This window comes from Antechinus flavipes, chromosome X (assembly GCF_016432865.1).
Source record: "Antechinus flavipes isolate AdamAnt ecotype Samford, QLD, Australia chromosome X, AdamAnt_v2, whole genome shotgun sequence".
NCBI lineage: Eukaryota > Metazoa > Chordata > Mammalia > Dasyuromorphia > Dasyuridae > Antechinus > Antechinus flavipes.
The window spans coordinates 60178476-60466833 of record NC_067404.1 but is presented as its reverse complement, the minus strand read 5'-3'; the positions used below and the strand labels follow the sequence as shown (position 1 = coordinate 60466833).

Below are 288358 nucleotides of genomic sequence, written 5' to 3'. Positions count from 1 at the left end.
AGCTCTGCTCACATTATGTATTCACTAGATGATATCCAAGCTTCCTTCCAACTCTTGATTTGTGATCCTAATTGTCTTCCTCTCAGAATCATTTCATTTTCTGGTTCTTACCAAACTCTAGCTTTTTCCAGAAGACTCCTATCACATCTCTTGGTTGCTCCTGCCTTCATCTCACTTGACACCCTGGACCAGGAGGAAGATTGAGCAAATCCATAGTCCCCACCACCACTTTACATCTTCTCAGCAACCACGTCTTCACTTTAGTAGTTCTTTCCATTCTGTCCAGATCATTGGTGTTGATCTCCATGGCCCTCCAGGGACACAGGTCTCTTTTCCTTGAGGACTTTAGTGTCTGGCTTATAGTCTTCTTTTCCATCCCAAATCCTAGCCCCTCTCAGTTCCTCAGAATCCTTAATTCCCATAGCTTATGTCTCCAGTCTCCCCCAAACATTCATAGGCGTGACCAGGACTTCTTACTTCTTAACCTTTTTTTGTGTCATGGAGCCCTTTGGCAGATTGCAGAAACCTGTGGACCCTTTCTCAGAATAATGCTTTTAAATGCATAAAAGAAAATACACAGGTTTACAAAAAACCCAATTATATTGAAAAGCAGCTGCCAAAACAACAAATCCATTCTCCCTTGCAAGCTCTAAATTTTAGAAAGTTTCTCCCTACATCAACCCCACGTCTACCTTTTTGTAATGTCCACCCCTAATTCCTGAGTCATTTGATAGGATAAACATTGACGAATTCTGACTGTAGAGTTGTAAAGTCTTGATTCAAACCGAGACTATTACGCGCTGGGGATGATGCAATATCTTGATAGCAAGAACATCTCTCAACTCAAAGGGTCTAGAACTAAAAGGGACCTTTGAGCATCTAGTCCAGTCATCTCATCTTATAGAAAACAGACCCTGGAAGAGGAAGGAACTTGCCCAGAGTCCCATAGGTGGTGCTGAAGTTATCATTGAAATGCAGGTTTTCTTAATCCAGACCCCTTGTGGACCTGTATGTGCCAAAATGTTTGTAGCAGCCCTGTTTGTAGTGGCTAGAAACTGGAAAATGAATGGATGCCCATCAATTGGAGAATGGCTGGGTAAATTGTGGTATATGAATGTTATGGAATATTATTGCTCTGTAAGGAATGACCAGCAGGATGAAGACAGAGAGGCTTGGAGAGACCTACACGGACTGATGCTAAGTGAGATGAGCAGAACCAGGAGATCATTATACACTTCGACAACGATATTGTATGAGGATGTATTCTGATGGAAGTGGATTTCTATGACAAAGAGACTTAACTGAGTCTCAATGGATAAATGATGGACAGAAACAGCTACACCCAAAGAAGGAATACTGGAAAATGAATGTGAACTATTTGCATTTTTGATTTTCTTCCCGAGTTATTTTTACCTTCTGAATCCAATTCTCCCTGTGCAGCGGGAGAACTGTTCGGTTCTGCAAATATGTATTGTATCTAGGATATACTGCAACATATTTAACATATATAGGACTGCTTGCCATCTTGGGGGGGGGAGGAGGGAGGGAGGGGAAAAAACGAAACATAAGCGAGTGCAAGGGATAATGTTGTAAAAAAATTATCCTGGCATGGATTCTGTCAATACAAAGTTATTATTAAATAAAATAAAATTTAAATTAAAAAAAAATCCAGACCCCTTGTGCTTTCTACTCGGCCACACCTTGGAAGCTCTACTGGCGTGCCCTTGTTGAGCTAGGTATGCTGCAAAAGCAGCCAAGTGGTATGTGGACTTGCTTCCCTTTTAATCTCGGCTACATTGGTTTTGTTTGCACAAAACCTTTTTAATTTAACATAATCAAAATTATCCATTTTGCATTTCATAATGTTCAGACTTGGAAGCAACGTGCCTGAGTTTGAATCCAGCCCCAGACACTTTGGAGCTGGAGGTAGCCTCTCTCAGCCTCTGTTTCCTCATCTGTATGACGAGGATAATAAGAGCATCTGACTCACAAGGTTGTTGTGTTGTCTCATCAAGTGAGATTATATATATAAAGCTCACTGCAAACCATAAAGCTATAAAAATGCTCAGTATTGGTTGCAAGGAAACCCTAATAAGCTATATCAACTATTTGTCCCACAGCCCCCAAGTCTGCTAGTGTTTCAGTTCAACACATAGTATTTCCTTCCTCTTTAGATAGGGAGCCTCTGCCTGTTTAGCCCCACCGATCAAGCCTAAACCCAGGGCCAGAGAGGACCCCTGGAGCCAGAAGTACAAGGCTTAGGGCCTGTTGTCCCTCCTTTTGGTTTTTCCTTTTCAGCACAACCACATCTAAGGCAAGGGAATTGAATTTTCTCTCAGGGTATTGGAATTTAGAGGACGTTAGTTTTTAAAAAACGAATCTAAAAGCTTGTTCAATTTGGAAGTTTGTTTCAGTTAAATGTATGTGTTTATAGCACTTTATTCATTCCTGTTTTTTTCTCTCAAGAATAGCACTTTGTGTTAAGACTTGGTCAGACTCTATTTCTTGACTTTCTCTACTGCCCTTTTTGCCATTAATCACCCTCTGTCTCTGAAACAAATTGGCCCTTTCCATAACCATGCAGTGACTGGAAACATCAATGTGCCAATCTTTCTTTGGATCTCTTGGAAGCATCAGGGTATATGAGGCATTCTCCAGAAATCTTCCATGTTCATCTAAATAGCCTCAGCTTCCCTCCTTAGTGTGGATCTTCAGAACACTCAAATAACCTATTAAGAAGTTCGGTTAAACTGGTCATTTGGTATCTGGTTGATACAAACCCCATTTGTAGGTATTTTTACTGAATTCACTCAATCATTGGCCTGTGGTTTTTTTAATTAACAAAATAATCTCTTATTTGCACATTCCAAGTCAAAAGGGGATTCTGTCAGTCAGCCAATGGTGCTTCCTGCCAAAGGCCATTTCTTTTCTATCTTTGGGGAGTAGATAGTGAGCCATCTGGTGCCCATTGAGGACCCATGAGCCATTGTACCTATGTGTAGGTCTTCATCATGCCTCTGGTCAATGTTTCCTTTGCTTAATTGAATTTTGGAAATAAAGTGACATCTTGAAAAATAACACTGAATTTGGGCTGCATCTCTTGAGAGAACAAGTCTACCTTCCTTAGTAAACTCCTTGACTTTCATTTCAGTGAAAGTATATCACATCTCAAATTATATATTCAGTTCTATAGGAATCATAACTTTACCCCTTTGGAATTGTCAACAAAACCCTTTCTTAAGTTAATGTATTTGTTTTGTAACCATCAAGTTATGATTGGTTCACCAATTACCAAGAGCTGACAAGGAGGTAAAAAGTACAGAAAGGGACAAGGTGGAAGAGTGAAATGGAAAGGCTATTTCTACTCATTCTTTAAGGCTCAACTGAAACATCACCTCTACCATTAAGCCTTCCCAGCCAGATGAGATTTCTTTTGCTTCTGTGCACACTCTTTTAGCAATTTGTTTTCTCTCTCATTTCATTCTACTTTGTATCACAGTTATTTGGGTGAATGCTTTAGCCTATTTACTAGAGGTTATAAGCCCCCTGGAGCAGGAATTTATTCATCTTTATGTCTCCCCAGAATACCATTCACATAGTAGGCAGTTAAAACAGGTTTGAATGAATGAATGAAAAGACAGATTGTCTTCCATTTACAGAGTGAGGGAAGGGGTAAAGGTACAGGTATGAACTTTCTTGAAAAGGAGAAGGTTCACCTCAGATTTGTGGAAAAGGAAGGAATTTATGGCCAAAGAAGAACTAGAGAACATTATGAAATGCAAAATGGATAATTTTTATTATGTTAAATTAAAAAGGTTTTGTACAAACAAAACCAATGTAGCCAAGATTAAAAGGGAAGCAGAAAACTGAGGAAAAAATTTTACATCCAAGAGTTTTGATAAAGGTTTCATTTCTAAAATATATAGAGAATTGACTGGAATTTATAAGAATACAAGCAATTCTCCAATTGATAATTTGATCAAAGGATAGAAACAGACAATTTTCAGATGAAGAAATAAAAGCCATTTCTACTCATATGAAAAAATGTTCTAAATCACTATTGAGTAGAGAAATGCAAATTAGGACCACTGTGGGGTACCATCTCACACCTCTCAGATTGGCTAAGGTGACAGGAAAACATAATGATAAATGTTGGAGAGGATGTAGGGAAACAGAGTTGTGAACTGATCCAACCATTCTGGAGAACAATTTGGAAACGATGTTCAAAGGGCTGTCAAAATTGTGCATATCCTTTGATCCAGCAGTGCTACTACTGGACCTATATCCCAAAGAGATCTTAAAGGAGGGAAAGGGACCCACATGTGCAAAAATGTTTGTGGCAGCCCTTTTTGTAGTGGCAAGCAACTGGAAACTGAGTGGATGTCCATGGCGAAATAAGTTACAGTACATGAATATAATAGAATATTATTGTTCTATGAGAAATGATCAGCAGGAGGATTTCAGAGAGGCCTGGAGAGACCTACATGAACTGATGCTTAGTGAAGTGAGCAGAACCAAGAGATCATTGTACATGGCAACAGCAAGATTATGAGATGATCAACTGTGATGAATGTGGCTCTTTTCAACAGTGAAGTGATTCAGGCCAATTCCAATAGACTTGTGATGGAGAGAACCACCTGCATTCAGAAGGAGGACTATGGGGACTGATCACAATATAATATTTTCACCTTTTTTGTTATTGTTTGCTTTTTCCTGTTTCCTGTTTTCCTTTTTGTTTGGGGGACCTTCAGAGGGGCCTTGTTCTTAGTGGAGGAATTCAGGAGGCAGGAGAGCCACCAGGATGGTGGGAGATGGAATGTCTTTGTTCCAGTCCTTGTTGGCTCTTATATACTCTATCACAAGTACATCATCATAGGTGTCAATTTTGTAGAATAGGTGTCAACTTGTAGAACTATACTAAGTACTAAGTACATGTAAACTTGGGAATCATTACCTTAATTCCACTGAGTTAACACCTTGTTGTAAGATTAAATCAATCATACTGAACCTTAAGTATACTTTTTCAGAGTTCCTACTCTCCACATTTTTTATCTGATTTTTCTTGTGCAGCATGAGAAATGTGGAAATATGTATAAAAGAATTGCATATGTTTAACATATATTGGATTACTTGCTGTCTAGGGAAGGGGGTGCAGGAAAGAGAGGGAGAAAATCTTGTAACAAGGTTTTGCAAGGGTGAATGCTGAAAACTATTTTTGCATGTATTCTGAAAATAAAAAGCTATTGTTAAAAAAAAAAGAAAAGTAGAAGGTTCCTAGAAGATAAAGAAAAAAATGAAGCAAAGCTAGTGAGTAGGTTTAATTTCAATTTAGGAAAAGGAAAGAAGGAGAATGCATTGATCTTGGCGTAGGAGAGAGAGAGATGAGATAAAATCTAGTTGAGAAGCCCAGGGTGGATTGAATAACCGGTTTGGAGTTTAACAAGAGGGGTAATCACAGAAAACCATGTGGCTTAAACTTACAAGATGTCCCTGATAAAGAAAATAATTTTTCCTTCACTTATCAAGAGCTAAAGAAAGATGCCAGATTCAAATGTTAAGCTAGAAAAAGTGAGATTTGGTAGCTAAGCTGGGTATCTGTGATTTGTAAAAATCCTACAGAAAGAAAAGGGAACAACTAGGTCATTCAGGTCCAGAATCAGAGACACCCAAATTCAAATCTGGCCTCTGACACTAGCACTATGACCTTGGACAAATCACTTCACCGTGTTTCCCTTAGTTTTCTCATTTATAAAATGAGCTGGAGAAGAAAATGGTCAACTATTTCAGGAACTTTGCTCCGAAAACCTCAAAATGGGATCATGAAGAATCAGACATGACTGAAATGACACAACTACAACAATGACAACACAGAAAGAGAAACTGGGCTTGGTTGTGAGGTGCAACCCTGATGAGAACCAACATGAGGACATCACAGAAATGTTGCAGATCTGTTGCATCAAGCTGTTTTCCAGTAGATAGAGCTGTGGGACTAGAGTCAGGAAGACCTGAATTCAAATCTGGTCCCAGATACTTACTAACTGAATGACCCTGGGCAAGTCATTTCACACTGTTTGCCCTAGTTTCCTTAACTGTCAAATGGGCATAAGAATAGCACCTACCTCTCAAGTTTGTAAAGTGCTTAGCATAGTGCCTGGAACATTGTAGGTGCTTTTTGAATCTTAGCTATTACTATTTATTCATTTGTACTCCTATGTGGTACCATAGACTGTACTGTAAAGAACTGATTAAGCCTAATAGTTTGGATGATTTATTAAAGAAAAGGGACCCTGCCTAAACATGAGACCCTGAGTTACTACTTCAAGATCAGAGCCTAAAAGGGGAATTTCCTTTTCTCTTTTAGTTACTGGTGCAGTGTATTGCCGTGGAAGGAGCACTAGGAATCATCAGGCTGAGGATCTGTTTCTACTCTGTCTCAAGCTAACAAGTCACTACTTCTTTCTGTGTCTCATTTTCTTCAGCAATCTCTGAACTCTTTTCTAGCTGTCTAGGAGCTGCATGGAAGAAGGGATATCTGAATTGGGCCTCAAAGGATGGGGAGGATTATCCTCTTCACCCATTCTGTGTACCCTCCTCTGCTGTTTCTGTTCCTTTTTGTCCTTTTCGTTAATTCTCAGACTCAGCATGAGCAGGAATTGGGGAAACTACTCCATTTTGAAGGATCTCTAAGTATCTCCTAATGGAGATACTTTGCCCTTAGGTTAGATTTGGTGGAGTAGAGGGAGAAGAAGGAGGAAGGGGGGCCCAAGATATATTGAAAGAAACTTCCTTCTTCCCCCAGTCATGTGAGTTAACAAGCATTTACTATGTGTTAGGCACATGGGTTCTTTGGGAGGCAAAGACAACAACGAAACAGTGCCTGCCCTCAAGAAGCTTCTATTCTAGCAGGAGATATGTGACCATACATGGATGTATCAGAGAGGAAAAACATCCAGCAGAGAGTTTTTCTTCTGTGCTGGCCAGTGTCACCAGACCCACTATGTCTCTCTGTTGAGTCACATGTCTATTTCCTCTTATCCCTTGGATTTGAGGCACTAAGCCTTAGACTGTGGAAATGGTAAATACAGGCTTATAAGCTATGAAAGCCACCTGGCCTTGACTCCAGGCTCAGGTTGCTGCTACTACCAGAAGTAAGTTGACAATAGAATCATCCATCTCCTCTCTGTCAAACTCATATTCCATCCCCTCCACTCCACCTCCCCCCATAGGAGGATGTACAGGATGTGCCAGGTGTTCAAAGCTGCAGGCCTGAATGTCTACCCCAAAACATGATATGTCAGTTTAGTTTTTTAATTCTGTATTTTTAAAGGAAAGTTGGGTTTTAGTTTCTTTAGTTTGATAAATACAAATTTCCTTTATAGATGAGTATTTGATAAGTGTGTGGTTGTAAAAAAATAAAATGTCAGCTACATACTCTAGTGAAATAAGGTGTGTGTACCCTGCCCCTCCCCCACCTCCCTTGTATGTTTGGCTGAGGGCCCCAAAGCTGTTGGATGTTGCAAAGCTAGGCACTATCAATCATCTCTCAGTATAGGTTTAAGCTCCAGCACAGGAAATGTTTAATCCAGCAAATACTTACAAAGCACCTACTACGGACCCTGGTCCTATGGCAATGTGACAAACAGTCCTCTCCATCAAGGATTTCACTTTGATTGTAAAAATTTATATTGCACCAACACCAATATTTATGCCCAAAACACAGAAAAGCTTAATGATGTGTCACATGGTTACACTGCTTACAGGGGTAGGATTTGAACCCATGCCTTTCTGATCCCGATTCCAATTCTCTGTAAACCATGCCAAGCTACCCCATTTTGTTTCCTGCAACTTTGCCAAGGTTGTGAATTATTTCCAATAGTTTTTTAGTTTATTCTCTAGGGTTCTCTAAGTATACCATCATGTCATCTGCAAAGAGTGATAATTTGGTTTCCTCATTACCTACTCTAATTCCTTTAAACTCTTCCTCTTCTCTTATTGCCAAAGCTAGAATTTCTAATATAATGTTGAATAGTAATGATGATAGTGGGCAACCTTGTTTCAATCCTGATCTTATGTGGAATGGTTCTGGTTTATCCCCGTTACATATGATGCTCACTGATGATTTTAAATAGATGCTACTGACTATTTAAAGGAAAAATCCATTTGTTCCTAAACTCTCTAGTGTTTTTAATAGGAATGGGTGTTGGATTTTATTAAATGCTTTTTCTGTATCTATTGTGATAATCATATGGTTTTTATTAATTTCGTTATTGATATAGTCAATTATGCTAATAGTTTTCCTAATATTGAACCAGCCCTGCATTTCTGGTATAAATCCTACTTAGTCATGTTGTATTATCCTGGAGATGACTTTTTGTAATCTCTTTGCTAATACTTTATTTACTATTTTGGCATCAATATTCATTAGGGAAATTGATTTATAATTTTCTTTCTCTGTTTTTATCCTACCTGATTTAGATATCAGTACCATGTCTGTGTCATAAAAGGAATTTGATAGGACTCCTTCTTTCCCTATTTTGTCAAATAGTTTATATAGTATTGAGTTAAATGTTCTTTAAATATTTGGTAGAACTAACATGTAAATTCACACGGTCCTGGAGATTTTTTCTTAGGGAGTTGATTAATAGCTTTTTCTATTTCTTCCTCTAAAATGGGACTATTTAAGGAATTTATTTCCTTTTCTGTTAATCTGGGCAATCTATATTTTTGTAGTTATTCTTCCATTCCTCCACTTAGGTTATAAAATTTATTGGCATAAAGTTGGGCAAAATAACTCCTAATTATTGCTCTAATTTCTTCTTCATTGGTGGAAACATCTCCCTTTTCATTTGTGAGACTAACAATTTGATTTTCCTCTTTCCTTTTTCTAATCAAATTTAATAAGGGTTTATCGATTTTATTGGTTTTTTCATAAAACCAACTCTTAGTTTTATTTATTAATTCAATAGTTTTTTTTTTCTTTCAATTTTATTAATCTCTCCTTTTATTTTTAGAATTTCAAGTTTGCTATTTGCTTGGGGGGTTTTAATTTGTTCTTTTTCTAGCTTTTTTAGTTGCAAGCCCAATTCATTGATATTCTCTTTCTCTATTTTATACGCCTCTAGAGACATAAATTTCCCCTTATTACTACTTTGGCTGCATCCCACAAATTTTGGTATGTTGTCTCATTATTGTCATTCTCTTAGATGAAATTATTAATTGTGTCTATGATTTGCTGTTTCACCCATTCATTCTTTAGGATGAGATTATTTAGTTTCCAATTACTTTTTAGTTTATTTTCCCCTGGCCTTTTATTGAATACAATTTTATTGCATTGTGATCTAAAAAAATACATTTATGATTTCTGCCTTTCTGCATTTGATTTTGAGGTCTTTATGTCCTAATTTATGATCAATTTTTGTATAGGTTCCATGAACTGCCGAGAAGAAAGTGCACTCCTTTCTGTCTCCATTTAATTTTCTCAAAAGATCATACCTAATTTTTCTAGTATTCTGTTTACCTCCTTAACTTATTTCTTATTTATTTTGTGGTTCTATTTATCTAGATCTGAGAGAGCAATTGAGAACTCTTACTATTATAGTTTTGCTGTCTATTTTTTCTTGCACTTCTCTTAACTTCTCTTTTAAGAATTTGGATGCTATACCACTTGATGCATATATGTTTGTTTTGATATTACTTCATTATCTATGGTACCCTTTAGCAAAATATAGTTCGCTTCCTTATCTCTTTCAATTACATTATTTTTTGTTTTTGCTTGATCTGAGATCAGGATGGCTACTCTGCTTTTTTTTTTTTTTAACTTCACCTGAAGCATAATATATATTCTGCTCCTGCCCTTTACCTTCACTCTGTATGTATGACTCTGTTTTAAATGTGTTTCTTGTAAACAAAAAATTGTAGAATTCTGGCTTTTAATCCAGTCTGCTACCCACTTCCGTTTTATGGGAGAGTTCACCCCATTCACAGTTACAATTAAAACTACTAATTTTTTATCTTCTGCTATCTTATTTACCCCAAATTATAATTTTCTCATTCCTTTTCCTCTTTCCCTTCTCCCCAGTATTTTACTTATGAGCACCACTTGCCTCAAGCAGCCCTCCCCCTTTAGAGCCCTTCTCCCTTTCTTATACCTTTTTCCTACTATTTCTGTTTTCCCTTCTTTTAGCCTACCCCTTCCCTTTTCCTCTTTCCCCTCCCACTCTCCTATAAGGTGAGAGAAGTTTCTCTGTGAAACCAAATATGTCTAATATTTTCTCTTTGAGCCAAATCTGATGAGAGTAAGATTGATGCAATGTTCATTTCCCTCCTTTCTTTCCCTCATTTACAACAGGTCTTCTTTGCTTCTTCATGAGTTATAATTTTCCTCATTTTACCTCCACTTTCCCCCTTTTTGGTACAATCCCTTTTCCACCTCTAGTTTCTTTTTTATATTATAATGGTAAAATCAAATTATACATGCACTCTGTATGTATACCTATAACAGAGATAAAGTTCTCGAGTTCTTTTCTTTTTACCTTTTCATGCTTCTTCTGAGTTCTATATTTGGAGGTCAAATTTTTTTTGTTCAGTTCTCATTTTTTCATCAGAAATAAATGTCCATCTTGTTCCTTAAAAGAAAATGTTCACTTTATCAGGCTAGTTTATTCTTGGCTGCATTCCAAGTTCTTTGCCTTTCTGAATATTGGATTCCAGGCCCTTTGATCCCTTAAGGTGGAAGCTGCTAGGTCCTGGGTAATCCTTTCTGTGGCTTCTTGGTATTTGAATTGTTTCTTTCTGGCTGCTTGCAATATTTTTTCCTTGTTCTGATAGTTCTGAAATTTAGCCATGATATTGCTTGGAGTTTTAATTTTGGGATCTCTTTCAGGAAGTGTTTGGTGAATTCTTTCAATGGCTATTTTACCTTCTGATTCTAGAATATCAGGACAGTTCTTTTTGATGATTTCCTGAAAAATAATGTCTAGGCTCTTTTTTTTTAATCATGGTTTTCAAGGAAGTCCAATAATCTTTAGATTGCCTGTCCTAGATCTATTTTCCAGGTCAGTTGTTTTTTCCAAGTAGGTATTTTACATTTTCTTCTATTTTTTCCCTTTTTTGTTTTGTTTGATTCTTGATGTCTCATTGAGTCATTCATTTCCATTTGTTCAATTCTGAGTTTTAGTGAATTATTTTCTTCATTTACTTTTTTTAGTTCTTTTTGTATTTGCCCAATTGGATTTTTAAATAAGTTGTTTTGTTCTATGGATTTTTTTTACATTTCACAAATTCTGTTTCTTAAAGAGTAATTTTCTTTTCCCATTTCACAAATTTTGTTTTTCAGGGAGTTGTTTTCTTTTTTCCATTTTGTCAAATCTATCTTTTAATGAGTTATATGCTTTTTCCATTTCACTAAATCTATTTTGTAATGAATTTTCTTCAGATAATTTCTATGTTTCCTTTTGCAACCCTCTTGCAAAGTTCTCATTTACTTTCCCCATTTTCCTTCTAGCTCTATTTTAAGATCTTTTTAAATTTCTTCTAGGAGAGCCTTGTGTTATGGGGACTAATTTATATCCCCCTTTGGGGGCTTCATCTGGAGACGATCTGCTTTTAGTCTCCTCAGGGTTTGAAATCTGTTCTTCTCTTTCACCATAGAGTTCTTTTTGCTTTTTTATTCACTTAAAAAAAATTGAGATCTGCTTTAAAGCCAAGGGGGGTGGGGTGGGGAGGGGGTTGTCCAAGTTTCCTCTATAAGTGGCAGTGGCTGCGCTGAGTCAGTGCTGACTGACTCCCAGAGCTGGGTGGGTGTCATCAGGTCTTATGAAGTTCTGGCATTTTGGGGTTCATTGTTTACCTTTTCTATTTGTGTTGGATGTTTTATAATTTCCCTGATTATCTACTGTCATGCAACCAGGGCAGAGTAGCGAACGCTGCTGCAGTAGATTCCTCCCCATGGATTCTCTGGTGTGGGGAGCTCTCACTGTCCTGGGTCTGCACTGCCTGCACTCCCCAGCATCTGTGCTTGGACTACTTGTGCTTGGCCCACCTCTCTTTGTGCCTGATTGAAACAGCCCTTTTCTGGAGATCTTTGAAATTATCTTCTGCTGGTAATTTGTTGCACTCCCAATATTCATGCGTTCTGCGAATCCAGAATGAGTTCAGAAGCTGGATTTGGTAATTAGTGTGAGGGTAGTGGGAAGAGATCAGAAAGAAACGTGTGTCCTCACCACCATCTTTTCTCCGCCTCCGTCAAAATAATTTTTATTAAGTACCTTGGCACCAGGGGTAGAAAGACAAAAATAAAACAGTCCCTGTCTTCAAGATGCTTAAAATGCACTCTTAAGTATGGGCCACCAACTGAAGGTTTCAGGAAAGACCTTATGTAGGCTGAGACACTTGGGCAGAGCCTTCAAAAAGTTTGGGGATTCCAGGAAGTAGAAGTGAGGAGAGACATTTTTCCACGCATAGGGGAAAGCCTGTACAAAGGCCCCAAAAGGAAACAAAATGTCATGTATTGAAAACAGTGAGTCTGGCTGGGATGGAAAGTACATATAGTAGATTAATGATAAATCTCTTTCCAGATGTTGAAACCATATTCTGAGAGGCTCTAAATGCCACCCAGGGAAGTCTGACTTCTAGGCAACTAGGAGCCACTGAGATGACTTAAACAGGGAAGTGATCTGGTCAGTCTTGCATTGGATGGCACAGCAAAGCTCACAGGCTCTCAAGGTCCTGAGAGCCTGAATCTGGGTGGCTCTGGTAGAAGTAGGAAAAAAGGGAAGAACTAGGAGACACACTTGGCTTAAATCCACCCAGCTCTGCACCTGCTTAGATAGAAGGATGAGGGAGAGTGAAGAGCCAAAGGTAACACAAAGGTTGTAAACCTGAAAGACTGGAAGAATGGTGCTATTCTCACCAGAAATGGAGAAGTCGAGAAGATGGTGGATTTAGGGATGCTTTGGATGGCTTTAATTAGAGTAGAATTGTATGTGACCTTGGGAAAGTCTTTTACTTTGGCTAGGCCTCAGGCTCAGGACTCCTCCATGACATGAAGGGTTTGGCGTCAATGTTCTCAAAAGTCTCCAGTTCAAATCTCAGTTCCACTATTTACTACCTGAGTGATCTTGGTCAAATTCAGCTACCTCCTTGAGTCCTAATTTCTATTTCTGTAAAATGAGGGAATCACTCCAGCAAATAAGTAATATGAACCAATAGCTTTCTTGTTTTTAAAATAACAGCTCTTTATTTTCAAAATATATGCAAAGATAGTTTTCAACCTTAACCCTTACAAAACTTTGTGTTGCAAAGTTTTCTCCCTTGCTTCCCTCAACCCCTTCCCCTAAACAGGAAGTAACCCAATATATGTTAAACACATGCAAGTCTTTTATGCATATTTCCACACTTATAATGCTATACAAGAAAAATCAGATCAAAAAGGAAAAAATGAAAAGAAAGCAAAGAGCAAGCAAACAATAACAAAAAAAGGTGTAAATACTATGGTGTGCTACATACTCATTCTGCACAGACTCTGGATGCAGATGACTCTCTCCATCATGAGTCTATTGGAATTGGCCTGGATCACCTCATCTAACAACTTTCAAAAGAAAAAATGCAAGCTCTCAACTACCATGTGACAAAACTTTTCAGATCAGTAATAATAATAATGCATATTCAAACAGCTGTGAAGTTCCATCTCAAACCTATTAAACAGGAGAAGCTAGTGTTCATGCCAGAGGGACCGTGAAGAGACAAGTATATGGTACACTGTTGCTGAACAGGCCACAACCTATCTGGAAACATGCCTCGGAATTATGTAAAAAATATCATGAATTGGTCACACACAGTGATCCCACTACTGAGCGTGTACCCTAAGGAAACCAGAGCTAGAAAGATCCCAAACCCTGGTTTATTTCCATTCTGCTATCTTCATCGCTACTCGCAGGCTTCTACAGAAAGCTAGAGAAAAATCACGCAGCCAAATTGATACCTTTGGTCGTCAGAACAGCAAGGCAACCCTGATCATTCTTTCTCCCACTCTCCACAGTGACTGTACCAAAGCTTCTCTTCTGAAGCTTTGCACCCTCTTAGCAGATGCCTTCAAATCATCCTTTACCCAGAAAACTGAGGTCATTCTCCATGAACTTCTTTTCCCTTTCTTGATATCACAAAACCCTTTGAAAAAACATCCCCATTTCTCTCACCCTTTACCGCAGTCTCTGATGAAGGGGTGGACTTTTTCTTTGCCAGCACTAAATTGTCTTCCTCCATCTCTTTCAGATAGTTAGTCTCTTTCCTGCTGCTGCCTAGAAGGATGTCCACATCTTCTCCTTCCTTTAAAAAAACCCTTAAGAAGCCCTATGGTCCCTTCAAGATATCATTGTCTTTTCCTCCTCCCCTTCTCAAGCCAGCCTCTGAGGAAAAGCTATCTCTGTGCTCAGTGAGGAAATTGGACTTGACCAATGTCACTTGGGCAGTAAATAGCAGAATTGAGATTTGAACTGGAGTCATCGGCCTCCCAACTGAACTCTTTTTTACCATGCTGCTCTCAGTGCTGGAACCAGTGATTCTGATACTTGAGGCAACTAGCTTTCTTTTCTTTTCTTTTCTTTTCTTTTCTTTTCTTTTCTTTTCTTTTTTTATTATTAAAGCCTTTTATTTTCAAAACATTATGCATAATTTTTCAACATTCACCCTTGAAAAACTTCACCCAAATTTTTTCCCTCCCTCCCCTCACTTCTTCCCTAGATGGCAAGTAATCCAATACATATTAAACATGTGCAGTTCTTCTATACATATTTCCACAATTATGCTGCACAAGAAAAATCAGATCAAAAAGGAAAAAGATGGGAAAGAAAACAAAAAGCAAGCAAACAACAACAAAAAGAATGAAAATGCCATGTTGTGATCCACATTCAGTCCCCACAGTCCCTCTCTGGATGTAGTTGGCTCTCCATCACAAGTCTGTTGAAACTGGCCTTAAGCACCTCGCTGTTGAAGAGAGTCCTGTCCATCAGAATTGATCATCGTATAGTCTTGTTGCCATGTACGATGATCTCCTGGTTCTGCTTGTTTCACCTAGCATCAGTTCCTGTAAGTCTCTCCAGGCCTCTCTGAAATCATGCGAGACAACACCCTTGAAGCATGCTCAGGGCGAGCAGCCTCAAGTCATTGTCAAAACAACTTTGTAATTCGTAATGGGGAAATAATCCAAAAAGTTCATAAAACAAATTCACTTGAGTAGGAGTAAGGATTCATTACTGGGTTTTATTCTGCTGAAGGAGTACCCTGATTATTTCTTTTTTGCATCCCTTATAGTTCAATGCCCTGGACAACTCCCCTCCCCCCCTCACCATCACTACCTAGTGATTATTATCATCTTACTTTGCGATACCTAGAAAGCCAGAAAATCAAAAAAAATTATGTATTTAGATGGATGAAGGGAGAAAGTAGCTGGTATTTTGGAGCAGAGGGTTGCTTAGATTAGACTTTAAGTTAGACTTATAGATTAGATTTATAGTCTTCTACTCTTCCTTTATCTCAAGGGAGCCCTTGAAGCCCAATCTCCCTAACTGAGTATCTGGGCTTTCTGGGGGGTAGGGTCTGTGGCATTTTTTGGTTCCATCTAAGTGCCACAAATACACTTGCTTGGTAGTTTTCGGGTTTCAATATCTTCATAGTTTAGTAATCCCATATGAAAGCTGGAATTGAAAAACTGAGAAGAATAACAAAAATATTCAACTCAATTAAAAAAACTATGCATCTTCTATATGCATATTGTGCATAGCGCTGTGCATACAATCTCAAACATGAAACATTTTCTGTTCTTGAGGACCTTACATTCCACTGAAAGGATACCATATTTCTATAGCACTAAGGTTTGCAAGTCATTTACATATCTAGCATAGAGGCTAGAAGCACTGCTACCAGGACTCACAGAGACTCTGAATGAGTGACTCCTTTCCTTTGGTCTGTACCTGGCTATGTGTTGGTGGTTCACTGCTGGGAAAGTCTGACTTTTTAATAGGTAGAGCCTATTTCTCACACAATTTCTTGCTCCAGCTACTTCAAGGACCATCCTATATTTGGTTCTAGTCTAAGGTTTTCCACTCAAGTAGGGGCTGGAAAGGAGCAAAAGGAAAAAAAAACCCAAAGATATCTGGTATAGAAACATTAATTGGGTATGAAATAGGTCCTTTATTCCAACAGAGAAAAATGTAATATTAAGGACAAAAGAATACTAGCATAGCTGCCGAATGATTAGGACAGAATTCATTTATTATCACTACTTACTCAATCAGTTATGACTAGGTAGGATTCAAGCCTCATTCGAACATGAAACCGTTTTTTTCCAAGGATGCTAATTATCCATTTTACATTTTTCACTTCTACTGAACACAGTTTAATCAAATACCAGCCCTAGTTTTCTTTCTGTTGATTTCTTTATCTCTGATACCAAGTCTCTCTTTGATGCCTGTTTGCTCCTTCCACTGCTTAGTCATCCTTTCCAAAAGTCAAACTTTTGGATGTGGCCACTTCCCTCTCCATCAGCCATTTCCATTCCATGGAATGCCTCTGCTGCCACATTGCTCATAAGGAGATGCTGCTGGAGCCACAGGTCTCCATTTTTTTCGGCTCTCACAAAAACCCCAAGTCCTCTGCTAAAAGAAAGAAGACACAAAAGGAAAGGGAGGCAGCCTCATGCCAGGGACTGATTTGCCTATGTAGCATCTATGCTTATAACTTGTCAGCTGTCTCCAAACAACTCAAGTCAGCCTCGCTGCTTTGAGGCTAGAAGGAGAAGGCCAATCCACGGGGCAGAGTGCCCTTTGGCACTTAGTAGAGCCAGAGAGTGCTGGCTCAACAGCCAGTTAGGAAACTCAAGCCAGGAAGTCCCAGATGCCCAGAAGCCTGCCTCCCTCCCCAAGCTTGCACATGTTCACCAGTTCTATTGACTGAGCGTGCAGCAAGAAAGAGGCAGCTACTGGGGCCGAGTTTATCTCATACCTAGAGTCACATAGCCTACAATGTCTGAAACAGGTGAACTTGGAGCTAGGACAAAGACTGAAGTCAAGAATTCACACGGCTTTTGTTTTGAGATCTGAGCAGAGGAAAAGGTCTGTCCCCAATATACTAATAGCCATGTAGGAAACATAGAGGCCAGATGTCATCATTTTTCCTGCCTCTTCACTGAAGACCAACTTCAGTGAAATCTCTTCAATGAGCTGTGTTTCTATCAAGTTTTTAAGGACCTCAAGCAGTAAAAACATAGTGTGACTTTTGATTATAGATATCTGCTATCTACTAGCTACATATCCTTCTATACATTAAGTCCCAGCACACCAGGAAGGAATATTCTTATTGGTCTGGTTGTAATATAGGACAGGAAAAAAAAAACTATCATTTTGACCCCGGTGTGGAAATATGTGGGGATTATTTTTATGATCAGCCTCTCACCCTTCTGAATCAAAGCATCTCTCTCTATAAGCCAGTAGAAATCTTTTGTTTGTGTGTGCGTGTATGCATAAGTGTGCGAGCATTAGCATATGTGTGTGTGACCTTTATGAAGCATGATCCATCACTTGCCGAAAGAAGATTCTCAAATTTAATCGGCTCTAGAATATTGGGCCACCTCCAAAGCTGATGCAGAAGGAGAAATGAACTCATCATCTTGCTCTTTGATGATCACTGATTTCAAAAATACCCAAGGGAACAGCTGTTCCCCCCCTCCCCAGGTAACATTTTCCCCCTCTGTTAACAGGAAGTATTATAAAATGAGATTCCTTTATCAAATGTTTATTCTCACTGAGTGTCTGTGGTGGGCTGGAGGCCAAAGCAAGAGGGAGTAGTATATATGTAGGACAAAGTTCTTCAAATATTTGAATTTCAATTCAATTTGAGAAATAGTTCTTCATGCCTATACATGCCGGGCATTGTGCTGGTTGCTGGGCTTCGAAAGCCAGAACTCAAATAGTCCCTGTGACTATGTCCTTGCCCACCTCCACTTATCTCTAGGATATCTTCTTCTCACTTCTTCCTCACTTCTTCCAACCGACTAGACTCAAGGCCCTTTACCACCCCAGTCATCTTTCTCTGGACTCATTCCAGTTTGTCAGCTTCCTGCCTAAATGGGTCATGGAACTGATCCCAGGATGCAGATATGGTCTGCCTGACAGGGGGGCAGCAAGGCTATCACCTCTTCATTCTGGATTCCAGGTTTCTATGAACCTAGAACTAGCAGAGGCTCAGTTTCTTCACATGTAAAAAGAGGAAATTTGACGAGATGACTTCCAAGATCGGTTCTAACTCCAAAATTACATGATTTTATGATTCACTCTGTGCTCCTCAGGCTCAAAGGGAAGAGCTTCCAACCTAGCCAAGAAGTCCTGCTGGACAAGCAAGCAGATTGAAAGGAACTCTTTTACCCTACTTGGCTTTTCTGAGTCACTTTGCCTCTTTTATCTCACACCAGGCACTTTTTCAGTTTTGCTTTTGCGTTGCCACCATTTTGCTTGGCACAAAGCGAGCCACTGGTTGGTTGACCTGTACAATGAATACATTATATTTGTATGGTGTTTTATACATTGCAAAGTACTTTGAAACGTATCCTATTTATCTTCCTTAATACAACAGTCTTGAGAAGATAGGTAGGATAGATATTGGTTCTATTTAAGAGATGAGCAAACTGAGGTGCAGAGAAGTTCAGAGTCTTATCCAGGGTCAGACAGTAAGTTAATACAAACAGAATCATCTGACTACAACATTGGAAGGGACTTCAGAAAACATCTGATCAACTCACACCGGAACCAGAATCCATTACATGGATTCCATGGAAGCCCTGCTCCAGAGGTTTTTTTGAAGGCCCTCCTCTGGATGTGCTCCCAAAATGTGATACCTAGAACAGACTGTAGGATCCCCACTATGGATTGAGTGAGAGAGGACTGTAGTATGATCATCTCCTTCTTCCTGGAAGTTGGGCCTCTCCTAATATAGTCTCCCCATCCACCCACCCCGGTAGGTTTTGTGTGTGTGTGTCATATCACATTGTTGATTTTTTTTTTAAATTTTTGGTTTTGTCTAAAAAATCTCCAGCTGTTCAGCTACTGGCAAGGGGGATGGTATGTTCCTAGGAATGGCCCTAGGCCTCTCAGGAGTCTGTTCAATGTAGCCCATTAGATCGGGCTCACTTATGTTCACTTTGAAGAGGTCCTCAGTATCACTGAGGATTTGGGGACCATTGTCATCTGATATGTGTGAAGGCCAAACCCTTAGTACCAAGATCACCTGTCTTGACCACCCAGTGTAAATAATCCCCTGGCATGTTAGAGTTGAAGGCAGTGTTCACCTATCGTATGTCCATGCCCAACCGAACATGGGAGTGGCCACAAGAGCACGGTACTAGAAAGTCTTCCACTGCTGAAACTGGATCAGTTGCTTCCTGGGGCATCCCCCAACAGTTAGGAGGTACTGGAACCATTAGGAGCTGGACTATAGTGATGGAGCAGTGGACAGATTTCATGAAGATCACCATCTGCTTAAACTCAAGAGGTTGTAGAGTTTTAGGTTGTTTTTATTGTTCTTCCATTTCGAGTAGTACTGCTGTGACCCAGGCAAGTACTGTTTGTCTTTTCAACAGTGATTACTTTGGCCCCACAGCCACACCTCCTTCAGGGTTCTCTGGTGATTTTAAAGGAATCGGAGGCTCAAGACTTTGTCATTGACTTACTCCTCCAGTGATTGTGTTTGTACACATGGGGGGGTGTCTCCAGCACTATCATTCCATTTAAGTCAGAATGTTTACTTCAATGGTATCTCAAGGACAAAAATATAAACATTCCCCTAGCACCTGGAGTATGATCCCCTCTGTACTACCTAACTCTCTTGAGAGGCACAGAGGATTGGTTTCACAATTATCTCAGTTCCTATATAATATTAGCCCATCAAGTTCCAAGATCCAAGTCTGTCCTGGGCTTGGGTCCTGGTATCCTAACTTCTCAGGGACTCCCTGGAAGGGTGGCAACAATCTCAGTCTTGGAACCCTGGATTGAAGGTGGCCATGACTTGAGCTTTCGGGTGAGGGTATTCCTTCATCTGTGCCTAGAAATAAAAAGGTCAAACAAAACCAGTAAGACCAAAACACTAAGGCCAATTTTGGGGACTACAAACTTTAAAGGGAGGAGGGAAAAGTGGGCCTTTCTCCCACACTCATTTCAGAGAGATCATAGTGCTTCTGCTTTCACACTTGGATGCAGCTGAAAAGAGATGGTAAGACTGTCACAGACTGTTAGCTTTAAAGATGTAGCCGATTCTGGCTCTCGAGCCAGTGAAAAGAGGCTGTTCCCGTCCATTTGGTAGGGGAACATAGAATTTCTTTTCTAAGCAGCAGGTTCCTGGAATGTCCCACATCGGTGCTTCCATCTTAGATGTGATACACGCATTTGAAAACTCATCAGCACAGAGATGTGCGCAGAATTGTGGCAGACAGGGAGGATCTCTTTGCTCCAGTAACATAATGACCTGCTCCTCATTTTATGAAAGACACCATTAAGCTGGAGAGCATCCAGAAGGGGACAAGAGGGTCTGATGAAGCCTTGACATTTTGTCGATTGAGGATCAGTAGAAGAAACTGCTAAGGGAAAACAGGCAGCATCGTTGGATTGTCACATGGACTAGGGATTTGATACTAGGGGACAGAACTAGGTTTGGTTCTTCAAAAGGAAAGTCCAAAAGGGGACTGTTTGGGGAGAAAGTGGATTCAGATGCATGGGTGGTTCTTTAAGTATTTGGTCATACAGGATGCCGAAGATAAAATGTGGACTGTTTGGGGTGGAGGAGCTTTTCTATAAGGCCAGGACTAGGATGTGGCCTGTAGATTCTACGACAATATGTGGGTGATTCTTCAGCACCTCCTCCTCGTTCATTTTGGACAGACCACCCTGATACTGGACAATATAGCAGGAGAAGCATTCATCCTCCTTGTGCTTGGCTTTGTTGGCTCCCAAGTGTCATGCATCACCAGCATAGAAACCTGACCAGTGACTGGATCGTATCCAAACACAGCCAGTCTTGTCTTGGAACAAGACACCGATTCCCAGGATAACCTAAAGGTCACAGCCACTCTGGACTTTGGATGGATGCTTAATCCTACAGTAATTCTGCATGTGAACCACCTTCTTCCCAGCTCCAGATCCAGTCCAATGATCCCAGGAAGATATAGTGATCCAAGATTACACAGGTAGTCAACGTGAGTGTTTCTCTCTATAAAATAGAAACCTCCAAAAGAGGTTTGTGCATGGAACTGCAAATCAACTAAATAGCATAGTGGGGAGAGCACCGAACTTGGAGTCTAGAAGATACTTTGGAGCTGTATGATCCTGGGTAAGTCACTTAACTTTTCTCAGCCTCAGTTTCTCATTTATAAAATGGGGATATTAATACCTGCCTGACAAGGGTTGCAGTGTTGTAAGGATGAAAGGAAACAACATAGTTAAAGTGCTTTGCAGACTTTAAAACACTATATAAATGCTGGCTATTATTATTGCTATCTATACAACAAACTCAGCTTATAACTTTCCAAGCTGTTCTGTTTGTCTGCTTCTTCCTAGTTTTCATTCTTTTCTCTTCTGTGCATTTAGTAACATGCTTCAGGAACCCTCTTCCTTCTTTATTTTTTTCTTTTTTGGCAACTCTATTGCTTTCTTCTCTCCCCCACATCACCTTTCCCCCCAAAAAATGACAAAAGAAAAAAAATTCCTTCAAATAGGCATGATCAAGCAAAATAAATCTCCTCACTATCTCCAAAAGCATCTGTCTCTACCAGTATCTTGAGTCCATCACTTGTGTCAGGAGGTGGGCAGCATGCGTGTTTTATTAGCAGTTCTGGGGAATCATTGATCAGAGCTCTTAGGTCTTTCATTTATATCTTCATGTAGTAGTAGTAGGAAGAGGAAGAGGAGAAGGAAGAGGAGGAGGAGGAGGAGGAGTTGTCATCTAAATTGCTCTCCAGGCACTGCTTACTTCAGTCTGAACTGATTTATAAAAATCTTCCCAAGTTTTTTGGAAAATTTTCTTCACCATTTCTCACAGTACAGTAATATTGGTAGATTTGTCATATACGTACATACATACATATTCCATCACACATATATATTCATATTTCTGAACTGCTGGGCATTTCCTTATTTTCTTCTTTTTTCTAGAGTTGACAGTCACCCGGCCAGAATGCCTTCACAAGACTTACAGACATGTAAGCGAGTCAAAAAACCACAGCTTATGAGCCAGAAAGGACTTTCAAGAGCACTTAGTTCAACCCCCTCCCTTTACAGAGGAGGAAACTGAGACCCATAGAGAGTGAGCAACATGCCCAAAGTCACACAGCAAGTAATAGCCAAAGCCAGGTTAAGAACCATGGTCTCGACTCCAGATGTGGCTGCACCTATCTACCTCTCAGTCATGATGTGCCAGAACTTCTGGGTCTCCTGGATCTTTTTGCAGCTGCTGATGCATCTTCCTGCCTATTTTCCTTCCTTACATATGAGACACATTGTTCAGCATCCGGGCCTTGCTCCCTCATCCAGGAGGCCACTGGCAGATGTCTACAACTGGCCGGGGGCACCTCTAACCTTAACCCATCCAACTAGTATAGTTGGGCATGTGCATCGGTGTGTGAGACAGAACTAAGCTGAAGTGGCCACTCTGGCCCTAACCTACCAAACCACTTTGCAAGAGAACATGGAGAGTAGGGGAGGGGGCAGGTTAACCGTGGTTGACATCAACACTGTACTAAGCAGATCCACTATTCCCCAAACAGACTTTCTCTGACAGGTACTTAATGAAAGATTATTGAAAGAATTGTTGAGCCAGAGCAGGGTCAGGCTTAGAAAAAAGACACCTTCCATCTAAGGACGTATTAATCACTCAATTTGTCTTTATTTTATATATGCCCTGTGTTTGCCAATAATGTCATATTCCTTCAGAAGAGTAGAATCTCTGAGTGTAGGGGTCATCTTTGTATGCTGAGAGCTTAGCACAGTGACTGACAAATAGCAGGTGCTTAATAAGTGCCCTTTAGTTGAAAGACACAGAAAACTAAATGTGCTGCAGGTTGACTCATCCCTATCAGAGCTTTCTGGAAGAGTCAGTTTAGGTGGGCTGTAGAAAGAGAGAATAAGATCAGAAAGACTTTCTGCCCACTGAGGGTGGTATTCACTGGAAGAGGGTGGGAGGTGGTGGAATTAGACAGCTCTCTTTTCTCCTACTTTATCCAAAGTTTCTTTTCTTCTCTGGCCTCTGTTTCCCCCCTAGAAAAAATGAGAGGTGCAGCTTTGTTCTCAAAGGATCCTACCAGTACTGGCTATTTATCAGGTTGAGCTATTTATACCTGACTTCTTCAAATCATTGCTTAGTACCTACCCCCAAAGGACTCTCTGTTCAATTCATTTACTTCAGAGTAAATATAGCAGTTTGTGAGAAACCCTTCTAGAGAAGGAACAGGAACAAAATAATTGCCACCACATTCATCGTGCCCCAAGTAAATTGGTTGAGTTAAAAATCTGTCTGACAGCCTCAGTTGAGGGATATAGAAGATCATTAATCCAGCCTTTAGAAGACACTGACACAAAGGAAGGCTACGTGAAAGCTCATGAAGGGTTCTAGGGAGGACTGAGCCTGGCCAGGCATCACGAAGTAGAAATAAACACGGGCCCCGGCACGTTATGGCCCAGCGTCTAATTGGATGCCACGCTAGAGTCAGATGCTAAAGTGGAACACAATGCCAACCGCCACAGTTTGGGCTCCTTGGCAGAAGAAATGATGAGCTCTTTTCTGTTAAAACATCAAGGGAGTCCCCTGCCTGGCAGAAGGAATCTGGGGGGAGGACCTTTTGTGGTCCAATAGCTCTCTGAGAAATTAGGCTGTAGAGTACCAAAGGCAGCAGCCTTTACCCCGGCCTATATGAGAAGCAACCTTACACTATTCCTGTGGGGAAACTGAGATGATGCCTAGCTGGGCATGACCCCGGAAGTCAAGTATCTGGGAAAGTTCTCTGAAAGACAAAAAAGTTTTGAATGTGATAGAGAAAGGAGAAAAAATGGCCCCTTGCTAGCAGAGCCTAACAGCTTTTCATGTCTCCGTCCTCCAGTTTCTTTTTGAAATGGACACCCTTGGGGAAGTTTCATGATATCATATTATCTCAAGCTCCCTATTTTACTTTTGAAGAAGTTGAGGCTCAGAGAGCTTAAGGGATTTGCTCAAGTTCATACTCAAATAAGTAATTAGCATTCCTACGACTCAAATCCAGGCCTTGTGGGTCCCGGGTCAAGGCTTTTGTATTCCGCTGTGATGGATGTTGGTTTCTTTGGGGCTGCACGGGTCGATCTTGATGTGTCTTTTCTTAGACTGTACACTTCCTAGGAGACGAGGAACAGGTCTCATTCATTAAATGTGTTATAAAGGGTATTGTCACCTCTTGGGAGGTGTGGAGGAAGCCTGTGGAGCCAGTGGTCTAGGATGAATTTCCAGGAAAAGGCAAATGCGGATTTCATCTTCTAAGACAGAAGGAAGCTCTCCTTTCTGGAATTACAAGCTCCAGATTTGTCTCTTTGCTACTTTAATAATTGAAAACAGAACCTGAATATTCCGACTGGTAAATTATATGTTGAGCAGCAACAAAAGAAATGTATCAATTTGTCATAATGAGATTCCTAGCTTCCTAGCTGCTCGGCTTTGCCTTTCCTGCTGATTTTAGCTCAGAGCTCATTCTTAACTGTCATTTGAGAATGCCAATTTCTGATTACGGTGATAAGACAAGCATTACAATTAAACAGGTATATTTATAGTTCATCTCCAATGCTTTGGCAAGGAGATCTGCCTCATGTTTTCTCTTCATCATCTACGGTGACAGAATGCTGTACAACATGGGAGGAATTACCTCCAAATGCTTTTCAGAAAGATTCTGTAACTGATGGAACAGTTGATCTAAGGGCTGGATTTGTAAATAAGAAGGGAACTCTATCTTGAAGAGCACACATGTTCTTCCCCTACGCTGGAATACCTCTTCCTTCACGCGGGACAGAAGACTGCTAAGATGTCTCTTAGATGAGTTGGTAGCCCATTCTACTCTTCTCTTTCTCGTGGTGGAAAGAGCCCTCAATCAGAAGGCCAGGATTCAACTATTATCTCTGCCACTTTCCTGTAGGGTTACTCTGGGCAGATCATTTTGCCTGTCTGTGCCCTTGATTCCTGATTTGTAAAATGGGAATAATAATACATAAGATACTCCTTACCTTGTGGGGTTCATTTGAGGAAAGTGCCTTATAAACCTAAAAACATTTAGAGAAATGTGAGCTATTGTTCAGTTATCTACTATAAATGCTTTAATCCCAGGCTGTTTCTTGCTGCCTACCAACCTAGTGTAAACCAACTATGTCTTCTTGTTAAAAACTTACTAAAAAAAACTTACTCCTACATTTCCTAGCCTCTACCTGTAGCATGTCTCCTAGGAAAGCATTTGAGTTCTAGGCCAAAGTAGGGAATTTCCAGAGAGCTAGAAAGATGGAGAAAGATTTTTATAACCTGCCTAGTGTCTTAGACAAGGTCCCCACAAGCCCTCCAAGAAGTAGAATGTACTTTCCAAATATGTAGAATGGAAGAATGAAAATTTTAGTCACATTGTGGGTATGCTGTTCCCCTTGAGAGAGATACTTGCTTTGACCTTTGGCTTATCTTGGGGCCAGCCAAAATATCACCTCTAGTAATTTTGTCTCCTTTGTGACAAACTTAATTGTCTTAAAGAGTAGAAAAGTTAGCCTGATCTTCTTGGGAATAAAGAGAAAATCATCTCATTCCAAATGGCATCACTAGCTTTTAGAAAGAAGGAAACATTTATCTCCCGAAGAAGCTTTTGCTTTGCTTCATGATTGGAAAGGAATAGAAACTGGACTTTAGAGAGGTTCTGTTTGTTGCTAGAATGGAGGATTTCTCCTTTCCATTTTCTTTAGACAAAACCCTCCATGTCAAATTTCATGTCCCTATGGACATTTGGAGTGTATGTTTGTGGGTTGGTTTGGGACAGGAGGGGTGATGGCAAGAAGTGTGATCCCATGGCCTCTCCAGGGGGAGCATCTTGGGACAGATCATATAGGTCCCAATCAACTGACCACAATGTCTTGAAAGAAACATATACAGAAGGGAGGATGTCACAAAAGAGCAACATGCTCCATGGGGGATAGAGGTCAAAGAGGGAGAGGGTATCTCATTGCCAGGCAACCAGCCCCAGCTCAGCTTGAGAATTGTGGGTCAGAATGTGGGCTGCAGAGCTTTGTTTGTTAGCCTCAGCTGCTGGTGGTCTATCTACCTGATAACTGAACCAGAATGGGGAGGTCCGCCAAATTGAGACCAAAGATTCTTAGCCTGTGAATCCCGCCACTCTTTCCCACCTTGAATTTGTAGACAAGTTTTGGTCTTCTTAGACATATTCTATTCAGTTCAATGTTCTTTAAGATCAAATGTCTGATATATAGAAGGCCCCATACAGAACCAGTTTGGCTCTGCAACATGCAAAAACAAAGACCAGAAAAAAGCCCTGGTCTTCAAGGAGCTTATATTCTCCAGGTTACTTTCTCTGCCAGTTTATGCTCTTTGAACATTACATGGAGAAGCTGAGAGGTGAAGGAGAATCCTGGGTCACACAGGATTTGTCAGGTACAGAACTAGAATCCAGCTCTTTTGTATTCCAAATTGGGCTGGCTCTTAATTCAGGGAAATGCTGTATGATAAACCTAGCAAAAGAGGCTGTAATGAAACGGTAAAAGATCTTAAGAACCAAGGAGGGGTGACGGCCTTAGCTTTTCTCAGCAACACAAGGATCTAAGGCAATTCCAAAAGACACAGGATGGAAAATGTCAGCCCCATCCAGAGAGAGAACCATGGAGGCCGAATGCAGATGGAAGCGGATGATTTACAGTTTTGTTGTTGTTTCTTTCTTGTACTTTTCCCATTTTGTTCCGATTCTTCTTTCAGAACATGATCAATGGAGAAATATGTTTAATATGATTGTCCTTGTGTAAGTGAGAGTGGATTGTTTGCCATCTTGGGGAGGGGGGAGGGAGAGAAGGAAAAACAGAAATCAAAATCTTATAAAAGTAAATGTTGAAAACTTTGCTACTGTCTTTCCATGTAATTGGGAAAAATAAAACATTACTAATTGGAAAACAAATTACCACTAGAAACAGAACCAAGCAGAGATGTTTATATTCAATTCTAGAAACAATCAGAAGTTCAGTTCAGTCATTTCAATCATGATCAACTCTTGGTGACTTTATTTGGGATTTTCTTGGCAGAGATACTAGACTGGTTTGCCATTTCCTCCTCCATCTTATTTTACAGAGGAAGAAACTGAAGCAAACAGAGTGAAGTGACTTGCCCAAGTGATTTGCTCTTAAGGAGAATAGCACTGTTAGCTTTGTGAAAGAAGGAGCAGAGATCTGTAATGGGAAAATTACTTAGGTAGTATAGTGGATAGAGTGCTGGATCTGAAATCAGGAAGATTCAAGTTCAAATCCTGCCTCAGAAATGTCCCAGTTCTGTGACCCTGGATAGTTTCCCCACTAGAAAATGGGGGTAATAGTAGCTCCTACCTCTCAAGGTTTTTGTGAGGAGAAAAGTAAATATTTGTAAAATGCTTAATGCAAATGTTAGCTCTTAGTATTATTTTCATCATGATCATCATCATTAGGTTAGGGTAATAGTCCAAGTGGGAGGTAATGATGGCCTTGTACTAAAGTGGGCTTGTATGAATTGACAAAAGGAAAGAGACCAGAAAGAAGTTGTGGGTTGGAAACAATAAGATTTGGCAACTGACAGTGTAAGGGGAAGGAGAGTGAAGGGCTGGGTACAGTGCTGAGACTGGGAACCTGGTTGACTGAGGATAGTGGTACCCTCCACAGAAATAAGCAACTTTGGTAGAAGAATGGGCTTGGGAGAAAGAAAATGGCCTCTGTTTTGGACATGTGCAGTCTGAACGGTCCAGTTAGAAGCTCAGTAAATCTGGACTCATGGGCATGCAAAAGCCACTTGAAGCTGCCAGTAAGATAGAGTAGTGAGAAAACAGAGCCAGGATAGGAGACCCCCAATTAAGGGGCAAACTAATACCAGGATTTTGAGAGGGATAAGTAGGCACAGGACAAAAGAGTTGGATTTGAGCTTTGAGAAAGCAGATAATTAGACAAATTAATTGACAACATCATCCCTTTGAAGGGACCAAAGAAAAAACCAGGGCAAGTGTGATGGAGGTAAGGTTTGAGGGAAGAGGGGAGGTATCATGAAGGAATAAAGGTAAAACAGATACCTTGCTAAGTGCTTGGGATACAACTTCTGGAAGAAAGATAGGCTGCCCTCAAAGGACTTTTTCTGAGGGAGTGGTAGCCAGGGAGCATGGTTTTCCATTAGGGTACTCATCGTCTTGATGGATATCTGTCCACTGGTCTCAGATAACTTTGGAGGGAAAATGAGGCAGATGATCTCGTCCAGCCCACCTTCACTTAAGTCCAATTCACTTACATGTCATGGCATCATCTTTCTGATGTCCTAGTCCTCTTTGAGAAAGAAGGACAAATGAAATGATCCAACCATTCTAGAGAGTATTCTGGAACTATGCCTAAAGGGCTCTCAGACTGTGCATACCGTTTGATCCAGCAGTGTCACTACTGGGTCTGTATCCCAAAGAGATCATAAAAGAGAGAAAAGGACCCACATGTGCAAAAATGTTTGTAGCAGTTCTTTCTGTGGTAGCAAAAAATTGGAAAATGAGTAGACAGCCATCACTTGAGGAATGGCCAAACAAGTTGTGGTATATGAAAGTAATGGAATATTATTGGTCTATAAGAAATGATGAACGAGCTGATTTTAGAATGGCCTGGAAAGTTTTATGCGAACTGATGCTGAATGAAACAAGCAGAACCAGGAATACATTGTACACAGTAACAGCAAGAATGTGCTATGATCAGCTATATAAGGCTTGGTTCTTCTCAGTGGTTCAGTAGATTTTGGAAAGAAAAAGAACTAAGGAGATTAATACAATTCGACACATACTATGTTCACTTTTTAAAATCTCTCCTATGGTTTTTCCATTTTGCTTTGATTTTTCTCTGCCAACATGATTCATGAAGCAATGTGCATTAAAAACAAATTTACTACAATAAACAAGAAAAAATAAATAAAAATTACATAAAAAGAAAGAAGAACAAACAATAACATCAAAGGAATGAGTGGAACCATAGAGAAATTAATTTATATATCCTACTGAGGAAATGAAATGTGGTTTCAATTTTGGTTTCTAAAGCTGGAAGTGGAATGAGAGAAAGAGAAAGTATGAGAAAGAGCATGTGGCATCTAGATATCCTAAAGGCAGAAGCCCATAGGGGCTCTAGATTGAGGTCTAAAGAACACTCTTTAGAACAGTTCAGTGGCCCAAGGCTGGAGCTGAAGGACAGACTAGGAGAGAGGAAGCATGGAATGAAGATGGCCACAGCTTAGTGGGTTCTCAGCAGGGCTGATTATAGAGAAATGTGATCAATTAAAATGAAAGGTCTTTAATTCCCATCCTGGAGCCCAAAGGAGAGTGAAAGGTGGCAGGAAATCAGAATATGGAGGACAAAGCATCTGCCCAGGATGGGGTAGGACACAGAATAGGAGGTTTTGCTTAAAAAAAAAAAAAGAGTTTCTGAGTTTTGGATCATACAGGTAAAACCCTGATGGGTGCTGAGCAAGTATCCTGTCCTGGGAATATTTGGGGAGCCTGGTGTAGACCGAATTGGTAAAGACAAGTTACATGTCTGACATTTGTCTTCTCTGATAATTAATTTACTTCCATGCTGCATCTATTTTTATTATAAAAGCTTTCTATTTTCAAAACATGTGCATAACATATTTAACATATATAGGACTGCTTGCCATCTTGGGCGGGGGAGGAGGGAGGGAGGGGAAAAAATGAAACATAAGTGATTGCAAGGGATAATGTGGTGTAAAAATTATCCTGGCATGGATTCTGTCAATACAAAGTTATTATTAAATAAAATTAAATTAAAAAAAAACATGTGCATAGATAATTTTCAACATTCACCCTTGCAAAACCTTGTGTTCCAAATTTTTTCCCCTCTCTTTCCCCATTTCCCCCCTAGATGGCAAATAATCCAATAGATGTTAAACATGTGCAGTTCTTCTATACATATTTCCACAATTATCATGCTATACAAGAAAAATCAGATCAGAAAGGGAAAAAAATGAGAAAGAAAACAAAGTGCAAACAACAACAAAAAGAGTGAAAATACTATGTTGTGATCCACATTCAGTCTCCACAGTCCTGTCTGTGGGTGTAGATGGATCTCTTCATCATTGAACAAGTGAAACTGGTTTGATTCATCTCACTGTTGAAGAGAGCCATGTCCATCAGAATTGATCATCGTATAGTCTTGTTGTTGCTGTGTACAATGATCTCCTGGTCCTGCTCATTTCACTCAGTATCGGTTCATGTAAGTCTCTCCAGGCCTCTCTGAAATCATCCTGTTGGTCATTTCTTACAGAACAATAATACTTCATAACATTAATATATCATAATTTATTCAGCCATTCTCCAATTGATGGGCATCCACTCAGTTTCCAGTCTCTTGCCACTACGAAAAGGGCTACCACAAACATTTTTGCACATGTGGGTCTCTTTCCCTCCTTTAAGACCTCTCTGGGATATAAGTGCAGTAGAGACATTGCTGGATCAAAGGGTATGCAAAGTTTGATAACCCTATGATCATAGCTCCAAATTGCTCTCCAGAATGGCTGAATCAATACATAACCCCACCAAGAATATATTAGTGTCTCAGTTTTCCCACACCCCCTCCAATATTAATCATTATCTTTTCCTCTCATCTTAGCCAATATGAGAGGTATGTAATGGTACCTTAAGTCTTAATTTGCATTTCTTTAATCAATATGATTTAGAACATTTTTTATATGAATAGAAATGTTTTCAATTTCTTCATCTAAAAAATGTCTTTTCATATCCTTTGACCATTTGTCAATTGGAGAATGGCTTGAATTCTTATAAATTTGAGTCAGTTCTCTATATATTTTGGAAATAAAGCCTTTATCAGAACCCTTGAATGTAAAAATGTTTTCCCAGTTTATTGCTTCCCTTCTAATTTTGTCTGCATTAGTTTTGTTTGTACAATAACTTTTTAACTTAATATAATCAAAATTATCCAATTTGCATTCCATAATGGACTCCATTTCTTCTTTGGCCACAAATTCCTTCCTTCTCCACAGATTTGAAAGGTAAACTATCCTTGTTCTTCTAATTTGCTTATAATATCACTCTTTGTGTCTAAATCGTGAACCAATTATGACCATATATTCCAATATGACCTAGTATTAGGTGTGGTCAATGCCTACTTTCTGCTATATTAATTTCCAATTTTCCCAGCAATTTTTGTCAAATACTGAGTTCTTATCACAGAAGCTGGAGTCATTGGGTTTTTCCAAACATTGGATAACTATAATCATTGACTATTGTGTCTTGTGAACCTAACCTATTCCACTGCTTCACTATTCTATTTCTTTTTTTTATTATAGCTTTTTATTGACAGAACATATGCATGGGTAGTTTTTCAACATTGTCCCTTGTACTCGCTTCTGTTCCAACTTTTCCCTTCCCTCCCTCCACACCCTCCCCTAGATGGCAGGCAGTCTCGTACATGTTAAACATGTTAAAGTATATCTTAAATACAATGTATGTGTACAGATCCATACAGTTCTCTTATTGCACAAGAAAAAATAGATTCAGAAGGTAAAAATAACCTGGGAAGAAAAATAAAAATGCAAGTAGTCCACATTCCATTCCCAGTATTTTTCTCTGGGTGTAACTGATTCTGTCCATCATTGATCAATTGGAACTAAATTGGATCTTATCTTCTCATTGTCTAAGATATCCACTTCCATCAGAATATATTCTCACACAGTATTGTTGTTGAAGTGTATAATGATCTCCTGGTTCTGCTCATTTCACTTAGCATCAGCTCATGTAAGTCTCTCCAGGCTTCTCTATATTCATCCTGCTGATCATTTCTTACAGAACAATAATATTCCATAACATTCATATACCACATTTTACCCAACCATTCTCCAATTGAGGGGCATCCATTCAATTTCCACTTTCTAGCCACTACAAAAAGGGCTGCCACAAATATTTTGACATATACAGGTCCCTTTCCTTTCTTTAATGTCTCTTTGGGATATAAGCTGGATCAAAGGGTATGCACAGTTTGATACCTTTTTGAGCATAGTTCCAAATTGTTCTCCAGAATGGTTGGATCTATTCACAACTCTACCAACAATGCATCAGTGCTCCAGTTTTCCCTCATCCCCCCCTCCCCCAACATTCATAATTATCTTTTCCTGTCATCTTAGCGAATCTGGTAGGTGTGTAGTGGTATCTCAGAGTTGTCTTAATTTGCATTTCTCTGATCAGTGGTGATTTGGAACACCCTTTCATATGGGTAGAATTAATTTCAGTTTCATCATCTGAAAATTGTTCATATCCTTTTGACCATTTATCAATTGGAGAATGGCTTGATTTCTTATAAATTAGAGTCAATTCTCTATATATTTTGGAAATGAGGCCCTTATCAGAACCTTTAAGTGTAAAAATGTTTTCCCAGTTTATTGCTTCCCTTCTAATCTTGTTTGCGTTAGTTTTGTTTGTACAAAAGCTTTTTAACTTGATATAATCAAAATTTTCTATTTTGTGATCAGTAATGATCTCTAGTTCTTCTTTGGTCACAAATTCCTTCCTCCTCCACAGGTCTGAGAGGTAAACTATCCTATGTTCCTCTAATTTATTTATAATCTCATTCTTTATACCTAAATCATGAACCCATTTTGATCTTATCTTGGTTTATGGTGTTAAGTGTGGGTCCATGCCTAGTTTCTGCCATACTAATTTCCAGTTTTCCCAGCATTTTTTGTCAAATAGTGAATTCTTATCCCAAAAGTTGGGATCTTTGGGTTTGTCAAACACTAGATTGCTATAGTTATTGACTATTTTGTCCTGTGAACCTAATCTGTTCCACTGATCAACTAGTCTATTTCTTAGCCAAGTCCAAATGGTTTTGCTGCTTTATAATATAGTTTTAGATCTGGTATAGCTAGGCCACCTTCATTTGATTTTTTTCATTAGTTCCCTTGAAATTCTTGACATTTTGTTCTTCCAGATGAATTTTGTTGTTATTTTTTCTAGGTCATTAAAATAATTTCTTGGGAGTCTGATTGGTATAGCAATAAATAAATAGATTAGTTTAGATAGTATTGTCATCTTTATTATATTTGCCCAACCTATCCAAGAGCACTTAATGTTTTTCCACTTGGTTAGATCTGACTTTATTTGTGGGGAAAATGTTTTGTAGTTTTGCTCATAGAGTTCCTGACTTTGCCTTGGCAGACAGATTCCCAAATATTTTATGCTATTGACAGTTATTTTAAGTGGAATTTCTCTTTGTATCTCTTGCTGTTGGATTTTGTTGGTGATGTATAGAAATGCTGAGGATTTATGGGCATTTATTTTGTATCCTGCCACTTTGCTAAAGTTGTGGATTATTTCTAATAGCTTTTTAGTAGAATCTCTGGGGTTCTCTAAGTATACCATCCTATCATCTGCAAAGAGTGATACTTTGGTTTCCTCATTACCTACTCTAATTCCCTTAATCTCTTCCTCTTCTCTTATTGCCAACGCTAGCATTTCTAATACAATATTGAATAGTAATGGTGATAGTGGGCAACCTTGTTTCACTCCTGATCTTACTGGGAATCGTTCCAGTTTATCCCCATTACATATGATGCTTATTGATGGTTTTAAATAGATGCTACTGACTATTTTAAGGAAAAATCCATTTATTCCTATACTCTCTAGTATTTTTAATAGGAATGGATGTTGAATTTTATCAAATGCTCTTTCTGCATCTATTGAGATGATCATATGGTTTTTGTTCATTTGATTATTGATATAGTCAATTATGCTAGTAGTTTTTCTAATGTTGAACCAGCACTGTATCCCTGGTATAAATCCTACTTGGTCATGGTGTATTATCCTGGGGATGATTTTCTGTAATCTTTTTGCTAATATTTTATTTAAGATTTTTGCATCAATATTCATTAGGGAGATTGGACTATAAGTTTCTTTCTGTTTTCAACCTACCTGGTTTAAGTGTCAGTACCATGTCATAAAAGGAATTTGGTAGGACTCCTTCATTCCCTATTTTTTCAAATAGTTTATATAGCATTGGAGTTCATTGTTCTTTAAATGTTTGGTAGAATTCACATGTAAATCCATCTGGTCCTGGGGAGTTTTTCTTAGGGAGTTGATTAATAGCTTGTTCCATTTCTTTTTTTTGAATGGGACAATTTAAGCAATTTACTTCCTCCTCTGTTAATCTGGGAAGCCTATATTTTTGGAGGTGGTCATCCATTTCACTTAGGTTATCAAATTTATTGGCATAAAGTTGGGCAAAGTAATTCCTAATTATTGTTCTAATTTCCTCTTCATTAGTGGAGAGTTCTCCCTTTTCATTTTTAAGACTAACAATTTGATTTTCTTCTTTCCTTTCTCTCATCAAATTTACTAAGGGTTTAAGGGTTTATCTATTTTTTCATAGAATCACCTCTTAGTTTTATTTATTAATTCAATAGTTTTTTTTACTTTCAATTTTATTAATTTCTTCTTTTATTTTTAGAATTCAAGTTTAGTGTTTGACTGGGGGTTTTTAATTTGCTCTTTTTCTAGCTTTTCAAGTTGTAAGTCCAATTCATTGACATTCTCTTAGTAGGCTTCTAGAAATATAAAATTTCACCTTATTACCGCTTTGGCTGCATCCCACACATTTTGGTATGTTGTTTCATTGTTGTCATTCTCTTGGGTGAAATTATTAATTATGTCTATGATTTGCTGTTTCACCCAATCATTCTTTAGGATGAGATTATTTAGTTTCCAATTATTTTTTGGTCTACTTTCCCTTGGCTTTTTATTGAACGTAATTTTCATTGCATCGTGGGCTGAAAAGGATGCATTTACTATTTCTGCCTTTCTGCATTTGAATTTGAGGTTTTTATGTCCTAATATAGGGTCAATTTTTGGATAGGTTCCATGAACTGCTGAGAAGAAAGTGTACTCCTTCCTGTCTCCATTCAGTTTTCTCCAAAGATCTATCATACCTAACTTTCCTAGTATTTTATTTACCTCTTTGACTTCTTTCTCATTTATTTTGTGGTTTGATTTATTTAATTTTGAGAGTACAAGGTTGACATCTCCCACTATTATAGTTTTGCTGTCTATTTCTTCTTGCAGCTTTCTTAATTTCTCTTTTAAGAATATAGATGCTACACCACTTGGGGCATATATGTTTAGTATTGATATTGTTTCATTGCCTTATGCTACCCTTTAGTAAGATATAGTGTCCTTCCTTATCTCTTTTAATTAGATCAATTTTTGCTTTTGCTTGATCTGAGATAAGGATGACTACCCCTGCTTTTTTGACTTCACCTGAAGCATAGTAGATTCTGCTCCAGCCTTTTACCTTTACTCAGTATGTATTGCCATGCTTCAAGTGTGTTTTCTGTAAACAACATTGTAGGATTCTGGCTTTTAATCCAGTCTGCTATCTGCTCCTATTTATGGGGGAGTTTACCCCATTCACATTTATGGTTAAAATGACTAATTCTGTATTTCCTGTCATCTTGTTAACCCCGCCTTATGCTTTTCTCCTTTCCTTCTCCCTTACCCCCCTCCCCAGTATTAAACTTGTGAGCACCATTTGCCTCACATAGCCCTCCCTTTTTAGGATCCCTCCCCCCACCTTAAAATTCCTCCCCTTTTCTTACCCCATTTTCCTCACAATTTCTTTATTCCCTTCCACTTAGTTTACTCCTTCCCTTTTCACTTTTCCCCTCCCACTTTATTTTATTTTTTTATTATAACTTTTTTATTGACAGAACATATGCCTGGGGTAATTGTTTACAACATTATCCCTTGCACTCACTTCTGTTCTGACTTTTCCCTTCCCTCCCTCCACCCCCTCCCCTAGATGGCAAGCAGTGTTATACATGTTAAATATGTTATAGTATATCCTAGATACAATATATGTGTGCAGAACCGAACAGTTCTCTTGTTGCACAGGGAGAACTGGATTCAGAAGGTAACAATAACCTGGAAAGAAAAACAAAAATGCAAACAGTTTACACTCATTTCCCAGTGTTCCTTCTCTGGGTGTAGCTGATTCTGTCTATCATTAATCAATTGGAATTGAGTTAGATCTTCTCTTTGTCAAAGAAATCCACTTCCATCAGAATACATCCTCACACAGTATCATTGTTGAAGTGTATAATGATCTCCTGGTTCTGCTCATTTCACTTAGCATCGGCTCATGTAAGTCTCTTCAGGTCTCTCTGTCTTCATCCTGCTGGTCATTTCTTACAGAACAATTTACCCAACCATTCTCCAATTGATGGGCATCCATTCATTTTCTAGTTTCTTGCCACTACAAAAAGGGCTGCCACAAACATTTTGACACATACAGGTCCCTTTCCCTTCTTTAATGTCTCTTTGGGATATAAGCTGGATCAAAGGGTATGCACAATTTGATAACTTTTGGGGAATAATTTCAGATTGCTCTCCAGAATGCTTGGATTCATTCACAACTCCACCAACAATGCATCAGTGTCCCAGTTTTCCCACATCCCCTCCAACATTCATCATTATTTTTTCCTGTCATCTTAGCCAATCTGACAGGTGTGTAGTGGTATCTCAGAGTTGTCTTAATTTGCATTTCCCTGATCAATGGTGATTTTCCCCTCCCACTTTTCAGTGAGGTAGGGAAGTTTCTCTGTAAATCGAATATGTCTAATATTTTTCTCTTTAAGCCAGTTCTGATGAGAGTAAGATATACACTATGTTCATTCCCCTCCCTTCTTTCCCTCAGATATAATATGTTTCCTTTGCCTCTTCGTGAGATATAGTATTCCCACTTTACCCTTTTTCTGGTACAATTTCCTTTCCACCTCTAGTTTCTTTTTTATATTATAACATCAAAACCAAATTATACATGTATTCTTTCTGTATAATCATAACATAAATATAGTTCCCAAGATTTCTTTTTATCGTGTTATGTTTCTCTTGAGTTCTATATTTGGAGAGCAAACTTTTTGTTTAGTTCTGGTTTTTTTGTCAGAAATAGATGAAATTCACTTATTTCATTGAATGTCCATTTTCTTCCCTGAGAAAAAATGCTCATTTTGCCTGGGTAAGTTATTCTTGGCTACATACCAAGTTCCTTAGCCTTTCAGAATATCAGATTCTAGGCCCTTTGATTCTTTAATGTGGATGCTGCTAGATTCTGAGTAATCCTTATTATGGCTCCTCTGTATTTGAATTGTTTTTTTCTAGCTGCTTATAGTATTTTTTTCTTGGTCTGATAGTTCTAGAATTTAGCCACAATATTTCTTGGAGTTTTGATTTTGAGGTCTCTTTTTGTAGGTGATTGATGAATTCTTTCAATGTTGATTTTACCCTCTGTTTCCATAACATCTGGGCAGTTCTCTTTGATGATTTCCTGAAAAATAGTGTCTAGGCTCTTTTTTTCATCATAATTTTCAGGAAGTCCAGTAATTCTCAGATTATCTCTCCTAGATCTATTTTCCATGTCTGTTGTTTTCTCAAGTAGATGTTAAAATTTTTTTTTCAAATTTTTCCTTTTTTTTTAAAATTTTGCTTGACTGATTCTTGGTATCCCCTTGAGTCATTCATTTCCATTTGTTCAATTTTGATTTTTAATGATTTATTTTCTTCATTTACTTTTAAAATTTCTTTTTGTAATTGTCCAATTGAGTTTTTAAATGAGTTGTTTTGTTCTATGGGGTTTTTTTCCCCATTTTGCCAGTTTTATTTTCTAGAGAGTTATTTTCTTTTTCCAATTCACTAATTCTGTTTTTTCAGGGATTTGATTTCTTTATCCACTCTATCTTTTAATGAGTGGGATGACTTATCCAGACCCTCTTGCCAAGCTTCCCTTTCCTTTGCCCATTTTTCTTCTAGCTCTCTTGTAAGAGCCTTTTTAATTTCTTCTATGAGAGCCTTGTGTAGTGGGGACCGGATCATATCCCCCTTTGGAGTTTCCTCTAGAGACAATCTGTTTTTAATCTCCTCAGGGTGTGAAATCTGCTCTCTATCCATATAGAAGCTATCTATAGTTAGAGCCCGCTTTAATTTTTTACTCATTTTGACAAAAAAGAAACAAAGAAGACAAACTAACAACAACAAAAAAAAGCAAATGCAGTCTGCTTTTTGGGCAGTATGGTATTACCAAGCTTCCTCTACAGATTACAGGAGATAGCAGCGAAGCAGCAGTGGGATAGCAATGGCTGCACTGAGTCTGCATTCTGAAACTTTGAGAGTGTGCTGAGTCACTCTGGATGCTAGATGGGTGTGGCCAGGTCCCAAGAGATCCTAGTGTTTCGGGATTAAAGTCTTTACCCCCTGTGTTTATAGCTTCTCTGCTGATCTACTGGCTTGCTGCCAGGGCAAAGTAGCCACACTGTGGTAAAATTCTCCCCACAGATTTTCCACCAGCTAAGATCACACCCTGCCCCACTCTGGTCAGCTCAGCATTAGATGCCTTCTATACTCTCGCTGCCTGCCTGAGGTCTGCGCCTGATCTAACCATCCCTCCCATGAGCAAAAACAGACCTTTTCTGGTAAATTTCAAGGATATCTTCTGTTAGTAATGTGTTGTATTCCCAATATTCATGGTTTTTTTCAGTCAAGCACTAATTCCATGGCCATATCATGAAAAAAGTAGTCTGAGGACAAGGAAGAGCTTAGATAGATGCACGTGTCCTCTCCACCATCTTGGCTCTGCCCCAAGTGTTCACTCTTTTGGCTATCCATCCTCTTGGTTCAGCTACCCCAGAATAAAGAGCCACTCTTCTTTTTCTTAGCCAATACCAAATGCTTTTGATAACCACTGTTTTATTTATTTATTTTTATTTTATTTTATTTTTATTTTTGGGTGTAATATAGCTAAGCCACTTCATTTGCATTTTTCATTAATTCCTTTGAAATCATTGACCTTTTATTTTCCAGATGAACTTTGTTATTATTTTTTCTAGCTCTATAAAATAATTTCTTGGGAGTTTGATTGGTATGACACTGAATAAGTAGGTGACATTAGGTGGTATTGTCAGTTTTGTTTTATTAGCTTGGCCTACCCTTGAGCACTTGATATTTTTCCATTTGATTAGATCTCACTTTATTTGTGTGGCAAATGTTGTGTAATTGTATTCTTATAGTTCCTGACTTTGCCCTGGCACATAGACTTCCAAATATTTTATATTATCAACATTTATTTTAAATGGAATTTATTTTTATATCTCTCGCTACTGGACTTTGTTGGTAATATATACAAATGCTGATGATTTATGTGGATTTATTTTGTATTCTGCAACTTTGCTAAATTGTTTCTAGTAGTTTTTCAGTTGATTATGTAGGATTCTCTAAGTATACCATCATATCATCTGCAAATAGTGATAATCTGGTTTCCTCATAACCTACTCTAATTCCTTTAATCTCTGCCTCTTTTCTTATTGCCAAAGCTAACATTTCTAATACAATATTGAATAGTAATGGTAATAGTGGTAACCTTGTTTCACCCCTGATCTTATTGGGAATGGTTCTAGTTTATCCCCACTATATATGATGTTTGCTGATGGTTTTTATGTAGATGATATTGATCATTTTAAGGAAAACTCCATTTCTTCCTATACTTTCTCATGTTTTTAATAGGAATGAATGTTGGATTTTATCAAATGCTCTTTTTGCATCTATTGAGATAATTATATGATTTTTGTTAGTTTTCTTATTGATATTGTCAATTATGCTAATAGCCTTCCTAATATTGAACCAGCCCAGTATTCCTGGTATAAATCCTACTTGGTCATAGTATTAATACACCTTGAGATAACTTGTTGTAATCTCTTTGCTAATATTTAAGATTTGCCATCAGTCCTTCCTTAGGGAGATTAATCTATTTCTTTCTCTGTTTTGATCCTACCTGGTTTAGTATCAACATCATGTATGTGTCATAAAAAGAATTTGCTAGGATTCCTTCTTTCTCTATTTTCCCAAATATTTTGCATAGTATTGGAATTAATTGTTCTTTAAATGTTTGGTAGATTTCACATGTAAATCTATCTGGCCCTGGAGACTTTTTCTTAGATTCTTTTCTTTTCCCTTTCTTAGGGAGTTGATTAATAGCTTGTTCAATTTTTTTTCTCAAATGGGACTATTTAAGTAATTTATTTCCTCTTCTATTAATCTCTGCAATGTATATTTTTGTAAGTATTCATCCACTTCCCTTAAATTACCAGATTTATTGGCATACAGTTGAGCAAAATAGCTCCTAATTATTCCTCTAATTTCTTCTTCATTGGTGGAAAGTTCACCCTTTCCATTTTTTATACTATCAATTTGATTTTCTTCTTACCTTTTAATTTATTTTGTTAGTTTTTTTCATAAAACCAACTCTTTGTTTTATTTATTTGTTTGATAGTGTTTTTTTACTTTCAATTTGCTCAATCTCCCCTTTAATTTTCAGGATTTGAAAATTGGTATTTATTTGAGGGTTTTAAATTTGTTCTTTTCTAGCTTCTTTAGTTGCAAGCCCAATTCATTGATCTTCTGTTTCTCTATTTTATGCAAGTAAGCATCTAGAGATAAAAAAACTTCCCCTAAGAACTGCTTTGGCTGCATCCCACAAATTTTGCTATGTTGTGTCATTATTGTCATTCACTTGGATGAAATTATCAATTGTGTCTATGATTTGTTGTTTCACCAACTCATTCTTTAGGATCAGGTTATTTAGTTTCCAATTAATTTTTTGGTCTATTTATCCCTGGCCATTTATCATATGTAATTTTCATTGCACCATGATCTAAAAAAGATTCATTTACCATTCCTGCCTTTCTGCATTTGATTTTGAGGTTTTTATATCCAATTTTTATGTAGTTTCCATGTACTGCCAGCACTAAAATATCCTTCTTTCTGTCTGTATTGTTTTTTCCAAGGTCTATCATACCTAACTTTTCTAAGATTCTATTTACCTCACTTTTTTCTTGTTTATTTTGTGGTTTGATTTATGTAGTTTTGAGAGAGTCAAATTGAGATCCCCCATTCATATTGTTGTGCTGTCTAATGCTCCTCACAGCTCTCTTAACTTCTTTAGAAATTTGGATGCTGTACCACTCAGTTCATATATGTTTAGTACTGATATTACTTCATTATCTGTGGTATCCTTTAGCAAGATGTAATTTCCTTCCTTATCTCTTTTCATTAGATCTAGTTTTGCTTTTGCTTTATCTGAGATCAGAATCGCTACCCTTGCTTCTTTTTTATTTCAGCTGAAGCATAATAGATTCTGTTCCAGCCTTTTACCTTTACTTTGTATGTATCACTCTGCTTTAAATATGTTTCTTGTAAACAACATATTGCAGGATTCTGGCCTTTAATCCAGTCTGCTATCCGCTTCCATTTTATGGGAGAGTTCATTCCATTCACATTCACAGTTAAAATGACTAATTCTGTGTTTCCTGCCATGTAATTTTCCCTAAGTTATATTTTGTTCTTTACTTTCACTCTTTCCTTCCTCCCTGGTATTTTGCTTGCAACCACCATGTCCCTCAAACAGCCTTCCCCTTTCATAGCCCTTCTTCCTTTCTTATACCTTTTTCCTTGTACTTCTGTTCTTTCTTCTATTAGTCTCCCCGTTTCCTTTCCCCTCCTACTTCCCTATAGGGTGAGACAAGTTTCCCTGTAAAGCTAAATATGTCTGATATTCTTTCTCTGAGCCAAATCTGAAGAGAGTTAAGATTCACACAGTACTCATCACCATCCCTTTTCCCCCTCAATTGTAATAGGTCTTTTTTTTTTTTTTTTTGCCTCTCCATGAGATGTACAATTTCTTATATTTTTTCAATTTTGTTTTTGTTTGACTGATTCTTGATGTCTCATTGAGTCATTCCAAAATATCTTCTGCTAGAAATTTATTACACTCCATATATTTGTCAGTTTTGTCACTCCAAAACCAATTCAGAGGCTTGATCTGGTGTTGATCTGAGGGACACCAGGAAGAGTTCAGATAAATACCTGTTTATTTCTCTGCCTTCTTGGCTTCACCCCCACCCCCTCCTCACCATGCTGCATCTTATTAACCCAAGGCTTTTCCTCTTTATGTGTTTGGTCTGTATATTTTTGTATTCCCCCAAGACTCACCTTCTGGATCCTTTCCTCTTGCTCTTAGTTGGATCCCTCCGTTCAGGCTGTGAAGCTGAGTCATCTTCTTTATTTTGGAAGATAGAGTGTTTGATTCCCTAAGTTTCTGTCCTAGACATTCACTTTGGGGACAGAATTAACCCCAGTCAGTCTCTTTTATTACACAATATATGCTATTTATTTATTTTATAAATATAAAATATTTATATATATATATATTTATATATGTTTATATAAATATAAAAATAATTTATAAATATTATAAATATTTATTATAAGTAGCATAGCTACTTATCTTGACACTATACCCATTTCCTACTTCTACTCTCATCTTTTTCCTTGACATGAGTCAGTATCTGCTACTTCTTGCGAGATCCGGAGATGTAGGGGTATTTGTGCACAGTTACTATCATAGTGGGGCATCCCTATCCTGGGGAGTCAGGCCCCACAGAGTTTTCAGAGCTTAAATATAATCCTGCTAGGGCACATGGAGGGCTGATAAAAGAGGGACACTGAGTTTAAATCTACAAGTAACTATTAGAGTCCTCCAATTTTTATTCATAAAAGATTTTATTTTATTGGAGGTTCTATCCTCTTCTTTTGTGGATTTAATTAAGCTACATCTAGCATATATTTCTTTTGAGGTAGGCAGGGAGGAAAAAAATAACTAACCAACCATTTTGTTGGACACCTCTGTAATTGTCTTTTGTGACCTTCCTGTTTGTAGTCATCTTATCTCCTTTCAAGTCTGTCCTTCACATATATAGGAAGAATCTTTTTTTTAACAGATATATCATTCTGATCCTATCATTCCTAGACTTCAAAGTTTAGAGTAGCTTCCTAATGCATATTGAATAAAGTAGAAATGCCTGACTTGAGCAGTCATACTTATATTTCTAGGTTATATTTCTAGTGTATTAGTCATACACTAATCAGTTCCATGTCTTCCATGTTTTCCTCTTACCCTTCCCCTTATCTTTGATCATATAGCCCTCCATTCCTAAAATGGACTCCTTTCCCACTTTAGTCTAATAAAATCTTTCTCTTCCTTCAAGGTTTACCTCAGGTGTCACATCCCCTGTGAAGCCTTCTCTTCCATTCTCTCCTCTTCTTTTTTTTCTTCCCTTCCATTTTCCAAATGCTCATTAGCCCTCAACTTTATCAAAACACTTTGCCTCCTTGTTTCCATTTTTCTTATCTTGAAAGGCAGCATGGCATAATGGATCCCATCCTGGTCCTGGAGACAGTTTCTGCCTCTCATATTTGCTAGCTCTGTGATCATGGCCAAGTCATTTAAACTCCTTGATCTTCCATTTCCTCAGCTGTACAACGGGAATGATGTTTGTAGTGTTTAGCTCACAGAACTCTTGTGAGATTCAAATGAGAATCTGTATAGGAAATGCTTTAGAAAGCTTCCAATTAATGTAACTGGAAATAAATTCCAGTTACTTACTTTCTTAGTATTTTTTAATATTAGTTATTTGGGAACATGCCATTTCTTTGTATTATTAGATTGTAATCTCCCCATGTACAAGGTCTATGTCTTATCTAGCTTTATATCCCTCTTTCCTAGTATCTAGGACCCTGAATACAATAGGCGATGAAATCATGGCGGTTGAATTGAATTTGGGGATTGAATGCAAAACACTGCTTAGGTTCCAAATGAAATGATCAGGAATAAGAGAAATGGTTTTGAGATGTCTCTGCTTTTGGGGGAGTATACTTATTTTTGATGAAATTTAAGCATACACTTCTTTTCCAAACATCCTGCTGAATTATACTGTTGGTAACGCGGATGGGGCTCTGAAAACAGCAACCATGGCAGCTGCCACCAGGGCCCCAAAGGTTAGGCTTCCTCTCTCATGGAAGCAGCTGAACATATGGCCATCATAATGTTCTCGTCATCTGGAGAAAGCGAGATTTACTCCACACCACGAATGTTAGGAAAATATGTCTATGTAGGAAATCGAGGTGGGAGGGGGGTTTTTGTTTGTTTGCTTGTTGAAGGCAGGGGTGAACTCCCCCGGCCAAATGAAACTGCAGCTGGGAAGCGAAGTGGATGTAGGAGAGAGATGCCCAGATGTCCACCGTAGGACTTTCTCGCTGAGATCCAAGGGCCGTCTCTGCCCTTTGCAGATCTATCTGGTGAACATGTACTACATGGGAAAGGGAAAGATATGATGGCAGATTTCAGGCCACAAATGAACCTTGCTTCCAGTTCTGTTTCTACCCTTTGCAAGCTGTGTAGTCCTGCCAGATCATCTCCCTCTCTCTGAGCCTGTTTCCTCATCAGGAAAACGAGAACTAAAATACCATTTGCCCTCACATTTCAGAGGATGTGGTGAGGAAAGCACTTCTCACAAACTATAGAAAAGGGGAATGGTGATGATGCCAGGGATGACCAGCACGATGTTGGAATAAGTTGAACTGCAGCGAATGACCTGAAGACCTAAGGGAGTTTCAGTCCACAGATCAGGCAAGGCGACAGGAAGTCGCCCCTTTTGAATTGAATGGATCCACCGAACAATTTCCTTGCTCTGCAGACATTTCACTAGCTTCCATGCCAACTCGATCTCTGGAGGAATGAACCTTTTCCTATCCAGGACTACCACTTGGAGAGGCCTGCTTTCTGGATTGCTTTTTACTTCAGTAATCTCCTACCTCTAGGCCCAGGTCCCAGCCTTGCACCACTTGGCTCCAGTGCTGAGAAACTTGGATCTCCTGCCTCCTCATCCCCACCTCACATAGGCACCATGATTTTCAGTTCTGGAGCCGGAAATCAAACCAACTGTTATTTTTCTGGGAAAGGGTGTCATTCAACTCTCCTAATGGCTCTGGTCACCACACCTGGCACTAACTAAAACAAAATTATCTACCCCTTATATATGTTGTCTCCCCCATTAGAATGTAAACTCCTTCCTCAGAGCTAGCACAGCGCTTGGCACATACTAAACATTTAATAAGTGCTTATTCATTCATTCATTCCCCAGGCAGCTAACCAACAGGCCCAGTAGAACCACCGCAACCACTCCTTGCCACGCTTCACCGCGGAGGCTGGATTATTTTCTATGCTGACAGGGAATGAATGCTCCAGTCACATGTAATAAGAATCGAAGAGGAGCCCTTCCTCCACTCCAGCCCTCTCCCTCCAAACCGACTTCAATGTTCTACTGCTATTCTGTCCCATCTCACCATCTAGATAGCCTCTCCCTCCACATAGGAGACTTGGAGGAAGACCGGTGGCTTTTCTTTCCCCCGAAATCAAATGACTCTTCCAGCCGGGAGGGGAGAGTGATCTTCCTTTGCTGTCAGAGGAAGGGTGATGAAGGGTGATCTCTAACTCCTCCCTCAAGCTATTGACCTCTCTCTCTCCTTCCTTTCATGGTGAAACTCTTAGGAAAAGTGAAGTATACTAGCATTGACTTTCTCATCTCCTGCTCAATTTGTCATCCTTCTGTGAATCTGCATTCTGAGAGGCTTTCTCCAAGGGTGATCCCTTAATTGCTAAATCTGATGGCCTCTTGTCAGTTCTCAACTTTAACTCTCTGAAACATTTGACAGGGTTGGCTTCCCTTCCTCCTGGATGAGTTTTTGCTACACTATTTGCTCCTACCTCGGCCATTCCTCTTCTGATCCTCACCCCACCCTTTGTGTTGTCTTTTGTTTATCTGCTGTTGTTGTTCGCCTTCCCTGTGTAATGTAAACTCACGGAGGGCAGGCACTGTTTTCAAGTTTTCCTTTGTCACCCCAGCGCGTTCTATAGCAGGTGCTTAATATTTGTTGAACAGAACCTAATGGATTCCTTTAGAATTTCTTCCCATGTCCTCCCAGGCTTGAACCTGATCTTCAAGTTTACCAAGAAGTAGTTAACTACTTTGGAGTACCCTTCCTTTAGTTGCAAGCTAATGCAAGTCTTACCTTAGCAGAATGTGGCTGGTCATCTCTTAGGCAGAATGTGCTATCGGGGGCCTTGAGTCAGGAAGATAACATAGCTGGAAATGTCTTTTCCAAACCCAAAGTTCTGCCATCTCGTATGTTTGTGAGACAGATCTCAGTTAATGAACCTGAGCTTTCCCCCTCCAGGGTCTGGCGAGCCAGCCATTGTAGATAAGTAAAGTAGGAGACATCTGGAATGGTGTAATCTATGAGGAGCTTAGAAAGGGCCCCACCAGCCTTCCCAATGAATCTGAAATTCCCACAGTTAAGGGTATTCCTTAAAGGCTCTCTGGCCATGGGCATTGGAAAGGAGTCCCGGAATAGAAGTAGCCATTTCACACATAAACATCTTTATTAAGATGATCTTGTTAACCCATCTTGTTAGATCATCTCGCTGACTCATTGGCAACCAGTGTCACCTAGCACAAAGTAGGGAGGGCTTTAAGGGACTGGTTTGTGAAACAGAAGAGGGAAAAGTGGGAGCATGAAAGCACTGGGCATTTGGGGGTGATAAGGGGTCTTCCAATAAATCTGTAGAGAACAGAGTTCCAAAGACATTGTGCTGAGGACTGGCCCTGCAGTGCCCTCCTCTCCCACTCCCTGTCCCCACTCATTGCACAGAGTAGGGATTTTTGTGTGAGGAATTGAGAACTCTCTAGTGGCTGTCAAGTTTTTGAATGTCTTCAGAATACGCCTTACATTAAAGATCACTCTTTTATAGGTCTGCTCCAACATTTGGCAGTTCCTGTTACTTTCCCTTGCTGTCTGCCTTGATGGAACCCAACTGAGTTTTCCTACAATGCTTTTCTTCTTCACTACAGGAAAGAATACTGGACTTGAAGCCGAGAGACCTTTTAGGACTCAATTCTGCCTTGTATCTTTGTACATGATACATAATCTCTCTGGACTTCATCTGTAAAATAAGTGAGTTAGAATGACCTTAGTGATCCTTAAGGTCCCTTCTGATTCTCCTACTTTATGATTTATATTTTCCTTCATGAAATCTGTACTGTCTCTCATGTGTCAAAATGTAGAAAACAATTGAAAAGTATGTGGGGTTCATTTCCCAAATGTACCAATTTACTGTCACAACTGCATTTAAAAAACATTATGTTTTAGTGCTTTCCAGGACTCCTAATTGTGATTTTTAAAATATAGATTCTATAAAGACACAGAATGCAAAAAAAAAAAAAAAAGATGAACGTGAAAGCAGCTAGGAAGAGCAATTTGTTTATCTAATAGTGTTTCATATGAAATATGATAGAAAATGAAATATACGGATTGTCATTATTCTAATGCATTTGCCTCTTGGGCTCAGGGAATAAGAAATACTCCTGCTGGGTTTTTAAGAAAAATGACCAGAATAAATTCAAGTGCCTAATTTGGGATGTTGCCACAAAGAGTATGGGAGTCCCCTTTGGCTGGGAATGGCAAGTGTGGGCAGAGGTACCAGAAAAACCATGCACAAATGTGGTTCTGAAAGCCTCCAGGCCCAACGAGCACAGCAAATCCTTTAACAGAGAATTTCTTTGTATGAGGGGCAGGGTTCTTTTAGCAAACGATTCCTATTTTTGTGTCCAATATAATTAGTGGCAATATATTGCCCAACCCCGTGGTTTACTTTTATGAATAGAGATTGCAGTGTCAACATGTCACCTTACTTCAATGTGTATTACATGCAAATTGTACTTTTGGTGGGAAATACCGTCCAGGAGAAGTGCCATTGTTTTGTTGTTGTTGTTGTTCTTAAAGGATATTGATGTTAAGATAAGGTCACTCTGGTTTGTTATTTCTTAAATACTTCTTTGGCATAGGGATAATATTAATGACCTCCTTCGATATTACAGAAGATGCTGAAACTGATTTTTTTTTTTTGGGGGGGGGGTTGTATCAAAGTGGAGACTAGACCCAATTCTCCTCAGCTTTTGTCACTCCAAGGTGCATTTGTGACTAATATGTAACAGAGAAAACATGATGATGATGTCATTTGTAAAGGGTATCTCCAAACAGAATGACATTTAAGCTAGCCCTCAGTCTGTCATGAGAAGTACAGATCAATATGGTGGAATTGGCAGGTTCTATATATCCCCATCCCCTTTGTCCTTCAAAATAACCTTTCCGTGGTCCTTTTTTCTCCCTTCACAAGAAGACTTGCTTGAGCAGATACCATGTTACAGCACTTGGGCCATTCACCCCTGACGTAGCCACCATCATGCTCACTCGACACCGTTTGTGCTTTTGACAAACCTAAGATTAAGGGAGTCCCGAGTATTTCTTATTTGGGCAAGGGAAGCAAATGAATAACACAAGTGTAAATCAAACCAAGTTTGGGAAGTAAATGTAACATGTGCCATTTATATAATTATGCTATGTGGAGAAGGGTTATCTGTTGGTTAATCTATTATAAATGATAAGATTAATTATTTAGAGCCATTAGGCACTCAGAGGCCCGTTCCCCCGCTTACGTTCCCCACATCTGACTTCTAATGAAGTCGATGGGGATTTTTTCCAAATTCCAGGGGAGAGTTTTTTCTAAGTACTTTTCCAAAGACATTACACACATTTAATTGGTGGCATTTGAAATAACAAGCATTTGATCCATTAAGTAGCTGACACATTGCTGCATGTTTCACAGTGCTTTTATTTCAGAACTCATTTTAATCTAATAACAGAGTCTCAACACAATTCACAGAAAAGCATAGAACACATCTAACCAAACAAGGGGTAAGTGCTATTAGATAAGAATATGCTTACAATGGTAGAAATTAGGTGCTTTTTTTAAATTGTGGTGATTTTTTTCACCACAAAAATGACAGTTTTTGTATGACAACTTCTGTCAACAATGAAATAATACTTCCCAAAACAGAACATGCAATTCCTACTGAGATACAATAATCAGAAAATAGTAAAAGGACCATTCAAATTTTGATTATCATAAAGAGTAAAACAAAAAGAACTAAATGTCTTAGCCATCAGATTCTAAACATTTCATCATCACCTCACAGAAGCGCTCTCTGGGATATCCACATAACTTTCTTTCACTTAAAGAATCATGGCAAACACTTGAAAACATTTCAAAATGATTGTAGTAAAAATGAAAAATTTGGGAACATAAACTACAGGATAAAGACACCTAAAAACCCTTATAAAGCTATATGAATGCGTTGTTTTTAAACTATATGAATGCACTGCTCTTAAAACTATATGAATGCACTGCTCTCATCAACTGTTGTATATCATGTGAAAACACAGGTCTTCCTGATGGGACAATACAGAAAATCACAGGTCGTCCACAAATTCACTGAGATTTCTGGGTAACTGAAGTTTCTATCCCTTTTTATTCCATATAAACTATTCCTCACACAGTAATTGTAACTCCCGTTTCCTGTATTTTTCTTTAAGGTTGAAACAACCTTAATCACCTCACTTCTTGTTGCTAGACCCTTTGATGTCCAAGACTAAATAAACAGACCATGAGGAGCAGCACTGGTCACTTGTATAGTATCTTCGTGAGCCATCTTTATTAACGTATGATGTGTGGATGGACTGTTTCAGCTACAGGGACTAAGTCTGGGCCCCTTTTGCATCAAAAAATGTCCAACCTGTTTAAATTGTGTTCTCTTTTGTTAGCATATTTTATGTAGTTGTATCTCTTTAATGTTTAGCCTTTTGACACGACATGAAAGAGAAATAATGTGGTGTCTCAATCACAAAAACAATTAAGGCTGCAACCACACAGGGCAGCTGTCCTAAATCAGAAACAGATATTCCGATTGAATTGGGTCACTTTGTCTTATCTAGATGAAGCTGGAGCTTCAAGGTACTGGGATGCCTTCCCACAAATAGGCTAGGCTGTCCAGAGCCAATTCAAACTTTGTTTCACTTCACTTCGGCATCCCATCACAGGCAAAAGCGAGCGTGTTTTATCGGATGCGCTTGAATTTTTTTTTTTAAAGAGGAGCAGCAAAATGTTTTTTTTTTAAATTTTATTTATTATTATTATTATTTTTTTTTTTTTTACCAATTCTGAGCTCTCTGTGTCACTTTTAGCTGTAGTGTTAGTCATCTGTCAACTGGCATACCAAGCTGCATCAACTACGTGCAAGTCAAGCCTGAAAATGTGGCTAGCAAACAAGTATAGCTCCTCCCCGGTTTGAGCAGGCTGAGGCAGAGCAGATTTAAGCAATGGCAGAATATGGGCAATCTAAAGGCTCTCCTTTTGAAATACGTTGAACCCAAATTAGCCCCCAAATGGACTACTGTTATAATTTGTAAAGGTATATTCGTTTTAAAAATAGTTTCATTCTGTGGGAAAGCTTTTTTCAAAAATATTTTGTGAATTTTGACTTATACATCACAATTCTAATTCTAAACTAAATTTGGTTTTTAAAAATGTTTTGATGATTTAAAAAATAATTTTCTGAAATTTGCTTAAGATGCCAGCCCATTAACTCTTTCAACCCCTTCCCCTCAAAGTGCAATTTCACCAATCTCAACTCTGGCATCTTTTGATTGAGCATTCAAATAAAGATATTTTCCTCCTTTAAAATGCCTAGAATTACTGCTTTATTCAGATTGAAAAGTGCACGTTCATCTTCAGAATCATAGTGTGTGAATTGTTAAGGCTACTGAACAAGGGAAATTCTGAACAATCTGACTCCTCTTAAACTGGATTCTCCACCTATACCTGTGTGAAAATCTCTTTCATTGAGTCAGACTGCCCTTCATGTAATCAAAATCCTGCTTGACCCTAAGCAAGGATTGATGGTTAGTAGGCTAAGCATTAAGCTTGATATAGGTTTCTTTTAATTTTTTTAAAGACACAGTGGGAGTAAATGGAATTTCTCCACTCGGGGAGTGGTATCATTAATGTTGGCAGGAGTAGGAAAGGTACGAGTTCCTCATGTTACGAGAAGCAAAAATTATGAACGTTCAGTCTTAGGGCAAATAAGTGTCGACATGGAGGAAATTTAAAGATTATCTTAAAGATTTGGAAACTTCTTTAGAGGTATTCTCATCAACTCAGTAAATATGCGTTGACTTTCATGGCTATGATGTCCTAAATTAAAGACATGCTTTTATGTTTCTAAAAATCAAAAAACTTTTCAGGCTCAGCTTCTGTTTTGATATCTGTATTATTTACCCCAAAGATGATCATGCTTTTCACACTGGATAAAGATGGACTTAGGCACTAAGGATAGTGGCTAAAGATGGACTTAGGCATTTAGAAAGAATGAAATTGGACCATCAAAAGAGTTATGATTTTTCACAATCTCATATTTAAAGGGCTTTTGCTGTCATTGAGATAAAATAACTCCAACGTAAAACAGATCTGGAGGAAACAGAGGTAGGGCTTACTCTATGAATTATCATTGCCTTTTGAAGTCTTATTTTTCTAGTAGAAATCATTGCCTTGGAGTCTTGGCTGTATGTGGGTCATAGGACTTATTTAATTCCCATGGGAATGAAGAAAAGCATTCACGATAGCTCACCTATATTACTTGATGCTCCTTCAAAGTACATACAAACACAGGGTGTTTTTCTTTGTTCTAACACTTAACAGATCCATGAAATACTACACTTGACAAAAAATGACTTCATACCTTTTATACCTCGTCCTTCCCTGTGTGCATGTATGTGGGTGTGTGATTTTGCTGTGTATCATGAGTTAAATTGTGGTAAGTAGTGTATCAGGATAAATTCTAGTTAGTCCCTTTCCTCAAAAGTCACCAAACTCACATTAGATTGTTTTTTTGTCAGAGAGCATTTGAGAGCAATGCTGCCCACCTGCTCTAGCTCTTGTTCCATGTTTTTAAATGAACTCAGGTTACTTCTTAACCAAAAAAACTTAAATCTTTTTTTATCCCAATTTTCTCTGCTATGGACAGTTAATAGATTAGTTAAAGAAAGGTTTTTACACACAAGTAATAAATTCCACCCCGCCTTGGGCACACACACACACATACGACTCTACCAGATGATACTAGGTTTGAAAGTCATAAAATATAAGAACATTCTGGTACCAAGAACCCTATGTTCGGGGGTTACTAACATTGTTTCATCAGGTGAAATTCTAGTACTAAACCAAGATATTCTTTCAGATGGGTTTTCTGACAAGTCAATCTAACATAGTAAGCTTCAGCCTTCAATACATGCAAAGATGGTCATGGATTGGGAAATAGCATTTCCCATTTCCTGAAATGGAATGAATTCTGTCCAATATCGAGCCAGAGTCTTGAATCGGTACTCCCGCAGGAGATCTGAAAGTCACTATTCAACTGTCTGAGTGAGAAATGTCCCAACTAATTTCTCAATGATCTGAAATAATAAGGCTTCCCAAAGCACTAGTTTACTCTGTATGAATTGCTTATGCAGTAGGAGATTCTAATGTTCAACGTAAAGCATTTTAGGCAGATGGTTGGGCAGGGGAAACCTGAAAAAAAAACCAAGACCATTCATAATCCCCATTTAAAGACTGTCTCTCCATTAGTACCTTCTTTGTTTCAGGTGAGGGTTTCCACTTGACAGAAACCATGTAAATGTCAGTAAATTTTGTCCTCCGATGGAAAAGCACATTGCTGTCATCAAAGTCTCATAGAGAAGTTAATTTGCCAGGAGTAATCGAGGTCCCAGTGACAACATCTTCAGCAGAAGATCTTGGGGATTCTTCTTTGTAGGCTATAAGAAATTTGCATTAAGAAGCAGATAGATTCTTAACAGTTAGGTATATTCAATACTTTCAAATGGCAAGGGTTCAAAGTGAAATGCTACTTGCAGATAACATCTTCCCCCTCCCCCCTCACTGAGGCAATCAGGGTTAAGTGACTTGCCCAAGGTCACACAGCTAGGAAGTGTTAAGTGTCTGAGACCATATTTCAACTCAGGTCCTCCTGACTGTGTGTTAATTGTGTGATGGTGTGAAAAATGTTAGATCTCAAAAATATTGTTTAGTTGAAAATTACAGATTTGTGCACTTTTGGGTGTGGTACTAATAGAAAACAAAACCTCATTGAAATACTTAATAGTTTAAAATGTATATAAGATTTGTAAAAGAAAGAAGCATAATGAGTTTAACTGTATAACACAATGTAAAATGGAGAACTCAGAATGCAAATCAGAAACCAAAAAAAAAAAAAATCTGGAAGTCTTCCACCAGTGTTACATACGTTCACCCTGGAGGATACCTTCAACTTCTCTGCATCTTCCCCCGACAGAATGTTGTTCACAGGTGAATTAAGTATGTGAAGAGGGGGAAAAAAACAAAAAATGTTATATCTCATAGGTAGACTTGCAAAAGACATATCCAATCAGCTAAGTAAATATCAGAGAATCCATCCTTTAGCAGGTTCACTTGCAGAATAAATTTCAGCGTTCAGGGGTAAACTGACACAGGGAGATGCTCAAGTGGCATGTGGGAAACTGATCTTTGGTAAAGACAAAAAAGAAACCCAAAATACTTCATTGCCTGTTCGTGAGGTCATCTGCTCCTCTCCTATCCACATCTCTATCTCTAAGGAAACTCTAAATGCCACTATGAAAAATTTTCAAAATGCCATAACCCTGGGCTGGTCTCATTCCCTGTTTGCCATTTAGCTTATGTTTTAGTTGGACAATTATTTACAGAACGCTTCTGCATGTGGAACTTGTCATTTATCATTGAGTGAGGAAACCCAAATCACCTGCACGAGTACTCATCCTATCTTTTGTACAGATGGTTTTTCATCTTTCCAGCCACTTTGACTCGCAAAAAAATTTTGTCAACTCAAGGATAAATGGAAATCTCATTTGTAAGATAACGATGAACAGCCCGATTTCTCAAAAAAGAACGTTTGGACTATGTAAGGTAACGTTTTTGCGTTTGACCCTATATTTGATTTAAAGAAGATCCATGCTTGCTGCAGCCATCACCTTAATATCTTCTGAATCTGGGATCTCTGAAATTAAGTAGTTCTATTTGTCAAATACTTGAACACTTTCTTGACGTGGTAACTGAAAGGTTGAAGCGATACACGTGGTTCTGGTAGTGTTTAATCAGGAAACTTCCTGGCACCTGGCTTTGCTGCGCATCTGTATCTGGAAATTAGTCTTTTCTTCTTTTCCATCAAAGATGAAAACACTTCTCATTCTTTTCTTAGGAACATTCAAAAGTCATTGTAAATGGTAAAGTCACAGTTTTTTTGTTTTGTAATTTAGTTTCTTTATTCTTGGCTGTCTTTATGGATGACGGATGGTATAAATTGGGACTGATAGGAAATAACTGGTAAGCTGAAAAAAAAAATCCTGAAATCAATGGGATTTGAAAACTTGCTTTCAGGAAGTCTTTATTTCAGCTGGTTCTCTGCTCTAATTTCACTTAACCCAATCCACCCTGCATTTGAATATGCAGTGGGTATGACTGATAGATGAATGGATGTCCATGAGCCATGTAGTAATTGTTGAAATTTGTATCGGTGACATAGGGAGCAGGCTGGTAATAGCAGGTCACGTTGGCTGTGTTGGGAATGATGTTTTGTTCTCCGAGCACTTTTAGAGCCATGATGGTGATCATATTCAGGGTCTGTCTTCTTTCGTGTCCCATGAGGCAAACGGTGCTTTCGTTGACAACACCACGCAAGGTCATCAGGTAGTCATACTTGCTGTTATCTTCGCCTATGAAATGGTTATGCAGGTAGGACTCGATCTTCTTTTGTTGATCTGCCACATCAGGAAAATCGATGAAGAATCTGGAACACATGTAACGTTCCAGAGTTTTGATTTCGGTCTCACATGCTGGCTTGAAATCACGAACGAGTAGGTTGCTGTACTTGAGAAGGCCTCCGCCTCTAATTTCTTCAGGATTTCTGGTGGAAATGAGCTTGCGGAGCAGATGATCCAGTGCTTCTTCGAAGTCTCCATACATGCTTTCCGCCACAATCACAGGGGAGGATTCTTCGGTCAACACATAATCGGCATCTCTGTAGACATCCAGAAGGTTGCTTAGGATTATCTGAAAGGAGTCGACGCTGAATTCAAATTGACGTCTGAGCGAATAAACAAACTTGAATTCCATATTCTTCCCGGTGTTGTTTGACAGAGAAATGAGACTCCAGCGATCATGTTCAGTGGAAACTTTCACCATCTTCTCAACATAAGCATCTTTCATGATCTGGACTGTGAGCTTTTCTTTACTGACGCCTTTTGGTAGGAAATCTTGCAGGCAATTCAGAACAACTTCCTTGACAACATGAAATTCATGCTCACCCAGATACGCGATACGAAAAATGATGTCGATATCTTTATAAGTGGTTCCACACTGCCTTGCGAGGATGTGGCTAGCTGTTGAGCCATTCAGACGGATATCTTTGATGACAATTGCTTTTTTCTGGAGCTCATTTTGTACCACAAGGATGAAATCCTTTGTCTTCACATCCAGTGTTGGGAAATTTCCTCTTCCATGAATCGGTATTGCTTCATTTAGCACATCATCTAGTATTTTAACTTGATCCCAGCTGAGATAGCTGAATCTGTTCTCTAAGCTTTCAGCCATTGTCGTGTCTGTAGGGGTAACTAGAGATTTAAAAAAATTTAAAAATTGGTTAGATTTAAGTAAGTAGCATTACATTAAAAACTTGAAATATAGAGAATTAACTCTAATTTATAAGAAACCAAACCATTCTCCAATTGATAAATGGTCAAAGGATATGAACAGACAATTCTCAGATGAAGAAATTGAAACTTTCTAGCCAGAGGAAAAGCTGCTTCAAGTCATTATTAATCAGAGAAATGCAAATTAAGACAACTCTGAGATACCACTACGTACCTGTCAGATTGGCTAGAATGACGGAAAGATAATGCAGAATGTTGGAGGGGATGTGGGAAACTAGGGACACTGATACATTGTTTGTGGAACTGTGAACACATCCAGCCATTCTGGAGAGCCGTTTGGAACTGCGCTCAAGAAGTTATCAAACTGTGCATACCCTTGGATCCAGCAGTGTTACTACTGGGCTTATATCCCAAAGAGATATTAAAGGAGGGAAAGGGACCTGTAAGTGCCAAAATGTTTGTGGCAGCCCATTTTGTAGTGGCCAGAAACTGGAAACTGAGTGGATGCCCATCCATTGGAGAATGCCTGAATAAACTGTGGTATATGAATGTTATGGAATATTATTGTTCGGTAAGAAATGACCAGCAGGATGATTTCAGAAAGGCCTGGAGAGACTGACACGAACTGATGCTGAGTGAAATGAGCAGGACCAGGAGATGATTATATACTTCAACAACAATACTATATGATGATCAATTCTGAGGGACATGGCCCTCTTCAACAATGAGATGAACCAAATCGGTTCCAATAGAACAGTAATGAACTGAATCAGCTACATACACCCAGGGAAAGAACTCAGGGAGATGAGTATGAACCACCACATAGAATTCCCAATCCCTCTATTTTTGTCCATCTGCATTTTTGATTTCTTTCACGGGCTAATTATACGCTATTTCAAAGTCCGATTCTTTTTGTGTAGCAAAATAACTGTATGGACATGTATACGTATATTGTATTTAACTTCTACTTTAACATATATAACATGTATTGGTCAACCTGCCATCTGGGGAAGAGGGTGGGGGGAAGGAGGGAAAAAGTTGGAACAGAAGGTTTGGCAATTGTCAATTCTGAAAAATTACCCATGCATATATCTTGTAAATAAAAAGATATAATAAAAAAATTGAAGAAAAAAAAGTAACTCCCATTACAGAAAATAAGTGTTACTTTGAGGCAGTAAGTCAATAGGAATCTTAAATCTTAAAAGTATGATTTTAGACTTGAATAGTAGTCACAAAGAACTTGTGAAAACCATTAAAATCTATTGATATACAGAAACAGCTAAATTTTCAACACAATATTTGAATTCCAATAGATTTATAATTTACTGCACTCTTTTCAACTGGATTGATAATTTAGTTTATTTCGATGATGGTGTTCATCTAATTTGTGATATAGTAATAAAACTTTGCATTCAGGGCCCTCAAGTATTTTACAAACATTAATTATTCAGATAGTAATTCAATATAGTGACTCTACTAAGGCTTGATTTCATAGGATAAAAAGTTCTAGATTAAAAAAGAAGTTAAATGTCAGTAACACAAAAAGCATAAGTATTTATTTATACATAAGAATTTCAAGGATCCATCAGTTTGTAAGTACTCCCTACCAAAACAGCTCACAACCTTTCTGTGACTTGATCTTCAAGAGTTGCTATAACTAAAAATTCATCACTTGGAAATGAGCTTATCGGAATTTAGGCTGGTCTCTGGTACAAAACTCTCAGAGAGTCTGTATTCAAAACCTTTGGAGCCTGCTCGAACCTGCCATTTGGCAGATTCTGAAAACTCAGAACTTTCTGGAAGTATGATACTCATACCATTGTTGTACTAAACATAGTAGGTATCTAATATATACCTGTCGTCTGAACAAATGATTTCTACCTATTTGATGATGTCCTCCTTTCAGATGTGTTATTTCATAGGATGATACATGAAGGAAAAAGGCGTATTGTAAAAACAGTGTACAAAGAGTTGACCAAATCTGTCAATGCCAAGGATTTTTTACTCTTATTATTAGTAGCTAGTTTGAATAACTTCAAATGATATAACAATATATAGAATTTAGAGAATAGCCTTACTACAAAGAACTCAAATGATGTTCACAAAAGCTAATCTTATTTGTCTTTCTAACATCTGTAAGATAGCTAGAAAAATGACCTCCATTTTATGGAAAATAAAAATGAGGAACAAAAATTTTTAGACCCTTACAGTTATCAAAATGACAAAAAAGGCAACACAAACACCAGCTACCTAAGCATTCAAAATGCTCACTGCAGATGTGCAAGATGATCTCATGGAATTTCACAGGGGAGGGGAGGGGGGAGTATGCAATTAAATTTGTGTTATGTGTATGAACACCATGAATGCAATTAAATATAATTATACAATTAGGTAATTAGGTACAATTACAGTGATTACATGAATCTTCAAAGACTCTATTAAGCAGCCTGTGCCAAATAAGTCTACAAAAGTAAATAAAATGTACAGTTAAGCATGGAGTCTGAAAATTCAAACCACTGATTTGCCACTGGCTACCAAAAGTTTCCTTCTGTCTTAAAGACAACCTGGGGCTGAGGCACTTTTTAACCCCGAGCCTGGTTCACTCTTCTTCTGACTACATATCTAAATGATATGGAATTTCAATGAAGCTCATGAAAATGGTTATTTGGGCTGTTGAGGATGACAGAAAAATTTGAATCCTGGTTCTGCTGTTTATTACCTGGATGACTTAGGAATATGACTCATTCTATCTTTCTGGGCTTCAGTTTCTCATTTGTAACTAATCTATAAGATCCCTTTGAATTCTAAATCTATAATCCTATCCCTGAACAAATATAGTATTTGAACCTAGGGCATCTTTTAAGATCCTAAGTATTTTACAGATATGGAATTTATTAATGGCAGTACAATATTTGTTAGAATCAAACACAGATACAGAGATCCATTCTCTAAAGTGTCTCAAGATAATTTTAGAATGAGAAATCTTCCATTCTCTCTCTGTGTCTCTCTTCTTTCCTCTCTTTTAGTTTTATACACACACACACACACACACACACACACACTTATATAAGTTGTCTCCCTCATTAAAATGTAAATTCCTTGAAGGCAAAGGCTTTGTGTCCTTTGTGAAGATCAATGAATTTATCAAATAAAAGATTCCGATATGTAAACAAAAAACATATTAATTGATTAAATAGCAAAAGACTCCAAAAAGATAGGTTTTTAAAAATGTTATTTCCTAGGTAATTGGCAGTAAGTGTAAAACAAAAATTGTAGAGATAATTTGCACATTTTGGTTATCCACGGTTCCTGGATTTGCTATACAAGCAAAAATCCATACATTTCTTAAACTATAATTTTGTCTTAATATGCACATGGATTTTGTTCAATAAACCATCACCCTGAAAACTGAAACGCAGATATTTTCTAAGCCATGTGAGCAGAAAAAAGGATGAAAATGCTTTAGTAGTTTGTAGCTAAATTCCATTAATCTTCTTCTCAAAGGTCATAAACGTCGCTCACTTTAAAAAACAAACAAACCTTCCATCCCAACTCATGGATCAATTTTGTTATTTCTTGGAAACTCTCAATTAAAAATCAGTAAAAAAAAATCAAGTTTATAAACTCAAAAGGTAAATTAACTTCCAGAAATAATAGAATGAAAATGACAGCATTAAGGGAATTGAAAAGCAGAATGTTCAGATTTTCTAAAATGATGTTTTTAAACTTTCTTGCTCAGAACATACATTCAAATATATGGTAGTAAGTACTATTTCAATTTGATAATTACAAGGTCTAACTTCTCTCCTTTTATAAGCAATGATCCTATAGCAGAAACTATTTTTTTCAATAAAACAATTCATACTGTTATTAAATTGGGAGCTAGACATGGAAAAACTGATGATGCAAATTCATTTATTGTTCTGAAAGAGTTTTGGACCAAGAGGAAAGCAGATGTAGAGAAGGGCCTGATTACTTCTCTAGATCTTGAATCCTGACTGCTCCAGAAAACTGCCCCACCATCATTTTCACTCTCTTTTCATCTTCAATGTCCCCATCTGCAGGGTCCTTCCCAGCTGCTTATAAACATGCTCATGTCTCCTCAGTCATGTACCTCCAGCTGTCTCTTGGACATCTCAAAGTGCAACTGTTCTGACATTCCATCTCATACCCACCACAGTTCCAAAGATGTTAAAAGACATTTAAATACATTAAAAGTATGAGTAGCTTTCTGGAGAATACTTTATGCTTGCTTCTTCTTGTCACCCTTAAGAAAACTACTCAACAATATGATAAAAAGGTTCATGTAATTTTAATGATACCCATATTTCATTATGGAGAATAAACTGATTTAATTTTAATTTAAAAAATCTTTTAGAGGGCCATTTATTTTTTTACCTTGAAAGGTAGCATGAAAGAGACATTACAATTCTGCCATGATCCCAAATCCTTTTTATTGGAGAAAAATAGAAATCAGTGCAAGTTTAGTTTTTAGTTCTTTAGACTCCTCCACATAGTTATCATGAGGCTCTATTCACTAAGCCCGTCGTAATTATCAGGAATGAAATTTAAAGAGAACAAACTACATTTCAGCTACCAACTCTGAAAATATTTCCAATAAATTACTGCAGAGGTTGAGATTTTCTGACTCAGACAATTCCCAAATGGGACAACTCCTACCATCACACTGCCTTCTTAGATTCACCCCCTCACGTATTGTGAAGTATAATCTCACAGGTTTCAGTTTGGATGAGGTGTTAAATAGAAGAAAACTTCAAGCATCTCAAATTCATAATGTTATCATTTTATCGCCTAGTTAGTTTAGAGAGAAGCAACCTGCCATAGCCTGAGGGTGGGAATAAGATTTGAGTTTTAAACACTTTTACTAACTTGCTGTAGTGCTTGTGACAAATCATTTACCCTGTGTCTCAGTTTCTTTATCTGTAAAATTGGGTTCTATTTTTTGAAATACAAGCTTCTATTCACCAGGAGAAAAGGAACTTAGAGAGATCTTTGTACCTTCTATCATTCCCCCTCCCCACTCTATGTCACAACGTGAACAAAGTTGGCAACGCTGCAATCTCAGGCCCAGTAAACCTTTATAATACTGACTCGTTTCTCCAGATTGTTCACTTCAGAACAAATTGTACAACTAAAAAAGCTTTAATGTATGGGTGGAAAACTTAACAGTTTTAAATATGTGGTTCTTAGGCTTATGTAGTGCTCACATAAATAAAAGAGTTAATTAAATGGACTGAGAAAAACACATACTGTAGCCAGGTGATATGTACTAGTATTAATTATACATTAGTACCCTACTTGAAATACAAACTGCCTTTTATATGCCTTGATTGAAAGGAACACAAGTAAATGTAATTAGTCACTTTTTAAACACTACTACATCAAATCTAAATTATTTGAATTGAATTTCAAAATCTTAAAAAAATATGACCTTATTGTACTTAGCCAATCTATTCTTTGATCCTCAATCCACATCTATCTTTCTGTCCAACAAAATTAAGCAATCATTAAATATTCTGTGCTAGAAACCAAGCTATTCGTGCTAAGAATTATGTTGGTTTTTGTGGCAGAATAAAAAAGTATAAGATATAATTGTCTCTTCCCTCAAGTAGCTCACAATCAAGTAGATAAAGGGAATAAACATGAAATTATTAGAGAATGCTGAAATGTTATGTTTATGTATTTCAATTTACATGAGTTCAAAGAGGGAGTGGATAATTGTTCTATATTCTTTTGTGGGAGAGGAGGGAGGACAAAAATGGCTACATAGAACTGAAAATAATATATATCCCTGGCTTTACACGCACTGCAATCATCAGGCACTTTACTCGACACTCGTCAACTTGAGTTGAATACACATTCATACATCAAAAATCTGCACCTCAGTAAAGTAGTGTTTCCCCCTTGGGATGGGAATAAGAACAGCACACATTTTTGTATCCTAATCAGAAACACTTCAAAGATACATCCTCCATAGCCAGCTGTTCTTTCATTAGGAGGAGATGTGGCTATCTTTGGCCCCTACTTGCATATTTTTGTTTTGTTTTTTCATTTTCCCAGGGGGTATGTCTGTTCTGAATTTCTATTGCCTAATATCGACACAAAATAGAAGAGTCTCTAAGAGCCTCATTTCTTGATTTTTATACTTGGGGAAACCTACTTGTGGAGTATTTCTCATTATTCAATCTCCACTTTTGACTCTGATGTTTTAATTGCTGAAGAAACAAGGTGTTATCTCTGGGCCCTGTGCTTCTGAATCTTCACCTTGAGAGTCTTGGACATTTTGATTGTTTTTTGGGGAGAGGCAAAAAGGGAGGATGGCCTAGCTTCTGTCTGGTATCATTCAGATATGTGGAGCCTCTGCCCCCTGCTCACATGGCCTTGAATCTTGTACATAACACATAGGTCTGGGGCGGGAGTGGGAAATATACAGGGAGGCTCCTTCAAAAATTCAAGAATGTGATAAGCAAAAGTATCATACTAAGTGTCCAGTCCTAAGCACAATGGCTGTTGTATAGTAGTCTCTCGATAACTATTTGACTGATTCTCTCTGTGTGTATATGCCTTCTTTAATATGAATGTAGTCTTGGTGCTTGAACTCTCCTCCACAGGAGTATGTTTTTTTATGTCAATCACACAAACAATCAGAACTCACGGCAGATTTAACATTTACTTATCTGACTTATAATTTGCCTTTTGATGTGAGCTGGCCATATGATATAGCAAGCAGAATGGTTAAAGTGACCTTAGGCTGCATTAAGAAAAATGGGGTCGTGAGTTCAGAATGTCCCCCTATTCCCTAGTCGGATCATGTCTAGAATATTTTTATTGAATTTAGTTCCGGGTACCACATTTGAGGAAATTGGAGACAGTGTATAAGAAAGCAACCAGAGTGCTAAAAAGCCTCATATTAATGCCAAATGAGAATTGGCTGGGAACCGAGGCTAATACACTCTGAAAAATAAGAAATATAAGTAAGTCGTCTCTTTCTTCAAGTATTTGAAAGGCAAACGTGTGGAACTTATTAAACTTGTTCTGCTTGGTCACCGAGGAGTAGGACCAATAGACGAAAGTTACAAATTTTGACTTAACATATGGGAAAAATCCTGAAAAATCAGGGTTATATACAATGGGAAAGGACTAACTTAGGAGGCAGAGGGCTCTGAGGTCATGAAGAAAAAGACTGGATGACCATTTATTGGGTATGTTAAAAATCAGATTCTTATTTATGTAAAGGTTAGATTAGATGGTCTTTGAGATTTTTGAGATAAACTGAAATTCTGAGAAAAATTTTAGTCCCCCAAGTAGGGGGAAAAATCTGACTAGATCTAATTTTACCTTTAAGACTGCTTTTAAATCTTAAAAAAAATGCAGTATTGAAAGTAATCCTAATTATGGTCAATACTTAGTTATCTCATATATATAGATAGTTACTTTTACAATAATCTCTGGTAGAATAGTTCAGTTTTCTTTCAGTAGCTTCTTCTTGATTGTATGGTTGCTATGTGTCCTGGAAATGTTTATTGGCTGATTTGCGCTACAAATTCCAAAATATAACAGATATTACCCACAAAAAAACTTATATTCTACTGATGAGATACACCATGTATAAAGATAAGCAAATACAAAGGAAATAGCACTCATCAGCTTTCTTGAGAAATCTAATCTCAATTTGCTACCCAGAACACAAAGATCAAGTTCTGGTAAATGGGTAAGAAAAGAAATAACAATTTGTTACATGTTTTCTTTTCTATTAACAATACTTTGCTTTCAGTTAGTGCTCTTAGCCCATTGGTGTGTGTTTCCTGAGCTAGTTGTGGATATGGATATTTTTGGGAAATGCAAAAATATTTTCAGAAGCTATAAATCCTAATCCCAGCAAGAGCTCTTATTACAGTGACTCTATGACCTTATAACATGAACAGTTTATCCCCCAGAAAGTTAACAGTTTAGACAAAGCATAAGAAATGAAATTACCTAACAAATTTCCCTTCAATATGACTACACACACACACACACACACACACACACACACACACACACACACATTGCTGATTCTGCTTTATGTCAATTATTTACCTCTGTCAGTCACCCTTTTCCTTCTTTAACACTGGCCATGATCCACATGGCTGCTGAAGTAAACCGTGATGATGTGAAAAAAGTCAGGCTTTAGATCAACCAGTTGCTACAACTTACTTGAAAAAGTCTGGCAAATCAAGTCAATTTGATATGTTTTCATGTGAAGTTATACAGAGATCGACCTGTATGACTTGCTGTTTTGTCTTTTTTTTTTGGCTGAGGCAATTGGGGTTAAGTGACTTGCCCAGGGTCACACAACTAGGAGGTGTTTTGCTTTGTTTTTCATATAGTCCATCTATAGGATAGGCAATCTAAGGACTGGGTGTCACTTCTACCTTAGGAGTGGGATAAATTATGTTAGAAAACACAATTATGGTGTGATTATAATATTCTTTCTCAACCCTCAATCTTAATATCTATCTATATAGGAAAATTTTCTAGTCACCCATGGCCACTGGGATGGGCTATTATTTTTCTCTGCCTTTATTAATCTGTGCATTGTGCTTTCAGAGAGAATGTGAAAACACTTAGATTTACAATGGAAGGACTTCTGCCAAATAATACCGTTAATATGATGATTCAGTAGATCCTTTAGTAAAAATAGGAATCATAATCTTGTCACTGATTAGAAACAAGAACCAACCATGGGAAACTATAGGGGGCATAAAAGCAACAAGAGAATTCTTTTTGAAGAATCCTATCTTAAGAGTAATCTCATTCACATAATAGATATCCCCAGATCAGGCAGAAATCCTAGCAATAATTTAGTATGGAAACAGTGGTTCTCAAAGCTCTGAAAGAATGTATGAAGGCACCTGAGGACTCTGGTCAGTCTTCCTGGCCAAAATATATATAATTTCACAAAAAAGCTACATCCCTGCCATTTCTCAAAAGCGATTTTATGAAATTATAAAATTACTTCTTATGATGTAAAGAAAATTGCAAAAAAAGAATAAAATGTTATAAAGTTATCACTCAGTATCTCCCTTTCTTCACCTTTGTACCCAGCAAGCCATAGGACTGAAATGGGGCTTACAGCTATGATTCTAGGACCAACATAAAAAAAAATTAGGTAGCAGTCCTTAAGGAAGATTAATGAGCATTGCTTTCCCCTGTTCCCAATTTCTCTCTATTCCTTTTTTTGACTTCATGCGCCATTTTGTTCCCATGGCAGAAGGATGAATTTATATAGATATAGGTACATACTTGGCCCATTGACTTAGTTGAGGGATTATAAATAGCAGCATTATGGGTAGGATTAAGAGTGAATGGAATGGGTGAAAATTCTGAATCTACTGATATTTTGAAATGTAGCTAAAAAACGAATACAGATGATTTTAGGAGTTTGACAGTGAAGAGGAAGAAAAATACAATATAATAGTTTGAGGAATTGGCTGGATCACATGAAGGTGTTTGGAATTTACTAGTTCACAACTCTTTATTTTTATTAAAACTTTCCTCTCTAAAGGTTTACCCTTGATAATTTCATTTGCTTTCATGAGTTCAAGGATCATCTCTATAGAAATGATTTCTAAATCTATTTCCAGGACTTCATTCCCACACTATCACCTGGCTTGTTTGCTATTTACTACTAAATGCTTTGTTGACATCTCAATATGTCTAAAACAAAACTGCTTATCTTCCCCTCTTAATCCTGACATCAACTTCCCACTTCTTGTTGGGAGAATCACCTCCTTTTTAGCATGCCAAGTTAAAAACTCTGGAATCAATCCCTGACTCTTGCCTTCCTCTCACTCTCTCATCTATTACTGAGCTGCCAGATAATACTTAACTGTACTTGTGCAAAATCTGGCTCCTTTTCCCTCCATTCACATAGCCACAGTCTTTTAAGGACAAAAATTGGTTTTTTTTTTAATCTTTTGTCCCATCACCAGCATAGTGTTGTTGTTGTTTTTATACAGTGGGTGTGGAATAAAATATTTACTGCCATTGAACACCTATACCTCACAAAATCCTAGAACCCATTTCAACTTGAAGTCATCCTCCACTTTTTTCTCATTCCCCCCATTCTGCTCAGTTCCAAGTCTTCTTAATTCTACCTCCACAACAAATCACAAATAATAAATAACAGAATGGGGATTTAATGCAGTTGATATAACACCATTTTATGTAGAGGATGGAGCCAATATAAAGGAAAGAAAGGCTTTTACAGATTTTTTTTTAGCAGATACCATCTTCTGTCTCATAACTGAATGATATATTGGGAGGATATTAGATCCTTCTGTGCTTATTGTTTGCTTGTAAGAAATACTTAAAGACTTTGCCCAAACAAGGTGTTCCACATCAAACACATTAAGATCATAGAAGAATAAATGATATATGTTACCATAGAGAGAACTTTATTGAATCATCTGCTCTTTATCAACATGAAGTAAGGCAAAAAACAAGGAAACAAACAATAAGGAAAGATGTCTATCAGTATCATAAAGGATTGTCATACAACATTTCTAAGGAAGGATTTTTTTGAATTAACGGTAATGACAAGGTTTTATAGGTTGATTTATAGGTGACAGTGTGCTTATTTCTTCCAGCTCCAGCACACTTTAAGATCTCTGCAACGAGATACATAATCACATAACAAAGATCGTCTTAGTCATCACGAAAAAAAATAAATAAATTAAAAAAAGTGGATGAAGACTCAGATTGCTCAGATTATGACATGTAGTTGGACAGACAGCCTGTTCAGCTACCAAAAGAGTATCCTTGACAGGAAATCTCAATGGACAATCAGCTTGGCTCAGAAGTTTTAAAGGCAGAGCCCAGTCTGGATAGATCACAATTAGGAAGCTTAACAGTGTTTTCAAATGATCTTAAACCGTTTGTTGCTACCCATTTTTAGGACCAATATTCTCTATAAACCTGAGGAGTATTGGAACACCACAATATAAAAGAAGTAAAAATTTTAGGCAACTCCAATGGAATCCAAATGGGAAGGTAATTAATGTGCTATGGTAGACTGTAGAACATTTCCCAATGATGATGTGTGCATGAGAAATGATATCAAAAGACATCACTACATATTTGTATGATCAGAAAAGCAGGCAGGCAGGTCATGTAATCAGAGAAAGAGATAACAGAAAAAAAAATCCAACTGCTCCACTGGTATCCAGAAAATAGTAAAGGAACCAGAATAGACCTCCAGTACAATAGAATGAATCCTCTACAAAGGATTTACCAAAAGACAGGAACAAAAATTGCACAGGATAAGTGAAGGTCAGGAATTGCAATGATCAGAACACAGATGTATTAAAGTATAAGCTCATGAGCCTCACTACTGTTATGTGATTTTCTCTCCATAGATGGCTATCAGAAACTGATTAAGTATTTAGTTTAGATTTTTTAGGGATAGGGTTGCAGAACGAAAATTTAATTAATTATATTTGTGTCTCTAGTGATTCTGGATGAATAGGAAATTTAAAATATCAAGAGACTATTTCAAAATGGCAACACAAGAAAATGTTGTTTTCTCCTTTTATTTATCCGGAATGCCATCTTAAATAGATTTTCCAGAATAGTCTCCTCTCAATTGCTGATGCTAATTTAGAGAGATGTTAATAAGGATATTCCAAACCACGAATAATCTCTATTATATCTATAACTATGATCATTACAGATGCATTCACCTTACAAAATAGGCATTTTCCTTTAAAAATGTATAAAATTTGTATTTGTTGTAAATCAAATCACATTTTCTCAATGCACAAAAGTATAATTGCAGAGCCTATCTTCATTTCTGTTCTACCTCAATTTGTAGACATAAGTGATCATACATAAAAGTGAATCCCTGGTTCAACAGGTACTTTCAAGATATTATATACATACATATAATATGCATATATTTACATATGTACATTTAAATATACACATATGTCCACATTGTATATGTATATATGGACCATCCTTCCCCGTTGGAGGAGATAAGAGAAGTGTCATGGCAACCCTGTCTTTTAACAAGAAAAGTGTCTCAACTAAGCTACCTGTTTGGACCAAGCACTGTCCCAATTTGCCTCAGGACAAGACTCTACTTGCCTAGATTTAAAGTACTTAATAAAAAGTAATTCATTTTCTATGTATGACCAAGTCTGTTGAAATTTATCAGGCAGGAGTACTAGTGTACATGTATATATAGAACTACATCTGAATATACACATGACTATATGGATACCTATACATAGAATCACATACACATGTATATAGAATAGCTTAACTCTTCCATGTTGAGATCAATAGAGTAAAGGCGCTTTACCTTTGCTCACATGAATGTGGTATGTTTACCGGGAGACAAAAGCCCCAACAGTGAATCAAGAGTATGAGACATCGCCCAGAGGTCTGCTATCCTGGTTTTTACTCTCACAGATAACGAGTATAGAGATGCATAAATTCAGGGAAATGAAGCCTTCTTCTCTTTGACTAACTCAAATCAGAGTCACTAAAGCATATACTGGGATATCAGGCCATCAATAAGTCAATCCCTGCAGGTTCAATGATAAACTGAGACAGAAGAGAAGTTTAACCATCTTCTTCCCTTCACTATCACCTAAATTCCAAATCAGGCCACCATTTTGTAAAGCTCTGTAATCGGGAGAATATACACCATTTTGTAAAGCTCTGTAATCGGGAGAATATACACCATTTTGCGTTTTTTCTCTCTTGACTCTCATGTCAAGTCCGTGGCTGGGCTATATAGAAAAATCATATCCTTTTAAAAACCACCTAGTAGCAGCAGGCAGAGAAGATATAGTATTTCCCCACACTATCAGCTAAGAATAATAAGACAAAATCTTTTAACAGTCTATTATGACAGTATGCACAATCTGAGCTATAATATTGCAGACTTTCTTTGCATTCCTGTATATTTTTTAGCTAATTCAAGTCACAAAGTTGGATATTAAAAATGGTAGAAGCAGTGAGAGCAAGAATGGAAGTGGTTGTTTTTTGTTTGTTTTGCCTAACAAGAGAGCTACAGAGTGTCATTTAGCCTACTCCAGAGGAGGCAAATCAAAAATAGATATTCTTCTCAGTGTTTCTGATTATTAAAATAAAAGGTATTGAAATAAATATTCTTTTTTCCTTTAACTTACCATGTCCTAAAGAATAATAAAGTGTCTCAAGGTAATTCTCCAGGTCAGTAATCTCTTATAGATCACTGCTACCTTGAGTCTACAATAATTAGGTATATATATATATTTCTACATGTCTATCATATGATCTGTCGGGCATTAAACTGATGGATTGAATGATCATTATATAAGAAAATATGCCTCCTGTTGCATGAAGAGTCCTTTAAGTACATTAAGGACACACATTTAAAAGAGTCAGAGATAAATACAAATAGATTTCATGTTAGTTCACTGTACTCTTAAATAGGAGCCTTTTTTGATGTTAAGATGCTGCACAAGCTTTAACCAGAGACAGGTGTTTTCCTTGTGATTAGGTTGTGGTAATGTCCAAACGCTATACTTGAACTTTTAATATATGTATAGTGTTAAATGGAAACTAAAATCACACAAGACCAATTTTTAAAATTCTTACTTGGAGTTAAAAAGCTGTACTTTGATGGATAGAATGAATTTTGGTCACAGGAAAGCAAAAATAGGTTTGTTTTGAATTACTATATGGAGATATTCTTTATGAAAAAAATGAGTGCTGACACTGAGCTCTATGGACTTCTTATTTTAAGCTTTTTATTTTTAAAACATATGCAAGGATAATTTTTCAACACCGACCCTTGTAAAACCCTGTGTTCCAAATTCCCCTCCTTTCCCTTCACCCCCTTCCCCTAGATGGCAAATAATCCAATATATATTAAACATGTTAAAATATGGTAAATCTAATATATGTATACATATTTATGCATTTATCTTGTGATGAAACATTTCTTACAGATTCACAATATATCTACCAGTTCCTGTGAATATACACTTTTTCCTATTTTATAAATTGTTAGAAAAATTATCCTGAATAGAAGACATTTGTCATAATGTAGTATCAAGTTGTTCTCTATATGGATTTTATATGGATTTTCTTCTTTACCTCTCATATTTGAAGGATTTAATCACAAAGGCATATATCAAGTCAAATTCTGACAAACTACTGTTGGACTCGGCTAGTTGCCATTTTTAAGGAAAAGAATGAACTTTTCAAAGGAATGTTCTAAGTATATTTCCAAAGTCTTTTAAAATTTTTCATTAAAAATCACATTGTGCTTAATCACAATGTTCTGGCTTATAATCCTCCTTGACCTAAAGTACTTTTAAATAAAAAAAGTTGAAATAATCTGCACTACTTAATTTATAATTAAAATGTAGCTATGTATTATTTGAAGAGTCTCACACAACAGAATAAAGGAAAAGAATGGGGTAGTCATAGCATTCATGCCAAGCTGTTATTTGCATACTTAAATGAAGCTTTTAATATCCTCTTGATGCATTTTTTTTTTTTACATTTAACTGGCCACTGTACTTAAGTCCTGGAACAGCACTTACAATACCGAATATGCTCTCATTTATGCCACATTCAATGGCATTGTTAAAATAAGGTTACATACAATTTAAAGACTCAGAAGGGAGTTCGCAATATCTATTCACTTTTAAACATTAGTCATTTTCAAATTTGTTCTGAGAATTGAGTCATATCATCATTGAAGCTTAAACAGTTGCATTTTAGGTCCATTCCCAAAGTTCTTTCAATTACAATAAGGTTCATAAATAGTACCCGAATAGATCATTTGACTTTTGTCCTAATGACAGAATAATAATTTTTTTCATCACTGTCAAGATATGTAAATCACTCAAAAATTTACCCCTAGAGAATTGTGGGACTGAAATTAAAAGTCCTTTTAATTTTTCTTTCCTTGAAAAATAATTTAATCCAATTTTGATCATTAAAAGTGAAATTAACAGCAGACTCTTTAAACTAAAAATTACATGCTGCTCTTATGGAGCAAGCCTTTATCTTAGACCAAAAGATGATGAAAGTAAACATGGATATATAAACAGAAGGCTCTAGTCAGAACTTCAAGCACAATACACTTTCTACTCCAATATTTAAATCTGCTCCATCATTCCTTTCCCTTTATACCAGTAGATATATATACCAATAGGTATTTCCAAATGCATATCTTAACCATTTTTCTAAGTGTAAGCAACCGGGAAATCTTGCAGACTGAGAATTTATCCAATTTTGTGACCCTTCAATTTGAACAAGAAGAAAGAAGTAATATTTATTTGTGAAATTTCAAGACTTGGAGCAAAGTCTCAATAAGGTCTTTAGATAGCAATCTAGGTGAATGATATGTCACAATTATTACTTCAAATAAGCATTATAACTTTTGAAAAATCTAAAACATAGTTAAGAAGATAAACCTGCCCCAAATGGAAACTATAGGATATTCAAAGGCTTATGGGGCACAAAGAAACTGAGAAGAGGCTGCCCTCCCCTGGCTGTACCTCACACCCTCCTAAAGTCAGTATAGAAATGTTAACATTTTTTTTTCTTCCTTAATGTCTCTCACTGCAAGCAAATGTAACAATTTTGCCTCCTATAAGACATCACCTGTTTGCTAATTTTCCATAGCGTCAGATCCCTAGGACAGAGGAAGAAAGTATGAGCCCAAGAGGGCAGTGAGCTCCACTGCCCCACCTTTCAATCGCTGTCCTATTCCAGACACATTTGTCTCCTCCTGGAGGCTTTTTCAGTAGCAGAAAAGACAAGATTGTCCTTCCTGTCAAAGGCACTGCTGGGGCCACCTACTCTTATAGCAGGAAAAGTGTCTCACAACTGAGGCTACCTGCCTAAAATGAAATATTATCACAGTTACTCTTGACAGGAGCCAAGATTCTACATTCCTTTAACAAACAGCAAACTGTAACGTGTGTACATAAGCTTGAAAAACCTACAGTATCTCTACGTAAGAAAGTAATCTCGAAAAACTCAAAAGATCACACGTTTTCAACAAATTGACAACTCAGATCATCCCTGTTAACAATACAAAAGAAGCTTACCCCTGGAAACTACTGGATACACAATCTAATATGCTACATCCACAGCGCACATCCAGGCACACTGAGCTAAGAGGGAAGAAAGTAGACACTCACCCAAACCGTCCAAAGAAGACCAAAGAGTCTGCTGCTTCTTCTCCACACACCAAGTCTTCCTCCTTCGAACAGGAGCTGGAGAGGGGAGATGTGACACCTTCTCGGCTCCTACTCAGCTGCCTGGAATGGCATTCAGCAGCAAGGTGGAATAAAGAGGAAAGAGAAGAGAGATGAGTGAGAATAGAGTAAAATTCTCCAGTCCCTTTCTGATGGTGTTTAGACAGACTGAGGAGTAAAAGTCAAGGAGGGAAAAAACAGAGAAATAGGGAGTAGAAAGAGAGCAGGAATAAAGGAGAGAAAAGAAAGTAAGAAGCTGGAAGAGAGGGAAAAGGGTTCAAGAAATGGGGAGAGAGAAAACGCGCACCCTGAAGCTGAGATGGGGAGCCACCAGAGCTTTGGCCGCTGCTGCTGTCCAACTGCAGCCTAGTGCTGAAATGATTCTCACCAACACACCCCTCTGGTCCCCCTCCCGCCTCCCGGCTCATCCCCTTGTAGCGTAAAACCATCTCCATGGCAACGTGTCGTCACACAATTTAAGGTGGTCTGTGGCAGAGAATCACTGTGTAAAGAGGTGAGGGGGAGAGGTAAGGGTAGACGGTAGGCCCAAGGGTAACACTTCTCCTTGTGCCCCTTGCCCAGATATCGATCTCCTTTTTTCCCCCAGGTTTCTCTTTAGTTGTTAACTTTTTCTGGTGGTTAAGGCAGCATTTACTTATTTCACATCAGAACAAAAACAAAACTATCCCATGCCTAAATATACCACTCACCCACCCCCATTCCCAAAATAACTTCTCCCCCTTACACCTCTTCATATAAAATATAAAAGTAAACTCAAGTTTATGTTTAGTCAATAGTTTTCCCCAAACCAAAAAATACTTTTGGTGGTTGGGGGGTTTTGTTTGTTCTAAAATTAAATGAATAAATAAACAATAAAAGAAACAAATGCCACCCTTTCTCACGGGGACCCCAGACTTCTCCTGAGTTGGTTGGCAAAGTTCAAATCTCAGTGTTCTACTAATGGGATCTACTGTCACCTTCCAAAAGTTAAATGGTCAAGATGAGGGGAAAAATCCTTATAAAATAAATTAGTCTTGACTGCAGCTTATATTTTTCAACCAACTGACTACAGGTAGAACAAGGAGAGATAAGCTCCCCAGCACTTAAAAAAGCAAGAAATGATTATTCCCTTAAGAAAATGAGGAAACTTGTCATTAAAAGGCTTGGAAGGTTTGGTAACCCAATGAATAGTTATCTTTAATCATTCCCATTTCTGCTCACTTTGATTTAAAAAACAACAACAACAACAAAGAAACCCCCTTTTTATCACTTGAACCCATAATGGGAACATACTTTTTCATTATTAGTGGCAATTTAAAAAAATACTGTCTTTGAAAGGCAGTAATCTTACTAGCTCATTAAGCAGAATTGATTGAATGAAATCCATATATTATCTTGATATTAAATACTTTCATTTTATTCTTGAACCTCCTTTATTTGCATGTAATTGTTCAACTAGAGGTAAATAAAATGAGAGGTAGTTTAATGTGCCCAGAGACCATGAAAAAAAAAAGGCACACATGTTTAGGAAAAGAATTAAAGGGGAAAAGAAGAAATTAGATTTGGCATCACAATAACTCTTTGTAATAAACAAACCTGAAAGAAAAGGTTATGTGGATATTTTAAGCTATACTTACTAATGAATAGTTAAGTAATTTTTTAGTGTATACATTATGCTTTCTGTACTTGTGGCCATCCTGTGTAGTCTTTTTAGTATAATACAAAAAGATGAGCTTCATTTTATATTTTAGTAAGTCTACAATTCATGAGCTAAAAATTTAGCAGAATAATCCTAAATATATTAGATTACTTCTCTCATATTTTTTCTCAAAAAGGAAAAGGATAAATTTCTAATGGTATTCATGCTGGTATAGCATTTTTGACTAGAATATTTCCAGGATTCATTTCTATTTATTTCCTTCACTGGAAATGAAGTTTTATAATATAAAATATATACATTTTATAATCTACTAAAAGATTAGGGACAGGCAGCTACTTAGAGAAGACTAAAAGAAAAATGTGAAAATAGTTACCAATGATAGGTCTTTGTATACTGATATACCAATTTCTTAATTGATTATCCCAAGGAATTTTGTTAATCTCCTTTACCTGGAGGCCCAAATGAATATAATTTTCAGTATTGAATCACTGTAAGAGATATTTTATGTCTTTCAACTAATACTGCTCACGTAAGTCAGAAACTTAATTTCAAAAAAACATTTTTTATGTTTTATAGATTTGTTGACATGTTAACCTGTTTTGTATTTTACCAGTGCTAAGAGGAAAGAAGGGAAAAGGGGAGGGGGGAAGGGAGAAACAGACAGAGATGCAGAGAGAGAGCAAGAGTGCGTGGTGTGTGTGTGTCTTTGTGAATCAGAGTGAAATCGGAACCGTTCAAGGGAAAGATGGCTAGCAGATGTACATTTGAATCCTACTTCTGGTCTTTACTACTTAGGCAAGCCAATCTCTCTGAGTCTCAGTTTCTCCTAGATAATATCTAACTTATATTCCAGCTCTAAATCCTATTAAGATTCTATGTCTAATAAGTGCAGAGGAAGTTACACAGCTGGTAATACTAAAGACACAAACCCTGGGAAATAATTAGAGCTAGGAAGAACGATGAACAAATTCATGAATTAAGAGTCTTTTAGATACATCTAATATCAAGGGATGTAGTGTGATTAAAAACAGAAAGAACAAGGAACGTGGTATAGGGAAGACCCTGGAGATCATATGAAAATCAGATGAAAGGACTACGGATGTTTAAGCTGGAAAAGAGAAGACTTGGGGAATACATGATAATTATCTTCAAGGACTTAAAGGGTAACTGGAAAGTGTTATCACACCCGTTTGCTTAGTTCCAAAGAGCAGAATCCTAAGAGTGAGTAGAATTGCAAAAGAGGTGGATATAGTATTGATATATGTAAAATCTTTCCCCAAATTAGAGCTATTCCAGAGTAGACTTAATTTTTGTCTTATGACAGGGGTGGTAAACATCCAGCCCTTGGACCATATAGGTCCCAGCAATCATTTGCTAAGGCAACTGCAGGAAATGATGAGCTGAAAGTTAGGCATGATGACTTCCCACTGCTTCAGTACTACAAGTTGATCATTTTGCATGACTCAAGAACGATGTTATAAATATCCAAATGAATTTGGCAGAAAAAAAGGTTCCCCACCCCTGTCTTAGGATGTAATGGGTTCCTTCTCACTGGACATCTTCAGAAGACAGATAATCACTATCAGGTGTGTTGCTGAAAGTTTTCTTGTTCAGATACAAGTTGGACTAAATGGATTTTGAGGGTCCTTCCAACTCTGAAATTCTGTGAAGCCCGCCTCCAACATTTAGTATTTATGTGACAATAGGGAAGCCATTTAATCTTTCTGAGTCTCAATTTCCTCAGCTGCAGAATCAAGATAATTTCCATACTACATACCTCACAAGGATGTTATATCAAATGAGATTTTGTGTGGAAAAAGTTAAAGCACTATCCCTGCTAATACTTAATTGTACTGTTACAAGGATACAATGCAACACTATTTAGTACATCAAATATTGAAAAACTTCAGCTTATCACCAGAACAGAATGCAAAACTATTCAACATGCTTTGCTGGGTGTTAATTTTCTAAAAGTCATATGACATTTCTAAATTTAATCTCTAAAAATGAATTACAGTTGGAAATCAGGATGCATTTTCTATACAACCATTTATTTATTTTTCCTTAAGAAATAAAGAATTTAAATAGTCTTGTAAGTAGTCACTTTTCTTCTCTTTCTAGGACAAGTGGTTATTGCTTAGTAGGGAGGGCTGCCTGTTTTTTTTAAAGAAATTATGGGCTGACACATTTCAAGTAATTATTTCTAAGATAGAACAAGTCAAAATCTTTTCATCACTTCTGTAACTTAGTATTTCATTCTGGTTATGACAAAACAGAGTTAAAGCTAAAAGGAGATGTTAAAGATCAATTACTCCAACACCTTATGAGTTTATAGTTAGGGAAACTGAGGGTTAGAGAAACTAATCAGTGTGTTCAGGTTCACACAAGATCCGTAGGATACATCAAAAAAGAGAAGAACTGGAACTCGGATACGACTCTAACTATTCTCCTTAAATTATAGTATGCTAAATCGTCATTCATTAAATTCACTAAATCTTCAATTCTGTAGGACAGGAGTGGGGAACCTTTTTCTGCCAAGGACATTTGGATATTTATAATATCATTTGTGGGCCATACAAAATGATCAACTTAGAGAACTTGAGCAGTGGAAGGTTATTTATTTAGCTTTGAGAGCATCATCACCTACGGTTGCCTTTGCAAATGATTTTGCTGGGCCTTCTTTGGCCTGACATTCCCTACCTACCCCTACTGGTGGTGGTGGTGGTGTTTGTCCTTCATTCTCGAAGAGGACCATGATATCAGGGAGGTGATGCCGTTACCTGCAAGTGAAGTGGATCGAAGTGAGGGAGGCTGGATGAGGCCCAGTGACTAGGTACAGATCAGGATGACTGGAAATGGCCCTAAACTACCCTCTTATAAACTAAGGAACTTAAGCAGTCCTCAGGAAGGAGTTAAGATATTTATTTCACACACAAAAAAGGGGGAAAAATAGAATGTCAAGCTGTGACTCATTACAGAAATGGATTCTAGTGGCATTGTTTGGGTTTATGTCCTCTCATTTACAAGCTTACAAGAAGTCAAAGGAGTTCTTCATGACTCAAATAATATACTTGGGAAGAAAGTAAAGATAAAGACACAGAGAAGTGCAAATTGCAAATCTCACCAGTATGAAGCCAAGTAGAACAGAAATAGCCAAGAACTGAGTCTGTTGATAGAAACTCCATCAATTTAATTCTAAATAACTCAATGCAATTGGTAAAGTAGAACACACTTGTGTTTTCTGTTAACTCTGGTTTCCTGTAAGATATTACACGATTTTCAGTTAATATATGTAGTACTTAATGATTGAATTCTAAGCTGTTTTAGTATATAAAATGTTATTTTAAAGGTGGGGAAGCGATGCTAGAATTTCATGGTTAATTTCTAATCAGGAAGCAGTAAGTTTTCTCTCAGTGGATATCTTCAAGTAAACATTAGATGATCTTTTATGAAGAAAATGGATTAGGCAAGAATTTGACTTGCTACCCTCCAAGGTTTCTTCTCATTCCGAGATTCAGTTGGTCAGTGATAGGATGGGCGAACAAAGCATAGACCACTCTCCTCATAGAAAAGCAAATACAATAGATGTTCCTTTTTTACCAGTGAAGAAGCCCATCAAAAGTCATAGTTTTGATCAAGGCTGTAGTTATTCATTCTTTTATAATTTTCCAAGAGATGATTCCCCTCCTGTTATGGCCAATGACATTTCTTTCTCCTCTACATATACATGAATATATATAGCTGTTCATAATTTATCATTTCTAATTTGCTCATATTCTTCAGCATTGCTGATCACCAAATAAGCTTCCACATCATCTTATCTGTATGAGACTAAGTTTTGAAAATTGCTTATGACCATCAGAACATCTCTGATCTTTCTCCCTTACCAAGCTATGGAACTATTCCTCAGTCTTTTCCATTTATTATTCTTTCGTAACAGTGCAATCCTGGTATTTTTCTTATCAATTCTAGTTTTCATGCTCTGCTGGGTTCAGCATATCCTCCTTCCCATTTCTATTCACTGCCAATTCCCTGAGTTACCTCTTCCTCCCAAGTGGCTGGGAAATGACCTCACAGTTGTTTCTAAGAAAGTAGTCATATGAGCCTTCTCAATGAAGGGATAAAGGGAGAGAATTTGGAGCTGGCAATAAAAGAGAAAGAGAGAGACAGAGACAGAGACAGGGAGACTTGGATGAGGCCAGATTTCAGAGTCTTGCATTTTTATTGTTAAAAAAGATAAATCATGCTCACATTAGTATTAAAGTATCTACCATAAACTGCATTATTATTATGTTGGGACTTTAGTTCAGTGGTTTTTGGCTAGTAGGTTGAAAGAGTAAGGCAGGACTTAAATAAAGGGAATCGTTGAGCAGAATCTGGGAAATATGTTTCAAAGTATGGGTCTGGTGCTAGAAGGAAGAATCCAGTAACTTTTAGTTAATTTAGACTAATACCTATATAATTTGAGGAAAGTTATTAAGTCCTTCTGGGCCTCAGTTTTCCTCCTCTATAATTTGAGGAGGTAGGACTAGGTAATCTCTAAATTCCATTCCAGTTATAAATGCCATATGTATTTACAGCAATATCCATGTAATACCTTAATTAGCATCTTAATGGAACAGCTAATTCAAGGAGGAAAAAATAACAAAGCTACTTTCCTTCTAATGACTAGACTTCCCATTTGAGGAGAGAGAGTACTCACAGTAGAAAAGGAAGTTCCTGGGAATAAGAATAATTGGGATTCGGTCTCAGATAAAGTAAGTTACCAATCCAAGATGGTTAATCTGGTACACGATACCCCTTTTAGATGGATAGTTAGATGGTAGGAGTTGGTTTGTGATAGAAAACAAATCAAGTTGTCATCACAAATCTTGTGTAGGCAATTGGCAGGACCTATCAGTTTCTCTCCTTTCTCCCTCCCTCCCTCTTTTCCTTTCTTCCCTCCTCCCTCTCTCTTTCCTTCTTTTTATTTAATTAATTTCTTCAACAAAGCTTATGGGAAAGAGTTTACATTTGTTTTCTTAGGTTTATGTGTGAAAAACAGCAGTAAGGATAGAATTTGCAAAAGTGTGGATTTAGGTTTGATATTAAGGAAGAATTTCTGACAACTAGAACTATATAAAAATGGAATTCGTTGCCACTAGAGGTATGTATATATTCCCTCTCATTTAAGGTCTTCAAGCAGAGCCTGGATATCCATTTGCCAGAAAGATTGGAATGGAGACTTTAGGGGAAATACATGTTGAAGCAGATGATTCCTAAGGTTCCTTCCAACTCCAAAATTCTGTGATGTCATTTAGCATTCACCATATCCAATACCTATTGACTCTTGTAAAAGAAAGTACTTGGGATATGCAGGTATTTTGTCTCTTGAGTAGCCTAAACTTTTGGACTTTTCCACTTCTTGATCTCAAAACCTATTTCTCAACATACTTTGTATTACTTACCTTATACTCCCTCGCATATCCCCTGAAATTTCCAAGCATCAAAGTATATGCAGATTCAATTTGAAGAATGTTCATAGAATTTCTCCTACCATTTCATTCTCTGCCTAGAATTCCCTTCCTCCTCAACTTCATCTTCTATCTGTTTTCAAATTCAAACTATAATCCTACCTTGGACAATAGATCATTCCCTTGCCTTCCCTCTGGTAATTATCTCTAACTGATCTTGTATATAACTTGTTTGAACATCATTGTTTGCTTGTTGTCTCCATTATCGTAAACTCCTTAAGAATAAAAGATGTCTTTTGTCTTTCTTTGTTACCTCCAGAGCTCATCAAGGTGCCTACCACAGAACAGATGCTTACTAAATGCTTGTTACCTTGACTTGACCCTACAATGAATGATGATATTGTGAATTTTGGTTATTGCCATTATGGTTATCTATTCATGCTCCCCGTGAGAAATACAAACTTAAATGACTAAGTGTATCATGAAATGATGTTTCTTGTTGCTTTAGGTACATAACAAAACCTTCTTTACATATTTTGGCTTTCTTTATAACAAGAATGCCAAATTAGACATGATTCGTTTTTACTAGTAGTTCTATGAGATGACAAATTTAGAGTTGAAAGGAATATGAGAGATCATCCAGTCTAATTCCTTCATTTTTAAATGAAGAAATGGAATCTCAAGAGACATTAGCCCAAAATCTTTACAAATAGTGCAGTATCAAAAATCAGATTTAAACCGTCTTCTTGGGACCAAGTCCAGTACTTTATTCACTATTCTTATGGGCATTAAGCAAAAGAATACCGAGAATTAAGAAAATTTTATAAAGTTTTTAAGTTCTACCTCATAGGATTGTAGATGTAGAAATAGAAGTTCATCTAGTACAGGAATTTCTAAACTGGGGTTCATGATCCCCCAAAAGATTTATGCAGATATTTCAAGGGAGTAATGAACTTGAATGGAAGAGATAGATATAGAGATATAAGTATGTCTGTATGTATATAGCTATACATGTATACATATACACACAAATTTATATAAATTTTCATTAACCTCTACCTGAAATTTAGCATTTCCTTTATTTTGAAACATTCTGAGAAGGGTTTCATAGGCTTCATGAGACTGAAAAAGGGCCCATGATACAAAAAAGGTTAAGAATCTCTAATCTAGTATAATTCTTGTTTTATAGATAAAGAAACTGAGACTAAGTTAGGTAAAGTGATTTGCCCCATATCATTTGCCCCATTTGCAAGTGGGTAGAAGTTCCTCTGACTAAATTCAGTATTTTTTACAATGTACCTAATTGATTCTCCTTACTCCAAAATCATTAGACTAAGAGGATTTAAAGAAAATGATAATAAACTACTAAAACCTGGAGATGATGGAGATGTGCCTAAATGAGAAGAAAAACTAAGAGTGGTTTGGATATAAGTAAAAACTCTCTGACTATAACAACACTCCTTCAACACAATATGAATATAATAATAAGTCTATAAAATATTATAGACTACACATTCTAACTGTAAATTATAATGGGAAACCACAATATGATAGAATAGGAGAACTTTTTTCCAAAATTCAGCTTATTAATTTTGTACCTGCAGATAACCAAAAATTTTTTTAAAAAATTTCATTAATAAGTGGGAATCTCAGTTTTCTTATCTGGAAAACGCAGATATTTAATCAGATGAAATCTGAGGTCTCTTACATCTCAAATATATTATGCTCCCATAATTCTGTGAGCTTATGATTTGAAATCTGAAAGAATGCTGATATTGGTATTCCTGGCAGAAATACAAGTCAAGATGATGTCAATTTTGTTTTTTTTGTGTCTGAGTGGGGTGGTGAAAACAAGTTTGGTTCTAGTTTTTAATAGTACAGTGAATAGATTGTTGTTCCTATTCTTTAGAAAGAATATCTAAATCAGTAGGAATTAACAACGGAGACATGAACTTTAATTATTACAAGTATCAAGTTGCCAATTTTCTCAGGCAGCAAATCATATACAGTTCTACAACTAAAACTGCAGTATGAACTTTCTTACCTATTCCAATGATGTAGACCTTTGCAAAAAGCTATTCTGTTATTCAGTGTAGTATCCAGAGGCTTAAAATCTATTTCTATCAAATAAAAAGTAAGCAACATATGGCACATAATATTTATTGCCTTTTTATTGCAATCAGGTTTCCATTTCACCAGAAACATCAGTAATCACAAAGTGTCTCCCAAGAATAAAAATAACAATGGCATCACATAAAATGCCTCTATCTGTAATGAATCTGTAAATCTGATTTGAGTTTTTGTATAACTTGTGATTACTGGTTTCTACATTTTTTTCTTTGTGGAAATACTATATTTCACACTGACACAAAATGCTTTAGTAAAATTATCATGAGCTATATTAACATGGTAGAAGCATTTTGCTTGTCACATAAAATTTCAGAAATGAAAACAGCAAGAATGTAGAGAAGGCAAAAGAAGGAAAGATGGGTGAAAGGTCATCCAAACAGAAAATGGTGAAAGTGAACATATTGAACAATTCCATTATTTGGATAAGTCAAAATATATAGAGTTTAGTTAGAAACAAGTAGAAACAATAGCGATATCTTCATTTACTGCAAAGACACCAGTGAATCCATCAACAAATAACTGAACACAAGATTTAAAGTAGTTTGCCTGACACCAGATAAATCATGAAAAACACAGGTTTCTAAAGGCAGTAAGATCAGTTAGGAAGTTATGGTAATATTCCATATAGGAAAACAAACATTTTACCTAGGATGGTGATAGTGGAAGTATGAAACTTTAAAAATAATAATCAATAGAATTTGATGATTGATATGCTATGGGTTTTAAGGGGAATGAAGAGAATGAAAATCAAGAATGATTCACTTTCTCAATGTGGGCAAATTATTTAAACTCTCTAGGGGTTACTTTTCTTATATTTAAAATGAAAAAAAAAAAAGAGTTGATCTTCAAAGTCCTTTCCAGATTGGAATTATATGATTCTGTAATTCTGTGACTAAGACTTCAAGTTTGGGTGGTTAAGGGAATAATAATCCTATGGACAAGATGGAAGTCAGTATTTTAGAGTAGATAATGAATTTGCTTCAGATCCTCTTTATCTTCAAGCAATAGACATACAAGTGAAATGTTCAAATGACAATACTGTATAGGAATAGAATTTAGGAGAGAAGTTGGAACACAGAATGTAAAAAGAAAAGAACAGAGAGATAAAGATTAAACCTGGAGCAGCAAGCAAAACATTATGAGGACAAAAAGAGCCAGAAAAAGAGATCAATTCAAATATAATTTCTGAGTCTTAATGTGAAATTAACCAGTTTGCAGCTGGGCTCTGCCCAAATTTGGACTAAAGTTTAGAGTTCAATTTAAAATCAATAGCCTTATTGTTGACGTCACATGTGGAATAAACAATATTCAAATCAAATAAATGTTAACCTTCTAGTACCTTAAATATCTTACAGGTACTTTCTTTTTTTTATTATTATTATAGCTTTTAATTTACAAGATATATGCATAGGTAATTTTTCAGCACTGACAGTTGCAGATCCTTTAGTTCCAACTTTTTCCCTCCTTCCTCTCACCCCTTCCCCGAGATGGCAGGTTGACCAATACATGTTAAATATGTTAAGGCATAAGTTAAATAAAATATATGTATACATGTCCAAACAGTTCTTTTGCTGTATAAAAAGAGTTGGACTTTGAAATAGTGTTCAATTAGCCTGTGAAGGAAATCAAAAATGCAGGCGGACAAAAATAGAGGGATTGGGAATTCTATGGAGTGGTTCATAGTCATCTCTCAGAGTTCTTTCCCTCACAGGTACTTTCTAATTGTTTTATTTATTATACTTATCTCAAGTACAGCCAATAATAAATTTTTCTCAGTGCCTCAATGCTCCACTTTGTTCTGAATGACTCCATATTTCTCTGCACCTGAGATTGACCTGTTTGTAAAATACATATATGCCTACTTCCTAATCCTTTAGAGTTCCTTTTCCCCCACAGGTCAGGGAGAACAAATAAAGAATTAAATATCTGGTACTGATAAATCACTGTTACTATGATAGAGGATCAAAATGAAATATAGCAATAAACTTTAGAAATACTTAACTACTGAAGATATCAGCTTCAAGGTCTCTCCCAATTGTAAAAACTAATGTACCTACAAAAATATCTCATTTGTTCTCAAGAGAAACCTAAGAAAAAGTGGTTTAGCTTCATCGATAAGGCATACAATTGCTTTCAGAAAGTAAATGGGAAGAAAAAAGTATCAAGGTCTATTGCCAGTCATTTCAATTTGTGCAAATTTAAGTTACATTGAGTTAAAAAAAAAAAAAGTACACTCAAGATGAAAGAAACAATATAGCTTAGTTCCCTGAAGACCATTCCCTAAAAACAAAAATTTCAGAAGTGTCCTAGACTGTAGCAATCCCAAATAAGTAGTAGGAACAATGGATTATTTTTCTGGCACAAGATCACAAATATGACCTACAAGTGACCAGGGCTATGGAACAGGGGTAGGCCAGAATCATGGAACCAGAATTAGGAGCACAATAGGGTTACAGTACTAAATCTCTGACCCTGAACCTCTGCAAAGTCCCAAACAGGGGCCCCTGGACTTAGTCCCTTGTGAAAATATGACCAGCATTGTCTCTCAAAGCCAAAAAAGGGATCATTAAAAGGGTTATAAAGTTGTCCTTTTAACCCAGAAGAAGGGAATCAGGACTAAGCAGACAGGTTTACAGAAACTTCCAGGCAGATGAAAAGGTCCAGAACTAGTAACTGCTTGCCAGAGCTATACCCCAAGGCCAAGTCTGCAAATGTGTAGCCTTCACCCAAATTAGGGTCTGTAGCTTCTTGGAAAGCCCAGAACAGCTGTGATCAGATCATGTCCTTGAACAAACCACATAAAAGTCCACTGGGACTCCCTGCTCTGTGCTGACTCTGTGATCCTTGAAAAATACAACTTACAATATACCCAGAGAATATAGTGACAGGAAGCCAGATGGGACAGGACAGGCTCATATAAGACCACAACAATCCTGCCAAAAGTGCACAGAGCCTAGCCCAAGTACAAATTCCAATCCAGGAAATAAAGCTTTAAAGAATGAATAAACAAAAAAAATGACATGTTAGTATGAGGTCAGAGATGCCTCCAACCCAAAACCAGAAGAGGAAATAAATAAAAATATTTCCAAGCAAAGTCTCAAAGAAAGATATAGCTTTACCAAAAAGTCAGAATTCTTAGAATAAATGTAGAAAGGGTTTAAAAGAGAAAGAAATTACATTATAAATGATATGAGAGCACTTGAGAAAATTTGAAAAGATATGAGAGCTATGGAGGACAAAATTGGAAAGAGAATTAATAGCTTAGCAGAAGAGATACAAAACCACAATGAACCAATGGTTAATGACTCCATGAGATAACAAAAATATTCAAACAAAGTCACAGATTGAAAAAATGGAAGAAAATATAAGGTACCGCCTATAAAATACAATTAGCCTGGAAAAAAGAACAAGGAGAGATTATTTAAGGATACTGGACTACCTGGAAGCTTGGACCAAAAAAAGACTCTAGACATCATATTTCAAAAAAGCAGGAAAGAAAACTGTTGAGGCATTATTAAAAAAAGAGACCAAGATGAAAACAGAATCCTTTTCTACTGCCTTCTGAAAAAAAAGTAAACTCCCAAGAATGTCACAACCAAAATTCAGGTGGTCCTAGTCAAAAAAAATTTTTTTTTGCATCAGCTAGATAGGAAGAATATAAGTACTTCAGAAAAGCCAGTCAGGATCAAGTAAGATTCAGCAGTTACTACTATAAAGTAGTAGAGAAAATGGAATATGACATATTACAAAAGACAAAAGATATGTGTCTACAACCAAAAAACAACATCCAATAAAACTGTGTATAATCATACAGGAGAAAAAATGAACCATGTAACTTGACAAAAATACTAGTGATATGATATAGAACAGCCCAGATCCCTTACAAAAATTATACTGCCATTTAAAAATACATCAGTCTAAAAAGGAATGAGAATAACAACATATATCGTTCTCCATTAAGCCTAGGGATTCACAGGAGACTTGAAACTCTGCATAGACCCTAAGAGAAACAAGTTGGGGAAAAAAACAGCAGGAGATCTTTTTTTAATAATAGCTTTTGTTTTTCAAAATACATGCAAAGATAGTTTTCAAAATTCACTCTTGCAAAATTTAGTGTTCCATATTTTTCTTCTTCCTTTCCCACTTCCCCCCTCTCCTAGACAGCAAGTAATTCAATATATGTAAACATGCAATTCTTCTAAAAATATTTCCACATTTATCATATTGCACAAGAAAAAAATCAAGTCAAAAAGGAAAAAAGAGAAAAAAATAAGCAAAACAACAACAAAGGCGAAAATACTATGTTGTAGTTCACACTCAGAACCCACAGCCCTCTCTAAAAGCAGATGGCTCTCTTCATCACAAGTCTATTGGAATTAGTCTGAATCACCTCCTTGCTGAAAAGAGCCATATCCATTACATTTGATCATCATATAATCTTGCTGCCATGTACAATGATCTCCTGGTTCTAATCACTTCACTCAGCATCAGTTCATATAACTCTCTCCAGGCCTCTCTGTAATTGTCCTGCTGATTGTTTCTTATTGAATAATATCCCATCAATTCATATACAGTAACTTACTCAGACATTGTCCAACTAATGGGCATCTACTCAGTTCCTTGCCACTACAAAAAGGGCCACCACAAACATTTTTGAACATGTGGGTCCCTTTTCCTCCTTTAAGATCGCTTTGGAACACAGGCCCAGTAGAGACACTGCTGGATCAAAGGGTATGCACAGTTTGATAGCCCTTTGGGCAGTTTCCAATTGCTCTCCAGAATGGTTGGATCAGTTCAAAACTCCACCAACAGAAATTATTGTTTTCCCACATCTCCTCCAACATTTATCAGAATCTTTTCCTGTCATCTTAGCCAATATGAGCGATGCGTACTATTACTTCAGAAGTTGTCTAAATTTGCATTTCTCTAATCAATAGTGATTGAGAAAATTTTTTCATATGACTAGAAATGGCTTTAATTCCTTTATGTGAAAACTATCTTTTCATATCCTTTGACCATTTATGAATTGGAGAATGGTTTGTATTCTTATAAATTTGAGTCAATTCTCTATATATAGTAGAAATGAGGCCTTTATCAGAACCCTTGGATGTAAAATTTCCTCCCAGTTTTCTGCTTCCCTTCTAATCTTGGCTGCATTGGTTTTGTTTATACAAAAACTTTTAAATTCAATAAAATCAAAATAATCCATTTTACATTTTATTATATTCTCTAATTCTTCTTTGGCCATAAATTCCTTTCTTCTCTACAAATCTGAGATGTATATAATTTACTTATAGTATCACCCTTGTTTAAATGTTTAAATGATGAATCCATTTTGACCTTATTTTGGTATAGAGTGTTAGGTGTTGGTCAATACCTAGTTTCTACCATGTTGTTTTCCAATTTTCCCAGCAATTTTTGTCATATAGTGAGTTCTTATCTTAGAAACTGGAGTCATTGGATTTATTGAACCCTAGATTACTACAATCATTGACTATAGTGTCTTGTAAACCTAATGTATTCCAGTGATCAATTATTCTATTTCTTAGCCAGTACCAAATGGTTTTAATGACCACTGATTTAAAATATAGTTTTAGGTCTGGTACAACTAGGCCATCTTTGTTTGCATTTTTCTCTAATTTCCTTGACATTTTTGACATTTTGTTCTTCAAAATGAATTTTGATATTATTTTTACTAGCTCTATAAAGTACTTTCTTGGCAGTTTGAGTGGCATGGCACTAAATAAGTAGACTAATTTGGATAGAATTGTCATTTTTATTATATTAGCACAGCCTACCCATGAGCACTTGATATTCTTCCAATTTTTTAAATCTAACTTTGGTGTGAAGTATTTTGTAATTGTGCTCATAGTTCTTGGCTTTGTCTTAGCAGGTAGACCCTCAAATATTTTATATTATCTATAGTTATTTTAAATGGAATTTCTCTTCCTATCTCTTGTACTGTTAGTATCATAGAGAAATGCTGAAGATTTATGTGAATTTATTTTGTGTCCTGCAACTTTGTTAAAGTTGTTAATTATTTCTAGTTGTTTTTTAATTGATTCTCTAGGTTTTTCTTAAGTATACTACCACATTATCTGCAAAGAGTGATAATTTTGTTTCCACATCACCTATTCTAATTTCTTTAATTTCTTTTACTTCTCTGATTGCTAAAGTTAACATTTCTAATACAATATTGAATAGTAATGGTGATAAGTGGGCAATCTTGTTTCACCCCTGATCTTCCTGAGAATGCTTATAATATCTGTATTACATATGATATTTGCTGATGACTTTAGACAGATGGTATTGATCATTTAAGGAAAACTGCATTTATTCCTATGCTCTCTAGTGTTTTTTTTAATAGGAATGGATGTTGAATTTTGTCAAATTCTTTTCCTGCATCTATTAATATAATCATATGATTTGTTAGTTTGGTTATTGATGTAGTCAATTATGCTAAGAGTTTTCCTGAAACTGAACTCTCCCTGCATTCCTGATATAAATCCTACTTGGTCATATATTATCCTGGTGATATAATTGCTTGTAATCTCTTTGTTAATAGTTTATTTAAGATATTTGCATCAATCTTCAGTAGGAAAACTGGCCTATAATTTTATTTCTCTGTGTTGACCTTTCCTGATTTAGGTATCAGTACCATATCTGTGGCATAAAAGGGATTTGGTAGGGCTCCTCCTTCTCCTATTTTAAAAAATAGTTTGAATGGTATTGGAATTAATTGTTCTTTAAATGTTTGGTAGAATTCACTTGTAAATCCATCTAGCCCTGAAGATTTTTTCTTTGGGAGTACATTAATCGCTTTTTCATTTTCTTTTTCTAAAATGGGACTATTTAAGTAATTGATTTCCGTCTCTTAATCTGGCAATCTATATTTTTGTAAGTAATTCATTCATCTCATCTGCATTACCGGATTTATTGGCATATAGTTGAGCATAATAACTCCTAATTATTGCTCTAATTTCCTTTTCATTGGTGGAAAACTCACCCTTTTCATTTTTGATACTGGCAATTTGACTTTCTTCTTTTTTTTTCTAATCAAATTAACAAAGGTTTATCTATTTTGTTGTTTTCATAAAACTCTTAGTTTTCCTATTAGTTCAATAATTTTCATACTTTCAATTTTGTTAATCTCTCCTTGTTTTCAGAATTTCTCATTTTGGAATTTAATTGGGGGTTTTTAATTTGTTCTTTTTCTAGCCTTTTTTGTTTGCATGCCCAATTCATTGATCTTCTCTTTTTCTATTATTTTCATGTAAGCATCTAAGGATATAAAATTTCCCCCAATAACTGCTTTGGTCACTTTTGGTATGTTGTCTTATTACTGTCATTCTCTTGGATGAATTTATTGATTGTTTCTATGGTTGTTTCACTCAAATAATGTAATGTAATTTTAGTCTCTTTCCCCCTGATCCTTTATTACGTGTTATTTTTAATTGCATCATGATCTGAAAAGGATGAATTTCTGCATTTGATTTTAAGGTTTTTAATGCCCTAATATATGATCAATTTTGTGTAGTTCCATGTACTGCCAAAAACAAAGTATATTCCTTTCTGTCCCCATTCAATTTTCCCAAAGTTTTATCATACTAACTTTTCTAAAATTCTTTTTACTTCCTTAACTTCTTTCTTGTTTATTTTTGTGATTTGATATATCTAGTTGAGGTTGAGATCCCCCACTAGTATAGTTTTGCTGTTTATTTCTGCTTACCACCAGTGGCAGGAGAAAAGCATAAGTACAGACCAGTCTGAGCATCATCAAAACCTGTGGCAACAGGAAGCTAATACAAAGAACTTTTAAAAACAGGGAGTTTCAGGAGATAGAGAGTAGAGTTTCAGATTGTGGCCAATGTGGCACTAGTGGTTTGAGTGGGATAAGTGCCTCGGCAAAAACCTAACTCAGATATCCCCAAAGACTACTGTTATAGGAACACGGTGAGAAATGGCAGCTGGAGAGCTCCAGGTAGGGGTCCTGTAAAGAGTCAAGTGTCACCCTAGAGATCTATGCACAGAGACAGGTGAAAGGCCGTTAGTAATGGCCCAGCTGGAGGCATCTCTGAAGTCAGTAGCAAGAACCCATCAGCAATGCAAAAGAACTCCAAGCAGAGCCTAATAAAGAAACAGCTGGATAGCACAATGGAGAGAAGACTGAGTCTGGGGTCAGGAAAACCTTAGTTCAAATCTTACCTGTAATCTCTAGGTAAGTCACAATCTCCATTGCCTCAATATCCTCATCTGTAAAATAATAGTAGCTACCTCCAAGAATTGTTGTGAAGAACACATGAGATAATATTTGTAAAGTGTCTGACACATAGTAGGTGCTATGTAAATGATTATTCCCCTGTGCTCTTGTTCTTAAGGATCTCACAGTCTAATAGGGGAGACAACATGAAACCAACTATGTACAAACAAGCTATATAAGAAAAATTTGGAAATATTCATATACAAAGTACTGGAATTAAGGGGGCAGGCTTTCTGTAAAAGATTGGATTTTGGCTGAGACTTAAAGCAAGGTATGGAACCAAATAGAAATAGATGGCAGGAAAAAGGAGCGAGAGAATTCCAAGAATAAGGAACACAATGTCTGGAGCTAGGAGATGAAGGGACTTGGTTTTTTTTTAAAATTTTTATTTAATAATTACTTTATATTGACAGAATCCATGCCAGGGTAATTTTTTTTACAACATTATCCCTTGCACTCCTTTCTGTTCCAATTTTTCCCCTCCCTCCTTCCACCCCCTCCCCTAGATGGCAAGCAGTCCTATATATGTTGGATATGTTGCAGTATATCCTAGATACAATATATGTTTGCAGAACCGAACAGTTCTCTTGTTACACAGGGAGAATTGGATTCAGAAGGTATAAATAAGAAGGGACTTGTTTAAAAAAAAAGCAGCAAGAAGGCCATTATCACTGGATTGAAGATCCAGTATAAATGAGGAGTATAAAGTACAAGAAGATTGGAAAGGTGGTGGGGAAAGAGGAAGATAATAAAGGCTTTTCAATGCCCAAACAGATGATTTTACTTTGATTCTGGAGATAATAGAGAACTACTAGAATCTACTGAATAGAAGAGGGAAAATGGTCAGATTTGCACTTTAAAAAAGATCACTTTGGGAGCCGAGTGAAGAATAAACTGGATTGAAGTAGGGAGGATCCTGTGGCAGAAAGACCTAAAAAGTAGGGTTAGGGTGAGTCCAGGCATGGCATGATGAAGGTCTGAACGATAGTGTTGGCATTGTGAAAAGAGAGAAGAGGGAATATTTGAGAAATATTTCAAAATTGACAAGAGAAGTAGAGGATAACACCTAGGTTGTAAGCCTAGGTGACTGAGAGGACAGTTTAGAAAAGCAGCTTTGGTGATAATATAGTAAATCATGTAATTAAGTGGAAAAGAATTGCCTTGCCACAATAAGGGCCCAGTAGATTAAATAAACTATATCTCTAGTATACCCAGGGATATGTTCAGCATCATACATGTGAACAGAGAAAGAGATGGCAGATGAAGGGAGTAATTCAGTGCTAAGGCTTGGCAGGGTAAGATCAGAAACAGGATAAGATTCAAGAAGGACAGGGTAGAGTTGCAATGAATCACCAAGAGATCAAGATGAAAAAGTGAAGGAAATGTAACTATTGCAAAAATGATGGCCAGGAAAAGAACTGAGGGATCAAGGGATTGGAAATCATAGTAAGGAAGAACAGACTTTGGGTTAGCATGGCAGATGGAGAGGGAGAATGATAGTAAATGGTGATCAGATTAAGGATTTCAGAGTCCATGCATATGAAAGTGGTACATGTGTGGGTGATGGCAAGACTATGACCAGCTCTATATGTAGCTGAGATGAGATAGAGGACTGGGACACAGCAAATGAGAAAGCTGAGAAACTGGAATAGGGTATTTGAGGGAGTACTGATACATATGTTGAACTTCCTTTGTATGAGGGCAAGAGCTGAGGAGGAGATAAAGATTTTGAACCAGGCATTGAGCTCACTGAGGAACAAAGACAGACTATCCTAGAGGAAAAACAGCAGTAACCATAATCAAGTAAGGAAGGAAAACTTCCAAAATCAGAGAAAGTATTAAAAAAATGGGAGTAAGGTAGAGTTGAGGGTAAGAGAGAAAAAGAGAATGTAGAAATACCATTGCCTTTAATTAGATTAAACAAAAATTATTATAGAACAAAAAATACTATCCAAAAAGAGGAAAAAATCCAAAAATGTCTAATTCAGAAAAGAAATCACAGAAACAAATGGAGGAAAATATAAATCAAACTCTCATAAGTTTAAGTGGGAATGGATTAAATAATCCAATAAAATGAAAGAAAGCAATTGACTGGATAAGAAAGCAAAACCTCACAAGATTTTATTTATAAGAAATACATGTAAAAAGAAAAGAGATATACAGAATAAAAATGAGAAGCTGGAACAAACTTATTCTTTATCAGATAAACCCAAAAGAACAGGTATTGCAATCATGCAATAAAATAAAGTAGAAATTAAAAATTATAAAATAAACAAAGATAAACAAGAAATTATGCTCAAAGGAACCAGAGAAAACAAATGAATTTATATGCTCCAGATGTCATAGCACATAAATTCATAATTCAAAATTTAAATGAATTTTCAGTAAGAAGATCCAGATAAGGGATTCTTATTTTGGATACTGAACTTTAAAAAATATTTTGAAGGTTGTTTTTCAGTATAACTGGTTTCCTTTTTGATCCTATGTATTTTATTTTATGAATTAAAAACTACTTTTTCCTGAGGTATTCAAAGGATAAACTAGATTGCCATGAGTCCATTTTACAAATGGTTAAATACTTTTTACATAGTGGTACAATAATAGAAGGAGATTTGAATGTCTTCAGTTTTGGACATATCTAACATAAAGATAAATAAAAGGGAAAATTTAGGATTGAACAAATTGCTGGAGAAATTTGGAAATGAGCTGAAAAGCTAAAAATACTCATGGCATCTTTTGACAAGTACAGCTAAAAACATATTTCTAAGCATTAAAGAACTGAGATATTACAAATAAATATAAAAAGGCAGAAACTGTAAACACCTTGTTTTACAGAACACAATGCAACAAAAATAATGATTGGTTCAGGGAATACAAACATAATACAGACCTAAACAGATTCATAATAATGAAATCCTAAATGATGACTCATTCAAAAACAAACCATAGAAACAATAATTACATGAAAAACAGTAATAATGAAACAACATTTCAAAATTTCTAGAATGCTACTAAAGCATTTCTCAAGGGAAAATATATCCCAAATATGTTATGAAATGATATATTATGTGTACATAAAACAAAACAAAAGAGAAAAAAATGAATATATATCTTTTTAGGAATTAGGAATGTAACAAATAAAACAAAAATAAACAGAATAGACTGAAAATTAGAGGATAAAGCAGAAACTAAAAAAGCTACAGAAGTGAAAAACAATGAAAAATTGGTTCTCTGAAAAAAATTACATCAATTATAAAAACCTTTAGCCAACTTGATTAAAAAGAGGGCATATGAATCAGATCAACAAAAAAGCAAAGTGAAATCACAACTAACCTAGAAAAAATGAAAAAGAATCTATGCTAAGAAAATTGAAATCACAAAAGAAATAAAGAATCATCTAAAAAAAAGGATAAAATGCTCAAACAGAGTAACAAATAAATTAAAAGGAAGATAGTGGAATAAGACCAGAAACACTGGGTCCTCCCACAAAACAGACAAAATATTGCCTTATAGTAAACTTGGAATGGCAGAAATAAAAGTTGGGATAAAACAAATGTCTTGCTAAGACAATTTGGGAGGACCTTAGAAAAAGACCCAAACTCCTGGGGCACAGGTTTGACCAAATTGAACTGCATACACCGCCAGGCAGACTATGTTGAATCAACAAACAAGCACTGAGGGAAGCTTCAGCTTTACCTCATGAACAGTGTAAGGGTTAGACATGTGAATTGGGAAAAACTGAAGGACCCTTTATTGTCGTGAAATGCCCAGGCCCAGTCCAGGTATGCTAACCAGATCGAGCTACATGCACGGCTCAAGTAGAGAAGAGTACCTGAAGTTGAGCCCCAAGAAAGAGCTCAGAAAATGACAATAGGAAAAACCTGAAGCCTATGGTGCCATCCACCATACCTTGGGACTAGAACCTGACTATAATAAAAAAAAAGCCACTAAAGATAATAACAATAAGCAAAGGAGAAAGAACCTGACCATGGATAATTACTTTGGGGACAAAGAAGATCTGAATTTATTCTTTGAAGAAGACAGTTTATGTGCATACCCTTTGATCCAACAGTGTTTCTACTGAGCTTATACCCCAAAGAGATACTAAAGAAAGGAAAGGGACCTGTTATGTGCCAAAATGTTTGTGGCAGCCCTGTTTGTAGTGGCTAGAAGCTGGAAAATGAAAGGATGTCCATCAATTGGAGAATGGTTGAGTAAATTGTGGTATATGAATGTTATGGAATATTATTGTTCTGTAAGGAATGACCAGCAGGATGAATACAGAGAGGACTGGCGAGACTTACATGAACTGATGCTGAGTGAAATGAGCAGAACCAGGAGATCATTTTATACCTCAACAACGCTACTGTTTGAGGATGTATTCTGATGGAAGTGGATCTCTTCGATAAAGAGAGCCTTAATTGATCAAAGATGGACAGAAGCAGCTACACCCAGAGAAAGAACACTGGGAAATGAATATAAACTGCTTGCATTTTTGTTTTTCTTCCCGGGTTATTTATACCTTCTGAATTCAATTCTCCTTGTGCAACAAGAAAACTGTTCGGTTCTGCACTCATATATTGTATCTAGGATATACTGCAACCCATTCAACATGTAAAGGACTGCTTGCCATCTAGGGGAAGGGGTGGAGGGAGGGAGGGGAAAAATCGGAACAGAAGTGAATGCAAGGGATAATGCTGTAAAAAATTACCCTGGCATGCGTTCTATCAATAAAAAGTTATTAAAAAAATAAAAATAAAAATAAAACATCTTAAATCTAAAAAAAAAAAAAGACAGTTTAATTTAAAAAAAAACTATTCCTACTTTAAAGAAAAATGTCAAAGCCACAGACCCAAAAAGACTTCTAGGAAGAGCTTAAAAGGTACTTTAAAGTCAAATAAGAGAAATTCAGGAAAAATTAAGAAAAAAAATAAGAGCAATTCAAAATATTAAGAAAATTATGAAGAGTATTAATTAATTGGAAAAGGAGATCCAAAAACTTAGGAAGAAATTAATTTCTTAAAAACTAGAATTGGGCAAGGGAAAGATGACATTATAAGATACTGAGAAATAATGAAACAAAATCAAAAGAATAAAAAAAGAAGCTAATGTGACACATCTCATTAGAAAAAACAATTGCTCTGGAGAACAACTGAGGAGATACAATATAAGGATTGTAACCTGAAAGTTACCATTTTTAAAAGTTTAGATATATTACAAAAAATTAACAAGGAAAATTACCTTGAAATTCTAGAATGAGAGGTTAAATTTTAAAAATATCAGTCACCACCTGAAAGAAATACCCAAATGAAAACTCACAGGAGTACCATAGCTAAGTTTCAAAGTTTCCAGGTTAAGGAGAAAATACTGCAAGCAACAAGGAAAAAAACAATTTAAATATTGTGGAACTATGGTCAGAATAACATACCATCTTAATAGCTTCTCCATTAAAATACCAAAGGACTTGTAACATATTTGGAAGAGCAAAGGAGCTTAGTTTGCAACCAAGAATAACTTATCCAGCAAAGCTGAGTATAACCCTGAATTTTTTTTAAAAAAATGAACATTTAATAAATTTAAAGATTTTCAAGGATATGCGACAAAAACACCAGAACTCAATGGAAAATTTGATATATAACTATCCAAGAGAAACATAAGTTAAACATTAAAGACCAATTATAAGGGACTCAATAAGGTCAAATTGTACTTTTTATGTGGAAAAATGTTATCTGTACTCTTAGGAAAAGTTACTATTACTTGGGTATTTTGAAAGAGATACAGGTAGAAGGCTTATGATTGCATTGAGTATGATGGGACAATTAAAAAAAACTGGGTAGGGAAATGTAAAATGGAGAAATTATCTCAAGCAAATTAGGCATGAGAGGAAGAATTGTTACAGTGGAAACAGGTTGGATTGGAGGACTGGTAGTGCTGGAACTTTATTCTCAACAGAACTAAGTGAAAGAGTGTATGACATACATCTAGAAGGATATTCTAAATATAAAGAAATAGGAGAGGGAGAGGACAGCATAAGGGAGGGACTTTTAGAAGATTGTATAGATCAAGAAATGGAAGGATGGGGGAGGGAATACAGAAGGATTCTTGGAAGAGTGGATAGATTAAGCAATAGGAGGGTAAGGAGAGAGGACAGGGAGATTCTTTAAAATGATACAGATTAGGGAGGTAGTGGTTAGAAGTAAATCAGACTTATGAGGAGGGATAGGCTAAAAAGAAAGTGAGAATAATAATAGTAGGGAAAAATAGTTCATTTCCCTCTATCCTATTTGAATTTGAATGGGATGAACTTACCCAAAAAATGGAAATAGATAACAAAATGGATTAAAAATCAAAATCTGACAATATGTTGGTTACAAGAAACAATTAAGATTGAAAAGATACACACAAAATTAAAATAAATGGCTGGAACAGGACATGCTTCAACTAAGGTAAGAAAAATAAGGGTAATAATTATTATCTCAGACAAAGTTAAAGCTAAAATAGATTTAATTAAAAAAGATAAACAGGGAAACTCTATTATGACAAAAGGTACCATAGAAAATGAGGCAACATCAATACTAAACCTATGTGTACCAAGTGCTGCAGTGGATTACAGATGGAAATTGATAGCATTACTATAACAATGGGATACTTTATCCTTCGCATCTCAGATAAATAACAGATAGATCAATCTAAACCCCCCCCCCAAATAATAAATAAGAAAGAAGTCAAGGAGGTGAATAGAATCTTAGATAAGCTAGATATAATAGATATCTGGAGAGAATTAAATGGGAATAGAAAGGAATATACCTTTTTATCTGTGGCTGATGTACCTTTACAAAAATTTACCATATATTAGAGCATAAAAACTTTTAGTGCATAAAAGCAAAAATACTAGATGAATGCTTTCAGATGACAATGCAGTAAGAATTATATTCAGTAAGGGACCATGGAAACACACATTAAAACTTAATTGGAGACTAAAGAACCTAATCTTAAAGAATGAATGAGTTAATGAATGAATCATAGAAACAATCAGTAATTTCATGAAAGAGAATGACAATAAGACATATCAAAACTTTTTAGTTGCAGGAAAAGCAGAAAACAGAGGAAAAAATTTTTTATATTTTATTTTATTTAATAATAACTTTATATTGACAGAATCCATGCCAGGGTAATTTTTTTTTACAACATTATCCCTTGCACTCGTTTCTGTTCCGATTTTTCCCCTCCCTCCCTCCACCCCCTCCCCTAGATGGCAAGCAGTCCTATATATGTTAGATATGTTGCAGTATATCCTAGATACAGTATATGTTTGCAGAACCGAACAATTCTCTTGTTGCACAGGGAGAATTGGATTCAGAAGGTAAAAATAACCAGGGAAGAAAAACAAAAATGCAAATAGTTCACATTCGTTTCCTAGTGTTCTTTCTTTGGGTGTAGCTGCTTCTGTCCGTCATTTATCAATTGAAACTCAGTTAGGTCTCTTTGTCAAAGAAATCCACTTCCATCAGAATACATCCTCATACAATATCGTTGTCGAAGTGTATAATGATCTCCTGGTTCTGCTCATTTCACTCAGCATCAGTTCATGTAAGTCTCTCCAAGCCTCTCTGTATTCATCCTGCTGGTCATTTCTTACAGAACAATAATATTCCATAACATTCATATACCACAATTTACCCAGCCATTCTCCAATTGATGGGCATCCATTCAATTTCCAGTTTCTAGCCACTACAAACAGGGCCACCACAAACATTTTGGCACATACAGGTCCCTTTCCCTTCTTTAGTATTTTTTTGGGATATAAGCCCAGTAGTAGCACTGCTGGATCAAAGAGTATGCACAGTTTGATAACTTTTTGGGCATAATTCCAGATTGCTCTCCAGAATGGTTGGATTCGTTCACAACTCCACCAACAATGCATTAGTGTCCCAGTTTTCCCGCATCTCCTCCAACATTCATCATTATTTTTTCCTGTCATCTTAGCCAATCTGACAGGTGTGTAGTGGTATCTCAGAGTTGTCTTAATTTGCATTTCTCTGATCAGTAATGATTTGGAACACTCTTTCATATGAGTGGTAGTAGTTTCAATTTCATCCTCTGAAAATTGTCTGTTCATATCCTTTGACCATTTATCAATCAGAGAATGGCTTGATTTCTTATAAATTTGAGTCAGTTCTCTATATATTTTGGAAATGAGGCCTTTATCAGAACCTTTAACTGTGAAGATGTTTTCCCAGTTTGTTGCTTCCCTTCTAATCTTGTTTGCATTAGTTTTGTTTGTACAAAGGCTTTTTCATTTGATATAATCAAAATTTTCTATTTTGTGATCAGTAATGGTCTCTAGTTCATCTTTGGTCACAAATTTCTTTCTCCTCCACAAGTCTGAGAGATAAACTATCCTATGTTCCTCTAATTTATTTATAATCTCGTTCTTTATGCCTAGGTCATGGACCCATTTTGATCTTATCTTGGTATATGGTGTTAAGTGTGGGTCCATGCCTAATTTCTGCCATACTAATTTCCCAGCAGTTTTTATCAAATAATGAATTCTTATCCCAAAAGTTAGGATCTTTGGGTTTGTCAAACACTAGATTGCTACAGTTGACTATTCTGTCTTGTGAACCTATCCTTTTCTACTGATCAACTAATCTATTTCTTAGCTAATACCAAATGGTTTTGGTGACTGCTGCTTTATAATATAATTTTAGATCAGGTACAGCTAGGCCACCTTCATTTGGTTTTTTTCATTAAATCTCTTGAGATTCTCGACTTTTTATTGTTCCATATGAATTTTAATGTTATTTTTTTCTAGATCATTAAAATATTTTCTTGGAAGTCTGATTGGTATAGCACTAAATAAAGAGATTAGTTTAGGGAGTATTGTCATCTTTATTATATTCGCTCGGCCTATCCAAGAGCACTTAATATTTTTCCAATTATTTAAGTCTGACTTTATTTGTGTGAAAACTTTTTTGTAATTTTGCTCAAATAATTCCTGACTTTCCTTTGGTAGGTAGATTCCCAAATATTTTATGCTATCAACAGTTATTTTGAATGGAATTTCTCTTTGTATCTCTTGCTCTTGGATTTTGTTGGTGGTGTATAAGAATGCTGAGGATTTATGGGGATTTATTTTGTATCCTGCTACTTTGCTAAAATTATGAATTATTTCTAATAGCTTTTTAGTAGAATCTCTGGGGTTTTCTAGGTATACCATCATATCATCTGCAAAGAGTGAGAGTTTGGTTTCCTCATTGCCTACTCTAATTCCTTTAATCTCTTTCTCGACTCTTATTGCAGAGGCTAGTGTTTCTAATACAATATTGAATAATAATGGTGATAGTGGGCAACCTTGCTTCACTCCAGATCTTACTGGGAAAGGTTCCAATTTTTCCCCATTGCATATGATGCTTACTGAAGGTTTTAAATAGATGCTCCTAACTATTTTAAGGAAAAGTCCATTTATTCCTACGCTCTCAAGTGTTTTTATTAGGAATGGATGTTGGATTTTATCAAATGCCTTTTCTGCATCTATTGAAATGATCATATGGTTTTTGTTTGGTTGGTTATTGATATAGTCAATTATGCTAATAGTTTTCCTAATATTGAACCAGCCCTGCATTCCTGGTATAAATCCTACTTGGTCATAGTGTATTATCGTGGGGATGATTTTCTGTAATCTTTTTGCTAATATTTTATTTAAGATTTTAGCATCAATATTGATTAGGGAGATTGGTCTCTAATTTTCTTTCTCTGTTTTCAACCTACCTGGTTTAGGTATCAGTACCATGTCTGTGTTGTAAAAAGGAGTTTGGTAGGACTCCTCCAATTCCTATTTTTTCAAATAGTTTATTTAGCATTGGAGTTAATTGTTCTTTAAATGTTTGGTAGAATTCACATGTAAATCCATCTGGTCCTGGGGATTTTTTTCTTAGGGAGTTGGTTAATAGTTTGTTCTATTTCTTTTTCTGAGATGGGACTGTTTAGGATATTTATTTCTTCCTCTGTTAGTTTGGGCAAGATATAATTTTGGAGGTATTCTATTTCATTTAAGTTGTCAAATTTATTGGCATAAAGTTGGGCAAAGTAACTCCTAATTATTTCTCTAATTTCCTCTTCATTAGTGGCGAGTTCTCCCTTTTCATTTTTAAGACTAACAATTTGATTTTCCTCTTTCCTTTTTTTAATCAGATTTACTAAGGGTTTGTCTATTTTGTTGGTTTTTTCATAGAACCAACTCTTAGTTTTATTAATTAATTCAATAGTTTTTTTTAACTTTCAATTTTATTGATCTCTCCTTTTATTTTTAGAATTTCAAGTTTAGTGTTTGACTGGGGCTTTGTAATTTGTTCCTTTTCTACCATTTTTAGTTGCAAGCCCAATTCATTGACCTTCTCTTTCTCTATTTTATGCAAATAGGCCTCTAGAGATATGAAATTTCCCCTTATTACCGCTTTGGCTGCATCCCATACATTTTGGTATGATGTCTCATTATTATCGTTTTCTTGGGTGAAGTTATTAATTATGTCTATGATTTGCTGTTTTACCCAATCATTCTTTAGTATGAGATTATTTAGTTTCCAATTATTTTTTGGTCTACTTTCCCCTGGCTTTTTGTTGAATGTAATTTTCATTGCATCGTGGTCTGAAAAGGATGCATTTACTATTTCTGCCTTACTGCATTTGAGTTTGAGGTTTTTAATGTCCTAATATATGGTCAATTTTTGTATAGGTTCTATGAACTGCTGAAAAGAAAGTGTATTCCTTTCTGTCTCCATTACATTTTCTCCAGAGATCTATCATATCTAATTTTTCTAGTATTCTATTTACCTCTTTGACTTCTTTCTTATTTATTTTGTGGTTTGATTTATCTAATTCTGAGAGTGCAAGGTTGAGATCTCCCACTATTATAGGTTTGCTGTCTATTTCTTCTTGCAGCTCTCTTAATTTCTCTTTTAAGAATTTAGAGGCTACATCACTTGGTGCATATATGTTTAATATTGATATTGCTTCATTATCCATGCTACCCTTTAGCAAGATATAGTGCCCTTCCTTATCTCTTTTAATTAGATCAATTTTTGCTTTAGCTTGATCTGAGATCAGGATGGCTACCCCTGCTTTTTTGACTTCACCTGAAGCATAGTAGATTTTGCTCCAAGCTTTTACCTTTAACCTGCATGTATCTCCCCGCTTCAGGTGTGTTTCCTGTAAACAACATATTGTAGGATTCTGGCTTTTAATCCATTCTGCTAACCGCTTCCTCTTTATGGGGGAGTTTACCCTGTTCACATTTATGATTAAAATGACCAATTCTGTATTACTTGCCATCTTGTTAATCCCTGTTTATGCTTTTCTCCCTTCTTTCCCCCTTACCCCCCTTCCCAGTATTAAGCTTGTGAACACCACTTGCTTCTCACAGCCCTCCCTTTTTAGTATCTCTCCCCCCACCTTAGATTTCGGAGGAAACTTTTTATCTCTAAATGCTTATGTCAATAAAATAAAGAGCAGACCAATAAATTGGGTAGATGCTTTTAAAAACTAGAGCAAGAACAAATAAACACCAAATTAGAAATTTTAAAAATTAAAGGTGAGATTGATAAAACTTGAATGTAAGGAAACCATTAGAGCAATTTGGAACTATGTCCAAAGGACTATCAGATAACTGTGCATATACTTTGATCCAACAGTGTCACTACTGGGTCTGTATCCCAAAGAGATTGGGGATTCTTCTCAAGAATGTGGTGATTCAAGGCAATTCCAATAGATTCAGGATAGAAAATGCCAATCACATCCAAAAAGAGAACTATGAAGACTACGAGTGGCTTGAAGCATGGTATTTTCACCTTTTTGTTTGTGGGTTAAATTTTTTTTTCCTTTTGGTCATATTTTTCTTATACAACATGATAAGTATGGAAATATGTTTAAAAGGATAGAACATATTTAACCAAAATCAGACAGTTGTCTTGGGGGGGGGGGTGAGGGAAGGAGGGAGAAAAATTTGGAACACAAAATTGTACAAAAATGAATGTTGAAAACTTATCTTTACATAATAAAATAAAATACTATTGAGAAGGGAAAAAAGAAAACCATTAAATTATAACAAACAAAACTAGGAGCTGGTTTTACTGGGGGAAAAACAAAATAGGTAAACTATTGGTTAATACGGTTTTTTAAAAGAAAGAAAATTAAATCATTAGTACTAAAAATGAAAAGGGTAAATATACTACTAATGAAAATAAAATCAAAGCAATTACAAGTAGTTTTTTTGTCCAATTATATGTCAATAAATGTAAAAATTTAAGTGAAATGGAAGAATATTTACAAAAATATAAACTATCTAGATTAACAGAAGAGGAAGTAGAATATCTAATTAAACTTATTTTAGAAAAAGAAAATTATTATTATATTATATATCATATATAATAATTATATTATATTATATATTATAAATTATTTGAATTAACAGGCAAAGGAGGAGTCCTATCAAACTTCCTTTTTGAACAAATATGGTACTGATAGCTAAACCAGGAAGAGCAAAATCAATAAAATAAAAGTATACACCAATTTCATTAATGAATATGAATGTAAAAATCCTAAAAAAAAATTGCTAGCTAGGAGACTACAATATATTACAAAGATTATACATTGTGACTAAATGGGATTTATACTAGGAAAGCAAGGATAGTTTAAAAGATGGAAAACTATAAACATAATTGATTACATCAATAACCAAAGTATTAAAAATCATATGGTTACATCAATAGATGCAAAAAAAAAACTTGCATAAGTGGATCTTTACTTAAAATGATAAGAAACATCTACCTAAAACCATCAGTAAGGATTTGTAATGGGGATAAGCTAGAACTCTTCCCAGGAAATTCAGTAATGAAATTAGGATGCCCATTGTCACCAATATCATTCAGTATTGTATTAGAAATGGTAGCAATAATCATTGAATATGTATAATCTCTAACAAATTACTTAGGAGGGAAGCGAAAGAAAAAAATTGGAACTGAAAAAATTTAAACGAATGTTCAAAATTGTCTTTATTTGTAAATTGGGGAAATGCTAGCAATAACAATAAGAGAACAATAAGAATAAGCCTAAAAAGGCTGCTGCTGATGATGATTTATCGAAATAAATCATCAGCAAAATCCTGTAAGAAGAAATAATAAGAAAAGCCCTACTTCAGTTTTCTTATCTATAAACTATGAGAGACTTTGAATAGATCACCTCAGAGGTCTCTTCTAATTTTATGATCCTTTAACCCACTTTCCCTGGGTAAATATATTAAAATTGGTTTCAGGCCAACGATCATACATGGTGAACAGTAAGTCAGAAAAGCAAAGATATAATAACAAGTGTATGTAATAACATAATAAAATTATACTCCAAGACATGGAATTTAAGAATTGGAATGAACTTTATACTAACCCTGCTGATTTTAAAGATGAAAAATTAGGCCCAGACAGATAGAGAGACTTGAGCCCTGAGGGCACACAGTCCATTGCTCATCATTCAACACTGCCAGTCATATGTATGTTTTTAAAAATAGATATACATTGATGAATCAAGGAGCCTCGTATTACTATAAATTGTATGTGTGCCAATTTAGAAAAGACATACTGTATCATAAATGTGATGTATCTAAAATTATTATGCTAGCTTTAATAAAAATGTCCATTTAAAAAAATAAGAAATGTCACACATAAAATAACTGTAGATAGTATAAAATGCCTTGGAATATGCCTAACAAAACAAACCTAGGAACTATGTAAATATAATTATAAAACACTTTTTACACAAATAAAATCAGATTTAAATAATTGGAGAAATAGTAATAATAATATTATTTAATATTATTAATTAATTATTGTTTATTATTTTAATTTATTGATTTTTATTGTTTATTAATTATAATATTAAAATAATAAAAATTAAAAATTTACCTAATCTATTTATTCAATGCCAATCCCAATCAAATTATCATAAAATATTTCAATGAGCTAGAAAAATAATACCAAAATTCATTTGGAAGAATAAAAGTTCAAGAATGTCAAATTAATAAAAATAATTAAAGGAAGGGAGTTTAACAGTTACCAGATCTTAAATTATGCTATATGGCAATACTTATCAAATCTATCTGGTACTGGCTAAGAAATAAAACAGTACATCAGTGGAACAGAGTAGATAGGCAATACATAGGAACAAATGATTATATGAATCTTATGTTTGACAACAGATTTAAGTAAAGAAGTAACTTACCAAATTTGCCAAAAAAACCATTAAGAACATGGAACATATTACCTATATGAATCTTATGTTTGACAAGAGATTTAAGTAAAGAAGTAACTTACCAAATTTGCCAAAAAAACCCATTAAGAACATGGAACATATTACCTATATGAATCTTAGGTTTGACAACAGATTTAAGTAAAGAAGTAACTTACCAAATTTGCCAAAAAAACCATTAAGAACATGGAACATATTACCTATATGAATCTTATGTTTGACAACAGATTTAAGTAAAGAAGTAACTTACCAAATTTGCCAAAAAAAACCATTAAGAACATGGAACATATTACCTATCAGACTTCAGGATAAGAGAATAATTTATGTAGAAAATGTTAAGATAAAAGCATTGTGAGGTATAAAATGGACAATTTCAATTACATCAATTTAGAAAAAGTTTTCTAGGAATAAAACCAATGTAGCCAAGATTAGAAAGAAAACAGAAAATTGGGGGAAGTTTTATAGGTGGTTTCTCAGATAAAGGTCTCATATCTCCAATATAAAAAGAACTTTATCAAATGTATAAGAATACAAATCATTCCCCAATTGACAAATGGTCAAAGGATATGAACAGGCAATTTTCCAATAAAGAAGGGAAATACATGTGTATGTGTGTGTTTAAAAAGTCACATGAAAAATGCTCTAAATAGCTATTGATTAGAAAAATGAAAATTAAAACAACTTTGAGATCATGTTACACCTATCAGATTGGCTAAAATTATAGGGAAAGCAACAATGTTGGAGGGGATATGGAAAAATTGGAACACTAATTCACTGTTGGTGGAAATATGAATTGATCCAATCCTTTTGGAGAGCAATCTGGAATTATATTCAAAGGGTTATAAAACTTTGACCCAACAATACTGCTATTAGTTCTATTTCCCAAGGTGATTAGGGAAAAAGGGACAGAACCTATATGTTATAAAATATTTACAACAGCTCTCTTTGTGGTAGCAAAGAACTAGAAAGTGAGGAGGAGGATCTCCATTTGGAGAATGGCTAAATAAGCTGTGGGCTATGATTGTGATGGAATACTGCTCGTTATAAGAAAGGATGAACTTACTGATTTTAGGAGAACATGGAAGGACTTTCATGAAATAATGGAGAGTGAAATGAGCAGAGCCAAGGGAATGTTATAACAGCAATATTGTTTTTTTTTAATTTTTATTTAATAATTACTTTATATTGACACTCGTTTCTGTTCCGATTTTTTTTCCCTCCCTCCCTCCACCCCCTCCCCTAGATGGCAAGCAGTCCTTTATATGTTGGATATGTTGCAGTATATCCTAGATACAATATATGTTTGCAGAACCGAACAGTTCTCTTGTTGCATAGGGAGAATTGGATTCAGAAGGTATAAATAACCCAGGAAGAAAAACAAAAATGCAGATAGTTCACATTCGTTTCCCAGTGTTCTTTCTTTGGGTGTAGCTGCTTTTGTCCGTCATTTATCAATTGAAACTCAGGTCTCTTTGTCAAAGAAATCCACTTCCATCAAAATGTATCCTCATACAATATCGTTGTCCAAGTGTATAATGATCTCCTGGTTCTGCTCATTTCACTTAGCATCAGTTCATGTAAGTCTCGCCAGTCCTCTCTGTATTCATCCTGCTGGTCATTTCTTACAGAACAATAATATTCCATAACATTCATATACCACAATTTACCCAGCCATTCTCCAATTGATGGGCATCCATTCATTTTCCAGTTTCTAGCCACTACAAACAGGGCTGCTACAAACATTTTGGCACATACAGGTCCCTTTCCCTTCTTTAGTATTTCTTTGGGATATAAGCCCAGTAGAAACACTGCTGGATCAAAGGGTATGCACAATTTGATAATTTTTTGGGCATAATTCCAGATTGCTCTCCAGAATGGTTGGATTCGTTCACAACTCCACCAACAATGCATTAGTGTCCCAGTTTTCCCGCATCCCCTCCAACATTCATCATTATTTTTTCCTGTCATTTTAGCCAATCTGACTGGTGTGTAGTGGTATCTCAGAGTTGTCTTAATAGCAATATTGTTCTAAGAACAACTTTGAACCGAGTCATTTTTGAGTATTATAAATACTCAAATCAACTACATAGGACCTATATAGGAAGATGCTATCCACATTCAGAAAAAGAAATGATAACCAGAAGAATATATTGTATGTTTTTACATATATACCCACACACACATACATATTTGAGTCATTTTTGAGTATTATAAATACTCAAATCAACTACATAGGACCTATATAGGAAGATGATATCCACATTCAGAAAAAGAAATGATAACCAGAAGAATATATTGTAGTTCTTGCATACACCCACACCTACATATTTGTGTCTAATGGTAACCTCTAGTGATGGGGGGAGGGGGGAGGGGAAAAAACTTATATATTTTTTCAAAAAATTGAAATGTGAAATGGAAATTCAGTTTTATATTAAATCCTCTTTTTATATTGTGCTATATACATGGAAATGTTTTTTCTCTTTTTGTCTTTAAGCTTAAAATCAATTTTTAAAAAGTTCTTTTAAAAAAATTAATTTTATTTTGAACTTAAGAAACAAAGCAAGCATTTCTATAACAAAGTAGAATAGAAAAAGAGAGTATTACATTTGAAATTTTGGATCTATTATGTACAATGTGCTATTAAAAAAGTTATCATGCAACTTTCTTTTTCCCCTCCCTCCAGTCAAGATGACTGCCATTAGACAAATATGTATGTATGTATACATACATACATATATTAATCCTTTCTCTGGATATAAACAGCATGTTAATCATCAGATCTTTCCAATTAATTTGAGTATTTTTAACAATCAGAATGACTTGGTCACTCAAAGTTAATCTTAAACAATACTGAAAAAATATTTAGTAACAATACTATACAATTTTTTTCTCAAAAATTAAGAAACCACTCTACAAAACTCCTTTTATGAGACAAATACAGTTACAATATCTAAAGCAAAGGACAAAGTTTTTCCATCCTCCCTACACTATGTTGCTGTTTGGCTTACACATGTCCTTCCTAACTATGCCCAAAGGGCTATTAAACTGTGTGTACCCTTTGATCCAACAATCTCTCTACGGGGGTCTATATCCCAAAGAGATTTTAAAGGAAAGGGACCCACATGTGCAAAAATGTTTGTGGCAGCCCTTTTTTGTAGGGGCAAGGAACTGAAAACAGAATGGTTGCCTGTCAGCTAGAGAATGGCTGAATAAGTTACGGTATATGAATGTAATGGAATATTATTGTTCTATAAGAAATGATGAATAGATTTGTTCATCATGACAATGGTAAGTACCTAAACTGGGACTTGAATCCAGGTCTTCTGGCTCCTATACCATAATATTTCCCTAAGAGTTCATAGGATTTTTAAAGTTAAGATGTAATCTAACAACCCCATTTTTTAATACTGCAATTTACTTAAGACTCAGAGAATACAGTGAACAGATCACTGGATCTGAAATCAGACAGCTAATGTTCAAATCCCAGTTCTGTACATTACTACTTTTGTAAATCTGAGTAAATCACTTTACTATCTTGGTTATCTTTTCCTCAATTTTCCATAAAATGCTATTAAGAACATAGTCTATATGGTCTCTTTCAGCTTTAAATCTGTCAGATTTGCCTGAGATCACATAGCTAAAAAGTGGCAGACTTGGGATCCAGATTTATGTATATGGTGAGATACTAAATCCAATTATGCTTACCACTACAGCCTCACTTCACTATCCCTCCTCATCAACAAACTTCTATTGAGCATATACTTCATGCAAAGAATTATATTAGCTACTGAAGATGCAATAAGATTCTAAATCATTTAACAGTAGAATTATGAATGGATATAAAGTTTCTTCCAAATGCTTGATATGAATTTTTTCAAATATTAGGGACCTAGTATCTATATATCTTGATTTTTTAAAAAAAAATATAAAGCTATCTTAAAAGTCCCTTTTATTTTAAACATCCAGAATCTAATATGATGCTCTTCAAAGTGAAGATAAATCCTTATTATTTTTGGTTTACTTCTCCCTAAGTTTGTATTTTTATTTTTGAGTTGGCATTTTAGGATATTAGTCCATTTAGTAGTATTGTCTCTAGAATAGCATGTAAACTCCACTAACTTTTGTTGCTTTTTTGTTTTCTGCTTAATTTTATTTTTTATAATAGCTTTTTATTTTTCAAAATAGAAGTAAAGATAGCTTTCAACATTCATCCTTGCAAAACCTTTTGTTCCAAATGTTTCTTCATCTCTTTCCCCCTCCTTCTTCCCCTAGACAGTAAGTAATCCAATATAGATTAAGCATGTTAAATTCTTCTAAATCTATTTCTACATTTATCATTCTGCACAAGGAAAATCAGATCACAAGGGAAAAAATGAAAAAGAAAAAAAAAACATGCAAGCACACAGTAACAACAAAAAAGGTGAAAATACTATGTTGTGATCCACATTCAGTCCCCATAGTCCTCCTCTGGATGCAGATAGCTCTCTTCATCATAAGCCTAATAGAATTTACCAAAATCACCTCATTGCTGAAAAGAGACACGTTTGTCAGAGTTGGCCATTGTATAATCTAGCTGTTGCTGTGTATAATGCTTGGTTCTCCCTTCACTCAACACCAGTTCATGTGAGTCTCTCCAGGCCTCTCTGTAATCGTCTTGCTGCTCATTTCTTATAGAACAATAATATTCCATTGCTTTCATATACCATATTTATTTTCCCATTCCCCAACTGACAGGCATCCACTCAGTTTCCAGTTCTTTGTCACTACAAAATGGGCTGCAACATTTTTGCACTTGACTCCACTAACTTTTAAAGACTTTTAAAATCTCATTGAACATTATTCTCTAATTCTATACTTAGTGATGCAAACAAAAACTGCCTTTTCTTTCTCACATATGACACTAGCCCTCCAAACTCTATGCCTTTGCACTGAAACCAACATTTGTGATTGCAATGTACTTTCTCCTCATTTCTCTCTTCCTACAACTTGCAGTTTAATTATCATGTTGTACATAAAGATTTTCCAATCCTTCCAAATCTTACTGTAATCTTCCTCCCAAGCTATCTTATATTTTAAGTATTTTATATTTATTCTCATTGCATCTATTTTGTATGTAATGGGGAGGAATCACCCAGAATTCTCAAATGAATCAGTCAATCAAAAGCATTTCAATCAAATGTGAAAGGAATCTACTTGGACTGGTTCAGCTTTTAGATAAAACCAAAATGCTAGTTTGAACTTTATTGGTTCACTGGTTTTTTCACTACCTAGTTTTGGTTCCTTTTAATGATCTTTTCCTTTTATGTTTCTAGTCATTTTAGATATTGTACTCTCCGTTCTGTTTGTTCCACTCTATCAACTCACAAAAGCCTTCCCACGTTCCTCTGTATTCTTCTTATTGCCCAAGTATGTTCTATCACATTCATATGCCAGTTTTTTCAGCCATTGCAAATTTTGCATCCATTTTGTTTCCACTTCTTTGCTATCACAGATCATTGCTATGAATATTTTGACATATATTGCCTTTTTATTTCTATCTTTGACGACTTTGGAGTATATGCCAAGTAGTGGTATTGCTGGATCAGCGTATGGCCAGAAAAGTTTAATCACTTTTCTTTCATTATTGTATCAACATTTGGACCACTTTATAACTCTACCATCAGTATATTGTTGTGTGTCTTTCCTCCAACACTGACTTCTCATTTTTTTGTCATCTTTTCAATTTGCATGGTATGAGATGAAACCTCAGAGTTGTTTTAATTTCTCTTATTATTCGTGATTCATGATTTTCATATAGTTACTTGTAGTTTGCCATTTTTCTTCGAAATTATTTGTTCATGACCTCTGAATACTTGCCTATTGGAAAATGTTAGCTATTTATGATATTTCCCTGACTGTTTTGGTTATCAAATTGACATTGATGATATTTGAAGAAAATGTTTTCCCATTCTGAAATTTCTCTTTTAACTCCTTTTTTTTTTTACTGATTTTATTTGTCCAAAGGGTTTTCTTTTTAATATAATGTAATCAAAACTGTTAACCTTATCTCTTATGACTTCTATTATACTACCATGGGCAGCTAGATGGTATAATAGATATAATGCCAGCCCTGGAATCAGGAAGACTTTTCTTTACAAATTCAAATCCAGTTTCCAGAGAAATAGAAATGAAAACAATTCTCCATCTCATATCATATAGATTGAAAAGATGACCAAAAATGAGAAGCCTCAGACCCTTCCTAGCAATGTGACCATGGATGACTCACTTCACCCTTTTTGCCTCAGTTTCTTCATCTGTCAAATGAACTGGAGAAGGAAATGGCAAACCATTGAAAGATCTTTGTCAAGAAAGCCGCAAATGGAGTCAGAGTCAAACACAACTGAAACAATGAGATAATAAACATTCTACTACCTTAGATTTTTAAAAGGTAAAAGAAGTTAGGAGCAAAAACAGGTAGCTGAGGATGGATACAAAATAATGGCATGATCCTGTAAAAAATAAAAGTACTAAATACTTTTAGTAAAAGTACTAAAATAAAATAAGCTGAGGCTTATTTTTGGCCTTATTATATTATATTTATGTTATGTTATGTTATATTTCATTAAGGTGGGGCAAAGTTTGCTATACTGAAGGCAAAATAAAGATCAAAAGGATGGGACCAGAGCTTAGAGGGAAAGGGACTATGAAGAGAAGATAAAGCTGCTCAATTCCTGTTATGCCTCTGTTTTCTCTACCAAGATGATCTTCGGCCTGAAGATGAAACAAAAATTATAAAAAGGGAGTAAAAATCCAAGGTGAAGAGATGCCCTCAATGAGTTCCAAGTCACCACACCTAACAAAACTATAACCCAGGATACTGAGAGAATTAATGTTTATTCAATAAATCTTTGTTAACTGATGAATTCTAAAAAGTGAGTCTGTAGAAGTACAAAATTTGTTATTACTGAATTTACAAAAGGATCCTCAGTTAATTCCCAGAGTGGAAGCTTCCTCTACCATAACATTCTACATATAATTTAATAAATAAATCCTCTCAAGTTTCACATATTGGTAAGTTTCAGTGGTAGTATTTGAATCCAGAGCTTCCTGACTTCAAATACATCACTCTATCCATAAAAAAAGATGATTAAATGAAATGGAAAAAAAGATATTGAGTTAAAGGGGTGTGAACTCATTAGCCTCAAAGAGCAAATTTAGCAATCTTTTCAAGTATATTTAGAAAGATTATAGAGAAGATACTGAATGTTCTCAAGGTCAAACTCCCCCAGAAAACAAGTAGGAACATTCTTGGATATCTTGGTCTTCTCTAGAAGAAGCACTGTCTGTACTTTCTTGGGGATGGAGAAGAAGTAGAGGATTGAACAGATACCTTAGAACACTGCTTAGTGACATAGTAATCTGGATTTTTGCTTGGCTTATCTTATTTTAGTCCCCCCCCCCCCATCTCCCATAAAGAGAAATGGACTTAAAATGAAGTAGGAATCTAGGTTAGACAAAAGAAAGGAACTTCACTGTCAGTATGACAGTAGGCCAAGGCTAGATAAGAAAAAAGAAATTATAAAATGCACTATTCCATGAAATCTTTAAAAGGAGAATTGCCAGTATTGCTTTTATTGTCTAACTATTCAACTATGAAGAAGCAAGAGACTAGATTAGAAAATTTCTGAAGGTTCGTACCAGCCCTCAGACTATACAATTCTAAAATAATACTTGTTTAAATAAAGTAGGCTTCACAACTTCTTCAGATTATAAACTGATTCCTTTTTAAAAATTACTTTTCTGAGTTGCATTAGGTAATACAATAAGCTAGGGAACTTGAGCAAATGGGTTTATTGTCACTGTTCATTTGTAATCTAAGTTAAGTTAAAATATTGGTAATATTTCGGATCTCTTATTCTTAAATCAGGAGTTCTTTCTCTCTTTCTCCCTCCCTCCCTTCCTTCCCCCTCTGAACTTTTTTGTATTCTAATCATGTGCTCTGATTCCTTCAGGAAATTCTTATATTATTCTTTTGGGCCAGATAAATCTAGGAAAAATCTAGGTCCATCCTATGATCCATGACTTCTTCTTACTTCCTAAATGTGATTTATCTGCTTTACTAACCTATACTTTCTTCTCAAATTACCAGGTTTACATCTCTCTCAGATTTTTCTAAGAGTCTAATTAAGGGTATTGCTGTTGTCTTCTGCAAAAGCACAAGTCCAATTGTTGCTGGTTTCTTTAATTTCTTTCCAGGGATTCTGGATCTAAAATTATTCTTTCTGAATCTTAAGCATTTCTGTTTTCCTTTTTTTTTTTTTGTTGCACCCTAGCTCTAACTTTGGTGTTCCCCCATTGTCTTCATTCTTTTAGTTCCTTTCCTGCTCTTTATGTATATGTTTTGGGTAAAAGCTCACCACTGCCTTAGAAAACTTTTTGTCCTATTGACACCCTTCATCTCTTTGTTGTTTATAATAACAACTGGCCCCTCTGATCTCAATTCTGAGTCTTTGAACATCTGATCTCTACACTCTCTGGGTCTTGAAGATTTTTTCCCCCACTATTACTCCTTCTCACTCTGAAATATTAGTATTTGTGGTTCCCTCAGTATATAAAGCACCCCCCTTTTTGTCTAAAAAGCAGCACTGTTTTATTAAATGTATTTTTCAATTCTTTGATATTATCATTACTTAATACTTGGAAGCTTTATACTACGGTCCTTATTTGTATGCTTGCTAACTTTTTTCTCCATCATTCTTTAAAAGCAGTTCACACACAAAGATCCACAAAATGTGAATTATGAAGACTATAGTTATACAATCTAGCATTTTCCTGAGAATTTTCTTTTTAACTGCTATCACCATTATCCATTATGCCTGTGATGCAGTATATTACAATGCCAATCAGAGAAATATAATGTACTAAAGAAAATGCGGAATGTCAGGAAACCTAAACAACTCTCTCACCAGCAATAATTTATTAAAATTCAAAAGGTAGTTACAGGATAGAAAAATATGCCTGCTTTGTAAAAATAATAAATAAATCCAGAAGTGAGAAGCATAATAACTTAAACGAGTATCATGGCACTGTATTTGGGGGAGGGGGTGTACTAAAAAGATTGTTCAAAAATTTGCCCTGTTTTCTTTAATTATCATCCGTAAGCACATCATATTAAAGGTTTCCTTATTTTTCTAAAGGTGGTAAATGTGTTTTTATCTTATGTACTTTTTAACTTTAGTTCATTCGTGATGGAAAGGATAAGATTTTAAATAGGCATTACTATGCATTTTGCTTATTCAAAGGGTAACCACCACATTATGCATAAATGAATTTATTAGATATGCATAAAATCTGCAAGGAAGTTAGAAAATATTTAAAACCTTTAAATACTTAATAAATCTTCCTATAAATCAAAAGGAAAATTATGAATTAATAGGAATACATATAAGTAAAATATAATATAGTATATCATGTCATATATATGAAGATGGATCTTGCTAGTAAGTACCATGTATCATAAGGTGTTATACTTTGTACTGCGATGTCAAAACTGAATGGGGATACAAAAATACCAATATGCTGGTGTACATAATCAAGGCTGAATTGTCACTGTAAGGGATATTTTAAAATTCACAACATGGTTTAGGGCTGTTATTATGATTAGTACCTCCTGAGAAATGCTTGATTGCTGCCAATTTTTACCAAATTATTACATGTGCTAAAATGCAAATTGACTTCATGACCTTTTGTAAGAATTATCTTTCTTATCTTCACTAAGATTGAGCAGATTGTTGTTTTTGATGCACTTAAAACTTTTATCTTTTGTAGGTAGAAAAAGTAACCATGAAAAGTGTTTTTTTTATTAAAGCATGAAGTTATAAACTACATAGCCTGTATCCTACCTTTTCTTTTCTTTAGAAGGTGCCACTACATAGACAAAAGAGTTTCAGTGCATTACAAGTAAAATGGACAATGCTAAAAATATTCTTTATATAACATTTAATCTTAAGGTGTAAGCAACAGCTCTTGGACAATTTAAAGGATACATTTTACTGTTTTCCTCTAAAATTGTCCTTTTACTTAAGCTTTAAAATGGAACTTTTTGAAAAAAGATACAGAACAAACTTGTTAATAAGTGTATAAGGAAAAACATTATCCTTTAATAGCTGACACTTTCAGTAGCTTTTAATTGTCACAAGTATTCTTTAACTGTCAAAGCAATCTTCTTGCAGTTGTAAACTATGAGGCTGGCATCTATAACAATTTATTTTTATGTACTATAGAAACTCCTAAATGACACATGCAACAGTTAGGTAGAAGGATGAATTAAATGTTTGGTAAAATATTTTCCCCAACTTCAACAGGGGAATAAACACAGCAATACAACCAGACACATTTATGTATCTTCTATTCTAGGAATTCTGTAAAAATTCTCTTATTTTAGGAGTGCTAAATACTTTGTAGAACCCATAATAACCTTACATTTTCTTTCTCTGCATCATATTTTCAAAGATGAACACTGACATTTCCAGAACTTCTGAATATTATCAATTTACCTGTTTATAAACCAATAAAAACAGTACAAGGCAAACGATCTTCATTTAGGTTTATAGTTCTTGCTTGTCAGCATGTATAACTTTGGGCAAGTAACTTAACTCCTTGAACCCATTCCCTCTATAAAATGAGTATTGTTGGATTAGATGATCACTACTGTCTTAAACCCTAATCTTCTCAGGGATATTTATGACCTATGTCACAGGTTTTGCCAACTTCCTTCACAGGACTGAGCTTTAGCCATTAAGAACAGACAATGAGGTATTCCAGACTGTCCTTCAAGGTTATGAGTACTTATGGGCCAATCAATCAACCAACCAATAAGGATTTATTGAGTGTCTACTCCCTGACCATTTATTAAGAGGCAGTGTTATATAGTGAAAACAGCAATAAATTTGAAATCAGGAGACTTGGATTCAAACATAGAAGTGACATTTTTAGCTGTGTGAGCCCAGGCATGGACACTAGTGATAAATGACTTATCAAAGATCATAACAGATAGTAGTCCATCCAAGACTAGACCCTAGGTTTCCTGAAGTCAAAGCCAGTCTTCTTTCTACTAAATCATACTACCTTCCAGTGTTAAATACATAGTACACACTTGAGTACATCTGTGATCTTATCAATGTAGGTACTCCCTCTAAAACTTGCAGATTGCTACCCATTCACACTTTCTTACCCTGTAAGAATCTTTTTTCTATCCTTCTGTAAATTTTCACAAGAGTTCCATCCACTGTGCTAGGAGACCAATTTCTTGACACTATATGGATAACCAATAGAGTACACAGGCTGCACATCCATAGGTCTCCCTTATTCTTATTAAATGACTGATCGGCTTTCTTTTCCATCTCTTTAATAACAATGTCCTTTATACTCCTCCTAAATAATTCTTAATTGATAATATATTATATACACAATAACAGCAAGACTGTTCAATGATCAATTATGAAAGACTTGGTTCCTCTCAGTGGATCAGTGATCTAAAGCAATCCCAATAGACTTTGGATAGAAAAATGCCATTTGCATCCAGAAAAAAACTAAGACTGAATGTAAATCAATACATGCTAAGTTCACTTCTTTTTTTCTTTTTCTTTTTAATCTTTCTTTTAGTTTTCCTTTTGCTTTGATTTTTCTCTCCCACTATGATTCATAAAGCATTGTGTATTAAAAATAATTTAAAAATAAAATAAAATAAATTTTAAAAAAGAAAAATAAATTGATATGTTACAACCAACTCCTATCCATCAGGACTTTTGGGGGACATACAATTTGTATTTTCTGGACCCTACTATATGTCACAACTCGAATACTATATAGTACTACCAAAAGAATATTGGAGTTTATTTAAAAGATAGATTTTAGTTACAGAGAGAAGTATAAAGTCATTAAATGACCAATTACTTAATTCAGCCTAATCACTTCTCTTTTTCCTTTTTAATCCTGGGTCCAATTAATTAATGATCTGTAATGTCTGCCCAAGGACTAGGTAGTAATGGAAAAGTTCTGTACCATAGATACTCCTCATCTACTTGATTTTTCTTGTGTATAAGGATAGCAAAATCAAATATTTAAAATTATTATTAATCTCATTTAGTTAACTCTAGAGTATTTACTCTAAAGTATTTACTGGCGTGATGCAGTATGTACAATGTCATCTGTGAATAGGAGAATCTAGAGGAACTCATCTTCAGGGAATCCCTCCTTTAATTGTACTTCAAAAGGTACCCTGTACTACACCTCCAATATAATACAGGTAAACACCTTTGACAAACAAATGTTTCCCTTTTTACATATTGCTTCACATTAATAAGTGGTCAGTGAACAAAAATATCTCTGTTGTAACATCTCTCGAGGAATTTTCTGATACATATGGCAGATATTTTTTTGGAAGAGAATCTTTAGAGCAGCATTTTGCTCTACCAAGTCAAAGCTTTTAAATCGTTTTTAAAGGAAAAACAAACACAATGGTGTTTTGTATTCTTTGCAATCTTTCAACCAAGGGCTTTACTATAAAGATATAGTTGACTGTAAAGTATCATTAATAAAAATATGCATTTGTGGATTTCTAACAAGATGACAAAATAATAAAGAGATCAAGAGTATGTATAGAAGCCTAACTACCACTATTGCTACCTCAAAACCATAAGAAATGTGTTAAAGTAATAAAATGATAAATGGAGAAACATTTCCTCCAGAAAGTAATTGCTAAAGAAAAAAAGAGATACCAACAGACAATTGTGTTACTAGCCTACTATACCTAAGCCAGAGCTCAATGTTCCCACTCACCTCACACAACAGTGTCAGTTGTCTTCCAGTGATGTTTCACTTTGGTCAGCTGAAGTGCATGATACAGACACCTTAACAAAGCAAGGCCACTACATTCACTTAGTCTTGAATGTCAATAAGAAAAAAAATAGTAGTGGGCAGGGACAAGTTTCAGTAGTAGGAGGGCCTGATACAAATCTCTGGGAACATAAAGGTTTTGGCAAGAAGACTGAATGAAAAAATGGTTAGTAAACCTCAACCCTCATTGAAGTTTATAAACCTGCAGTGTGAATGGGGGAAAAAAAACAGAAAAAAAAATCTGCAATCTAGAGAAGTACACAATATGAAAAACAAAACAGAGAAGGATAACAACTTGAAAGTGAAAAGGAAAGCAATAAATTCTCTAGGATGAAACTGACAATGTAATAATGCCAAGAAACAACAAAATATATCACAAAAAGATAAAAATACGGAATAAAAATGGTGATTCAGGGAAAAATCAAATCTCTCTAAGAAGAAACCTAAAACATGATCAAAATAATAAATAATTTAGAACTTATAATGAAAACAGTCTCTAAAACAGTAGAGACTCTGAAAAAGAAAAAAGGAAATAGCAGACTTGGAACTCAAAAATAATAAGGTAAAAAAGAATCCAGTGACAAGAATACTAGAAGAATACAAGTACCACACAAAAGTGTCTAATCTTGAGGGAAGGGGGAATGTGAGTTTTAAGATTTGAAATTTCTGATCAAAGTAGTGAACAATCATAACTTCAGAAGACTTGGTAATGAGGCTTGCCTCCTGACTCTTGGCAGAGAGATGATAGAACTAGAGGAACAGAATTAGTCATATATTTTAAGAAATGAGCAGTGCTGATTTGTTTTGCTTGATTAGTTCTGAGGTGAATATTTCCTTCTATGAAGGTAGGAGGAAATAACAGAAATCTTTTTTTTTGTAACCTTTTTTGTCCTGTGTTTTCTTTCACAACACAAATAATATGTAAATATGTTTTGTATAATCTATATCAAATTGCTTACCATCTAAGGGAATAGAAAAGGAAGAGAGGAAGGGAGAGAATTTGAAACTCAAAATGTTAAAAAATGAATGTCAAAAATTGTTTCCACATATAATTGAGGAAAAAATAAAATATTCAAAAAACTGCCCAATTCATATTTTCTTAGTTATGACATAAAATATTCTTTTATTTATGTATACATATATGTACCAAAATTTGTTTAGCTACATTCTCATTTCTAGAAGCGATGCCTACATTAAGTAGATCAAGAGCACATTAGCTCTTTTGAACATATCATCACATTGCTATCTAAGACTGGGTTTGCAATACACTAAAAAATACCTAAACTTTTTCTAGCAAACTTAAGTATTTTGTATTTGTGAGGCTGATTTTTTGACTCGTGCAAATCTTACCATTTATCCCTATTAAATTAAATTTTATCATTCACTCAAATGTTAGTCTGTCAAGATACTTTTGGATGCTGATTTTGTGATCTTATGTGTAAGATGGCTGTTCATAAGATTAACTGGATCTTCTCTTGAAGCTGTACTGACTCTTTTGAGAATACTGCTTACCTTTTTTGGCACCAGTTCACTGCCTCTGACAAAATCCTCTCTATAATTTTACTAGGAATTGAAATCAAGTTCATTGGTCTATAGTTTGAAGACTTTATACTCTTGTTTTAAAAAAGTTATAGACAATATTTAACCTTTTCCAGTCCTATGTTAGCTCTTTTGTCTTCCATCATCAGCAATCATAGCCAAAGTAATTCATCTTGGTCAAGTATATTCAAATCTTAGCTTTGCTTCTTGCTACCTGTATGAGCTTAGAAAAGTCAATCACTCTGGCCTGAAATTTCCTTATCTATAAAATGAAGACATTTGACTAGTTAGCTTCTCTTAGTTTCCTACAGCTCTAAGTCAGTGATCTCATGACTGATTTATCAAAGGCAAGTGATCTTTTGCCATCTCCTCCCTGTTCTTGGGAATCAGCCATTTTTTCAGCCTTTTTTTTGTAACCTTTTTTGTCCTGTGTTTTCTTTCACAACACGAATAATATGTAAATATGTTTTGTATAACCTATATCAAATTGCTTACCATCTAAGGGAATAGAAAAGGAAGAGAGGAAGGGAGAGAATTTGAAACTCAAAATGTTAAAAAATGAATGTCAAAAATTGTTTCCACATATAATTGAGGAAAAAATAAAATATTCAAAAAACTGCCCAATTCATATTTTCTTAGTTATGACATAAAATATTCTTTTATTTATATATACATATATGCACCAAAATTTGTTTAGCTACATTCTCATTTCTAGAAGCAATGCCTACATTAAGTAGATCAAGTGAATTATCTGTCATGAAGATAAGCTTTTAAGTAAGATCAGTAATAAAGCAAATGTGACCATTATCGCCATAGTGCTATACCAGAAATATTAAATATAGCAACAAGACAAAAAAAAAGAAAATGAATGAATTAAAATAGGAAAACTATTACTCTTGTAGATATGTTAACTTAGAGAATCCTAGAAAATCAACTTAAAAAGTATGTGAAACAATTAACAACTTTACTAAAGTAGTAGGATATAAAGCTCAAAAAAATTATCAGCATCTTTATATATTAGCAACAAACTCTAGCATGAAGAGACAGAGCAATTCTATTAAAATAGCTGCGGACAATATAAAATATTTGGGAGACTACCTGCCAAGATAAACCCAGGTATTATATAACATATTTACAAAATACTTTTTATACAAATAAAGACAGCTCTAAACAATTGGAAAAATATTCATTCTTGGAGGGTAAAAAATGATAATTCTATCTAAAATCATTTACTTTTTTCTTTCCATGCACAACACAAACCACCAAAAAATTTTCTATACAGCTAGAAAAAATAATAACCAACTGTGAATGACAGCCTTTCTAATAAATATAATGATCAGAGACAATGTTGAAGGACATGATCAAAAAGTTTATAATTCCAGAGAACTGATGGAGTCTGTGTGCTAACTGAAGCATTTTTTTTTGCCTTTTTTTTTAAAACAACATGGCTAATGGAAATAGAATGTTAGCCCTGCAGTCAGGAGAACTTGAGTTCAAATCTGGCCTCAAATACTTCCTAGCTATGTGACTGTGGGCAAGTCACTTAACCCTGTTTGCCTCAATTTCCTCATCTGTAAAATGACTTGGAGATGGAAATGGCAAACCACTGAGTATCTTCATCAAGAAAATCCCAAATGGGGTCACAAAGAGTCAGACACAACTAATCAATTATATAATAATAACAGCACCGAATATAGGAATATGTTTTGTATTATGTCATATGTAAAACTGATAATCATATTTCTTGCCTTCTCAAGGAATGGGGGAAAGTTGGGAGAGGCAGAGAATTCAGAACTCAATTTTTTTTTAAATGAATGTTCACAATAAAGTTTTTTGCAAATAAAAAATAACAAAAATGAAAATGCTGGCCATATTTTTTTTTTAAATCTAAGATAAATATTAGGCTATGCTTGGCTTTCCTTTCTTCAATCATAAAGATGGAGCGATCACTTCCCCCTTAAGTTTCCCATCATTTCCAACCCAGCAACCAGAATTGAATCCAGTACAAAATAAAACTGAGTTTAAGCTACTGGATATATGCATAAGTATGATAAAATCCAATTGCTTTAGTATGCATAAGTACAACAAAATCCAACTGCTTTAGTATTCTGCTAAATGTTATATCACCTAAATAATCACTAATTTCAACATCTCTTCCCAAGCATTCAACAATTAGGCTTTTTTCCTATAAAAGAAGGAAAAAAAAACTGAGTAGATATAGGTCACCAATTAAAAGATGCAATAATAATAATAAGATGTAATAAAAGCATAAAAGAAATGTCATATTAAAATTAAAATATACAAATTTGCGTTCCCCCCCCAAAAAAAAACAAATCAGCATGAGCTAGAGTGGAAAATGAAAAAAAAAATGAAACATTATAGTTGTATTCATACCACTGAAGATGCAGTTCCAAATTAGACACAAATCAAGACTGTGATGCCACACTGAAAGATTTTGTGGCGTGCATATGAGGAAATTTGGGGTTTGTGTTCATTGTTTTCTAAAGTTATTATTATTACTCAAGCAAATAGAATAACTGACATTATAAAATCAGTAATTTATATCAAAATGTCATGATATTTAATTAACAAGAAAAATCAAACCTATCCTAAACCTGTCAAGAATATATGAAAGCAGAATTCTAGGTGGTTAAAATAAATGTTAAATAAGAGTCTTTAGCACCTTTTCTTTTTTAATTGTCATGGTTTACCACTTATTAACACCTTTGAAATTCATGATTATAATTATATAGCTTTTACTAAGTAGCAGCTGTGGCAAAATAAAACTCTTATAGCATGACCAATTTTAGCTTATAAAGCAATTCAATGTTTTCCTATCTGTTAATTTTCTAAAAATAAGACTCAAATTTCATTATCTTATTTTTTCCCTCTATAAAGAATTTTTTTTCTAATAATGAAAAACTATGAATACATAAGAAGTGCATCTTAGATTTTAAGTGGTCTGTAGCACATTGCCAACAGTGGCTTAAGAGCAAGAAGTTACAGGAAAAGTCTAGAAAATGTATAATTGAATTGGTTACAAAGAGTCAATGAAGAATAATAGATAACAGTTCAGATATCATACTGGTACCCACAAAATATACAAATGAATAGAAGATGATCTCCAATGTGTTAAGTGACTCTTTTCTGGAGATTTTTCTTGGAAAAATAGGGACAAGACTCATACTTAGTGAGAAGGCATAGAGGGATTACAACTTAAACCACTGGAGAAATATACAAATTAATGAGATCATGAATCCACTGAAGTATTTTATTTTCATTATTATTTGATTACTCTTTAAAAGAAAGTGAAAATAGCATGCTTTATCTGCATTCAGAATCCATCAGTTCTTTCTCTAGAGGTAGATAGTGTTTTTCAGGATGAGTCCTTTTGAACTGTCTTGGATCACTGTCTTGATTAGAATAGCTAAGTCTTTCACAATTGTTCACTGTGAGCATTCATTCACAACAGTATTCCATTATAATTACATAACATAACTTGTTCTGCCATTCCCCAGTTTATGGTTATCCCCTCAATTTCTAATTCTTTGCCATCCCCCCCAAAAGTTGAACAAATATTTTTGAACAGATAGGTCCTTTTCCTTCTTCAAAAAAATCTATTTGGGATACAGATCAAGTACTGGTATTGCTGGGTCAAAAGGTATGCATTTTTATTGCCCTCTGGACATTGTTCCACATTGCTCTCCAGAATGGTTGGATTAGTTCACAACTCTAACAACAATCCACTGAAGTATTGAACACAAAGTTTTGACACAGATTATATTCTAGAAGGCCAGCCAGGACAATTACATTATACATTAAATAAAAACAGACAGATTTTGCCAATTAAAATATACCCTGTTCTCTTAACCCCAATAAAGATTACTCTCTAAACTAAAAAGAAAAAGAGATTATTACCTTTTAATTGGCTTAAGATTGGATTCATCTCCTAATTGCCCCTTAAAGATTTTCATTGGCAATACAAACCTGAGAGCCATACAATATAGTATAATTTCAGTGTCTCTAATTAAATGGCAGGGAGTCCAACTGTCTCTTGTATAAAGGAGGCTCCCATTGGAGAGAAGAAGACCTCCAACCAAATAAACTCCATGACCAATTCAGAAGGGTAGGAAATCTAGGATGAGTGGGAGTATGCAGGGAACAAGTCAGGAGACATGGACAGCATGACATAATGTAATGTATAATCAAAGTCATTAGACATAAATTATAGTCCTAATTCTGCTGCTAACTTGCTTTGTGATCTAGAGAAGATCACAAACACAGAGAGAAACCTGGTACAGACATGTATAAACTGATGCTGGGTGAAGTAAGCAAAACCAAGAAACCAACTTTTAGAACAATATTTTTAAGACAAATAACTTTGAGAGCTTTAAGAACTCTGAGCAGAGCACCAGGATTCCAAATTGATTTCTCTGAAAGAGAAAGCTGATAAGACTCAATTTGCAGAATAAGACATGTATTTTCAAATACAGGCAAAATCTGAATTTGTTTTGTTTGGCTATGCATATTTGTTAGAATGGTTTGGTTTTGTTTTTTCTCATTAGCAGGGTGTCTGAAGAAGGCATCTAGGCCACATATTACCCCCCATAAGAAAAGAGAGTCACTGAAAACTATTTTTAAAATGCAAAGAAGAGAACAGAAGGAAGACCAGAATGAGTTAAAAAAAAAAAAAAAAGGAAGATAGCTTTGGGAATAAGATGTCAATTTATTATGTACTTTAAAAAAAAGCAAAGTATAAATTAGAGATTTGCAGTTTCATGCACAACTCTGTTCTACTGTGTACATGGAAGTGCTTGTTTTAATTAATTTTTTAGGTTCCTAATATTAATGACCCAGATCTCTACTCTGATCTTCATCATGCTGTGTAGAGCTGAGCCAAATTTCTCTGAGGCTGTGCCAGTAAAGCAGAAACTTGGGCAGATCCTTCCAAGCTGGAAAGTTTTCAAATTAGAAAAACGCAGCATTAGAAATGGCTGTTATACAAAGACCTTTTTTAGCTAAGTTCAAAGAATTTCATCATCAGAAGACTGGCTACCAGTGCTAATTTTTTCAGCAGAGCAACTCATATTCTACTAAGGTGTGGAAGGGTTGAAATCTGCATTAATACAGAAACGACCCCTACTAATGAACTCACTCATCAGCTAAGTGCTGAACTGCACCATCTCAAAATAATCTTTAAACCAAATCTGAACTGACATGTGATTTCAACCCTGGTTTGGGTCCAGCTTTACTCTTCTACCAAGTCTTCTGGCACCTGATAAGACTATTTTAAAAAGTAATATTGTTTTAATATTTGTTCAAAAAGAATAATAAAGAAAACAGACCTTTAAATACCACCCAGAATCCAAATCTTGTTCTTATGCTTATAATTATTTCTTCGCTAGGTTTCTGCCTAATAAGCTCTTTAGTAGTATGAGGATGTTAGTCTTCTTTGTGTTAATCACCGTTAGTAAAATGTGATACCATAGTTGTAGACAGAGAATGACAGAATACAGGCATGATGCTTCTGCAGAAATACAGTAATTTTCCCTAAGTGAACCAATAAGCAAGTTAGTGATTAAAAGAATCTAACTTATTCGTTTTTTCTAATCTATTCAGTTAGCCTCTATACAATAATTTTAATATCCCCCAACTTTGAGGCAGCTGTCATTTCTTGTAATGCACAACCAAATAGTGCTTTAGAAACAAATCAATTGGAAAGATAATACTAAAATATAATTAATACAAATATAAATAATTATCTAATAACATTTTCTGTCCGTGAATATATCAAAATCATAGAATCTAAAAACATGAAAGGCCATCAGATACCTAGTTTAACACATACTTGAGTCAGAATCCTCATGTTGTTTCATCTGTAAAATATAAAAAAAAAAAAACCCAACCCTATCTTTGCCATGTACTTGAAAAAATAAAATGCTATTTAAAAAAAGAAGGAGAAAACTATCCTGTTGTGGCTTGTCAGAACTCTGGTTCAGGTGCAGGAAGGTTTATTGACTCCCTTCTGAATATAGAATGAACTTCCTCAGAAGATAATAGATTTCATATTACTGAAGATCTTTAGTCAAAATCTGGATGGACCATTTCTCAGTTACGATGTAAAGGGAATTCTTGTTCAGGCATATTATTATGTGATTTTGTATAATGATTAGCAAGTATTGTTTTTTTCCAAGAGACTCAGTATGTAATATACAGCTCCTAATCTAGGTAGAGAGAGATAGATGGGTAGGTAGATATAGTCACTAAATATCTGTATTCCAGGCACTGTGCTAAGTACAAAGAGAGGCAAAAGACAATCACAATCTGATGGGGGAAACAATCCGCAAACAACTATGTACATAGATAGGTAAATAAATAATCTATTTTTGTGATTCCATTGATGTGGGGAGCTCCTTTAGTATGTAAATTCTCCTTACTGCTGCAGGTCAGAAATTTGTCTAAAATTTACAGTGTTAGAGAGTTTCATGCCAGTAAGTGCTGGCAAGAAGTTACTTGTACATGGTCACACAACCAGTATGTATCAGAGGTGGGACTTGAACTGGCCTTGACTAACGTCCTTTTTTCTAAAATACCTTTTCCTTTCCCTTTCTTTTCCACCTCCCCTTTCTCTCTCATATTTTTAGAAAGCATTCTCACAGTTGTGGAGACTATAAATACATAATAAGCTTGACCTTAAAGTCTTTTTGGTAGCGACTAACTTAAAAAGAAGGGCACAAGAATGGTGTGTGAATGTGGGGTTTAGAGAGAAGAAAAACAAAGCAAAAACAAGAGTAAGAAACATCCATTGATAAATTATAGTTTACCAAAGCCAAAAGAATTTTCAAAGAAGTAATATTATGAAGATGTGAAAAATCAAGATCCAAAAATCATGCCTTTTTTGAAAGTTTAAAAGCTGTTTATTAGGAAATATTCTCTTTACTAAGATAATCAGAAAGGATTATGAAAGGAAGTTTGTTGCTTTACTTTCTTACCCCAAAGATCATTCCTTCTACACAAATTCACATCATCTTAATTATCTGCCCAGTGGAATGAAAACTAGAAAGGCCAATATCAACCCCATATATAATTTTCTCCAGGAGACAAAATTAGAGCTAAGTTTTGTGACTATTCAACAACAGTTCAGTTTAAAAATTCTCTAGCAAAGCTATATGAAATACTAAAAGGTTATTAGGGTTCTTTGAAGTACTTCTTTTTTCCAAAGAATTAAGAAATTCAGAGTTGCTAAAAGTGGAGGGATAAAGTTGGGACAGGGATTTCCTATCCACTAATGTATGGTCAGTAATTAACTTCTGGTTCTGATTAGTTATTATTCTAAGACTTTACAAAGATCTTAATCTTACAAAGATCAGTTATCATAGCAACACATTCTCAAGTTTCAAAGGCAATCAAATGCTAAAAATCTGGTGGCAGATGCTAAATGGAAGAATTTATTAAATAAAGTTTTAGTTATTTTTCAAGTGAATAAAGAATTTGAGACATAATATGGTCAAAGTGGTTATCATCAATCAATCAATCAGCATTTATTAAATTGCCTACTATGTGTCAGGAATTGTGCTATAGCAGAGATAAAAAGGAGGAAAAAGGAAAGAATTGCTAACAATATTGAGGAGCCTCAAGAAGTCACTTCTTTAAGCACTTATTCCTAGATGACAGAAACCCCCCACATTCAGATTATCATTCTCCACCACTTGCTTTTTCATCCAGAAAAACTGGCCTCCTGGCTGTTCCATGGGGAAAAAAAAATCAACTACTCCATTTCTTGTCTTTGGGTATTTTCTCTGGCTGGCCTCCATACCTGAAACGCTCTCTTTCATTCTACTGACAGTCCTGCCTTCCTTTAAGTCCCAACTAAAATCCCACCTTCTTTAGGAAATCTTCCCCAACTTCTCTTAATTCTAGCACCTTCTTTCTGGTAATCATTTCCTATAAATCTTGGATATAGCTTGCCTGTGTCATGAGATCAAAAAGGTGGTGGAGAGTTAAAAAGACTGGAAAGATAGAGGAGAGATCAGCTATGAAGGCGTTTGAATGGCAAACAGTGTATTGTTATTGATCCTGGAAGCTACAGGATTATCTAGATGAAAAGTTCCATGAAGGGCTAAGGAGTCTGCTGATACCAGTGTGGTAGGTTTCTGTCATTTAGGAATGAATGCTCAAAGGACTGACTTATTAAAGCTCCCCAAGTAATATTTTTAGTAATTCTTTTCTTGCCTACTTTATCATTAAAGTTTTGTCAATATTTTAATTTAATTGTATACATTCTTCTCTAATTTTATGATGGGTTAGACATAAGTAAATTTTCCCTCAAAGTTCTTATACTATAAAATACCAATATCAGAAGATGAACAAATGTATGGAATCATAATTTTTAAATGTGTTTCGATCTAGAGCTGAGCAATAGTTAATTAGGATATTTGGGCATTGTGAAATTCAAAATTGATGAAAGTTGGTAACAAAACTATGACCTAACCCTTAGGAAAAATCAAGCACAAATTCTTTTGTTCAATATATTTATTTACAAAGGCTCATGATATATCCTTTTCTTTTGGCTAAATAATAGTTAATGTTTATATTATACTTTTAAGTTTACAAAGTGCTTTACTATCTCATTTACGTATATTATCTCTTCCAAACAACCCTTTTGAGGTAGGTGTTATTATCCCCATTTTATAGATGAGGAAACTGAGTATGAGAGAAGTTAAATGACTTCTCTGGACCACAGCTAGTAAGTACTACCAAAAGTAGGATTTGAATTCAAGTTTTCTCAAGTCCAAGTCCAGTACTCTAACCATTACACAACCTCAACAGCTTAGATAAATGATCCAACTAAGTATACTGTCTCTTTCAGTCATTAAGGATGCATTCCCCAAGATTCATAGTTGGAATGGGCTTTACAGATTTATCTAGTCCAACTCCCTCAGTTTACAGATGATAAAACTAAGGTCTGATGAGGTTACTCTCCCAAAGTCAGAAAGATGATGAGTGTCAGAGCTGGGATTCTATCCCAGATCTTTTTGCTCCAAATCCAGATGATTTTTCCCCATTAATAATTTCATGTATCTATGAAGAAGATTTAATAACCGTGGTAAATTTTCAATTCTATGTTAACAAAAATTCTCATTATTATGTTTGAATCTGTAGAATTCAGTTTCTGCAATATCAAACCATGATCCTTTTGTTCATGTTAGAAACAAAGTTCTAAGAAAATATTACAATTTTTATTTTAGTTAATGACTTCCCTCTATATCACCCACAAATTTATCTAAACCCTCATTGAAATTTAAATTGACACTATTAGAAATGAGTTCCATATTGCTACAATCTCCTAAAACTTGGAATCATGGGACCATAGATTTGAAGCTGTGATATAATTTAAAGATCAGGTAGTGCAACTTCATTTTATTAATGAAGAAACTAAGGTCCAGAAAAGTGATGTTCTACCCACTCTGATAGACCCACTACTCCTAGTTATGTTCAGTATGTCAAACTCCCCTATAGTCTCACCAATTGTGTCAGCACCTATCCTGTATTCTTGTAGTTCTTCACTACTGACTCAGAAAGACCTCTATATATATTTCCACCCCAGACACCTTATCAGGGAAAAGCACTGAATTTACCCACCTCTCCCAACACTTCTTTTCACTCTTTGTAATCTGTACAGGAGAAAGAAGACAAATCGGAAGACCTGTATTCAAATTCCATCTGTGACACATACTATTTATGTGCTCTCTGAATCTGTTTCTTCTTCTATAAAATGAGAAGGTTGGACTAGAAAATTCCAAGTTCCCTCTCAGCCATAATCTATGACCATATATTACTCAATATGACTGTGGGAGGAATGGAGCAGAATATTCTCTTGTCACACTATCTAATACAGAAGAGGAGAGCCTTACCTAAGTAATGACAGAAAGAAAACTCATGTAGTATTAATGGAAACATTTTTTCCAAAAATTTCTTTACAACAATTAAATGGAGAAAAACACAAAGTTAACAATTGTAATTTAAAATCTAAATCAGTTAAACTTACCAGTAAGATGAAAGGGATTGGCAAAATAGATGAGAGCAAAATCCAAGAATTTCCTGCAAACGGGAAACACATTTAGAACATAAAAGACACAGAACAAAAATTCAAAGCTTAAACAAAACCTATTGTGCTTTAGATAATTCCAGAAAAACAAGAGTTGCAGTCATGATTTCAAAGAAGGCAATATTAAAAATGGAAAATACTAATAGAAATCAAACAAGAAAGATCCACATAAGTACCTGGTATGGCATCTAAATCAAGGGCAAAGCTAAAATAGTTGTAAAAAGACACTGACAGGAGTATGGCATTTGTAGAAAACTTTAATTACCCCTTCCCCCCTTTCAGATATAGACTCATTTTACATAAAGACAAACAAGAAAAATATCAAGGTGAACAGACTGTTAGAAAAAAAACAACCAGATTTCCAAGGTTTATAACTATTTCTGAATAGGAATATTTAAGGAATATACCTATTTATCAGTTTCACTGTACACTGTACAAAGTACTAAAGAAATTATACATAAATGTTAAAAAGCAGAAATATTAAACATATTGTTTATAAAGAAGTTATAAAGAGCCAAGTAATTGATATAATGGTTGTTGGCTTCATTCTCAAAGAGGACCAAAATGACATCTCTATGTTGGGATTGTGCGTTCAAATGTGTCTAATCAGTTTAATATTCACTCAGAAGGCTCTGCCCTGGGTTGGGCACAAATATAAGTGATATAGGAAACATAAGGAAAATATGTAGACCTAAGTAATGGTTTTCTAAATGAGTGCTAAAATCTTAAGTAAAATAACTATATTAAAGAATGACAAGACAAAATATGTCACAATTAATAGAATATTGCTAAAAACAACATATATTTCTGAAAATATGTATCGACAAAAATAGATTATTAAATTGAGCAGGTATTTTACTAAATCAAGAAACAACTAATTCCCAAATAAAATCCAAAAGAAGAAAATCAGAGGAGAAATAAACAAAATTAAAAATTGAAAAGATATAAAAATGATAAATTTGAGTTTGTTTTTAAATATTAAGAAAATCAATAAATCACATATGTGATTATAAAAAAGAGTAGAAAACCAAATTACCAAGATAAAAAATAAACAAGGTAGATTCACAACAAATTAGAAAGGAAATAAAGAGAATTGCCAGGAAGTCCCATAAACAAACATTAGAAAAGCTGGGGCAGCTAGGTGGCACAATGGATAGCGCACCAGCCCTGAAGTCAGGAGGACCTTCAGTCAAATCTTGCCTCATTCACCCAACACCTCCTAGCTGTATGATCCTGGGCAAGTCACTTAACTCCAATTGCCTCAGCAAAAACCAAACAAACAAAAATCCACACATTGGAAAAGCTGCGAATGGAAAGGAAATGGATGAATACCTAAACAATAAAGTAACCAAATTAAGAAAATAAATAAATCTTAGCCAAATCTCAGAAAAAAAAATAGAGGATACTATAAGTAAATTACCAAAGGGGATGATGGGGGGGAGAAGGGGGTAGATAACATGGATTTCCAAGTGAATTCTATATTTAAAGAACAATAATTATGCCATAAAAATTGTTTTTAATGATCAAGAAAGAAGGCATTCTACTAAACTATTTTTATGAGGTAAATATATATTGATCCTCAAAGAAGAGTGAGATGAAATTGAGAAAGATGCTAGTTATAGGCCAATTTCATTAATAAATATTGATTGACGCAAAGGTGTTAAATAGTAATAGTTGACAGTAATATAAAATGTACTTTAAAAATATTGTCTGATTTTATCCTGATAAAAACCTTAGGAAGTAGGTATTATTAGGTACTATTATTCTCCCCCATTTTACAGATAAAGTGAGGCAGACAGAATAAGTAAATTGCTCAATGTCATGCAGCTAGTACATGTCAAATCTGGATTTGACACAAGGTTTTTTTTTACTTCAGGTCTAGTGTTCTATCTACTTCACCACTTAGCTATTCCCAAATATTAACAAATATACACTACTAAACCAAAAAATTATTCATTCTGGCCTAGCTGGATTTGTACAAGGAATATTGATTGTAGACAACATTGTAAAGATAAGATTAGGAAAGTAATTAACATAAGTAATCATCTGAACAAATAGAGATCATTATATCAACAAGTACAGAAAAAGCCTTCAACAAAATACAATATTCATGCATGAAAGGATCTTCCTTTAATATGATCAAAGGTATAAATTTAAAACCAAGAGCTAAAATTATATGCAATTAAAAAAAAAAAGTCTTGGAAGCTTTCCCAGTAAGTACAATGACCAAGCAAAAATGTCCAATCTCTCCAATATTATTTGATGTAGTATTGAAAATTCTAGCTATATCAGAATCAGAAGACCATAACAGCAAGATTATGTGATGATCAATTATGATGGACTTAGCTATCCTTAGCAATACAGTGATCTAAGACAATTCCAATAGACTTGGGATAGAAAATGCCATCCACATCCAGAGAGAGAACTATGGAGACTGAATGAGAATACTGTTTTCACCTTTTTTTGGGTTTTTTGTTTGCTTTTTCTTTGTCATGATTTTTCCATTTTATTCTGATTTTTCTTTTATAATATGACTAAAATGGAAATATGTTTTAAATGATTGTATATATAAGGGAAAAAGAAAAAAAATTGGATCTCAGAATCTTACAAAGATGAATGTTGAAAACTATCAACATATAATTGGAAAAATAAAATAATGTTGAGAAGGGAAAAAATGCTAGCTATAACAATAATACAAGAAAAAGAAATTCAAGTTCTAAACATTGACAAAAAGAAGACACAATATCCTTATTTTTGGTTGGCATTATAGCTTACTTAGAAAACACCAGGAGTCACAGAAATAATTAATTGAAACAATAGCTTCAGTAAAGTAGCAGAATACAGAATCATTACCATAATTGAATTAAAAAGTAGGAAATTCTAGAAAAAGAAATTCCATTCAAAACAATTTTATAATTCATAAAATATCTAGGTAAAATTTAGCCTATCATACATTTAAGTCTTATACAAATACAAGTACAAAACAATTTTAAAAAAAGAAGATTCAATCATTGAATTCCATATTCTACCCACAATATTTTTTAAAAATATCAATATTGCCTAAATTAATGTATAGATGTAGCACCATACCAATTGGCCTTTAAGATATTCCTTAAATGAACTAGAGAAAATAACAAAATTCACTTGGAGAAATAAAAGGTCTACAATCTTATGGGAAATAGCGAAAAAAGGAATTAAGGGTGCCTGGTTTTACCTAATTTCCAAATATATTATAAACTAAGAATCATCAAAACTATATTACTGGTTTTAAGGGGGGTGGGGGGAGAAGGTAGAAAAAATAGATCAGTAGAAGAGAGTAGCTAAGAAAACCCTACATGGAAGTGAACACCAAAGCTTTGTGTTCAGCAAGCTCAGGTACCCAAAGGGGTACAGGAAAGCTTCTCTATTTAACAAGAAATTCGGGGAAAACTGGAAGCTTTTCTGAGAAAATAAGTTTAGACTAGCACCTTGCAAATAAACAACCTAAACTCTTTAAAAGTCCCTAAAAATATTTTGAGGAAGCAGAAGGTACCTTTTACAAGCAAACTCCAAAAAAGGGTTAGAGATCACAAAAGAGAAAATGGATGATTTCAAATATATGAAATGGTAGAGCTTTTACAAATTAGGTAACTAGAATAAGAAAAGAAGTTGGAAAAAACTTTTTAAACATTTCTAATAAAAACTTCATTATCCACGACAGAAAAAACTGACATAAATATTAAACTTTAATAGGTTAAAACATCACTAAATAAAAGATCATATATTATATTATATTTAAAAGAACACCCTGTATGAAAGTCATTCCTAGATAAAAAAGTAAAGGACATGAAGGTTTCAAAAGGAAAAAAAATTATCCAAATCACTAATAACAGATTTTATGTCCTAAAATTCAAGGGATTTATGAACTACATAAAAATCATGTCAGACTTTTCTATGGCCAAACGCCCAAATAAGTGAACTCATGGAAATAACTTGAAAAGGTGTTTATCTTCAGAATCTAGATCAAGAGTCACTACCAAAACTCTGAAAAAAAGCAATCCTATTCAGTACTTTGACATTGAAGTTTATGTTTTGGGGTCAATGAACAATGGGATAGGGTGGGAATTTTAGAAATATAGAATAATGAAGTCTCTCCATAAAACAAGGTTTTTACCTTATAGCCTTCACTCCAAATGTAAATTGTTCTTCACTCAAAAGATTTCTTCACACAGGTCTTGGACCTTAAAATAATTAAAAGAAAGGAAAAAAGTTAATTGTAAATGAGTTTCTTTTTGAGCAAATATTCCTGTATGGAAAATTCTTTATATACCATGTTATAAAGGTAAGTTTTAAAATGTTGCTCAAGGCTCAGAGAAGTTTGGTGACATGCCCCTAGTGAGACAGATAGAGAGAGAGAGAGTTTGTTTGGATTTGAATCCAAGCCTTGCAAACTATAGATTCAGCACTTAACTGAATGTCACAATATCTCATATACACATTCCAAAAATACTTGAAAGGATTCTCAAGGGTGAAGGTACACTTGCTAATAGAAAATGCTTGGTTATTTTTCCTCATCATATCACCTAAGAAAAAACAGTCAAGCTTTGCTGATGATAGAAAAATATAATTTCAATTTGATTATTCAAGTTTTTTAAAAGGTTTCATAGAAGAGGGAAAATCAAATTCTAGATAACTCTTACTAAAAGTATATGAGGAAAAAAAGTATATGAAAGCAGCTCGGTGGCACAGTGGATAGAGCATTGGCCCTGGAGTCAGGAGGACCTGAGTTTAAATCCAGCCAGAAACACTTGACATTTACTAGCTTTATGACTGGGCAAGTCACTTAACCCCAAGTGCCACTCCAAAAAAAAAAATATAAAGAGACTGTTCTAGACATTTTAAAATCATAAAGCCTTAAGCACTATTTTTAATCCAGACTTTTCCTCACTTTTAAATTTATTTTTTCTCATATTAGTAATGAGGAATCCTATTTAATTCCTAGTTTCAGGTTCTGTCCTGGTTCCTTTTTCTGTATTTCTTTCCCTTCTAATTAAGGTGAGGACTTATCTAAGTAACACATACAACTATATAAATCCATTCCTCTTGTCTTTAACTGAACTTCTGTGACTCCAGGCTTTGCCAGCCAAAAGCTAAATAAAAAGCTGACTGAAGCTAGCTATTTTTTTGTCCTTGTTTACCTAAATCACCTTGCTGGCGCCTTTTCCCTAAATTCTGGGAGTGATCTCTATTACAACAAATAGAAAAAGTTCTCGGTCTATACCTTCCAAGGATCTTCAAAAACTCCAATTTCCCTTTCTTCTACAGCCTCCTAAAGGGAAAACTAGCCTAGCACTACTATAACCTCAATTTCTTCCTTTTGTTTTTCTTCACTATCATTTGGGATTACAAAATTTTTAATAGCCTCATTATTCTACAGTGGATTTAAGAAAAGAATCCACATTAGAGTGAGACTTGTAGAGCTAGAAGGGACCTTTGTACTCACCTAATTTACTGAAATCTAACACAGGAAATATGTAACTGGGATTCTTTGAAGAATTTTTTATTTGCATATCCATAGGAAAAATAACTATCCCCGAATCTTCTAAGTTCATCTATATGTGGCTCTGTGATATACTATTGTTGCTAAACCTTTAGATTCATCCTTAATATTGGCAAAAGACAAATTGAGATATTGAATCTATCTTGAATTATTATTACCCTGTTTTAAGGATAGGATTTAAACAAGGTGCCTATTTGGGAGAATGTATGTGCGCCAATGTAGGTTATTCTTCTCAATCTGTTAAGACTAAACTATAGCAGAAATTCAACCACCACATATGATAAAGAAATGGATGTGCCTATTGCTAAACATACACACACACACACACACACACACACAATTCATTTGGATTAATATATGTAATCCTTATTAGTTCTGTGGTACAGTAGTGAGCAAGTGAGCAAGATACATTTGGAATTTAAATATATGGATTATAATCCCAGCTCTGAATTTACAAACTATACTAATTGGACAAATTGGTTAACCTTTCTAGACTTAATTTCTTCATGTAAATTGAAAGGGTTGGACTAGATGATCTCTAAAGTTTCAACTCTACTTAAATGGTACAAAGCAAATTAAAAGTTTTGTACATACACAGAATGCCAAGTTAAGATTTTAATGAAACAAATTTATCATTAGTGTATTCCAAGATCATCCTTAAAAGTTACTTTCAAAATCTTTCTTTAATATACTGCATAATTTAAATTTTTAACATTATAACTTTGGTGCTATAATCAGCTTTTCTGAAATTAGAAACTGAAGAAAATGTGCTACTTTTACAACCAAGGTTAGACCAGCCAGCTTTGAAAGTGATGACATAGAAATGCTTTCTATTTCCTTTTTCCTTAAGTTAAAAACATTAATAACAGAAATAAATTAATCCACTGAATTGATATTTCCATTTTCCTACTGGTATTAAGTGATACAGCAAAAGCAGAAATGAATTTCAAATATAATTGATCCAAATCTTTAGCATTATTAATACATTTATAGTATCATGAATCCTTTCCCAGGAATTTCTTCTGGGTGGATTCCAAAGTACTTCAGTTAAAGTACTATTCTATGATAATTGTGGAAATATGTATAGAAGAACTGCACATGTTTAATCTATATTGGGTTACCTGCTGTCTAGGGGAGGGGGAAATGGGTAGGGAGGGAAAAAATTTGGAACATAAGTTTTGCAAAGGTGAATGTTGAAAATTATGCATTTGTTTTGAAAATGAAAAGCTTTCATAATTAAAAAAAAATAAAGTAGTATGTTATTCATCACCTACATACAGCATTACCAACCTAACCTATGGGAACTTAGGTTCCAAAATTCTAGCAAAAAAATGTAATCAAAATAGCATTTCTTTCCTTCCTATATATGAATTTTCCATAAGGTGGATTTTGCTATGTTGGGAATCTTAGAAAGACTGATTTTTTTAAAAATCTTAATGCCAAAATAGTGTCTCAGAAATAGAAAAAGTTCTTCTACTTCGGAAGTACAAAACTAATAGCTATCCTTGTCAAATTTGCCAAGTTGAGTTTTACTGTGTCATTGTAAAAATAAATATTTTAGCCCAGAAATGGATGAGCTAGGACTAGAAAGGCTAAACATATTATATAAATAGCTTCATTCATATAAGTTCTCCCAAGAATGCATTTCTTATAAGGATTATAGTCAAAAATTTTTATCTTTGAACCATTAAGGGCTTATATTTAGTCCATAAAGTCTTAACTCAAATAATTAATAATCAATTTTCAAACTGGTTTTGACTTATCAACAAATAAATGCCAAAGTAAACAAATTCAGCTTACCTAAATACACTATGAACAAATAAACTTCAATACATAATGAAATATTCCGCTAAAAGAAATTAAAAGTAAGAAAAGTCAAGTCAAACTGCCTGAGGAGACAATTTCATGAGAAGAACATAAGATTATTTTCAAAGTACTATTTTCATGGATGTTCTTTTTATGGCAATTTAGGAGCCAGCACTTTTGATCCCACAATAGGGGAAATTTCAAGTTGAAGTAGCCTCTCTGTCACTCTATTCCCTATCCTCAATTAACAGAAGAAGAAACTGAGTACCAGACAAGTTGTGATTTACTCAACATTCTATAGGTAGTCATCAGCAGAAACTAAAGCGGATTGTGATGTTTACTTTCCAACCCAGTGTACTGAATAACATTTCACCTTTCTTGACCGCTGACCAAGGAGCCTCCCGTTTCCCACAATTTCTATTTTCCAATATTGGAACAATTTCCTAAGAAACAATAGAGGATCTTTGGTACAGTACCAAGAAATCCTTAAAAAAATACAGGCAAAGACTCAGAATCTTTCTTCGCTTCTTGAGGGCGCCGCTATGGTTTGATGGCGGAAGAAGGAAATGGCGCCCCAAGAAGGAAATGGCGCCGAAGAAGGAAACGGCGAACCACCCTGATATTTCTGCCAAGCAAACTCCAAATGGGATCAGAAAGGATACGACCTGACTGAAAAAACTATTGAATAATAACACGGTTTGATTGGCAGAGGATTTGGGAAGACATCGGAATTCCGGCCATTACTTGAGACCTTTGTGCATCCCCACCCACACACACTTAGGCCTCAACTGAACATGCTGCTCCCCTTCCCCCTACCGCCACCACGAGGTCCAATGGGCCTCTCCTGAGAACCAGGCCAGACCCTTCCCAGTTAAGCTTACATCCCATGTGGGTAGCTTAGCTGCCCAAACTTTACCCGGTGCCCAACTTTTGCCCCCCACCAGTCTTAATTTATGTCCAAGAAATAAAAATACTTAATGGTCTACCTCTACCTTTTTTCTTCTTCCGAATGACTTTTTTGTACCGAGGAAAAGGAACAGAAGTAAAGGGAAAAGTGCCCTATCGAATATGGACAGGCACAGGCCGAGGCCTGGGGTGCAGAGCGACCGAAGGGCGAAGAGGGCCGGGAGAGCAAGGGTGACACGCAGCAGCCACCCAGGTGAAACCCCGACTGAAGAGAAAGAGTTCGAAGCGCTGATTTAAGAGAGAAGGAGCGCGTGCAAAAAGAGGGAGGAGCCAGAAGAGGGTGAGAGTGGGAAGGCAAGAGCGCCAGGAACTGTGGGAAGGGAGAGGTGCGCGGGCGCCCCCTACTGGTCTCTTTGTGTATACCTAGCGGGCTCTCCAAGCGCCCCTATCGGTAGCTCCCGGAGCGGCCCAGCTGGCGGTTGGGACGCTTGGAAGGCTTGGAACGGTTGGAGCGCTTGGGCCCCGCCCCTCGGGCGCCTGACGCCTCCACCCGCCACCCCGCGCGGCAGCAAAGCCGGAAGTGGGTTCCCCAAACAAACGGGAGGCGCAGTCAGCTCCGTGTAAGTGGAAGCGCGGTAGCTCCGGTGACTTGCAGCCTACAGCCCGCGTAGCTCCGGTGTCCCATAGCCACCCACCACCACCCCACCCCCGGGAGAAGCGGCAGGACCATGTCGAACATGGAAAGTATCCTTTGCCTTGGAGCGACCAGGGTTGGGGGTGGGGGAGCGAGAAGGCTCTGCTGCCGCGGCCTAGGGAGCTGAGCTGGGTGTGGTAGGGCGGGGCTGCCTGGAGGTGGGGGTGGGGCGGGAGGGGGCCCGAGGAGAGGACAGCACTGACTAGAGTCTGCGACCGCGGCCCCTCCTGGGTCGGCGCCGGCGCCTGCTGGGTCCCTTCTCCGGGAGCCGCCGTCTCTGCCTTCCTCTGTGCTCCGGCGCAGGTAGCTAGGTAGGCAGGTAAGGGCGGACGGAGAGCGAACTCGAACTGAGAAGCTTTCGAGTCGCAGGACGGACCGGCTCAGGAAAAGTCCCGGCCTCTCCCCCTCCCCCCAGTCCCCTCACCCCCTAAGCTCCGACTCCGGGCTCTGGTCCAACTGGCCCCAGCGTGTCCGCTCGTTTATCAAGTGATTGGGGGGGTGGGGGGAGGAGAGTGGGAAACTTCCAAGGACTAGGGGCTGGGATGTGCTTTGGGAACGCTGGGCCGGCTGATCAGTATCTCGGGAACTGGCCTACCTCCCCCCCCCCTCCCCTTGTTTGCGGTTGGCAGTAAAGCCAAGAGTGTTCGGCCCAGCCGCCCACCCCCCCCCAAATACGCGGCGTGCAGCCGACCCCGGGAAGAGCTTAGTTTGTTGTTTTAAAAAAAATAATACGTGAAGCAACTTGGACTTGGAGTTCCTTGGAGGGTCACAATTCTTTGGTTCTACTTCCGTGAACACCCCCCCCCCTCCCGGGGGGGGGGGGACATAAAATAAAATGCAGATGCAAAAGAGATGTTTTTTCTGAACTTTCCTCTCGGGTCCCTATTGAGGCCATGGCCAATAAAGTCAAGTATGTCACTGGCAACCCTTCCCGAATACGCTTCGTTCTTTGGGATAATTCCTTAAAGGGATACTTTGGTCTCAACTCCCTCTTGGCACTTGATCAAAGAGAGACCCTGTGGCCTTAACTAAACTGCACGAGAAAATAAGTTGGAAAAAGTTGACTTTTTGCTCCCCTAAAATTAGAGTGATTTTCACAAGGTGAACTGGTGACATAGCACTCTAGCTTGGTGTGTTACCCCTCTAGGGAAACCAGGCAACATTTCCTAGTGTAGGTGATGAAAAATAGTTTCTTAGATTCTTCCTACAACATTTATCCCCATTATTTGTGACTTTGACCTGAAGGTAGTCATTCGTGCAAGGTGGAATTCCAAGTCAAACTCAAGGCACCGGCCCACATCAAATCAAGCCTTTACTTTAAATGAGAAACTGCAACGGAAAAGTCCTATTATGTACAGGGTGGACTATTCCCTGACCAGAAGTGTACTTTCAAGTTCTGGAATTTTTGTGTTTAAAAGTTCTTCTGGCATTGAAAAGGGTTGGTAATATTTGGTATCCCCTTCCCATCCAATTTGGGGAAGCTATGACAGTATCTGTGCTTTTCCTCACTAGTTAATGCAGATGATTATTTTAGCATTGTTTGCTGCTCCCAGGCCAGGCACCTGTTTTGGTTTTTTTTTGGGGGAGGTCCCTCCTCCCATTTCCCCCCCCCCAAGTATAGTTTCTCAATACTCTCAAATTTAATAGTGCTGTTGTCAGGAGTCGAATATAAAATGGCTTGTTAACTTTCTTTTGTGTCTAAGGTGAATAGGATGAAAGTCTGACTTGATTCAGACCATCTGGCAATGATTATTTCCCTTGGGTTATTTTCTGTTGAAACTGAGCCCTTTAGTTGGTTCGTATGGAAAAAACACATGACTCAGACCTATCTTTCATAAATGGTTAACTTGAACTAAGATTTTTTTTTAGTAATATTTATAATCTACTGACTTTCCAACATGCAAAGAATGTGTCTTGTAAGATTAAATGTACTTCCAAGATTCGTTTATCATAGCCATTTTGTTTAGGGCAGTTCCGGGGGTTTGCTTCTTTGTCCAGAACATTGATTTCAGAAATCTCTGAAACTCCTGGAAATGTGTCTTAATCCATTGAAATTGGCACCTTTTCTGTGATTTGTACCCAGGTCTTCCTGACTCCAAAACTATCATTCTACCCACTAAGACAAATGTGTCAGAACATTGAACCTTTGTGATAGGGCCAGAAAGTATAGGTCAGAAATCATCTTGATATTCTGAAGTACATTGCTAGATTTGTAGAGGCTTCCTCTAAAATGAATTTAAAAATGAAAATAATGCTATGAACCCATTAGATGCAAAAAAAACCCCAAAACAACAACAACAAAAAAAACATACATATAAGTCACTCGCCTAATTCAATCCCTTTCCTTACACAAACATGGCTTTGTGTCTTTGGTTTTGGCAAGTGATTTTAGGAATTCATGGGGCTTTGGGAATGAAGCTGATTATTAATAAGTTAGAGGTAGAATTTGACAACAGTAAAAGGAATTAAAAAGTAAAAATAATGCTGTGAACCCATTAGGTCCAAAAAATTCATACATATAAGCCACTCACCTATCTTAATCCATTCCTTACCCAAATCTGGCTTGCTTTCTTTGATTTTGGCAGGTGATTTTAGTAACTTGTGGGGCTTTGGAGATGAAGGTGATTAATAGGTTAGAGGTAGAATTTGAGAAGAGTTAAAGGGTAATTTTGCCCCTGGATTGAACAGTTGACCTATGAACAATTCTCTTATCTTTTCCAATTTAAATAGCAGAGACAATTCTATCAGCAACCTGGTAGCATCCCATACTGTGTGGCACACAGTATTTTTCTGAAAAGCTTTTTGGAAAAGTGAGTTATCATAAAGCAGATCTATCTGTTCAAACCCTCTTGTCATTGACATTGTCACAAAAGCAGGCAAAAGTGATTAAGAAATACCTACTACTCTGTCTTTGGATTAGTAAGCATGTAAGTTAACATCTACTGAAGCTGTTATTGTTAGCATGATTGGAAGGGAAAGAAATGATGGCCTCTAGTACAATTTCCACTTACCAGATCTCCAGTGCGTCCCTGTTCTTGCTCTGAGTTAGATGTTTCTTCTGCCCTTCTATATAAATAGTGTGTATCAGACAGGAAGGAGCTGTGATTTTGTCAATGTGGGGAACTCTCAGTGTGGGGAATTTGTTCTGTCAAGCAGATCAAAACCCATCTGTGATTTATCAGATAAGTCCCTGGGAGTTAACTAAAAGGTGGTATAGGAGTGCAGAAAGAACTGGACTTGAAGTTCAAGAACTGTGCAGTTCTTTCCTCTGATGGGAGCTGTGTGCCCCTAATCAAATCATTAATCTTTCACTTTCCTCATCTGTAAATAAGAACTTTTGTGAGGATCAAGTGAGAAAATACATCTTTATAAAGTGCTATATAAATGTTAAGTATTGTAATTGCCTGAGACAACCAAAGATCAAGTGCTTACTGATTTATACAAATTGATTTACACAGAAGTGAATAAAACCAGATGAAAAGTTAGACAATCACCAAAATAATATAAATAAAATAGCTTCATAAGACTCAGAAACTATCATCAATGCAGAGACCAATCTTGGCTTTGGAATACTGATCATAAATTGTGCTTCCTACCCTCTTGACCAAATATTAAAAAAAAAAAAAAAAGTGCAGAAAAAGACACGTTCATAAAGACCTGGCCAAAATGAGGTTTCTTTCCTTGACTCTACTCATTAGTTGCAAGAGATAGCTTTTTAGGAAGGGTTGGAGAGAGTTGGTAGATTGTAATAGTGGTATAATAGAAGAAAAGGAAAGAGCATCACAGGGTTTTGTTTTGTTTTGTTTTTTAAATACAGAAGGGTATAAGGAAGTTCAGAAGGAGAGCAGAAGAGAATAAATATTTCTATAGCACTTTGCTATTTTTGGGCACTGTCCTGAGCCCTTTACAAATATCTTATTTGATCTTTACAACAACCCTATAAGTTACTGTTATTGTCTTATTTTACAGATGAAGAAAACAGAAGACAGGCAAGCAGTTTTGTTACTATTGCATTCAATTTAATAACATTTATACGGCATTTACTATGTGCTAGGCAGTTTTCTAAGCCCATTACAGATATTATCCCTTTTAATCCTCCCTCCAACCCAGGGAGATAGGCGCTATTCTCCAAATTTTACAGAAGAAACTGAGACCAGTTACATATCACTTGCTCAGTGTCCTACAGCTATTGAGGCTGAATTTGAACTCGGCTCTTCTTGCCTTCCGCCCAGCACTCTGTACTGTGCCACCTGCTAATTATTAAGTTTAGTGTACATTTGAAAAATATATAATGAAAATTCAGATTTATAGTCCATCTTGTTCTGTGTTCATGTAGGTTGACATAGATTCAGATTTTTAAAAGGGGCAAAGTGGATAGAGCACTAGGCCTGGAGTCAGGAAGACCTAAGTTGAAAACTGACCTCTGACAGTTAGCTTTGTGATGCTGGGCATGTCACTTAATCTCTGTTTGCCTCAGTTTCTTCATCTGTAAAATGAATAATAGTGCCTAACTTCTAGAATTGATGGGCCAAATGACATCATATTTGTAAAGTGCTTAACAGTGCCTGACACATATTGATCATTATATAGATGCTATCTATTATTATTGTTTTTAATGTTTTTCAGTCCAAAATGCAAACCCAAGATCACGTAGCTGGCTAGGATCAGAAGTAGAATTTGAACTTAGGTCTTCTTGAGTCACAGCTTAACACTCTTAACTGCCTTTCTGCCTCTAAGTGTTTACATAAATACGTGGGAGAAAGGTCTCTGATTTTTGTATTTCAGTCTTACTTGGTCTCACTCCATCCAAATAAATTTTATAGGGACGTGGACCAGAGAAAGCACACATTGTACAGGAATGAATTTTTTAGAAAATGTGTAACCAGATCTAGAGCAGTGTTAAAATGCATGATCCATTGTGGTATAAAAATAATTTTGATAAGTAGGATTATTTTTTGTAATATTTGCTTCAGTTGGATTTTAAGCTTACTGTATAATGTCTATTGAAAGGAGTAGGAAGAAAATGTGTGTAAAAAGTACTTATTGGCTTTTTTAGCCTTTTGGGTTTTTTTCTAGAGTATTCTCTACAGTAATAAGAGACTAGAGCAAATATGGTGTTGCTGAAAAATAGACCTTGTACAAAATGCTTTGATACCATATTGTTGTTCCAGGTTAGTCAACTTTAGGTTTGCAATCTAGGAGGGTAACTAGAGCAGAGTCCCTTGGCGCTCTCTCGTCATGAGAGAGCTAATTTTTATCAGCAAATATGGAGAACATGTGTTATATGCCAAGTGTTGTAGAGAAGAGGGGGTATGAGTGAGGACCTTTCTTGCTGTAAAGTGTCAAACTAAGCTGGTCTTCACCAAAGCAAGTTAAAATGTTATTGGGAAATGTTTAACAAAATTTAAAGAAGATATAATGCAACATAAATATTGGGAATTTATGGTTTTCTAGGGATCCCTTTCTATTTGAGTTCGATGCTGATGTTGAAAAGCTTTTAAAATCCAACTGAGGAGGCAGTATACCTACTTTTGTAAAAGTAGAAAAAATAGAAGGCATATGGTAAGCCCTAGATATGGGTATTGACCAAATGCCCAGCAAGTTGGAAAGACCTGACAAAGGAGAAATGTTTAGTAAGTTATTTGTTGATTGGTTGAAGGAAGAAGAAATATCTGAATAGCATCATTGGTTCATTTTATAGTTATCCAGAGAGCCAAGAGAGAATGTTACTGCAATCTAAGATAACATTGACTGGTATGCTGAAAATAACAGTATTTGTAATGATAGCTTGTCATTTGAAATCATATATCTATACTACCAAGAAAATGTCAGAATATCTGAGACTTTTAGGAAGAGATATATAGAATATAGTTTGGGTCAATAATATCAATACGTGGCCTTGCCAGTGGAATATCAGATTGTATAAGAACTATTAAGTGGATTGGTAAGGAATATAAATAGTGTGTGTGTGTGTGTGTGTGTGTGTGTGTGTGTGTGTGTGTGTGTGTGTGAGATACATTATTTAGTACCTTTTACAGAGCATTTTTTCAGTAATTCAGTATGAAAGTTAAAATTTGAGTCTGAAAAGTGAGAATAGTTGACCTAAATCTGATATAGTGGTTCTTCTGTTCAGTAATGACTCTTCAGCTCTCCTTATCCTTCCCTCTCTTAAAACTTCTACCTTATCTCGAAAGAAAAAAGAAAGTAAAGATGTATACATGAAATCTCTTTTCTCTACTCATGTATGCACAACCTTTATGGAAATTGGTAGGTATAAGTTTTATTGAGAGAATTGTTAGAAGCACTCTTAATATTTCCCACCATATTGATTTTTTTTCTGAACCTCAGTCCATTTCCTATTCCTTTTTCTTCTACTTCCTTTCCTTTGACTTATCAGTGACATTCAGCATTTCTTAGGCCTACTCCTGGCACTGAAGACCACAAAGGTTGATAATTCTTAACTTATTTGTTACCTATAATTTCCTTTTTACTTGATACTATACATCCTAATTCAGAAATGGGGAAGTGAGAATGAGATTTCTAGCAGGGCAATCAGGATGACAAAATTCCACTTCAAAAATCATGTTGACTCTTCCACTTAAAAGGCTTCTTGATCAGCAGGACTTTTCTACACTTTAGAAATGGGCTAACTGCAAATGACTGATCCCTTTAAAGCACTTATAAGAGGTTAAGATAAATAGCCCTATTGAGCACCCCCTGTAATTCTGTGTACTCACCCCAGTCAACAAAGCAAGGCAGGGCATCTCTCCTTAAAGGAGTTCAACCCAGTTTAGAGAAAGAAGCAATCTTTGTCTTGTCATTCCAAGTTTTTGGCCTTCCCAAGACCATTCTGACCCAGGCCACTACAAATTTATGTTACGTAACTTTAACTGGGCCCTTACTGCTGCTAGGCAATCCTGCATACTAGATTTTCCTGCCCTAAAGCTAAAATTTTCAAAAAGTTTCTTTACAATTAGTTGCCTCCATTTTCACTCTTTTCTTAAATCCTTACAATTTGACTCTTCACCTTATTCTATCACAACTATTCTCCAAAGTTACTAATGATCTTACTTGCCCAATCTAGAGCTCTTTTTTCAATCCTCTCTGCAATCTTTGACATAGTTGATCACTGTGTTCTGGATATTCTCTTTCTAGCTTTCGCTCTTTCCTGGTTGTCCTACCCTTGTGACCACTTCTCTGTCTCCTTTGTTGGATCTTCTTCCAGGTCATGCCCTCTAACTATAGGTATCTCTCTGGGTTGTGTTCTGGGCCTTCTTTTTCCATTGTTCTACTTCACTTGGTGATCTCATCAGTGCCTATTAATTAATTACCATCTCTATGCTGATGCTTCTCAAATCTCTCTCTCCTTCACCAGTCTCTCATCTCTGACTGCCTTTCAGATACCTTAAATAGATATCTTAAACTCAATATGTCCAAAACACAATTCATTGTCTTACCCCTTAAATTCTCTTCCCACATAGCTTCACTATTACTGTAGAAGGCAATACCATTCTCCCAGTTCTTCATACTCAATTTAGGAAATCATCCTGGACTCCTTGCTGTTTCTTCTCCTCCTATTCCCCTTCCCTCCCCCTCATCCAAGCTGTTGCCGAGGCTCCTTAGTTTCACCTTTGCAACCCTCTTCTTTCCTCTGATTCTGCCACCCCTCTGATGAAGGCCCTCATTACCTCACACCATAGCCTGCTGGTGAGTTACCTGCCTCAAGTCTCTCCCCATTCCAGTCCATCTTCCATTCAACCACTAAGTCATTTTCCTAAAGCACAGGTCTCATGTCATGGCACTACTCAATAAACTCCAATGGCTCCCTATTGCCCCTGGGAGCAAATACAAATTGCTTTTTGTCATACAAAGCTCTTTATAAATTAGCCCCCTCCTACTTTATCCAGTCTTCTTACTCCTTACCACATATTCTTCAATACACTGCCACTGGCTTTGTGGCTGTTCAGTGAACAAGACCCTACATCTCTTGGCCCTGGGCATTCTCTTTGGCTGTTCCCTGTGTCTGGAATGCTCTCCCTCCTCTTTTTCTCTGACTGTTGACCTCCCTGACTACCTTTAAACCCCAACTAAAAACCCATCTTCTTCAGCAGAGAACCTTTCTTTCTGCCAAGGGCCATTTGGATATTTATTACATCATTTGCAGACCAAACAAAATAATCAACTCAAAAACTTAAGCAGTGGGTGCTTGTCCTACCTAGCTTTCACTCAATATCCACTTCAGTTGCCTTGGCAGGGCTAGACTAAATGATTTCCAAGGCCTTATATACAGCCAGATGTTCCCCACCTCTGTTCTACAGGAAGCTTTCCCCAACCCCTCTTAATTCCAATGTCTTCCCTCTGTTAATTATTTCCTATGTACCTTATATATAGTTTGTTTTGTATATGTTTGTTTTCATGTTATCTCTCCCCTTAGAATGTAAGTTCCATGAGGGCAGTGACTCTCTTTTGGCCTCCTTTAGTATCCCTAGCAATGCTCAAGACAGTACCTGGCACATCATAGATGCTTAGTAAATATTTATTAGTTGAGTGCATAGTTCCAGGGACTCAGTTTATCAATTCTGTATCCTCTATCAGAAGAAACATTTGGCTGAGAATGAGGCTGTCCAGAAATTCTCAATCATTGAAGGTCATTGAGGTAACAGCTATGAAAGCCAAAGCTGGCTAAGTCAGGTCCAGTAGCAGGCCCTTTAATGGCTGTTCACACTTCTGAGAACTGTTATCATTTAAGATAGTACCTCAAGCAATTCCCCTCTGCAGTCCTCCCATGCTCATCAATAAATGAGAGCTTTGGATTAGAGCACTTCTGGCCTAGAACTCTCCCTTTTTGTCTCAGCCTCCTAGCTTCCTTCAAATCTCTGCTAAAGTTCTATCTTCTACAAACCTTTCTTCACCTTAATGCTCTCCCTCAATGATTACTACAAATCCATCCATGGTCTTTTACATTTTGTCTTCCCGTTAGACTGGCTTTCTTGAGAATAGGTATTGCTTTTTTTGTTTTGCCTTTATATTCCTAGCATTTAGCACAGTGCCTGGCACTTAGGAAATGCTTTTATTGACTTATTGACCTAACTTCTAGCTTTACTTAAGTCTATGATCAAAGTAAGATCAGTGAATCAGAAAGAGAAGAAAAAAGACTGGTGCCTTAATGCCCTTGTATTGTCAGAGAATACCTGAGGCTAGCATTTGGAGCTTATTGACTTTCACTTTATACACAATTCTAACAACCTTACTTATTTGATTTCTCAGACTCCATTGCCATCAGGAGTGACCAAGGCAAGCATGGGGACAGCTAACAGGAAGAGACAAAAAAATTACTGTAGCTCAGCACAGTGTATTAAATGATGGTGGTCATAAGGACTCAGGATCATCAAGGAAAGGTCGGATTTTATTTAGAGCACCTTGTTTTAAGGAATCTGGGAAGTATAATATATTCATGAAAGACTTTGATTTAAATGGCTTTTTAAAATGATACTTTAAAAGGATATGCTTCAGTTATCTGGAAAATTCATTTCTGTGGAAGACCTCATTCCCTGGGGATAAGAGATAAATGAGGTGTTACTGTAGTAGAAAGCCAATGAATCAGTAGAAAAATGACTTTCGATAAATAGAATTTCGCTCTACAGCCAAGGAGGGTGCGGAGGGGGGAAAACATCACTAGTCTGTATATAGAAGGTTATCTGCATAGCCCAGACAGCTACAATGCTAATGTTTTTCTGGAGATCAATCTTATGCCTGCAAACAGAAACAAAAGGATCCTATCTGACTGGAAGCTAGCTTTTTACACTTGGGTACTTTATATACACACACGGTGTTGGATTCTCTAATGACTGACACTATTGAAATCAGCTTCCTTCACAGAAGTACTTACCATGTCATAACAAAAACAAAAAATAAGACAGACAAACTTTGCAGCTACTAAAAATAGCAATAATTCACAGCTACCAAAAGGGGCTAGTTAACCAAACCTGTTTCTTTTATCTAGTTCTTCGTTCTGTGTACTTTGGAAGTTTTAGTTGTAAGTTTTTTAACTCTTAGACTAGTTTTCTATTCAAGGAAAATTGTGCTGCTTTTACCACACTTCAGAATGATTTAGTGTAACTGTCTCTTTCCTTTGCTAATAAAAAACTTGCTTTAGTAAACAACTGTCTTTAGTTGACCTAGAGAATCTAGTGGGAAAACCTCTTTCTTGAAGGCTCAGAGTTACACTGTAATGTGTTTCAGTGTTGCTTACTCCCCCTTGAAATGACCCAGAGCTTGTGGAAAGAGACATGATTTTCCTATTTGCCTAAATGTTTTTATCCAAGATGCCTATTCTTAAAAATCTAGGCTAAGTAAATTTAGGATTCCCCTTCTTAAGTTGTGAGAGTCAGCTAGACCATTTTTTTCTTTCTTAAAGTGATGTTTGTTCTGGCTTTGGGATTGTTGGGATTGTTTATCTTCATGAAGGAGAAAGAAGTACTGCAATGATAAGAGTATGGCTGCCTGGAGCAGCTGCATTTGATTTAATCGATATTCCCATGATACCGTATTGTGCTAATCATTGTTACATTCTGTAAAGTATTTTGAATAGTTAGAATGTTTTTGCTGCCAACCAAGGTCAATTCCTTTGCAAACCAAACTCATTATGATCCTTGAAACTGTAATTCCTAAGTCTGTTCAAGAGCATAAAGTATTAAAATACTTGTTAAAACCCTAGCACTCAAAAGAGAAAATGACTCCCCTCCTGCTGGCAGGACCTTAGCAATAATCTGATTATGCTAATAAATGGATTATCTGATCCTAGGGCTACTGTTGAAAAACAAACACTGAAGAATTGGCTTACTTTTCACTTTTGAGCATTTTGTGCAGGTAGGCCCCCCTGACTTTTCAACACAGTCTATTAATTAATAATCAGCTTTCTTCATATAAATACCTAATGTGGCACAGTCAAAGTGAAGGAACCACTTATATAATACCTTGCATGTAGGTACTCGATAAAAAATTATATTTGCTTTGCTATTAGTTTCTCCAATTATGTACAACTTTCAATTCTTTTGGGGAAAAAAAAAGATCAAATAGCTCAATGCCTTTTGAAGGAAGGATTTCAAGATAGAAAGTAACAGATTGGACAAGTCCAAATGGGATGTTGTTGGATGCCTGTTCAGCAGGTTTATGCAAAATCTTGGGACTGAATGAAAGGCTTGAGGAATTTAAGAAGGAAAGAATTCCAGATCTTACTTATCCTAGCAAAGAGGGCATTCCCATTCTTAAGTATATCTTGGCAATAAATTAGAAAAAAGATCAGTGGGGAAAGATGGAATGAGAAGAAAAATCTCATAATAGATTGAAATGCATCATGGCTTTGATTTGATTGTTTCTCTAATGTGTAAAATGGATTGCAGTTGAAATCATTGACTGAGGCTTAAAAATTCCAAGATTTGGCTCTTGAGAGATTCACTCTGTTACTTCTGGCATCTGAGCAGTTCGGCTTACCCCATTTAAGAACAAGGGGTCACCTCTGTGTTGTAATAATTCGTTGGCTTGAGGCTATAGTGTAAAATGGTCATTGACAATATTTGTGACAATAATTATTAAATGATGATTATAGAGCATTTTAAAAGAAATTTATTACAAGTATTTAAATGGAAACTTGATGTCACTTGTTAATGTTCTCATATATAGATTCAGATGTTTTAGGTAGCTAGGACAAGGTTTTAATGTAAGGTCTGCTTTTCACAGCAAAAAAAAAAAAAAAAAAAAAATTCCAAAACTGAGTGAAAAAAGCATTGACAGAGAAGTCCAGAGGTCTATTTTCCATCTCATCTCTGCTCTTGACTGCCTTGGACAGTCCCTTAAACTCTATTTCCCGGAGTCCTTCATCTGTAAGGTGAACTAGATGTCCTAACAGTAAGAAGAAAATTTTACCGTATGAGTGTCGCCAAGATTTAATACAATGGAACCCCTACCTCAAATCTTGTTCTGGAAGGACACACTTGAGAGGAACAGGTGAATGGTAAGGGAAGAAATCATAGTAGCTCTAAGCAAGAGAGAAAATTCAGAAACTTGCAGGGAAGAACATTTAGATATGCTTATTTGCCATATACTGTAGAGCACTGGTGTCATATAGAAACAGATTCCTATGAAGACGTATTGACTTGGAACACTACAAACTAACAGTGTCTAGGTTGTATTGTATTTTTATTGATTTTGTTGAACATTTCCCAGTTACATTTTCATTCAGTTCTGGTACATCCAGTTGAAATTTGACACATATGATATAGAATGCCTAGACTGAAAAAATAGATAGGTGAGGAGTTCAGAAAATAAATCATGTGCCTGGCACAAGGGCATGAAATGGTGGTGATGGGTTGACCTCTGGGACAATCTCTATGCCAAATAAAGAGTAGCTGATGGTTTGGTTTGGCTTGCCTTGCCTTGCATTCTTCAAGTCACCAGAATAACTAGCAAAGGTTGCTGCTGAGCTGGGAAGGAAGAAAAGTAACATTTCCATCTCAGAATTTATGATAGAGGTGAGGAAAGTTGGGCATAAGTTGACATTCACTCTAGATTGTAGGGGTTGGGATAGGAAGAAAGGAAGGAAACAGGTATCTATTAAGCACCTACTATGTGTCATGTACTGTGCTAAGCATAAATTTTGCGAATATCTCATTTGATTCTCACAAGAACCTTGGGAGGTAAGTACTCCTACTATCCCCATTTTACAGATGAGAAAGCTGAGACAGAGATTAATTGACATATCTTAGGTCCCACAGCTAGTATGTGACTGAGGCCAAATTTGATCTCAGGTCTTTCTGGCTCCAGGTTCTGCACTCTAGCCACTATATCACTTAGGGACCAGACCTGTGATTTCATTGGTATAGGCAGTTCCTGAATCAGAAAACTCCCTTTACTAATGCAGGCTCACATCTCTACAAACTTGAAATAAGATAAGATAGGATCTAATATTCTCAAATTCAGTCAGGGAAATTGACCCAAGATGAATGGGCAACTCACAACAACAAAATGCACAAAAGTGGATGTAGCATTGTCCTTAAGATTTGCATAAATACTGTGAAAGTTCCAAAGTTGTTGAGGATGGTAATGTACCTATACCATAGAAGGTTTTTTGTTTAAGTATATCTTAGACCAGATGCCCTCAAAGATTCCATCTGGTGCTGTGTTTTTGTTTTAACTTTGAGTTCTCGGGACCTGGTGCAGTGCCTTCAATAGTAGCTGCTTAATAAATGTCAGTTGAATTGAGTGATTTGTAGAGACTTGATCAATCAGGCCAGTTGCAGTGGTCTTGTGATAGAACCATCTGCACCTAGAGAGAGGACTGGGGACTGAGTGTGGATCACAACATAGTATTTTCACTTTTTTATCGTTGTTTGCTTGTGTTTTGTTTTCTTTCTCATTTTTTTCCTACATATTTATATATATATATACCTGGAAATAGGTATAGAAGAATTGCACATGTTTAGCATATATTGGAACTTGCTGTCTAGAGGGAGGGATGAGGGAGAGAGAAAAAAGTTTGGAACACTAGGTTTTGCAAGGGTGAATGTTAAAAACTATGCATATGGGGTTTTTTTTGCATATGTTTTGAAAATAAAAATCTTTAAAAAAAGACAATCAAATTCCCATGGATTATTGATATATATTAATTTGACTGAAGTTTTATCATGAGTTACTAAGTGGAAGGCCACTCAGTTATTGTGAGCATTTAATCAAAAATCTCAAGAAAGCTGTGCTCTAACAAACTGAGCTAACTTCTATAAGCATACTTGTCTTTTTATCTTGAAATAGTTAATAATTTATCTTCCAAAAATTCATTGTTTACTCCTGGGGAGAGCTGAATTGAAAATATCCAATAGGAAGTTTATAATCTTTTCTGGAAGATAAGTTTGTTCTCTCTTGGATAATCAAAAGTATATGGCCTGTCTTTTGGTGTGAAGAGGAAGAAAAAAGTTCATAGTATTAAAAAGCTTTATTTCTTTTCAAAAACAAAACCTTTCCTATTCTGGAATTAAAACCAAGAAATGTGACCTTTTCCCCCTGCTTTTTATTTTGCACTGTGTTTTAAACACCACAGTAACATGTATCTACGGTATGTAATTGGTACATTTTAAATGCCAACGCCATCACATCCATAGATCTTTGAAATGATTTCTCTGGGCTTGCACTTGGTAACATATGTGTATTCAGTTCAGGTAGGGGACCAGGAAATTTCTTTTTTTTCTCATTTTCCTGCTTTGCGTGATGGGCCTGGTGTGAACAATGCCTTTGTTAGAAGCCTTAATGTATATGTTTTAGAGCACCTATTTAACCTGAAATTTGCTGCAAAAGAGCTTAATAGGAATGCCAAAAAATGTGATAAAGAGGAGAAAGCTGAAAAGACCAAGATTAAAAAGGTAAGTGTAATTTTTAAACTTTTCACATATAGCTCACTTGAATTATGACACAGTGGATATTTTATTGATGTTTTCTGTCTTTTCATCAGTTATCTCCCTCCTTCCCTCCATCTAGATTATGACAAAGAAAAACAAGTAAGCAAAAAACAGGTACTCTAGAGACTACATGTGACGATGAATATGGTATTTTGACCTCTGCTATGAAGGAGGACCCATGTGACATCATGTCTTCTTTGGAATCTTTACTGTTGGTGATTTGGGGAGTTCTTTTGGCTCTCTTTAAGTGATTTGAGTTTTTGTAGTCACTGTATATTCTTTCTTGGTTGTGCTTTCCTTGTTCTAAATCATTAGTTCAGGCAACTCTGCCCACATATTTCTGAATTCTTCATATTCCTTATCTCTTTCGGTACTGTAACTACATTATACCATAATTTGTTTTTTTTTTTTTTTTTTTTAGCTATTCCCAAAGTCATGAACACCCACTTTCTTTCCTTTTTTTGATTTTACAGAATGTTCCTACAAATGTATTTGTATTTTTTAGCCCTTTTCTTTGATGATTTCAAATGAAAACCAAACAGTTAGAACCCTAAGCTACTTCAACAGATTTTCAGCATGCCCGTCTTTGTTAGACATTCCAGCATTGATTATTCCTGTAGGGTTTTTTATTGTTGTTGTTTGATTCTGCCAGTTTCAATATTGCGAGGTGAACTTTGGTGGTTAAATTTTCATTTCTCTTAAAATTTGTGATGTGTATTGCATGTTTTCTTGAAATCATTTTCCATTCTTCTTTTGAAAAGTGTTCATAATAATAAAAATGCAAATTAAAAATTCAAGTTTTTACTGAACACCCAAGACTTGACCAAGATGGTAGTAGGTAAGGTGTGAGCCATGGAGAGATAAATGGATGAGTACACCTCTCGTGGCATTGTAAAGTGATTTGGCAATTCTGGAAAGAAATATAAAACTAAGAAAGTGACTAAAAATAGCCTATATTGGACTAAGAGATCCCACGAGTTGGCATATACCCTAAAGAGGTAGTATCAGAAAAAGAAAGAAATAGAAAAATTTAAATTTTTGTAGCAACACTTTTTTAAATAGCAAAAACAGGAAACTTAAGTAGATGCTGATCAGTTGGGAAATGAATAAACAAATTATAGTATATGAATGAATGGATTATTACTATACCATAAAGTACACTGACTTTTATAAAGAACGGGAAGACGTCTCTGAACCAATGCAAAGTGAGATAAGCAGAGCCAGGAAAATAATATACGTGATGAGGACCATATCATGATAAGTGGAAATAATAGCAACAAGAAGAAAGAAATGAAATGCTGAGAAATTACAATGATCCTATTTGGCTCCAAAGAAAAGATGTAAAAATATGCTGTCTCTCCTAGAAAGAGGTGGGAGGATGGGGATGACTATAGGTGTGGAACATTGCATATACTGCCATTGTACATTGGTTAGTTTTTCCTTTCTCTCTCCCTCCTTCTCTCCCTTTCTCCCCCCCTCCCCAGGGTGCAGAGGAATTGGGGAGGTATATATTTGAACATGAATATGATATAAAAACAAATGACTTTTTAAAAAGCATTCATATTCTTTGGCTACTTCTGTTGATGAAGGACTCTTGCTATTATAAAATTCTGTCAATGCTAAGGTTAATACCTCTTTTGAAAGACATAGGCAAGTATTTTATATAAGTATCTATTTCCTCCCTGGCCTTCTCCGCTTCTTAAATGCCTCAGTTAATACATTTGATTGCATTTGAAAACAACATACCTTATCTATCTGGCCTTGGCTTTTCTTGGCGTTCTTTACAAGTCATTACGTTGTAACTTTTCAAAATGAGTACACTAGATATTACCCTTTTGGCAGTACCCATGACTAATCCATTGTTAGGCTGTGCTCAGTTGTTTGTTTAGGTGATATTAAAAAATTATACACAGCTTAGTTGTAGGATGAGCCACTCTGACTCTGTTGGACTATCCTCTTAACTGGAATGATGGTAGGAGAATTAAATTTAGAAAAGGAAAACTGTAGAATGGTGAGTTTGAAGCAAATTTTCCATGTCTCATTGTTGAGTTAGGGTTTTCTTTTTTCAGACAAAACAAGAAATATTTTGGTCAGAGGACAAACATGTAAAAGTCTTTTTAATGAGGCTTACCAGTATGTGTGTGAGAGAGAATGTGTGTTATTGAATGGTTGAAACTAAAGGCTCACACTGGTGTTTAATTAAAAAGAACTAGGAAATTTTTATTATGCTATTCCACTTCTGGTGGCAGTAGGACAATGAAGTGTAGTCTCTTGTCTTTGTATAAAATTGAATTCCTCTCTAGGATAGTCTATTCACTCTGAGACCTAGGTGAACGTCTAGGGTGTTTTATTGTTGTTGTCTTACCTCCTCCTACTCAATCTCCAATTTCTTCTGTTCTCTACCTCTAGCATGTTTCACTACTATAGGTATCAATTTGGCAGATTAAAAAAAGTTAATGAAATCTGAGGCACCATTGAGAGAAGTATAGTTCATAGAACTAGGAAATGGATTGCCCTTTCTTCAGACCACATCTAGAGCGTTGTGGTCAGTTCTGGACACGTTTGTACGATGATGTTGATAAACTGGAGAGGGCCAAACAAGAATAAATAAGGAGGAGGATGAAGTGCCTTGCAATGATGTCATATGTGGATCATTTGTAGAAATAGGACGTTTAGTTTGGAGAAGAGGAAAACTAGTGGGAACATGGCAGCTGTGTTCTCTTAATTGAAAGGCTATCATATGAAAAAGCGATTAGCCTTGTTCTGTTTGGCTTTAGAGGGCAAGTACAAGTCACAAAGAAGCTACTTTAGGCCTGATGTCAGGAAAAAATTCCTATTGGAACCATCCTGAAGTGTAATGACTGGGCTCTGGAAATCCTGGGGCTTCTTCACTAGGAGTCTTTCCAAGCAGAGAATGGGTGACTCCTTGGCAGGTATGTTGTAGAGGGGCTTCCTGTTCAGATTGTGGTTAGCATAGATCTTAGGCTGATAGGTTTCAGTTTGGAAAGGGTCTTAAGTTTGACCCACTTATTTTACATTTGGGAAACTTGCCAGGTAGTAGGTAGTAGGTATCAGAAGTGGGATTCAGAGCTAGATTTTCTGGGTCCTTTGTTCTTTTCCTCATATTTTGGTACCTTACAAATATGAGATTATGTGATTACTTTCTTGGTTTGTCCAAAATGGCAATTTAGCATTCTGTGGTCTCTTCTTGCTATATCTAAGACCTCCTGGTGGTTGTTTCCGGGATTCTCTGGTTGCTCTCAGCATGCCATCTTCCCTGATAGGATTGTGAAATAAGAGCCACAGCTTCCTGACTCCATCCTCAGGGAGCCTGAGGTTGTTGGAGCAGCTCCTGCTGCTAAAGCCTTCCCTACTTCCATGGGCCTTCATCCACTTGGGAACTCACTAATATCCAGAGTGGACTGAGCACACACTGATACAATCAGGAGGAGGTGAGAGCATTCCTGGTAGTTAGGGATTTTTAAAGTCTTTTTTTCTTTGTCATTTTAGGTAAGTATATAGGCCACTTTAGGTGGAGCTTAAAGCACAAAGACAGCAAATTTAGGATGATGATTTCTCAAATGCTTTAATATTCCCAAATTGCTTTCTTCACAACAACCCTGTGGAGTTCTATGTATGAAAAGTATTTCCTCTGTATTACGGTTAAGGAAAATTAAGTCTTACTACAATTAGGTGACACTGTCCCTGGTCATACTAAAAATGTTGAGACATAACACCAAGTTTCCTGACTTTCAAATCCAGTGCTCTTTGCCTCCATCACACTATTTTTCTCTTACACTCTAACAATAATAGTCAAAGGCTGCTAATCTTAAAATAACAAACAAACAAAAAAAAAACACCTCATTTTAAAATATAGATTCTATACCAATTTTGGATAATTGTTCTCTCTTCACGGACAAGTAAGTAGTTAGTGGATACAGCTTCAAACCTGGAGTCAGGCTCAAGTTTAAATCTAGTCCTAGGTACTTACCAGCTGCGTGTCCCCGGGCATGTCACTAAGCCCTGTTTATCTCAGCTTCCCCCTCTGTAAAATAAACTGGTGAGAACATCCCAAATGGGGATCACAAAGACTTGGACATGTCTGAAAAATGACCAAACAACAGTTACAATCTCTCTTTTTAATCTATGTTTTGTTATATGTGTCTCAATTTTCCCGTGGTCACCTTTTTTTCCATTTTCAAACAGGCCATTCAGAAGGGCAATACAGAAGTTGCACGAATACATGCAGAAAATGCAATCCGACAGAAAAACCAAGCAATTAATTTCTTGAGAATGAGTGCTCGAGTAGATGCTGTGGCAGCTAGAGTTCAGACAGCTGTAACAATGGGCAAGGTAAGAAACATGCTGTCTGAATGATGGCACTCTGCACAATTCCTAACACAGTTGTTAGTTTGGAGATGTAAAAATCCCCATTTTTCTTTTAGCCCTCCCTTCTTTATTTTCACACTGTAACCCTAGTCTATTACTTTGAGAATATCCAGCATTATATCATTATAACCTTGCATTTTTCCTTCCTCAAAATGAATGGAAAGAAAGAAAATTGGAAATTAAGAGGTACTCTTGGAACACTATTTCACATTTGTTATTGCTTATATTTCACTGATATTTCTGGCAATATACTGCATTGCTAGGACTAGTTTAGCTAGTATAGAGAGGCAAGCTGGCCACTGTGATGAATTCTTTTGCCATGGCAACTCATAAAAAGAGTAGGCAATGACGTCTTGTGCAGGGATGGCAATGTGGCAGAAAGGAGTTCTCAGAGAGTAGTAAGAATCAGAGGGTTATTAGACCGGTAGGTTGTTACAAAAGTGTGTGTGTGTGTGTGTGTGTGTGTGTGTGTGTGTGTGTACTCATTCGCTTAAAAAAAGGAGGCTTTAAAGACACTTAAGCTTTTGAGACATAATATATTGAAATAGTAATACTCTGAGATGGGAGCTGCAAACAGCAAGTCACAGTGAATAGAGCCAGTTTTGGAGGCAGAGACACCTCTGTTTAAGTCTTGTCTCTAACAGATGGCTGTGTAACATTGGGCAAGCTATTTAAGATGTCAGGGCCCCCATGAAGTTTTAAGTTTCCCCACATTGATGAAGTTACAGACCTAGTCTGTTCCCCTCCTTCTTTCTCCCCCCCCAAAAAAAATAAACCCCAACAACAAAACTTCTTCTTCAATTCATTTGAACTAACACTGCAGGAACTGAGTCATATCAGTCTTAACATTCTTGCTATAAATGGAGCCAGAAGAGATAAGGAAATTGCAGCTAAATGAGAGGATGGCTCATAGCCTGACCTTGGAGAGGCAAAGAAAATGATTTCATTATGTGTTCAAGGCAACCAAAAATACCATTCCATGGGATCATTGGGATAAGGGACCAGAATGTACTACAGACAAATTTGATGACAAAAGGAATAATGTAGGGCGTGAGAAGGAACTGGTAGTAGTATGTAATGTTCAGGGTTCGAGTAATAAAGGTTTTGAAAAATTCATATGATGAGATTGAATGTGATGTTGAGAAGAGGTATTAGTTATGTAGCCCCTAGGAAATCAAATCAGATTAAAATGGAATTGGAAAATATTTAACAAAATAAAAAATATACATAATGTTAATAAGTAGTTTTCTAATTGAATATGCAGTCTGCAAGAATTTTTATGAATGATGTTAATAAGTAGTTTTCTAATTGAATATGCAGTCTGCAAGAATTTTTATGAATGATGTTAATAAGTAGTTTTCTAATTGAATATGCAGTCTGCAAGAATTTTTATGAATGAATTCCTCTATTTCTTTTTGAATTTGACATCACTGTTCAATATCTCTCAAGTCCATTCTTTTTTCTCTAGTGAGATGGACCTAAACCTAAATTAGGTTCTCATCACTACTAGTGTGTGAACTATTGCAGTATAGCCTCTTTAACTGGTCTCCTTAGTCTGTCTCTCTTTTCTAATCCATGTTCCCAAGACATAAATCTCTCCCTCAAGTAAAAATCTTCAATAGTTGCCTCTTATTTCTGAGATAAAATGCAGAGTCTCCAATCTGTCAATTTAAGATGAGGTAAAATTCTGTGTAACCCAACTCATTAGTAGATTATTTGCAGAAATTCGATGACTCTTTTGTTTCTTATTCTCCTAATAGGTAACTAAATCAATGGCAGGTGTAGTTAAGTCTATGGATGCTACATTGAGAAGCATGAACCTTGAGAAGGTAAAGAATTTCGTCCTTTAATATTTTAATTATATTTCTAGTTCATGTATTTTTCTTTTGGTCATAATTCTTTTTTGTCTCTCTCTGTTTATAGATATCTGCCTTAATGGACAAATTTGAACACCAGTTTGAAACATTAGATGTTCAGACACAACAAATGGAAGATACTATGAGCAGCACTACAACACTAACAACTCCACAGGTAAGCAGGGTGAACATGCTAGGAAGTCAGCTCCAAAATTGGGCCTTCAAGGATACTCATTTTGTTCTTTTGAACACAATTACCCTTTTAGCTATTACTTTCTAGATCCCAAACCTTCTCTTCTTCGCTCCTCTCCAAGTCACCCAGGCAAGCAAATGAGGGGTTATCCTCCACAAAACCTTTTATTATAATCCTGGCTTTCCCCTCACGCACACCTTTTTAGTTTTCTCAAACCTCAGACTCCCAGTTGACTCAGTCTACTCTCTTATTCTGAAATGCAATGCTTCTGGCTTCTTTGGTGTACATAAGACTCTGCTCTAGGCATTTTCTCTAATTGTCCCTCATGCCTGGCATATTCCACTTCATCATCTTGGCCTCCTGGCTTCCACCAAGGCTCAGCTCAAAGGTCACTTCTACAAGAACCCTTTTCCAGTCCCCCTTATTTTAGTGCCTTTCTTCTCTTGGTTATTTCCATTTTGCCTTGGATATAACTTGATCATGCTTAGTTGTTGGAATATTGTTTTGTCACTTAGACTGTGAACTTGTTGAAGGAAGAAATTGTCTTTTCCTCATTTTTTTATCCCCAGCACTTAGCTCAGTGTCTGACTTACAATTGGCACTTAATAAATGCTTTTCTGCTGACTAACCAAGACATGAATGTATAGTCAATTACAGGCTTGATTCTGGTTCAGAAAATTCAGATTGTTTCTGGAACAGTTGTTTGGATAAAAATCAGCTACATCAAAGAAATAGAATCTTGTAAGCCCTTAGGTGAACCATAAATAAAATGTTGTGAGATTCAGAATATCCAAATAGAGCATTTTTTTTCTTTGTTTTTAAATAAAAATACTTATGCTGAAATAATAGAGTAGGAAAACCTGATACCCTCAGTCAAAATTATTTTTTTTCTGCATTCTGCTTTATATCAGAAAGAGGCAAATACTTAAGAAGCAAGCTTTATGTTTGGGGGTTCCTTTTTAAATAAAAATACGAGCATTCCCATCAGCATTATGTCTGAGATCCATTCTTTTAATAAAATCACAACTCATTTTCAGAATGGCACAGCTCGGTAGTGGACATTGAATTGAGGGTCAAGAGCTCTAGTCTCATCTCTAACTCACTGTATTGTTGTGTAGTCTCCCCTCCTCCCCTCCCCCCCCCCTTTCCTCATCTTGAAAAGACCGGGAAGGTTAGCCTTAGCTAATGAATCAGGTTGCTTCCAGCTCTTAACATTTTATAAAAGGAAGACCCTAAGATTCTACAGGATCCCCTATCACTAGAGAGACTAAATTATGTCCAACCGGACAGAAAAGTGAATTCATTTTATCTTGTAGAAATGTTTTCTAACTATATCCTAATTCTCCCCCTTCCTTTGTGATCCTGGAGAGGTGATTTAATTTCGGTGGGCCTCAGTTCCTTTACTTATTTATTGATGTTGGACTAGGTATTCTCTAAGATCCCTTTTCTTCTACTTTTAAGGTTATAATGGTCTTTAATTTAATACAAAAATGGTTAATGTATGATTAATTCAACTAATAAAAACACCTGTTTGCTGAAAATTCTATATTTGATAAATGTTTTAACACTTTAAAAAATTTTATTTTTCTATATGTTAAAAATTAATGGAATACTTTAACCAATTGGTGATAAAAATGGATCCCACCAATTTCATTTTAAAGTACAACTTCTGTAGTAGTCAAGTTGCAGCAGAGTTCCAAAAACTCTTTTCAGAAAAAAAACGGATTTTTAATAAAAGATATAACTCAGAAAACATGAAGTCATTATTTAAAATAATATGCCAAAATGTAGCCAAAGTTGCTTGTATAGTCATATATTCATTTTTGAAATTATTCTTAAGGGAAATGATGTACTGAAATGATATGGCTCCCTCTGGTGGCACAAGTTAAACAATGCTTTCTAAGTGGAAGATTTGCTTTGAAAATTATAGATGACAATCCACCTTAAAGATAGAATAAAGAATAAAGAAACAGCCAGAAATACTATTGAAAAAGCATTTTTTTTCCTTCTAGAACCAAGTAGATATGCTCCTTCAAGAAATGGCAGATGAAGCAGGGTAAGTATAAGACAGAACTCCATTTTATAATATTAAACTTAAATCAAGAGTCAGATAAAACTGTGCATAGAAAATATTTCTATGACTTCTCTTTTGCTGAAAGTGGTAAACTGCAAAAAGTCAAGATAGAATATTTATTTTTGCATTTGAGATTATTTAGACATCTTTTTTGTTTTAGAGTTTGACATAATTTAATATTCTTACAAACCCAGGTTTTGGTTTTGTTTTTTGTTTTTAATAATTGTAGCCTTGATCTCAACATGGAACTCCCACAGGGTCAGACTGGTTCTGTTGGTACAAGTGTTGCTTCAGCAGAACAGGTAAATAAATATTGGACTGTAGCTTGTTTGAATTCAACTTGCTACAGCTTAAGCCATTAGGAACTGTAGCAATGTATATACTTCATTTTCATCATGTGATAGTTAAGCAAAGCAGGCCTTTGTCTCCTTTCCAAAGGCCTCCCACACTTTATTTGCATGTACATTTGAAATCAAGATTAAATTTGTTCCTAATAGACTTAGCTGCTTATCTATTATCTATGCTTGTCTATTAACAAGTTCTCTAGTCCTTATAAAAGTTTTCTTAAGCAGGAGTTTTTAGCTTTTTTTTCCATGGTGTCATGGTTCCCTTGGGCAGACTTAGAAGACTATCTCTTCTCAGAATAATGTTTTTAAGTACATAAAACCAGATATATATGATTTCAAAAAAAAAGGAAATCACATGTATTAAAGATGTAAAATTTTTTCCAGTCTAAGTTTGTAGACCCTTTCTCCCTCTTGAATATTCTCTAGGAACCCTTTGTCCAGGATAATAATCATTCAATAACATTTATTAATCAATCGATCGATCAACATTTATTAAGCACATACTATGTGCTAGGCACTGGGCTAAGCACTGAATAAAGTATAAATCATAGTGTTGATCTTACATATACATTATAGTCATTTTGGACACAGGTTTGATTAAATATTATTTAAAATATGAGTTATTCATAGTGAATATGTGGTTTTATGCCTATGAGAATCTTCATGAGACTTAGTGACTTAAAATTTTGCCTTCTCCAGGATGAACTATCACAGAGACTTGCCCGCCTCCGTGATCAAGTGTAACACAAAGAACATGATGCTGCTGTTCACTACACTTACTTCTGAAACCTCCTGTGTGTATATCTGTGTGTTTGTATTTGTCTTTGGAGAGAGAGTGTGTGTAAGTGTATGTGTGTGTGTGTGTGTGTGTAGATATATATGGAATGTTCAAATACTCTTGGTAGAATAAGATAACTTTGGGCCTACAGTTCTTTATAAATATGATAAGAAGTTTGAGGGAGCTTACACTCTTACTTGACTTTGTAACTCTGAACAGCATGGGTTGAAATTGAAGGATATCTTTTATAAGTGTCTTACATTGAAACTAGAGTTTAACTCATTATGTTTGAAACATCTTCATGAAATATTGAATCAGAATTACAGTACCATAATACTTTATTTCCTGTATAGAATTAAGTTGAAACGTTTTAAATCCCATCTTCTTTTTATCTCTATAGAACTGAGGTGATAATTAAAAAAAAAAAGTAGAAATGGAATAGGACAAGGGAATCTCTCTCTCTCTCTCTCTCTCTCTCTCTCTCTCTCTCTCTCTCTCTCTCTCTCTCTCTCTCTCTCTCTCTCTCTCTTTCTCATTTGCTCACATAGCCCAATATACATCATTCCCCATTTTGGGAAGAACAGTACTGTGTGCATGTTGGCTTGTTTTTAGTCTGTATTCATATTTTAAGCTTATATTACCATAGGCATTTTCCCATCATATTCTGACTATGTATATGCGTGTGTATTGCATTTGTGCTCTAAAATCTTCACGAGATGATCTTTGCCTATAATTACCTGGAAAAATGACATATTATTTCATTTGCAGGAAATATTAAGACTCATTCACATTTGCTGTTTTCAAGATCTGGTAGTTAACTCATAGCCATATTTGGACTTCCCTATTTCTCTCTTCAATGAAATGACAAAATTGAGAAATTGGCCTTCCAGATTTTTATTAGCCAATATTTTTACAGTAATTTTTGTGAAACTCTTACCATGCACATTCCCAGGGACTGTTGTTGATTTATTTGGGGGAAAACTCTAACCTGTTGTTTTTATTTTTTTTTAAACATGAATTTCAAGAACAAAGAAATCAGCTATTCTTGAAATTAAATGCATTAGTCCATTATGTCTTAAAGCTGCACCTCATTACTCATTGGGAATCTAAAGTGAATTGGGAGATTTTAAGTTTGGACATACAAGCAACACACTCATCTAGTCAAATGGAAGTTCATATAGTTTGTATTTTGAATAGGAATGGAAGATGACTTAGTCACTGAATTTGGTTGCCCAAGTGTCCATTCATCCTCTTAGAATGGCTGTTTTAGTTTATTGAAATGTACAATCTTAACCGGTATTTTTGTTGTTTTAATTTAATAATCACAAAATGGTGGCAAAACCAGTCAGTTACTGATACCTTGTTGCAGATATATAAATGGAAGTTGAATGAATACGTGTTGGGGGCAGAACTAATCCCTCTAATGAAAGATTTCCATATAAAAGAATTATAGTGATGGTCTTTTGTTTTGTTTTTTCTAAATAAGAAAGTTTTCTTGAGGACGAATTCTCCCTGTTGTTAGTCAGGAAGGCATTCAAAGTGCAATTACAAGAACCTTTTGCCAGACCTTTCTTAGCCAAGTGTTACCCATTCATACAGAGTATTTTCCACTGCGAATAAGTGTTTGAATGAAAAATTTATGAAGTAAATGCAATGAGAAATAACTAGCTTGTTTGTTGGAGCATTGTACTCTGTGTATGCAAGTTTCTTGGTATGTGACCAGTGTGTTTCTGTCTACGTGTGGACAAGCCTGTATTTTCTTAAATGAGTGATGCTTTTTCCCTCCTCTGTATGAAAGTGGTTAATGTGTTTGTTTCTATTGAAATATTCTTGGGAGCCAGAGAAGAGAATTATCACAGACCGAAATGCCTATGAAGTACAGACTCTCCTTATTTTCCACTATTGAAGTAACTTGTTCTTTTGACTTGGACAAAAAGATTATAATTAAAAATCTGTTAACTTGTGGATAACTTCTTATTTGAATCTTTAAACTATCCATCAAAAAGTGTGTGTGTGTGTGTGTGTGTGTGTGTGGTTTTTTTTAATGTTGGGATGCTCTTTTGATGTGGTATTTAGAAACTTGTATAGTTTAAAAATCAATCTTTAGTTATTTAGAATTAAATATTTAACTAATTGCCTTTGATAGCCACCAAGCTTGCCTTTTAGATTCATATATTGGTAACTAAGAATATGCTGTAAGTCTAATACATTTCTAATCTTAGAATTTACTCTTAACAACATATGTAATTTACAGGTTTAATTCATTGTGTTTACAATTTGATAAGTGACTGGAAAACTAAGCTAAAAAGTAATCTATGAGAGAATTATGCTATAATGAGCTAAAAATGCTTATTATTTTCAGTTTTGATACTCTGTCCTATCTCAGTCTTTCTCTATTTTTTCCCCAATATTTGAATGCCATATTTGACTTGGCCACAAATTCAAATGAATGCTTTTTGCCTCTCTTACCTAAATTTAAAACATCTTTCAAATACTTCAGTTCTATTTCAACATGGCTCTTGTAGTCATTTGAAGGTCTTCCCAAGACTCCCCCTGAGTTAACACATTTACTTCTCTAACCTGCCTAGATACCCCAGATTCTCAATTTTTGAAGGCCAAATACATTGTCATCCAAGGAAAAGGAGTTTCTGAGCTTTCCAGGAGGAATCAAAGCCCTGGATAAGTAGGGGCCATGACCTGAAAGTCCTTTTGGCACAAGAAAGGAAACTTTGTTGGAGTGGAGGTTCTAATTCTTGTCATGGGGACCTCTGACAAAAAGAACTACTGAATTGGAAGGCAGGAATTGAAGCCAACTTATCAGGAGGTGCTAAAGCGAGCTTTCTCTCCTCCAATTTAATTGCCCAATAGGCTTGGGCCTGTCAGGAATCCTTTCCATTGTTTTATTTCTATAACAAAAAAGAAAAATTGGCCCTTTTGTTTAAAAATAAAAGCGAGCCTGTGCACTTAGGGAAGAAATATTTGATTCCCTTTTTATTAGAAGTGTCATTCTTATAAAGTTTCACCTCATCTCACCTGTTGTGGATAAGGCTAAAGAAAGAATGAGGATAAAAAGCTGTGAGAAACCTCACAGTTAAGATGGGGCTGTTTCCCAGGTACAGTGGTCAAATAGTAGCGGACAATGAAAAAACTTGTATCGGGGCTCAAAAGAACTCAGTAGTCCTAGGCCCAGCTCTGGGACTCACATGGGATTTTAACATAAATACATCACTTCATAGGATTATAGCTCCAAACCTGGGGAAAAAAATCTCAGACTTTCTGTGCCAGTCATTTAAAACTGGGAAGTTAAATGATTTGCCTAACTTGCCTATTTAAATGCCAGTAGGGGCAATTTAAACCCATATCCTTATAACTATAGTCTTTTTTTTTTTTTTTTTGGCCTCACATTCTGTCTCTTAAAATAAAGAGTTAAATTTAAACTAGATGAAGGGACCATAGCCAAGGGATTCCACACTGTCTTTATGTCATGGATCTCTGATGAAACCCTATACACATCTTCTGAAAATCATATTTTTAAGAGCACAAAATATCTAAGATGACAACTCTTAAGTTATTACATTTTTTTTTCATTTTGAAAAGCAAGATCATAAGACCCTAGGTTAAAAATCTCTGTTAAATTATCTCTAAGAGTCCTTTCCTAGATCTGACATTGAGCAAAAATAGACTGTTTCTACTCTTAAAGAGGGTCCTTGACTAGACTGGTTTTTGCTATACTAATCCAGTTGAGTTTTGCTTGTTACAAATAAATATTATGGTCTTTCGTCTTTTCCTCTTTTGTATTAGTAGAGAATGTATTTTTCAGTTTGGTGCCAACCTTGGGCAAAATTATGGAATTCATATTCAGTGTCTTCAACTCTCATAATCATTTCTCTACTTTCACTGTATCTTATCTGCTGTCTTACCTCCACCCCTACAGCACACATACATAATGCCTAGAATATGAGATCCTTAATAATGCTTGTTCATACACACAGTGTTTCTTAAAACACTACTCTAAACCCAGTATACAGACAAAAATGAAACCTTCGCTTTTCACTAGAATCTTACATTCTAAGGGGATGGTGGGGAGAGAATGGTGTATTACATGACCTACGGAGATGGAAGGAGGATATCAATTGGCAGGAACAGTGAAGACCTGTTACAGAATGTAGCACTTGGATCAGAGTCTTGAACGATCAGGTAACGTCATTTACATCATGAATTTTAGACATTTGGATATATTGTTTTTCTCAGGATTATCTGCATTTTTTGGGGTGACCCAAGGTAAGGCCCTATACTTGTAAAACCAATTCTTTCCCATCTACCCCCACTCTCTGTTCCCTGATAGTTTTCTTCCATGTTTTGAAAATGTTAGTCTCCAAAGGGCAAGACCCATTGCATACTACCATCAATACTGAAGCTCCTTGGAATGATGTATCTGTTGGCAACAGACTAGGCAACCATGGAACATTTCTGAGCCCATTGTGAACATGGATCTCCAATCTGTTAAGCAATGACAGAACTTCATGCCCATTTCAAATTATAATTTGTTTCTATAGCAAGGGGTAACTAGAGAAGCCATTGACTCCGTTGGAATTCTCAGTGTCTAGAGATGGGCCCCTAGCACCTCTGCAGAAATTCAAGGAAAATATGGGCAGAGTCCCCCAAGATGGGCAGGCATGGATGGGTTAGGATTTTCAGGGTTGGAAGGAGAACCCACTTTACAGGGGAGAAAACTCAGGCTCAAGAAAGATGGAATTTGTCCAGTGTCATAGCTAGAATCAGAGGCCATAGTTTGAATCAAGCCCACCTTCAGTATATCATGATTGATCTCAGATCAGACTTAACATTTAATTGTCATACCCATTTTCTTGGGGTGGAAATACAGATACCAGAACAAATATATTAAGAGATGAATGCTTCTCCAACCATATAGGATAAGTCAAAGAAAAATGATGTTGGGGTTTTTTTTAGCCTCTGGGATATTTGCTGTTGATTGAATAAATATATTAAAGATTGATGAGCAGGGGCAGCTGCGTGGTGCAGTGGATAGAGCATCAGCCCTGAAGTCAGGAGGACCTGAGTTCAAATCTGTCCTCAGATACTTAACACTTCCTAGCTGTGTGACCCTGGGCAAATCACTTAACCCCAATTCTCTCAGCAAAAATAAAAAAGATTGATGATCAGTAACATCTTTAGTGTGAATTAGTTTATCAAAGATTAATAAATTATCTTCCTAATAAGCCTGCTTCCCTTAAGTTTCCCCCTTCCTCCAGTGAATTCCAAGTAGGTCTTGATGGGATAAGAATGGGATAAGGCACTAGTACCCTGTGGAAGGGATGTTTTATCATGGAACTATTAGGTAGACAGAGAACAGAATAGTTGGGAAGATGGTCTATGAACAGGAACTGCAGCCTGGACGTTTTTCCCCCAGGCTGAACTCCCTTTGTCAGTTGATAACATTTATCTCGTCAATCATGTTGGAAACCACCTTCATTTTCAACACTTTTCTGCAGGAGAATAAATCAGATGGTTCATGACCATCTGAATCTTGTTTTTTTTTAACCACCAGGCAGGTGGCATAACCTTGCTATGATGACTTGTCCTGTAAATTCATCTCTCAAGAAAGACATCCAAATTATCGGGGGAGGCAAAATGAGACAAAATACATTGATGGGGGAAAAAACTTCCCAAGACATAATTTAAAACTCATGTCTTAAAATCAAGATTTTGCCCTTTGAAATGGCTTTGATTCAATGTAGTATGATTGCTCTCAGGTATGCATGACATAGCCAAGCCTGCTCTTTCCAGAGAGGCCAAATTGTCGCCCTCTTTTACTGGCTGCCTCTAATGTGTCCCAGGGACTTCTCTCAGCTTCTAAGTGCCTTCTCTTTGCATTCTCTCTCTATGCAACTCATCAGGAAGTTTACTAGGTGCCCATGTATAACCCAAGGGCCTGTAGATGGTGTAATTTGAGGGGGTACCAGGCAAGCCCCCGAATACTTCTACTCCACTTGCCATATCTGAAAATCTACTATGAGTGCTTTATTTTTTGGATCTTAAAGGTTTTATTTAAAATATTAGAAGAAATCTGAGAGGGGCAGCTAAATGACACAGTGGATTGAGCACCAGCTCTGGAGTCAAGCAGACCTGAATTCAAATGTGACCTCAGTTGTTTAACTTCCTAGCTATATGACCATAGGGAAGTTACTTAACCCCAATTGCTCACAAAAGGAATGTGTGTGTGTGTGTGTGTGTGTGTGTATACACATATAATGTATATATGTATGTTTGTATATATGTATATACTAAGAAATCCTGGAAGAAGGAGGTCCTTAAGTCCATAGGTTAATGCTTTAGAATCTTAGAATTTTAGAGCTGGTAAGACATCTTAGAGGTCATTTGATCCAACTGTCATTTTTCATTCAATAAGGCATTTATCAAGCTACTGTGTGTTAGTTGTGATAATTTAAAGACTAAAGCAAAGATTTTCTACCTTCAAAGGGCTGATCTCCCAAGGGGTCTTGAATAGTAGACTTAATTTTGAATCAGTTTTATGGTCTTCCAGAGAAAAGCAACATAAATTAGTTCTTAAAGAGCCAGACTCAAAACCAAGAAAACCCAAATTCAAGTTCTGCTACTAACAATATTGGTTGTGTGACCCTGAGTAAGTCAACTCTTACTACTTTGTAAGTTGCAGGGATGGCTGATACAAGGAGTTTCTTCATCCAGATTTTCTATTCTAAAGAAACTATGGCAAGCCCCTATCCAACTTGAGGAAATTTTCCGTGTAGCAACGAGTATGGGTATTCACATAGATTTATGTCACAACTTTCTGAAGACCTCTCTGGTTTTAAATGTCAGTTTAGTATGGTACCTTTAACTCGAGAAATGCAGAAGCTAGAAACCTGTTGTTTCAGGGATGTAAAATAGCTCCCTGCAGCAGCTAAGACAAGGGAATCCACCTCTCCAAGACCTTGAGTTTGTTTTTAGGGGCAAATTTCTGTAATAGCATCCTAGAACTGAAGGGAACCTCATCTAAACCCAACTTCAGGCAAATGATGTTTTTTGTTGTTGTTGTTCTTCGTTTCACAGATACAGAATCCAAGGCCCAGAGAGATGATTTTTCTAGAATAGTACAGCAAGTGTGGAAAAAAAAAAGTAGTTTGAAACCAGGTCTTCTTCCTGTTTGCACATTATTCTTTTGACTACCATATGTGGCCTTTGATTACTAGAAATTGAGGTAAGAAGAAATTGCAAAGAAGGGATCTTGATCTTTTGGTCTAAGCCTCTCATTTTACAGATGAGAAAACTGAGGCATTAAGTAGCAGTGCCAGGATTTAAATTAAGCATTTCTGTGTCCAAATCCAGTATATTCCTTTTCACAAGAGGAGAAGTTTTCATCTAGGCCAGTACTGGACTACTCTGTTTTTTATTTTTTTGGTTTGGGGGTTGATTTGTTTACACACACACACACACACACACACTCATTCACTCCCACTCCCACTTCCCCAAGCAAGAAGATTGTGCTGTCACACATCATTAAACAGGTGATTTCCTCCTTCCTAGAAGCTTATCTATAATCAACTGAGATATTCAGAAGGATCTGTACAGTACAATTTGTGCAGCTCAAGAACAAGAGAAGAACTGATATACTATTTTTAACAATCTTTTCTTGACCCCATGCAACAAATACATGTTGCTTGGCCACCTGTGGATTATTTCAATATTTCAAAAATCCATAATAAAATTGGTATGGATTCTCATTCCATTGACAGATCACAAGATTTTTTAAAAATTATATTCGTTTTATAGAATTTCAAAGGTAGAAGTACTTTAAGGACTAATCTAGTTCAAACTATATATAAGTGAATTTCTATTACAACATTCCTGGCAAATGACTTGTTTCACAAAGTATCTTGTTCCACCCAGGGGCATCTCTAGGAAAACTTTCCTAACATCATGGCTAAATCAACCATTTTTCTACTTCTACCTATTGCTCCTCATTTTATCCTCTGGGGCCAAGAAATGCCCAAATCAACCCTTTTTCAATCTGGCAACCCTTTTCTGAGCATACTAGATTTGAAGTCGGAAAAACTGGGTTACAGTTCTGCCTCTTCCTCACTCAGCCGTGTGACTCTGAGCTAGTCACTTACTCTGTCTGGCTCCTTGGATCCCTGATTTATAAAAAAGAAGTTATTGGACTAGATGACAGCCTTATATGTATGATATCATAATAATTCTTCTTGAATATTACATTTAAACATAGCTATCACATCTGATCTGAGTCTTCTTCATTCTGTCAGCTGATCCTCATGACTCGTGGTTTTCTTTTCTTTTTTTAAAGGTTATACATGTGTGAATATATTAAACATGTTTCCACATTAGTCATGTTGTGAAAGAAAAATCAGAACAAAAGGGGAAGAAATACAAGTAAAAAAATAAGTGAAAATAGTATGCTTCAATTTGCAGTCGGCCTTTATAGTTCTTTCTCTGGATGTGGTCAGCATTTTCCATCACAAGTCCCTTAGAATTGTCTTAGATCATTGTATTGCTGAGAAGAGTTAGATATGATAGAATTAGTTATGATAGACTTAATTCTGTCATAGTTGATCATTGTACAATGTTGATGTTAGTTTGCACAATGTTCTCCAGGTTCTGTTCACTTCATTCAGGATTAGTTCATGTAAGTCTTTCCAGATTTTTCTGAAGTCCACCTGCTCATCATTTTTATAGCACGGTAGTATTTCATTCATATACCACAATTTGTTCATCCTCAAATGATGGGCATCCCTTTAATTTTCAATTCTTTGCCACCACAAAAAAAGAGCTGCTATAAATATTTTGGTACATCTAGATCCTTTTCCTTTTTTATGCTCTTTTTGGGATACAGACCTAATAATGATTTTGCTCGATCAAAGGATTTACACAGTTTTATAGCACTTTGAGTATAGTTACAAAATGCTCTCTGGACTGGTTGCATGAGTTCACAGCTCCACCAACGATGATTAGTGACCCAATTTTCCCACATTTTTCCAACATTTATCATTTTCCTTTTCTGTCATAAATTTGTTAGCCAATCTGATAGGTGTGAGATATTACCTCAGAATTATTTTAATTTGCAGTTCTCTAGCCAATAAATATTTAGATCATTTTTTCATATGTTTATAGATAGCTTTAATTTCTTCATCTGTAAACTGCCTATTCATATCCTTTGACCATTAATCAATTGGGGTAAATTTGACTCAGTTCTCTATATATTTAAGAAATGAGATACTTTGTATAAAGGTTTTTCCTTAGCTTTCTGCTTTCCTTGTAAATGTTGGTTTTATTGGTTTTGTTTGTACACAACCTTTTTAATGCAATGTAATCAAAATTATCCATTTTGTATTTTATAATGTTCTCAGTCTCTTGTTTAGATATAAATTCTTCCATTCTCCATAGATCTGACAGGTAAACTATTCTTTGCTCTCCCAATTTGCTTATGATACCACCCTTTATGTCTAAATCGTACCCATTTTGACCTTTTCTTGGTATAGGGTTTGGTGTATGCCTAGTTTCTGCCATATTATTTTCCAGTTTTCCCAAAAGTTCTTGTCACATAGTAAGTTCTTATCCCAGAAACTGAAGTCTAGGTTTATCAAAAGTAGATTACCATAATCATTGACTACTGTGTCTTGTGTATGTAACCTAGTCCACTGATCCACTGCTCTATATCTTAGCCCCTACCAAATGCTTCTGATGGTTGCTGCTTTATAATATAGTTGTAGATCTGGTACACCTTCTTTTGCATTTTTTTCATTAATCCCCTTGATACTCTTGACTTTTGTTCTTCCAGTTGAATTTTATTATTTTTTCTAGTTCCAGAAAATATTATTTTGTTTATTAGTTTGATTGGCATGGCACTAAAAAATAAATTAATTTACGTAGAATTGTCATTTTTATTATATTAGCTTGACCTCTCCGTGAGAAAGTGTTATTTTTCCAATTGTTTAGATCTAAGTTTCTTTGTGTGAAAAGTGTTTTGTAATTGTGGTCATATAGTTCCTGAGTTTGTCTTGCTACGTAGACTCCCAAATATTTTATATTGTCTACAGTTATTTTAAATGGAATTTCTCTTTCTATCTCTTGTAGCTGGTGTTTGTTGGTAATATATAGAAATGTTGATAATTTATGTGGGATTATTTTATATCCTGAAACTTTGCTAAACTTTTTAATTATTTCAAATAGATTTTAGTTGATTTTCTAGGATTCTCTAAATATACCATCATATCATTTTGCAAAGAATGATTGTTTTGTTTCCTCATTGCCTATTCCAATTCCTTTTTCTTTTTCTTTTATTGGTAAAGCTAACATTTTGTTTAATTAATTTCTTATAAAACCATCTCATAATTTTATTTATTAGTTCAATTGTTTTTCTACTTTTAGTTTTATTAATCTCTCATTTGATTTTCAGTATTTTTAATTTGATATTTAATTGGAGGGTTAATTTGCTCTTTTTCTAACTATTTTAGTTTCATGTCCATTTCATTAATGTGTTCTTTCTCAGTTTTATTCATGTAAGCATCTAGAGATATAAAATTTCCCCTAAGAATTGCTTTGGCTGCATCCCATGAGTTTTAGTATGTTGTTTCATTATTGTCATTCTCTTTGCTGAAATTATTGATTATTTCTGTGATTTGTTGTTTGATTCACTCATTCTTTATGATTAGATTATTTAGTTTCCAGTTAATTTTTGGTCTGTCTTTCTATGGTCCTTTCTTACATGTAATTTTTACTGCATCATGATCTAGAAAAGACAATTTTAATATTTCTTTCTGCATTTGATTGTGAGGTTTTTATGCCCTAATACATAGTCAGATTTTTTTTTAATAGGTGCCATGTACCACTAAGAAAATGCATATTCCTTTCTGTTCCATTTAGTTTTGTCAACAGGTCTGTCATATGTAACTTTTCTAAAATTCTATTTACCTATTTTGTGGTTTGATTTATCCAATTCTGATAGGAGGAAGTTGAGGTGTCCCCTACTACTGTAGTTTTGCTGTTTATTTTTCCTGTATCTCACTTAATTTCTCCTCTCAGAATTTGGATGTTATACTTCTTGGTGGATATATGTTTAGTACTGATATTACTTTATTGTCTTTTAGCAATATGTAGTTTCCTTCCTTGTGTCTTTTAATGAGATCTGTTTTTGTTTTTGCTTTGTCTGAGATCAAGATTTCTACCCCTGCTTTTTTTTTACTTTAGCTGAAGCATAATATATTGTACTTTAGCCTTTTCCTTTACTCTATGTGTATCTCTCTGTTTCAAATGTGTATCTTGTAAACAACATATTGGAGGATTTTGGTTTTTAATGTGTTCTGCTTTCCTCTTCTGTTTTATGGGATAGTTTATCTCATTCACGTTCAGAGTTGTGATTACTGTGTATTTCCTCCATCCTATTCCCACCCTCTGCACTGTTTATTCTTTTGTCACTCCTTTTGCCCTATCCCTCCTCATCAATGTTTTGCTTCTGATCACAGCCTCCCTAAATCTACCTTCCTTTCTGTCAGCCCCCTCTCCCTTTTCTTTCCCCTTTCCCCTCCTACTTCCATATGAGGTAAGAGAAATTTCTATTCAATTGAGTGTACATGTTACTTCCTCTTTGAGCCAAATCCAATGAGAATAAGATTCAATGTTCACTCCTCTCCTCTTTCCTTCTAGTGCAAGTCTTTTGTGCCTCTTCATGTGATGTAATTTACCCTCTCCCTTTCCTCTTCTCCCAGTACAATCCTTTTTTTTAACCACTTATTTCTATACCACCACATCAAAGTCAATTTATGTTTATGTATACCCCTTCTAACCACCTTAATAATGATCCCCTTCTAACCACCCTAATAAAGATGTAGTTCTCAAGAGTTTTAAGTTTCATCTTCTGGTTTAGATCCAGATATAAAAATTTAACCTTATTGAATAACAAGGGGTTTTTTTCATTCATGTTTACTTTTTATGTTTCTCTTGAGCCTTATATTTGAAGATTTAATTTTCTGTTCAGTTCTGACATTTTCATGGGGAAAGTTTGACATTTCATTGAATATCCATTTTCCCCTGAAAGATTATGCTCAGTTTTAGAAGTCGTTGATTCTTGGTTGTAATCCAAGCTCCTTACAATTAGGATTGTAATCCTAATGCTCCAGAAATAATATATTCCAAGACCTCTTATCCTTTAATATAGAAGCTAATGAACAGTAATTTTTTACAACATTATCTCTTGCACTCAATTCTGTTCCGATTTTTCCCTTTCCTCCCTCCACCCCCTCCCCCAGATGGCAAGCAGTCTTATACATGTTAAATATGTCACAGTATATCCTAGATACAATATATGTCTGCAGAACCGAACAGTTCTCTTGTTGCACAGGAAGAATTGGATTCAGAAGGTAAAAATAACCTGGGAAGAAAAACAAAAATCCAAGTAGTCCTCATTCATTTCCCAGTGTTCCTTCTCTGGGTGTAGCAGATTCTGTCCATCATTGATCAATTGGAACTAAATTAGATCTTCTCTTTGTCGAAGATATCCATTTCCTTCAGAATACATCGTCATACAGTATTGTTGTTGAAGTATATGGTGATCTCCTAGTTCTGCTCATTTCACTCAGCATCAGTTCATGTAAATCTCTCCAAGCCTCTCTGTATTCATCCTGCTGAACCCTGTATAATCTTGACTGTGGCTCCTTGATATTTGAATTTTTTTTCTGGCCACTTGGAATATTTTCTTCTTGATCTGAGAATTGTGGAATTTGTATACAATATTCCTTCAGGTTTTCCTTTTGGGGTCTCTTTCAGGCAGTGATTGATACATTATTTCAATTACTATTTTATTCTGTGGTTCTAGGATATCAGAGCAGTTTTCCTTGATAATGTCTTGAAAGATTCTGTCCAGGCTCTTTTTTTGATCATGAATTTCAGATAGTCCAGTAATTCTTAAATTCTCTCTACCAGATCTATTTTCCAGATCACTTGTTTTTCTAGTGTGGTATTTTACACTTTCTACTATTTTTTTTTCATTTTTAAAAAAATTTGTTTGACAGATTTTTGATGTCTCATAGAGTCCTTAGCTTCTACTGCCCAATTCTAATTTTTAAAGAATTATTTTTTCAGTTGACTTTTGTTCCTCCTTTTCCATTTGTCCAATTCTACTTTTTAAGGATCTGTTTTCTTCAGTTGATTTTTTAAAATTTGGCCAGCTGTATTTTTTAAATAATTGGTTTTTTTCAGTCAATTTTTTCCTTCCTTTTCTAAGTTGTTAACTTTCTCTTATATACTTTTCATTTCTTTCCTCCATTTTTCTTCTCTTATTTTATTTTTAAACTATTTTTGAGCTCTTCAAAGAAAGCTTTTTGTGCTTCAGGCCAATTCATATTCCCTTTTGGGATTTCACTTGTAGGCATTTTGACATTGTTGTCCTCTTTGAAATTTGTGTTTTGATCTTCCCTATTGCCATAGTAGCTTTTTTGGGTCAAGGCTCTGTTTTGTTTCTAGTGCTTATTTTAGCTTATTTCATGGTTTTTAAAATTGAGCTCTGTTCCTGGGCAGAGAAGGCACTGTTCCAAGCTTCTTGTGCTGGACTGGGTCATTGATTTTATGTCCTAGGACATCAGGTACTGGCAGCTTGCCCACTGCACTGCGGTGGCCCAGCCTAGTTGCACCTGTTGTTGCCTGCATTCTGAGGCTGGCAGTTTGCCTTCTGTGCTGGAACTGGAGGATTCACAATTAGCCTGCTGTGCCACTAGCCTGTTAAGCCAGGATTGAGGGCCCTCAGTTGTTCATCTGTGCTATAGCTATGAGCCTGATGCTGTCTTGCCCATATACTTCTGGGCTGGGCTGCACTCCCCTTTTACCTAAGTGGGACAGATCTTTCCTGAAGTCTAAATTATCTTAAGCTGGAAGATTGTTTCACTCTATCTTTTTGCAGGTTCTTTTTCTCTCCAGAATCTGTTTAGAGGCTTGATTTTATATTGTTTCTGAGGGAAACTGGGGAGAGCTCAGGCAACTTCCTAGCTTTTCTCCACCATGTTGGTTTTGTCCCAACCTGTGGTTTTCTTTTTTCTTTTTTTAATGGTATTTTATTTTTTCAAATACATGCAAAGATAGTTTTCAACATTCACCTTTACAAAACCTTGTGTTCCAAATTTTTCTCCCTCTCTTTCCCCTCCCTAAAAGAGCAAGCAATCTGTTATAGGTTAAACATGTGCAATTATTCCAAATATATTTATATATTCTGCATGCTGAGCAAAAAAGTAATCAGATTAAAAGGGGAAAAAAGAGAAAGGAAAAAAAACAAGCAAGCAAAGAATAACAACAAAAAAGGTGAAAATACTATACTGTAATCCACATATAGTCTCCACGTTCTCTCTCTGGATGTGATTGGCACTTTCCATCACAAGACCATTGGAACTGGCCTGAATCACCTCCTTGTTGAAAAGAGCCATGTCCATCACAGTTGATCATCATATAATCCTGATGTTACTCTGTACAGTGTTCTCTTGGTTTTGCTCACTTCACAACATCAGTTGATATAAGTCTTTCCAGGATTTTCTGAAATCAGCCTTCTGCTCATCATTTCTTGAAAAAAATCATCAGAGAACCTTACTCTCATCAGAACTGGTTCAAAGAAGAATTAATATATACACTCAATATGGGTATAGAAATCTATCTTACCCTGCAGGGAAATAGGAGGGGAATGGGATATAGGAAGGAGGGGTGATAAAAAAAGAGGATATATTGGAGGAGGGACTGATTAGTAGCAAAACACTTTTGAAGATGGACAGGGTGAAAGGAGAGAGAGAGTAGAATAAATAGGGGAAAATACAGTTAACAATAGTAATTGTAAAAAGAATCTTTAAGCAAGTTTCTCTGATGAGATTCTCAAACAGAGGGAACTGAGTCAAATTTATAAGAAAGTAAGCCCTGCATATTTAACATGTATAGGACTGCTTGCTATCTCGGGGAGGGTGTGGAGGGAGGGAGGGGAAAAATCGGAACAGAAGTGAGTGCAAGGGATGATGTTGTAAAAAATTACCCTGGCATGGGTTCTGTCAATAAAAAGTTATAATTAAAAATAATAATAATAAAGAAAAAAAAAGAAAGTTAGTCCTGTAGCCCTCTTTGTAGTGGCCAGAAAATGGAAACTGAGTGGATGCCCATCAATTGTAGAATGGCTGAATAAACGTGGTATATGAATATTATGGAATGTTATTGTTCTGTAAGAAATGACCAACAGGATGATTTCAGAAAGGCCTGGAGAGACCTACATGAACTGATGCTGAGTGAAATGAGCAAGACCAGGAGATCATTATATACTTCAACAACAATACTATATGATGATCAATTCTGATGGACAGGGCCTTCTCCAGCAATGAGATGAACCAAATCAGTCCCAATAGAGCAGTAATGAATTGAACCAGCTATACCCAGCGAAAGAACTCTGGGAAATGAGTATGAACCACTACATAGAATTCCTAATCCCTCTATTTTTGTCCACCTCCATTTTTGATTACCTTTACAGGTTAATTGTACACTATTTCAAAGTCCAATTCTTTTTGTACAGCAAAATAACTGTATGGACATATATACATATATTGTATTTAACATATACTTTAACATATTTAACATGTATTGGTCAACCTGCCATCTGGGGGAGGGGGTGGGGAAGAGGGGAAAATTGGAACAAAAGGTTTTGTATTTGTCATTGCTGAAAAATTACCCATGCATATATCTTGTAAATAAAAAACTATAATAATAATAAAAAAAGAAAGTAACCCCTGCCCCAATTGATAAATGATCAAAAGATATGAACCATGCCCAAAGGGCTATAAATTCATGCATAGCCTTTGACCTAACAGTACCACTAGTAGGCATGAATTCCAAAAGATATTTTTTTTTAACGAAAAGGGCTTACATATACATAAAATATTTATAGCAGCTCTCTTCTTTGGGCAAAAAAATTGGAAATTGAGGGGATGCCCATCAATTAGGGAATGGCTGAACAAATTGTGGTATGTGATTGTTATAGAACAGATAAAACATGGAAAGTTTTCCATGAACTCAAGCAAAGAAAAATGTAGTGAACACAAAGAAATAGCAATGTTCTGGGAAGACCAGCTATAAATGACTTTGCTATTCTCAGTAGTACAATGATCCACAACTACTCTGAAGAATTTATGATAAAAAAAATCCTATCCATACCCAGAGGTGGAATTGTGTCTGAATACAGACCGAAACATTCTCTCTCTCCTCCTCTCTCTCTTTCCCTTTTCCTCTCCCTCTCTCTGTATTTCTCTCCCTCTCTCTTTCCCTTGCCCCCTTCCATGTCTTCTTTCTAACTTTATTTTTATTGAAGGTTTTTTAAGATTAAGGTAGAAGATCTATGTTTTCTTTTACAACATGACTTTTATGGAAATGTTTTGCATAATTTCACATGTTTTTTCTTAATGGGAGCTGGAGTTGAGATAAGCGAGAGAATCTGTATGTCAAAAGTTTTAAAAACAAATGTAAAAAATTGCTTTAAATGACTGGGGAAAAATATTAAATAAACATACATACATACATACAAACATCAATAAATAAATGGAAAAATATTCTTTCCCATCTAGGTTTTTTTAACATTGTTTCTGCTGGTTCTCCTCTTGCCTGTCTGATAGTTCCTTCTCAATCTTCTTTGCCAAATTTTCATATATATCACACCTATATAGGTATATATATATATATCATATCCTATAGATCACACCCACTATCCATGAGTGTCCTTCAAGCTTTGTTGTGGGTAGTCATCTCCCTCTCTACTATTTCTCTTAGTTATTTCATCATCCCCTAGGAATTCAATTACATTTCTGCAGATGATCTCCAGAGCCTTATCTCTCATCTAGCCCTCATCTGTCCCCTGTCCAATCCTACCTTACCAACTATTTCTTAGATTATCTCCAACTATCTTTCCCTCAGGTACTTCAAGTTCAATGACCTGGTCAAAAGAAAAGCTTTTTATCTTTGCTCTTTAGATTTTCTCTTCCTTTTTCAAATTTCCTGTCTAAAGTACCATCATCTTCACAACTACCCAGATGCCTTTCCTTGGTATATTGTTCAATTCTTCAGTAGAAATTACCTTTCTCACCTAGATTGCTATAATAACTTTCTCATCAGTCTCTCCCTTTCAAGTCCTTTTCCTTTCTAGTCCATTCTTTAATCAGCTACCAAAGTGATTTTCCTAAAATGCATGTGGAACCTTGTCACTTTGCTTATTGAAAAAAAAATTCCTTTAAATCTCTATTACTTCTTGGATAAAATATAAAGTCTTCTCAGACATTTCTAATTCTTTGCAAACTGATTCCTTCCTATTTTCCAAGACTTCTTAAATTTGACTCCTCTGATGGATTCTTATGATCCATCTCTACCAGCCTACTTGCTTTTGTTTACACACAATGCTCCATCTTCCCTCTCTGTGCCTTTGTATTGTAAGAATTTTTAAGCAAGTTTCTCTGATAAGGTCCCATGTCTAGGATGCTCTCCCTCCTTTTCCCCACCTCCTAGCTTTCCTTCCTTACTTCAAGATTAAGCTCAAGGCCCACCTTCTATAGGAAGTCTTTTCTGGTTCCCATCCCCACCTCTTCCCATCTGAGATGAACTTCATCTTCTCTATATCTTGTGTATTTTTAGTTATTTACATGCCATCTCCTTGATTAGCATGTGGACTCTCTGTCAGCAGGGGTAGTGTTTTTGCCTTTCTTTGTATTTATAACATTTAACCCAGTGTTTGGTACATAGTAAACATTTAATAAATGCTTTGTAACTGACTGATCCCCAAGTCTCACTCTTGCCCAATTCCCAAGATGTATTTGCTGTTTGACACTTATTTTTACAACATGCAAGGATTCCATTTTTCAGTGTTTTATTTTTCCAAGTACTTGTAAAGATAGTTTTCAATGTTTATTTTTGTAAAACTTTGTTCTAAATTTTTCTCATTTTCTCCCTTATACCCTTTTAAACATATTTTCATATTTGTCATATTGTGCAAGAAAAATTAGGCCCAAAACAAACAAAGCAAAAATTTGAAAATATTATGCTTCAAACCACATTCAGTCTCCATCATTCTCTCTCTGGACATGATTGGTATTTTACATGCCAAGTTTATTGGAATTGCTTTGAATCACTGCATTGTTGAGAAGTATGAAGTCCATCACAGTTGATCATCACATAATCTTGTGGTTATGTACAATGTTTTCCTGGTTCTGCTTACTTCACTTAGCATCAGTTCATGTAAGTCCAGTTTTTTCTGAAATTATCCTGCTGATTGTTTCTCATAGAACAATGATATTCCATAACATTTATATAGCATAACTTATTTAGCCGTTCTGCAACTAATGGACATCCACTAAGTTTCCAGTTCCTTACCCCTTTAAAGGGCTGTCACAAATATTTTTGCACATGTAGGTCTTTTTTCCCTTTTCTATTATATATTTGGGATATAGACCCTTTAGTGAGAATGCTGGGACATGCATAGTTTTATAGCCCTTGGGGCATAGTTCCAAATTGTTCTCAAAAGTGGTTGGATCATTTCACAAGTCCACCAACAATGTATTCATATTCCTGTTTTCCCACATCCCCTCCAACTTTTATCATCTTTTCCTTACTATCTTAGCCAATCTGAGAGATGTGAGGTAGTACCTAGAATTGTCTTGATTTGCATTTCTCTAATCAATTGTGATTTATAGCATTTTTCCATACGACTAGAAATGGCTTTAATTTCTTCATCTAAAATTGTTTATAAATGACTATTTTTGAAGAGGAAATAAGTCATAGGATTTGAAGCTGGAAGGCATTTTGAAGATCATTTTGTCCTACCCAGTCATTTTGCTGATAAGGAGACTGAGGCCCAGGGAAAGTAAAGTGGCTTTAGCAAAGTCAGAGTTGGACATCAAAGTCAGCATTGGCACTATGACTTGCTCCTTTTAAGGGTAGTCTTGTGCCAAAAAAGGTGACTAGAGTGTTACTTGAATGGCAATTTGAAGGTTTTTCTAGCTAAAAATATCCCCCATCAGCCACCATCTCATTTTAATACCTGAATTTAACCGTTAGAGATCCTGTTTTGTGTGAAGGGCATTGATGTACAGGAATATCTTTTTTAAATCTACCCCTTCCTCAAACAACAGCAGAGCATGCTGTAATCATAAGGAGCAAAGGATCATGGATTTAGAGTTCCAAGGAACTTGAAGGCCATTGAGGCCAACCCCTTCATTTTACAGATGACATAGAGAATATAGCCTGCCCCAAGTCCGTAGGAGTCAGAGCTGAGATTGAAACCCAGGTTTTCTGACCGTCACTATTCCATACTATCTATGGGGTAGAGGAGAAGGAGGGAAAGAGACAGATAGACAGAGGGGACCAGCTATCCCAGAAAGACTCAGTTTTTTCAAAAGAGAGTGGGCCAGACCCTTCCCCCCCCCCCTGTAAAATTTTGTATGCTCTCAGAGAAGTCACTGAGCTCGGTTTTCTGATATGAATTATCTAATCAAATCTTGAAAGGTTATGTCACCCAAAATGGAAAAGAGAGCCTTGGAACCTGCTGTCCCCGATCGTAGGAAGGGTAAACCTGGCCAGGGACTTTCTGGATGGATAGTCCAGCGTAAGGACATGAAGACCCTGGGGATATGAAACCAGAGGCAAATGGGTACAGAAGGGGTGGTGGGAGAAACATCAAAAACTTAGTTTGCAATTTGCCTGAGGGCAAACTCTCTTCAGGTGTAGCATTAATATGCACACAGGAATAATGTAAGGAAAAGAACACTGCACCTGAAAGGCAGTAAACTTGAGTTGGCATCTCTGTTCTACTAGCGACCACTTGTGGCACCTTGGACAATTTGATTTCTCTCTCTGCGCCTCAGTTTTTTCATCTCTAAAATGGAAGATAATCACATTTTCGGTACTTTATTTCCCAGAACTATTTAGAGAATCGTGTCAGGTGTGCACAAAAGTATATTATGAATCCCCCTGCTCTGGAAGCATTAACAATTATCTATTCTGTAGAAGCAGTGAAAGACTTCCCAGTTGGTTGCAAGTAGCAAATGTGAACAAGAAAATTTCCCTTAAAATTTATGGGAAACCCCAGTTTGTCCATCCTCAGTGAGATCACTTAGTTCCAGTCTGTATGCAAGCACTGAGATGAATTGGTATGACCTGGAAGTTGATAAAGTCTTTGACAGTTACACCGACCTTTTCTTCAATGACTTGACAAATGTGCTCCCTTTTAAAGGCCCAAATGGGCCCCAATCTCTTATTCTCTGCTGACAGGGCCCTGTTTCCCAGATGAAGTGCTAATGATTCTCCAGCTTTCTACTGCTTTGGGGCAGTAGGAACCTTAACTGATTAATGCCAGAAACAAGGCTGGATACTTAATAACCAGAAGTGGGGTCCTGCTAGAAATCATATTTCAAAGTTGTAACTTCTCCAGTTACAGCCCCCTAATCATCTGACCACTGCTTAATCATTCAAACTTTGTAATGGAAAGCGACATTTCCAAAAACTTCTGCCTGGGAAGAAAATGAGTTAAGAGGAATACAATTATAAAATACCCATGTTTTGATGTTGCAGAATTAAAATGCCTGGTTGACACTTGCTATTGACTGTTGAATGACTGAATTTATTCAAGTGGAAGAGCAGATCTAGTCATTGCAGTCAATGTGCTATGGGAAGCAACTCTTCCTTTTATCTATCTATCTATCTGTTTCCTGAGGCAATTGGGGTTAAGTGACTTTGGCCAGGGTCACACAGCTAGGAAGTGTTAAGTGTTTGATTTCAGTTTTGAACTCAGGTCCTCCTGACTTCAGGGCTGGTACTCTATCCACTGTGCCATCTAGCTGTCCCAAGAAGTCTTGCGTTTACCAGGAATACCAACAGAAATCTTACAGGGCAAAGGCAGTCACTGAAAGCAGGAGGAATAGTATTGCTCCAGGTGTCAGAGTGCCAAAAGTCTAGTCCTATCCCTGCCAACAACTACTTTTGTGACCATGGAACAGTTGTTTTCTCTCTCTGAGCCTCAGTTTTTCCTGTGTGTCAAATGAGCATAATCACATCTACCCTCACTTTTGCTCTCTGTTTCCAAGACCAAAGTGTTGGATGAGACTCCAAGTAGTGATTGTGATCTGTGAGGTGAAGCAAACCACTTTCTTTCTTCACATCAAACTCAACATCAAGGCAGGGTAAACTTACTGTCAAAGTAATTGGGCTTCTTTTAGCTATGGACTTTTTTGAGTCCATGAAAATCCCAAGTTCAAAAGGGGACATAGATAAGAAGGACAATGTTGGTAGTTCTGTGTTAAAGAACACCAAACTATGTAAGAGATACTCATGGTTTTATACAGAATCCTCTTTTTCTGTTCTTTGAATATAGAAATGTGCATGTGTATTTATTTTTCACCTTAATAATAAAAAATTAAAGGAAATAAAAAGAAAAGCCATTCTATGAGTAATTTTCAGGTAATGAAGTTCTTAGATTTCTAAAGATACCATGTACATTAGACAGTTTTACAACTTCTCTTTTTTTCAGCTTTCATTCTTTCCTTTCCTTATTAACTCTACAGATATAGGGGGCTTGAGACAGTTTACAAAGCCTTCCACATCCACTGTCTGGTTGGAGCCTCATAGCAACATAGGAAGGCAGACAGAATAGGGATCATAGTCCCCTATGTCACAAATGAATAGCTGGAATAGATGAAATGATTTGCCCACTGCCAAACAGCTGCTAAGTGTCAGGGCTCAAACTTAAACTCAAGCCTTCTAACTATGTCCACTATGTTTTCCACTATCCACTACCACTACCTCTATAGGCTTTTGCGTTTTTCAAACCAAATCACAGCCAGAGAGCAAAAACCAATTGCACAATGGGATTTGGGCACAAAGTTAATGTAAACTCTTATATTACTTCTATTTAAAATTTGTTTGCCCACTGTGAAGAGAATTCAGGCTTTGTGTTATCTGCTGACCTTTATGTCCGGGAAAGCAAACTATAAAACTATAACTTTCAAGGGAAGCATTCCATCTTCTAATCTGAGGAACATCAAGGTTTCCAGAAAAAAATTGATACAGTCTTCCCAGAAGAAAATGACATGTTTGGATTTGGGGGGTTGGGATTCTTTCCTTGCAGAAAAAAAAAATGTTCAGAGAAACCTCCTTGAAAAATATGGAGTTTTCTGTGTTATACCTTTGACTTCTTGGCATTAGAACATTAGCCGAAAGCAGTCTTCAAGACTGTCTAGTTAAAGTTCTTGCCAGAGTCACAGAATCTCGGAGTTGAAAGGGACCTATGAGACTGTTTAGTCTTACCCATATGGAAGCAAGAATCCTCAGCAATCGGTCACCGAGAATCTCCCAAATGCAGCCCATTCTATTTTTGGACAGCTGTGTAATTGTTAGGAAATGTTTCCTTACGTTGAGCCAAAATCTGCTTCTACAACTTTGACCCATTGCTCTGACTTCTGCCCCTTGGAAGCAAAAAGTATAATTCTCATCCCTCTTTCACAGGACAACCCTTGAAATACTGTATTCTCTTCTCCAGGCTAAACATTTCCAGTTGCTTCACCCAATCTAATAGCATGATCTCAAGACCCTTTACAGTCCCAGTCACCCTCTTCTCGTTCCTTTCTGACCTATCCAGGTTTTTCCTAAAAATTGATTTTTTGTTTTCATTTCAGAACTGAATGATATTCCAGATGAGGTGAGATCAAGACAGAGTACACTGGGATATTACTTCCTTTGTTCTGGATTCTTTGTCTCTCCCAGTGTAGCCTGAGGTTGCATTTGTTTTTTGGCTGCCATATCACACTTTTTGACTCTTGTGAGTCCACTCAGAATCCCAGATGTTGTTCAGACAAATTGCTCTCTCTGATTACCTTTTTCTATACTTGTGAAATTGAATTTTTCAGTCCTTTCAGTTTTCAGACTTTACATTTATTCTTTTTAGATTTCTCCTTAGTAGATTTGCCTTAGTATTGTAACCTGAGATCTTTATTGCCTTCTTCTTCATTATCCAGAAGAGGAAACCAAAGTCCAGAGGTAGCAATTATTTTTTCTCTTTTTGATTTTGTCTTTAGTCCAGTCTGTGAACATGAAGACAAATGATTTTTGTGGACATATGGGATGCAGATGGCCAGTTGGAAGGTGCCGTGGACATATAGCATGTGACCAAAAGGTGAAGGGCCACCCATTCAAAGGTTTGAATTCTATCTTCCCCAAATAAGCTGTTTTGATAAAAGAAGTAGACTGTACACTTTTACTCATTTTGAGACAGTCTTTTCTGGATGCTGTGATAGTTTCAAAATAGGTTGAGCTTTCTCACCTCCATCTAGTGAAGTTTCCTCACCCAAGAACATTCAGACATGTCAGGGCTACCAAGATTTTATGGAAAACACTATTCTGTTTAGGAAAACTAGAAATTCATGAAATGGTTCTTAGAAGTTCACCTGAGAGTCTTTATTCATTCAACATATATTTATGAAGCAAAGTCCTAGGTGCCAGGGTAGTGATGATATAATGAAGCATTTACTTGTTAAGTACTTACTATATGCAAAACATTGTACTAAGCTCTGAGATTCCAATAATCCTGCTTTCAGTGAGTTCACATCCTAATGGGTGGGGTAACACATATGGAAAGTTTCAAGTGAAAGTTGAAAAAAAAAACCTCATGGTCAAGTTGGAAAAGCTTCATGGTTCTTATAGTATAGTGGCAAAGCTACTAAGAGCGTAGGTAATGCCTCTTCTTTAATGATAAAATCATCAGTTCCTGGTGTGGACTCATTTGCCAGTCCCAAGGACTTTAGTGGTAAGAGCTTTCCTTTCTGGAGGTTTAGAATGTATTGTTCCCTTCAGGAGCAGCTACCCTCAGGAGCTTTCCTCAAGGATCGCTTCTCCAAATGATGGCTGAAGACACTGAGCCGAAAACATGACTATTCCAAAGTCTCTTAGGTCTAGGGTCCTGGGACATCTCCATTAGGTTTGGAGGGAATACATTGGTCAAAGTGGTGCCGATGATTTGCCTTGTGTGACACATATGGCTTCCTGTCTCTCCCTCTGAGTGCCTCGCTCTTTCAGTCAAGCTGGCTTATGTATCCTGGGTGTGGAAGTGGGTTAGCATTTGATGAGAATGTTTGGCCTCTGCTTCCCAGCATCAGCTTCCACTGATGATGGCAATGAGGGTTGAGTTGGAAGTATGACTGGTGGCAAGGGAGAAGGAAAGGGGAGGGTGCTGCCACTCCCAGCAGTATCATGCCCATCTGATCTTTGGTGGCAGTTTGTCAGCAGCTGTTGTGGGAGGTTATGAGGTCGGTGGGCTTTATTATTTCATAATGATTTCTCTCCTCTGTGATGGCTGTGGGGAGGTAAGTTAGAAGTGGATCTGATGGTTTGAAGACACTGCTATTCCCAAGGTTCTTGGGTTCAGGGTCGTGGGCTATCTCCTATCAAGATCTAAAGGGATGTGATAGTTAAAGTGATAGTAATTGTTTGACTTGCCTGGCACATGCTGCCTCCTGTCTCTTCACTTAAAATGTAGGATAAGAGATAAGAAATCTCTACTACTAGCATTAAACAAAATAGTCTGTGTCAATTGAGAAGTATGAACAAAATAGGTGACTCAGAAAAGCGATTGAATGATCGGAGAAGCCTTCATGGAAGAAATAATTACTGAACTGGCACCTTGAAGGATCCATCCACAAGATTTAATGTCTAAAAGGACCAAAGATATTACTTAATCCAAGCCCCTCATTTTCAGACAAGGAAACAAAAGTGCTGGATTTGATGGAAGAGGACTTGGGATTAAATCCCAGCCCCACTACCATCTTTGTGACCTCGCCCCTCTGAACCTTGTAAAATGAAGGATTTGGACTAGAGTGATACCCCTTCCAGTGCTAAATCCTGTGATCTGAATTATTTCTATAGTCACAGTCCTCCGATATTCAAACACAGTGCATTTTCCAAGACACCTTATTTCAACAGAGATTTGAAACTGAAGGGTTGAGGGAAGGAGGTAAAAATTTTGCTCACAAAGATGTGGAATAACTTTTGGGCCTGTGCTTCTCCAGAAAGTTTTTGATATGCTTATGAAGGCAGATTCAATGCCTGCCTTCTTCTTTCCTCCCCATGATTGAATGACCAGTGTCAAACCAGTGTCTAAGTCAGTGATGTACCCACAAGTAGAAGGAGCAGAGCCAACACTCAGTCCCATCAGTGAAGCCTTAGTTCTTTTTTTCAGGTAGATTCTTGTTTAGCCAAAGAGATACGTTCTGTGTGATTAATTTCTCCTTTTCCAGATTTCCTACCAAAGAGCAATCTCAGTGAGTAAGCCTGACAACAAGCTACTGGCAAGCGAGTCGTAACTGAGACAGTTGCCATCTCCAGTGCTTAACTCTCAAGGCTCCCATTCCCAGTGTGGAGAGAAGGCAGGCAGGAAAGGTAGAAGAGAAAGTTACATGGGGAATTTACCCCAGGAAAAAGGATGAATCAGACTGTGAATGAAATCCCAGATCCTTTGGAACAATTGTATTCCCCATCCCCTGGTCTATCCTGGATCACCATAGGACAGCCTTTCATTCGAAACCCACAACCTACAGCACGTGCAAGTGATTGGTTATTTGAAAATAATAGTAATGGCATGGTGATCTGTAGTCTAAAACCAAGAGATTCCATTTCACTTGTATCCTTAGGAGAGTTCATCCTAAACTGAGGGAGTAAAAGCTCAATTAGGGTCTCCTTTTTTTAAGTTCACATTGTGTTGATGAGAAAGTTCAGACAAAGGTTTTCACAAGTCTCAAGCAGCCATCTCACCTACCTTCCATCTTAAGATTGGGTCTTATAACTCTTATAAGAAGCCAGATGTCACCAGACATAAAATGTCAAAACATGGTGTGCCTGTTGAGTGACCTTGGTGACTCAAAGTTTGTTTGATCTTTTCCTTTTAAGAGAAGCTATTACAACCTTAACTTTATATAAATTCAAATTACTGTTGTTTCAATAATGTCCTATAAAGGTGGATTAAGATTCTTAGGAGATTATAGATTTACCACATAATTACTTTGGGGCCTTTGCACAGAGGACCTATTATTTTAAAGTTCAATGTGAACTAGCTATACCATTGCTTTTATAGAAAACATGGGAAATCAGGGAAATTTAAAGGTTTCTCTTGCACTTTGGGCAGTATCAAAACACTAATAAATGTCACCTGATATTTAGACAATATCATTTTACTGGGTGGAACTGCTGTAACCTCAAGGTGGGTACCCCATCACCACCACCCAGGTTGTCTTTGCTCTTGTTTTGAATAAGAACCCAAATGTTTCCCTTTCCAACAGTTCTGGTGTAGCCCTGCCTATCATGTGCTTGATGTGAACCCTTTTCCAATGTGATAGGAATTTTAAGGGTGAAGGGAGAAAGTAAGTAAATTAATAAGAACAAGCAAGAGAGAATCAAAATCCATTTCATGAGCATTTATTAAGCTTCTGCTATGTGCATGCCCATTCCAAGCTTACATTGGTCTGGTCAGCCACAGTTGGACACACTAACTTGACTCCAACATAGCCATATCATTTTGGTCCTCTTCAAGAACAAAGGACAATAACCAACCACGTGGACTGAACTGTATTAAACAATGGAAATACAAAGGCAGATTGTAGGATTTAGGGCTAGAAGGATTATCAAAAATCATCACTTTGGAAAAGAAGTTGAGGGCCTGAGAGAGAAATTGACTTCCTTGGGGTCTTCTTAGGACCAATATTTAAACCTAGGTTTTCTGATTCTAGAACTAGAACTTTTCCCATTGTGCCACAAGAAAAAGAGGGAAGAAAAGAAGAATGAAATTGGGGGCTTAAAATAGTTCTTCCATGCCTACTGGGCCTCCTCCATCAGTGCAGATTTAGATGGAGAAGAAGCAGAGGGGCAGCTGGTAACTGTATTGAACACAGGGCAGTTAGTCACACCAGTGGTGTGTTAATTGAATTACCTTTGACAGTGAAGAGCAAACCTAGTGGGCGATCTCCTCAAGAAAATTGATGAATGGGTTCCTGAAAATCAATTACCATCTTGGCGCGTTGAGCTGCGGCAGGGATACATCCTGCTGCTCTGTGGGGGGGACCAGCAACTGGTTGGAGTGATGGCAACAAATGTGAGATGGAAGGAAAGTGTACAGCCCCGACCGTAGCTGACCGACCTCTGCTGCCCAACATGAAAGAAAAAACAAGAGTCAAACAGGAGCTGTAAGAATGACAGTAAATCACTAGAGCTCTGTTTGTAGCATTGATATAGGATGCTTTCCAAATGCTTCATTAATCCTTGGCAGTATATTAAAAGGAGACACAGAAAAGTCGATGACCGGTCATGAAGCTGATATAGCACGATCGAAGAAAAGGGAACATCTGCTAGCTCTCGTTCTGTTTGGTGAGGGGTCTGTAGTGAATTCCTTGGGTGGGGGACGGCAGAGAAGAAAATGATCTGTTTAGTATGGGATATAGTTCTCTCCCCTCTTCTGTGGACAGTTTATCATTACAAAGGGTTTTCTTTCTCCCTCTTTGACTGTTTGTTTCCTATTTGAATTACTTATCGCCACCCTTAACCCCATCTAAAAAAAATAACTTGACCTCTGTCTCGTTGCAATATGATTCCATGTGCGGCAAAAGGAAACCCATGTAATAAGGCCCAGATGCTATAGATGGTACAATTCAGCACCCCAAATTATATTTGAATAATTTGAAGGTCATAGCATAAATCTACAAAAGCTAGGAAATGCCCTGTTGAGTCTGCTTTTTCTTGCTTAGCCCTTTATTGGATTCAAAAAGAAAAGAGAGCCCAAAGTGAATACTAAGAAGTATTTCCTTCCAGTTTGGTTCTGACCCTAAGGCTTAGCCTTAACTGTAGGCCTAAAGGTTATTGAATCCATTATACAGAAGAAGAAATAGAGGCACAGAGAGGAAAATGACTTGCCCATTGCGAACAAAAACAAACACCCAATGTGGCTCCAGGTAAGTACACTTGAAGTTGCAATTGATTTTTGAGTTACTTGTTCAGTCAACATAGAAAAATTTACCATGGACATTGGTTTTTAACCCATCCATGGGAATACTTGTTACCAAACATTCCTATGAATAGATAACAGCACGATAGATATTATTTTTCCGATTTAACAGATGAGAAAACTGAGATTTAGAGCATTTAAAAGACTTGTTCAAGTTCACAAAGATATGAGGTTATAGAATTTGGAGCTGATAGAGCCCTTAGAGAGTATCTTTTCCAACTTACTTTTACAGATAGGAAAACCAAATCTAAGAAATGTGAATTATTTTGCCTAAGATCATGACGGTGCTGAATCGTAGTGCCAGGACTCAAACCAGAGTCCAGTCCTCTTCCTCCTAATGATATAGTGCTGACTTACAGATATGTCATCTTTCCCAATGGCTTCAAAGCCATGAGCAAAAGAATTTTATTTAATTAAATTGAAATTGAGACTGCGATACATTTATTAGAAAAACAGAAAGGAAGTACCATTCAGTGATGTCTGTCCTGGCGGGGGGAGGGGGTGATGATATAAGGAATCAAAATGCTTTAGCTCTCCATGCTGGGTCATCATATTGTTGTAAGGATTTGTCTTGTGTGGGGCTGGAGCTGTTGAAAGGCTTAAAGGTTATCTAGTTGAAGAGTCTATCACGTTAGGAATACAAGGGACAGCATAGAAAGAAAATGGACCTGAGAGGTAAAAGTTCTGGGTTTGAGTTCTGACTCTGTCACTAACTAGCTTTGTGATCTTAGGCAAGTTATTCAGTGCCTTAATTTCCTCTGTGTTCTTCGAGAACTAGAAAAGACTTCAGAGTCCGTATAGCCTGCCCCCTCATTTTACAGATGAGGGAACCGAGGCCTAAAGATGTCAAGTGATTTGCCCAAGATCTCCATGGGTTAAACATCAGAGACCAGATTGAATTTCAGGTCCTCGGATTTAAAATCCAAATATATGCCATCGTGTCATTCTTGGAAGATTATTTACCCTTCCTTGCTTATATAGGGTTCTTGTGAGGGTCAGAGTATTTGTGACAATGGCCTTCCTCTATGCTGTCCCTACCCCTGTGTCCCTACTCTCATGCTAGCCCAAGTTATTCCTGCCCAGAGGGAAACCATTATCAAAAATTCATTCACATGGGGCAGCTAGATGGTTCAGGGGATAGAGCAGCCCTGGTGCTGTTGGTGCTGGTGCTAGGGAGGATCTAGGTGCAAATTCAGCCACAGACACTTAACACTTACTAGCTGTGTAACCCTGTTCAACTGACAACCCCAGTTACCTCAGCAAAAAAAAAAAAAAGAAAGAAAGAAAGAAAGAAAGAAAAAAGAAAATTCATTCACACTTAGGTTTTAGAATGTCATGTTAAGAATGCTAACTGCCCCCTTCAAGAGACAATAGAGGGATAGTGTTTATCCCAGGGAAGTGAAGCACTAATCATGAGATTTCAGACATTGTGATGGTAGTCATGAAGATAGCGGGATTTAGAGTCCAGGGATCATAGCTTTTAAACTTTCTTTACTCTGGTAGATAACTGATAGTCTCTTCCATCCATGGGAAAGGCTGGCCTTACTTCTCTGAAGTATGGACTTTTTCCTCAGTAGCCCATGAAAGCAGTACTATTCTAGTGTGGGCTGCAGTCCAAATCTAACCTCAAAGCCTTCACTGCTTCTAATATTAATATTAGAATTGTTTTCTTTTTCATGTGTCCTTGTAAGGTGTGAGCTCAACCCAAAGGGTTTTGGGAAATGGTGCTGTGTTGATATTATTCTTCTTATTTACCACACATCTACAAAATGTCTCCTGTGTTTGAGGTTCTGTTTTAGAGTTGAGAATGCAAAGCTGAAAATGGACACTGTCCCTGTATTTTGAATACACAGCTAGCACTTACCATAGTGCTGGTCCTTCAAAATCTGACCCCAGCCTACCTTTTCAGCCTTCTCTCACCTTTTTCTCTTGACAGTATCCAAACTCCAGCCAAATAGGACTCTTCATTTGCTACTTCTGCTGTCTCCTGCCTCTATGAATTTATTAAACCCATGAGCCTTTCCTGGTACATTACTCCTTCCTTATCTTTGCCTACTAACATTTTTCTCTTTTAAGACCCAGCTCCTCCTCCTTCACGAAGCCTTCCATTTCAAAAGATCTCTAACATCTTAAATTTTCCAACAGCATTTTAGTCAAGCATCAAGTAGTAGAGAACCCCTGGAGATTCTTGAGCAGAGAAGTGACACAGGTGGATCTTTGCTTTAGGAAGGTGATTCTGTCATTTGAAAGGCAGCTTTATTACTTTGTAGTCACACTTCACTTTTTACCCCAAATGTAGACCCATCACATTTGACAGTTCATATCTCATACCCAAGGCTAGGCCCCAAATGACTCTGGATCATCTTTCAGACATCAGATTTACCCTCCAAGGATTAATATTCATCACCATCAAGAATGGTAAAAAAATAATAATTCAAACTCTCCGGGAGAAAATTCCAAATAGGTTAAGAACAATAGGCAACTCCCTTCCATACCAGGCATACTCTACCCCCAACTCATGGAAGAACAAGGGGAACCTACAAATGGGAGTAGAGAAGTATTGATGACAAATCCCACCTCTTCACAATTTGGAAGAAATCCAGCCTTGAATGTCAGGAATTTAAGCCCAATTTGACAGGAAAAGGGGAAGCTTTGAAGGCTTTTGGGCAATAGAATTATGTGACTAGAACTAAGTTGTAGGAAAATTCACCTCATAGTTTTGTGCAAGACAGTGAGAGTGAACTCATTCTGAGGTTGGGGCAGAGCCACACTGCAAATAGGTCACTGCATTCTGTAAATCAAGTACTCCCTACTGAGCTCCAGAAATAGTTGTTCTTAGGTCAAGTCCAACTCTTCATGACCCCATATGGGATTTTCTTGGCACATTTACTAGAGTGATTTCCCATTTCCTTCTCCAGCTCATTTGACAGATGAGGAAACCGAGGTAAACAAGGTTCGGTGAGACTTGCTCAGGGTTACACAGTTAAGAAATATCTCAGGCCGGATTTAAACTGTTTGTGACTCAAGCTTGGTGATCTCTCCACCGAGCCACTTTGCTACTTAACCTACCTCTGGGGGGTAGAGGAAGATTCGGCTGTGGTCAGACAGAATAACGTCCTCAGAAGAGTAAGCCCAAGAAGCCCAAAGCTGGATGTAGGGAAACAATGGGTTGGGAGTTCAGTCTGATAGTGTGAAGGTAGGATGAGATGGGAGCTCAGTCTGCCACATTAGAGTTTGCAGAACACCTACACTGGTCTTGGGCCAAAAATCAGAAGCTGATTTTCAAGGGAGAGGGAAGTGGAAGAGAGAAGAGGGCATGATGTAAGGGGATTCAAATTGAATCACAAAGGTGGGGGAATTTTGGGTGGATGGCCTCTGTTCATTAAAGGAGGAGGCAAGATCTTGCTACAGGCTGGGAAAGTATGGTGAGAAAGCTTGTGGAAAGAAGGTAAGATTTGGAAAAGTGAATTCTAAGAATGCAAGAGTTAATCAGAGGAAATAAAACGATTACCTCATGGCATCAAGGGTCTAGTAGAAGACATAACAAATTGTTAGCTAACTCAATTGCTATAATTGCATGATTTTTCTCCAGCAGTATTCAGCAGCAGAGAAATAGATGTGGGGAGAGAAGATGGTGCAAGTAATCCACACTTGGGGTTTGTCAAGGTGCTAGGCGTGATAGAACAACAGATAGCATACTCAAAAGAAACAGGAGAAAGGGGAAGGCAGAAGATAGCTGTATATTTAAAATTTGAACTCATGTGGAGAACACAAGAACCAGAGGGAACAGGGATGACAGAGAGCATTTGTGCAAAGATCACTGGAGGCAGGAACAGAAGCAATATTGCCATCAGAATATATTACAGACCACCTAGACAGTGAGAGGAAATGAGGAATTTGGAAAACAGATCACAAACCTGGCCCAGAGGCCTGTGCTAGTGATGGGGACTTCAATTATCCAAACACCTGCTGGGCTTCTTTCTCTTTCTCTCTCTGCTGAAAGCAAAGCAGCTAATAAATTCTTGGCTTGAAGGATAATAATTTCATCCTTCAAAAAGTAGAGAAAGCAACAAGAGAAAATTCTATTTCACATCTGATTCTTATCGAAGAGGAACCAGTTGCTGGGGTAGAAACATGGGGAAACTTGGGAGGGGGGAAGAGATCTCTTTCCTTCTTAGATTTTGTGACAAAAAGAAGAGGAAAATTAAGCATTATCTGATATACACTTTAGATATTTGGAGAGAGAAGATGACAAGGAGTTCAGATAAAGGGGAGAGAGAGAAATAAAAGAATGAAGGACAGGAAACAGAATTGCAGGGATGTGAAAGCTTCGAGAAGGAATTCTGATTACTATCTATCATATCTATCTATATCTATCAATCATCCACATCTTTACACATATATGTGTGTATATTCTGAGGAGGAAAAAAGGGTACCTTTCTAACAAAACTGATGTGGATACTTGAGAGAATGTAATGCATCCTTAAAAAACCCTCACTTGACCTGCCTATCCCTGCTAGCTATTGCCTATATCTTGCTTGCCCTTGGGGGTATTAAGCACAGCAAGTGGTAGTGGGAATTGAGTGAAATACATTGACTCCATCTTTTCACTCAGTTCTGCAGGTAGCTGACTTCCTTTTCTATTCAATTATGTCAGTCCAGTCCAATTTCTGTCTTATGAGAAAACTTTATATAATTGTGGGAATTGGGAGAAAACTTGATTGCATTGTTTGAACCTAGCCTTGTGTGACTGGGAAAATTGCCCACTTCAACTTGATGCTTAGAGATCCTTAACCAAGGACCTAGGTTATGCTGGCCAGAAATCCAGTAAGACCAATGCAAGGAATTATCTCACAGTTATATATCTCAAGCAACCCATGTCTTATCTGAAAATGTCCTTGAACTTATCAATCATTTATAGTTCCTTTTTTCTGATTTCAGGGAGCCCTAATTGTTTGCTCTCTCGCTAACAGTTTGGAAAATCTCTAATCTTTCCTCCACTTAGAAATCAGATTAGCTAATTTTGCATCCTTGTTAATTGTTTTCTTTTAATTAATTGATCTTATTTGATTAATTATGTTTAATGAATAAAAATTATTCTCCCCCTGAATTGTGGGTCTAATGCCAAGCTGAAGAGGCCTAGTCCCGATTTGTTATGCAGTTGGCGTGCTTTGCTTAATTAATCATTATGTTCAGAAGCACGAACCTTTGTTTCCTTAATCATTTAATCTTTTCTCCTTCCATGCCCTTTGTTACTAAACTCCTCCAGAAAGCTGTCTCCATTAGGTACCTCTGTCTATATCCTCTGCTCTTCTTCATTTCTAAACCCTTTGAATTCTAATTCCCAACCTTATCATTCCAGTGAAACTGCCCTCTTCAGATTTGTCAGAGATCTTTTTTTTTAATCTTACTCAATATTTTTTCCAATTACATGTAAAAACAATTTTAATATTATTTTTTCAAATGAGTTCTAAATTCTCTCCCTTGTTGCCCTCCCCTCCATTGAGAAGACAAGCAATTTGATATATGTTGAATCTGTGTAGACATGCAAAACACATTCCCATTTAAGTCATTCTGTGAAAGAAAACACAGACAAAAAGCAACAAGAGAAATAAAGTGTAGAAAAAGTATCTTTGATCTGCATTCAGGCTCTACTACTTCTTTCTCTGGAGATGGACAGCACCTTTCATAATAAACCCTACAGAATTGTCTTAGATCATTGTATTACTGAGAATAGCTAAGGTTTTTTGTAGTAGATCATCATACCATATTGTTGTTACTATGTACAGTGTTCTGGTTCTACTCATTTCATTTTATATCAGTTCATGTTAAATCTTTACATGTTTTTCTGAGTGTATCCTGCTCGTCTTTTGTTAAAGCACAAGCATATTCCTTCACAATCATTATCTAACAACTTGTTCAGCCATTCTCCAGTTGATGGACATCCCTTCAATGTCTAATTCTTTACCACCATTAAAAGCACTACTATTAATATTTTTGTATATATCGGTTCTTTTCTTTTTTGTTTTTTGTTTCTTTGGGATACAGACCAATAATGGCATTGCTTGGTAAAAGGATATGCATGATTTTATAGCACTTTGAATTTAGTTTCAAATTGCTCTCCAGCATGATTGAATCAGTATACTACTTCACCAATTAATGTTTTAATCTCACATTTTCTACAACATTTATCGTTTTCGTGTTCTGTCATATTAGCCAACCTGACAGGTGTAAAGTATTAGCTTAGAGTTGTTTTAATTTGTATTTTTCTCATCAATAGTGACTTAGAAAATGTTTTTCATATAGATAGCTTTGATTATTTTGTCTAAAAACTGCCTGTCATATCCTTTGACCATTTATCAATTGAGCAGTAGCTCTTATTTTCATAAATTTGACTCAGTTTTTTTTATGTTTGAGAAATGAAATCTATCAGAGAAACTCGCTGTAAAAGTTCTTTCACAGTAATGATTACTCACTATATATTTCCCTCCATCTTATTATCCTCTTTCCCCTGTTTATCATTCATTCTCATTCTCTCTCTCTCCCTCCCTCCCCCTCCCTTTCCCTCTCCCTCCCTCTCCCTCCCTCCCTTTCCCTCTCCCTCTCCCTCTCCCTCCCCCTCCCTTTCCCTCTCCCTCTCCCTCTCCCTCCCTCCCTTTCCCTCTCCCTCTCCCTCTCCCTCCCTCCCTTTCCCTCTCCCTCTCCCTCTCCCTCCCTCCCTTTCCCTCTCCCTCTCCCTCCCTCCCTCCCTCTCCCTCTCCCTTTCCTTCCCTCCCTTTCCCTCTCCTCTCCCTCTCCCTCCCTCCCTTTCCCTCTCCCTCTCCCTCTCTCCCTCCCTCTCCCTCTCCCTCTCCCTCTCCCTCCCTTTCCCTCTCCTTCTCCCTCTCCCTCCCTCCCTCCCTCTCCCTCTCCCTCTCCCTCCCTCCCTCCCTCCCTCCCTCTCCTTCTCCCTCTCCCCCCCCTCTTTCTTTTTCCTCTCTCTCTCCCTCTCTCTCCTCTCTCTCTGTCTTGATTTTTCAAATCCCTTTTGAACTCTTCTGTGGCCTGAAACCAATTTCTGTTTTTCTTTAATGCTTTGGATGTGGGGATTTTGACTTTGTTATCTTCTGAGTATGTTTTGATCTTCCTTGTTATCTTAGTAACTTGGTGTGTGTGTGTGGGGGGGGGGCGGCTTTCCTGTTCCCTCTGATGCAGGTAGGCAGTGTAATAGATAGCATGCTGCTCATAAACTTAGGAAACCTGAGTTCAAATTCAGTCTCAGACACTAGCTTCATGACACTAGACAAATCATTTAACGTGTTTGCCTTAGTTTCCTCAACTCTAAAATGGAGATGATAATAGCATCTACATTCTGGAATTGTTGTGAGGATGAAATGAAATAGTATTTGTAAAGCATAGTAGGTTCCTTCTTACGTTGCCTTCCATCTTGTCTATGTCACAGGGACATAGTTGTTTTTGTATTATCTCCCCAATTAGACTATGAACTCTTTAAGACCAAGGACTATTTTTTGCCTTTCTTTACACTCAGCACAAAGTAGTTAACACAGTGCCTGGCACACAATAGGTGCTAAATAAATACTTGTTGACTGACTAAAAAGACACGTACATGCCAAATGGAAATCTGGCATGTCCTAAGGATAACATGAGGACTGTGATGACCGCATATTTAAAATCAGCCGGAGTCAGGAATTCAGGTTAAGGGAAAAATCTTCAATCTTTATTGAAGTGAAGAAGGATTGCAACAGCAATATGTGCAGCTGTGACAAGAAGCCAGCCAGCAGTCTCTCTTTCTGCTTCCCTTTCCACTCCCCTGCCTCCACCCACCAAAATTGTCATTTCCTATACAACACATCAGGACTTGCACAAAGAGTGGGCGGGGGCCATTCTTTCTCTAAGCATATATATTAATAGAGTATGGTCCAATTACTATTTAGCCTCACGTGCTTGGGACCTCAGTGCATCAACTCAAGCCTCAGCCCATTATAGAGGACTGCTAAAACTCAAACAGGGCTGATACTAATGATGAAAGCTAAACGTATTTTAGGAAATATTTTAAGTTTTATTGGATGAAAAAGGACACACAGACCTTTATTGGATTCCTTGCTGTTTAGGGAGGAGGGAGGAAGAAAAATTTGGAACACAAGGATTTGTAAAGGGGGATGTTGAAAACTACTTTTGTGCTTATTTGGAAAAATAAAAAGGAATTCTTATTTTAAAAAGAAAAAGGAGACACAGAAAAAGCAGGAGACTTCTGCTCAGAGTGGACAGAATGATGACAAGTGATGGCAGGATAGATCGAGTGTCTTAACTTAGATCTCTGTTCTTCTTTTCTCTACCAATGATGATGTTGGCTGAATTAAAATGGAGGAGACAAAGGGGCTGATCCCCAGGATAAATAAGGAGGCAGCTATAGAGCAACTAGCTGCACCTGAGGAGTTCAAGGCATCTGGTCCAGGTGAACTAAAGAAATTAGCAATTGCTGGCTTCTACTAGGGATCTCTGAAAGATCCTGAAGAAAAGTGTAATAAATATTTTATTACAAAAGGAAGATCACAGAGAACAGGAGAGGTACCAGAAGATTCCAGAAAGGCAAATGTTGACCTTGTTTTACAAAAAGAGAAAAAAAGGAATATAATGTAGGCTGGTAAGTTAGACTTTGAGCCTGAGAACAAGTCTAAAATCTATAATTAAAGAGTTGCCTAATACTAATAAGTAAATATTATTTTCATCATTTCCCATGTACAGTGGCTATCACCTTGCCTGCCTTCTCCAATGATTAGGGGAGTGGCTGCAAAAAGGAAGAAAATTTAGAACTCAAAATTTAAAAAAACAGTTGCCTCAAGACATGAAAAAGTGATAATCATGTATTGCCAGAATGATTTCAGAAAAGATAAGTCATGCTAGAAGAACCTTACTTTCTTTTTTGACAGAGTATTTCCTACCTGAATCTATCACTAACTCTTGCTTGACCTGTACCTTTCTAATTGGTCTTTCTACCTTCACTCTATCCCTTCTCTAATCCATCTTTTACAGAGTTGCCAATTTGATATTCCTAAAGTACAGATCTGACCACTTCAACCTCTTATTCAAAAATTTTAGTAGCTCCTTAGGGATTGCTTCTAAGAAAAAATACAAAATCCTCAATATGATGTAATGCAGTCTGGTTGGTTTGGTGGACTGCCACACAGTCACAGGGAAAAATGACTACTAATTGACAGAGACAGTGCTGTGTGGGCATTCTTCTGTGGAAGGGACATACTGAGCCGATACCAGAGAATGGAGAGACAATCTGTAGATCTACAGAAAGCCAGCTCCTGAACATCTCTTATTTCCAGATTTTGGAGAAATGATGTCTCTTTGGGAGAGATTGGGTTCTCTCTTCTGACTTTAGTGAGACATTTGCTCCCAGCTAAAGAACTTATCTACTTTTGTGTATTTTTTTGGTCCATTCTGATTGATATAACTTCTGTTACTTCATTTGACAAATGAGTATCCTCACTGCAAATAAGTATCCCTTATTTGTAATGTTTCTGTTTATTTTTAATAACTGGGATTATTAAAGGAAAGGACTAAACTGTGGAGTGCAAGATGGGCTACCTTCTCAATTAAGAACAATTAGGGAAATAGATCTTTGTTTGAACCTATGACCCCTAGGTGTTCAGATCACCAATGTTTGAGAGGACAGATGTAATTTTAGTCTTATACATGTTTCAGAGACTGGGGGAAAAAACACCAGCCATAGCTATACTGCTGGTATCTGCTTGCTTCTCTGCTCCTTAGCTAGCAGGTAATGCTCTTAATCTAGACAGAGATGAGCCAGACCTCAGATCCCATCTATCCATGGTACCTGTGAACAATATCTATATTTTTTTTTAACAATCCATGTAGGAACATATTTTATCACACTGGCATTTAATACCCTCCATGGCAGCAGGGAGGATCACAATCATTCCAATCTATAATCTCTCATTTCAATAACAATCTGACTCCCATCTACTTTTCATTTTAATTTTTGTTCCAAACATAACAAATACCAGATAGAGTCAGTATTTGCATATATAGTAGAACAGAAAAATGATAGGATATGTGAAATTGCATTTGTTCTGCTTTTCTGGCCTTTTTTCTTCTTTTTCACCCATTTAAAAAATGCCCTCAATGACCATTTTTTCTCTTTTTTCTCTCTACCTTAGCTTTATTCCCCCTTTCCCTCTTTATCTCCTCTCTTGAATTGGCAAAAGAAAAATAAAGCCTTTCTAAGAAATATACATTGTAAAACAAAGCAAATTCCCACATTAGCCATGTTCAAAACTGTTTCATTCTATATTCTGAGTCCATCATTTCTTTTTTCAAGAGTGGTAAAGCATGCTTCATCATTGGGCCTCTGGAATAATGGTTGGTCATCACATTGATCAGAGTTCTTAAGTCCATCAAAGCCATTTTTAAAAAGTAATTTTTTTTTATAAATTAGGTTGATTCCGAATTATTTCAATCTGTTTCAATTTATGCTAGTATTCTCAGGTTTTCTTGAAACTATCCATTTCACTGTTTTATAATGCAATAATATTTCATTATAGTCATATGTTATATTGTGTTTATTAATTCCCTAATTGGTGGGCACTCTTCTCTTATTTCTATGGTTGGGTGTTTTTTGCTGCTACAAAAAAGCAGCTATAAATATTTTTGTACATAATGGTGACTTTTCTTTCTTTGACCTGTTTGGAGTCTAGATTTAGTGCCAATATCACTGGTTCAAAAGGCATTAATAAGTTAGGGATTTGGGGGGCCTAATCTCAGATTGACAAACAATTCATAGTTCTGTCAACAGTACATTAGTGTTCCTGTTTTCCCTCAGTCCCTCCAACATTTATCACTTTTTTTTTGCCAGTATGATGGGTGGAAGGTGGAATCTCAGAGATGTTTTAATTTGCACTTCTCTATATTAATGATTTGAAGCATTCCATCATATGGATGTTAATAACTTATTTTCAATATTCAAATTATAAGAATGATAATCATTCACAATAGATATAATGGTCAAAGGTCATGAAGAGGCAGTTCTTATCATTTGGATCACATATCTCTTGGCTGTCAGACAGAGAAACTTACTATGAAAAATTAATTCCAGTTGCTTGCTTTCCCTTTATTTTGCCTGCATTGGTTTCATTTATGCAGAACACTTTAATTTTATATGACCCAAAGTTTCAATTTTCTCATCATCTGTGATCTTCTCTATCACGTTTGATCATGAGCTTTTCCCCTAGCCATAGATCCCAATGGTCATTTTTTCCCATTGGTTTATGATGTCACCCTTTATTTTTCTAAGTCATGTAGAGCCTATCTTATGGATAAGGTATGAAATATTTGTCAGTACTTAATTTCTGCTAGACTACTTTCTAATTTTCCTAGCAGTTTTTATCAAATAGCATCTCTAATATCTGGGATCTTTGGGTTTAGCAGACACTTTGCAGCTACATTTGTTTGTTTCTGCAGGTTGGATACCTAATCTGTTCTACTGATAGATAGATCTCTTTATTTTTTAACCAGTACCACTTTATGTTGATGATTACTGCTTTGTAGTATAATTTGAGTTTCAGTACAATTATGCACCCTTCCTTCCTTTTTTCTTCATTTCCCTTGAGATTTTTTGCCTTTTGTTCTGTAGGTGTATTTAATTAGTGTTTTTCTAGCTCTGTAAAATAATCCATAACTTGATTTGCTTAACAAGAAGTAAGTTAATTTAGCTAGTATTGCCATTTTTAGAATATTGGTATGACCTACTCATGAGTATTTCACATTTCTCCAATTTTTCACATCTGTCATTTTCTGTAAAGAATGTTTTATAACTGTACTCATATCATTTCCATGTGGGTCTTGATAGATTGACTCCCTTGTTATTCGTTTCAGTCACATATGACTCTGCATGATCCCATTTATGCTTTTCTTAGCAAAGATATTGGAGTGGTTTGCTGTTTCCTTCTCTAGCTCAGGTGACAGATGAGAAAACTGAGGCAAACAGGGTCACACAATTAGGAAGTGTCTGAAGTCACATTTGAACTCAGGTCTTCCTGACTCCAGACCCAGTGCCATATCGATGGTACCACCCAGCTACCTTAGTATTAGATATATTCTATAGTTATTCTGAATGGAATTTTTCTAACTCTTAATGCTGAATTTTGTTGATAATATAAAGAAATGTTTATGAATTATGTGGATTTATTTTAAATCCTACAAGTTCAATGAATTTGTTGTTTCAGGTTTTTCTTTGACTTGACTACTTAGGGATCTCTGAATAGACTATCGTATCATCTGCAAAAAGTCATGGTTTTGTTCCATCTTTGCTTACATTTATTCTCTTAATTTTTTTTCTTGTCTTATTGCTATACCTAGTATTTCTTGTACTATAGTAAATAATAATAAAGGGCTCCCTTTCTTTCTCCTCTGAGCTTATTGGAAAGGTCTCCAAACATTCCTTCTTACACTTAATGTTTACTCTAGGTTTTAGATAGATACTGTTTACTATTTTAAGGAAAAGTTCATTTATTCCTAGGCTTTCCAGTATTTTTAATACCAGTGGTTATTTCAAAAACTGTTTTTCAGCATCTGTTGATATTATCATATGATTTTTTATTATTTCTGTTATTAACATGATCATGATATTTAGAGTTTTCTATATTGAAAAAAAATTGAATTCTTGGTATATTTCCAACCATAAGTCACAGTTTATATAATTTTATGAATACATTGTTATATCCTCTTCGTTAATATTTTATTTAGAATTATTTGCATCAATTTTAATTAGGGATATTGTTCTACAGTTTTCTTTCTTTACTTTATTCTTCCTAGTTAAATACCAAGACCTATTATAGAAAGAGTTTGTAAAGGTTCCTTCTTTCCTATTTTTGCAAACAATTCATGTAATATCAGAATTAATTGTGCCTTGAATGTTTGCTAGAATTTATTTCTAAATCCAATTTTCTCTGGAATTGTTTTGCCTTTGTGTATTCATTTATCCCTTGTCTGACTTCTTTTTTAATACTGGATTATTTAAATAATCTATTTCTTCTATTAATCTGATCATTTTATATTTTTGTAAGTTTTCATCTAAGTTATACATAAAATTGTGGGAAATAATTTATTGTCATTTCCTTTTTTGTTTGTTGTGACGTTTCATTTTTCTTTTTTGATAAGAACAACTTGGTTTTCCTCACTTTTTGTTAATGAGATTAGCTGTGTGTCTGATTGCATCCCTATTTTATTAATTTAAAAAAAGCTCCTAGTTTTATTTATCTATTCAGTTATTTTTTGCTTTCAGTTTTGCTCATCTTTGATTTTCAGGACTTCTACTTTTGTGTTTACCTGGCAGGGTTGATATATTGTTTTTCTGGGGCTTTTTAAGTACATGCCAATTTTTATGGATTTTCTTTTTCTCCCTTGTTGTTGGAAGTATTTATAAATAAGAATTTTCACTTAAGAGCTACTTTAGCTGCATTCCATATGTTTTGGTTATGTTGTCTCTTTATTGTCATTTTCTGTGGCATTATCTCCCTATCTGGGGTACCCAGGATATAAACACCTGGTCCTGCCATTGCTTCTGTCTCTCTTGCATCTGTTCTTTGCCACTTTAAGTGAAGTTTTGGGGACAGAACTAGACTAGTCTATGACTTATGAAATTCAAAAGTGCAGGAAATCACCAAGGACCTGGAAATTAAAGTCTATGTCAGAGGTTTCTGACTTGTGAACTTGGTAAGGAGCAAAATACTAAGCAGTTTATTTAACCCAGCCTCCCTAAAGTGGACGCTGATTTCTTAAAGCTAAAGTATAACCTTTTCCACTAGTTTATGCAATATTTAGAAGTAAAATTGGTGGCACACATGCTTTGTAGCAACTGCTTTAAGTTTGAACCCACTCTCTCTAGGAACTAATGTGATCGAGGAGATAATATTGGGGATGTACTTTGAACTTTTTATTTTTAGTAACTGTACCTTCATAGTAGATAATTGAGAAGAATTAGTTAAATGATATTAGGATTCTAATCAGTGGGTCAATATTAGGAAGATGCCAACATTAAATGGCAATTGGAAAGAACACACCTTAATGGAGGCTTAAGCCAATATCATTAGAAAAAGACTCTACTGTCCCTCAGAGGTGCCCCTAAAAGACTAGAATCTGGAGGTTCTGAAAAGAACTGACAAACCAAAGGAACGGATTTCATGGGTAGAGTATATTTCCAGGATGAAAAGGCAGCAGAAGAAGAGTGAATTTCCAAGGTCTACTGTGACTTGGAGAAAGTCTGGAGAGTCAGAAGTGGAAACTGGAGAGGAATGTGGAAAAGGACAACCACTCCCAGCTTACAAGAGCTATATAAGCGATAGAATATGCACTAACCATTAAATATATTGCAAATCCAGTTAGTTTACCTACCTCATGCATGCTTTCTGATCTCTTCCACCCACATGGGTCCAATTATTACTTCTGTACTGATAATTCCCACATTGAAAATATAGTTACTGACATAACTGAATAGATTAACCAACTGCATGTCATAGTATAGATAATAGGCATTTTTTCATCTGTTGTTTTCTATATGACTTGTCAGGCTGATCTTTTTTTTTTTTTGAGAAATCATGGATTTATTTCATTGAGGCCCTGTAATGTTCTGGGGCTGACTAATGCAATCCACACATTCTCATTGAGAAGAATCATCTAGAGGACCTTTAACATTTATAGGAACTCCCTCTTCTATTTTAAACTTTCATAGGACACCCTCTAGGACAACAGTGACTTCTTTGGATGAGCATGTATTTCCCTGTTCGTGTCTAGAGTCTTCAGTTTTATTTATGAAGAAATCTGTAAAATATTGATGTGCACTTTTGAGAGACTCCTTGTATAAAGGAATCCTTTTAAGGCTTCATTTTGCTATGTCAATTTAAATATGTCAATTTTTTTCTTAGTTGTCAGTCCATAAAGACAATAGGATCTTCTATTCTGCATATCTTTCAGTCAATTGTATCACTGCAAATGTGTGATATGCTATAGAAAATAATTTATGAAAGCCTACTTTTTATTTATATTTTCATCAAGGATACCCTTTATCGGCTTATAGACCATTCTCTTAAAGACTTTATAAAAATAAGAAAATGGGCTTTGGAATTCCCTTGATTTCCTTTGTGAGGCATTAATAAAGTCCTTCATTTCCCCCCATCCTTTTGCTCTTTTCTCCACCCTGAGCTGTCTTGTACCCCTTATAGTCCTTTAGTGTTTTCAAGATCATATTAGTAAATACTTAGTGTGATCTTCCTCATTTATCACTCAACTAGGGTGAGATATATTAGTATCTCTGGAGTTTTCACTATCACTAAAAATGATAACTCATTCATTATAGAAATTTAAACAAATCCTTTCTGTTTTCTGTCGGTTTGTTAAGCTCTTGCCTTTTTTATTAATACCTTTGGAACGATCAGGCTCATTTGGGGGCCCCCAGACCAAGCTTTCTATAAATTTTTCACTTCTGCTACTTTTTGCTGTTTTATAAGGTAATATTGCCTATAGTCTATTATAATCTATATAGTATAGTGTTTTTCAAAAACAAAACAGAATTAAAAAAAAACTAGTTATTACTTTTGTCTACCATCTCTCTCTTGCAAGGAGTTCAAGTGTTTGCTAAGTCAATTTCTGGGCTCTTTTGGCCACCTCATTATAACAACTGCCTTATATCAGTTCAGCTTTTGAAGAAAATGGTAATAAGCAAGGTCAATATATTTGCGTTTTCTGTTTTCCATTTTTCAGCAGCAATGTTTCATTTGAATAGACCAGGTAGAAGTTGTTACAATTGTTTGTGTTGTCTTCTTGGCACTTTTTTCTTCTCATTTAATGTCCATTTTTACTTTTGCTCTAATTAGTCAGTGATTTGTGTATATATACACAACTGATTCTGGTATGACTCCCACATTGTCATTTAGTCATTTCCTGTTTGTTAAGATAGTCAATTTTATTTGGGTATATGTGTGAACTTATTCCGTGCTTTCCATGTCTAGAATCTCCTAAATCCCTTTGGAAACAAGGTATTCATGAAATGTAAGCATGAAATGTCAATGTTGTCTACAAGCCTTTGGCCTCTTTCCATTTCTCAGTGTAGAATGGAATTATCCAGTATACTTTTTGCCATTCTCCCCCATGTCAACTATCATATTGAAGTCACTGCCTATTATATTTTGACTTGATTTGAAGGAGCTTGTCAACTTTGCTACCACTTTATTCTTTGCAGCATATATTGTCGTAAGCTGAAATTATTTTCACAATAGTCTTTTCACTATAGTATCCCTTATTAGCTTTGAGCATACAATGAAGTCCACTCCGTTGGATTCTGAAGCAAAAATTCTTAGCTGTTTTGTGTCATGGGCTCCCTTGGCATGCTATAGAAACCTAGGAACCTCTTTTCAAAATAATATTTGTTGCCTACACTTGGAATTGAAGGAAACACGAAATTTCTGTTGGTAGTGGTAAAAATCAAGATCAATTTTTTCCCACCCAAGTTCACAGATCCCCTGAAATCAGTCCAGGCATTTTAAGTTAAAAATTCTTGCTTTACATTGTGGAACTTGGTAGAAAAGTGGAGGCAGTTTCTTTTTTCCCACGTTTTCTTCAACTTAAGTATTTGAAGGGTTGTCAGTTGAAGGTGGAATTAGAATTGTCCTGCTTGGCCCCACGAGGTAGAACTAGAAACAGTGACTGGAAAGGCAGATTGACAGTCAAACAGAAAAATAACCCTTTCCTAACAATTAGAGCCTCCAAACTGAAATGGGCTTCTTGGTTTTCAAGTAAAGATTAAATAAATGATCTTTTTATGAAATCTGGCATGGAAGGAATAACTTCTCCAGTCTGGATGGAACTAGATGACTTCTGGGGTGTCTATCCTAGACTTTGAGATTCTAGGTTTTTATGGAATACCATGAGGGCAGCTAGGGGGCGCTGCAGTGGGTAGAGCATCGTCCCTAGAGTCAGGAAGACTACTCTTCCTGAATTCAAACCTGGCCTCAGACATTTACCAGCTGTGTGACTCTGGACAAGTCACTTCACCCTGTTTGCCTCTGTTTCCTCATCTGTAAAAATCAGCTGGAGAAGGAAATGACCAACTCCTCCAGTATCTCTGCCAAACAAATCCCACATGAGGTAAGAGGGTCAGATTTGACTACAAAATGACCGAACAGTAACAACATGAAGTACCATAGCTCCTCACTTCCACCAGTAACTGAGTTGAGTCTCAGGCTAGGACATACACATTATTAGCCTGCACTTGTCCCTCTCCATTATAATTCTTTGTCTAGTTTTAATGGGCCACTCATCTGGAAGCAATTATTTGGATAAATGAGAGCCACATTTCTCACTTGTGCATGTGGCTAATTCCCAAGCTCATTTTTCTTTTTTTTTTTTTTTTTCCAAGCTCATTTTTCAAAACAGGTTAGTTAGCAGTTTTAAAAAGGACTTAGCTTCTAGAAAAAGAAGTTCCAACCCCAGCCCCCCACCTCCACCACCTTCAACCAATCCACTCCCTTCGCCCCGTGCCCTCACCTCTTGTCCTCACTGATTTTCACCTGCTACCTCACAGCCAGGCCCAGCCCCACTTCCTCACTTCTTTGCAGTACATTTGCACCGGCATTGTTTTCTTCCTTGTAAAGATATTTATCTTCAGTTTCTTGTGATCCTTTTTCATCTAGTTGTTTCCAAAAAGCCCACCTCATAACACACTGAGTACTTCTCTTATTTACATCCTGTGATATAAAAGGGAAGAAGCTTCCTGGACCGAGAGGCAGGACACCTGGGTTCTAGCTACAACTTTACCTCCACTCTCTAGGCCTCAGATTTGGCCTCAGTCAAAGGAGATTAGACTCCATGTTCTTTGAGCTTGCTTCCTATGCTCTAAAGTTTTAAGATCTGTCCACTTGGACTTTATGTAGAGAAAAAAAGATTGAATTCTAAACTGGCTTCGCTACCTGCTTGCTATTCAGTTGGCCTCCAGCCACTGTACACACACTTGAGGATTCAATTTAGTTGGCCGCTAGATGGCGTAGTGGATAGAGTATTAGACTCCAGTCAGCAAAACCTGTGTTAGAATTCTGCCCCAAATTTTTACACTGATTATGTAACCCTAAGCTAATCACTTAACATCTTTCCACTCAGTTTCCTCATCTATGAAACATGGTACTTCACAGAGTTGTTGTGAGAATTAAAGGAGATATGTATAAAGCACTTTGCAAAAGTCCTATATAAATTACTATTATTGTTCTTCTTGTTATTAACCCTGATTTGTTACATAAAGAACTCTGGATGCTGAGAGACATCAAGCTTTGAGAAGGCATGGCCCCTTCCTTCATGGTAGTTACAGTCTAGCAGGGAATAAGGCAGGCCAATAAATAACAAATATACCACATTATATGATGAGAGAGCTGCAAAATGGTTGCTATATGAAGTCAAGGGGGAAATTTACTAGTTTCTGGTTAAGATCATCAGAGAAGATTTTCTGTGGGAGGGAGGAAGACATTTTCTGCTTAGGGATCATGGTGAACAAAGGTATGGATGAAGAATACAAGACATCTTTGAGTAAGAGAGGGAATGAAACATAGAATGGAGTGCGTGCCTGACAAAAATAGAATTTTAAAGTTAATTTTTGAAGGAGTAGCAGTCCAGACTAGCATTTCATCAGTATGAAGGAACTACTAGTCCTGAGAACATATTTGCAATTTGTGGTTTGGAGAGATGTATGGGGCACCAAAAGAATATGTGATTTGAGTATCTGTATTTGGCCACATCAGTTTCTTAGGTTTTTAATTATTTTTTTTTTTTGTTTTTACTTCCCACATCTATGGTCTCCCACCTCTGCAAGAAGGAAGGAAAGTGCCTGTTCTTTGGGGTCAACCTCAGCCATTATAATCATACTGCCTTCATGGGAGGTGGGAGGTGGGAAGTGCTCTGTTCCATTTTTATTGGTGTGAACACTGGATAAATTGTTTTTCTAGTGACCGCAGCAACTCTTGAAATCCATTAAGTCAGAGGGGTGTACCTGTCCACATCAATAAAGGGGACATCTCCACAAATGAAATCACAGATCTTTAAAGCATTGTCATCCATGTGTTGGTGAGATGCTAGTTTATCTACTCTAGTCTTTCTTCCTTATTGTCTCTTTGAGATCTTAGTCATTTAAATTTGTTCTTTTTATTCTCCCCTCTAAAGGATTCTACCAGTGTGCTGAAATCATCTTTATAGCTGACTACTCTTCCAAACACTCTGGTAGACTTCTGGAAAATAGAGCAAAGAAAGAGGAATTACCCTCTCCCAGAAGGAGATAGGTAATGGTCCTGCTTTCCTCTGCCCTGGTTTGGCCATACCTGGAATACTGCATTCCGGGTGCTACCTTTTAAGAAGGCCATAGAAAAATCTGGGCTGAGACCTAGATAAGGATGACCAAGATGGTAACGACACTAGTAACCATGTTGCTCAAGGGCCAGTTGAGAGGCCAGATGATGTTTAACCTCCTAAGACTTGGAGGAACAGCCAATACATGCTTTCTTGTATTTGAAGGACTGTTGCACAGTAAAGTAACAAGACTAGTTCTGATTGACCCCAGAGGGAAGAACCAGGAGTGATGGATGGAATCTACAATGCAGCAGAGGTAGGGTGAATGTAACGTCTGGGCTAGCTGTCTGAACGACCTTGGGACCAGCCTTGGTCTCGGCAGAATAATCACAACAAGAATAGTAGGGAATAGAGTCCAAAGTCTTTATTGTCTCCTTCAGTCTCCCAGCCCAAAAACGGTCTCCCCCATAGTGCAGGAGGCAGGAGAGCCACCACGAGGCTGGTCAAAGATAGAATGTCTGTGGCTAATTTTGTCCTCACTTTGAATACCCTAATACAATTACATCAACTGTAGAACTATTACATCATCATGCTAAGTACTAATTATATGTAAACTAGATAACCATTGTTTCATCCATTCCACTGAATTAACACCTTGTTTCAAGTATACTTCTTTCAAGTATACTTCTCCAAAATTCTGGGTCTCTACAGGTAAATGTCAGAAAGAATGCCCTAACAATCTAAGCTGTCCAAAAATGGAACATGCTGCCTCAAAAGATAATAAGTGTCCCATCTTGAGAAATATTTAAGTGAAGACTGGATGAATATTTATCTGGTGAGTTGTAGAAGGTATTCTTCTTTAGGTAGGGTCTAGATGAACCATAATTTTCTCCCAAAATTCTATGGTCCTTGCCATGTAACATACTATAATGCAGTCTTTTCTGCGTATCACATTGGCATGCCAGTTTCATAGGATTGTCATCATATAGGTCCTAGTGGGTAACTCCATTGTTTCCCATCTTCTTCCTGTGGTATAGCTTCACATTTGCCGAATAGAAATCGGCATCTCATCTGTAGGGGCAAAGGCCTTGGGAGCATGTGAAATAAGTGCTGAGAAGGTATGATAAGCTAGGGCAGTGAAGATAACTCCACCCTCAACATCTTTCCCCTACCTCTCTCTGCTTTTTAAAACACTCACTTCTGTGAGTGGCAGCCAAGAGTTCTGGTCCTATCCCTGATACAGACTCACTGTGTGACCTTGGGCAAGTAACTTCACCCACTTTGGACCTTAGTTTCCCCATTTTTGCAGTAATGATGTTGAAACTTAGAAGTATTAGATTACTAAGATCCTTTCTAATAGTCTATAATGTAACTGCTGTTTGCTGTGGAGTATTGGATTAAAATCAACTTTTTCCCACCTCCTCTTTCTCATCTATAAAATGGGATCTGCCTTTCCCATGTTTGTCATCCCAAGTTCGTACTCCACTACCACCATTCCAATTAGAAAGCAAATCCATGAGCTAATGTCTGGAAAATTGGAGGCTTCTTGAAGAAACTTCCTAGATAAATAAATACATTCAACAGTGTCATGTGGACTAGGGCAGAATGACAAGGCTGCCAGCCAGAATGTAGGCATGGATTTCAACTTCCAGAGTAAAACTGTATATAGAAGCAATTTGATTATTTAAAATAATTCTCTATCATTTCCTAATACTCTCTACCATTACCTCCAATGAAGAGATTTCTTTGTAATATTTGTGTAGAGAGCCTTAATCTTCTTCCATGTGAAAAACTTCAACTGGGTAAGCCTTGGGGATTTCATAGCAAACCCCACTTGAAGGAGATTGAAACACTAATTTGGTTAGAGATTTTAATTGGGGTCATGCTTAGCCCTCTGACAGAGGAATTCAGAAATCAAAAAACGGGCTTGTTCAAAAGGGGAAAAAGCACCCTGTAAGGGCTTGTCAGCCCAGTTGATGTGCATGAAGCCAATGATTATAATTTAGTGCAATGGAATTTTGACTCCACATGTAACTGTATAATTGAGCAAGTTCCTCCAGTGACGTAGCGTCAGACTTGTGCCTGCTTTGGTTTTCTGTTTGCTTCGACTACCAGCCTGATGGATGAGTCTTATCATTATGTAGTCAAAACCAGACGGAAGTTCAACTCCTCCCTGAGCATGCTCGTGCCATTGGTGCTTCAATACGGAATTTCTCTCTGATGCTAAAACGTAGGCCACTGAATGGGTCCAAGAAGGGGGCAGCTCCATCCCCAGAAATATGGGATATAGAGGAAAGGCTCACTCTGAAGAATGCTTTACTGTCTCTTGATTTTCAAAATAATGATAACTGACAGCCAGCAAAAATTATAGCCAAATGTTGATGTCTGGGGACCAGATGACAGATGTAGAAGAAGCATGTTCTGTTGGTGGATGGTGATTGACGGCGAAGGTCAGAATGTGGAAAGCATGTGTTGGGCTCTGTCAGATCATAGTGAGTTGCTGACAGCTTGCTCTGCAGTTCACTTCCTTTTCACCCTGGCAAGATTTATGCAGCAGTCCAGGAGGGGCTGAAATAAGCCCACTTGAGGAACTCCTCATTTCAATTGGGACCCAATGAACACTGATTTTTTGACTGGGGGATTCAAGACTTTGAATGTTGACTTATTGGATCAGGACACTGGTCGTAAGACTCAGGGAGAAAAAAAGACCTCAGTAATGTGTCCCATCTCAGTGATTTTTGTGGTACTCATCTAACATGTGACACAGCTGAGCCTATGGTTTATGGGTAGCTCCAAAAGACAATATTGTTAGGAAGCCTTCTGCCCCATTTGTTGGGAAGACAGAACTACAGAGTGGTTCTCATTCCCTTCCACATAGATACAAAATAATAATTATAATGCTGTAACACCAGATACATGTTAATCAGAGAACAGCTAAACAAAATCTGGTATATAAAAGTAATGGAATATCAGCTTGCTGTAAGAAATTTTGAAAGAGATGATTTCAGAGATAGCAGTTGTATGGACTGATGTAGAGTGAAGTGAGCAGAACCACAAGAACAATTTCTACAACGACAACATTATCACGTTATCAGTGATATTGTGCATTGACCAACTATGAATGCTAACTCTTCTCAGCACTCCAATGATCCGTGACTATTCCAAAGAACTCATGATAGAAAATGCCATTCACATCCAGAGAAACAATGATGGAGTCTGAATACAGATTGAAATGGACTGTTTTCACTTTGTGTGTGTGTGTGTGTGTGTGTGTGTGTGTGTGTGTGTGTGTGTGTGTTTCTTCTGGCCTGTTTCTCTCATAAGAAGACTAATATGGAAATATGCTTTATATGACGGCACATATATAACGTATATCAAATAGCTTACCATCTTAAGGAAAGGGGAAGTGAGAGAGGGAGAAAATTTGGAACTCCACATTTTTCAAAAACTGAATATTAAAAATTGTCTTTACATATATTTTGGGGGGAGGAGACTATTAAAAGTAACAACATTGTTTTTTTTTTAAATGCTTTGAAAAATCTAAGAATTCTTATCATTGGATGGACCAACAAGGATTCCAGGAGACTGATGATAACACATACTGCCTACTGTTAGGTTCCAAAAGAACCTGCTCAGTTGAATTCGAAGGCTCTTACATAGCAGTAATCTTTCATCTTTCATCTTTACATAGCAGTAATCTTTCATCAAACCCTTTCATCTGTGTGTCATAATTCTCATTTAACTGCAGATGAAGTAAGGCTCTGAGGAAGAGAAGTGACTTGTTTATGGTCACACAGCTAATAATTGGAATTTGAATCCATGTCCTCTGATTCTCAATTCCACTATCCCTTAGGAGAATTAAGAGTAGCAACTTTTTGTTGAGTGTTTCAAGTGCAATTTAGTTGACTAATTATTGTATGTAGAACATTGATTGTAAATTGTCTGGTGTTCTGAATTGGTCACTGAATTGGTTTGGGAAAATTGCAGTGGGATTTCAATGATCTCCAGCTGCTCAACGCTGCCGGTGTTCAGATTTTTAATAGGATGTTCTCATGTGGTCACTTGGGGCATGTTTCAGAATTTCAGGTAAGTGGGAAAGAAAAAATAAAAATATGTTTATTAAACATCTAGTATATGCCAGACATTGTGCTAAGTATAAGTGTCATCTCAATTGAGCCTCACAATAATCCCAGGAGGTAGTTACTATTTATTATTAACCCCATGTTTGAGGCAAGGACTGAACCACAAGAGGTAATTAGGTAATATAGTGAATAGAGATAATGAGCCTAGACTCAAGAAGACCTGAATTGGAATCAGGTACTTACTAGCTGTGTGACCCTGGATAAGTCACTTAACCCTGTTTCCTCAGTTTCCTCATCTGTAAAATGAAAAGGAGAAGGACATGGCAAACTACTCCAGTATCTCTGCCAAGGAAACCCCAAGTGGAGTCAGACATGAATGAAAGACAATTGAACAACAACAGAGTTGAGGAAACTGAGGCAGACAGAAATGAAGTAACTTGCCCAAGATCTCACAGCAGGGAAATGTCTGAGGCAGAATTTGAACTCGGGTTTTCCTGACGCCAGGCTCATATCTCAATTCACTCCATCCTCTAATTGCCTTCGGTGACCCAAAGGACAACAGATATTCTGATTAGGTATGCATCTTACAGTGATGACTTGCATATAAGAAATAAAATCATTTCAGAGATGAGTACCTTGGATGTGATCTGGATGTAGGATCATAGAATCTTAGCTGTGGAGCTGGAAGGGACCCTAGATCCCATCTAGTCCAATCTCTTTGCTTTATATATGAGAAAACTGGGACTCAAGAGGGGAAATTAAATGTCCAAAGTCACACAGTTTTGTCACTGATATAGCTGAGATTTCACCCTGGGTTCTCTCCATTGCTTCAGAAGGCATCATTGAGGATATGTGTGAGCAGAAGAGGAGATGGGCCAGTGATCTAAGAACCTGGACTTACCACAGATGAGTATTCTGAGAAATGCTTTGGTTCTCAAAGAATGTTCAAAAGGCTCAGAGGAAGACATCTAGCATATTGGGTACATCATGTATAGAAGAGAGATGGAAAGACAGACCAGAATCAAGAGGATGAAAAAGTAGGGAGGAAAGGAGAAGGTAGCCACAAGCATCACCAATCCCAGGATGGAAGTACAAATAATTGGAGACTGGTCATTTTCTTCACTGGAGGTACATTAGCTTCCCCTCACTCTCTGGTCCTCAGGAAGTCTGAAAAATGAAGCATCATAGTATACTTTTGAATATCTTTGGATAGATGCACCAGCTCTATGCTTATAACAGTAAAGGAGAAGTTTTTTCCTTTTCTATTCAACTAACTACATTTGTCAACAGGTTGTGTTTCTAGAGAAATACGGGATATGTGCATTTGTATTTGTGCATTTGGCCTGTCACACAAGGCTCTGAAAGTGTTTTGCCCACAGATTTCTTGTAGATGTTTGCAGATGGAAGAAACTTTAGAGATCATCTAATCAAGCTAGATAAGGAAATGGAGACCCAGTCAGCAGAAGTGACATGGCCAAGATCATGTAACTGGAAAGTGACAGCTCGAACTTGAATCAAGGTCCTTAAACTAATACCCTCTCTTCTATATCACTAAACCTTTCTAAATCCCTCCTCCTGGGAATGAAATTCAGAGAGTGGTTCCCATATAGAATTTTGCCTTGAAGAGATATCTCAACTATTGAATTCTCTGACTCTAATTCCTTCTCAAAAGTGAGATGGGAGTTAACTTCTCCAGAGGACTAATTGTTTTCCTTCTACCTACTGTAAATTAGTTGGCGTAGACCAGGATCAACTCCAAGACACAATGTCTTAAGGGTCTAGGGAGCCTCTGGATGCTGCAATGATGGCAGCGGAATGGTAGAAAAGAAATCAGCTGAGTGCACTAAGAATCACAGCTCTGAGACTATGGTTTGTACTCTACATATGAGATCTTTTTTTCCAGTGACCCCTGGGGGAGCTGAATCTTGTCAACGTGAACAATTCATACCTTAAACAAAAGGAAAAAAACCTAAAGAAGTTTTAACCTGAATGGATATAATTTGAACTATAAGTGAGAAAGAATATGGGCCTGTAATGGATCAGAAAGAAGGAATAATTCTTGGACAGTCAATATTCTCCATTGTTCTTTACATATTATCAAGAGATCTAGAAGAATGCCTCTAGCATAGAGGCCCCCTTTAAAGATCTTATGGGAAGACATGGAAAAGAGTCACACAGGATGGACACAGAAATGGATTGAAATCCTGGTCGGTCAGCAAACATCTATCAAGTGTTTACTGTGTACCAAGCACTGGACTAAGTGCTAGGAATACAAAGAAAGGCAAAAACGATCTCTGTCTTCAAGGAGCTTCCATTCTGATGGTGGAGGCAACTTGCAAATAACCTGTATACTCAAAACATATGTGTTGTAAACAGGAGGTCATCTTGGAGGGAGAGGTCACTATTTGGGGAGGTGATGGAGGAAAAAACTGGGAAAGAGCTCTTATAGAAAGTAGCATTTGAGCTGATTCCTGAAGGAAGCCAGAGAAGCTAGGAGATGAAAAGCTAAGGGCCATTTTAAGAATGGGGGTCAGCCAGTGAAAAGGCAATGTTATATGCAAGTGATGGCAAGTAGATGAATGGTGGAGTGACTCAGAGGAACCAAAGTATAAACAGACAGGAAAAGCAGGGAGGGACCTGGTCAGGAAAGACTTTAAATGCCAAACAGAGTTTGATATTTGATCGTGGAGGTGATGGAGCTGTTGTAGTAGGCTCCAGTTTACAACTTTGGAGTTTCATTGTTTTCAAGACCACGTGGCAGAAAGGGTTAGGCCATGTGCCAGCTAAACCTCTAACTATCACCTTTAGTCCAGCCCTTGGCTTTCTGCACTAGAATTTCTCAGTTCTATTTTCCTTGATGGGTACTGATATGCCCACAATGATTCAGAGACTCTTCTCAAATTCACTTCTACATTTATCCTAACTCTTGGTCCCTGGAGCTAAAAGGACTGGTCATAAATCTACCCTCCTAGAAGGCCTTTCATATTTAGTTAGAGGGCAGAAATTTCTAATGCAATAGAATATTTTTGCCTTGAGGCAAACTTTAGTCATTGAAGTCCTTTTGATCCTACTTTCTCTGGACAGCTTTGATGAATCTGACTGACTTTTCTCTTTTTCCAGAAACTGACAAGTCTTAAAAAGAATCGATACCAATAGGATGTTTCATTTACTAAAATGATCGCTACTTTTGTTTCCTACTCAGGGAGTCTTGAAACAAAAACAAAGAACAAAAAATCAACCAAAGTCTTTCTAAGCATGTGATGCCAAAGTGTAGTTTCAAAATGATTATGAAGGTTCTTGCCAATTTTAGAGTTACAAACACCCTAAGCACCTAATTATGTATCATTTCAGTAACTGGGTAAGAAAATACCATTATTACACATTCATTTTTAGGACTCTCCTTCAAAGCCCCATCAAATAAGCTGATGTTCTAATATAACATAAGGGTGACACTAAATCAGGAAACCTTTAGATAATTGGTTAGAATCTTACCTAGGATGGAGTAGGCCTATAATCTATGCCAAGGGAGTAGTGGATTTCTTTGCCTAGTTGGTTTTTTAATCTCAGATTCTCCCCCTCAAGTATATACCCAAGTACTTTGTGCCACCACTCCCACCCTGATATGACATAACAATCAATTGACCTTTTTGTTGTTGTTTTTAAGAATGAGTCTCCCCATTTCAATCAGGCCCAAAATACAGTGGCCACTCATGGGCCCAGTCCTATTACCAATCAGGAATGGGAGCTGTTCCAACTTGCACTAATTCACTCCTCCTTAGGAGCCTGATGGTCCCCTCCTCCTGGGAGCTTATCATATTAGTGTTAGACTTGGTGTGAACACATATTGGTCTTGAGCCCACAGAGGCTCAGAACTCCCAGGCTCAAAGGATATACCAGCTTCATCTTCACCAGCAGCAAGAGCTACGGGTGTACAGCACCACCATCCACCTCAGTCTATTCTTTGCCAAACAATAAAGTCCCATGGCTCCTTGGAAACAGAAATGGTGTGATTGTCTGTCTGACCGATCCTCCTTTTTCCTCTCCTTGTCCTGAGAGTGAAGTACTAGCCAAGAACAGATGAGTGACAGAGGGCGTAGAAGGTTCATGGAAGTTAGATCATACGGGAAAATTGATGATTAGATTATCAATTCCATGTCCAGGAATCCTGTCTTTGATGTGTTGACAATATTCAGGACTGACTTTCAACAAGTTAAAAGTCAACTTGATGAACAAATTAATAAAAGAATGAATGAGTAAAAGTTGTTGAAAGTAGTAACAGCGAAATTGTGTAATGATCAACTGTGATAGCTTGGCTCTTCTCAGCAATACGATGATCCAAGACAATTCCAGAAGACTTATATGTCATCTGCATCCAAAGAAAGAACTATGGAGTCTGAAAGTGTATATCAGAGGATACTATTTTCTCCTTTTTTGTTTTTTTCTTTCTCATAGTCTTCCCTTTTGTTCTGATTCTTCTTTCACAATATGATTAATGTGGAAATGTGTTTAATGTGATTGTATACGTATATCCTATATCAGATTGCTTGCTGTTTTGGGGAGAGGGGAGGGGAAAAAGAGAGGGGAAATTTGGAACTCAAGATCATGTAAAAATGAATGTTGAAAACTATTTTACATGTAATTAGGAAAAATACTATTAAGTGAAAAAAAGTTGTTGAAGGAGCAAAGTAAAATAGTGCGATTGTCTACACACTACTGGGTTTTTTCCATTGAAGAGACCCCAGCATTCAAAAATACAATATAGCATCAAAGCAAGTTTTGTTGGGCTTTTTTACTTTAGTGAGTTTAGCAGTATCCAAAAGGGAATTCTTATCTCTGTGCTCACATGTGATTGAAAACCATTAGAATTTCATGGAACAGAATGTATTTACATATCAGTTTTGATTGGAATAGTTTTATTCATTTCATTGGGAAAACATTGACAAATATAAGGCTTTGGAACATACATAGATCTCTCATTAGTCTTCATTCTTGATCGATGGCAACTACAGATTGGTCAGCTTAGATTATGGATTATACCACCACGTCATATTTGTATCGCTCCTTCTGCAAAGTCTCATGATTCTTGTCTGAGGTCGAAGGTATGGGGTGGGGAGGGGGAAGAGAGGTCGCAGGTATGGGGTGGGGGGGGGAAGGAACAGATATATACATGAGGCTGTGAAAACATGCACCTGCTGATTTCCCAATTGTCTGCAATACAATTGATTTATTCTGTACTGAGACAGCTAGGTGGTGTGGTAGATGAAGTACTAGGTATAGAGTCAGAAAGATCTGAGTTCACATATGCCCTGAGACACTTAAGAGCTGTGTTATCCTCACTAGGTCACTTCCCCTCTGTTTGATTCTGTTTCCTGCAAAATGGAGGTCATAACAGCACAGGGCAGTTCAGAACATGATCTGGGGCTGGAGATTGGAAACTAATCTGAAGTGAGGAAGGAAGAAATGGAGACAAAGAACTAACTGGTATTTGTGCTGAGTGTTTGGGAGTTTGAGCCAGTACAGTGTGATGATCAAGAATCCTGAGAAGAAATGAGGAGAGGCACAGACAGAAGTAAAAAGTGATCAAGAGAGTTAGGAAAGGATGTGGAGCAAGACACAGACACTGACAGAAAGTGATCATGGTAGAAAATGAGGAGAATGTTTGGTCTGCTTGGTATGAGGAAATATCCTTGCCAAGAAAATCCCTGATAAATAAAAAGTACTGGATTTGACAATACCAAAGAAAATACTCCTTAAGTGAAAAAAGAAATTAAAAAATAAAAGAAAACCCCTGCTAAGTTTGCAGAGTTGTATACAACTGATATGACTGAACAACAAATGGGAGAAAATGTGACTTGAGCTAGTGGGGTGCTAGGGCAAATCAGAGCTAGGAAGTCTAGTTCCTAAGGGATTATATGTAAGAGTGATGTGTGTGGAAATCCGTGGGGCCTCTCACCCCTGCAGTGTGGAAGGCTATGATGTTAATCAAGTTGGTCCCCCACCACTCATCTGAATTGGGCATTTTATGGGCTCTTTTAGTTCTGCTTCAGGAAGCAAATACCCCAGGTTGAGGAGTTCAGGGTGACTTAGAGCCCAGAGCATCTGTGAGGGTAAAAATACTATTCCTAGAATTGGAACAAGTTTATGGCAGATGAAATTCCAGTTTTAGATACTATCATAAAATCCTGTACTTTCACTTTAATTCCTATCTTTTTCTTTAAAAATAGGGTGTTACTGGTACCATTTAGTTTTATATCACATTCATTTATGAAAATGTTCCTTCTATCCTATGAGATTTTCTTTGAAACAAAGATTTTTTTAAAAAGCCCTTCAACAAAGTCCACCAATATATTTACCATGTCTTGTCGCATATGCAAGTATCCCATACCTATAGTCTTCTTCCTTTCTAACAAAAAGGGCAAGGTGCATTTTCTCATGTCTTCTCCATGGCCAAGTTTGTTCATTAATTCTAGTTTTGTTTTTCATTTTCCTTGACTCAGTCATGGTAAATTTTGTGTCATTTTATTTTTGCAAATCAGTAAGATATGAACCCTAAATAAGTTATTCAATGTATTCACATTTTGGGAAAAAATTAACCTAAGCAATAAAGTGAATAGGGTATAGGTTTTAGAGTCAGGAAGATCTGAATTCAAATCTAGCCTCAGACACTTACCAACAATGTGACCCTGGAGAGATCACTTGATCCTATATGTGTCAGTTTCTTTGTCTGCAAAATGAGCTGGAGAAGGAAATGGAAAACCATTCCAGTATCTTTGCCAAGAAAACCCTAAATGGGATCACATAGACTTAGATGGACTGAACAACATGTTCCCAGCATAAAAATCAGAAGAAGGCAGGGGCCTTCAGAGAAATCACATTCTGACAGAACTCCAATATGTGCTGTAGATTGTCTACATGTATAGACATAGCTGAAGGGTGGCAGAAATAGCTAGGATATTCAATCTATGAAGAGGAGGAAAGCCTGGGGCCATGTAGCATTGCTAGAGGGGCAAGCATGGTCCAAGACAGCCAGAGGTAGAAATGACACCATTTGGCAACAGATAGGTGGGATGAGTAGAAATATGAAGCCCTAGCTAACTCTTAGGTTGTGAAGCAGATTGCCTGGAAGGATGGTGGAGCCCTTAATAAATTCAGTCATTCAGAAGTGGGAGGAGGTTGGGAGGAAAGATAATGAGTTGTTTTAGATATCGTGCATTTGATTTGGCTGGGGATCATCCAATTTAAGATGTCCAGTAGGCATCTGTGGGACTGGAACTCAAAAGAGGTACTTATGTTGGAGATACACATTTATATGTATGCATGTGTGTGTGTATGTGTGTGTGTGTAGCAAGGAATTAAAGAGTGAGAATGCTAATACCATTAGTATCCATGTAATATTTCTGGGATCTAAGAACAACTAGTCTAATTAATGAAGTATAATAGTTTGAATTAAGGTTGAAAATATAGTTGGGAGCTAGATTGTGGAAATGGCTTTTTACATGTCCAAGGCCTTTGGCAACTATGATCTCTATCTTGAGAAATAGACAGGGCAGGTAGTATTGTGTGCAGAAGGGCAAGAGAAATGGGGTGGAGTGAGGAGTATCAGAGGATCCTCAGGTGTTTGCTTTAAGGCACTTGGACTGCAAGTGACTGCTCGAAAGTGGAGCTCTGCATTCAGTGATGATACTGTTGAAAAATAATGTTGTGTTCTTGTAATCTGTGTCCCAGAAGCTGAGCTCTGGGTCTGAAGAGTGGATTTGATCCCAGAAATATCTCTCAGAAATCTGCTTGGCTTTTTCCTCTGCCCAGTACTCCCCCTAGGAACTTGAGAATTTGACTTGTGTCTAGGTCTCTAAAACAAAGACTTAAAAAAAAAAGACTGATCAGTCAGAAAAAGACTGATAAAAGTTTAATCACTTTTGGTATGGGGTGAAGGAAAAGGGATGAAAAGGGAACACACTTTTAATTTGCATTAACATTTTCTTCATCTCTCTTGTAAGTTCAGAGAAAATCAACAAAATGATAAAAACAAATTGTGATTTGTAATGTTTGTGATGTGTAAATTTAACAACTAGTTTTTAGAAGGCTGAAGAGCCCTCAGTTCCCAGACAAGCTTTCGGCTTTATTCTGTTCCAGATGATGTGATAAGTACTGAAGATACAAAAGCAAAAGCGATCTTTGCCCTCAGGGAGTTTACATTCTAATTGGTGAGATAATATATATGTACATATATTTGTGTGTATGTACATGCATACGTATACATCTGTATGCATAAGTTTATACACGATACATAAAAAGTAACTAGCTCAAGGCAACCTTGGAGAAGATGGCCTCTTGCAAAAGAGGGCTTTTGAGTTGAGTCTTGAAGGAAACCAATGAAGTTTAGCGGCAGATATAAGGAAGGAAAAGATTCCAGGGAGGGAGACAGGAGATGAAGTGATATGAGTAAGGAATAACAAGAAAGCCAGTCCAGCTGATCTATAGAGTTCATGGAAGGGAGCAATGTATAATTAAGTCTGAGAAGATAGATTGGGATCATATGGTGAAGAAGAGTTTATATTTTGATCCTGTAGGCAACAGGGAGCCACTGATGTTTGTTGAGGGAGACCAAGAAATCTAAAATGATAGCACAGTTATAAACCAGATGACTGGAAAGATAGAGGATAGAAGAAACCTAATTGGTCTCTCTGACCCAGATCTGTCCTTCCAATCCTTCCTCAACACAGCCGCCAAAATGATATTCTCCAAGGCTGAGGCAGAAGAGAATGGAGTAAAGGGCCCTGCTACACTGGCTGAATATTGCATCAAAACTCAAGTGTCTTCCAATGATAACAGTTCAGATTTACTTGATGACAACTTCTACAATCATGTGATTAATGATGAAGAGGAGGAGAAAGAAGATGCTAACTGTAATGATGATTCTAGGAATGAGAAGTCAAGACCTACTCCTTCAGGGCTCCTGTAGAGCCCAGACATCTCAGGTCAAAGGGGAGTGGCACTAACAGCAATACAATGGCAAAAAACCTTGGCGGAGGCCAGGCTTGGGGGGGGGGAAACAAAAGTTTCTCCTATTGTGTGCATCTCCTTTTTATAGAATTTTGCTCCTTTTTATGGATCTTTCATTGTAGAAGAAGTAACCTTCATAGAATATATTCAAATTCTTTCATTCTTTATACTTCCACTACTGTATTAGTTCTTTAAAAAACCACACAGAGCCCTTTTTTCACTTCAGCTCTACAAAGTGTTATAGAGAAATATGTTTGGTCTGTGTTTTGATTCTTGAAAATTCAGTACAGTCTCTCATTAAGATGTTTAATGTATTTAAAGCTGGAAATCCACCAGAAGTTGAGTTTTTGGGAGTTCACAAGTGCTTTTTGCAAAAGAAAAATGGGAAAAACAACAACAATAACAACAAACTAACGCCCCCCAAACCTTAAAAAATAACAAATTTATTAAGGTTTTAATTGCCCCATTTATAATATTAGTATATGCATGGGGCATTTAGCCTTGTGAATTTTGCTTTCTCCCTTTTATGTTGTGAGGCAAATGATATAAGCAACTGTGCTGAGCTTGAGAAAATGTGTTACTGAAAGACACAGTACTGCTTTTGAGACTTTACTTACCCTGTGGTCAAAAATCAGTTTTTTGAAAAGTGATTGAGATCTAATGCCTGAAATAAATATTGATGCATTACATAGGAAAAGCAACAACAATGTGATACAGCTAACGTACATACCTGACGGTATCACTCTCTTGTTCTGTAAACTCCAGTGGTTCCCTATTACCTCTACATTCAAAACCAAATTTCTCTGTTTAGCATTTAAAGTTCTTCCTACTCTACCTTTTCAGCCTCACTTCACTTCATGTACTCAACAACCCAGCCAAATTTGCCTTTATACTGTCCTCCGTCCAAGATGTCTCATCTTCCCTCTCTGTGCCTGTTCACTGAGATCCTCTTGTGTAAAAGGTACTACCTCCTCACCTTCATCTCTTAGAATCACTAGTTTCCTTTGCATCTCAGCTCAAGCATGAGGTCTCTCCCAATCCCTGCTAGTGGTTCTCCCTCCAAATTAATTTTATTTCTTTCGTATGTTGTATATTTAATTATCTGTGTTCTTATAGTCCTTTTTTCTCCCTCAGGTAGAATATGAGTTTGAGGGTGGGAAATGTTTCAGATTTTTTGTCTTTGTATCTTCAGTGCCTTTGAACTAAATAGTTAGTTGACACTGGACAATCCCCAATGCACTGAGTCATGGGCATTGGATGAAAACTTGTTGACTTCCATTGAATTTTTTGGCTTTGAGGTGAGCCTACTTCTAGGCTCCCAAGCTGTAGCCTGATAAGACTAGATGAACATTTTTAATAAGCTAACAGCTACCAATGTGTCTGTGAAACCTGCCTATGAGAACTCAATTGGCTTCTATGAAATTTCTTGGTGGCAACAGCACAAAACATTTCTCTGTCACCTCATAAACACTTTTATGTTATTCCAGTCCAAGTCTAGGAAGTTATTACTAAGTTTCCTGTGTAGCTCAACTATCCCCTATACACCTTTCTAACCCTCCTGAAATTCTAGACATTGCAATATTTAAAAGCCTTGGTTAAACATATCATTTTCTTAGATCTGCCACCAGTAACAGGTTCACATAGGAGTGAACTCTCCAGGCTTGAATAGACTTACTTCCGTGGGATTTTTAAAGCATTGTTATTGATTATTTTTTACCAGGATGAGGCTCCTACAATTAAAGAATAGGCTTTTATTTATATTGAAACTCACTATGAAATAGCCAAGTAATTAATAAGTTAGTTATGGTACAAGAGCAGTGTATCAGAGGGAAGAAAAACTGAGGCAAGAAGAAATGTAAGCTATCAACAACTGTATGAATAAATGATGTTCCAAGTCAATAATTATATCAATAGGTACAGAAAAAGTTCTTGATAAAATGCAACACCCATTCCAATTAAAAATCACTTAGAAAACATAGGAAACCATGGAGCTTTTCTTTAAATGATTAGAGCAAGCATTATCTGTAATGGGACTAAACTTAAATCTTTCCCAGTAAGAGCAGGATAAAAGAGGGATGTCCATTGTCACTACTATTATTCAGTATTTCATCAGAACTGCTAGCTCTAGCAATGAGATAAGAAAAACAAACTGGGGGCAGCTAGTTGGTGTAGTGGATAGAGCACCAGCCCTGAAGTCAAGAGGACCTGAGTTCAAATGTGACCTCAGACACTTAATACTTCCTGGCTGTGTGATCCTGGCCAAAGTCACTTAACCCCAATTGCCTCAGCAAAAAAAAAGAAGAAGAAGAAGAAAAAGAAACTGGAAGAATAAAAATAGGCAATGAAGAAAATGAAATTCTAGAGAACACCAGAGAATTTACTTAAAAAAGTACTTGGAAAAACTGTACAACTTTAATAAAGTTACAGGATATAAAATAAACCCATATGAGTCATTAACATTTCCGTATACTAACAATACAACCCAGGAGAAAGAGATAGAAAGGGAAACTTCGTTTAAAATAACCATAGAAAAACAACTCTGAGATACAACTTTACACCTGTCAGATTGGCCTATATGACAAAAAGGAACATAATAAATTCTGGAGGGGATATGGAAAAATTGGGACACTGATGCTTTGTTGATGGAGTTGTGAGCTATTCCATGTATTCTTGAGAACAATTTGAAACCATGCCCCAAAGTCTATAAAACTTTGCATATCCTTTGAACCTGCTATACCACTAGTAGGTCTGTATCCCAACAGATTAAAGAAAATGGAAAATGATTCATATGTACACAAATATTTATAGCAGCTCTTTTTGTGGTGGCAAAGAAATAGAAATCAAGTTGTGGCATGTAGTGGTGAAATACTGTTATACTAGGAGAAATGATGGGCAGAATGGTTTCTGAAAATCCTGGGCAGATGTATATGAAAGGGAAAAGGACTGTCCAAAGTCATATAGCCAGTTGTAGCAGATCTCCCTCCCTCCCTTCCTCTTTCCCTCCTCCCTCCCTCCCTCCTTTCTCCTTTATTTTCTCCCTCCTGCCTTCCTTTCTCCCTACCTCCATCCTTCCTCCCTCACTCCCTCTTTTCTTTCTTCCTCCATCTCTCCCTTCCTCTCTCCTTCCTCCCTCCTTCCCTTCTTCCTTAATCCACTTACTTAAATCCAATTCACTTGTTAGTCACAACTTTACCTTTCTGATGTCCTGGTCCTCTTTGAAAATGAAGGCCAAGCCACAGCATTTGTATAGGCTGTACTCTAGACCCTAGCTTCTGAAACTGTGGTTTATGACCCATATAGGGTCTCGTAACTGAATGTGGAGGTCATGAAATTATGATTTATTATAAGTAAATGTTTCATTAGTATACACATATCTGTATCTATCTATACATCTATATCTATCTACACACACACACACACCCCTACCTATATACCCAAGGTCATATAAAATTTGTCAGTCTAAATGGGGTCATGAGTGGAAAAAGTGAGAAGCTCTGCTCCAGGCTGGGAATGTGTTCTGTCTTTAATTCTGCCTTTCCAAATCCTTTTCTTCCTTCAAGGCCCAGTTCAGATTCCACTTCCTTCCTGAATTCTTCCCTGATATCTTCAGCTAAAAGTGTTCTCTCTCTCTCTTCTGTTTCCCTTAAGTATCTTTGCCTCTTTTTCTTACAATACATTTACCATAAATCATAAATTGAGGGGTAGAAGGAATTTTAGAGATCATTTAGTCCAATGCCATTATTTGACAACGGAGGAAACAGAGGTGCAGAGATAGGGGAAGTGACTTGCCCACGATTATCTGTTTACATGTCCTGTTCTCCCCATTAGACTATAATCTTTCTCGAAGAAAAAACATTTTCAAAATCCAACACCCATTCCTATTAAAAACACTGAGAGCATAGGAACAAATGGAGTTGTCCTTAAAATGATCAGTAGCATCTATTTAAAAGAAACTAGAATCATTTCTATTAAAATCAGGGGTGAAACAAGGTTGCCAACTATCACTGTTACTGTTCAGTATTGTACGAGAAATGTTATCTTTAGAAATAAGAGAAGAAAAAGTCTATAATCTTTCCTCTTCCTTTTTTTTTGCCTTCTCTTTCTTTCTTGATGACTACATTCATTTTTTTTCTTAAAACATTCATTTTTGTGAGATTTTAAGTTCCAAATGTTTTCTTCCACTCTCACTTCCCTCCCCCTTTCCCAAGACAGCAAGCATTCTGAGATATGTCATATGTGTACAATCCTGTTAAACATGTTTCCATATTAGACTATTGTATTCTTGAAGGCAAGGACTGCCTTGTAATTCACAGCTTTGTAGCCTCGGGGTCTCCTCAGTATGCTGCCTATACTTACATACTTCGCTGGCTCTCTGATCTCATCAATCTGGGGATTCCCTCCACCAGTTCAAATTGAAACCCATCAAAGCCTACTCATCCCATGCAATGCTTGTTCTGCACAACTGAGAACTGCAGGATGGGTCCTTTCATTGGATCTTTTATACTAGAATGGTACCAATGCAGTACTTAGGCTGCTCATCTGCCATCCCTTTCCCTTACCTTTTTTCCAGCTATACAGTCCCTCTATGATATTTGTTATGTTGCTTCTTGAATCTAAGTCATCACTGGAAATACACGCCAGCCTAAATAGCACCCATCATTCGTCTCTCTGTTGCCCTTAAAGGTGCTCACAACCTCAATTTTCTGGAGATCCCAAAAGCCATGCATGCTACGCTCTTACTTCTATTTAATTTGGGGCCCAATTTACTGCCTCTTTGCAGCGTTTGGCTCAGACAGTGTTTGATGCATTAATTTAATAGATTGATTTCCCATCCAACTGTGTATCATAGGCTGGGCAGTAGGTAGTTTTCAACCATTTAATTTTTACTGTGTGGATCACTAAGTTGATCTTTTCCAAGGAATCATGAATATCATTAAGAAGGCCCTCAAATGGTCTGGAGCTTGCTTCAATCAGCACTATATCATCCATGCACATTCACAGGGAATTTCTCTTCCATTTAGACCTTGAATTGGACATCCTCTGCTTTTTACAAGCATGCATCTCTATTTTATGTTAATAACAAAGTCTTATCTGTGATCACATTTAACAAGGAATCTTGTATCACCTTAATATGCATGAAATATTCCTTGATCATAAAGATTCTTCAAGACTGCATTTCATTCTGCTGAGTGGCCTATGTTAGATATTTTAAAAAGAGTAAACACATTGTCTGCACCTCTCAGCAATTTGTGTGACTGCAAGGATGTCATACAAGGATGTGATCGCCTGTAGAAAATAATTTGTGAAACTTTGACTGTTTTCTTTTCATGTTTTCATCAATGATGCCTTTAATACTGTATAGATCATACTCAGAAATATTTTACAAAGATAAGGAAGGAAAAATATAAGTTGGCAGCCTTGTACCTCATAGGCATTTTATAATTATTTAAGTGAGAACAGGAACTTTTACCTCTTTGTAGCCTTAGCATTTAGCACATACATTAAACATTTAATAAATGACTGGAAATTAATTGAATTTTTGGTATGTTTGACTACCTTGATTAATTCCAAAATTCTTTGAAGTGAAAGCAGGCACTTAGGTGGATCAGATGGAACTGTGTTTCAAAAAAATGGGGATAGGCTAAGTGGGCAGGGAAGTTTATGAGGTAGTCCTCACTTAGGAATCTCCCCTTCACGTGCCTAGACTTGACAATTTCGCTGCCCCATAATGGCTTTTCCCTCCCCCTGCCAGTCCATTTGTTGTCAGTGCCCCTAGTCCCGAAGCAAGGGAACAAGATGTTAATTTTGTTTATTTTTATAATGATAAGTTCTGACTGAGCAAGGAATTTCAGCAGGCTTTCCACAATCGCTTTATGAGCTGTTTCCTCTCCACAGGCCTGGTTCTACCACATGTTACACGATTTTGCTTGGTGTTATTTGACCTGGCCCCAAAGCCTGCAATTTGATGCTGCCCTAGCTGCCCCCCACAGGTTGAGAGACAAGAGGGCACTCTTCTGACATGTGCCTCCTCTTCTCGACACATGTTCACCAAACCATCACTTAACCTTTCTGGCCATTCATTTGTTAGCAGATTTTCAGCAGGCCTAAGATCTCTTACAAGCCTATACTATTCTGGGGCCAATTTCAATTTAAGGACCTTTCCACCTGGAGCAGACAGCCTGAGGAATGCCAGAAAAAGCCAGCCACTAGAGGCCAATAACAAGCGCAGGGGGATGCTGGGGATTGGAATAGTGAGCCACGAGGAATGCAGCCTCCCTGACTGATCTGCGTGCTCATTAGCTCACCCCAAGGAAGAAAATTGGGAAGGGAAGGGCTGGAGCAATAACGACAACAGCTCATACCCATATTGCTTTAAAGTTTGCAAAGCACCGGATGTACACAACAACACTATGAGGTAAGGGTCACATACATTATTATCCCCAGTTTACAGATTTGGAAACTGAGGCATACAAAAGTTGGTGACAAGCTAAGGGTTACACAGCTGGTATACTTTAAAGACTTCATTTGAAGTCAGGTCTTCCTGACTCTTAAGTCCACCACTCCATCGACTGTCTCACTGTACCTCTTTTACAGGGGAGAACAGAAGGGTCCTTGTGACAGGATATTTCTACATGTGGTCTAGGTAATATACTTATAGGATCATGGGATTTAGAGCTGACTGGAAAGGACTGTGAAGTGTTAGGGCCAGAGGACCTGGATTTACATTCTGTATCTCAGTTTCATTCTCAGTAAATTAAGGAGGTTGCATTACATGATCTCTAAGGTTCTAAATCCTGTGGTCTAACCCAAAGCTGCTTAAACTGGAGTTCACAACCAATATGGGGTCATGTAACTGAATGTGATGATTCTGAAATTATGGTTTCTTCTCAGTCAATGTTTGATTTGTATATCTATTTTATATACCTATATATACACGTCAGATAAAAATTTATCAGGTATAAAGGGGTCATGAGTTGAAAAAGTTTAAAAAGCACTGATCCAACATCACCCTTCTCCTGGGTTTACAGATAAAGAAACTGAGGCCTGAAGAAGGGAGGTAACATGCCCTAGGTCACACAGTTTAAAAGTAGCACAGATTCTCCGAATTTGGAGCACTTTGAATTCCTGTTGCCTTTTCCCTGACTCATAACAGGTACGTTATGGGGGTCCTGTTTGTGAAAAGTCACCCACAAATGAAGGAGTTCCATCAATAGGAATTAGTAAGTCCAAATTCTGGGTATGGGACTTATGAGGCATAGGCCATCTGGGATCTGAGACAGGACTCACACCTGGACAATTGAACCCCTTTTCCCTCAGTCCAGAGTCCCTGATTTTTTACTTATGACAGATTTATATACCATGTGATTCCAAGAAGACTTGAGGCAGCTTATGGGGGCAAATTAAGGCAAAATGAAGACATTTAGGGCTGAAGCGAGGGAGAAAGACTGCCAAAAAGCTGATAGGAGATTATTACTCATACTGGACACTTGATTTGGCTCTAAGTTTCTTGACTAGATAGCAAAAAAGGAAATAAATTAGGTCAGAGATTCTTGGAATCAGAAGGGACTCAAAACATGTAGTCTAGCCTAGACCTAACATTCCTCTCTACCACCTGCCAACAATGGGCATCTGGCATCTACTTGAAGCCCTCCAGTGAAGAAAGCCCCTTCCACTTTGATTGGAAGTTTTTCTTTGCATTGAGCCCACATATTCCTCTTTACATTTTATATCCATGTTTCTATTTATGTCCTCTGGGGCCAAGCAGAACTCATCCACTTTATGTCTCCCCCATGACAGTCCTTCAGATCCTTGAAGATGACCACCAGTTTCCCTTGAGTCTTCTTCTGTAAGCAAAACATCCCTAGATGGTTCAGCTCAACCTCTGCAGGTCCTACTTGTTGCCCATTGAAGTGGACTTGTAGAGATGGGAACTTCTTTATGGTAGGAGAGCCTTCTGTTAAAAGAAAAAGGAATGCATCTCCAAGGACAAGTTTTGTCGTTTTTAAAATGTTTTTATCATTAACTTTTTGGCCATGCACAAAAATAAAAGGAAATATACATAAAAAGTGCAGACTCCAGACAATTTATCAAGGTGGTATGTTGTAGTGGATAGGGAGCGGGCCTTAGTGTCGGAAAGACCTGAGTTCACGTCCCTGGGCAAGTTGCATATCCTCTCGATGCCTCCTCATGTAATTCTCTGACACGATTCCTGTTGGAGTCTCCAGTGAAAACACTGCTCCAGACAAGAACAAATGTGGATGCTCATTTTCACCGTCATAAATTTTTCCCTCTGTACCCCTTTCTGATTTCATTGTCTCCTATGTGAGTTATGAGAGCTTGTCCTTGCTCGAGAGACTCCTCCGGGTGTGGCCAGGTATAACCTGACCCTTTGAAAGTTGTACCAGGCTCCTAAAACTTGGACAGGTTCTGCTACAATGCAAAGGTCACTATCATCTTACATCCTGGCAGATCAAGTCCCAAGAAAGTGCCTTTCTGGGATCCCAGACCAAGCCTCACTTGGTGATTGCTCTGCCCTGATTGGCTCAGAGTGAGTATACATAGCAATTGTTTCTTTTTTGGCCAGAAACCCTGAGGATCTTCCCCTCTAAGGTAGATTTTTTCCTTCTTTTTTTTTCCCAACTTACTATGTAAAAGAGGCTGTTCTTTGCCTCATTTCTCACCTAGCCTTAATCAGTATTTGGGCATTGCTTCAGTCAAACTGAGACCTGTTCAAGGCCTTAACTTAAAAAAAGCCCAGGTCTTCCACTGCATCTCCAGTCATCCTGATCTCTTTCTGGCCACTGGATGCAGATGACTCTGGAGGGGAAAGTAAGGCTGATAACCTCCCCCAGTTTTCCTCACCTCAGTCCATTTTACTCGCAGGTCACAGCATCACCTCCCTGATGTCATGGTCCTTTTTGAGAATGAAGAACAAACAACAGCAAAGTTATAACCTGGTCTATTCTATCTTGAGACAGTCACCTATGACAGAAAAGAAAAAACAAAACAAAGAAGAAGAGGCTCACTTCTTGTCTCTCCACCTAGAGGCCCACAGCAGTTCTTCTTCCTCACTTGAAAACCACCAGGGAAGAGAGTAAGAGATTATCTGTTCCAACCTTTTGCACACACAGTCACATCTAACTCAGTAGGCAACTCAAAGGCTTCTCACTACCACATGGTACAGGAAGCAGAGGATCCCTGCAAGTGTTCTCCAATAGGAGAGAAGAACCCCTCCATTACTCATCAAGCTTGCACTTGGGCTACCCTAAGCTGAGGTGCAGTGTGCATTCTCTAAGGGCAGGACCCTCATTATCGAGAGCCCCCATTACACACATATCCGTCATTTCATTGTAGCATCAGAATACTCCATTATATTGAAGTTCCAGTTTATTCAGTTATTCTCAGATCACTAGTCATGTGTTGGTTCTAGTTTTCCACTCTAACAAATAAAACTACTATCAATAGGTGCCTTTTCAGGTTGTATTGATTTAATGTCTGCCCCTTCTCTATAATAACTTGTTATGATCGAGTGGGATCAGGTTTCCCATCCTCATCCAAACATGGCCACAGGTCATGGGAACTTGTCCCACTTGCATTTGGGTTTGTCCCATTCTGGCTCACGGTACTTGTAGCCTAGAATACTGGTTTCATCAAAAAACCACATAAAAGTGCTGGATTTGAAGTCAGAAGATTTGGGTTCGAATATGGTTTCTGCTGTTTACCTGTTGTGTGGGATGAGGATGGCAACCAGACTTGTGATTTTATGAGTTTAGGGAGCTCCTGGGAAAAGGAGCTTCTTGCAGTACAGTTTGGTACCTTCTCTGCAATTTCTAGTCTCAGAAAGTTGCTTGCGACCCTAAGAGATTCAGTGACTTGCCCAGGGTCTAACGGCCAATATGGGCCAGAGGCAAATCTTCCTAGCTTCAAGGCTAGATTTTTAGCTACTGTTAACACACTGCCTTGTTCATGCCCCACCCCTGCCACTCTCAATTTTTACCACTAGGGGTAATAGCATTTGTATTATATATCTCACAGTATTTTTGTAAAGATAGTACTTGTAGGACCCTCAAAGAGAAGTTATCACCAATTCTAAACTCAAGTCAGAGCATTATTTCCAGAAAGCTACCACCTGGGGAAAGGATGCTTGTGATGACCTCATATTTAAAATCAGCCGGAGTCAGGAATTCAGGTTAAGGGAAAAATCTTCAATCTTTATTCTCAGTAGAGGTGAGAGGGGGATTGCGATAGCAATATGGGCAGCTGCGACAGGAAGCCAGCTAGCAGAGGGAGATCGGAGATGAAGGGCCGCCATGATAGCAATGCTAGCAGCTGTGTCAAGACGCCAGCCAGCAGGCTCTCCTTTCCCTTCCCTTCCCGCCCCCCACCTCCACCCACCAAAAATGTCATTTCCTATATAACACATCAGGACTTGCACAAAGAGTGGGAGGGGCTTTTCTTTCTCCAAGTTTATATATTAATAGAGTATGGTCCAATTACTATTTAGCCTCATGTGCTTGGGACCTCAGTGCATCAACTCAAGCCTCAGCCCATTACAGATGCTCTCTCTCCCTCACCTTTTAGCCTAGATTATTTGTTAGTTGAATGGTTAGTTGAACACTCAGAATGACAAAAGGCCCTGTAGAAAGGGGGAGCAAGTACAGAAGACAAACTCTCCTATAGCCTGATATCCACACGTACCCCAAAATGGTTATAAAGGGGGACATAATGGAGGAAGCAAAAAACCCAAACATTTATTAAAAGCCTCCCGTGTGCCAAGTATTTTACAAATGTACTCTCACTTGATCTCATGTTGTCATTGAGAAAACTGAGGCACATAAAAATTAACCAACATGCCCAGAGTTACCCAGCTAATATGTATCTGAGCCTGGATTCCTGACTCCAGGCCCAAAGTCCGATCTCCTGCCCAACCTACCTGCTTCTATGTAGAGAGAGTGATATTACTAACTGGAGGAGAATTTCTAATCTCCATGAGACACATTTCATGTCTCGCTCAAGCCACCAAGGGGTTCTATGAGTGGGCTTTGCCCTTCTTGTTCATGTTCCTCTCTTCTATACTTTTTGGCATGGCATACTGTCATCCAAATAATCATTCATTTTCATGTCTTCTTTTATGCTTGGTTTTTTGGTCCCCTCTCCACAGTTGCCTCTTTCCTTTCAGTTATATCTCTGAAGGCTTGCCAGAACACTTTTTTCCCGGGACCTCCCATCCCAGAGCCCTGTATTTATACTGAGGATCCATACCCATGTCTCTCCTAGGACAGCAAATCCATTTGCATTCTCCTCCATTTAGGAAAAAATAACATCTGAAATCCAAACCAGATATGTTTTCATGAAACTAATTTGCAAAGGAAATGTTAGTATAGTTCATCCCATCATCTCTGCATCCAGATCCTCCCATGGTCTGGGGGACTCTGCCACATCCACCGTGATGATGTCCAGTCACCAAGGCAAAGTCAGAAAGAATAACCATTGGCCGCTCTAAGTAATGGGAAGATTTTGCGCCGTGAATCTTAAGTGAAATAGCAAAAGGCAGCAAATGGCAGCTCTGGAGGTCAGTGACCTCCAAACAAGCAGGCCCCAAATATATACCATCTGGACAAGGCCCCAGCAAGCAGAAGGCAGGCCATGTTTCCTGGCACCGGCCATAGCAAACTCTTTTCAGACAGAAAAGTGACCTCTTGGGACCATCTTTGTCAAATTGGGGAAAGCTCGATAGCTCTTGGCTTCTTCCTGGTCAGAGACCCCTGTTGGTGAATATGGTACAAGACCCTACATTACAGGGGGCACCTTGGCCCCAGGCACTTTGCTTGCAGAGAGGATTGCCAGTCATATAATAATAATAGTAGTAGTAGTGATAGTATTTATTTGCAAAACACTTTACATATATTACCTCATTTGAGCTGCATAATCACCCAATGGGTAGGTGTTAATAGCATCCCCACTTCATAGATGAGGAAGCAGAGGCAAAAAGAGGTTAAGTAATGTACTCAGAGTCACATGGCTAAAAATACTCTAAGACAGGATTTGAACTCGGGTCTTCCTGAGCCAGGAGCAGAGTCTCATCCACCATGCCATCAGCTGTGTGCAGCCATATATAACATTCCCATCTCTGAGTGAATCTGAGTCCACAGACAGGGTCACACACAAGGTTTATGATCATTAGTTTTGTGCTGAGAGAACTTATCTACTTCCTTGGCTGCTCTTAATATCCTACACTGGCAGAAAAGGCCCAGCACAAGTGTATTCTGCACTCTAAAGCACTTTGCTCCAAAAGATTTTCTTCTGTACCTTTTGCCAAATGGCATTCATCAGCCTGAGTCCTCAGCAACACTGTGATCCCCTTCACTCTGCCATTCCAGGCTTCTTTGTTCCCCTCTTTCTGGATCCCTGTTTTCAGGAAAGAAGGCAGCCTTTCAGTTGTTTCACACTCAAGTGTTAGGGACTGAAGGCCTGGTATGGTACAACAGAAAGAGCCCCAGATTTGCAATCCCATTTTGTCACCTGGGTCACTGTCCCTTTCAGGGCCTCAGTCCTTGAGAATAACTTGGACAGATTGATCTCTTGGATCTTCCCAATTAGGAATCGATGCTTCTTTAAAGTGTCTTCCTCCTCCTTGATTCCACTCAGTTCAGCAGATACTGGGCTGGGTTCTTAGAATAAAAAATTTCCCTCAGAGAGTTTATGTGGGAATGTGCCACATATATAGAGAATTATCATATAAAAAGGGATGTGACAAATATAAAGATGAAATCCACATAAAGTGTTCTAGGTGCATTTCTGGTGGGCGATGTCACTTTTATCTGGAAGATCAGGAAAGACTTCCTGGAAGAGGAGGAAGCTTTCCTTCCATTTCTGATCTCCTTGGGGTATATGCCAAGTAATGGGACTCTTAGGTCTAAGTAATATGAATAGTTTAGCGATTTTTCTCATATTGGTCCAGTTATTTTTTCCAGCACAGGTAGAATGATTTATAGCTTGTCTTCCCATAATCCCTCTAAAATGAACTTTGATTTTTTTTTAATCATCAGTACCAGTTTGCTAGCAAATTTCACCTGATTTATAGAACAATCCTCTGACATGGGTAGATGTGCCAACTTCACAGAGGAGGACTGTGTAAAGTGAAGTTAGTGACTTGCTAAGTATCAGAGGCAGAATTTTTAATCACGTTTTTTTTTCTGATGTAAGAGATAAATACTCTGCCTCGACATACCTGAAGCAAAATCCCTTACCAAAAAAGTAAGACTCTAGCCTCCAGTGAGAGAGATTCTCCTTAGGCCATTTAACTTTGGGACTGCTCTATTTGTTGCATCATCTATATTCCCCTCCTGGCAACAACAACAACAACAACAACAACAACAATCTTTATCATTCTCATAGCTAGTATTTAGATACTGTCTACTATGTGCCAGCCACTTGTGCTGAGAGCTTTACAGAGATTTCATTTGATCCTCACAACAATCCTAGGAGCTAAGTACAGTCATTATCCCCATTTTACAGTTGAGGAAACTGAGGCAACAGAATGTTAAGTAACTTTCTCAGGATCACACAGCCAATAAGTATCTGAAGCTGTATTTGAATTCAAGTCTCCCTGATTCCAGGCCCTGTGCTCTAGCCACTCTGTTTCTCTCTTTCACTTTTTAAATCAAACTTACTGAGTTGTTCAGGTAGTTTAAAAATAAGATAAGCACCTATCTCTCTCCTTAGGGGTGGTTTAAGATAATGATTTTTTTGCCCTACAGTAGCCCACCAGTGTCATTTGGTGGAAAGAACACTGGATCTGAAAAAAGAAAAGACCTTGATCTGGATCCTGCTAGTCTCTTAAGCTCTCTGTGCCTCAGTTCTCCCCCCCATAAAATAGAAATAATAACAACTGTAATGATATCCCACAGCTAATTGTGAAGAATAGATGAAATAATATACATATATGCAACGTGCTTTTAAAAATCTAAAGCTATATATATATATATATATATATATATATATATATATATATATACACGTCAGCTATTATTATTGTTGTTGAGGTAGTTTCATTCATATCTGAGATTTCACTTAAATAGGGAAATCTATAGGTGCATATCAACCCCTGCTCTGTAACTACTAGTATCAGAGAGTTGCATGAGACACAATGGAATGACTTGGCAGGGTCCCACAGCCAGTCATCTGTCATTGGTGGGACTTTAAACCAGGTCTTCCCGATTCCATGTCTTTCTCAGTCTCCATTAGGCCACATTGCCTCTCATTGTTATTGTTGTTCAGTTGCGTGACTCTTCACAACCCCATATGGGGTTTTCCTTGGCAGAGATACTGAAGTGGTTTGTCATTTCCTTTTCTTTTTACAGATGAGGAAACTGAGACACACAGGATGAAGTGACTTGCCCAGGTTCACACAGCTAGTAAGTCAGATTGGAACTGAGGTCTCCATAACTCCAGGCCCCACAGTCTATCCATTGTACCACCCAGCTGTTCTGTACTTATTATTACTGATTTTATAAAATGCACTGTCTTGACTACACAGAGGAAGATTGGCTGTTTTTAGATATGTAAAATCTTTGTCCCCGCAGGAGGTTTTCTCCTGGGTCGCCAAGCTACCAGTTTTCTTCATTTCTTTTTGCTTTTTCTCTGCATCTTCCTTCTGTTTTCTCACAAACAGTCATGCTGGTCATCTCATCTTTTTAAAATTTCTTTTTAATGCACATTGCTTTATGGATCATATTGGGAGAGAAAAATCAGAGCAAAAGGGAAAAAACATGGAAGAGAAAAAAACACAGAAAAAAGAAGTGAACATAGCATGTGTTGATTTATATTCAATCTCCATAGCTCTTTTTCTGCATGCAGATGGCAATTTCTGTCCAAAATCTATTGGGATTTCTTTGGATCACTGAACCACTGAGAAGAACCAAGTCTTTCATAGTTGATCACTGCACATTCTTGCTGTAATTGGTACAATGTATTCCTGGTTCTACTTTTTTCATTCAGCATCAATTCAGATAAATTTTTCCAGGCCTTTCTAAAATCAGCTTGTTCATCATTTTGTATGGGCCAATAATATTCCATTACTTTCATAATCACAACTTTTTCAACCATTCCCCAACTGATGGGCATCCATTCAGTTTCCAATTCTTTGCTATACAAAAAGAACTGCTACAAATATGTTTGTACATATAGTTCCTTTTCCCTCCTTTAAGATTTCCTTAAAGATTTTCCTTTAAGGATTCCTTTAAGATTTTCCAGTAGTGGCACTGTTGGGTCAAAAGGTATTCTGCTCCCCAGAATGGTTGGATCAGTTCCCAATTCTACCAACAATGTATCAGTGTCCCAGTTTTCCCACATCCCCTCCAACATTTATCATTATCTTTTCCTGTCATCTTAGCCAATCCGAGGGGTGTAAGGTGGTACCTCAGAGTTGTTTTAATTTGTATTGCTCTAATCAATAGTGATTTCTAGCATTTTTTCATATGACTACAGATGGCTTTGATTTCTTCATGTGAAAATTGTTCATATCCTTTGACCATTTATCAATTGGGGAATGACTTGCATTCTTATAAATTTGACACAGTTCTTTATATATTTTAGAAATGAGACCTTTATTATAAACACTGGCTGTAAAGATCTTTTCCAGCTTTGTACTTCCCTTTTAATCTTGTTTCTGTTGGCTTTGTTTGTGCAAAAACTTTTAAATTTAATGTAATCAATGTTGTTCATTTTGCCATTCAAAATATTCTCTAGTTCTTCTTAGATCATAAATTCCTCCCTTCTCCAAAGATCTGATAGGTAAGTTATCCCTTGCTCTCCTTATTTGTTTATGGTATCATCCTTTAGACCCAAATGATATACCTATTTTGAATTTATTGTGGTATGGGTTGTGAGATGTAGGTCTATGCCAAGTTTCTGCCATATTATTTTCCAGTTTTCACAGCAATTTTTGTCAAATAGTCTTTTTCCAGAAGTTGGATTTTGGGGATTTATCAAATACTAGATTACTATAGGCCTTGATTATTGTGCCGTATGAATCTAATCTATTCTACTGATCCACCACTCTGTTTCTTAACCAGTACCAAATGGTTTTGATGACCGCTGCTTTATAATATACTTTTAGGTTTGGTACTGCTCAACCACCATCCTTTGTATTTTTTTTCATGGTCTTCTCATTTTGCCTTTTCTGTTCCCCCTCCCCTCTCATTCCCCTTCTATTCCAGTCCTTCAAAATCCAACTCAATCCATTTCTTCCCACTCTTAGATTTTCAGAGCATAGCATTTGTCATGTGATAAATACTCTGTATTATAATCACTGCTTAGAGACATTATGGCCCAGTGAACAGCACACTTGGACATTACTGTATGACCCAAGGCACCTGAGGCAATTCCTTGGGGCTTGTCTACTATGTCATAGATAATTGAGATCTGTTTTGGTAGAAAGAGTTCCCATACTGGGAGTTCCCTGCACTATAGAAATCATAGCTCTAAGAAAATGGGAGCTTCTTGGAGATGATACCTTTTCTTTTTTTTTTTTTTTTGCATCCACAGTCCCTAACAATGCCTGGCACATAGCAGGTGTTTAATAGTTGCTTTTTGAAAATAAATCCTTCCTATCATTAGATATTATTCCTTAATTATCTCATGTCCCCAGTGGGGCTCTCAGTTATATCTTATCCATCTTCATTTACCCTCACAGTGCTCCACTCAAAAGTCCTAGAGATGTTCAGGATGTTGGGTGAATAAGTGGTCATTTATCCAAATCAGAATTCCACAAGTATGGTAATTTTCTTCTCACCACATCTTCTGCTTGGGAGGTGCCTCAAAGGCAGCCAAGCCAGCTTCTTAGCTAATGTAGGAACATCCCCCTCTCTAATATCTGCTTGGTCACCTCCAGTGATAGGAAGCTTAGCACCTTCTAAAACAGCCATTTCATTGTTGGACAATTCAAAATATTAGCAAGTTCTTCCTTCCATCAAATTAGACTTTATCTCTGTATAATTTATACTGTCTACTGAATGTGAAATATATTATTGAATGCATGTCACACACACACACACACCCTCATAAATCAACAGTCAGGTTTTGTTCAAACCGAAGAGAGCAATTGAAAGAAAAGTCTCATTCATTTTAACTATTATTTGCCCAATAGGGAAAGGAAGAGGAGGGAGAACTGATATTTGCCAAATGGAAGAAAGCAAATTTTAATCTGCCATGAAGTATGGATGATAACATCCCACTATCAGCTCATGGTAAGAAACACCTAGAGCGAGAGCCTGGGGGCTTAACCTGGGAGGAGTTTGGGCTGGGATATATTTGAGCCATCTTGATAGGTAACACAAGATGCTGTCCTGGCTATGGAATCAGAACCTTTTTTAGGGAACTGTGGGGCTCAGGGAAGATCACACTGCATATGTACTCCTCCATCTCCCTTATTCACAACCTTTTTTTACCCAGCTGAAAAACCAGGTCAAAACAACCCTTGAGGGAAGCTTCAAAGAGGAGAAAAGTCAAAAAAAGGGCAGATCCAAGGTGTGAAAAAGCATTCAATATGGGGCCAGGAGACTTAGGATCAAGTCTTAATAACTTGTGTGATTTCAGGCACATTATTCCCTCTCTGAGTCTTACTTTTCCCCTCTGTAAATGAGGCTAATGATCTACCTTGTTCTACAGGGTTGTTATGAGGAACAAATGAAATAATCGGTGTGAAAATGCTTTGTAACCCTGAAATGATTGCATGTGGGTGCAAATGCATGTTATTCTGATGATGAGGAAGAAGAGGATGAGGATGATGATGATGATGTATTGAGTGTTCAGGAAGATTAAACCTCTGGTGTCAGGGCTTGCCAAGCTCTTTTCAGGGCTGCTTATCCCTCTTTGGTGTCTACTTGATTCAGTCAGCCCTTATTTGTGGCTCCAAGAAGCTATAGCATGCTCAGTGGCCACATCCTGGTAAAACTATCTCAGCAGACAGGCTAAATCAGGTTGGGGGTAACTGACAGGCCTTAGATCTGTCAGTGAGTTAGAGGGATGTCTACTCCAAGTATGTGAAGACGTTCCTCAGCAGAATGGGGGGATGAGAACAACTTGTTCCAGTGGCCATGAAGATGGCTTAAGCATGTGCTATGGGGCTCTAGAAGCTTGTTCAGACATGGAAAACACCAAGGTGATCTGTTGCATCCCAGGCCATCACCAGTTACCTTAAATTATGACTCAGGAAGAGTGAAGCTGATGACTTTGGGCAGCTCTGCTTCACTTAAATCCAATGTACACAAATCAAGATATTACCTGTGATGCCATTGGTCCTTTTCAAAATCAACAAATACTGTTAATTATTGGTAAACAATTATAAGGAAACATATAATTAAATTAGCCCTTATCAGTGCCTCAGCCCAGCATTAACAGGACTCTGGGTTTTCAGAGACTCTACCAGCAGAGCATCCATAAGTCCTGCTGGATTTTCCAATTTTGGAAAGACTTTGAGCACGGCCTGGTAAAGGAGTGTGTGTCAGAGGACCAGCCTCAACAAGTTCAGAGATTTTCCCCCCATCAGAATGGAGACAGAAGAATGGATTTTGGAGATCTAAAACTCTCTCAGACTATGCTAGGAAGTTGCTTTTGAGTTGAGATTTGTCCCGGTAAATGGGAGTACCCATGTGAATGAAACTGAAGATCTTCGACGTAAAATCTGTGATTTCATCCACGTGGCTGCTTCTGTCCACCAGGACAGCTCTCACTATCTAATATCATTAAATGACTTTATGATGAGGCCACATGGCATGGAGGGTTGTTCCTTGGACTTGGGTTCAGTTCTAACCTCAAAATAGCAAAGTCCCTTAACATCCTTGGGCCATCTCTAAAACAAGCAGGCTGAACTGCAACTTCCCTTCCAGCATAGATATATGAAATAATGAGAAGGGAAGTGAGCAGGGCTTCCCGCTTTAACTGGATGATGGAGGTGCAGTAGTTTATATGGTGATTGCCCAGCTATAGATATACATTCATACATATGAGCTTTGGTCTTTTTAGCAACTACTCTATTCAATTATTAAATTGCTATGTGCTGGGTACCTAAATATCCCCAAAATTCCCCCAAAGAGGCTTAAAATTTAATGGGGGAGATGTGACCCTTTCCCCAAAAAATTAGCATAGCAGTAGAGAGATCAAGAAAGCCTTTTTGGAGATGCCTCTGTGGCTGGGCTTTGACAAGTGGAGATAAAGAAGGAATAAATTCCATGCCACAGGTAAGAGTGGGAGCAGGCACTATGCTAAGCACTTTTTTACAAATATCATCTCCTTTAGCACAACAACCCTGCTAGCTAGATGCTTTTATTATCCCCACTTGACAGTTGAGGAAACCCAAGCAGTTAAATGGCTTGCCTGGAGTCACGATGGTGATAAGTATTTGAGGCTGGATTTGAACTCAAGTATTTCTAAGGCCAGGCCCAGCCTTTTGGTCATTGCACCATCTAGCTGCCTCTGGTACAAATGCAAAACAAAGTGCTGTGTGAGGTCCAAGGGTCAAGGTCATTGACACCCTCCGGGGGGCATGAAGGAAGACTTGCTAGAGGGAGAACTTGAGTTGAACTTTGAAGTCACAATGTGCTTAACTGCATCTGTCCAGATCTGTGATTTTATGTGCTAGAACTCCAGACCACACCAGCCAATACCCCAGTTTGGCTCAAAAGGTCATTTGGCACCACATGGTACAGGACATTCAATGCCAATGTGAGTTTTATATTTCATCCTAGAAATTATAGGGAGTTATTGAAGCTTCTTGAAAATAATCAGTCAACACCTCCTTCTCCCCATTGGCTTCTTCCATGAATCACTGCCCATCTGCCCCAAACTTAAGAACTCATCCATCTCATCCTTCGATCATGGAATCTCTGGTTCCATCTGGACTGAAATCTATCAAAGACAGGGTCTTGTCCATTCACACAGGGTGACAATTTTGCTATGATGGGTGAGTTTTGAGGGGGTTGTGATGGCAGCAAATATTCTCGTGCCAAGGGCAGTTTGAACATTTTCATACATGTCCTCATGAATGAACTCACGATCTTCTCATTAGGGCATTAGTGCCCTAATCTGCAGACTATAAGAATGATTTTCAGCATCATAAGAATTTAGCCAAGGGTCAGTTTCTCCAGAGTTGTCTTTTCTCCTGGGCACACAGTGGTTCCCTGCAAAAAGCATTTCCCTTCATATCCTGATCTTCTTGTCCACGGAACGGGGAGAACCTACCATGAGTGGCCATCTCTGGGTCCCTGACCGTCTTCTGCCATTCTTAGCCAGCTGTCATATCCTACTCTTAACCCTGCACTTGGCTGTCCGAATTGTTGGCCAGCACTACTTAGAACCGGTCCTCGGAGTTCTACCTAACCCCAAGAGAGCAGCACAAATCTAAGTGAATTTCACCTGTCTCAAACCTGTGCTTCTCTCTACCTGAGCAGTTGTAGTTTTCTGGGGGGTTGTTGTTTGAAACTGAATAAAGGCCGACTGAGGTTCTTGCAGTTCTCCCTTTCCCACCAGATGGTGCCCCTTCCCCCACATCCCCCCCAGGGGCATCGTACATCTTGAAGATCAATTTGCAGGCACATGTCAGCAAGTCGTCTTTATACAGTTATGGTATTTCCTCATGTGGCTGTGGTGATTGGCATGTGTCTGTTGAGGAGGAGTATCTGATTTCAAGGAAAATACATGTCAGGTGCACATGTTGGAAGAGGGCACTCAGCCACTGCAGAAATCACAACCTGCCATAATTGGATGGAGTCCCATTTATCGATTGGTGCAAAAGAGCTCCAGGAATGTGTGTGTGTTCTGGGAGGGGGGGGGGATATATCAATGGAATTACATGTGGAAGAAAGGGAGGGAGGGAACACCAACAGAATGATCAAGAAGTGACTATTTCAGCCTATAAACAGAGTTGGGGGTGGGGGGGGTAGGTTTGAAAAGGAAGTTAAGGATTCAAATAGTTTTATCCAAAAGTTTCTACCACAGAAAGTGACCTGCTTCTGAAAACACGGCCATAGGAACATAGCTAACCGATTTTCCACATGAGCCCTAGCCTTGCTTCTCAAGACACCTGGGAATGGGAAGATGAAAAGAATTCCCCATAATGAAGATATCGCTCTGCCTCGGACTCTTTGGCCGAGTTTGCTGTTCCGCCCACTGGGGAAAGTTTGATATTAGGTTTCCACTCACCGGGGCTGGACAAGAAAGAGCTCTCTCTCTCCAGTAAACCCTTAGCTTTGATTAGCTGGTAAATGTGTTGTCCGCCATTTATGGAATAAACATTTCCAGTTCATTTTAATTTCATATCAGTGGAGAATAATAAAGACAGTGCTGTTATTGGTCGCAGCTGTGGCAGTGTGCTGACTGGAGCCTTCAGAGCTGGGCTGTCAAGTCGATGGAGCCAGGGTTGCTGGTTTTCCCTTACAATCTGGCTAAGAGAGAAAGAAGGATTTTTATTAACAAATAGTCATGCAAATTTTAAAAATCTATAAAAAGGGCCTTTCAAGAAATATGGATTAAATCAGAATAATAAATTTGTGCTCCAGAGCCTCCAGTGTGTAACAAGATAATGTTGGCATCCAATTGTAAAATACCAAAAGACGCCTTTTTCTGACATTTTATATTTCTAAATCAAGACAAATCTTAAGCATGGATCTTTTTAAACACACAAGATGCTGATTTTGTAAAAGGGGGACCCATTTTGTTTTTCTTTTGGGGAGACGAGAAGAAACTGTAAAACACTGCCTGCAAAATCCCCACCATTGTGACCACAATTAATAATCATATAATAATAAAGGGAAGAAGGGGACTTTGGGATCATGAAGCATGTTCTGTGAAAAGTTGCTACCTGGGGTTTATTTGGGTGTTTCCATCAGCTGTTAGCCACTTGTACTCTCTTTGAAGACCAGCATCAGAAGGTGAAGACAGTGCCATGTCCCCCAGGATGTATGAGGTTTCAGCTGTACTTCAGGAATAAGGCCATCTGGAGACTGTTTCCCCCAGGAGAAGTCGCTGGCTCAATGTCATGATGTCACTCATTAAGGCAACTGAGCAGGCTTGGCAAAGTGACAAGGAGATGTGTTTCTAGTGACACTAGGATTGTTGTGTGTTTTCCCCTGTTCTCAGTCCACAGGGCATACTCATCTGAGAAGGAAAGCCTGAGTTAAGGAGAAAGAAGGGTGACCTGGTATTTACAGATTGGTTCCAGGAAAAGGGACTAGAGAGAATTTGGATTTAACAGATATTCGACTACAGTTTGCTGGTTCCATCTGGACTGAAATCTATCAAAGACAGGGTCTTGTCCATTCACACAGGGTGACGATTTTGCTATGATGGGTGAGTTTTGAGAGGGTTGTGATGGCAGCAAATATTCTCATGCCAAGGGCAGTTTGAACATTTTCACACACTTCCTCATGAATGAACTCACAAATTATGACAAAAGCAGGCTGGACCCAAAACACACACACATGCGCGCACACACACACACACACACACACACACACACACACACACAATCCCAACCCTGACCACTTGTGCTTGAAGATTTGTCCAGCAATAAACAACTGTTTCAGCCAGTTACACTGATCAAAAGACCTTTTTTAATCAGTCCCAGGCAACAAATCATAACATGATGTGCGCACTGGAGCAAATCATAGAAAAGCAGAGCTGAATGCCAAATCTATCGTTTTGTTACAGGCCAATGGGGGAACAAATGTCTTTATGAGTTTGTAATGCAGGTGTATTCTATTTGGAGGAGACAATGGTGGGAAGAAAAGCAGCAGTGGGTCTGGTATTAGTTGCACTAGCTCTCTGCTATAGTAAAAGGGATCAGGATTAGAGTTGGAGTCAACCAGGCTCTTCCATTTTGTGCTAATTAGATTACCCCTAAAGCCCTCTTCCTATGAGTCAGCATGACTTAGAAACGACCCCAGTTTCTGGAAGGCCTTGCCAAGCAAGTGCACACCAAGTAGGAAAGGCCAGAGGCACTGGTTTGGTGATAGAACCCCGCCAACCAGCCACAGAGCAGACTCTTTGAAGTCAGAGAGACCTTCTGCCCGAGTGACCCGGTGCTAAATTTGGGGAAGGCTACTCTCAAGGGTTGTCTCTTACCCTGTAGAGGGGGTTGTGGTGTGTATCTGTGAGGGTTCACCCTCCCAGGATGAAGTCACAGATCCTTAAAGCATAGAAGTGATCAGGATTGAATTCAAAAACCATTTCTTGAGGGCCTATAATCTACAAGCCATTGTGCCACAATTTGAGGGAGATACCAAGATGATTTAATGTGCTATCCCTGTCCTTAAGAGGCTTACAGGCAAATGGGAGATGGGATGGAGCATAAAGTACTGTGAAGACATTCATTCATTCATTCATTCAGCAATTTTTAAATGCCTACCTAGTAAGGACATTGCATTAGGGGATATGGAAGGAACAAAGTTTGGATAAATCATTCTCTACCTTCTGGGCTAACAGTTTAAGAGAGAGGTAAAATATGAGCCTCAATAACTGCAAAAGGTATGAGGTGTGAAGTGGGAGGTCCAAGGATGAAGGTCATTGCCACCCCCTTGGAGCAATGGGGAAGATTTCCTGGAGGAGATAGGTGGAATTTGAAGGCAAAATACTTAAGAACTGTGATTTCATCTGGATGGAGAATTCTCAGTGTGTCAATCACTGGGCAACTCATTTTGCATTTTTTATTAAAGCTATTTAATTTTCAGAACATATGCATGGATAATTTTTCAATATTAACCCTTGCAAAACCTTGTTCCAAATTTCTCCCCCTTCCCTCACCCTCTCCCATAGATGCCAAGTAATCCAATATATGTTAAACATGGTAAAAAAAAATATGTTAAATTCCAATATATGCATATATATTTATACAATTATCATACTGCACAAGAAAAATCAAATCAAAAAGGAAAAAAAAGGAGAGAAAATAAAATGCAAGCAAACAACAACAAAAAGAGTGAGAATGTTATGTTGTGATCCCCACTCAGTTCCCTTAGTCCTCTTTCTAGATGCAGGTGGCTCTCTTTATCACTACATCATTGGAACTGGCCTGGAACATCTCACTGTTGAAAAGAACCACATCCATCAGAATTGATCATCGTTTAATCTTGTTACCATATACAATGATCTCCTGGTTCTGCTCATTTCACTCAGCATCAGTCTCCAGGCTTCTCTGAAATCATCCTGCTGATTGTTTCTTACAGAACAATAATATTCCATAACATTCATATACCTTAACTTAGTCATTCTCCAATTGATGGGCATCTACTCAGTTTCCAGTTTCTTGCCGCTACAGAAAGGGCTGTCACAGACACTTTTGCACTTGTAGGTCCCTTTCTTTCCTTTAAGATCTCTTTGGGATATAAGCCCAATAGAAACGCTGCTGGGTCAAAGGGTCAAAAAAAGTTTGATAGCCCTTTGGGTATAGTTCCAGATTGCTCTCCAGAATGGATGGATCCGTTCATAACTCCACCAATAATGCAATAGCATTCCAGTTTTCCCACATCCCCTCCAATATTCGTTATTAACTTTTCCTGTCATCTTAGCCCATCTGAGAGGTGGGTAGTGGTACCTCAGAGTTGTCTTAATTTGCATTTCTCAAATCAATAATGCTTTAGAGCACTTTTTCATATGACTAGAAATGATTTTAATTTCATCTGAAAATTGTCTGTTCGTATTCTTTATCAATTGGAGAATGGCTTGAATTCTTATAAATTTGAGTCAGTACTCTATATATTGTAGAAATGTGGCTTTTACCAGAACACTTATTGTAAAAATGATTTCCCAGTTTATTGCTTCCCTTCTAATCTTGTCTGCATTAGTTTTGTTTCTGCAATAACTTTTTAACTTAATATAATCAAAATTATCTATTTTGTGTTCAATAATTTATTCCGTTTCTTCTTTGGCCACAAATTCCCTCCACAGATCTGAGAGGTGAACTATCCTGTTTTTCTAATTTGCTTATAATATCACTCTTTATGTCTAAATAGTGAACCCATTTTGACCTGATCTTGGTATATGGTGTTAGGTGTGGATCACTGCCTAGTTTCTGCCATACTCGTTTCTAATTTTCCCAGCAGTTTTTGTCAAATAGTGAGTTCTTATCCCAAAAGCTGGGGTCTTTGTATTTGTCAAACACTAGATTACTATAGTCATTGACTATTTTGTCCTGTGAAACTAACTGTTCCACTGATCGACTACTCTATTTCTTAGCCAGTACCAAATGGTTTTGATGGCCACTGCTTTATAATATAGTTTTAGGTGTAGCACAGATAGGCCACCTTCATTTGCTTTTTGTTCACTAAATCCTTTGAAATTCTTGACCTTTTGTTCTTCAAGATAAACTTTGTTGTTATTTTTTCTAGGTCTGTAAAATAATTTCTTGGAAGTTTGATTGGTAGGGCACTGAATAAGTAGATTAAGTAGTGTTGTCATTTTTATTATATTTGCTGGGCCTACCCATAAACACGTGACATTTTTCCAGTTGATTAGATCTGACTTTATTTGTATGAAAAGTGTTTTGTAGTTGTGTTCATATAGTTCCTGACTTTGCCTTGGAAGATTGACAGTTATTTTAAATGGAATTTCTTTTTTATATCTCTTGCTGTTAGACTTTGTTGGTAATATATAAAAATGCTGATGAGTTATGTGAATTTATTTTGTATCCTGCAACCCTGTTAAAATTGTGAATTGTTTCTAGTAGTTTTTACTTCATTCTCTAGGGTTCTCTAAGTATACCATCATATCATCTGCAAAGAGTGATAATTTGGTTTCCTCATTACCTACTCTAATTCCTTTAATCTTTTTTTCTTCTCCTGTTGCCAAAACTAATTTTTCTAATACAATAGTATTAGTAGGGAACCTTTTTTCACCCTGATCTTATTGGGAATGGTTCTAGTTTGTCCCCATTACTTATGATGCTTCCTGATGGTTTTAAGTAGATGCTACTGATCATTTTAAGGAAAAAATCCATTTATTCCCATACTCTCTAGTGTTTTTAATAGGAATAAGTGATGGATTTTTATCAAATGCTTTTTTAGTATCTATTGAGATAATCATGGAGAGTGGAGTGTGAGAAGGGGAAGAGCACCCCAAAAGGAGCTTTGAGATCATGACCCCTGGCCTCTTCATTTTATAAAACAATTGATACCTAGAGTTCTCTTTCCTGCTCAAGATCACACATGCAAGTAGGCAGAGTTTGAACCCAGACCTTCTATTTCAAATCATGTGCTCTTTTCACTAAACAAAGAAATTAGAATCAGATCGTGGAGAACCTTGAAGGCCAGGCTTTGTATCAACCTAGAGGTACCAAAATGCCACAGAGGAGAATGCCTTGCATTAGGAAGAAGATTTTGGTAGTTATGTCGAAGATGGAACAGGTGAAGATGAGAGTGGAGGCAGGAAGACTGGTCAGGAGGCTCGTAAAACATACAGAGGAGAGGCAAGAGAGCCACAGCTAAGCTGGAGAGAGTGAATGGAAAGGAGGCAGCAGAGAGAAGTTGAAGAAGTAACCAAGTTGGCCTTTGGTTGGATGTGAAGGATAAGGAAGAGGGAAGAACCAAGAGGACTCTCAGATGTTGAGCGAAGATGATTGGAAAGATGGCAATGCCATCAACAGAAATAGAGTTGTGGAGAAAAGGTCAGTTTTATAGGCAAGAAGATGAGTTCAGTCCAGGATTTGATTTGGAGAGAGAGGCTGGACATCATGGTAGAGATAACTGTCAGGAAGTTAGAGGTGCAGGACGGGCACTGAGGAGGAGTATCCAGGGCTAATCAAATGTACCAGGAAATCATCTGCTCAGAGGAGATAGTTGAAGCGAGTTATGGTTGAAATCACCAAGAGAGAGAGAGGAGAATAAGGCTGAAGACTGAATCTTGGTGGGGAGAGGAGGATGTGGCAACAACAAAGAGACTGAGAGGGATTAATCAGCAAGGTAGAAGAAGAACCAACAGAGAGCCATGTCAATGAGACTAAAGGATTATGGGGAGTATTAAGAAGGAGGGGATGATCAATGGCTTCAAATGGATACGAAGTGAGAAAAGGCCATGATTAGCTACCAGCAGGTCATTGGTGACTTTGGAGAGAGCAATTTCAGTATGGTGGTAGGCAGAGTTGCTAGCTAACAGAGAGCTGAGCACAGATATAGATAATTCTAACACATACTGATAGATAATTCTGGAAATCTAGCAACGATGGGGGAAAGCTAACTAGAACAAAAGCATGAGGGCATGGCAGGTGCAAAAGGAAGATTTGTTTGTATTTTAAAAGAAGGTAGCCCCGAAAACATTTGTAGATGGTAAGGGGAAAAAACTGATGTAGAGAGAAAAAAAACTAGAGATGGGAGAGAGCAGTGGGAAGGATTATTGGAGTACAGTCCCAGGGGAGAAAGGAGGGGATAAGGATCAAAGAAACCCCAAGATGAACTTGACTTTTTTCAGTTTTGCCAAGGGCTGAACCAGCCTAAAGGTGATAAAGCCCTCACTCATTTCAGTTGGAGCGATATGGGTGGGTGTACATTTACTTTTTAGATAGCATATCAATTTACGGCTCATTTTCATCAGTAGAAATGATTTTTTTTAATTGAAGTGTTTTGTCTGAATATTTGATCCAATCAATAGGGGAAGGTCTCCAGATCTCCTTCACCTCTACCCACTCCCTCCCCATTTTCCCTCAGAATTTATTCTACATGACACATTACTATTGAATTGCATTTCTTAGGAAATTGGAAGCATTTTCCTGTTTCCTAGCTGTGTGAACTTGTAAAAGTTCTTTTCCCTTCTGTAAGGCTTATTGATTACTCAGGTGATGCCATGATTGGCCTTCTCCTTTGTCCCGTCATGGAGAATGGAGCAGGTGAACTTTCAAGTCTCTTCCAGCTCAGACTTTCTGGACTCATTCCTTGTAACTGTAACTTTTTTCTGCCAAGGACAGGTTCACCGCCTGCTCTACCCATTGTCCCACCTAGCTGGCTTGCCTTAGATAACTCTTGAAAGTGCTATCCTATGTTGGTGGCGAAATCTCAGAGCCAAATGCCGTCCTTCTCTTAATTACCCAGTAAAGAAAGGAAGGGGAGAGTGCATAGCTTATTATCCCCATTTTACAGAGAGGAAAAGTGAGGCTCAGGGAGGTGAAGGGATTCATCAGGGTCTCCCAGTTAAAAGATGCAGAGCTGAGAATTTAAGCTTAGAAAGCCCACATCTTCTTCTGTCACTACCAAGGTTGACCTTGGGCAAGCCACATGGACTCTTCTGGGCTTCCGTTTCCCTTCTGGCTCCACATCCAGCCAATGAAACTCTCCCAAGTTTCTCAGACTATACTATAATACAGTATTTGATACTTTCCAAGGTACTTTCCTCCTAGCAATCATATGAAGGAGGTGATAGTAATAGCTAGCAAATATATAGCACTTTAAGGTTCTCAATGTACTTTACAAATATTATCTCATTTGATCTTCACAGCAACCCAATAAGGAGCTGCTATTATTATCCCTGTGTTACAGATGAGGAAACTGAAGCCATAAGAGACTAAGTGACTTTCTCAGGAGTACAGAGCTAGTATTTGAACTCAGGTCTTCCTGATCCCAAGTGTGAGGAATTTCATTTGACAGATGAAGAAACTGAGGCAGAAAACATTTATTTACTATCTCCCTGAGGTGGCCGCCGTGATTAACCTATTCTCACAAAGGACATCGGCCTTATCGTTTATTCGTCTCCTATACCAGATTTCATGGCCAATTATGCTGTGTCCATCCTGATTCCCACTTTTTAAAATTAACTGGGCCTCAGAGTCAGAATACTTCTTAAATGCACCATACCTCAAGTCACCCTAAAAATAGCTGAAAATAATCTTGCAACTTCATTCCGGTTTTCTTCTCTTTTTAACTTTAAGCCTTTTATGCTCCCCGCTGCCCCCAGCCAGCACCCCCAAGCCAGGCCGGGCTTGACTCAAAGCAGATGGAGCTGTCAGGGAATCACTCCCACAGGTGAGCCGAATTGGTCTGATTAGCTGCTAAGTGCTTACAGCTGCCAAGTTAGACACTGAGGAAATTGTTGTAGCTCATGCCCTCCTCCGACCAGAGACCCACAAAGAGTGTGTGAGGAAGAAAAAGAGAATCCTTGGTAGGATTCCATCCCTTGGATTCCTCGAGGCCGAGAAGGAATGGAAAACGACAACATTGACAAACTCTGTAACTCTGCTTAAATCCAAATCCACTGCGAGAAAAAGGGAATGGTTTCTTTTCTTGAAATGAAAGAACTAAAGATACTTGGCTTGGGAGTTCAGACAAGTGAATTTGTTCTTTGTGTATGTGTTTGGGGGAACGGGGAGGGAAACCTAAGGTTGTTTTCTGAAATGGGCGACATTCAACTCCTCCCTCCCTCCATGGAAGATTGGGAGGAAGATTGTGATAAAGAAGGGGAACATCTTGAAATGTAAGGAAGAGAATGATCATCTCTGGAGAATACAGTTAGATTCACCTTCAGAAACGCCACAGTGTAGGCAAGGATGGTTCTGAGGAAGAAGGCGGAAAGGATCACCGAGAGAGAACAAGTAGAGTACTGGATTTGCTTTTTGTCCAAATGATAGCATCGTAGATTTTGATGCCTAAAGTGGCCAACCCCCTCCCTTTACATAAGAAGACGTTCTCAGTGCCTTGTCCACAGTCGGACAGGTAGCAAGAGCCTGCTTTGGGGGTCTGAACTGACCGGATCTTGTTATGTGCCTCAGTTTTCTCATTGGTAAACAGTGATCTCTGAGGTCCCCTCCAGCTCTGATAATTCTGTGAAGCTAGGAGTTGTGTCCTCGTGTCACAATTGAAGAAAAACAAAAGTTAGGTTTATTTTTTTAATGGAAAAAAAATCAATTTGGCATTTCATCACCAACGAAACCATGTCAACTTTTGTGAATTGACTATTTCCCTTCTAAGTAATCCCCTTGCCTCCCACATCTTCCTAAAAGAACACTTTCAGCCTGTCAGTTGTTGCATAAAAGTCATCCGAGTTCCCCAACACCACCCCACCCCCACCCTTCCCTGCAGAAGCAAGCCTTAACACTTGAGGCTAACATTTCAGGCCCCACCACCATCTGGCTCCAGCTGCTTGGTCTCCATCCTGTAGTAAACCTGCCCTTCATAGTGGGACCCATGGGTGTTGAGTGTAGCCAAGAAAGGGTCAGAAGCCTAATGGTGAATCTCTGGCTGTCCGAGTTATAGGCAGGATGCGGGAGATGCCTCCTAGCACCTAATCAAATAAACACACTGGGAGTGTTTGAGAGAAGCCTGGGGTGGGGGTTGTGGGGAGACATGATAGCAGTCTTATGCCATATGAAAAAAGGATCGAACTCGTTCTGCAGTTTCAGTTGCTGTTAAATGGGAAACTGCCGACCTCTGAAGGTAGCCAGTTCCAGATGCTTCAAGATCTTGAAGATTGGGACAACGTCTCTCAGAGGCAGTATAGAATAGACTTCCACTTGTTTGTTTCTTCTCCTTTATTTCCATTTTCACAAAGATTGGGGTTTCGGGCATAATATAAGCTGTTCAGTTTTCATTGTGACACTAAGGCTTTTGGAGAGTGGGGGGTCCTTTTGATTAAAGAAAAAGGCATACATGAAATAGCAGTAATAGGATTTCCAGGGAAGTATTTTCTGATAATCTGAGATTAGATGGTAAATGCTTCATGAGATTAGGGAATTCGTTGAGTGAGTGTCAGACTGGATGTGAACACAGAGCTAAACTGCATAGGCTACAAGTGGTACTTTGGATCGAGTTGGGGTCAAAAAGACCCGAGTTCAAATCTTGCCTCAGATGATGTGTGTTTCCCTGTGTGAGCTGTGTAACCTTCCTTCTTCATTTGTAGAATGAGAGAGCTAGACTCCAAAGATCCTTCTGGCTTGAAATCTACAATCTTCTGACTCATGAAAATGCTCCCGGGTTACAAAAAGGTGACCAAGCTCTTCTCCTGGTAACACAAAACAAGAGCCTGAATGATTTTGAAGTTCAGTCGCATCTTGTCTGTCTCAGAACCTTGTTGGACAAGTCGCTGAAAACCCCTGACCCTTGGACGTTAGCACCTAGGTGAGTTTTTAACCTTGACTTCTCTCTTCCAAGTCAAAGTGAGAGGTCCCTTAAGGTAGCCAGGTGGCACAGTGGATGGAGCGCTGGCCCTGGTATCAGGAGGAACTGACTTCAAATTTGGCTTCAGACACTGAAAACTAGTGGTGTGACCTGATCACCTTGCCAAAAGAAAGTGAGAGGTCCCGTGTAAATCACACTGGGCATTTCCACCCTTATGCGTGCCCAGGGGAAATCAAGTCAAAGTTACAAAATGACATCATGTCCCCACAAATGAGTATGGTAGATCATGGGTAGAGAGTCCTACCCACTTAAGATGAGCAAGTGGTTAAGGGATGAGAATTCCTGACTTATTCATTTTATATATATATGGTGCCTATAAATGCACCAGATGCCTTCAACTCATGTCTTACTTTCACACCAGGCGCCTGCTCGATTCTCAGCCCAACTTCCAATGACCGAAGAGGACTGAGAACAAAGAAGACCGAGATCCTCGGAGCCACTGCCCCACTCACCTCGAGGATGACTCTGGGTTTGCTGGCTCTTGCTACTAATTATCCTGAGTCACAGCATCATGTTTGTTCCTTTCTAAAGGTACCTGGGGAATGTGGCTCCCAGAAATCTCTCCTTAAGCAGAGGTCAGAAATCTAAGGTCCAGTCTACAGAAGGGTGTTGTGCCTACTGGCAAGGGAAGGCAAACTGCCTCCGCAGGGCTGTGGCATGAAAATGGATCATCAGTGGCTGGATCTGTAACTAACAGAGCTTCTGCATCAATCCGCCCCCTTCCCCAGCTCTGGTCAGGTATGACCCTTTCTTCTTCCAAAAACCTCTGCGTCAGATACCCGAGGAATCTAGGCATTAATCAGGGAGCCCGCTGCTACATCCTGAAGTCCGATCTGAGTCCGATCCCTTTCTCAAGAAAATTTCTTCATTGGCATTTGGGGGACGTTTCACTGACATTTCTATAATTCAATAAAATAGAAAACCAAACTGTCTAGACATGATTGTAATGGGCTTGAAGGGCATCAGATCTCTGAGGGATATAAGAGCTAGAAAGGCCGAGGGAAAACTCCCACTCACATATACTGCTGAATTCCCTAAAGCTAAAAATGAAAAAAATACCAATATACAAAAATGTTGCTGGAAAGGAGCAAGAAATCGAAACATATTTTATCCAAGTGCCTTCAGTTTTAAGACGTTGAATGTTACCCAATGAAATCTATAGATTTATTGCTTTTCTTGCTTTCACAGTTTTTTATTATAGTACCATTTCCTACAGAGAAAATGTTAGATGAGAAACTGGATGGTTTTATCACTAGAGTGGCCTTGAAGTCAAGGAGACAAGCTTCAAAGGCTGCCTGAAAAATGCTATCTTTGTGACCCTGGATGAGTCATTTCACCCCTCAATGTCTCCAAGCTGTTCTAAGATCATAAATTACAGCTAGGTCCTAATTAGTGAGAACAATGACTCCTGTGAAGTGTTGGCACATATTTGATCACATATTCTTTAAAGTTATAAGTATGTAAAATATGATGATTGGTTCTAGCCCACTAGAAATATGCAGTTGCAATTGAGATTATGGGATTGCTTCATGGTATTCGTTATTTGCACTTATTGGGACCTAATTATACTGAGCAAAAGGTGATTTACATGAGTTGAGGGAGTTGCCGTACCTGGAGTCCCTATGTGGACTAAGTCTCCAGTGTGGGATATATATGCACATACTATATATATATATATGCCATATCTATAGATGATAGATATACATATATAATATCGAGAGAGTGTGTATGTGACACAGAGGCAGAGCATGTGTACATGCAGTTCAATCAATTTCAGTCCTGTCTGACTTTTCGTGACCCCATTTTGGATTTTCTTGGCAAAGATACTGAAGCAGTTTGTCCTTTCCTTCTCCAGCCCATTTTATAGATAAAGAATTAGGAAATGGGGGCTAAGTGATTTGCCCAGAGTCACACAGCTAGTAAGTATCTGAGGCTCGATTAGAACTCGGAGATGAATCTTCAAGCTGAAAGAGACCTCAGAGGTCATCTGGTCAAAGTCCCTCATTTTCCAAATTAAAGAAAACAAAAGCCTGGGGAACTTCTTTAAGTGATTTGCCCAACACAGGAAATCAAGGCCAGAGCTGGTTAGGTTTGATCATCATATTTTTTTGTATATTATCATAAATCTTGTCTCCAAATGTCACCATTCACCCAAAATGCTGGCAGCCGGGGGAAGGAGAGGGATGGACGACATTGTGTGCTTTCAGAGGATTTTTTTCCTATTAAGATTTCCCCTCAAATGTCACGCAACCTTTAGGCACCGATAGAGCTAAAGCCAACACAGATCTCTATCTGCTCTTACAGATGAAAAAAGTATGCAAACGAACCAGCAAGATCCAATAAATATTCACTAGCCATCTGCTCACCATAATGTATGTTTACATATTAATGTGCAGTACAAATTTGTAAACATGAACATTTGAAACTTGGAGAGGAAATGATGAGTCTTTTTTCCTTTCAATACTTTATTGAAACCTCGTGGCTAGAGTAGGTCTGCCACACATGTAAAGAGTTTTAATGCTGGATATGTTTCAAATGCTCTGTGTACCTATTCATCCTGCTTTATACTGTCATGCAATCCATGTTTATTTACACACTTTTGATGCAAATTATCTTCTAATTGCAGCTCAAACCTTGGAAGATTAACCGTATACCAAGGTGCTTGTATCCAAAGGGACTGCCACCAGTGCCTGAATTATACATTTGGTTTCTTTTAAACGGCTCCAAGAAACATATTAGATGCTGCTGAACGAACTGGGAAGCTGCTGCTGAACCTCAGGATATTCTCGTTATCTTGGCTAATGGGAGACTTTTCAGCACAAAAGCTTCCTCTCTCTAAATCGGAGAGGAAACCATCTTCCATCCTGTCCACTTAAAATCACCAATAGATAGGATGGAGGGGGGAGTGAGCATTCACAAGCAGCCCCTGAACAAGGGTGTGTGGGCATAGGGTCCTTGTTCAGGTGCCAGCATCTTTGAGAGTCTCCATGAGGTCTGGAGATTGGCAGCTCCGTGCCTTATATCTTGTGGTCCTGGGACAGCTTATACCTCTCTAGAGCTTGAAAGTAGAGGAATGGGTGGTGGTAAGTCCCTCTGAGATGGTAAGGGACCTGGGTCTCAGCACTGTGGAAGTGACTGGAGTAGAGGGAGCAGACAGGCAATCCCTTCTCTCCTTGTGATTTTGCCTCTATCTGAGGTACAGGGCCCTTTAACTTGTCTGTCCCATCACCCTTCTTCCTTTACTCCTACCTCCCCTCCCCACCTCACCCCCAAAAGAAATTCCTGTGAGGGCATAGGGTAAGTTGTCTGAAAGATGGTTCCTTCCTCCACATACTTTCTCCACTCAACTGAGTTTGCCTCGGGGACCTGGATTCTTAGTTACAATTCTGCTTACAAGCGTGTGTCAGGAAGCTGCAGCCAGCACAAGTGTGTGAGATTTGGAACGGGAAGCCACCGGTTCCAATCTTGCATCACATACTCGCTAGCTCTATCTCCTGTAAAGGTCATTTGATAACTCAGCCTCAGTTTCCTTATTTGTAAAATAGGGATACTAGGAGCATCAATCACACAGGATTATTGTGAGATCAAACTAGATAACATGGAAAGAATTTTGCAAGCCTAACGTACAAAAGATTAGCTGTTAAAAGAAGTAGTAATGGTGCCAGCGGTGATTACGTGTGAGTGGGAGGTAGCATGATATATGGAGAGAGCGCTGTACTTGGAGTCAGGAAGACATAGTTTTAAATCCTGTCTCACACGTGTACTAGCTGTGTGACCCTGGAGCAGTTACTCAGCCTCTCTGAGCCTCAGTTTAGTCATCTGTAAAAATAGCACTTAACTCCTGGGTTTTAACTGAGGTAGTATATGGAAAGTGTTTTGCTCATCTTATAGCCTTATGTAATGTGCACCATTTTTATGTTAGATACTATGTAAATCTGCTTTTCCCACACAATCAAGAACATAAGGATATGACAAGCTCGTAGCTTTATAACACAACATTTTTAGGGAATTAGGAGAAAATAAAGCAACTCGGTGTGAATTTTCTGAACAAACAAAAGATGAACTAGTTGTTATTGAGATAGCATGTGGAATTCATCGGATAGTGTATCGAGATATGATAAAGTGGCCCTTTAGTGATTGTGTCTTCATTACAATTGAGCTTACTGACACGTACAGATGTATGACTCATATTGAGGCAACTAAGCTTTCCATACATGTGTTTGTAGATTCATTTGTTAAATAGTAAACATTTAGACACGACAAGATTTCAGGAATGTTTCACCTTAACATCAATGCCAGTAGCACCCATAAAATATATAAGTTGATGAATTTGTGTGAGTTCCCCTACCTACTACTCCACGATGCTCACTATAAATGATTCTAAGATAAATAAAGAAGTAGAAAAAGCTCAAATCTTTTCATGGCACCCATCGCCAACAATTGTCTTTATCCACTGTTGGCACCTCATCAAGTTGTCAGCGTGTTGGGTTCTGATCATTGCGGTCACAATTCATTGACTCATCACTCAAAGATCCTAATTGTTCATATCTTCGGAGCTGCCCAGACCAGCTTCAGCCCCATAAAACAAGAATGAAGTTATGTCCTTCCCAGGGCCCATCTGTGTCACCCTAACTATCAGGAGTGTCCTAAACATCTACCTTCTCAACAATAAAGAAAGGAGGCATCTCTCCACTTTGAAACAATTATCTTGATGCTTACAACATGACGAAGAGAAGTCATGTTATTGGGCTTGGGGTGCTTTCAAGTTTTAGCTTTCCAAAAGGGATCTGGCCACTTTGGGTCAGTGTTCAACTGACCCAAAGGGTCTGAGGCCTTTAACATGTACTAATTAACCATTCTCATCACAAATCTGAATTGGGCCAAAAGCTGCGTAGCTAATTCATTTGTCTGTTTATTTCCCAGCTCCATGCCTGAGTTATTATAGCTCTAAAGGAAAACATTTCTTCCCTAGGTTTATTTTGATCAAGTCCTTTAACCAACTCAGTTTCAGAAGGAGAATGTTGGTGATATACTCAACTGAATAAAGCAGGTAATTTAAACAGAAGGGTGGAAGAGTGTTAACTTCACTCCTTTGAGAGAGGGATTAAGGTTGTTTTCTTTATTTTCATTTTTCCACCCAAGAAGAGCGATGGTCCAATTGGTCCATATGGATATATCCACATATCTGATATTATCTGAATCAATCTGGCTTTGCTATTCGGGGCGAGATATTTGATGGTTAGATTGTGAGGCTAAAGTCAGCTGGATGCTGAATTTCCCAAACAAGCCCAGTTTCTGTGTTGTGGCAATGACACTTCCAAAGGAAGTCATTGTTTCCTGAAGTATACACTGATATCGCAACTGATTAAAAGTGAGAGGAGGAGGAAGGGATCATTGCTGGGAAACAGAAAAAAAAATCCAGGAAGAGAGAATTCAAATCAATAAGTCTTTATTATGCACCTGCTATATACAAGGCACTTCTGAACAGGAGCAGCTGCTAAGTTTTTCTGCCTGCTCAGAGGAGGCAGCTGGCTTGACAGTCTCTCAAGGTCATCTTCCTATGATCTTTTAAAATCTTTCGCTGGGTTACTTCCCTTCCTGGAACCTCATTTTCCCTATATGTAAAATGGCTAAATGTAAAGTGAGGCTAAGTGAGAACTGAGTCATTGCCAATTCTAAATACTATGGCCCTGTGATATAATAAACCATGAAATGCCAGAAATGAAAAGTTAACCTACCGCCCTTAACCTGGACGATGCTGCCCTTTTCTCTTCTTGTTTCAATGAAGGCAATTATTAAAAAGTTTTCTCTGGGTAATTCAACTCAGCAAACCGTGTAGTACCTCCCGCTCTCCCCTCCACCCCTGGAAAGGAAGCCAGAGCTTTTCAGAATCATTTAGTTTGTCCTTCAGTTAAATAAATACCTTCTCTCAGTGATGCCTGATGGTCTTGATATGATCCCTTGGGCCCGGGGTCATCATACTCCCAGGGTTGTCTGTGTGTCAGGGATTCATAAGATTTTCCTCAGTTAACAATCAGTCCAATAACAATTCCCCCCTCTGGGGTATAGAGAAATGAAATGCATTTGTACATTTTAAATCCTGGATTCTCAAAGCCTTGTCTGAATGGCTTCTGATCCCAGCCTGTATTATAGCATCTGCCTTAGCATAGGGGGCAGCTAGTTGACAGGGATAAAACACCAAGCCTGAAGCCAAAAAGACTCATCTTCCTGAGTTCAAATCTGGCCCGAGATATTAGATGTGTGACCCCAGACAAATCACTTCACCCTGTTTGCCTCGGCCTCCTCCTCTATAAAAGGAGCTGGAGAAAGAAATGGCAAACTACTCCGGTATCTCTTCCAGGAAAACCCCAAATGGGATCATAAAGAATGGGACACAACTGGATAACACCTTAGCGCAGATACAACATTTGTCTAGGCACCAAATATGAATTCTTCTCAGATGACTTGAGTATTTGATTTCAGTACCACAGTAGTCTGACTTCTTCCTCCCCATCCCATCCCCATCCAAAAGTAAAAGTTGCAATAGAGTTTTTTGGAATGTACTTCCACATTAGATGTATATTTGGGAAAGAGTAACAATGAAATAAAAGTCATTGATGTGATCCTGGGCAATTCACTTCATTCTGCCTCAGTTTCCTCCTCTGTAAGATGAGCTAGAAAAGGAAATAGCAAACCCCTCCAATCTCTTTGCTAAGAAAACCCCAAATGGGGTCACGAATAATTGGACATGATTGAAAAGACTGAACAACAACAAAAATGTCTAGTTCAAGTTTGCTGAGTAAGTTGGGAATGGGAGGAGAGAGAAGGACTTGTTCAAAGTCATAGCAGGTCCATTCAAGGGCCTCTCCTTAATAAAGTGACTAGATCTAGTGCCATGCGAAAGCAGAATTGGATTTGTCTTTACATCCCATTTGACAGATTATCCATATATTTCTTTCAACATGTCTATGAAAGGTGTTTTAAGATCACATAAGGGGAGAAATGCAAGATTCCTAAGCTTAAGATGAATATATATTATTTACACTCTTTTTATGTTATTACTTTTATCTAGTCTATTTCAACCAATTTCATGCCATTTTCATATCTGTGGGCTCAAATGTCTTCATCCCTCCCTTCACTCAGACTCCCTCATTCTTCTTCATGGAGAACTTCAGTCACTTCTTTTTTTTTTCTTTTTGGCAAGAGTCTGTCTAAGATAGCAAGTGAGTTAAGGGCAAGTAAACAGGCTTCATGTCGGAATGATTCCCAAACAAATAAAAGGAAACCAAACATCAGATCTATTTCAGAGGCTTTTGCTTTTCATTTATCTTGCTTTCCTTCAGCATTAAATGTTCAGATTTTATCGTCAAGGTAATTAAAGGGAGCAGCTACAGAGTTTCATGAAAAGTCTAAAGCTTTTTGTCCTTGTTTGTCCCTTCGCATTGAGCTTGTTAGCAGGGAGTGCAAATGAATGGTTTGCAAGGACAGTCGAATCCCCTTCCAGAGTGGCCACAGAGGTCATCGCGGGTAAAGGCCTTTGCTCTATACTGCACACAGTGAGAAGTAAATCCTTTTGGGGAAGGAGACAGAACTTGCTGTGGGAAAAAGCTGGGGGTGGGGCAAAAGGCAGGTACAGTTCTAGTGTAAGTGGGGATCGATGGAACACACATAGTCCAGTTCATGGAGTAGAAAGCAGTTTTCCATCTCCTAAAGTCACCTTTGAAAATCCTGTGTTATTTCTTCAAATTTCTTTCTCTGGAGTGTTTACTTTTAAGCAAGGGTGGGGAATCTTCTTTCTGCTATACATATTCATAGGCCGTACAAAATGATCAATTTATAGAACCCAAGCAGTGGGAGGTTGTTGCACAGCTTTCAGCTCATCATGGCCTGCGTAAATGATTACGTAGGTCTTCCAGCTGGGATGGTTCCCCATGCTGTTGTAAAGTATGAAATAGTCATCCGATCCCTTTGGGGGAAGGAACTTCAGGAGAGCAATGGCTTCTAACAATGTAGCACTGATGTATCAAGCTCCTTTTCATCAGCTTTTGTTGATGGTGCCCTCCCAAATAAGGATGTGTCCTTCTCTGAACTTGTAAAATTACGTTAGAGGCAGTGGTTAATTGTCGGATGCCAGTGAGAGTGGTTGCATCTGCCATCTCGATAGGAAGCTGGAATGCCGTGGCTCACTCGGAAATGGCTGGCTGCATTCATCAGTCTGGATGGCATGGGGAAATTATAGCCATAAAAGCCATAGGAAGGATGTAAAGAACAACCAAAGGCTTCTCGGGCAATAGGAGTCGATGGGAACACATTTGCAGGCGCGTGTAACCCATACAGTGTTGGATTGGCAGGATGGGGCATTTGCAGACACTGCCCACTTAAGTCTTCAGCTTTGCTGTTTTTCAAGTTGGGGATTCCTAGAGAGGATAACATGGGAACCTCCATCATGAAAGGAGGCAGAGAATGAGGATTGGTGCTTCCAGGCTTTTCAGGAGTGGGAAACACAAGAGGTGGTGTTCTCAAAAGATTGCTTGGGCAAATCTTGTAGCAAAGAGGCAAGCTGAAGTTGTGTAAGTAGGTTTCGGAACAGGGCATTCCAAGAGTGCCGGATGATAGATGAAATGTAGGTGGTGAGCAAGGTGGAGAAAGGAAGGAGTTCAGAGGAGAGGGAGGCCCACCATTGGAGGTCACTGGGGAGGAGCCACTGCTGCTTCCACCTGAGGGTGACAAAAGTTGTGAAAATATGGATCCCTGGGAAGCCCCGGCTGGCTTTTATGAACGTGCTTTATGTTTACGCTCCCATTCTGGGAAGGAGCTGGCACAGGGCAGAGATTTGGAATCAGAGGGCCTAAGTTCAAAATCTGGCCCTACCTCTTCTACTTGGTGACGTTGGCTAAGTCACTTCCCTCTTTTGGTAATCAGTTCCTCAATCGGTAGTGAGGGAGTGAGACTAGATGACTCTAGCACCTGCTTTCTAAGCCCTCAACTTCTGTTGATGCTAGGAGTCCCAGCAGAATTCTATTAGGACTCATAGGTCAAGTGTGCCGAAGGGGAAGAGAGTTTTTAATTCAGATTATAACTAGCTTGATTTCTTTTTCCAGTGGATCAGCAAATTGTTTAGAAAGGTACTGGCCCCAAATGACAGCTGGTTTGGACGTCTCATAAATATCAAACCTACTGGATAAATCTTATTTGCCTCAAACATGTGAAAGGTAAGGCCACTGTTCTATTTGATTATTATGTTATTTTCTAAAACCAAGCATGTTCAGTTCATATTTGCTTCAAAATGATGGCACTGCATTTCCCACGAGCAGGTTTTCTGTCCCCAAAAGTGACTTACACCCAAAAGTAAAGACACGTTGCTGTTACAGAACACAAAAGAGCAAGGAGGCCTTTCTGTTCGGTTAAGTTGCACCATGATCTCCCAGTTGTGTAACTTAGTAGATTTAGGAAGTTTTAGGCCAGTCTACACACATGGATATTAAACAAAATATTTCAGAACACTCAAACAACAAAATAAGTTTGAATTCAATCATGACCAGTTATTGATCTGAATCAGGTTTCTCCCAGACCTCCACACCCTTGTATGTCTAGACATATCCTTAACCACAACTTGACAGTTACTTCCACTCATAAGTTCTGATATGATAACAGAAAGAAAAAAAAAACTCAAAGAAATAGAATGTTTCTTTTTTGTCACAATCTTGAGACTAATTGTGAGTTTAAAAAAAATAGGGAAACTGTAATACAACACACATTCCCTCAGTGAAGGAGAAGCATTGCTATTTTAATAATTTGGAGAGGCTTGTTTAATTTTGTTTTTTGTTTGTTTTTGTCTCCTTGTGTGCTATCCTGTTTAGAAAGTACTAGCCAGGCTTAGCCTTCAAATGGCCACACTACCCTACAGAATACAAGTCAGTGAAAGTGATCTGTAGATTAGGATTGGTCAGGCCCCACTAGCCACTGAAATAAATGGGGGTCCCACAAGTGATGGCTTTGGTGACATCACCTGAGAAGAAGGTTTCTTAACCTTTTTTGTATCATAGATCCCTTTAGTTTGCTAGTGAAACCTATGGATTCCTCCAAAAAATCATTTGAATGATTTTCTTGATAATAAATCTAAGTGTTCTTTAAATGCATATAGTAAAATAGTAGAATCACACAGGAAATCAATTGCATTGAAAAAATACATATAACTGTTTTTTCCTCCAAGTTTATGGAACCCCTAAAATCTCTTCATGGATCCTGAGAAAACCAGCAGAGATTCCCTGAGATCTATCTTCTGCCAGAAATCTCACATCAGCCGTGGTTAACATGACTGGTAATAGCCCAAGTCAGAAAACGGAAAACTTGTTTATTGCCTGATTACACAACTTTGCAAAATGTCAGAATTGTCACTAAATGGGTCTCAGCATCCACCACTGTTTGCTGACTATTAAGAACTTTGCCTTGAGCTTTTAGGTGGAGTAAATAACTGGGAACATCTCTTTTCTTTCTTCCCTTTAGAAAAGCTAAAAAATAATTTTAGTCAGACAGTTATTTTCTAGGTGCTCTTAGGGTCAGTGACACTGTGTTAAATCCTCTCAGGTCCTGAAACAGATTACACACATTTTTCCAATCTGACACTTTACTCAGTGTCATAATTAACCATTATCCGGGATAGGAAACATTTTGCAAACCTATGTCAGCTACATTTCTCAATTCCCTCTAAACTTTGGGAGATAAACTGTTCTGCACATATAATGAATATAAGCATGTTGATTGTCTTTTCACTGAGAGAACAAGAGGTTTTTAAGCACCTACTAAGTGCCAAGCGCTGTGCTAAGCCTTTTCCTAAAAGCATTCAAAATCGGGAACAGAAAAGTCAACATTTCCTGAAGGCCTTGAAGTCAGCACCCCGGCTTCCCGACCCTTCCCTTCCCCAAACGCTAAAATCAGAGTTCTTATTTGCAGTTCCCATTTTCCCAAAGTCGCTAGGAAAATGTCTTTCACTGACTGGCAAAAAGGCGTTCCACTAAAACCCTAAGCATCCTGGGAGGATTCTATCGAATGACATGCAAAAGTGCCTATCTTTTTTCTTTTTAATTTCTTTGAAAGTTCCTCCCTGCCCCTCTGCCTCAACAAAATGAAAGTAAGATCTAGGAGGCTTGCCAATGTTGCAAAAAGCGCTGTGGCCCGTTTTGCACATCAATCCCAAAATATTCCTAAATGTGTCCTATTCTTTACCCGTGCCATGCCTGGCAGAGCACCCAAAGAAGGTCAGGAAGTGGTCAAGATCAGCACTGAGCACTGAGATCCTGCCATTCCTTTTTTTTTTCCCCTTTCCTTTCACACTTTTCTCATCGGCAAAGTGCATTCATTCAACATAGAATTATTTGGCTCTAAATTTTATCCCTCTTTAGCATTTAAAAAACCCCTTCCCTTTCCACCAAATCTCCCCCCACAAAAAAAAAAAAAAAAACCGAAACAAGCAAAAAACAAAAACAAAAACAAAACAATCCAAAACCTATTAAGACTTGATCCAAGAGACAGGGTAGCACAGTGGAGAGAAAAAAGTCTTGGAGTTAGCTTCAAGTCCAGCCTCTGACCCCTGCTGGCTGAGTGATCCTGGGCAGGTCACTTAATCTCAGTGCCCCATGTAACTCTGTCACTATAAATTATAGGCAAGTTGCTGGTCTGCATTAGCAGAGTTTCCACACTGGGAGATTCATATGCTGATGATGTGGATAACCAAAAAAATTCCCAAACCAATCCCCCCCCAAAAAACAAAACAAAACAAAACAAAAAACGGAACAAAAAAACCCAATCTAATCGACCTAACAGATGTAATTTCTTGAAACGGACCAGGCTCATCCAAGCTTGGGAGACAGCGCCAAATTCTGCACAGAAACTGCAGGTTAGAAGCGTACTTACTTTGTGTTTCGGCCCCAAAGGTTTTGAAGTCCAGGGTGAGAGGCGGCCTCCACGGATAGGTCTCTAAAAGTCCGTCCAAGACGCCCCTGGGCGAGGGAAACGAAACGGTCGGTGCCCTTTGTGCGTTTCCGGCAAAAGATGAGTTCCAGGGATTTCTCCGTCCCTCCCGCGCCTCAGTTTTGAAGGCGATTCTAGATTTGGGCCAGAATCTCCCCATTTCTTGTCCTTCCCCGGGTGAATACCTTTTCCAGCTAGCTCCTTGCTGGAAAGAAATGTCATTCGGTCCCTTAGTCCCTACCACAGCTAATGGCTTTGCTTACCTGTTTCTTCCGGGATCTCGAAATCCTTTGGCAAAAGGGTTTCGATCTATTTTCAGCTTGGTGATCTGGGGAGACAGCAGAGGAGGAGGGAAGGGGGGGTGCGAATAGATGTTCTGAGTAAGAGGGGTAGAGGAAGCCCGGACCTGGGCGCCCCCTTTCCCTGCATTGTTCTCAGGCTTCCTTGAGGCTGACTCGGCGCGCGAGAGCCCAACAGCGTCTCCTCGGAGCCCAAGGGCCCGGCGTTGCTCGGCCCGCCCGCTCTGGGCCCGGGACTCGGCCTGCCTTACCTGCTGGTTTTGGTAGGCCGTCACCGTGGTGAATTCCGTTTCTGGGAAGGAGAACGTCTGGACCCCTTCCGCCGGCAACGACTGGATTTGGGCGAGGTCGAAGCGGCTGTCTTGCACGATGACGTGCACTCGAGGTTTGTACTTGTGCATGGACTGCAGGATAATCTGGGGTGGAGGGAGGCGGAGGGAGTCCGCCGGGTCAGCGGGGGTCGGGCACTGAGAGGCCGAGGCCTTTCCAACTAGGCGGCCGCAGCCCCGAGGCCCTCGAAAGAATCAGCTAGTCCCCGGCTGCGTGCCTTTGAACTCCTGTGCTGCGGCTGGGGTTGGGCTGCAGGGGCGCCGGGGCTCCCTTCGCGTGCCCCAAGCAGGCCTGAGCTGCCCGGGAAGGAGCGACGCCTCCAGCCCCCCGTGCGATTTCCAGGCCCGGGAGGGAAAGTGCCGATGGCCCGCGCTCTTCGGGCAGCCCTGTCGCTCGGCCCGGGCCTCTTTTCCGTTAGTCGGAGGAAGAAAACGAGGGGAGAGCCCCGGAAAGCTCGGCTGCTTGGGGGAAAAGGGGCCCTCCCGTGTACTGCCCCCCACCTTGGTGGTGCAGGAGAATGGGATTTCCCATAATCCTTCCCTAGGTGCTCCAGCCCAAGGGACCCAGCAGCCATCTATATGCTGGCGGAAGGGACAGCCTCCCTCTCTGCAGTCTTCGGGAGTTAGGGCCTGATCCTTCGGGGTCCTCTCTCTCTTAATCCACACTCACACCCAGCAGCCAAAGGGGTCCGGGAGAGGGGCCGAGGCGCCGAAGCCTCAGGGGCAGGCAGCCTCTGCTTTGCCTTTCTAGCATTAGGGCAGCCTGGAGTCAGGAGAAGGGGGCTCATCCCTCGCCCCCATTTCCCTCTTAGTCTTCCTATCTCTGTCTCTCCTCCCCACCCCCCACGGTGGCCAGTGGCCCGAGTGCACACCTACATGTCCTTTGTCGTCCATCTCATTGTTGGTGAGTTTGACGCGATCAAAGCTGACGATCTGCCTCATCCAGGTCTCTCCGGAGCAGGGGGAGTCTGGGTGGATGTAGAGCCTGGGAGTGATGCAAGAGTGGTCCGTGTTCCCGGCCACCATCCACTGGGAGCTGTGGTACACGTATCTGCAACGTGGAAGGGGAGCCGTGGGGAGGGAAGAAGGGCCCGACGCAGGCCCGCCAGAGGAAGCCCCTCGGTCCCCCGCGGGCGGGAGTGGCGAGCGAACTTGGAGGATTCTGGGCTCGTCGGGCCGCACCGTGAAGCCCGCGCCGGGGAAGCGGCGGGGGATTTCCCGGAGTCTGGTTGGGATTTCCTGGAAGCCACCGCAGGAGAACCTGATCTAGGCCGCCTCGGAAGCCCTGAGCCCGGGGAGCATCCCTCCCCGCTTCAGCTGGGAAAGCCAGGGCTGGCAAACGCTCTCGGCTTGCCTGCTCGGGGTTCTAGCTCTATGCTAGTTCGAGAGGGACCCCGGGAGCCCCGAGCCTCCCGCATTCTGTCCCTCTCCACCTCCAGAGACGATGGGGCGACTCAGGGCACGTTTCCAATCCAGACGTTATACAGATGTGCGGCAGGCTCCCCAAACACTCCAGGCAGCGGGAGCAAAAGCAAACAGCTGTTTCTGTTTGCAGACTGCCTCCCTCCTCCACCTCACCCCCCCCACCCCGGTCCCCAGCTACCTGGTCGACTTGCGCTTTCCCCGTTCCCCTCACCTGGGCCGGTTGGGGGCCACGCTTTGGAGGCGCACAGCTTAGGGTCGGCGGGGTCAAGCCAGCCCCAGAGGGAAACCTGTTCCTCTCGGCAACCCCAGCTGTGCCCTTAGAATGTCTTGGTCTGAAAGGGCCCTAGACTTCCCCATGACCCGGGAACCGCCGGGTAAAGGAAAGGACGGCGCCCGATTCCCGTGGCCGGAAGGTGGGAGACTCGGCTCCGAGGACACATGACGCCCGAAGCTTCGGGATGGCAGCCAAGGACCACGTGGGCCCCGGCTGCACCCAGAGAGGGAGCCGGTCCTCTACCTGACGGCCGAGGAAGTAGCCGGGATCCCATTCCCTCCTCTCGGCACAAGAGAGCTCAAAGCAAACCCAGCCCGAGCGGATGGGACTCCGTGGAGTTGCCCGGTTGGAAAGCGCCCCAAAGCTTCCCGAGGAAAAGTGTGACTGTTGGGGAGCGCTGGGCGTGCAGCGCGCCCGGCTTGCGATGGCGCTGGGTGCCAGCCCCCGGCCTTTACCTGTATCTTTTGGAGTCCACCGGCACCACGTCGATGGCGATGTAATACTGTTTGGCGGGGTCCAGCCCCTTCACCTTGACGCGAACGGAAGGGAACATTCGCCTGCGGAAGAGACGGAAAGCACTGCTCTGCCCGGCCTTGAAGAACGTTTGTGGGGCGGGGGTAGAGGGGAGACCGGCCGCCTCGCGCTCCCTTCCAAGTGCGAATGGAAGAGCCCTCGGTACTGGGCGCAGAAAAGGCCCACGAAGCGCTCCCCGAGTCGGGGGGGAGGTGGGGGGAGCCCGGCCTCCGGCTGCTCACCGCCCGAAATGTCGCCTCTCCCCTGGGAGACGAGGGTCCCAGTGGGGAGTCTAACGGAGCTGCTTTCAAAAGGGAAAGGGGGAAACGAGCAGCTCCATTGAAGCTCAGAGACTCCTGTGAATCGTCCCCCTCCCGTGAACCCCGAGAACTTTGAAATCTTGTCGGAGTCTTTCTGGGCTCCCCCCCCCCCGCCCCCCGGTCATCCCTTGCTTTCTGCTGCTTGGCAAAATAAAGCCCTATGAGAGGAAGCTCAAAGGGAGAGTGCCGAGCTAAGCGCAAACCGGAGGCTTGTTTTGGGTGGGGCGCGCCTCCCTCCCGTCCCAGGGCTTCTCCGAATCTCCCTGGCCCCCGACCCGTGGGGCTCAAGGGGCTCGGAGCACTTTTACTGGCAAATGAAGCCGTCCATTGAGATGCGGGCTCGAGGTGTGACCTCGGGAGTCCCCGCTGCCAGCGGCTGCCTCCGGCCTCCCGGAGTCGGAGAGGGGCGTGTGCCTCAGTCCCGGGGCGCAGCCTGGCTCGCAGGGCAAGCCGTTCCTTCCCGGTCGTGGGAGGCGTCTGGTCCCGTCCACCTCGGTCCCTCCCGGCTGTGGGCCCCGGGCCCAGGATCCTGCCTACCTGCCGGCTTTCGTGATGATCATCTCAGTCCCGATCTCATGGAATCTCTGCCACAACTCCGAGCCTTGCAACTCTGCCTGCACGTTCTCTCTCTCTTCCGTACCTTCGGGCCCTCCGGAGAAGGCGGCCATCGAAGCCTCCGCTTTGGCTCTCTTCTCTGCCCAGCCACAGAAATGGAAGGGACGTGAGCTCCAGCCTCTCCCCTCCTGGCCCCTCAAACACCCATTTTACAGACTGGTACTGCTGGAAGGAAGCTTAACCTTCTCTTTTACAGAGAAATAGACGGAGACTAGCAAGCGGACAAGTGTCACACAGCTAAGGAGTCTCTGTCCCGGGCCACCGCAGGGTGCCTCCGAATGAAGTGAAGTATTTCAGGAAAGGAGACCCCCGCGCACCCACCCCCACCAGGGGCACCGGGAAAGAAGCCGCTCTGGTCCCTCAAATCCACAACCCTCGTGGGGAACGAATAAGAGGCGTCGGGCCGCGGCTCCGCGGAGCTCAGGTCTTAGCCCAGGGCCTCCCCTCGCCCATCTGCACTCCCCGCGGCTGGGGAGCTGGGCGGCCCCAAAGGAAGCTGCGCCTCAGAGGCAGAGTCTCCGTCCCTCTCTGGCTCTCTTGGCAGCTTCTCCCGGCGGTAGTTAGGCTGCCCCGAGCTTTGGGACCCCCGCCCCGGCCGTGGCCCTCGCCCACCCCAGACGGCTCTCGGCCAAGGAGCCCCCGGGGCCGGCCGCCTTTGGCGTCAGAGGTGCGATAGGATGCTGTGGTGGAGTGGGGGGTAGAAGGGTGAGAATACTGACCCGATTCCTCGACTTTCCTCGCCATCCCGGCTTCTCTGTCTTCGTCCTCTTCCTCCTCCTCCTCCTCCTCTTCTTCCTCCTCGCCTTTCTCCAGCAGATCCTGAGCGGGTTGCTCATCCCGCAAGTCTCGGAGTTTCCTTTTGGTCGATCTGCCCACCAAGGCTTCCACGGAGAAGGCGTGAGCTCGGGAGCTTAAAGCCATCGCCGGACAAACCAGCGCGATCCACAAGAGCGAGAGAAGCGTCGATCTGATCCTTGGGGGAGGGGAGAGCGGTTGGGGAAGGGGGGACTGAGTACAAGGAAGTGCAGGGGAAACCCAAGAAGCCGAAAATGGAATTGTCTTGGCCCACGATTTTCTAAAGGAGGAAAGCAGAAGAAAGATTAAGACCCGAGGCTCCTCATTATAGACTGGGGAAGGACCGAAACTTCTGCCTAGAAAAAACTTCCCATCGGACATGTGGGGACCATCAGTCGTCAGATCCCCCCGGTTCTTTTTTTTCCCCTAATGCTTCTACAAGATTGGCAAGGGGAGACTCGGGAGGGAGCAGCCCTGCCCCCGAGGGCTGGCCGGGGCGCTCCAAGGGGGGGCGCCACGGCAGGCAGCCGGGGGAGAGCGGCGGGCGGGCGAAAGAGCGAGCGAGCGGACGAGCGACCGCCCTGATGCAGCCACTAAGGCAGCGCAGCCCGGCCCGGCCCGCAGCCCGCAGCCTCCGCTGTTTGTTTTGGAAACTGGTGGAAGCAAAAAGAGCACAGAGTGACATTTCAGAGCGTGGGGCGGGGAGGGGGGGCGGGAGAGAGGAGGGAGGAGGGGGAGGAGAGAGAGAGACGGCCTCGTCTAGGATAAATAAAAGGTTACTGTTTTACATTAAATTGTAAAACTCAAAGAAATGTGACATAATTGCCCACGAGGGGCCACTTTTCCGACAAAAGTGCAAATAATGTTTAACCAGATCCAGAGAAGTCTTCCCGGGGCTTTTGACTAGCCGGCGCGGGCGGCTGCTGGGGGCCGATGTTCCCGCGAACTGGGAAGCCGACATCCCGAAGCAGGCCTGGGGGCCGCTGGCCGCTTGGGGCGCCCTTCGGGGCCGCCCACCTTTGCAGCTTTGACGAGTGCGGGCCCTGGAGCTCGAAAGCCCGGGGTTGGCCAGCGCCGGCCCTAAGCCCAAGGCAACCCAGGATTCTTGCCTCGAAAGGAAAGGTCGGAAACTTAGCCTGCCCGACCCGGGGCTCATCCCGACGCGGGGATCTCGGCCTTCCCTAAAGGTCCTACCTCTCCCAGCCCCGGCCGCCCGTGCTTTCTTTTTCTCTCACCGGGAAGCCTTCCCCAGCAGGCTTCGGGGTCTCCGTCCTTCTAGTCGTGCGCTTCCCAAGCTGGGGCCGGGGACCCCCAAGGACGCCGGGGATAGAATTCCACCAGTGCCTCAACTCGGATAAAGAAAAAGGGCCATTTTTATTTTCACTAAGCCCGCCCGGAGATTGACCATTTCAAAGCCCGACTCTGAGCCGGAGCCTACAGGCCTCACGGGCTGCCCAAACAGAACGTGCTACATAGGTTAAGAATCCCTGATCCAGTCTCTTCCTCTATGTGGGAAACATTCTTTTTTGCTCACAACTACTGAGTGGATGTAGATCTGTAGAGCTAGAAGAACTTCTCTCTCCGTCTGTTCATTTCTCTCTTCCTCTTCCTCTTCCCCTTTTCCTTCCCCGTTTCTCTCTTCATCTTTCTTTCCTCTCTCTTCCTCCTCCTCCTCCATCTCCCTCTTCTCCTCCTACTCCTTTCTTCATGTCTTCTTCCTCCTCTTCTTCTCCTCTCTGCCCCCTCCCTCCCTTTCTCCCTCCTTCCTTTCTTCCTTCCCCCATCTCTCCTCACATACATTTGAATCCGATATTTTCCTGTGTCCTCCATGTCAGTCCTTCAGGGATCTATCATTTCATCAGTGAAGGGAGGGGCACTTGTGATTAGCAAGAGCAACCTTCTAAATGTGTCTCAGGATGAAAACTTCGTTCCCTCTAAATCAGCCTGGTGATGCTCTTGTCTGATCGTGAAAAGACAGACAGTGGGATCACTCGGTGCCCATATATGTGACAGGATCGTGGCTCTAGAATTGGAAGAGACTTTAGAAGTCATCTAGTCCCAGCCCTTCATTAGACAAAGGAAACCAGGGCCCAGAAACTTAAGATTTGCCTAAGGTTCCATAGATTAGCAGAGCTAGAATTTAAACCGAGACCCTAAAGTTCAAACCTTGCCGCATGGTGACTACTGAAACTGAACTTTCCACAACTTTCTTATTGTCCTGTGACACCACTGTCATTGAACTGGCCTTTAAGATACATGCTCGGGTGAATGAATATGTTTACTTGGAAATGGAATATGGAATTTTCCCCCCTAATGCTTCTACAAGATTGGCAAGGGGACACTTGGAATATGGAAATATGTTTACATGATTGCACATGTTTCACCTAGACTGGAGTGCTTGCCGTCCGGGGAACGGGAGAGGTAAGGGAGGGAGAGGGAAAAATTTGGAACTCAAAATCTTAGAGATGAATATTGAAAATTACCTTTACATATAACTGGAAACAATAAAATACTCTTGAAAAAGAGAAAATAAAATATATGCCGGGGATGGCTAGGTGATGCTGCAGTGGACAGAGCACTGGCCCTGGAAGCAGGAGGACCTGAGTTCAAATTTGACCTCAGACACTTAGAAACAGCGTGATCTTGGAAAAGTCGCTTCGTCAGGATTGTCTCCAAAGTAAAATAAAATAGATGCTGCCTAGTTGCAAAGGTGATGAAATACAAAGTAATCACAGGTGGGAGAATCTGACTGATGATTTCACCGATTTGGGGAACTTCCTGATGTGGAAACTCTCTCTGACAAAGCAGATTGGCAAATGATCTTTAATCACAGTCTTGGAGAGGTTCCTGAGGCTACTTTCAAGTTAAGTGACTTGGCCAAGGTCACTCAGCTACAGATATGTCAGACCCAAATGTGAACCTAGCTACGTCTTACCGATTCCGAGGTTGTTCGCTTATGCCATTTAATGTACGACTTCAGTATCTGAAGGGTCTTGAGGAATATGCCCATTTCCCTTGGTGTCTCAGCTAACAATCCCATATATTGTGCATTTTTGATGTGACAATAAGACATTTCCTATTCAATAGCTACTTTCCATGATACATCAGTAGTGACACAGTGAACAGAACAGACATTGACTAGCTGTGTAACCCTGAACAAATCACTTTGCCTCTCTCGGCCTCAGATTCCTCATCCAAAGGGTTAAATTCAATAATATACTTACAGGTCTTGGAAAACCCTCCATAATTATGAATCTAAATGATAACTATTACATCAGTAAAACAAACAAACTCAGCAAAGTACCTTCCATGGCTCTAGCTTGCTCACTTCCTTCACTTAGATTCTGAGGCTGCCATGATCCTTTGTGAAGGTAATCCTGGGATCTCGAATACTCAGCCAGTGGAGCAGAAACGTTAACATGTCTTTCCAAGCAAGAAGAGCTTAGAGTAGGGCCCCAGGCATGGACCATATATCTGTCATCCAAGGACCAGTTGAGCTAAGCTGAGAGATGCTTAGTACTGTGTTGGTCACAGGGTGATGAGATGCAATTTTCTACCACAGCAACCCCCATATACCAAGTTATAAAAGGGCTACTATCTGCATTGGTTAAGGGAATGAAAGCCCCACACCAATGAAGTTATACACCTTTGAAATACTGAAATAAGGAAAAAGGGGGCTGATGTCTAGTCTCTGTTGGGAAGACAGCATTCTGGTTTTTTAATGAGGAAGACTGTGATTTCAGTAAAGAAAAACACTGGGCTGAGTCTTAGAAGGCACCCTCTCCAAGCCCAGGATTAAGAATTAAGTGGTTTTAAGTAAGTCATTCTAAGTCTCAGTTTCTTATCTATTATCCTCAATGTGCTTTTAAAATGCCTTTCAACTCTAAAATTCTAGGCTTTTAATATTCTATAATCTATTTCCATGTCTTCAGATAGGACTGTCAAGTTTTATTTATGGTGTATATGTGGCCCAAGATTAAGAGAATCTTGGTAAAGCTCAAGACAGATTGCTCTGACCCCATTTCCTGACATGATCTTGGCCACAAGTCAATGGAACTTGGTTTCTGCAGTCTTGACTCAAGGAGGGCAGAGAAGTCCTTGAGCATTTTTCCATCCAAGCCAGAAGATGACCTGCTCAGTGGAAACCGATTTGGCTCTGTTCAAGCTTGGTTCCGTCGGAAGGAGGCAACTGAGGAAATATTGGAGGAATCTGCAAGAATCTCCTACTTATTCAGCCACTGTGCCAAGTCGGAAAGGATCCCTTCTCCTAAATGCAGGGTCTTCCTTGAGTCTAGTTCATATTCTTTGTAAAGGGTCTGAAGCGGCCTGGGGAAAATTGACTTCTGCCATTGGATTCCTGCTCAAATCAAGGCAGATAAGTGTCTGAACTGTTCCTTTCTGAATTAATGTTCCAGAGAGCTCTTTTTGTAGTTGGTGGGAACTGTTTTTCTTGGGGGGGGAATCCCCAGTAATAATGATAAGCAAATGTGAAATCTGGAGATGAAAAACTCTTTGGAGAAAGCTTTTCCATTCCCAATTGAATGTCTATTTGACAGCATAGCTGGAAGCAATGTAGCTAAGCTCTTCCTGTGTATATCCCAATGGGTCTGGAACCCGGGAGTAGTTTCCCGGAATTCCCGTTAACCTTCCCACCCCTAAGAAAATCAGCCCCTCCAAAATAGCTTTGCAAGTTCAGCTGCAGGAGTCTTTTGCTTTCAGGTACTGGGGTTCAATGTGGCAGATGCTCAGGTCAACAATTCATTCACCACAGCTGGACGGTCTCTTTAGCACATGGGATCCTGCTTAGCCCCAGGGCCCCTATAAACTATTTGAGGAAACAATTTTCCAAAGGCCATGCTAACCACAGAGGAGTAGCGGAAGGTCTAGAAGAGCACTGGCGCTCCTGGGTGGTCAGATCAGAGAGGAGAAGGGGGAAACTGATGACAATTTGGAAATCCTCATTATAAGATGACTATGGAGAGAGCCTGGGAAAATGCCCATGCAACAATGAAAAGTCAGACTGAATGATGGATTCAAGGGGGGACTCCACAGGCTCTGTGACAGAGGCATCATGTAGTCACACTGGATAGAAAGGCTGCAAGGGAGCCAGATAGACTTGGGCCTCTGCCATATGTTGACCAAGTCATCTTAGACAAGTCACTTAGGCAGCTAAGATTGTAAATTGCAGAAGAGGCACTGAACTGCATTGGTAGGGAATGTTTCCTCATCTGGGAATTTCCTCTACCTGGAAAACCACATGTTTAGCCCCTATTCTGATCTCTATCTAATATCGCTGAAATTACAGGAGGTATGAGATGCCCCTTAAGGGACATATGGTTTATTAGAGCTCTTGCTGGAGATGAAATTTGAACTTAAGGATATAAATTCATTTGTATTCCTAGGGGGAGGGGAAATCATACCATATGTCATTAATGACTCTGCAAAGAGCTATGCATATTAAGACCATATGAAATCCCCTCCCCCAAAGCTGTGACCAAATTCAATCCAATGAAACATTTATTAAGTGCTTACTATGTGCGGGATACTGTCTTAGGTACTAAAGAGAGAAGTCACATGGGGCCTGCTCTCAAGGAGCTTGCCACCTACTGGGGATACTAGATCCCAGAGTCAGGATTTTCTATCTTTATTCAGTAAGCAGCAGGGAATTAGTACAGTCTTTGAGAGGTGAGGGGGTCAGCAGAGTAGTCCATGGGAGTGGAAGCTCCTTGAGGCCTAGAACTGTTTCCTTTCTGCCTCTGTACTAAGAAGGCCCTCGATGAATGCGTGCTGAATTGACCGGCGTGTGGATGTATTCATTTAGGGCAACGTGTGGGTCAGGGCATCTGGGCAAAGTGAAATGGACAAGTCTCCACGATCACACATTCTCCAGAATATCCGGAAGAATTCAAAGAAGCTGTTTCAGCTGTTGTGATTTCTTTGACTTGAGTCTGGTAATTATGGCTGAGTATGGCTGTTTTCTTTCACCTTCCTAAGTCTCTTTCAAGGAATTGGTTTTTCTCATCTGGGACCTACAAAACCGTTGTTTTTTTGCCCGACATTGGTTACGTCAAAATCAATGCTTTGTCTTCTATCCAAGTCGTAACCAGACAAGACCCCGCTTAGCTTCCCAGATCTTGCAGGTCCGTTCAGGGTGGTATGGCAAGAGACAATCTCAATGCTTCGTAGTTCAGTGGGGCCTCTGACCTTGCGTGGACTCTATGTAAAGAGGGATTGAAGAAGTCATTTAAGCAACTGTTCTGAAGAGAAACTACAAGATCTTAATTTTTCTCCACCTGTGGTCTACAGTTGAGAAGGCCATCTTGGATGGTACCAAAGAATGTATATTCATTTCTCACAGCCTGTACCAATAAGAACTGCTAGTATTTATATAGCATTTTGGTTTTTGCAAAGAACTTTACAAATATTTTCTCATTTGATCGTAATAACCACCCTCTAGGTGCTATTGCTGTCTTTTATTACACACTGGAGGAATTTGAGGCAAACACAGGTTAAATGCTTTACCCAGCTAGGATGAGTCAGGATTTCAATTTGGGGCTTGCTGATTCCAGGTCTAATATTTTCTCTATTGTGTCACCTACCATAGGGCTTCCTGTGAAAAACCCTTAATACTTCAGAAGACTTGCATGCATCCTGCCACCTCAGTCTTTTTGAGCTGCTACGACCCCCAAAGTTCATACTATGGAGTACTCACTTCCTGATGATGAGCTCTTAACTAGGTGAGACCTTTGACAGCAGAAGGTGCCAGGCTTTGCTTGGAGCCTTTGTAGTTTGGGCAGATCCTCGGAAGACCTTTGGAGAGCCCGGCATTGTCCCTATGCCACAAAGAAGCATGGATACCTTCTTCTTGGATACCTTCCCCCACTTTGATGGTGGAAGAAGAATGATTTGAATAATTCACATCTGAGGCAACCAGGTGGCATTGTAATGGAACAGCAGCCCCCGAGACTGGAGGACCTACATTCAAGCCCCGCTTTTTATCCATCCCAGCTATGTGGCTCTGAGCAGGTGATTTCACCTCTCTAAACATTACATTGTAGACAAGGTGCCAAACTGTATTACTAGAAGAGGTTTCTTCATGGGGTGTTCTCCGTACCCATGAAACCATAGCTTCAGCCTCTATTCCTATCCCTGCTACAATTTACAACAGACTTTACATTCATTCCCCATGGTAACCCTGGAAGATAGAATTTTGGGTTGCTGGTTTTTTTGTTTTTTGGTAGTTTTAAAAATATTTGTTTTTTAAATTCTGAATTCTGAATTCTCTCCCTCTCTCCGGTCCCTCTCCCCACATTGAAAAAGTAAGCAATATGTTATCAATTATATTTGTGACATTCTCCAAAACATATTACTGTAATGGTCATGCTGAAAAAAAAAACCAGGGGCAGCTAGTTGGTACAGTGGTTAGAGTATCAGCCCTGAAGTCAGGAGGACCTGAGTTCAAATCTGATCTCAGACACTTAACACTTCCTAGTTGTGTAATCCTGGGCAAGTTACTTAACCCCAATTGCCTCAGCAAAAAACCAAAACAAAACATAACAAAAAACAAAAAACAAAAAAAATTTAAATCATACTTCAACTTGCATTCAGGATCAATTAATTCTTTCTCTGGAGATGGATAACATTTTTTCATCACGGGTCCTTCAGAACTGTCTCGGATCGCCATACTGATCAGAGTGGCAAGTTTTTTTTATGATTGCTCATTGTACAGTATTGCTGTTATCATGCTCAAAGTTCTTCTGTTCGGCTTGCTTCTTACTGCATCAGTTCCTATATGACTTCCCAAGTTTCTCTGAAGCCATCCTGCTCAGTATTTCTTTTAGCATTGTGATGGACCATAGAACGTAATTTGTTTAGCCATTTCCCCACCTGATAAGTGTCCCCTCTGTTTCCATTTCTCTGCCACCACATAGAGCTGCTAGAAATATTTGTGTACATACAGATCCTTTTCCTTTTCTTTTGCTCTCTTTGGGGTACAGACCTAGCAGTGGTATTGTTGGGTCAATGAGCATGGATGGCTTTACAGCCCTTTGGGTTCCAGATTGCTCTCCAGAATGGTCGGATCAGTTCACAACTCTAAAATTGCATTAGTGTCCTTATTTTTCCATATCCCTAGAGAGTATATTGTTAAGCCCACTTTACAGATGTAGACATTGAGGCTCAATTAAATTGACAGAGGATTTGTATTGAATAATGTGGAAAGACTTGCTGACATTTATACAACTAGCACAGGAGTGGCACAGCCAGGAGTGGGACCCAGGTTTTCTGCCTCCAAGACCAGCGTCAACAAGCTTTGTTAAATTAATAAGATCCACTATCTTGTAGGTGATGCTCTGCGTCTGTGATAATCTGATGTTCCTGAGGAGAAAATGGCACGTTTTCACAGACAAGCAGAGCCTGCTGCACTCAAGGGCAGTCAGACCTATTTGAGCTTCTACTATTTCTGGTTTCCATACTTATAATTTCTAAGGAAGACAGAATGAAATCAAATGTTCCGTTGGAGGCAGAATTCATAGGATTTGTCTTCTAGCAGAAGCTCTGGGAATTTCATAATAGAGACCATTTCTTCAAGATGTCAAATATGTCTGCCCCCTCTCCTCCCTGCTGCTACATCCATCTTTGAAGAACTTCCAAATGCAACCCTCTAAACCTTTTGAAAAATAGTCATCCTTTCCCCAGTCCTTCCATTTTTGGACAACATATGTAAATGTTTCCATTTTTTTAGATATTAAAAAGACAACTTTTAGTTATAAACATTATCTAACCATTTAAAGCAAAAACATACTTCTATACGTACACATTATATGAACTGCTTATTCTTGTAACCAGGAAATTTTATGCCCGGAATGGGAATCTTACCTGAATGTAGCTGCCAGGGGAAGAAAGTATCTTCTGAATGGTGCTTTTAACTCCCCGTAAATTTTTACACTCTGGACGAAGCCCTAGTTGCCCTATCTTTGTTATAACTATGACAAGATAGAATTTTGCATGGAGGATGAATATATGAGTAGAATTTGTTGGAGATATTCTTTCATATTGTGGTTCTTTTTCAGTTATCTATCATCTGAGTAGCAGATGATAGATATTTGCTGACATTTATACAAGTAATGGGTGGCACAGCCAGGAGTGGGACCCAGGTTTTTCTGCCTCCAAGATCAGGGTCAACAAACTTTGTTGTTTCAGGGGAAAATTGGGATCAGTTTGCTATCCCATAATTAGAAAGGCCAGACAGCTATATCACTGAGTCATAGAATAGCTTCAGTCAACAGATACTAAGCTTCATAACAACTTGAGGGGTCATATCATCCTGATTCCTTTCCAAGTCATCATTTCCATATATTTCAGAATCGGGCCCCAGAACAATAATAATCTCAGAATCAAGGGTAATTCAGGCAAATCTGACTTCCTACCGGAGTCATTTGCCTTCTAGCTCTTAAGAGAAAGCATAAGAAATGTAATACATACTTTCCCCCTTCAACAATGTGGACCACTAACTCATTGGGAGCACTGAGAAATTAAGCGTTCTTGCCCTTTAGACAACATGGCATAGTAGAATGCTGTTCTGGGATTCAAGAAAACCTGAGTTGGAATCCTGCCTCAGAAACTAGATTCATACTAGGGGTATGAATCTGGCCAGCTAACAACCCCTCTGAGACTCAGTTTCCTTCCCTCTAAAAAAAGGTGATAATAGCACCTACCTCAAGGGGGTGCTTTGAGGTTCAAATGAAATCATGAATGTAAAGGGCTAAGCAAAGATCAGCTAATTCAGAGGTAGTATAGGTAGTTCCCAGGCCTTCTTGCTTTCAAGGCATTTGGGGATGGGTATTCTGCTCTCTCTTGTGTCATACATATAAATGACACAAAATAAACGATGGAATTTGCATGTTATAAACCCAAAGGAAAGTTATAAGATTGAATGTGTGTGTGTATGTGTGTGTGTGTGTGTGTGTGTGTTGTGTGTGTGTGTGTTTCCATGAAGTGGAGCCCTTACAAATCAATTTGCAGACTTTGCTATTGCAGCACCTCTGCTGCTTTGCCTTCTGTTAGAACTGAAAAATGCCCTTGGAATACAGTTCTGTCTGGCCCCCAGGAAATGGGAGGTGGGAGTGGGTGGGAGTCAGTCCACTTGGTTTTTAAATAAGTGCCTTGGACTCTGAATCTCCCCTCTTTTGGAAGCCTACTTCCAAATGTTTTTATTCACTGTTTACTTGTTACTCTGAAATCCCGGTGAGATCTGTTAAAGGAAGCTTGCTGTCAAGCAGCTATTGTGCATTGTTCAGAGTATGTCTGTGGAACTGCTCCCGTCTCCTGAGGTGCTGGACAGAGTTGTTAGATGAGGAGCTCTTTCCTATGCCCGTTGGCCCATTCTGGCAAGGCCATTTGGAAAGCCCCAAACAGCGACTGAACAAGAAGTTCTTCATTTGAACTCTATAATCCAGCTACAGTCAAATCATGAACATGAACTATATACTGCTGTGCTATATGAGCTGATCTCCTAGCACTTCAGCCCCAATGAGGTGGGGGGCGGGGATAAAACACTAATTCTAAAGTCAGTCTTTGTCACTGTCTGTGAGACCCTTGGTCAGTCATATCATCCATCATCTCCCTGGGACTCCATTTCCTCTTTTGTAAAAAGAGGGTGTTAAACTAGATGGCCTTTGAGGTCCCTTCCATCCCTTGATGTGGAATCCAATAAAAGTAGGACCTGGTAGCTTACTTCAGGCAATTTACAGGGAAGAAGTTGCTGGGTACTTTGTGAGAGTTAGAGGGAAGGAAGTGAAGGGCTTTTCTCTCTAAGTCACGGAAGTGTCAACTAACTGAGTGATGGGCGTATTAGTCCTCGGGGTCTCTGGGCATCCTTACCTTCGACAAATCAAGCCCTGTTGCAGAAATCTGGGTAAACAAACCTAGGTGTAGTTTAACCCGAGTGCACAGATATGTTGCATGTGAGAATTGCAGTTTAACCCGAGTAAACACGTACCTGTATGTGTGAACTTTTATTCGGCCTGAGCAAATAAGCTTTTGTGTTTGACCTGGTGAGTAGGCCTGGGGATGAGTAAACTGTTGTGACCTACCTTGTACACTTTGCGAACTTTAGTTCAAACTTTAACTTGACTTCACCACTAGTTTGGACCTTGTTTTGATCTGGGATGGATCCTGCCCCTGTCCCTTTGAACTCTTATCTCAGCCTGCCACGGCCCAGGGTAAGCAAACTTCCACCATCCCCCACGGGATCATGGCTGATCAAGCAAAGAGGGGATGAGGGGTACAGTGAGGGAGCTTTCAAACCCAATTTGAACATGTGTTCCAGGTGTCATTCATACTTGAGGTGCTATTACGGCAGCCAGCAAAAATTTGACAGGTGCTATGTACGGATCCTAGTTTTGGAGCTGGAAAGGGCCATAAAGGCTTTCTAACTTCCCCAACTCCTTTGCTAGAGGTGTTGAAAGACCCCATAAACCCCGTGTATCCTGGGTGTTGTTCTGGCTGCTGCTCATGGTGGTCTATGAAACAATCACTAGCTCTCATGCCAAGAGGTCCTGGCAATCTAATCTGAACTTGATGGGATTCAAAGGGCTATTCTGAGAAAACCATCCACCCACCATTGCAAGTCATTGAACAGCAGGCCAGAGACCAGAGCAAGGGATGGGGGGTGGCCTCTGCACGCCCACGTCCTTGAACCTACATTCTCTGGGCCTCAGGTGGGTTGGGATAGTAAACATAAGAAGCTTTGCTCTCAAAGCTGTCAAATCAAATCACAGATGTGTAGTAAGTGCTTAATGTGTGCCAGCCAGCCAATGCCAGCCACTGGCCTAGGCACTGGGAATGCAAAGAAAGGCAAAAACACAACCCCTAAATCCTGTAACAGGACAGACACTGACCTCTTTGGAAGAGGAAAGGTACTAGCAACTGGAGGAGGAGGGACGGTCGGGAAAGGTTTTACACATCTTTGAATGGAGATGGACATTTTTTTTTCAATTCAAAAACACGGCTAGTAAAGGCAATGGGAAGCAACTAGAGTTTCGAATGAGCCAGTGAATCAGATGTGTCATTTAGGGGAATCACTTTGGAGCAGAAGAGAGACTGGAGTAGGAAGAGGCCAGGAGACCAACTGGGGGTCTATCATAATAGTCTCATTTCATGGTGATAAGGGCCTGAACTAGGGCGATCGTTTTTTGTTAGTAGGGGAACGGACAAGATGAAAGAAATGTCAGCCATCCACCGTTTAAGAGTTTACTTCTGGTCAGGCAAAGTGGAGAATATAACACTTGTCTTCAAGGAACTGACGTTTTAATATTGCTGAGATGGCAGCAGCAAGCATTCAAGTATGTTGAATATTTGGGTGAGGGTGAGAGAGAATTCAAAGGTGACACTGAGATTGGAAGTCTGAGTGACTGGGAGGATGATGTAGAAGGGAAGTCTGGAAGAAGGGGCAAGGGTATTGAATAGCATGTCGGTTGTCTTTAGGAAGGTGAAATCCACAAAGGATCCCAAGTCAAGTCAGCAAACATGTATTGAGTGCCTACTGTGTACCAGACGCCGTGCTAAACACTGGGAACATAGAGGAAGACAAAATCAGTCTCTGCTCACCAGGTGCTCACAGTTTGATGGGGAGACAATGTGCAAATAATTATATGTAAAAAAGATAAACAAGGGGGTAAATGAGAGATGATCAACAGAAGGGGACTGGATCAGGAAAAGTTTCTTGGAGGAAGTACAAATTTTGTTGGGACTCAAAGAAAGCCAAGAAGTAGAGAGGAGGAGGCAGAGAATTCCAGGCAGAGGAGACAGCCAATGAAAATGCTCTGAGTCCAGAGATGGATTGATTACCTTAGAAGGTGAAGGAAGACTGGAAAGGTAGGAGAGGCTGTTATGATGGACTTTAAAAGACGATGAGAAGATTTTATTTTTGCTCTTGGAGTGACCTGGAAGCCACTGAAGTTTACTGAATGGGGATGGGGGCGGGGAGTAACATGGTCAGACCTGCACTTTGGGGAGATCAGTTGATTAGATGAGTAGAGGGACTACAGAAAGGAGAGGGAAGTCAGTCAGCAAGCTGTTGCAATAGTCTAGGCATTAGACCATTGAGAGCCTGCACCAGGGTGGGGGCGGTATCAGAGGAGAGAAGCTAGAATCGACATGATTTGCAACAGATTGGATATAGGGAATGGGGTGAGAAAGAGTGGAGACTAGAGGATGATACCTAGCCTGAGTGATAGGGGACGATGGTCACAGGGAAGGTAGGGAGGGCGGGGTTTAGCTGACTGCTGATCACTACAGGAGATGTGGCAACCCCAAAAAACCTTTTGGGGCTGCATTGAGAGGGCCATAGCTCCAAGAATGGGGAGGTGATGGCAAACCCCACCGGTGTCTGCCCTCTTAGATCATACCCAGAGTACTGTGCCCATTCTAACAGGTGATGCAGGGTGTCTCTTATTAGTTTATTAAAGCTCACGTTCACACAAAGCCTTTTGGGATAGCCTATATTTCTGGGTACTCACTGAATTTGCCTATGCTTCCAAATCTCTCAGGATTAAAGATACACTCCTGCTCACAAACAGCCCTTTCCCCTTCACTTAGCTCTCTGAGCCTCCCAGCAAGCCTGGGAGTTACAATATCAATTAGGAGAGCATGAAATCCTGGGGAAAGCACAGGATTTGGAGTCAGAGAACCTGGTTCTGACTCCTGCATGACCTTGAACAAGTCACTTCCTTTTCCCCAAACTTTGAAGAAACCTTCACTGATTAAAAAAAGGGGGTGTTGATTTTTAAGCTTCATCCCAGCCCCAAAACTTCATGGAATTGGATTATAAATGAGGAAATGGAAGTAGCAAGCCAAGTTTTCATGACAAGTGACTGACTGGGACTGGAAGTCAGCTGTGTGATTCAGGAGAATGAACATCAAAAGTTATCTTCTCGAAAGGCTATAGACACTGACCTAACCAACATTCAGAAAGTTTCCTTGGAGAAGGGCCCAGGTATTATTTACCGAGCCCAGCACCCTGACCACAGCTGGGGCTCGGCTAAATGTGGGCGGCAGTGAACACAAGGAGATGGAAAGAGGCTGCCTTTAACAAGAGGACAGGTACTGATTCGGGAAAACAAGGGCAAGGGCCAAGGAGGAGGTGGGAATACTGAAGCCACTGAAGGAAGAGAGTCAGGAAATTCCTCCGTTCCCGAATGACTAACACAAAGTCCCCTCATTTTGTCAGAGAAGGAAACTGAGTCTCAGAGAGGGGAAGTCATACAGTTAGTAAGTGACAGTCAGGATTTGATTCCGGGTCCTCTGACACTGGAAGTACTGCTACTCCAACATTAGCTTTTCTACCTAGGGACCAGAATTAGGTTGGGAGCCCCGAGCCATGGTCATTTCTCTGTAACTGATTCTTCAACTTGAGGGTAGTCACTGTTGCTCTAGTGACATGTCTGGAGTGGCTTCTCCTCTCTGGGATACAGTTTCCTCCCCAGCAAATCTCGGGGGGTTGGGGTGGATCCAGTTCCAAATCTATGAACCCCTCGGCATTTGAAGGGAGATCTCCTTACTCTTTAGTCGCATCTGACTGCGAGCCCATTGGGGGGGGGGTCTCCCGAGTGGATAGTCATCTCCTCCAGCTCATCAGACACATGAGGAAATGAAGCAAACAGGGGGAAGTCACTCAGCTAGTGCCTCAGGCTGAATTGGAGCCCGGGTGTCCCTGACCCCAGACCCAGCACGCTCTCCACTGCGGGGCCACCTAGCCGCCCCTCACTATTCTCTAGAAATTTTTAAGAAGCCTCTCCTGTCCAAAGGAAGTTTGGAAGCCACCTTTTGGTTCCTGTACGGGTGGACTGGGGGGTGGGGGGGGGAGGGCAGGCCATCTTCTCTATGAGTTTAAGGATGGAGGACAAGGGAAACTGCGGAAGTCACAGAACTAAAGAACATTAGCATTGGATAAAATCACCCCAAGGAAGCCGCCCCCGACTGCCTATAATCACCCACCAGTCCTATCACCCTTAGTCTTAGAGAGGTGCCGGCGGCACTGAGATGCCAGCTTTCCTGCCCGGGGCCACACATAGAGAAAAGGATGGCAGAAGAGTTGAACCCAGACTCCGAGGCTAGCCTCGCTGCCTCTGTACTTTAACACATATCACGCCAGACCTCTATCGTTTCTGGAGTGCCCGCCACTTTCCAAAGCACTTCCTTCACAACTCCCAGGAACTGGGGAGTCAGGGCAGAAAAGAGTGGTCTGGAGACACGTGCTTCCCATAAGCCTGCCCACGCAGAGCTCTGGTCAGTATTCGGAGGGGGGAGCCGAGTGAAGCTCTCGGCTTCTGGCCACCCGGAGAGCGCCGAGGGGCTGCGGGCAGACTGCCACCCGTTCCTCGCCGGCCATCTCCGCTTCAGTGGGCTAGGGGAACGGGAGCACTTGTTAGCATGGCGGCCTCTCGGCGCCGGTAGGAAACGAAAGGCCAGCTCCCTGGGCTGGACCGAAGGGATCTCTCAGGCTCTGGCCATCTTCTCCCTCACTCTCCATCCCACCCCTTCGGAACTTCAGTCGGCCGAGCCGAAGGCTTACTCTAGGGGACTTTCAGCCTCCCTGCTCCTCCCCCCCCCCAATTCTCCAAGGACACCGGCCCAGCAGATTGTGGGTGGAAAAGTGGCCTCGGCTGCTGGGCAGGTGGCAGGAGGTAAGCTGGCTTTCCTCTTTGCCCGAGCCCGGCCACGTCTTCAGGAAAGAACTGTCTTGGAGCCGCATTTCGTTTTGCAATGTGAGTCTACTACTGTCTTTACAACCCTCTCCCCTCCCTCCTCTCTTCACCATCAGCTTTTCTGGGTTGCAGGGGGTGGGGGGTGGGGGTGGCGGGAGGAACTTGTGTCCAACCTCGCTCAGTGTCCCGGAGTGCCGGCCTCCGGGAAGCCCCCAGCAGCTCTCTGGCCTCCACGAGCCAGAGGCTCTGCTCCACCCGAAATGCAGCAGGAAAGGAAGTCCCGGACCCTCAAATAGTAGCAGTGACCTCGCAAACCAAGTCTCCTCCCGCCAAGCGGAGGGGCCAATAAGTAATTTTCCGAGGAATTCCAGCAGCGTGGGACAATTTAGAGAGCTGTCAACTCTCCGAGGATTCTGGGCTGGAGATCCGGGGCCTGCGAGGTCAGCTAAGTCCAAGTCGATCTTTTTAAAGCCGAGGAAACTGGCCTGAGACTAACCTTTAAAGCACCCTGTTAAGAGCTAGTCATTGTCACTCAATCGTTAGGGAGTTTGAGGGGAGCCCATCCAGGTGGGAGCAGCTCCAGCTCCTCAGAGGCTAGACCCGAAGGGAAGCCAAGTCCCAACCCTAGCCCCCAGGGCTCTGGTCCTCTTTCTCCCCTTCCCCCCCTTCTCCTGCTTTTTTTTTTTTTTTTCCAATAGGGTCCCAGCCGGAGTCACACGGACTTTCAAGCTGGTTCCCATTTCGCCTGCGGGAACTGGCGGGATTTGTGTTTTCCAGGAAAACAAAAAACAGGCACGAAGCAGAAAGCCGGGGCTTTTTTTTTTTTTGGGGGGGGGTAATTTTTTTTTATCCCTCTAGAAGAGAACAACTCTGGAGGGTTTATAGTTTCTCGAGGCCAGGGCTTGGGAAGGCGGACAACCGTGATATCCTCACTCCTTGGGCCCCTTGGGTGCTCAAAGGCCTTTCCTACACGTCCTAGACGGGAGGGACTCGAATCGCCAGACGCGGCTGGGGAAGCAAGACCCCGGCTTAGTGCGGCCTAATTGGCAGAAAGCGTCAGCAATTTGTGCAGGGGCCCAAATAGATATCCTGTAAGAGATATAGGATCTGCCTTTCTCCTTAACTCAAGCCATCTGCCCGGAGACCGACCGGAGCCCTCCTCCCTTCCTGAACAGATCAGGGCCTGTACACGGAAGGATTGCCTCCCAGATTCTGCTTTGAGGGGAGGGGGCGTCCCAGAGCGCCCCCAGCCTCCATTGCGGCGATCTAGCACAGTATTAACCCCGGGCTTCGGAGAGCGTGAAAAGTGTGTTTCTACGATCAAGAAGCTAGGGAAAACTGAACGTTTGACACAAATCTTGTGTGGATTCTGGGCAAGCCCGGTCCCTCTCTACGGACTTCAGTTTTCCTCCTCTGTTAAATGGGGAGAGAAATACTGGCACGGCATAGTTGTGGGAGAAGCACCTCTTAAACCTTAAAGATTGAGGAAGTGGTGAGGAAGTATGGGGGGAGGGGGAGGAGGGAATGGATAGAAAAGCAAACTTGGAAGTCAAAAAGACCCGGCCTACGGCTAAGCACCTTGCCACTGGCCAGATCATTTAACATATCATAACAAATCTCTGCGATCGAAAGTTAGGGACTAGTTAGTTGCTGATCTGCCTGTACTTAGAGTCTTCAGCGGAGTTCCTTACATAAGCCAAATTCCTAGTCTGAACCAAAAGAAAAAATTCATCATCATAGTAACGTGATGGTCTCCGGAGATTTCTCGAAACAGGGGATAATTCCTGGAGTTTAAAATCCACAGGCTACAAAATAAGAACTTAACCTTTATCTGTCGTGTAAAGGGACTCACGGTCCCCTTTTCTCGAAGGGAAAACAGGAAAGACCCCTTCCCCTCGGAATCTTAACTTGGCTTCACGTTGTATTTTGACCTCAAGTCAATACCCTTTGGAAGGGAACGCATAAAAGGGATCTTTTCTGCAAGAAGAAGAGATAGAGGAAAAGAGAGAAGGAAACAGAAAGGGAGAGGGGGGAGGGGAGGACAGAGATGAGAGCGAGAGAAAAAGAGGGTGAGAAAGAGAAAACAAAAGCTAGAGAAAGAGTGACAGTTTTCCTTTAAGAAAGGAAAGAGAGGATGGAAAGAGAAGCAGGAGGCTGAATGCTCTGGAGCCCCTTGCAGGACCCGAGTGCTGAGCCACGAAGACAAAAATCTGTTTCTGTTCCTCGTTTCATGTCGGGAAATGTGTTTCCTGTTGTAATTGGGGCTGTTCGCTTTTGGTGATATTTAAGACTTCGCAGAATAAGCAGGCTGGATGTTTGGTTAACCGTGAAGGAAATGGTTCTTGATCAGACAGGCAATTACCGCCCTCCGCCCCAAATCTGATCACTTCCCAAGGAAAACAAAGGCATTTGTAGCTATTTTTTCTACTTCAGTAATGCGCGGGGCAATTATTTATGAATGAATGAGGGTTTCTGTGTCCTGGAGAGGAGGGAGAGAAAGATGCACAACCCGCTGGGGATGGGAGAGCAAGCTAGTTCAAGCAGTGCAGAGAAAGTGCGTGTGGAAGAGTGACTTACATACTGTGACCCAATGTTTTCTCGGGAAGGTTTTTGGAAGGATTCCCCCCACTCGGAAGGGGCAATTTGAAGTGAGAGGGAGAAAGAGAATCTACAGTAAATCGGCTGGAGAGGGATTCTGGGGATCAGAGAGGTCAACCCCCTCGTTTTACAAAAGGGGAAACTGAGACCGGAGCGGGAAAATTCTTGCCCAAAGTCACGCAAGGCAGTACGTGGTATAATCAGAATCCGGGGCCAAATCCATCTCTCTCCCTCTTCCTCTCCCCCCAACTCCAGTTTTTCAAAGATTAGACAGAGAGCCTACTGGGGCAGGCTAGACCCCGCCCTCGTCCAGAGTCTGTTAAACTGAAGAGTGGAACTAGGTCGGGGGCGAGCGGGC

General features: G+C 38.2%; 3 protein-coding genes and 1 long non-coding RNA gene across 6 annotated transcripts; 2 read left to right on the top strand and 2 right to left on the bottom strand.

Moving 5' to 3' along the window:
- Positions 1-48903: 48903 nt before the first annotated feature.
- TENT5D (terminal nucleotidyltransferase 5D) lies at positions 48904-55823 on the bottom strand. The gene has a single exon (XM_051968822.1). The coding sequence runs from the start codon at positions 55806-55808 to the stop codon at positions 54636-54638; it is 1173 nt and encodes a 390-aa protein (XP_051824782.1). The 5' UTR covers positions 55809-55823; the 3' UTR covers positions 48904-54635.
- An 81410-nt stretch (positions 55824-137233) lies between these two features.
- Positions 137234-236476, top strand: LOC127542915 (charged multivesicular body protein 1b-2). 2 transcript variants are annotated; one of them, XR_007948917.1, is made up of 9 exons: positions 137234-137457; positions 151721-151818; positions 156061-156207; positions 158004-158072; positions 158167-158274; positions 160305-160348; positions 160596-160668; positions 161413-161507; positions 236371-236476. XR_007948917.1 is itself a non-coding variant. In XM_051968823.1 (8 exons), the coding sequence occupies exons 1-8, from the start codon at positions 137442-137444 to the stop codon at positions 161455-161457; spliced, it is 600 nt and encodes a 199-aa protein (XP_051824783.1). In that variant the 5' UTR covers positions 137234-137441; the 3' UTR covers positions 161458-161969. The 2 variants fall into 2 exon arrangements, 1 of the variants encoding a protein (XP_051824783.1); XM_051968823.1 differs by lacking the exon at positions 236371-236476 and having other exon boundaries at positions 161413-161969.
- A 1058-nt stretch (positions 236477-237534) lies between these two features.
- Positions 237535-254091, top strand: LOC127542917 (uncharacterized). Of its 2 annotated transcripts, XR_007948918.1 has the most exons (4): positions 237535-239256; positions 250914-251007; positions 252878-253095; positions 253517-254091. It is a non-coding gene; the product is annotated as an uncharacterized LOC127542917 (long non-coding RNA). The 2 variants fall into 2 exon arrangements; XR_007948919.1 differs by lacking the exon at positions 250914-251007 and having other exon boundaries at positions 237545-239256.
- Positions 254092-258587: 4496 nt separating this feature from the next.
- On the bottom strand, positions 258588-269821 carry TBX22 (T-box transcription factor 22). Its single transcript, XM_051968824.1, has 8 exons — positions 269620-269821; positions 268823-268979; positions 267908-268009; positions 266630-266804; positions 265676-265840; positions 265389-265453; positions 265069-265154; positions 258588-261872 (listed from the first exon to the last, which is right to left on the bottom strand). The coding sequence occupies exons 1-8, from the start codon at positions 269819-269821 to the stop codon at positions 261259-261261; spliced, it is 1566 nt and encodes a 521-aa protein (XP_051824784.1). The 3' UTR covers positions 258588-261258.
- Between the last annotated feature and the right edge of the window lie 18537 nt (positions 269822-288358).

Bases quoted from the DNA above. Each gene is read 5' to 3' on its own strand.
- TENT5D (XM_051968822.1), bottom strand. From the start codon at position 55,808: ATGGCTGAAAGCTTAGAGAACAGATTCAGCTATCTCAGCTGGGATCAA.
- LOC127542915 (XM_051968823.1), top strand. The intron at 156,208-158,003 runs GTAAGAAACATG...TTCTCCTAATAG, and splicing joins CAGCTGTAACAATGGGCAAG to GTAACTAAATCAATGGCAGG. The intron at 158,275-160,304 runs GTAAGCAGGGTG...TTTTCCTTCTAG, and splicing joins CAACACTAACAACTCCACAG to AACCAAGTAGATATGCTCCT.
- TBX22 (XM_051968824.1), bottom strand. From the start codon at position 269,821: ATGGCTTTAAGCTCCCGAGCTCACGCCTTCTCCGTGGAAGCCTTGGTG. The intron at 265,841-266,629 runs GTAGGTGTGCAC...CCTCCACCCCAG, and splicing joins AGATGGACGACAAAGGACAT to ATTATCCTGCAGTCCATGCA. The intron at 261,873-265,068 runs GTAAGTACGCTT...TGTCACCCTCAG, and splicing joins CTTTGGGGCCGAAACACAAA to GTGGAAGCAGCAGTGGCTCC.